Consider the following 262500-nt stretch of genomic DNA (forward strand, 5'->3'; position numbering starts at 1 on the left):
GAAAGGATGGGAAAGAGACAACGGGGGGAGGCTGAGAAACGGGGCAGGGCGAGGAAGGCAGACAAACGATCACTCGTTTCTCGCCGCTTGTAAACATCACCAGACAAAAACAGTGAAAAACAAAACAAACAGATTTTAAGAATAAATACATACATACACACATACATTAAATTATATTAATATTACCTGTCATCTGTAACACTGGCAATGTGTCGGCCATCAGGGCAGAAGCTCACAGAGCGAACCCAGCGGTCATTTGCTCCTCCTGCAAAAATGGGTGAAGGAGGGGGGAAGAGGTGGCTGGGAGAAGACAAAAGCAGAAGTTCATAGAGCATCAGTAATAGAGCTTTTTGGATTCAAATTTTAAAACTCGCCGTTCGGAATGAAAAAAGTCATAACTTAACATTTTTCATTGTACATCACATCGTTATAGCTTTTTATAAAGCATATTTATGGGCTTCATTGTGTTTGAACAGTGGACAGAAGATAGGAAGCTGGGGAAAGAAATCAGTGACTGACATGCAGTAGGTGGCTTCTTTTTGAAATTTTCAATTCAACCATGTGCAGTGGTGCAGTAAACAGTGAAGCCAGACAGCATTCCTTCAAGACCATGGTGCTACATATAACAGACAATCAACCCAGTACTACATATAGTGCAGTGTATATAATTAAAAAAAAATAATAAAAAAAATTTCCTTATGCAGGCTTCTGCTGCTCATCCAGAGCATGTCAAAAATAAATGCATTTTTGAGATTCATACGTTTCCTAGGTCATTATTGTAATTTGCTGTGGGACGAGACAACAGAGTGACATTCAGTTGGGCAGACTGAAGCAGGACAGGTTTGCCCACAGGAAGCGGAGATGAGAGTTGTTAAATTAATCACCGACTAAATCAAGGCAGATCAGTCGACTACCAAAATAATTTCTTCTTGCTGTACTACAGATGAAGACGAAATTATTAGTCCTCTTATGAAATTTAAAGTTTGTCAAAATTCTCAAATTTTCCCAATTCCCTTTTCAGCAAGCGAGGACTTTTCAACATATCATTTCTAAACATGCTAGGTTTCTTGAGAAAGCATAAATTATGTTTGCACAAAATAAAAGAATTAAGGATCAAGAAGTTATTGTGATCCCGCAATCACAGGGTGATCTAACAAAGCACTAGAATTTATTTACAAAAATGCAGCCTGTTCCCAGTGAGCCAATTCAGCTAAATGAGAAAAGGCTACAGGAGAATAAATATGCTTTTGATATAATGGATAACTGATAGAAATCCCTTGGCACTGTGCAAAGGGTTCTGAGAATTGAAATCTAGGTGGGGTGCAGGATTTATCCAGAGGAAACCGCATTATTATAACTATTCCACCTGAAATATGTCAGATCACAAGTTATTGTGCTACATGTGCAAATGTACAGATCACATTTTCATAGCACATAGCAACATTCAGGCATTAATATAACACATTTACACATATTCATTGATAGCTGTGTTTTCACAAACATTTCACTTTTATTCGCTACAGAGTCAGGAAAGAGAAGTTGCTTGCTGTTTGTGCACTGCTGAGAAAAAGACAGCTCAGTTTAATTAATTTCTGCTTCTGCTTTAAAAAAACAGCATTATTGAGGAGCAATAAGTGGGGCTCACTTGTCAATACTCAGCGTGAGGACTGAATGAAGAGTTTTAGGACAGAACCAAAGTATTGGCACTGGGATCCCAACTCAGTCATCCACAGAAAGTCCTAACATACATGTGCCGATAACATCTCCCCCACAAAACTCAAACTGCGCCTCTTTAGTAAACCCAGTCAAAAGGCAGCTTTGGGCTGCAGCAGATGTTAGTAAACATGTCCCTAAAACTTCCTTTTGCTTTAAAAGTGCAGTTGTCATTTAAATAACTTGCATAAAACCTAGTGGTGAATAATCATGTCTCAGTAGATTCAACACAGCGAACACGCGGCATTACATTCTTAAGGAGACTAGTGTAAAGCCGTTCGGATTCTCAGCGCACTCCTCTTCTCTTTTCCTAAGTCCTTATCTCACATTTCCTTGATCTCAATTAAACCTCAACGTCAAGGAAACGAGTTAGGCAAAGCCAATGGGGGACTTTTGGAACACTTTCTCTAAAGGAGATTTAATTTAATTTATTTTAGTTTACTTAGGGCTGCCGCTCAAAAGAGCAACATTTCGTTTACCAAACAAATGTGTACTAACATAATATTGAATATCTGTGTTGTTTGGATTTCTTCTTACCCCAGTTCCAGGAGGACTGTGGCCTTATGGTGGTCCCAGACAATCACTCGGGTGTCATAAGAGGCGGTAGCTAACAATGCTCCATCTGGCGAAAACTCACAAGACACCACATCATGGTGATGTCCCTCCAACTTTCGGATCAGCGTGAACTTATCCATGTTCCATAGGAACACCTGCAATAAAGAATGACACGTTATAGCCCATGGAATGATTTAGACTGTATGACTATAGATGTGTTATCTTACACTAATTATCACTAGATGCACAAAAATCAACTAGAAATTAAATTAATTAAATTAAAAGGAATTAAATCAGAAAAATAGTTATGCTCAAATTATGCTCAGTGTCACTATAATGCTTTGTAACCTTAAACCAGGCAGAAAAAATAAATAGCAGAGCCTTGCTAACGTGCAGTGTGCTACACATCACCAACACTATGCCAATAAGAACACTTTCCTACAATGACAATAAAAATATCAAACATTTATATAACTGTAAAGCTTCTACATTAGAATTTACATTCATACATCTTTCATTACATCAGTAAATGAGCTAAATGTATACTATTTTAATAAAAAAAAAGTCTACACAAAAAAGAGAAAATAAAACAAGTAGTAACTTAAGGTAACATAAAGTTACTCCACTGGTTTCCCCTTTCAGAGATTTAGTTCACTGTGTTTACAATAGGCTCGCATCTCCGGCAGAAGCCTACGAAGAGAGACTGCAAGAGAAAAGAATATTTATGGCCAAAGGATCGATACCTCTGGCAGAGTACACATATGCACGCACATGCGATTCGCGCGTGCCCGCACACACAAACAGGCACGCACACACACACACACACACACACACACACACACGCAAAAAGTGACAATCTGCATAAGCCTTTTTCTTTTAATGTCAGCCATGGTCAGAATGTTTATTAATAATGTCTTTGATTTGTGGCATTTATCACAGAACTGTACGAGTATGAAACTTTTAGGGCCTGCCACTGACTAATTATAGGAAACTATAAATGATGCTGGTCGTTAAAACCTTATTTAATGGTCTATAAAAATACAGCTTGCAATCTAATACTACTGTTTAATCTTTCTGTATGGGTTCTTTTCTTTTTTTGTCATCATTTTTCAGTTAAAAGAAACAACATTTTTCACAGCTGAATTCCTGAAATGATGGCAGAAAGGCTGAGGTAAAAAAGAAAAGAAAAGAAAAAAAGAAAGAGCATAAAGTATTGCTGCTCCCTTTTATTTGTTTAGTGATGGCAGTGCATGTGTGTTTGGGTGGGGGGTGGAGCATAGGGCCACCATTTACATGACAATTTTAAAACTACAATTAATAAAGTAAATAGAGCAACCGCGACAGCAGAAGTAGACAGACACGGAGCAGCACCTACGTACAGAATGACCTTGCAGGTCAGGATGCCAGGCTGCCCCTGGCCAGGCCTTTGGGCATTGCGCACTGTGCGTCCATGGTTTACACCAGCTGCTCAAAATGTCAGCGCAGCGCTCCTTTCAAAACCAATCACACACTGAGTTTTACCACCACCTGTGACAAGGAGAGCAAGACACACACTGTAGGGACATAAAACCTAACAAAACTATCACCACGTTAAGAGTAATCTAGGTTTGTGATACTATGCATAAGGTTAGCCAAAGCTGGCCAGTCCATGGAATTGCTATTCAGCAACATGTTTGACTTGTAAATGATTTACAATGATTTCGAATTTTTTAAAATGAAAAAAGTATTTTTGGGGCAATTTATGTTTAAGTTAAACATTCCCCAGTATTAAAGAGTTTTTTTGTTTTGCCTCCTCCCACTTCCATGTCCATACTAAAAGATTAACTTCAGCTATATAACATTCATAAAAACAATTGTCTTCTTCATACTTCATGCATACTTCAGAACAAAATCCCTTTTTCACAGCATACAAAAGCCAAACAGAATCTAGATCCAAGCACTTGACTGTTGACACCGAGCACAGTTTATATTAAAGGTAGACAAAGAGGTTATGGGGTCTAATTGAGGTTTGATTGAGCATAACTGATCACAAGCAACTGCACAAAGATTAGCTAGGACACTCATAAAAATAAGTACAAAGGAACTTGTTTACGCACCGACTTTCCTGCACCAACCGAGCACAGAATGGAAGAGTCAGGGGAGAAGGAGCTGCAGTACACCCAGTTCTGATGGCCCCTCAAAACCTTCACCATATTACCTACAAGAGAAAATGACCGGGCTCATTACTCTGAGTGCAACATTTCTGTCACAACCTATATGCCAGTCTTACATTTTGATCATGTTTATATTGTTTTATTTAATCAATATTTAACCAGGATATTTAGTTTCCCGTGAAGATCGTGATTAGAAATAACTGGTCACTATATTTTTGAATCATTGCAGTGTTAAGAGTTAAGTGTTAGCTGCATATTTGCTAAAATTGCTGCTACTCATCTACTAAAAAGTAAGCAATTGGTCTTTTCACAACACTTATTTACACTGCACTTTTATTTTGCGATATTACTTAGTTGCATTAACATTTTTAACTGACACAATGTATGGAAGGATTCAGGGTTCTGGTGTTGCATCTAAGGTTCCCATGATCTGCAAATACTCTCAAGGCAGCATGTGGTTAGTGTTTTAAGTGAGATTCATGGTTCAGCATGGGTAGCGTTCTGGGGTTGGGCCTTCAAAGAGCTCCATTGTCAGATAGAGGCAGTTTACAAAGTTTGTGGTACTATGGGTCACGCTTGCTTGTGCTATTGTTGGTCTGCCAGCAAGCTGCAGAGAAGAGCGAAGTTACAACATACAAATTGCTGATGTGAAACAGAGTGTTAAAAACAATGGAAAGTGCTTACTGCAGCTAGTTTTGCTTTTTGCAATTCTTCCATTCCTAGTGAACTCTGTTATCGCTTTCCTTTCTTATTCTGGCCCACTTGTCAACCAATAACCAGACACAGAGGTCATATGTATCCAGTCATGTGCAGCTAGGATTTTGGAAAACTGCAGGACTTTGTGTGTCAGGATGTCTGCTCTGCTAACTATCTAAACAGCAGTATGAATGCAAACAGACGCATTATTTGACATAAATTAATCTTGAAGCAGCACCTGGGTAATAAATGGAACTAAGACTCTTGTGTTTGTCAGGTTGCATTTTCTCAACATTAATAATGATAATAATAATAATAATAATAATAATAATAATAATAGGGACTTATCACTTCAGTCAAAGGAGCTTGCAAAGAAAAGCGTCTGGACTTCTTTAAGTTGCTTGAAGACGTTTCACCTCTCATCCGAGAAGCTTCTTCAGTTCTAAGGTCAAATGGTGGAGAGTCCCAGATATAAGCCTAGTGGGAGTGACCCCCCACAGAGGGACAAAAGGACGTCTGGGAAGGGATCTCAAAACTGGATTATAGATGGCAGAGAGTTGGTGTCGTAAACCCCGCCTCTGTTCAAAGATGGTCGCTCACAGTGGACATAGATGCTTCTTTCACTCCTCTTTCAAACCATCTGTCCAAAATGTGAACATTGGCATCCTCGAAAGAGTGTCCTTTATCCTTAAGATGCAGATGGACTGCTGAGTCTTGTCCTGTGGAGGTGGCTCTTCTGTGTTGTGCCATGCGCTTGTGAAGTGGCTGTTTGGTCTCTCCGATGTAGAGGTCTGGGCATTCCTCGCTGCACTGTACAGCATACACCACATTGTTAAGTTTGTGTTTTGGCGTTTTGTCTTTCGGGTGAACCAGTTTCTCTCTGAGCGTGTTGTTGGGTCTGAAATACACCGGGATGTCATGCTTGGAGAAAACTCTCCTGAGTTTCTCTGATACACCGGCTATAATAATGATAATAATGGATTGGATTTATATAGCGCTTTTCAAGGCACCCAAAGCGCTTTACAATACCACTATTCATTCACTCTCACATTCACACACTGGTGGAGGCAAGCTACAGTTGTAGCCACAGCTGCCCTGGGGCAGACTGACAGAAGCGAGGCTGCCATATCGCGCCATCGGCCCCTCTGGCCAACACCAGTAGGCAAGTAGGGTAAAGTGTCTTGCCCAGGGACACAACGACCAGGACAGAGAGCCCAGGGATCGAACCGGCGACCTTCCGGTTACAGATGCGATTCCCAACCCCCTGAGCCACGGTCGCCCACGGCTACATAGGGGATGACAATGTTGTTGCGTCTGTCCTTCTTATCCTCCCTCGCTGGTGTCTGGTCTTCTTTTCTGTGCCTCTTTGCTGACTTTAAGAACGCCCATTTAGGATAGCCGCACGTTTTGAGTGCTTCCTTTACGTGTGTGTTCCTTCTTTTTCCCTTCAGGCTTAGAGGGAACATGTTCTGCCCGGTGGTGTAGGGTCCTAATTACTCCAAGTTTGTGTTCCAAAGGGTGATGGGAGTCAAAGAGGAGGTACTGGTCCGTGTGTGTGGGCTTCCGGTAAACTTCGATGTTGAGTTTGCCGTTCTCTTCAATGTGCACGGCGCAGTCCAGGAAAGGCAGACAGTTGTCCTTTGTGTCTTCCCTGGTGAACTTGATGTTTTTATCCACAGCGTTAATGTGCGCAGTGAAGGATTCCACTTCTTGTGTCTTGATTTTGACCCAGGTGTCGTCCACATATCTGTACCAGTGGCTGGGTACTCTTCCTTTGAAAGAGCCAAGAGCCTTCCTTTCCACTTCCTCCATGTAAAGGTTGGCTACAATAGGTGACACGGGGGAGCCCATGGCACAGCCATGTCTTTGTCTGTAGAAGCCTTCGTTGTACTTGAAATATGTAGTGGTGAGGCAGAGGTCTAACAGTGTGCAGATCTGATCGGGTGTGAAGTTGGTCCTGTCCTCCAAGGAGCTGTCTTCTTGTAGTCGTTTTCTGACAGTCTCCACGGCCTCCGTGGTGGGTATGCAAGTGAAGAGAGAGACTACATCAAAGGACACCATGGTTTCATCTGGATCCAGGGTAAGTTTCTGGACCTTGTCGGTGAAGTCGGTGGAGTTCTTGATGTGGTGTGGGGTGTTCCCCACGAGAGGCGCAAGGATGGTAGCCAGGTGTTTAGCAATGTTATAAGTGGCTGAGTTTATGCGACTGACTATGGGTCTGAGTGGGACAGCTTCCTTGTGGATCTTAGGAAGTCCATAGATGCAGGGTATGGCATCCCCTGGGTAAAGGCGGTGATATGTAAGGCGGTCAATAATTTTGTCCTTTTCAAAGTCTTGAAGGCGCAAGCTATAACTTTCTTTTTGTAGCTGCTTGTGGGGTCTCGCTTCAGGGCTTCGTAGGTATTGTTGTCACTGAGGAGAGTAGTGATCTTTGTGTGGTAATCTGTAGTGTTTAGGACCACGGTGCATCTTCCCTTATCAGCTGGTAAAACAGTGATGTTGTGGTCTTTGCTCAGGGAAGCGACGGCCTTCTTTTCCTGTATTGTGAGGTTGGATGGAGGGACTTTGGCACTGGAGAGCGTGGCTGAGACTTTCATCCTGATTTGCTCTGCTTCTGTCTGTGATAATTTATTAATCCGTATGGCAGATTCTGTGGCTGTGATGAGGTCCACTATGGGCAACTGTTGTGGAGAAATGGCAAAATTGAGTCCTTTGGCTAATACTCTCTTTTCAGGTTCAGTGAGAATCCGGGCTGAAAAGTTCTTAACCCATTTCTCCTGACTGGCATCAGGTGTGTTTTCTTCTCTGGGTTGTGTAGGTTCAGGATGAGGAGTGTGTGTTTTTGAAAGCAAGGTGTGAAATTTCCTGCGTTGTCTTTCTTTTCCTTTAGAGTGTTGGGCCCGCTGAGCCTTGTCCACAAACTTGTAAACCTCTTCTAAGATTGGAGAGGGTAGAAGGATTTCCAGTTCCTGCAGGGTCTGGCTGATCTTGATCTGGAGGGCATCTATGGTGAAATGGACCTGTCTTATCCTTTCACTTAAAAGGTGATTTTGTGCTCTCTGTAGAATCAAGTCTGCTCTGTATCCCCTGACAGTGGATCCAAGGCGCAGGCTCTTAGGAACAACTCTGCTTTGTCTACATCTTAGGTTGAAATGGAGATTGTTCCTATAATCCGCTAGTTTCCTTGATTCCCTTTCATACTCCCGCACCAGTTGAAGAGTGTTCCTCCCAAAATGTACGGCAATATGTCTGTGAAGGTTCTCAGTCATCCAGGTCATCGTAGTCAAAGGAGCTTGCAAAGAAAAGCGTCTGGACTTCTTTAAAGAAGTCCAGACACTTATCACTTCACTTCTTCATTGTAAACTCAGTGTAACTGTAAACACTGTTTGCTTTTCTGGTTTTAAAGACCAGGGGCCTTATATTTCAACTGTGAACAGCATGGTCTCAGTTAAGAAATGAAGCTATTACTTCTTTGCACTGGAACGAAAAGCAAAGAATAAGGTTGGTTTTAAAGTCAAAAACAGCTCATCCACTTACCATCATCTTTGAGATCCCATACACGAAGGGTCTTATCTCTGGATGCTGACACCAGCATCAGACTGCCATCAGGAGCAAAAGTTAAGTCTCGTACTACATCTGTATGATCCATCAGATTCAGCAACAGTTTTCCTAAAGAAAGCAAACCAAAGAAAGTAGATTAAAAGAAATGTCAGTCTTCACAGGCAACAACACAATTTCAGTTCTAAAGCTCCAGCTTTGTTTGTTTCGGGGACGAAAACCACAAGGTTAAAAATGAACGAAAAACTGATTTTAATTGCCAACTGAAAATTAAGAAAAAATACACTTGTGTTGCAGATAACAATGGTACCTGAAAGACAGGCATAATCAAGGACATAAGGTGTTAACTTGAGGAACAACCCTCAACTAGACTTTCTTTTGGAGCATTTAGCCCTAGGGGTTGGGTGGGATGGAGAGACTGCTGATTTCTCACGGTGCCTCCAAAGTGACATTTTTTTTTTTTTTCTCAATTTTTTTTTTTTAAATTAAGAACAAAATCCGACATCTATAATTCCACAGAAGCCACACATTAATCAGATAAATACTTTTAGAAATTTTGTTCGTTCACTGCAAAGCCGAACTATAGAACTGTAGTTCCATCTCCAGCTTTAAATTGGTCGCATATTTGTATATCTTCCCAATCTACAAACCAAATACCAAAAAGAAAATATATTTAAAAAAAAAAAAAAAAAGTCTCTAAAGGACTGTTGTTTCACGGCATTTTAAACTCTAAGGTAAAAATCCTATAATAATACAGAGAAATTTTAATTGCAGCATTGATGAAACTGGGATGGGGTTATCACAAGGGACAGGAAAATTAGTGGTACTACAAGGAAACAGCTAGAGAAACATTTAACAAATTAATTAGCTTAATTGGCAACATTGTGTGCCCCAGGGACCATCTGGCTGGTTATCAGTGATCAGTTTTCTGACGGTATGGGGGCACACTAGTGCCTATGGAATTGGCAACTTGCTCATCTGGAAAGACCATTAGCCTCCTAGGACCTGGCGTCCACATATGTGGACATCACATTTCGGGTTTCAGGTTCATTTTTCTCAGAAACAAAAATCAGGTAAAAAAATAAATAAATCTGGTAATTCTTTGTTTTTACATTCATCAGGTCCCAATATGCCCAAATATACGCTTCCATCTAGAAAACATCTTTTCCAGGAAAGGCATAGTATACTTCATCAAGGTAACGCTAAAGCTAAAACAGCATGGGTTTGTAAGGAGAAGAGACCAAGTGCTGAACTGGCCTGCCTGGAGTCCAGATCTTTGGCTATCTAAAAACGAATCATGCATATCAAGAAATAAAAAAAAAATAAGTCAAAGATGCAGGAATATTGAGTGGAGAGAATCCTGTATTAGACAAAAATGAGACAACAATCCTCTCCCAAAAGTCCAGCAACTGGTTGCCTCAGTTTCCAGATGTTTATGGGCTGTCAAAAGAAGGAACTTGTACAGTTGTAACCATGACCTGACTTTTTTTAATGTGTTGCTGCCATTAAATTCAAAATGACAACATTTTGTTTTCTTCAAATGGCACGGTCTCTCAGTTTACACCTTTGATATATTTCCTATGCAAATCTAATGCAAATAAAATGTTCAACATTTGCAGAGTTGGGTTTATATTTCATAGATTCAATTATCTAACATGATTATCAACTGGTGAAGCTGAAGAGAGCTACTTCTAATTAATGATGATGTGTTCTCACCAGTGTAAACATCCCAAATCTTGATGCGACCATTGTTGAGGCCTGTTGCCAGGAGCAACTGATCCTGTCCAAACTTGAAGCGATGCCACTCAATGTTGACACAGCGGCTGTGCTTTTCTGGTACTGAGGAACCAAAGGCCAATCCCCAGACAATATCACCACAATCTATGGTGTGTTCTGGTGGCTGGCCTGCTGCTGGGACTACTTGACCACCATTGCTGCTCTGACGAGACAAATGCCGAGGGCTCAAGGCATTGGTATCCTCTTCTCCATGGTCCACTGAACTACAGCAAAAAAAAAAAAAAAAAAAAAAAAAGAGTGGAGAAAGAAGGATGTCAATTATGGAACATGGTCAAAGAAAGGAAAGGTAAAAAGCTAATACAAGTCTAAAACATGTAGCCTAAATTTGGTAGATGTTTCCAGTAGAGCTGCAGTGATTCAGAGTAACTCTAATAACTTGATTATGAGAAACCATTGATGCAAATTCCTTGCTATGATGTTTTATTTAAATCCATACATTCAATACAACAGTCAGTAGTGACCATGTGTTCACGAGCACAGTGTGACGTATCACATGTGTAGCAGCCATGATTTGATGGCGGGATGGAGGCAATTGCTCTTGGGTATACATGAGGCCCAGTTTTTAAAGGAAAGATTGACTGCAGCAATCTACTGCAGATGTCAAGAGATCTTAGTTTCCTTAACAAAAACAGGTGACACACTCCCTTTTTGTATAGTTCATCTATAAGCAGGGACCAGTCCAGTTTGTTTATCTCGGTGTAAAACCATCCCAAAAATTTACACAGGGTAAAAAAGGAGGCCTGAATTTCCTTGGCTTGGCTCAACTGATGGAGCTGGTTGTCCTGGAGTAGTTGGTGGTGGAGCTTCCGGTAGGCACCACCCAGTGTGTCTGCTGCCACCGGCCTACCAGATTGGACACAGCGGTAGCCCTGGCAGGGGGCCATCTAGTGGCCCGGCAAATGTGAGTCGCTGGGGCTGCTACATCCGTTGCCACGGCGGCTGGTGGAAGCAGAGCAACGGCCACTTTCTCCAACTAACCTAGGCTGTATCCCAATTCAGGGTCTGCAGCCTCAAAGGCCGCATTTTAAGGCCGATTACGTAATAGCGACGCGACGAAGGCTGCCCCAATTCAAAGGCTGCTCGAAATGCAGCCTCAAATGCGTCCTTTATTTCCCTGAATTTTGAGGATGTGGCAGTGTAGACTTCGTGGCCCAACATATCCCAGAATGCACAGCGCGGCAGTGTGTGTGGATAATTTTGCCGGAAAAAACCGGCGGAAGAGGGGCGCCCGAAGAGTAAACTTTTAAAAGTAAGTACTGAATATTATGTCACTTATTTATGTGCAAATGTTCAATAACGAAGAACAAAACATTACTGCCACATGTCGGCAAAGTTATGTGACATTAGTGATGTTTGTACTAACTTGGTTTTAAAGCCTTTACTTTAAAATATACGCCGTTCAATAGTCGACCTTAATCTTACAGAGAATGTGATGATTTTATGGATAATTAAAGTCAGTCATATATCCACAAACACAACAGGCTGAAAGTCAGTGATGCTGCTCGGTTTGCAGTCCTGAACATCGCGGCACAAGCAGGATCCACTGCACTGTTAATGTGAGCTGTGTTATATTGCTGCCTCTGTTCGGTGGTGTCGAGCCAAACGGACTTTAACGTGTGTTTGAACGAGCTGACGGTTCACTCGTTAAGCTGAAAGAAAGATGCTTCAATCACAGCAGTCACACATGTGTCCACTGCACCATCTGGGAACTCTTCTTGTTTAGCACTCGTAATAACACAAACACTAAATCCTCCTTCACTCTTCGCATTCCACCAGTGTGTGAATACGAGAGTGAATGAATAGTGGCATTGTAAAGCGCTTTGGGTGCCTTGAAAAGCACTATATAAATCCAATCCATTATTATTATTATTATTATTATTATTATTATAATATTCTGAGGTAAGTTGATCTATAGTGTTACATCATATTCTATAAGGATGTTATGTGTTTGTGTACTTTCTGCCCAGTTTGACCCATTTAGCAGAAGTCTGCCTGTATAAGGCTCTGATATCTGTTCTGTATGACTTAAAGCAGTTATGACATGGTCTGATTTTCTCACCCAATAAACAAATATTTAATATATCAGTCTACTCTTCATTTCATCAGAAACAGTTATCACAGCTCGTACATTTGCTTTTTCCACATATATGTAAGCATTGAGCCAAATGTAATAATGCCAACATACTGAAAGAACAATATTTGTCTCTTATATATGATACATCTATATATACACTGTCAAAGATACTTGTCTTTGAGTGAAGATTTAAGGTGATAGGACATATAAATAACTGCAACTTGAATCTTTACTGAAGCTCAGTATTTGACACAGAGTTCAACCCTCCGACTCCCTCCCCCGACCCAAGAGAGACTTACTGCGTACTGGCAAGGTGCCAAAGGGTTATACAACAGGCTATGGTTCATAAATAGCCTATGGTACCAGTGGAAATTTTATATATGGGCAAAACTTAGAGGCTAAATGATACGGTTAGCACGCACCTATTGAATATGAGAATGAACTGGCATGGTTTCAGTAGGCTAATAGGGCAGTGTGTAGGGGTGTGTTCTCAGCTGGTAGGGACACAGGTCTGTGCTGAGCTCAGCGGTGACATGAGATCGTTCGACATGGACTCTGGGGGGAGGAGGAAATGGCAGGGCTTTCATGGGAGACCCTGCCAGCTCCAGCAATTAGCTCCAATGAAGGTGGAGCTGGTGAACCAGCTGGCCGTTCCAAAAGCACCTTTGCAGTGCCACAGCGCACTTGTCTTGCAAAGAGTGTAGTACATGCACAGTTTCGGGTCATCTCTTGAGTTGGGATGCCGAAAGAGATACCAACTGACCAGGGCACATTGTTTATGTATAGGACACCTAAAGAGGTGTACGAATTACTGGCCATTAAATCTGTTCAGACCGGTGTCTACCACCTTCAGACAGACAGGTTGGTGGAGCAGCTGAATAAGCCTTTGAAATCCATGATTCGTAAGATCATATAAGAGGATGAATGCAATTGGAACCGCTGGCTGGACCCTTTGTTGTTTACACTGCCAGAGTTCCCTAGGACACCATGGGATTGTCTCCCTTTGAATTTCTGCTCAGCAGGAAGCCACATGGGGTGTTGGACCTAAATAAAGAAAACTGTGAGGAAGGGCCAAACCCTGCTAAGAATGAAATTCAGTACATTCTGGACTTGAGAGCAAACCAATACACACTGGGTAGGTTATCTGAGAAAATGTGCTCTAGGCTCAAGAACATCAGCAGCGCCTGTAGAATAGAGAGGCTAGTCTCAGACAATTTTCAACCGGAGAAAGCTCTTGTATTACACACTTCTTTTAGCTCAAAGTTACTCGCCACGTGTTAAGGATCCTACATGGTCACACCCTATATGATAAAACCCAACAAAAATAAAGTTTGCGTAAAGATCAGAGCTACCAGACCAGTTGAAGCGCATGTTCCAGAATCTATAGATTACAAGTACAATCTATACTTTACTCAATACACATCAGCTGAGTGGTTTCAAATATTTTCAAAACAAATAGCAAACCGACTCAATTTGGCAAAAAATCAAAAATCATGAGGTTATACATTTCTTCAGGGTGACTTAGATGTTCTGTAAAACAGTTTAAACTTGTACATAGTCTTCATTGATCTAATGACAAGTTATCAAAAGTTCAAAGAGATCCTACATGTAACCAATGCAGTCACACTACTGCATCCTTGTTATTTCCAAAACTAGATAGAATTTTTGGAATTCCATTTTGAGACCCTAACCTGTCATTCACTGCATCATTAATAGCAGAGTAATAGAACTTGTGAGGTGTCTTGAAAAGCATTTACAAATAAAATGTATTACTATTAATTTAAACTCCACAATTCTGTAAAACATGTCACATATTTATTAACTCCAATTCAAAATGTGATGTGGAACAAAATTCCTCTTTGCCTGTATGCACAAACTGCACACAACACTCTGTTGGAAAGCAGAAAATAGAATGTCATTAAAGACTTCTTAGGAATCTATTTTGTTAATATAATATTTATAATATTGATTCTCTCATTAAACAAAGAATTTTTTTTGTTATTGCATAATTTCATATTAAAGTGGTATATCTGGTAAAATGGCACCAAGTGGATGCAGGACTTATTTCTGTTTTGTTTTTTTTTGTTTTTTTTAAATTGTTCTGTTTGACTGTTTGAGTGTCTGAAGAGCAAAAGCATGAGACTGGAAATATTACACTGATTAATTTAATTAACAAGTACCCAAAATTAACAGTCCCATTAATAACTGCATTTTGAAAGCCATGTGGTCAGGGGTGGAAATGGAAAATGTTCCTGGAGAAAATTTTGCATCTGCCACAAAAATGCAACACCACATTGAGTTTTGCTCTTTCTTCTAATAAAGGCATTTAGAGCAGACTAGCAGCAACCCACGCTGCCCACGACAGGTCAGGAGTGTAAACTGAACATAGTTTTTTCTGTTCAAATTTAAACCCACCACGAAGGCTTGTGCATTCTTCCAATTTACAAGCCCATCCATAAATTTACCCCCATTTGGTCAGTGGCAGGAGCTAATTTCCACCCATGCATGTGGTATGTAATTCAACCTACTGAAGACAGAAAGAAATATGAATTTTACCAAAAGACAGTTTTCACTGTGTACCATCTCTGCAGAAATGTGACTAAAAGCCTGAAACACTGGAATCTGCTCTGTAAAAAGGAAAACATGATACATTATTGTATGCATCTTGCATTTGAAGTCTCCTCTTCACTGCCTCTGAAGCGCCATTAAATTTAGTTCAGCTCAGCTGTTTTAATAAAACACCAATATTGCTGTAGAGCAGGACTATGTGGGGCTTGGCTCTAAAGACTGCATGAAAAAAAATTACATAACAGAGCCAAAGTTTTGGCACCATGCTTGCAGTTTTGAGCCATCCACTACTGCCAATAGTGTCACACTCGCTCTGACAACATTTCAACATCATTCTTAATAAATAAACAATTCTAGCAGTAACTAACTTATATGTATCTAACACAAAACAAGTTGTTCTTCTCTGCTTTAAAATGTAATTATGTTTGAAGTAAAATGCCTGCCACATTTGCGCATTTTATTATTTGATGGTACAGACCAACTCTAAATGCCAATGCACTGCAATCTGTCTTCATGTATACATTTGCCAGCAATTATTTGCAAACATTTGCCAATCTGTCCAAGATTGTCTGCAGTCTGTACAAGTCCAACTAAGATTAGCTGGCAACGGGTTGCCTCTCATCAAGCAACCTGTACAATTGCCTTGCAATTGAAATTGCAAGTAGTTGCACAGTAATTCAGTGTGCAGCACCCTCAACCTCTGGGTGACTGCCTACTTACAATCAGTTCCAGATAGAAAATCAAGTGTTATCACACCATTGTCACACAGAGGCTGCTGTCCTTCTTTTCCTTTAATGTCACTGGGGCCCAACCAGCCACAGCCCTGATGGCCAGGAACAACAGGCACTTCTTTCTAAAGATAACTTCAACATGTGGCTCAGAGTCACAAGACCCTGGTAAGCGGAAAAACACACCATTAAGCAGAGAGTGAGCTGGTAATTCAAACCACGTGTTCTTGGCACTGACAAATACATCTGATCTTTTAGCTTGAGGTTGGCAGAGACTGATTCAGAAGACAATTAAACAGCTAGAAAGCATGCAGAGTTTTACGTGTATGTAATCATGTAAAACTCATTCTGCTCTCCATCCTGCAACACAGAACAGCAGCTCATGCACCAATGTAATACTAATGACCAAATTCAGCTGGCTGTTAATCTCAAGAATTTGCACATTTCCACAATACCAGCCATTTGTTACCTAAAAGCAGTTTTCAACATGGAGGAGGAGCAGCTGTAACTGTGAGCCCCTCCTGCATGGCTGAGCTCCTCACCCCATCTCTAAAAGAGATGCCAGCCACCCTTCGGATAAAGCTCATTTCCATCACTTGTATACGCAATGTACAACGGACAGTACAGCGTCCGCATCACTGTAGCCGAAGCCGCAATCTGTCTGTTGATCTATCCCTCCCCTCTCGAATAAGACCATGAGATACTTGAACTCCTCCACTTGGGGCAGCAACTTATCCCTGACCCAGAGTGGGCAATCCACTCTTTTCTGGCTGAGGACCATGGCCTCAGACTTGGAGGTGCTGATTCTCATTCCTGCTGCTTCTGTATGAATGTCAAAATTAAATCATGCGCCCCCCAAAAGCAGCCCCAGCAATGGTAAATGCTCTGTTGTATGAGATAGCACAAAAATTTAATTGTAATCCAATCAAAAAATAATTAAATTAATTATCCTAAAAGCCTCAGTGTCTCATTTTTTTTCCATAAATTTGAAGATTTTTATAATTAGTTGGGGGTTTATCTAAGAAGCAAAACAACAACACAGAAAACATGTACTCCATTACTATACAAAACAGGCAAACATACTACCAAGGTAGTTATGATAGTGATATAAAAAGTGCTTGGTGCTTTAAGAAAATAAAGAGAAAAAGACAAGAAGGGAAAAAAACCAAAAGAAACTTACAAGCTGTTCAGGCATTTTGTCCAAGGGATAAGCCTGACAATGCGATGCCCCTGAGACCAAGCAAAGTAGGAACCATTGGGTGCAAAGGCCACTGTCCAAGCTTCACGCCCAGACTTCTGGTCAAAGGGAGCAACAGGCACCAGGAGTTCGCCAATGAACTTTGCCTTACCTGGAAAAAGCAATAACATAACTTTTTTTCAGCTACATTCTGTAACAAACTGAATGTGCGTCATTTTTCAGCCCAAATAATGCACATGAAACTAACTTCTTTATCTGGCACAGACACAGTTTGTTCACTGGTGCAGATACCTGATTGGCTAATGTGCAAACCATACCATTGTACAACGGGGGAGGGGGAGACATAGTTATATTCTCTCAGCTATAATGGGCTATACGCTGATATATGAACTGTCTACAATTAACCTCTGCAGATCCACTATTAACTTTTTACGTTTGGAAATGTACTTTTTTCAAGTCCATTTCTACAGGATATCAAAGTCTACGTGGCAAAGTAACCTCTGGTTAACTTAAGTCTTAAATTCCGGATACACAACATACTGGCAGTTTCATAACTGCATTCTTCACATAGCGCACAAAATGGAATCTTTGTGCTTTGTGTTCAGGTCTGTTTATATATATATCGGGGTTACTTGGTAAGATCAATATATAAGTTAATGTCAACACATTTTTGCAACAAGTAAAATAACAGCAACAATAAAACAAATACTGCATTGTTTACATGAGTGAGTAGATAAATATAACTCCGACAACGTCTATACAGTTATGAAGGTTGTCTTTTTGTGTGCAAGAATGTGTGAAGATACGTGCATTAAGTAAACCACTGAAGGCCTACATGGGGCTGACGTTTAACAATTCTGATTTTAGGATTAAATAAGACGTTTAGTACCTAACTACGGTTATAGCTAATAAATAAGCAATAAATAAAAGTAATACAGTTAACATGCTAAAGCTACGAGCTCGGTTTATTAGCCATGCAACGTTGGCGTGCAAGCACGCACGTACATCCCTGGGCGGCTATGGTTCTCGCTGTTGTAGGAATAATGGCTCTCAGCCAGTGTTTGTATCAGCAAACCAGCAACAGGGAAACGCTGCACTAAGGTATAAAATGGTTTTTATCGTGGATATGCATCAAAATAACCAACCGCACTGAGCTAATATAACAGCAGGGATACATACGTATATAAACCCAAGAAACACTGACAAATAAACGACATCTCTTAACTTAATTAAACTTTGCTTTACCGGTTTAAGCTAAGTAGCCACTAATTCGACATCTTATTTAGTAACAATGTTTTGAAAGTCCACATAGTCTGGTGGAAACAAAAAAAGTTTTACAGTTTGGCATTAGATAAAAAGCACTAAGACTAAAATACCAGGACATCGTTCAACGTTCTCACCTGCATTCACAAAAACAATACATGTAAAATGTTTTACTTACCTATATCATTTTCGTTCACAGAGTCTGGGAAGCTTGCCATCTAAATAAGGGCACAGACCTAAGAAAAAGTCGGACACGCACTATGAAACGAAGATGTTTAACAGAAATCTGGGTGCGGATTTATACGGCGAATTTTTCGTTAAAAACGTATGCTAAATTCGGTTAAATCCCTCCGCCAAGCTTCACGTCTGGGGTGGAAAATACAATCTTCGTTTGGCGCGTCTTTTTACTTGAGTACTTCGGCAGTAGACGTTATCTTTGAATCTATAATTATATTGGTAGTGTTTTAACACGTCGCGTTAAAAACTATATGATTCGCTACGCTTTAGATTTCTTACGATCCGTAAAAATACAATGGCTGCCAACTGAACGGTACAAAGGCTGAATAACACCGTGGGAGGGGTTTCATTCTACGTCAGCACAGTTGCCATGGCAATTTAGCCCCCCCCCCCCTCACACACACACGCGCACACCCCCACCCCTTTTTGTCTGACGTGTCCTGCGCATCCAGTCATTTGACGTTGTCGGCAACTAACAAAATGGCGCATCCGTAACCATCTGATGGAACACTTTTTTCATGTTTATGTCACAATTGACGCCACTCACAGACAGCTACTCAGTTTACCAGTATATCTTTAAAAATTACAATATTGTTTTCAATTCATTTCGGTTTTATTTATTTAGCACCAATTCCCAACAACAGTTGCCTCAAGAAAAATATCTTACAACAATACAGAGAAAATTGTCCCGATTATCGATTATCCCCTATTAGCAAGTGCTTGGTGGCAGTGGGAAGGAAATACTCCCTTTTAATAGGAATAAACTTCAGTCAGAAACTGTAATTGAAGATATATGTGACCACGGAGTGTCTTCATGGTGTTTACCAATTTTAGAACTGAGTAACTGAGCAAGAAGGGCCATAGTCAAGACGGTGACCAAGAACATAACAAAACTTCTGCAAGGACAGAAAAACCTGCCACAAGAGGAGCCATCTCATCAGCTACAGCCTGTTTGAAGCTAATCCAAATGTTTTTAAAACTAAAAGAGTAAGAGAAAAAAATATTTTAAGATATGAGATCAAATGTTCATGTTTTTGAGCTGAATTACAGGTACTCCATTGAACTCCATGGCAATCCTTCACGTTGTGGTGGCAACATTATGTTTTGAAGCTGGTTCTGACCATCAGTGATGTGGTGAGTGGCCAGAATGACGGAAAGATGAATGCTACAAACAGTCCTCTGAGAAACTGGTTAGACTTGAAAATGGGGTATTAGTTCGTCTTTCAGGATAGCGATGACCTAAAGTATACTGGCAACACAAAATGTTACTTTATAGAAAAAAAATCTTTATTGGTTGTGTTAATGTATTCACAAATACAGTTTACAGACAAATCAGGGTAGAAAAAAATTACATAACCATCACAAAATGAGGAAGAAACAAATTCTCTAATTCCCACCTTCTTCAGACGCCAAGCAATTGAGCCAAATTGTAAAGTTACTAGTTGTAGCTGTATTCACACATAAATTTCAGAGAGCAGAATTAGTTTGGGATGTTCAGTTGTCCTTTCTCATATATACACATGGGCATATACATGTATACATTTAGTATGCATTTGTAAATAACCTGCTTTTACCCTGCTGGAGATACTCTAGCAATGATTGCACTAGAATATTACCTACAGTATTCACACAATGGCACAATCCACTTCACATGGACTTTGTACTAGCGAGTTGGCAGGTTCAAGACTGGCTAATATAAGATCCAAATGCATTCTTACAAGCACGAGGGTGTGGTGTATGTGCAAAAACAAAAGAATTTGAAATCAAACAATAGACAGAGTTTTCTGTTTCGCATTTTAAAGAACATGGGACCCAGTAAATTTTACCTATTTAAAAGTGTTCAACATGTTGTATGTTTCTTGCTCTCTCTGTATAGTCTTACAGGTGCGTTCATAAGCCCATATGCACTGTAAACAACTCACCAGTATCAAACTTGTTTTTTTTCTGGCTATCTAATATGACTGATGCAGCTGAACATGTAGGTATGTAAAAAGGATTTCTCAGCTCTTAGTCTACTAGTTAGTATATTCCACAAAAATACATGTTAGAAAATTTCCTTGTATCTGCCTTATTTTAATGGAACGCTAATGTTGTTAATATACACTAAAATAAATCAAATTGATAACATTTAGATTTGATCTGCAAATTTTGAACCATTTTCAACATCCAACATTAAAGTGAAAAATGTTGCTTTAAATTAGTTAACTATAACACAATTCAGTTACAGCTGTAATTATATTGTATTTCCACTTTTAATCTTTTACCTGATTTTAAAAAAAAAATGTACGTAGTAAATATAAGGTTTTTTATGGGATGTTTATGTTTGTTTGGTTCTAAAAACAAAAAATAAACAAAAACATATATATCCTTTGGATTCAGTGTTTTGGAAGACTAAGTATTGAGTATAGCAGTACAAACATTACAGAAAAAAAGTCTGAAATCAGAAAACCTGATTTGCTATTGCTAAATGGCTGTTTCATAAAGTTCAAATGAAAAAGAAAAGTATTTCTGGTCTCTGTTTCAAATGGGCAATCCATTGTTGCTTCGGTGAAATAACAGATTTTTGTGCTTCTGTTTGTTAAGATATCTAGTGTTAGACTTCCCTGAGGAGGAGAACACAAAGTATCCTTAAACAACAACCAACCATCCTATATAAATCAGATAGACAAGCATTGCCTTCAACTACCCTGTAGGACATTATGCTGCTGTTACTATTCCTGTTGTGCACATTATGCTACATTTAATCAGCCAACAGGATTTTGAATGCATTTCCTACGTGTTTTTAGGAAGTGGGTGAAAGGTCAAACAAAAAGCCCATTCAGGCTTCCTGCCTCTTTACAAAACTGATTAAAGCTTTTGTTTATTCTTCTAGGTCCGACATGGAAACCAAGTTTCAGAATCAAACTGTCAAATATTCAAATTTGACAGTTTGACCTGCATTTTACAGTAACATAATCTATATGAGAAACAAAACAAGGACTACAGAAAACCTCATCTAACACTTCACCTGATTCTCATCTGGAATTTGTCCCTTGAAAATACACCATATGTCCTAACATCGATACTTTAAATTGCTGACTTTACTACACAACAACATAGCCTCATCTCTTAAAGGACCAGCACAGTGTTTGGCATGTTTCTTTCTGTTAAAGCTGTTTTTGTTTTTGTGTTTTGCCCTGGTGCAAAAACCAAACAAACATTAAAATCAACACTGACATAATATCAACATTTTTTCTAGCATTTCTTTCACCAGGAACACAAAATTCTTTTGTCCAAACACAGTTCTAAAGATAGACCCATTGACATCAGTGACCATGGAAAGGATTACCACAGGTTCTGTATGCTGTGATGTGTAGACAGACATCCATAACTTAAATTCTTCTGTTACATCCATGTTAAGTTATGTTCAATATGGTCTGAAAACTTCCTGTAAGGCACCATGAATTCTTGAGTTTTTGATTTCTTTTAAAAAACAAACAAAACAAACCAAAATCTGCAATTTTAGAGGCCAAATGCTGCACTAGGTTTACCAGCCAATCTTTATCTATCTGCTACTTGTGACACATCAGGTAGTTTCTTGAAAAAGACAAAACTAGTGAGGTCAATATTGATGAGACACTGACAAACCGAACTTCAAAATTAACCTTTGCAAAGTAATTGGCCAGAACATGCATTTAACACTGCAATGGTCCTTTGAGAAATTACGTATTTGACATCACTGACAAGTAAAGTTTACTCATCATCAAATAATCCAGTAGAGCAGAGAAATCCAGAATGGTTTATTTATCAAGCTGCAATTTACTTGCCTTGTACTGTTAGTTCACTCATACAAGTAGGTCCATAGGTATGGGACTTAAGGATTAAGAGAATTACCGCATTGACTGTCTAGTTACCACAGAAAAGTTTATATACAGTCCCAAATTTACAGAATCTCATAAATAATTAAAGAAGCTAACATAACTTTAAATGTGTTTTCAAAAATTAGATGACCTTTGCAGCACATGACAACCCCAAGTCTAGAATCTACAGACATCACTAAATGCTGCAATTACTTCCTTGGAAGTTTTATGGTTTATCAAAGTCAGCTGAGATTTTTGTTAGATGCATCTATGGCATCAATTTGAGAACCCTAGGTGACTTCTTTCTCACGTTATTGCATTGCAATACTGTCAGAAATCTTGACCTTTAACCTTGAGGTCGACGTCATTGAGATTAAAATTTGTCCAAGATTTTTAGAAGATGTACCAAGGGTATCAACTTGAAGCACCTATATTAAATTCACAAACTTCAAGGCCCACCTACCTTCCTGCCCGGCGGGGTGATGACAATACCTTTTACCGTTTAGGGGTAAAAAGCATGCTATGTCAAGTTGAGAATATGTGACCAAGTTGGCTAAATGTATTATTCAATCAATTTTGCAGTATTTGTTTGAATCTGAGAAGACATCATAGCCACACACTTCAGAATTCATTATACTGTTTTTATCAGCATTCACTGCAGTCACCTTCTCAATTTCCTTTTCCCATCATTCTAGTACAAGTTCATCTTGATTTCATCTTCCAAAGGAAAGGATTCTTTTTTTCCCCCCAGAACTGATCGGGCTCCCCAAGAGGTTTTCTGGCTTTTTCAATTTTGAACTCCCTGTTCTTGAGTGTAACCAGTATTTGGACCTTGTTGTAAACCTCTATTCACAATCGTGAAGTAATCTCTTGATTGCAGAGAATGACAATCATAGGCAGATGGCTAGATGTTGTGTTTTTCTAAATCAAGGAAAGAGTACACAACAAGCATCCACTTTAGTTGTCTTCTGTGGCCAGTGAGCATGGCCAGTGCATTCCTGCTTTTTAGGAATGTACCACATCTCTGATATGGTCGCTACCAAAGTTCTTGCTTGCTCTGATAGATTTAAGTTGGTTTTTAAGCCAAATTATGGTCTGCTTCCTGTGCATCAAGATCTCTGGACCTCATATTGAGAATTCAGGGGAAAAGATGCCAAATATAAGTTCAACCCTTGGAATCATAGCTGAATCTTTTATCGGATTACTTTATCATGCAATGATATGAGAACAGGCATCACCTAGTCATCAAACTTTTTGCAATACTTTTGTTAAACCCATTTGTTAAATTTAAGCAGTTACATATTGTTTGATTTCTTTTGTTCTTCCCAACATTACAATTAACAATCCACAATAGGTTCACAGCTACACGTGCAAATAAAAACAGTAGAAAGATGAAGATGAAAATCCCACAAACATTTTTTTCTGTTGTCATTTTGTTCAGCCACCAGATTTCACAAACCCACAACCATCTCATTGTTTATAGAACCATCACTTGTAAATATGCTTTCCTTCAGGAAATAAAGACAAAAAATGATCTGCATGAAGATTTTTGGAAACCTGGCACCTAATTAGGACCTGACTCTTCTGTCACCTACCAGTAACAGGCTTCACACGATAAGGGTGGAATGTGCGTCGGGTTCAAGCTACCAAGGTGAAGCCGTGAACAAGATGAGAACCTTCATCAACTCAACAACATTTCAACATATTGGTTGTTGGTCCTACCTTCCAGGCAGTCAGTCATTTGCTGCTATACACAAGTTTTACAAAAATGTCTTGTTCAGTGTTCAGTTTTTCCTTTGAGTACATCTTGTTATTTTCACTAGCAATAATTGCTATCCCAATTGACATCGAAGTGAATAATGGACGTACCTCGCCAACTAAACTAGGTAGTATTAGCTGATAACTTCCCATCTCCACTGTTGGGTTTCGATCATGTATTAAAAATAAAATAAAACAAGATGGCAACAATGACAAATGCCAAACTCAAGGCCCAAACTCAATGGGGAGGGGTGACTGTGAAGATTTTATTCAAATTTAGTCATTCCTGTCATTTCACCTTTAAATGGCCATAGCCTAAAAGCTCCAAATTTGCATTCAGACTGGGTTAGACAATAATGTATGTGAAGGACTTTGTGTACCAGTTAACCTTATGAAGCCTAATAAGATGCTGATGTTTTCCCTGGCTTGACAGCTTCTAGTTGGTCACCCTGGGTTAATGTTCGAACAGCACAGTGCCTACAGTACTACTGAAATAGACAACAACGCAAACTGAAAAATTTCACCTTGCCAAACAAACAAACAAAAAAATAATAAAATAGTAAACTGCTCCATACCCTGCAACACCCTTATTTCCCAGAACACCATTCTTTAAAAACACAGCCTAATGGTTATTTTGTCCATGGTGACATTTTGACATTTAGGCAGCCACAGACAACCACAATAATTGTACACCAAAAAAAATTCAGTTACATAAAAAGCTAAATATTACAATGCTTGAGAAAACGAGGTAAAAAAAAAAAGCCCTACATGGTTTAGTGTATATAAAGATGCATGTTCACACTTTGGATTTGAAATGCCTAGTATGCTGTAGTACAGGACTGGAGAAGGGTTTGTATGGAAAGAGCTTCACTATGCTAGTATTCCTCCACAGTGGATTAAAAGAAGTCATCAACAAATACTGTAAGGAATAACATGTGTTCCTTTATGTTCAAAATGATATATCAATAAAATGTTAGAACACAGAGATTATGCATTTACAAAGTTTTTGCCCAGTGGCTGGGAACAGTCTGATTCCTCTTTCAGGGGTGGGCAGGGGTGTCTTAACTCTTCAAATGATTTGGACAGGAGCAAGTAGGAACAACACGAGCTAGAAAACCACTGCCCATGGGTGATGCTGTAGTCACCTTGGAAACCGATATGGAGCAGCACGGGAGGATCTGAAAAGCAAAGAGTCTAGATGATTATGATTTTATACCAAAACAAAATCTGTGCCTTTTTTTCCTTCTTTTTTTAAAAGAAGCTTTTGAAAAGTCCAAGTGATCACAGAAGATCACATTCAATATCTTTTATCCAATATTTCTATCATCGCTCTGTCTCCAATAAACCTGAGTGGTTTCTTTGATATAATCATTTTCTAATTTCTCATCACTCCCAATGAAAATATTAAAATGTTTTCAACTCTGCCACCTCCCGCCCAGCCTCCTTTTTGTTCGTGTCAACATTTCAGAAACATACACCATAGCAGGTCCCTATCTCTGCACTGCTATCCTTTTGTTACAAGTCACCTCTGATGCTTATGCCTACCCACGCCACACTGCCTGCATTCTTCTCTTCACCCCTCTTTTGGACTCTATGATATCCAATATGGGCTCAAATTGTGGTCATAAATATTTTGTACTTGTAAATCAGTTTTGTATTTGTAAATCAGGATTTGTATGTGTAAAAAGAATTTGTGTGTGCGTAAAAAAGATTTGTGTGTGGCCAAAAAATGCCTGTGAAACTCTCGCACTCAAGTTTCAAGTTACAAGTACGAATTTTGACCCTATTTTTCTTCCTTTCATCTGATTAGTCAATGTCATGTCAATCACAAATTTAACTATCCAATCAGAGAACAGATGGGTTTGTCTGTCGGAGGGGCGCAGGTCCTTGAAGGGTAATACAGTTTGAAGCTGGAGGCTCTCTATATAAATAGCCGATAGAAGCTAGGTCCCGTAACTTTCAGCAGCTGTTGAACGGATAAAGTTGTGGTATATCAGTGGTTAGAAATACCATTATTACTTTAGAATTAGTTTAACACAAAGTCAGGGCTGACCCAGGACCATTGCTGTGAGTCACAGTGCGCAGCATAAAGGTCCTTTCACATCGGACGCAGGACGTGCTGCTAATGCTAACTGCTAACTAAAAGCCAAGGATCCAGAATTTGTTGCGCTGGCTGCTGAGCTCTGTGGGTTTTTGCAGCAGCTCTACCTGTACTAGATGCACCTGCTCCTTGTCGTTTCTATCTCAGACTTTATGTCCTCTACAAGAGTTTGGTTTTTTTTGCTAGTTCTTCAAATGTTCAATAAAAACATGTATGCTCACGAAGAAAGCTTTGTAACTATCCCCACTAGTGAAGACTGTCATTTCCAAAACACTACCTCCCCACCCCCGCAGTCCACAGCGCTGTTGAAAAGGCTCTGGAGGTCCCTGTATTAAGCACGTAAACCTGAGACACAAAAATCACCAAACTGAGACCACCACAGATTGTTTTTTTTCATGGTGATGAAGGAAAACGCTGGGCTGGCATGTAAAAGGGCATTTATTCCCTTCAAGGACCTGAAGCTCCATAAAGCACCCACCTGTTCTCTGATTGGATAGTTAAATTTGTGATTGACATAACATTGGCCAATCAGATGAAAGGAAGAAAAGTAGGGTCAAAATTCGTACTTGTAACTTGCAGAGTTTCACACGTATTTTTTTGACTAAGTCCACACACAAATTCTTTTTACACATACAAATCCTGATTTACAAGTACAAAATATTTATGACCACAATTTGAGCCCATACTATGACACTTTACATGGTTGATCTGAAGTATTTAATTTAATTCAGTCTCTCCAGTGTATACCTCCATTTTACCAGGAACTCTTCCATCTGCTTCTTACTCCCACTACCGATCATAATATCATCACATACCACCCCTACCTTTAACCCATATGTCACTCCTATTGCACACCTCCCCACATATGTCCTGCATCACCATCCCGTAGTTCTCTCCCACTCCTCTGCACATCACCCTTGATCTTGAGAGTCCGTAACAGTATTCCTCTCGAAGAAGCATCTTTTTTTTTATCCACCTCTATCCTTGGCAGTCCTTGTAAAGACTGAATGCTCCTGTGGAGGTGCCGGTGTTTCCCATTATGGGTGAGAAGACGCAGTTGTGCATGTGTCATTTTGGACACAGGTCCCACCTTTCAGGACAGTTGGATGCAGATACCACTGCAGATGACACTTATTTGTCCCCATGCAACTGGAAATGTGGTCACAGAACATCTTCTCCATCATGATAAGATCGCGCTTTGTGCACAGCTCTCTCTCAGTGTGTTTCAAGAACAGTTTGCTATAAAAAAAAATTTCTCTGTTTCTGTATTATTCGCTTGCTTATTACGCACCAGTCTACTGTTGTGTTCAGTGCCGTCAGCTGCTGTTTTGCTTTTGTTTGTTTTTTTCTGCTGTTCAATACCGAAGAAATGTAAACTTTTACAAGTTATGCCAAATTGCAACATGCTTAGCTATGTCTCCAATAAAACTTCAGCACTTCAGCAGCAGCAGTTAATGTTCATATGTTGATTCATGGTTTTCTTCAGATTTTGATCTATTGCAGAATATTTATCTGCCATAATAAGCGAGGCCAGCAAAATCTCCTTTATATTTTTCTGTGTTTTATCCTCAGTTACTACAGTCTCACATTATCAGCTTTGGTTTTTTATACATAGATATAATTCTGATCATTTATCTGTACATATCCATATTCTTTTAGAATATTTATGACTGTCGGAGTCAAAATTGAATCAAATCTGGATCAAATCAGTTAAAGAAATTGAAATCGATGCCCAGCCCTAATCATGATGCAGGATATATAAAGTGGCCACTATACATAGACTCATTTAAGAACTGTAAAAATAACAAAAGATTATCTTACCATGATATTGTCTCACTGCGTTTTTCAGTTTCTTCCTGAGTGTTTGCTCTTCTAGGCTGGCCATCTTCCTCTGGACACACACAAAAGTAAATGAACATTACATGTGCACCTAAAAAACTTAAAAAGTGCTCTAACATTCTCACACATTTATACTTCGATGGATGCACTGAAGAGCAACTCAAGGCTAGTATATTACCCAAGGATATATAACCTGTGATTAGTAGAAGACCTGCTCTACCTCCTGAGTTACCAGTCTAAATTTTAGGTAGGGTAAGACGGACAACAGTGTTCCCAAACAAAGGCAAAACAAAATTGGCTACTCATTTTTCATTTCATGCTGAAAAATCAAGCTGCTGCCAATCCTATCCTTTTCAGGTGGTATTTCATGGTGGATCCAAATATGACGGTACTTTTAATGCATTAATCAATCAATCAATACAATGACAAAGCCTGTACTGTGTTTTACAGACAGCTGAAGATACTCCTGTGTCCTTCTCTTGACTACCTATGGTACATGTTTTTCATTTGAACCACACATTATGGTCGTACCGAAGGACATGTTGCATCAGGTCCTGTGTCAGATTTGCTTTTTCACATTAAAGGAGTAGTTTGGTTCCTTTGTGACCTTTATGCAAGTATCCACCCACAGCTGGGTTTGGAAAAGAAGACAAATTACCTAAACCCAATTCATCCCTCCCACCTACCTCCCTCTCAGACTGTCTTATTGAGATTAGATCCTGGTTCTCCTCCAATTTCCTCAAACTTAACAGTAATAAAACTGAAGTTTTACTTGTTGGTACACCATCTATCTTAACCAAATCCCACAGCTTTTCCATTAACGTTGAAAATTCTCCCACCCTTCCCTCCCCTCAGGTTAAGAGTTTGGGTGTCATACTTGATAATACTCTTTCATTCCAGTCTCACATTAATTACATAACACGGTCTGCTTACTTCCATTTACGTAATATTCACCGACTCCGTCCCTTCCTTACTCCCCATGCTGCTGCCATCCTTGTCCATAGTCTTATTACATCCCGTATTGATTACTGTAATTCCCTCCTATTTGGTCTCCCTAAAAGGTCCCTTCATAAACTCCAACTTCTTCAAAATTCTGCAGCTCGGGTCATAACTTGCACTCCGTTAAGTGCTCATATTACCCCAGTTCTTCAGCAGCTTCACTGGTTGCCCATAGAAACCAGGATAAATTTTAAAATCTTACTTCTTGCATACAAGTGTATCCATAAATCTGCTCCTTCATATTTGTGTGACCTGCTCCATATCACCACTGTTTCCCGCACTCTCAGATCATCATCTGCTATTCATCTTACTGTTCCGTCCTCACACCTTATTACTGTGGGGAACAGAGCTTTCAGTCGCTCTGCTCCTCGGCTCTGGAACTCTCTTCCTCCTGCACTAAGAAATATTGACTCCCTCTCCGTATTTAAGACACAGCTCAAAACACATCTGTTTAAACTGGCTTATTCGCTTTAATGCTGATTTTATCTGTTGTCACGCTCTGTTTTGTAATTTTAACTTATTTTATGTATTTTATGACTATTGTTCCTTTTATTAATTGTGTTTTTGTAAGGTGACCTTGGGTTTCTGAAAGGCGCCCTCAAATAAAATGGATTATTATTATTATTATAAATTATGTCTAATGTGGTCAGAAGTTCAGTTTCCTGTCAGAAAGTTATTTAGGTTTTTAAAACCTTTTTTTAAACTGGCTAAGACACATTTTGCCGCCAAACCCAAATATGCCAAAATATTACATTGCTTAAGTTCTGTACCAGTCCTCTTCTGAATTTCCGAACTGGAACTATGCCCACCACAAAGTTGGTTAGGACTAATTCTTTAAAACTAAAATGTGGCTCAGTTACTTATCTTTGTGTTTTAATGCAAGGATTGAAAACACAGAATCACTGTTAGGGTGCTTTATGCTTTAACCATTACTCTCTCTCTGAGGTCTGACCTTTAAGCTAGATCAGTCAGGAAACACTCCTCTACATTATAGCATGAAACCCATTAGCACTGTATGGTTCACATGATTTCTTACCACAGTGGTGTCCTTCTACATCATCAAGAAGATTGGCTGTAGAGTTGGCTGTGCCCAATCTGGAAAGGAGTTTAGTTAAGAGCCACAAAACTCAGACCTTGCAAGCCAGATCAATCTCTCAGAGTTCATGGACTCACAAACATGGAGAAATAAATGCAATTATGGAAGCTTATGCATGGCTAGCAATAATATGAGAACCAAAAACCTCGGTAACAATGGCACAGACCATGGAACTGCTTTTCTCAGAATATGACAACAATGATGGTGCTTAGCTCCTTATGAATAACACTGGTCCACCAGAGGTGGCAAAACTGCACATCTGTCACTTCAGTAGATGGTTTTGTAAAAGTACTGATAAAAAGTACAGCCTCTGAAATATCCAAAATACAGTAAAAATGCAATTTAAAAAGTAGCTTATTGAAGGACATATCTACCAGCTATTACTGAGGACAGCTAACAGAACCTTATGTCATGTTAATATACCAATAAAATGATATTATTGGAATACAAACATTATGGGAAAAAAAGCTTAGAAAAAACAAACAAAATTTAACAAATGCCTGTCCTATTAAGTGAGTATACTCATGGGTTAAAGTGGGATTCAGCAGGTGTGAGAAACCTAAGATCAATTGTAGTGGTGCAGCGAGGAGTAACTTAGAAATCATTCACAGTGATTTCTGTTGTGTGCTCCAGCAGATTATTTTGTATACAGCCTGTGGTCATCTAACCTGTGCTGCTCTAAGTTTTATTGTTCTTTTTGTTTTCAACTGAATTCAGCAAGATACAAGCATGTGTTACATGAGCTATCATGATTGATTTCCAAACTCTAGACAGCATAAATCTAGTATAAAGGTCAAATTCATTGAATTAATCATCAGTTTAAATTTAAAATGCCTGTTACAGTGACCATGAACAACACAGATGCCTACAACAGTCCAACATAGTGCATTACTTTAAATATTACCACACTACTGCAAACTAACTGTTTTGCCTGCACTAAACTACCTCGTACTTTCATACAACCTCTGAATAACCTCTGAATAACCTTTGAATAACACAAAGCAAGTGGGATGTGGTGGTGGTCCAGTTTGGTGCTGAGGATGTCTGGGATTATGGCGTTGAACACCGAGCTGTAGTCCACAAAGATTATCCTGATGTAGCTCTTCATGCTCTCCAGGTGGCTCAGTGCTCTGTTAAGGTTGATATTGATGGCATTGTCCGTGGACTGATTTGCTCTGTAGGCAAAAGGGTGGAGACACTATCTGCTCGAAACACTTCATGACTACAGACATGAGGGCTATAGGTCTGTCATTTTTGAGATTGTCTATACCAGGCCTTTTGTGGATGGAAATGATGGTGGAGGCCTTCAGACAGGTGGGAACAGTGGCATGAATCAGGGAAAGGTTGAACAATCTGGTGAGGATGCCTGCCTGAGCTCCTCTGCAATTTTGAGGCTCCTGTTGGGGGGCTCTGGCCTTTGTATTTGGTGAGGGCTTGGATTCCTCTCCACACCTGGTAGGAGATGTTATCAGCAAGACGGCCTCCACACTCTCCTATAGGCCCTCCTTGGCCAGTTCGATGCCCCTCCTCAGGTGGGCTCTGGTAGTGCTGTCCCTCAGCCTGAGTTACGAATTCTGACCAGAGCCTGTACTTCATTTGTCATCCAAGATTTTCGATTAGGGAAAATGCAAACAATTTAGGTCACTGTCGCATTCTCTACACTTTCTTTAATGTAGAAAAGGACAGACTAAGTGAAGGTCACCAGGTCCTGCTGTTCAAAGATGGACCAGTCTGTTAGATCAAACCCACCCTCATGGGGCCATTTCACCAGAGTGCACGCAGATATCCCTTTGTTTTGCACACAGATGTCAGTTTTTGTCTAATCAGCCATTCCCCATTTCTCCAACAGTTGCTTGCTGGGTTCAGAGAAGATGAAGGAAGACAGCTGAGCCAAGCTGGTTTCTGCAGTTGGAAACTAGCTGTGAGCTGGCTGGCAACTGGGAAGCATGGCCGCAATGGTATACCAGAGGAAGTGTGGAATAAAAGAAAGTGTGAGCGAACCCCAAAGGAAGTGTCATCAGTGTCTTGCTGGAGCCCTCCCCTCACAGCCTCAGCCTCCTACAACTCTATTGCATCAACTGAACACAATTGTGCCTAAAATTGTCCACCATGTTTCACCATGCTTAAAATGCCAAATTTTAGACCTTTCATGTCACCTGTGATCACAAGTTCAGATGTATATCAATTCACTATGTTCAGTTTAAACACTGGTTTAAACTGAACGTAGTGTTAGAGTGTCAGGTTGATGGTGTTTTACCCTTCAGGTGTACTAAAAGACACTCAAGGGGGTTAGCAAGTATCCAAATATTGTTGTATGATCAAACAACACTACCAACACACAAAGTTTAATGTTAGTGACTTATGAAATCAAACACTTATCAAATTAATTACTAAAACACTAAAACAAGACAAGAACGTTCTGCAATTTTAACTAATTACTTATTTACATACTACTCAGTTAAATTTTTCGTCTTACTCTTTCTTCATAATGTAGTCCATCGTGGAATGCTTTTCTGAGCACTCAAAAGACTTGTGTTGCTTTTTATGTCTCATTACAAAAGACTTTCATTCTGTGCCTTTAAGTGCTTTGTCTCATACACACAAACAACTAAAGGAGCAACTTAGTGTTTAGTATCTTTCCCAAGGTATTTCTACATGCAGACCGGAGGACCCAGGAGTTGAGTCACCGATTAGCACTTAACAGCAGTGAAAAGAAACAGCTGTACATTAAAACAAGTACTATCAACAGTAAAAAAATTCTTCTGTGTGTAGTGTACTAGAAGTCTAACCATTATCATAACAGTTTTGAAAGTGGTTTTGATTTAATGTGTTGTTTTAGCTACTGTACTGCCTCACAACATGAAAGGAACCTTTTTAAAAATACAAGAATCTCAGCCTGACCACATTTACATAAAGGATACGAATGATGCTTCAGGAGTGTCCTCCTTTTTGACTTTCTTCTCTTTGTCTTTTCTGAAAATGTTCTGGCAATTTCAAACAGCTTCTTTCTTGTTGCTGAAGGTGAAAAAAAACAACTTCCTGCTCCATTAATCAAACTACAAAATGACTATAAATACTAATCAATCAATCAATCAAGGCTTTATTCGCCACGTGCAGGTTGCCCTGCAGTGAAATAGGACACCCCCCCCAACCTTACACACACAACACGGACATCACATGGGGATACAGGTCGGAGATCGGTAGCGTTACAGAAAAACACTGAAATATACACTACAATGGGACTAAAAAAAGAGGAAAAAAAAGAGACCTCTACTCATGCTGGGCTCTTGGGAGGACAGCATGAGAACAGGAAACAAAAAAACTCCTCTGCACATAAAAGTACATAAATGTCCACAGCACAACAAGCCACAGGGTCGGGTGGGGGGTGAGGAGTAATCCGAAGCAAACACAGCAGCCATCCTGCTAGGTAGGTATTGTGAAACAATAATACTACTGTAAATCAGCAGACTTACATTTGCCCATGTGTTTGAGTTTGTCTCTGAACGCATCATCTGAGATGGCCTCCATGGAAGCTCCAGAGTACTGGTCTCCTGCACACATACACAGAAGCACTACCACACAGTACACTTGTGCATCTGAAGATCAAATATATCAAACGTAAAAATGCACAGTGTGATATATTGAGTGCAAATTTTTGATGCAGCTAACACAGTGAATGCACAAACACATAAACCAGTACTCTGTACAATTTAGACAGAGCTCAAAGTAGCTTAGCAGACAAATCTTGATGAGTGATATCTACCTGTGGAATTCTCCAAGCTAGTTGAATGATTGGACTTTGATTTCTTTGACTCATACTTCAAGCGATCTAAAAAGAGAGGAGATGTTATGACCACTAATGTGTGTTGCCCAGATGTGACGAGCTCTAGCATAAAAGTAATATGACCCAAATTTAAATTCTTAATCTCAGTTTCTGCTGGGAAAGGCAAACTGTTAGAGCTCTGGCACATTGTAGAGTAAATGCAGCAACTTCTTGTGCAAATCTTTCACAACAAACGTACAGAGATATATCCCACTACTTATAGTGAACTATCACTAAGAAGTTGACTTTTCATGAATGCTAGCCACCCCAAAATAGGTTTTGTTTTGTTTAATGAACACAGATTTCTTGTTTTGGGATGACTGCCAAGCATATGCAGATGTGTTTGAGAGTTCTCCTTTTTCAGATTTTGGTTCCAGCATTCTCTAGACTTAGCAAGCTTTAGCTTTTTTGTTAATACTGTGTTGTATGAGAGCAAACCTTTAAATGTTATTACTTTAACCAAAGTAATAAAAACAAACCAAGCATAATACTTAAGCATAAAAGCAGACCTTGGCAATAACAAAGCAAAATAAAACAAGAAAAAAAAAAACAGTTTTCTGCACTGTGCAGTTTTCTTTAAACAATTATGTTTACATTCAGTGGTCCTCAGCAAAACACAATGTGTGCTTTCGCAGTCAGTAATTTTCTTATGTTATATAATAGAAAAAGAATGGTAATATACGAATAAATATACATAGATTAGTTTGCATGCCAGCCAATACATGTAATCTCCCTAGTGTGTTGCGGGTCTACACCGGGGTCTCCTGCTGGTAGGACATTCACAGTCGGGACACCTTACCCAGGAGTCTACAGCAATCTCCTTCCAATGTGGAGGAGTAGCTGCTCTACTCTGAGCTCCCTACTCTGTTGCTAAGGGATAAGCCATCCACCTTTCAGAGAAAGCTAATTTCCTCCATGCTCTAATACAAAAAGATAAGGCCTAGATTCACAGATTTATTACATTTCTCAAAAACAGTGTGCTATCTGGTGGCAGATGGTTGCATAACATTTATGACAATAATTTACAGGCATTGGGCATCAATTAAAATTTTAACAATTAGATTAGACAACTAGTCTGGTACCGACTAGCCATGATTAGTCAGCAAGTCAACTACTCGCCCACGTCACTATTTAGTATTAGACAAAGGTAACTGGATTGAATACAAAATGTGAACTTAAATTATGTTTTTATTCATTAAGGGAAAAAAACTACCTTGCCCTATGTGAAAAAGTAATTTAAATGATAAATTAACTGTCATTAACCACCTTTTTGGAAAGTTGAGTTCAATTTCGCTAGGCCTAACTTACCAAGAACCTGTCTGGCAAAGTGAAATAGGCTATGCAGGCAACACAACACATAATATAATCTAAAGAAACTTAAGAATAGATGAGAAAAAAACACAAGTGATATCTACTAGTCTGGAAAGGGTTGCAAATCTTTACCAAGCATTGGCACTCCAGCAAAACGCAGTGAGAGCCATTACCCACAAATGGATATAACCTGGAACAGTGGTGAACCTTCCTAGTAGTGGAAGGTCTACCAATGCTATTCCAAAAGAGCATCAACGGTTCATCCAGGAGGTCACAAAAAAAAGAAAAGAAAAGAAAATACACTAAAGGAATTCCATCCTTACTTTCACTGAACTTAACTAAGTTGACTGCTCATAATTCAGCACTAAGAAAGAGACCAGGTAAAAACTCTGTCCATGTAAGAGTTTCAAGGCAAAATCCACTGCTGACCAAAAAGAATGCAAAAGCCTCTATTCCACCATCACCTACTTAGCTGGACTTGACTTTCTGTTCTTAGGGTTTTCCATTACGTAGGTAGTATCTAGCTTCCAGTCGAGCAAGACATTGCTAGCTCTTGCCGCTGAGTTGTTTTTATCTTCTATTTTAGGCATATTTGTGTTTTGTCAGCCTCCTGTGATTCCTTCCCCACTCAATCGTGGGTTTAACTCTAGAAAAATCGTCAATGATTACGTTTTTAGTGGATTAAGTCCATCAATAAGCAGTTACTTCACACGTCTGTCTCGTTAAACCATTAAACTGGAAGTCCAGTGAAGAGGTGCAAACGTTTACCATCAGTTTAGCAGCAGCTATACCATCACCTCAATGTCTTGTTGTGTTGTTTGTGTCACATACAACAAAGAACTTTCATTCTGCCTTTGTCCAACAAACCCATCCACATTCAGGTGGATCATCCAAAACCAAGTAGAGCAGAGTACAGTCAAGTAGTAGGTGCACCGAGTAGGTGCTAGTGCAAAAGAGGCAAAAGGCTTATCTCAGAATTGGCAAAAAATTTCCGTAAGGATTTTGGGAAAAAATTCTGTGGCTAACAAGACAAACATTGAACTTTATGGAAGATTACATCCGATTATATCTGGCGTAAAACTAACACTGCACTTCATGAAATAAACAAACAAGTCATATTAGCATGGTTGTGGTAGTGTGATGGGCTAGGTGCACAACACTGTAAAAGGACTTGACAGCTCTTCAGTATTAACAGTATCTTATTAAGTATTTTTTAAATTCCAATACATCAGGTAAGTACAATAAGATATAAGACGAGCCAGTGCAACTCACAGGCTCATGTTGACATTAATGGCAGAATTTTTCTGTGTATACTGTGAACAGGAATACCTTTCTCTAAGGCAATGAGAAACTCGTGGTTGCGTTGTAGCTCTCTCATAAACTCCTCATTCTGCAGGAACAGCGCGATACGCTCATCTTCCAGATACTGTTTCAGTTTCTTGTCTTGCTCTGTAGCTGCTGTTGTTAAACCAGGACCCCCAGTGGTTCCGGCAGCAGACCCAGAACCAGACTGCACTGTCCACTGACTTAATGAAGAAACTGACGAGGAGGACGGTGACAGCTGAGACAGACTGTTCTGAGAGCTCTGCTGAGAAAAAAAAAAGGATTAATGTATGTATCAATCTGTACTCAGGATTACTATTATTTTGTCTAAACCAGTGGCACCAATGCCAAAAATGCAAAAAAGACCAAAACAAAACAAAAAAACCTTTATGAAATCCCTGTGACTGTTCGTCATTGCATCATAGAACCATGTAAAAAAGTAATCAAAATAATAACTGAAGCAGAAAAGTGCATGAAAAACAAATTTTGTACCAGCACTGGCCACAAATGTCCATCCATCCATTCATTCGCTTCCGCTGATCCTTTTCAGGGTCGCGGGGGGCGCTGGAGCCTATCCCAGCTGTCATAGGGCGAGAGGCGGGGTACACCCTGGACAGGTCGCCAGTCTGTCGCAGGGCCAACACACAGGGACAGACAACCATTCGCACTCACATTCACTCCCGCATTCACACCTATGGACAATTTAGATTTCTCAATTAACCTATCCCCACAAAGTGCATGTCTTTGGACGGTGGGAGGAAGCCGGAGTACCCGGAGGGAACCCACGCAAACATGAGGAGAACATGCAAACTCCACACAGAAAGACCCCGTCACAAATGTATTGTAGAATAAACTAAGAGGTAGATGTGAAGAAAAATTGATGGAAAAACTGCTGTGCCTGTGTGTTAAATGCAGGTCTATAAATCAAATGAGGATGAGGCAGTAAAAGACAATGGGGAGGATAAATACTAAATAAACAACACACGAATTCATGTAAAAAACAGAGCAGCTGTTTGGAGGGGGTCTAATTTTTAATCAGGGTACACAGTTGTGAACAAAACTGTTGATCATTTTCCACTAAAGAAAAAAAAAGTTCAGTGGTGACAGAAAAAAATGAAATAAAATTATAATTTTATTATTATTATTTTAAATTCTAAAAGTGTGAATTTGAGTGTGAACGGTTGTCTGTCTCTCCGTGTTAGCTGTGCGATAGCCTGGGACAAGGCTTCATATTCACAAGAATTTCAGAAAGTTTACTCTGACTTTGAGACCAAGGTCACTGAGATTCAAACTTGTTCAATACTTTTAGTAGATGCACCTGTGGGATCAATTTGAAAATTCTCGTCACACACTTGACACACCAATTGTGTCAATTTGAAGCTCTTACATCACTTTGTTCTCAAGTTATTGCATTTACAAACTTGAGTGTCCACACTGCCCAGTGGGGTGACGATAATACCCCAGCAACCTTTAACAGTCGAGGGGTAGAAATGAAGCAAAGAAGAAAAAAAAACATTGAACCTACAGTGAAAAACAGAGGAGGCATGGACATGTTCTGGGGATGCTTTGCTGCATGTGACACAGGGTGTCTTGAATCTATGCAGTGTACAATTCAATCTCCAGACTATCAAGCCATTCTGGAATGAAATGCCACGCCCAGTGTCAGCAAGCTTTATCTCGCAGGTCATAGTCCCTCCTGCACTTTCCTGCTCGGTCAGATTTTAGTTACTCCTCAGCCTCCTTGAGTAATAACGATACTTGTAATAAACATAGCCCATTTACAACTTCAGAGGCCAGGATTACTAAACTGGAGATCCAGCTCTGCACTCTTGAAAAATCTGTAGCTAGTTTGGTGCTGCTCTATAAAAAGGCTTCCATAAAGCTAGAACATCCCACTATTCAGCACTGATTGAAGAAAATAAGAACAACCCCAGGTTTCTCTTCAGCACTGTAGCCAGGCTGACAAAAAGTCAGAGCACTGTTGAGGCAACCATTTGTTTAATGTTGCCTAGTAATGACTTCATGAACTTCTTGACAAAATAAATTTTAACCATTAAGAGAAAAGATTACTCATAATCTCACAGACTTAACATTGTGTACCACAAATATTTATTTAGACTGTTTTTCTCCAATTTATCTCTCTGAGTTAACTTCAGTAATTACTTCCTCAAAAGCCATCACTTAACCTAGCTGCCTTTCCTTTTATCTGAACATTTTTTTTGAAAGACTTATTGTAAACTGATCATCTGCAGAGAAATCGTTTATTTGAAGAGTTTCAGTCAGGTTTCAGAGCTCATCAAAGTACAGAGTACAGCTTTAGTGAAGGTTACAAGTGATGCTCTTATGGCCTCTGACAGTGGACTCATCTCTGTGCTTGTCGTGCTAGACCTCAGTGCAGCCAGAAGCATTTGATACCGTTGACCATGATATTTTATAACAGCGATTAGAACATGCTGTAGGTATTACAGGTACTGTGCTGCAATGGTTTGAATCATTTCGACCTAACAGACTACAATTTGTTCATTTAAATGGAGAGTCCTCTTCACACACAGGGTTCAGTGCTAGGACCAATTCTGTTTACATTATACATGCTTCCCTTAGGTATAGCAATGTATGCATACATTCTCACTGTTATGCAGATAACACCCAACTCTCTCAAACACACGGATAGAACCCAGCTTCTATCCGTGAAGCCAGATAGTTAAACTATAGGAATGTCATACAGATGTAAAGACATCTCTTCCGCTTATCCTTTTCAGGGTCGCTGGGAAAGCTGCACCTGTACCCTATCCCAGATGTCTTAGGGTGAGAGGCAAAGTATACCATGGACAGGTCGCCAGTCTGTTGCAGGGCTAACACATACACACTTACACCTGCATTCACATCTCTGGGCAATTTAGAGTTTCCAATTAACTAATTAGCGGAAGTGGCCTCCGGATTACCTGGAGAGAACCCACACAAACACATGCAAAATTCACACAAAAAGACCACGGCCTGATTGTGGAATTCAACTCAGGACCTTCTTGCTATGAGGCAACAGTGCTAACCACTGTGCCACTTCTAATTGGCACGGTGGTCCTGCTTCTAAATTTAGATAAAGCTAAAGTTATTGTACTTTGGCCCTAAAAATCTTAGAAATTTGGCATCTAGCTAGAAGCTTACTCTGGATGGCATTACCTTGGCCTCCAGTAACACTGTGAGGAATTGCGGAGGATGCACACATTAAACAAATATGTAAGACTGCTTTCTTCTATTTGCACAATGTCTCAAAAATGAGACTTATCCTGTCTGAGAGTAACAAAGAAAAACTAGTTCATGCATTTATTACCTCTAGGATGGACTACTGTAACTCGTTATTACTGTGAAAGGTGTTCCCTGTTATGGCCCTCCTAGCTGACAGTAAAATTTCAGGATGAGTTGACGGTTTCAGAAAACCCCCTATCAGGACTGCCAGTTTTCACTGTTTCCGTTTGGCTTGGATTTTTTTTTTTTTTAATGTTTGTGATGCTTTTAAAGTTGTCTTTGCATCAACAAAAGAAATAAAAAGAATATCACAAAAAAGAAAGTGAAAAACAAACTTTTCTGTGATGAAAACGTGACAACGAAACCTGCAGTTTCAGAATCTGTGAGAGGTTGGATTTCAGTACCCGACAGCATGTCGGGTGAACGAGCAGCGATTTGTGTTTACATCGTTTTGTGGATTTACCTGCTCTTTAATTGTTTGCTGTTTGGTGGTTGTTTAAATGGTATTGTACGCTTTTAGCTGAGATTCTGACATTTCTGTGGATACCAAACGTCTATATTTAAATAACATATCTGGCGATACATCCGTTGCCGGAAATTTCTTCCTGTTAAAATATTGAGTTTTTCCTTCCCACTGTTGCCAAAGTGCTTGCTCACAGGGGGTCATATGATTCTTTGGTTTTTCTCTGTATGTAGGGTCTACTTTACAATATAAAGTGCATTGAGGGAACTGTTGTTGTGATTTGGCGCTGTATAAATAAAATTGAATTGCATTGAATTACACCAGATGTTCTCCTTCTTGCCCCCAGTAATATAATTAACATAATTAACTTAGCCAAACATTTCTGATGTGGCTGTCAGAACACAATCTTCTGTCAGTGAAGGCTGACACACTACCTCCTTGACAACGTTCTTGACTTGGATATGTTATGAAGGTGTTTTCTTAACCAACAAATGCAATTCTTCTTTTTAAGCATGTCCCAGATTGTTAATTCAGCCACTCCGTAAGGCTTTTCTCTGTCTCTGACAGGTTTATTTTGTTTTTGTTTGTTTAACTACACACATATTACAGTATCACAAAGCAAGCAAACAAAAGAAAAACAAACAAACAAACAAACAAACAAGGCCAACATAAGAAAAAGACATTAATGGTATTAACAGTATTTAACAGTAAGGAGAGAAAAAAGGAGCCATCTCGTGAACGCTTGGGAAAAAACAATCCCATTTTTACCTTAATGTTGTCTAACTGCTGTGGAAGAATCCGTAGAAAATCATCAGGGAGATTTCCAAGCAATGGAGGGTTCCAGTTACGGTAGCTTCTGACCTGCTGGTGAGCTGAAGGAGGCTGGGCTTTAGATCTAGGAGAGTCCATGGAGTAACAGGACAGATTAGTAAATCTACCAGTTGCATTTTCAAGTTGTCTCTATCTGAAACTATTATTAATTATTTAAATCCTTTATATGGTGCTCTCACAATAATAACTAGGGAGTGCTAGAGACAAGAAACATCTATTTTTCCCCATATATCTCAACAGGAAAATTATGTTATGAATGAGAAAATGCCTGGTGAGTGTTTGCAAATGTGGCCTAGACACGATCTATAATACTGTCAAACAATTAAAACAGGCTAATTCGATTTTAAGACGTGCCAACTCTTTGCTTGGTTTAGGTCTTTAAAGCATTGTCAGTGTTTGCATATAACATACAATCTTATGCTGCCTTTTGTTCAAGTCACAAAAGGTGCTGGGCTGTTTGGTATTGTCTGTTGTCACCCCATAACTATTTACATATCTCTGCATCATTGTACTGCAGTAAATAATTATCATAGCTGCTGATACAGATGTTAAAGGAGCAGCACAGGATCTGACCCACACTGGCATTTGCATGGTGCTTTTATAGTTTTACTATTGAACTACTTGTCTAATCGACAATTAGCCTAACATGTGTCTGTTTGGACTGTGAGAGGAAGTCAGAAAAACCAGACCAAACTCCACACAGAAAGGCCCCAGCCAAGCAGGACATTCACCTCACAACAAAAAGGTTCTACGAATTCCCTGTGACACTGTCCTTCACATATAGTGGTAACTGGGGAAACACCTATGCTGATTTTCCTTTTTTAAAAATGGCCACTTAAAGCAATGCATAAAGTCAATAATAGTTACAAAGTTTCACATTGCAGTAACTTTTCTCGGTGGCACAAAGCGTCAGAGAAAATTTCTTCATCAATTGCATGGACCAGGGTCTACTTGAAAAGGAAGATACTTTTACCCCAGAAAAGACCCTCCTCAGGGGATACACTGTCTGAAAGGAAAGGACTCTTATCGGGGATGGCACTGCTTTTGTGACAGTTTGCGTAGTTATTCTGCTACACAGATTGAAGGACTAAGGGTATTCAACGTACATAGACATGTGCAATCCTCCAAAAAATAAATACATTAAAAAAAATGTAAAAATTAAAAGAATGCATCTCCTTGTGTGGACGGTATGTGTTGGTCAACTGCTGGTTGTCTGAAATGTAGGCCTGGAAGAAAAAAATAAGGTATCAAAAGGAAACAACAATAAGGGGAAAAACAAAAGATCAAAAGATCAAAAACACAAAAGGAAAACCACACAACAGCTGTACTGGGCCGTTTGTGTTTAAACACTGCAAATTCAGGGGTTGGTTCCTTCAAAGGACTCAGCCTACGTAGACCATGTCCTTTGTCCTTGAACAAAGCCTTTGTACTTTACAACTCTCCACAGTTTGCTGAAGGATAAAAGCACAACTAAGGTCACCAGTATAATCTCTGGTTATACATTGGTTGCTTCACTCGCCACCACATGATCATTACACAGTCACTCCGGTATGCCCGCTGTTAAGGCATAGGAAGGGATTGCAGCATTCTCCTGAATGATAGGTGGCGCCACTCAGACAACACTGTGAAATAGTTGCTGAGACAGGAAGGGGAAGTCAAACCTGGAAGACTTTGCCCTTGGGGAAGGACAAAAAAAAAAAAAAAAAAAAAACCCTACTCGGCCACAGTGCAACACACCAGTTACAAAAATTGAGAGGTGCTCAACCGACCAGCGAGCCAAACGTCAAAATCGGTGTATGACAGCCATGACACGAGGCATGCAGCGAGCATAAAAACACTGTAAAGGCCCCGCTTTGGATGAACACAACTACAACTGTGGCCAAGTTTTGGTAGACGTACAATGTTTATTTGTTTCTTTGCCACTTATTTAGATCATTTTTTACGTTTCTATTATACAGTCAATAAAAATTAGAAGGATTTCATTGGTTTTAAAAATTTTTATTAGCAAATAACATGATCATATATACATATATGGAAGCTGTTTGTTCTTAATCTAAAACACTTCGAATACACAGCACAGAGGCATCGTTTGCTCTAAATATGTGAAATTGTGAAAATAGCAACACTGAAGTGACTGCAACGACTGAAACACCCACCCAGACAATGAATACTTAAGATATTTTGAGATATTTTAGGGACCCATGTCCACTCTGAAAAATGTGTCTGCATTGTGATATTACAGTGAAACTGACCATTAACCTGGGAAAATGTTATCACTTCACTTTTTTGTTATAACTAGAATCTGAATTCTTGAAATATGGACTCATGTTGATGAGTCACTGTGACCTTGACTTTTGACCTAGAAAAAAAGACAATTTATCTTTGAGTCCAAGAGACATTTGAGCCAAATTTGAAGAAATGTTCTTGATATATTTTATTTACAAAAGCAATGCCTGAGGCTTCAGCAGGTTACAGAGGTATTTTATTTAAAAAATTAACAGAACAATTATGTAAAACATAGCACCTAAGTCTTTGTTACTTACCGTGGAGATAGTGTTGGTGGGGCTTCTAGGTATTTCCTATCATAAATGTGCATGTCATATGTTGGTGGAGAGTAAACTGGAGGTGCCTCCTCATCTGAACTGTCAGGCTCCAGAGTTCGCTCCAATATCTAGAAAACACAAGTTTTGTTTGATTAGGTGCTTTGATTGATTTAAGCTGCCTTCAGCTAGATTTCCATTTTTTCAGCTAAGTAAACTTCAAGTTAGTTCAAGATCAAGACATTTTGCACTGAGTAGCTATGCTCTTTTCAGTAAAAAGACTGACTAGCATCGTGTTATTGTTATACTTGTCATGGTGCCTTCATGCATATGACCACATCCTAGACAAGAACATCTGATTCGATACAACAACTTGTTAAAAAAATGGACATTTCTGCAGTTCCAGTCTTTGGCTGTAAGCCATTATAGAACAGATTCTCTTAAAAAAAAAAAGAAAAAAAAAAATACAATTTTGTATCAACAGAACTTCTAAAAATCACATGAATACATGTGATTGAGAAATCTCATCACATGTATTCATTCTTTTTTCAGAGCCATCTTGAAATCTTCAGTGACTGCTTTTACAGGTATCCTGTTAGATAGCAACCTGGTTTTTAAAACTTCCCATACTTTGATTTTTGTAACCTTTAATCCCTTCACATGGAACTTAAACACTTGAACTTTAAACCTGGTTATTACTGTATTCCTAGATGCATTTTACCATCTGTTGCCTTGCCATTATCATGTGATTTGAGCCACTATGCTCTGTACCATCAAAGAAAGTTCAAACATCATAATATTGTGCTTTTGCATTGTATACATTGGATGCGCATGTTTCTCAAAACATCACATTTCTTGCTCACGTTTCTGAATGCAAAACATGTGCAAATCCAAACATGAACACTGTAAAAGCCTGGTCATCACCAGAACCCTAATGTGCAATTTAAATGCAGGGGATGCTTTGGTTTACAGTGCCAGCACTGACAGCCAGTCAAGCTCAGCAGGTATTGGTGTTTGTACCCTTGGACCCTTTCCACTGACCTCTGGTGGGATGCTGTCATCCGAGTCCGAGCTGTCATCTGAGCCTTGTCCGTCAATGCTCATTTGCAGCAGCTGGTCGATGGTAGCATCCACAGCTCCATTGTTAGATCGCAGCACACACTCTATCACCTCATAGTCCATAGAGGGGAACATGGTCTTGAAGTCCTCCATGGCCTGGTTGAACTCCAGGCGTCTGACCTGTCGGCTTGGCCTGCTATTGTTAAGCTGCCCCTGTCCACTGCCACCCCCACCTCCATTTCCGCTGCTTCTGGAGCCTCCATTGCTGCTACTGCGTTTAAACAAGCTAGTCATCCTCACGCCCTGGCTACCTCAGGCGCTGCCAACCTACTGACAGGGTGGCTCTTCTGTTACCAGCACAAGCACTTTGGCCCCTTTGGTTTTACTTGCTTTTACTACTTTCTCGGTCAGTCTCTCATTCTAACACAAATTGCATTTTGATTGGAGTTTAGAAAAACAAGAATTTTCCCAACCTAGTTCTATTCATTATTGGACTGCATTACACATGATTAAGTGTATAATAGAATGTCTAGGAACTTAGACAAATAGTGACAAAAACTAAATGTTCAAAATCCTCAAGACTCGAAATCCATGAAGTAAAAGGCCTAACTACATGACAGCCGCCACCTGCAGAGAGAGCAGACAGGATCATCTTAGAAAGAGGTGGTAATAAGTATTTGGCCATTTTTAATCAATTTAAAGTTAGCTCAATCAGTTAGAAGAAAATGAAGCTGTATTGTATTACTAATGTCCATATGCTGCATCTCAGGAAATATCCAGCATCACTGGGGACCCCTCCAGGTTGTAAGGTGATTTTGGCATAAGGGTGTTAACAAAGTTACTACTCCTAGGTTCTCGTACATAATGCATTTTTAAAAAGCAGCTGTGAGACAGTAAATTGCCTATGTAAGAAAATTAAGTATAAAAATGTATTTGCTAACATAATATTAAGACAACATAGACTTGTGTCTCTTGCTCATTATCAGGAATTCTGGAGAGCACGCATACAGAAGCTGTAGTTTCACCAGGGGGAGATTAAATATTTACAGCCAGCAAGTCACTACTGACCAAGGAAGGCGTGAACTACATTTCAGGCTTCTTCTATGTCAGGTAAGATTAAGCTAGGTGGCTGATATTTGTTTACATTTAAATGTATGAGTAATATCTCTTTAATCATTTGTTTTCACATTGGCTTGAAATAAAATATCACCACGGCTTGTACTGCAGCTTACTGCAACTTCTGTATGTGGGTCCATTTCACACTTAAGAGAGGCAAAACATGACATCCACAAGGTGGACCAGCATGTCTGTTACATGCTTTGAGATGATACTGGGTTGGAAGTTCAGCACCTGGGCACGTGTAGCTGGTGCACAGTTATAGAAATTCTCTGGACAAGTCCGCTTGGTCACAAAGAACAGATGGGAAACTGGTACGAAGCCCCACCTTTACTTTCTTATTATAAAATTTATGTCACGTAAAACCAGGCAGCAGACTTGTGGACATGGAAAGCATAATCAAGGCTTAAGTTGGATAAAGTAACAAAAAATGTCCCTGGGTAGACGAGTGATGACTGGAGCTTACATCAATGGGCATGTAGATAAAGGGAACAAAGGTGATGAGGTGTTGGCTAGGTATGATGTTAACATGAGGAAGGACATATGGAAGTGGATTTTGCAGGGGGAAAAATGAAATGGCAAAGGTAAACATGTACTTGAAGAACTGGGAGGAACAGACGGTGACTGGTAAGAGTGGAATAACAAAATGGTTCTAACCTTTTCTTGTTTACAGTGGTGATAGTATGATACTCCATGGACTATGATGTTCACAGGTGTCATTGTGATCTGCAGCGAGCAAGGAGCAGCTGCAAGAGAGCCTGGAGAGGTGGAGGTATGAAATGGAGAGAAGAGGAATGAAAGTCAGTAGGAGCAAAACCAAATACATGAGTATACATAAAGCTGGTTTTATGGTATAGTGGAGTTTACTGGGAAAAGGAGAACTGAGGAGAAAAAAAGAACTTCAAAGATCAAAAAACAGCTTGAAAAGCACAAATGAGGGCTGCAGTGGACACGTTTCATTATTTCTAACACTCTGTTTCACTTCACTTTTTTTTGGATGTTACATATTTGCTCTTCTCCGAGGCTGCCTGACAGACTAACAACACGAGCAAAAGTGGCCTGCATATCTTCTACACTGCCTCCATCTGACAGCAGAGCTCCCTGCAGGCAGAGGGGCCCGGACTGAAGCTGACAATGAACACACCACTTCTGCTCGACCATAAAACCAGCTTCAGACGGAGACAGGTGAAAAGGTCCAAGGAGTAGAGGTAGATACCTGGGATAAACCATGGAAAAAGAACCAGGAGTGCATTAGAAATATAAAAAGAGAGTGCAGGCATCATGGAATGAGTGGAGATGAGTAGTGTCAGGGTGACTTGTGACAGAAGGATGGCAGCAGTTCACAAGATAGTAGTGAGACCTGTATATGATTACGGTTCGGAAATGCTGCAACTAGCTGGCAGCAGCCATCCTATTTTAAATTGAAGTGAACAGGGGTGTTTACTACATAATTCCATATCTGTTCATTCATAGTTTTGATGCCTTCAGGGGATGGGGCGAACAATACTAGAGGTCAACTTCAAGCCAACTGCACAAGTCAACATTAAGTGTGGGATCTACCAAGGAGATAACCTGCCCCCACTGCTGTTCTGCATAGGCCTGAATCCCTCAGTGAGATCACTGCAAGACTGGCTACGGATACAGACTACAGAATGGAGCAATCGTCAGCCACCTCCTCTACATATCTGACATCAAGCTGTATGAAAGAAGTGAACGAGAAATCGAGCTCTGAGCAGAAGATTGTTAGAGGCTGGGGTCTACCACAGCAGGCAAGATCCCAGGTGCAGGCTGTGTAAAGATGCTCCCGAGACAATCCAGCTCATAACAGCAGGGTGCCAGATGCTAGCAGGCAGAGCATACGTGGAATGCTGCCAAGCGGCCAGCATAGTGAACAGGAACATCTGTGCAGAGTATAACCTAGAAGTCCTGAGGTCAAAATGGGACACGCCTCCTAGGGTGGTTGAGAATGACGAGCTAAGATCCTGTGGGACTTCAGATACAGACAGACAAACCGATGATGGCTAACCAACCTGGACATAGGAGTGGTAGACAAGTAGAGGAAGATGGCCGTAGTGATTGTTATACTGAGTTACAGCAACATAAGGAAAAAGGAACACGAAAAGCTCAAGAAGTACCAAGGCCTCAGAGAAGAACTGAAGAAGATATGGAGGGTGAAGGCAACAGTGATCCCTGCGGTAATCAGAACACTCGGTGCAGTGACCCCAAGTGATCTTGTGTGGGGGTCCTTATAGAAGGAGTTGGAATTTGGAAGCGTATTTTCACGCTGAAAAGAATGGAGCAATATTTCAAACCTTTAAAAGAAAACCCGCCCATCAGGACAAAACAAACACACAACCTGCACCACAAACACACAACCTGCACCAAATGAAGGTACGTCTGAAAGAAAAGGAAAGGTTTACAAGTACAACAGCAAGTGAAAACATGACTTTCCATGGCTGATTTACGATGCTAAAGCACAGCTTTTATTTTGTCACTACTGCTCAGAAGCAGCAAAAAAGGAGAAAATCAAACAATTCTTATGTCATGTGTCAAACAAGATATTTAAAAGACACAATGTTAAAAAACCCCACCACATTTCATGCTTGCACTACAACTTTTTGCTCTGTGCTACAAAACTGGCAACCTTGTTACCACCAGTACTATGAGCTAACAATGTTAATCTACAGCCCTGTCCTGTGCAGACACAGTTATTTGAACTGTGCAGATATTAGTGTAGCAACCAGTCATCTAGTAATTCAAATAACTGTATTATAAAAAATCCTTGACACAAATTATTTGCTTCGATTGATACATCACTCTGTAACTTTTGTGACTAAAAACAGACCTGAAATACAACCATATGTAGGAGTAGCATGTGAATAAAAAGTTTCACAATATTAAGCCCACACAGTTTTTCCAACAGACTGACAGAACAGCAGCAGCAACGATGACTCTAGCATAGTTTAACATGGAGCCAGAGTCTGTTTACACCACGAAGAGCTGAGAGGTGGAACTCTGACGTGAAGAAAAGCAAACTTTGTAGCTGTATACTCCACCATTTGTTTTACACAGCAAAAATGTAAAATAAAGCCACGTAAGTGGGATATCTTTAAAATATGCAGATGGACGGTTAAACCGTGTATCAGACCAAGTTAATTACGCCGCTTGCTGAAGGCTGACGGCAGAAGTCCCACTTTCCATCTCAGTGACCTGCGACACCTGCAATAAACACGGGCGAGTTTAGAGACCATATTTTGTGAGTTTAGACCATATTTATTTCAAGGCTTTTGTAAAGTTATTTTACAGATTTAAAGTGAAATAATATAAAATATTATCTCACAACAACTTTTTCCCCCAAAAAACTCTGAGCCAGTGACCTGGGGCTGTTAGTTTGGACAGTGAATTATTATTAACATTATTAACATCTACACCATCATAATGTCCGTTCAGCAGCAAAAAAAATTATACATCAATGCACAGGGCAAACTTCAGAATGCTGATATGCTTGCTTTTCTTCATTGCAGCCACCACACACACTCTTTTAAGGCTTACAGACACACAAACTCTCATATTCACATACACACTTAAATACGCAGAAACACATGCACAAAACACATACATATGAAAACACACTTAATCTATGTCATCCAGCAGATGCAACACAAAACTATTTTTGCAACATATTAATGTAAGAAAGCCTTCCAAGAAGACACCCATCCACTTTCTTCCGCTTATCCTTGTCATGGTGGCAGAGGCAGGAGGCAGGTCTGGGTGCCCAGTCTAACACATAGTTACTCAGGACCTTCTTGCTGTGAGGCAAATGTGCTAATCACCGTGCTGTACAGGCAATTTTATTTTATGCCTTAGTTTTCGTTGCATGTATATATTATTTTATTTTATATTACCATACTTGAGATTATTTATTTATTTTTGCATTTACGAAAATGTTTTCTTTAAAAAAAAAACAACTATTTTAATACAACAAAATACTATATTAGTTGTTTTAACAGATGTTGTTGTGCAGTTAAATTATTAAAACATTGCCATTTCTAACAGCTCATTTTGAAGTACCTGTGTTTTTTCTTTGTGTCCTCTAACGTGTGCATTTCTCCTGCTTTGTATATGTTCCTCTTGTTTTGTTATTTATTCTTACTGTCCTACCATTTGTATTTTTATCCATGCATAGTTTGAACGGAGCATCTACAATTTCGTTATGCATGTGCAATGACAAGAAAAGGCTATTCTATTCTATTTTTAATATTCATTATTGCTCATTAATAGCGCAAAAATTATTTTTATCCAATTACTCGATTAATTGATGGATTAATCCACAGACTAGCCGATTACTAAAAATAAAAAACTGACAGTTGCAGCCCTAGCAGAAATTACAGATATTTTGATAGTACAACAGCAGATGCGTTCATAAAGGCTGTTCGCGGTAATAACGGGTGAACCCTATGCTCCATCAGCAACTGCGCTGAGACTCCTATATTTTGAACTGATAAATCCAGTTCAATGCAGCCCAAATGTGGAGTTCATGCACATTCAAACGGGGTCAGACCAATGAAACCGTGGACTGTCACTTGTTAAAACCTCAGAAGTTTAGAATGTAGCACAGCTTTTTAATGGGGGTCTGATATCGCTGCTGCTGTACCGTAGCAGGGTTTATATGTGCTCTAAACAGACTAGGTCGCTGCTAACTAGCTAACGGTCCAACTCTCAATGTATATTTTGCTCGCAATATTAAGTCTTTATCCTAACGCAATTTCAGTGAAAAACGGCGGGGGAGGGTTACTTTAGGTAACACTGGGTAACATTCTAAGCTCCCTTTAATTAAACTAGGGTTAGCACCAATATGTTAGCTGTATTGGCTAACTAATCACTACCAGGTACATAGGGTCCTCCGAGCAGGGAATCGTCATTCCAAGGCCTCGGTAAGTGATTCGCAGTCGCATCATCAAACCTAAATTAAGACACTTTCAAAATGTTTCATCGGATTTCAGATGCTAAAAGAACACGTAGTACATTTCCCTCGCAAGAAATCATACTGTTCAAAACAACATTTTAAGAAATCGCCAAGCTGCTGTTTACAAAGATAAGCGGTAAAGTAAGCAAGCATACACAACAATCCGACAGTTAAAGCTATGTCTTTTAAACTTGTCCTTCGACATGGGGTAAAAAAAAACATAAGAGCAATGCTTGGAAAACTCACAGAGACCCCGATGTCCGGTTAAACAGACAGTATCCACACAATGCTCCACGCGATAGAGGAAGAACAGCTGACCAGCAGGACAGCAGCTTTTAACATTAGAACTATAGCTGCGGGAATACAGTAGCTACACACGTACCAGCAGAAATGACGTTAAAATTCAGCTGGCTACCGGATGTATTACGTTAGCCATGAAATACGCTGATCTTCAAACTAAAAGACATACCCATACCTGTGCAATATTATTTGTTAAAACATTTAAGAAACAATATATCAATTACTTTAAGTGTTTACAGGGAAGGTAATTTACAAAAACAACAACAACAAAAAAAACCATATTTTCACCAACTTCAGTTTCTTCCATGTTGTGTTTAGTAGTGCTTAGTGCCGACATGGGACAGTTTTCCAGTTTCGTTGTACTAAGTATGACTGTGCAGTGACAACAAAGAGTTATCTTATTTGTGGAGTGTAACTCTGGTGTAGATTGAAAATGTCTTTCATCATAAAGTCTTTCGATGTCTTACATGATGAAAAATGTGTATTTGAGATACTGCAAGGCCGAAACAGATAAATTTGAGCTGAAGTAGCTTATGGAACAGAAAGAAATGTGGAAAGACTGGAAAAGCGTCAATTTAAATCAAGATTTCCAGATGCGACCAATCTTGTGTTTGAAGAGCAAAACATAGTTTCCGTCTCCCAGACTGGCGTTCATAACTTACCTGAAACCACATCATGAACTGGTATGCAAAATAACAATAAACATCGTGAATTTGTTTTGCAAGTTTCAAGTGAGCTGATGGGGGTTTTTTTTAAACAAGATTGGCCAGAGACTCAAAGCTACTATTAACTGAATAATTAACATTTGGCTGTTGCTTGTCTGACTTGTGGGTATTAACATTTTGAGGAACAGACTGTATGACTTAATTTTGCTCACAATTGTACGTCAAAAGAATTCAGCAGTCACCCTTTGGGATCAAAATATCCATCCTCTGGTTTATTCAGTTTCAACTAGATGTTGGTGTCTAACATAAATATTTTTTAACTCTTTCGTCCTTTATCATCGATAGTTTTAGCTCTATTTCTTAAAACGTTGGGCGAACTATTTTAGCTGATTATTCACAACCTTTTGTTTCAGATTCAAACTTTCAACCACATTGAGCTGTTACTCCTGTTGCTATATTTTTCACTATCCATAAGCTATCAATCACTTCACAAAACACAATTTCACAAAACACATCAGATCGTAAAGGGGTGGGAGAAATCATGTTGTATATGGACTGGATAATGTTAGGAACAAAAGTCAGGAAATTAAAGTGATCAATCTACAGAGGGCTGAATTCAAAGACACCTTGAAAATTGAAGTAAAAAAGAAAAAGAAAAAAAAGATCCAGCGTTGCCACAACTTAAAATGTTGCATAGTAGTTTGTATGGAGCCCACATGCTTGTATGTATGCATGCCTGAGCCAAATCCTCATGAGATGATACTTAAATTTAGCGACATGTGGACCAGGGCATCATTGAGCTCCTTGAGTCTGAGGTGCAACCTGGTAGCGTCAGATAGATACAGTCCTGATCAAAAGTTTAAGACCACTTGAAAAATGGCAAAAAATCATATTTTGCATGGTTGGATCTTAACAAGGTCCAAGAAGAAATGAGAGTGAGAAAAACATTTTATTATGCATGCAATTTATCATAAACAACGCTTAAACTGAAACAGGCTGTTTTACAGCTGATCAAAAGTTTAGGACCACACCTCCAAAAAAACCCATAAACCCCCCAAAACAGCAATCAGAGTTCAAAACATGAACTCTGTAATGAGTAGCTCCACCGTTATTGTTGATCACATCTAAAATTAATTATGGTTGATGCAAGCGTTTCCATGAGGTGAATGGGAACATTTCTCCAGGTGGCGAAGACTGCTGCAAGAAAGGCATCTACTGTCTGGAACTGTTGTCCATTTTTGTAAACTTTCCTTGCCATCCGTCCCCAAAGGTTCTCAACTGGATTTAGATCACGGGAACACGCAGGATGGTCCAAAAGAGTGATGGTATTCTCCTGGAAGAAGTCCCTTGTCCTGCGGGCATTGTGTACTATAGCGTTGTCCTGTTGAAAAACCCAGTCGTTACCACACAGATGAGGGCCCTCAGTCATGAGGGATGTTCTCTTCATAGCTAGCGGCTGTTTGATGCCCCTGCACTTCCTGAAGCTCCACTGTTCCACTGAAGAAAAAGCAACCCAGACCATTATGGCGCCCCCTCCACTGTGTTGTGTAGAAAACATCTTTGGTGGGATTTGCTTGTAATGCCAGTAACCTTGGAAACCATCAGGACCATCAAGGTTACATTTTCCTCAACAGAGAATAAAACTTTCTTCCACCTTTCATGTCTCATGTTTGGTGCAAAGTCCAAACGGTCAGTTCTGTGGCATTCAAGGAGTCAAAGCCTTTGAAGACGTTTTATGTTTTTGAAGCCATTCGGTCTCAGATGCTGTCTGATGGCTATGGGGCTGCAGTCGGCACCCGTCAAGGCCCTAATTTGGGTTGAGGATCAGCCAGTGTCTTGACACAGCAAACTGGATCCTCCATCTCAGTGCTGGTGAAATTTTGGTGTCTTCCGCTTGACCTTTTTATTCCATAACCCTCAGGATCATTTAAGAAATTCCAAATTACTTTCTTGATGCATGCTCAATCATCCAGGTAAGTAAATCTCCAAAAAGTGGATTCTGTTCATCTGGATGTAGGTTCTTCAGTCTTCAGTGACTGAAGAACTCACTTGGATGAGTGACAAAACATTTCTCCCACTGAAAACACTACGTCCAGATGAACAGAATCAACTTTTGGAGATCCAAATTACTGTCTTACTGTGTCCCACCTCAGCAACGATGGTGCGTTGTGAGAGACCCTGCTATTGCAGTTCAGCAACCCGACCACGTTCAAAAAGGGAAAGCTTTTTTGCCTTTGCCATCACAACATCCTGACAGTGTGACTACCTGACAGAAAATGACAATGAATTCACATTTTTGCACTGATTTGGCCTTTTAAAGGCCCATGGTCCTAAACTTTTGATCAGCTGTAAAACAGCCTGTTTCAATTTAAACGTTTTCAATAAATTTCATGCTCAAGAAATGTTTTCTCACTCCCATTTATTCTTGTTACATGCTGAAGCTCTACGTGGATCCTTAAGCTCCAACCATGCAAAGTATGATAATTTTTTTTGACATTTTTCAGATGTCTTTTCAAGTCTTAAACTTTTGATTGGGACTGTATAAACTAAATTATATTGTCCCAGAATTATTTAGGTGAGCGTGGGAATCAGTCAATGGTATCAGTTCCATTCAAGTATACAACAAACTAAGTTCAACAAAGCCAAATTTTCTTAGCTGGCTTGACATAATCTTAGACCTCAGATGAAGAATATCACAACGGTGGTTATCTTTGTGATTCATGCTCAGTGTGTGTTAACCACTACACTCGGAGATGATGCCAAAGCAGTATAAACAATTTATACTACAAGAAAACAGAAAACGAGGCGCTTCCAGACGATTTGAAACCACTTTCAAGAACTTTTATTTTTTTTCCTAACAGATCTGTACAATCAAATCAAACTTAATATAATCCTAACAAAAACTGATCTGTACATGTCAATTGATTTTCGGCATAACAGTTTAACATCCAGTTAAATAATCAAATGATGACTTGACTAGCGATACAAACCCTAATAGTCAGTCCCACAGCTTGAAAACATTTGAAAGCTGGCAGGGGCAGGATGAAATGGAAGAAATCTTAGAAACGAAAAAATAATGTTCCCTTATCTTTCTGTCTTCAGTGTTATAGAAAATTACAGTCATCTTATCTACAGGAAAATGAACAAAAGCATCATAATCTGAGGCTGTAGTGAAGGATTGTTGTTAGGAGGACAAACACCAGCATGAATTGAAGAAAAACCCCCAAAACAAAACAAAAAACCCCAACATACACACATAGGAGCAGAGATCATGTAAAACGTGGATGGATGGAAAAATGCAAAAGCCAATAGGGCTGATGCTAAGCACACTGTATGCATGCCTAATTTCATATAACTCAATGTTATGGTTTGAACACAACCAACCCATTTTCTTCCACAAGGTATCTGAACGGGTTGAGTCACTAAACCACTGAATTAACCATATGAGAGAGATGCATTGAGTTTGACTATAATCAAGAATTTGACAAAAAGTATCAGGTCAACGTTCTTAGCAAAATTAAACAACAGGTAACCCCTTCCCTAATCTGTTCTTCAGTCAGAATAAAGCTGCCTTATTGCTAGAATAACAGTGATTTCATTCATGTTAAAGAAAAAAAAAAAATTAAAAAATGAAGTGCACACAGTCCATATCATTTAAACTTGGGCCATTCCAGGATTCATTCATGCCCTGCAAACTCACTATAACATTTTCATGTTAAAATGAGGTTGAGGAACTGCTAACAGACAATTTGAGTTTACCATTACAAGTTACTGTTTGATAAATAAAATCTGTAGATTCATCATGTCACCATTTAAATACAGACTGAACCAAAAACCAGCAGTTTTATGTGATTGGACTGATTCGCTGTCCAGCTCGACAAATGACAGAAGAGTGCTCTTGCATGGTTGTCTTGCTCCATTGATCAGTAAAACCACATCTTCAGTTTTTAAATGGGTTGAAATAATCTGTTCATTTTATAGTTTCTTTCCATCCGCTCTGCAATACATTTTTGTCCTGTGTTCTCTTCAGTGGTGAGCTATGACCTGTGCTCAGCATCTCTGCAAGTCTGGTTTTAGTATATGAACATTTGATCCTTATTTGTGATTCAAGCCAGCTTGCCACAATAAGCGTTGCTCCTCTTCTGAAGCCTCTTTATGAAAGATGCTCAGGCTTACATCATGTCAGCTAGCTTAAATAAATAAATTCTTATGCAGTAGGCTAATATCAGTTCCCTTTAAAGACTCCAAGCTCTTACTGTTAAAGACAACAGGTTTTGTCCCCCCCCCTAAAAAACTAGCCCAGTATTAACAGAAGCACACCATCATGATGAACCGCTAATAAATACATGGCTACTTCAGGATCAGATCAAAATCTTTCTGGAGCCCAAGTCAAGTTTCCCCCCCCCCTCCTCTCAACTCATGATACTGAACTTTATTAGTGCAGGTCAGAACATCAAGGCTATCGTGTAAGAATAAGTGGCAGTAAATAAACCCAATGTTGCCTTAAAGTTTCATTTTATATTTAATAATTAAAACTTCATCCCTTTTCTTTGTTCCAGTACAGTCTTCCATTATTTATTTATCTACATACACACACACCCCCCCACAATCTAGAATACATCTTGGCAGTTATACAAAAACCAAAAGACTGTCAGTTAATATATATTAAATGGTTAAAGCCAACCAAAATTAAAGACGTGTAGGAGTTTTTACATGTACAGGCAACTTTAAATACATAAACATGTTCTTCTGTGTTATAACACCTTCTGGATTTAAGTCAAATATATATTTATATATATTCCTCCAAACATAGCTTCTGACACATCAGGTCAGTTTCAGTCTGTCACATTAGGTACTTCATTCACAGCTGCGATCATGTAATTTGTAAATTAGAACTCAACTTGTTCGCATGAGTATATTTAGTTAACAAAGCCAGTTGTTGAGCCTGCTTATCATGGCTCAGTGAAGCTGAAGATATCCCTCAACATGTCTGACTAGAAGTACTGAAGTATGGCCTTCTGTCAAATCAACCAAGTTTTCCAAGTGTAGAAGAAATCCCTCTGTGTCACAACAGGCAGAAAGTCTCCACCGTAAATGGAAACTCATGACACTAACTGAATTTAGTCGTTAAGTCTGATTTTTAACCATTTGGTAATTAGTTTTGAAAATACAGTACATTCAGTCACAAGCTTGCATATGGTTCATTTCACCTTTTGTGTATAAAATAATCAACCTTCAGGAATGGGGGAGACTAAATAGACTGATTTTTTTATTTCATTTGTTGTTTTTTTTAAACAGCACCTCAAAAATCAATCTGTAGTTTTGTCAGCCAAACTGAACATCTCGCGTTGAGGAACTTGCATTGCCCCAAAGTAACGATCTGCTTCCTCAGATGAAAAATCTGGACCTGGACACCCCCCCACCCCACACACACACACACAAAAAAAAAAAAAAAAAAAAAAAAAAAAAAAAAAAAAAAATCCTGCCAACATGTAGAGCAATCATTCAGCCACATTTTGTATGGTAGGTCATTTATGGTCATTATTTGGTATTGCAAATCAGCTTCATGGAGAAAAACAAAGCAAAAAGCAACAAGGTAGTTCCTCTGTCCTTGCTAAAGGAGACCAGAGAGAAGTCCGAGCTCTGAGGCCGCAGGGCCGGGTAGATTAGCTCAGTGCTCCCACAGGGAACACTGTCTGACCATCTCTACACTTTGCAGTGCTGTAAGCTTTGTGTCCCCCACTTTCACTCCAGGCAACAAGCCAGGCAGCTTTGAAATGCACTAACCTACAGATGACTACATTAGACTGATGCAGGTACCTGTCCTTTCACACTCGATCCACTGTCAGTGTGCAAAAGGTTTTTTTTTTAAAAGACAAATTCCTTTCTCCTATTTTAACGCAAGAACAAAAATGGAAGGCTGTCATATTAAAGTAGCGTTATGTTCTTGTTCATCATGTCCATGATACCTGCAAACAATGCATTTCTTTTTAAAGGAGGGGAAGGAGGAGAAGGGGCAATAGCATGAGAGGAGGGAATTTTTGTTTTTTAGTTTTTTTAGGTCAAGTGAACTGTTTGATGAAGTTGAGAGACCATGCAAGTTCAAAATCCATCCACCCAAACACCCAGGCCCCTCTCTGCCAGTGTACGGTTCACAGATATAACCTGCAAAAAGAAGACCAACAGTCAGTGAATCACTACAGTTAAAACCAATTCAGGATGCCTTATGCATTTATGTGTGTATATTGTGTAATATCAGTAATCATCTCTCTCTCTCTCTCTCTCTATTCTCTTCTACGTTGTCAGTGTTCTGATGGATTATCGGATGATTTAAAGAAAGTGTGTTTGAGACCAGTCGTTTAAAGAGATCCCAGCCTTTACTCTCTGGGGTCTTTCTAGCTGGGAACAACTAAAAAAAAATCAAGTACATGAGAGAGAAAAAAAAAAAGGATACTTGTGCTTGCTGCCTGAGGTTTTGGGCATCAATTAAATAAGCATCATTGTCACCAATTAAAAAAACAAACAAAAAAAAAACCCAAATTAAAAAAAACAACTTTACACTTAATTTAACTTTAAATCAAGTTTTCATTTTAAAAAAGTGGCACCATAGCAGTGCATATTTGACTATCCCAGACTATGCTGGGGAAAGCGGGGAAGAAACAAAATGATCAGTGACTTGCGTCTTAAAGGAATAGGATTAGAATCATTAATTAAGATATTAGAGGTACAGAGGTAACATGAAAACAGTGGCAAGGATCCAAGACTTATGTCATACCTCCTCTCCAACCATGTTCCACAGGTGGACCAGCGGGAGGCCTGTGTTGTTATCATAGCTGGAGACCTTCAGCAAAAAACAAAACAAAAAAACCCCCAAAACAAACACGCAACTTAGTAATGCCCAACTTTTCTACATTGCAAAAAGTCACTGAGAATGGTGGTCTCACCTGCGCAAGCAATGGGACTCCTCTGGTCATTTCCTCCAGCTCTGATGTGGCCTCAGCTGAAAAACGATCCTCTCCTGATCACAGACAATTTAAACACATTTCAGAACAACACAGCAGGTATCCTTCCAGCAAAAGAGTATCTGCAGGTTTCATAAGGCAAAGTTTATACTTTGTTTTAACAAATTGCCACTGACATTAGGTAGGTACACCACTATCTCCCCAAAGACTTTTCCAAACTGTACCTGGTAGTGGTGCAATGTTGTCGAGTAATACTTCAGCACCTTGAAATGGTAGTGTCACAAAGTCAGACCTGGAAAATAACAATGAGCAGACTTGGACTAGTGTATATACACTTTGCAGTTTAATAAATCTATTTTTTTCGACTGCACTAAATGATAACGTGACCTTTAACACTAGCTACACTGACTGTCTAACTTATAAAATTATTCTCAATATACTTATTTTGTCAACTACAACACACAAAACAAATTCTGCTGATAATCTTCTTGAATTTGCCTAAAAAGATTTTTTTTCCCCACTAGCAGACCTTTTCTCAAACAGCTAGAGAAATCTGTAGGAACTCCTTGTATATCCAACCACAGCAAACAGTCTAACTACAGACTGACTGATTCTGAAGACAAACATTTGGTTTGGCAGATTTTTCTCATTCTGTCGCACACACGCACGTCATGTATTATTCAGTTATGCTTTGCTCAACTTTGGTCATATCAGTTGTGTTACTGAGCATTTCTGCTTCAGTAAGAAATCCATGCTTTAGCTACATTGTAACCACAACCTGCTCTGAAATTCTACACCACAACCTATTATGCAACCTGATGTGCATTTCTTAACTATACATTGGACAGCAGCATTGAGGCAATCTGCTCCATACCCCAGAAGCTTATTATGCATTTCTGGTTACTTTCAGTTTTTGATAGTTCATTTATATCGCTTTTCTACTCTGAGCACTAAAAGCACTTTACACAACTTGCCTCATTCACCCAGTCACACAAGCACTTTTTTTCTTTCTAAGCTTTTAGTGCTTTCTATCCAACATCCACACGCTTTCATATTCTGATGGATGCATCAGAGAGCAACTTGGGATTAGTATCTTGCCCAAAACTATTTGGCATGCAAACTGGACCACCAACCTTGACCAGGTGGCCTAGTAGCCACCCCCAAATATTACAAATAATAAATTAATGTCTCTATAAGCTGCTTCATGAACCACCACTTTATCATGGTGGAGGGGTTTGTGTTCTAGTGATCCCAGAAGCTATGCTGTCAGGGGCAAGTTGCCCCCTGTTACTGTTTCCCCATGGCAAATTAGTCCTGAGTGGAGGGTCAGACAAAGTGATTCAGATAACCCATATGCAACACAAATTAGGGTCCAGTGTCCCTGCACTGAAACCAGGTCTGTATCCTCTCAACGACATTCAAGGGTGCATAGGCGTTTGCCCACCCAGTCTACATGAGTTTTGTTAACCTGGAAATGGGATTTGGCTGCATCCCTCTGGGTTTCAATGGCAAAAAGCTCTCAAGGCCGGAGGATTTCATCTTCATGTTTTGCACATAATGTGGTTCTGTTGGCTTCACATCACCTCCAAGCCCTAAACCATGGCTCACAGGCGGAAAAGGGCAAAGACTGGAAAAGTGCCCCATACGGGCCAGGGATGAGTTACTTGGAATCCTCCAGGAAGTGATAGTATCTATGGGTCTTGCTGACACTTGCAAGGAGAGGGGAACAATTCCTTTAACGAGTGACCGGGCTCTCCCTTGGAGATCGAGTGAGGAACTCTTTCTTTTTTCAAAGTAGAGCTGCTGAAAGGACACTGAAATGAGCCAGTTGAGGTTGTTCAGGCATCTGACTAGCATGCCTGCTGGATACCTCCTAGGTGGGGTATTCTGGGTATGTTCTACTGGGAGGATTTCCTGGGGCAGACCCAATACTCACTGGAGAGATAAGATCTCTTAGCTGGCTTGGGAACATCTGTGTCTGACAATACAAGCTAGAAGAGGAGGTCGGGGTGAAGGAAGTCTGGGCTTCTCTACGACCAAAATCCATAAATACACATAAAACACTGGGACACAACCACAAGGTAATTAGCAAATAATGCAGCACTGAGTAATGTTGTCCATTCATGTAGATTCACTCATAGGTTTTACTACAGAAGTCTAACTCAGGCCTTAGAACCTGTTGCCAACAGAAGTAGAATACCCTCTGGTGGATAAACTCTACAACATCAACAACCATAATCTTTTGTGCACCTTTATTTATTTGCCATTATAAATGTGGATATATACATACAACTAATACCAAATGGGCTAACCTTACCTTTCAAAAAACTCCATAATTTCAGGTTAGGGCATTAGAAAGTTCAAGAACTGAGTGTGCCCCACAGCAAAAAGTTTTGATGTGGGAGAGTGGGTCATCTACTAATCAGAACATTGGCATTTTGATTCCCAGCTTCTCTAGTCTGCATGTTGGGATAACTTTCTGCAGTAACTTTACCTTGCAGGAGATTAGTTAGTTTCTCGCTGACTTTGGCATTAACACTTCTTAATTCTGAATCAAATAAGAAGGTATTACAAATACCAGAATCACACAACTAAACTGTCTGATCAGCAAATGCTTTGTTTGGGGATGGGAGGTAATCTACTGGCTGTTCCAGTCTGCATGCGTAATATCTACCAAGTTGCTCTTGAGGAGCATGAATGTTAGATAGAAAGCACTTAAGCACAGGAAAAAAAGTGCTTGTGTTAGTGAGGCATGTTTTATAAAGCAAACACTCTAAATCTTAGAATACAAGTTTTAATACGGTGAGATCTCTTATAATAACCTTATTTGCCGTAGTGAGTCAATCTTAACTCTGTCATAGCCTCCATAGTCAACGTATCTGATCTCCACTTCATTCGATTCTTTGTAGAAGGTGATGACCTGAGCTCTCCACCAGGCTCCTTCAACTGCAGGAGCTGCACAGATCACACCAACTGGATAACAGAAAAGAGACAAAAAACAAAAACAGAATAAAAGCTAAAAGTAGCTGAATGACCTTTACCAAATTAGCTTGTTGTTAAGAAGTTCTGAAAAAAAAAACAAAAAAACAAATCACTGCATGTGACAATTAGCTTATTTCAGCCATGTATCAAACTGGGTTACTTTCATGTAGAAAAAGAATAAACAAAAGCACAGGGACCTTGTTAGTTTACTAAAAATGTATTTGCAATTTAAAAAAACTAAACAAAACTTGCTTAACTAGAAAGCTGAGCTAAGTGAACTACAGCTTCACCGATGCAGTGAAGATTATTTTAAATTAAATGTCAAAGTTTCATTAAAACAACCTATAGTTGCGCATGTTTACTAAAATTTTACACATTTAGCAGTATCCACAGTACAACTAAGCTTACTTTCAGCAGGTGAGGGCAAGGCAGGGGTGCCTGGCTGTGAGTAGCAAAGGAACATCTGCTGGTCAAGGCTTCGCAAGGCATGGTACGTGGGGTGGGTGTGTTGCTGGACAAAGACGTGACCAGCTGACACGATGTTCACCACTATCACTTCAACTGTGACTCCACTTGGAAGGAGAAGCTGAGAAGACAAATATCAAACAAATGTTGGTCATGCATAAAACTACAAACAACTCTCTCAAACCTTAAAATAAATTAATGCAGTCTCACTTATATTTTATATCAGCATACCCAAATAATTCATCACTCTAAGGACTTAAAACACTTTAGCTTTACTACTTTAACGCTAAAAATGTATGATGAAGAATAAGTATGACGTTTCTAGTCCTTGTAATACATCTGAATCAAAATATTCTTATTAATGTTCATAACTGGTTTATACTTAAGTTAAAATTAACAAAATATTTCTTCAAGTCACTTGGTGTTAAATGAAAAGAACAGCATGATGCAGAGCTTCACACCGAGGTTTGCTTCCATACCGTTTCATCTACTATGCTTTCTAAATAATACCAATTCACCTGAATCCTTAATAGTGACCAATGAAGAACACACACACACACACACACACACACACACACACACACACAGGTTCCCAAACTTTTTTGCTAGGCCCCCCTTTGTTTTACAAGAAAAAAAAAAGTCCCCCCCGCGCACGCACAAACATCCTCCAACCACACACACCCATAATAAATTACAAGTAGTAATAAAATAAACTACTAACTCTTTTACACTACATCCACACCTACACGGGTATTTTTGAAAACACAGCTGTTTCGTCCACACGTGTGGACGAGGAATACAGAGTTCGTCACGCAATGTCAAAGGTATGTGCCTTTTTTCACGTCACGCTGTGCAACGCGTTATTGTTTACATGAGATGAATTGCAGAATGGCAGATAGACACAAAATACTGTTAATCTGAATATCTGCTGTTTTACACGCTTACATACACACACACACACACACACACACACACAGTTACTGTCCCTCCAGTTACAAAGGCAGAGGCGTCACGGTGCGATTATTTTACGTGTAGGTGTTTTTTCCTGTGTAATAATATTCAACATTGCTATCAATACATTTTTCAAAAAAATGCCTCTCTGTGCAAAATTGGTTCAAAAACATAAACAGCTGTGGGATACTGTTTGTCCGTGATTTGGAGAGCCCAGCGCTGCTCCCGACGAAGGGAAAACCAATTCTGCAGGGGAGACCTACCTCGGCACTTGTGCAGGTGAAACCAAAGGGAAGATTTGCTTCACCATATTTTCTAGTCTTTGGCTTAGAATGAAGTTGGTTTGGAAACATATTCAGCGATGCTTCCTCTCCTGCTTTGCGTTTCTGTGGGCGCCCCGTGCTAGCAGTGTCCAAGCGTGTTTTTCTGTGTTTGTTTTTTGCCTTTTCATACCGCGCACCCCCTGCAATGGCTCTGCGCCCTCCCTAGGGGGCGGGCCCCAGACTTTGGGAAGCTCTGTCATAGTCCATTATTACTCAAACAGACAATCACTGTGGTCGTCTTCCATAAACAGTTTTTGAAGAACTGTACAGTTACACCAACATATTTATAACAGAGGGACAGACAGGGTATAAATTAGCACTATAAGCAGGTGAGGTAATGTTAATGGAAAACCCAGGACTAAATTTGTAAACATTTTTTCTTAGGCAAAATGAAAGAACCCACAGAACTATTAAAACAAATGATGGAAAAGATGGAACATGTCCCTGCTAACTAACATTTATGAAGTGATGCATTCATACACGTCTTCATGACTCAATTTCTCAAGTCTAAAGACTGAGCTGTGTGTAAAATGGGAAAGCAGTTTCAATGTTGTACAAATGTATTCATTTTCTGTAAATGATAATGCAAAAGGAGAATATAAAATATCTCTCTTTAACTTACAATAATCATAGTAAAAATACTGGCAGCCGCCAGTGCTACCCCTCAGCTTCCTGGTAGACATGCCTACGGTATCAGTGTCAAAATCCTATGTTGCCTTGTTCGAGGTTTCACATTCACAAGAGTTTCAGAGTTTGACCTTAGGCCTTGAGGTCAGGGTCACTGAGATTCAAAATTATACAAGACTTTTAGTAGATACACCTATGGTATCAGTTTGAAGCTCCTACATCGCCTCGTTATCGCATTCACAAACTTGGGTGTCTTTTCCACATGCTTGCTCGACGGAGTGACAATATCCCATCCGCCTTACAGTGGAGGGGTTAAAAAAAAAAAAAAAAGTATCATTAACACAAGTATTTTTCCTCACCCATGAAGTCATGGGAAGAGATGGTAATGTAAGTGGAGGTGGTGGTGCAGCATATAGATTGTTGAGGTCCAGGTCTTTAAATTTCTTCCCAATCAACGACAGGGCTTTGTCAACCTGCTGCTGTGTCCCTAGAAAAAGATCAAGCAAGGTCAAATTTTACCACTAGTCCAAATGAACAAGTAAGAAACAGGAGTTTAAAATGCTTGCGCTTTTCTCCTATGGTCAAAATCACATTTGTTCACAAATCTCTAAAGAAGATGGAAAGATGTGGGGACAAACTCCTCAGTACTCACCTTCTATGTGACAAATCTGGAACTCCTGTGTATAAGGCAAGGTAGAAATGTAGATCTTTGCTCCAGAGTTCTGCTTTAGGAAACTCACATATCGACCTTGCTTTCCAATAAGCCTCCCTACAAGATGCTGGTACAACAGGACAGGTAGAACAGACAATACTGAGTAAACAGTAGGGGTGGGGGGAAAAATCGATACTGTGTAGTATCGTGATATTTTGTTTGCTAATAATGTATCGATACAGGGACAGCAGAAATCGATATTTTGTTACAAAAAAGTTGTGTGGACTGGAACATGCTCCGACTTCAGAGCATGTTGATCCTTTTTCTGAGCAAGAATCCTGACATTCCTTCACTGTCCAAATGTGTTTCACTTTTTTTATGGCAGCAATAAACATGACAGTTTACTTATTTTAATTTAAGACATGTTTTATTTTAATTAAGTTTAAAACTTTTTTATTTAATGTAAAATTATATTTTGTTTTCATTCACTTTCAAATTCTTCAGTTGCTGAAGGGGCTGCATAGTTTTCATATTGCATAGTTCAGAATAGCTATAATTGTACCAGATGGTTGCATTCAGTTAAGTTGGACTAGACTGTAATACAAACCGTTCAGTTTGTCAACAATAAAACTGACTGAAATGAGAGAAAGACTGAGTGTGAGACTTTGATATTAGATAAAATGAATATTGATAAAGTTTACCTTTATGTACAGAATCTGAATATCGCAAATTTTAAAAAAAAAATTGCAATAATATCGTATCGTGCGTTAAGTATTGTGATAATATCGTATCGTGGGATGTATGGTGATTCCCACCTCTAGTAAACAGGACAGTTCCTTTAAACCGTTTAAATGAACATTTAATCAAACCCACTAGCATGCTGCCTACCAAGTTATGACAAAATATTTTAAATACACAATATAGACAACTGCTCAGCTTTGAAAACGCATGTCACGAAGCCCAGTTTGTTTGCTAATGTTAATGTCAGAGGATATTCAAAATTCTAATGTGATTGTAACCAATAAAAAAAAAAAAAAAAGTTTTTTCCCTTTACTTACGGTCCTGAGTGGTCCAACATTCTATTCAACCCAGTTGGCTGCCAGTTGTTGGGAAGATTTGTTTCAGTTACTGGTAATTCCATATTAAGCAATTTTTTTGTACAGTAATTTTACTATACCCAGTGAAGCCATGTAAAAGTTTACCTTAATAAAATTACAGTACCTCAAAGTAGATAGGCATTGGCCAAATTTGGTGCTCGTCCAGTGACCCTGATTTTTACAGCTATTCTTTCATTACATCTTCAATACAGGAGCGAACCACCAACTCCAAGTGTCACACAGTTATGTCAAAAGCTTGCTATACTTCTACTTCAAAACAAAAGTATTTTTATTTCTTTATATTTATATTTTTTAATAAAATATTTCAAAATATTCCTGATGCTGATGAGAAGAATCGCCAATATGGACAGGCATTTACACGGTACTTGTCTTACAGGCCACTCATTCAGACAGGATTTTATTCTATATGCAATAAAAAGTCATCTACCTCACATGTGCCCAATTAACCAAACAAGCATGTCTTGCAAAATCCACTAATCAGGGTCATATTTAAGTTGCTTTCTTATGAATGCATTACAATTATGAAAAGTAAATTTGCCTAGTTGTAGAATCATGATAGCATTCCTGCATACAATACATTAACATTTTAATTGAGTAGTGTGAGGTGTACAGCGTTGAAATCATGGACAAAATATATGGTCTTGTATTTCACATGAATTGTCTTTACTCACCTTTGGTACCTCAATCTCCCAGATGATCAGCCCAGTGCTTGAGGCAGCATGGTTGCCCTTACTCTCTAGGGCACCCATAGTGCATCCGCTATCCACAGAGTCCATACTGTTTACATCAGAACCTGGCAATGGAAACAATCAATCTCAGCATGACAGCATCTGAATTTTCAGATTCCCGGCATCATGAGTTTTGATCTTGTCACTGTCCTAATTTACATGTTTGTTAACAGGCATCACATTCTTGGGCACTTTTTGACCCACTGCTCGATAACCGGGAATACACTGCAAAAAAAAAAGGCCAAATGAGCCTCTATATGTTCCTGAGTTATGAGTTTGTGTAACAAATTACTACTAATACTGCATCTGCTGATGTACACCACATTTCTTAACTCACTGTTATCATTCTTCAAATAAAAAATAAAATAAAAATTAGCTATCATGAGAAACATACAAAAGTCAGTGAGAGAGAATCTCACCTCCAGATTGATCCGTCTCTACTTCACATGTCCCATGAGCTCCATTCCTTACACCTACTGCATTTAGCCCCTTTATCTCACACGCTGCATCCAAAGAGTCTTCTTCAGTTGCAGACAAAACTAAGCCCTCTGTCAAACTCTCAGCCTGCACCTGGCCCTGTGCCGCTTCTCCTGCAGAGAGGTCTGTAAGCTGGATCACATCACTTTGGTTGTCAAACAAGCTGCTTTGAAGATCCTCACTGCTAATGCCATCCTCAGAGTGGCAGGTGCTGCAGGCCGAGTCCTCGGCCAGCGGAGCAGCCTCGTCACCTTTTAGTTTAATGTTCAACACAGGTGAGGTTTGTGCTTCTTGGGGCAGCTGTGTTGACCAGTGGCTGCTGTGAACAGCATTTTTCTGATGATTTATGTGACTGACATCAACAGATTTCCATACTGGAGATGAGGAGCAGCCATTAGGCACTGCTTGCGCTTCTTTTTCTGTTGCCTCTCTACAATCACAGCCTACCTGAGAAGGGCTTGTCGAGAGATGATGGTGTTTCTGTGTTGCTATGATTGGCTCGAGCTCTGGGTATAGTCCACCACTACTGCAGTTAGGCAGACTTTTGTCCACAACCTGGCAACTTGTGACACTAAGGACTTCCTGGGTGGCAGCTGAGATGACCTTAGTTATAAGTCGAGCAGCAAGATCCTCAAGATCATGCTCCTCTCCAGGGCTACCGTGTACCAATATGTCCTCTGGTGTTACTGCTGTTGTGTTCTGGACAATACTTAGGGATGTAGAGGCCAGGACTGGGTCAGTTGGTGTGCTGGACAGAATGTGTTGGTGAAAATCCGGCACTGGTGGAGGTGTATCCAGAGAGTCTGCTTCTGATGGGTCCACCCTCTCTACATTGGATGCATGCTCATCCCAACCAATCATTTCATCTTGTGTATTATTAGTGCTGTGGTTCTTTGCAACTTCCCCCTCCGGGTCTGGTCTCTCTGCACCAGAAAGCAGCGATGTTGTGGGAAAGGAGCTGGTGACTTTGGTAGACTGATAGGAAAACGTGGCTCTTTCTAGATCAGATACTGGATCTTTCACTAGGTTGAGCTCTGTTCCCAAGGCAAGTGACAAGCTCCTCTCTGGGTCTTTACGGTCTTTTGATGATACCTGTAAGCTGTCATCTTTATCAAGGGATGGCAGTGCTGACTGTGGAGGCCTATGGACTCCTTGTTTCATTCTCTCAGAATTACATGAAAACTTTTCAGAACTCTGTGCCAGTGACGGTGATGCTTCAGTGTGCTGGAAATGGATCTGTGAAATGTTTTCATGTTGTGTTCTCTGGTTACTGGCATTTGGAGGTCTGTGAATGGGGCTGTCTGTGTCATTTGTGGGGGATACAGTGTCTTTCTCCACCAAACCATTGCTACCATCTGCTGAAGATGTTTTAAGGTCCGTAGTGGTTGGAGTTCCCTCAGTCCTGTCATGGTTGATGAGCCGCTCTCTCTTTCGTGAGATGTACCACCACCATCCAATCAGTGCGAGTACTCCGGGCAGTGTATAGGGTACAACAGAGCGAAACCTCAGTGGCATTTCCTCAAGACACTAGCAGCTACACCTGAAAGCCACAACAGCACACAAACATTTGTATGAGGAACATTTCAAGCTAAATGCAACTTCTTACGGATGTGTGAAAACCATGCTTATTGACTACAGGCTGATTTAGAAATGAATTCTAGTCAGAAATTAAATTCTAGAATTCCTGACATTAAGAGAGTTGCTTGAACACAAGTGGTAAATTTGATGTCAACCTTGAAATGTATTTTGATTCACCAATTACATTCCTGTTTGATGTTCAACTTCTATTCATCTAAATAACCTCTTGGATGTTCCAAGAGAAGAAAAGGGTACAAGGTCTTTGTCAGGGGAGGTATAGTATGTTTATTATAGTAATTTTATTGGTACTACAGCCACACTTCATAGCTATGAATAAATGGCTATGAGGTCTAAAGAGAGATGCAAATGATGCCATGCTTGAAAACAAAAACAAAAACCCAAACCAAGCCCTTCAGAGTGACGGCATAAACTTTAGGAAGTATAGTTTTAACAAGCTCTGGATAACTGCAGCTGTTCTGTTATCCTGCACAGCTGTTACAGTTTCATCCGACAGCTTTGGATGTTTGTAAACTACGCAGTCAATCATTGCATTATGTAACTAAGCAGTGGATGTAAATGGCATTTGCAGGTGAGTTTAGCTTTCTGCTCCTTGTAGATGACATCATTATTTTCCTCCTGTGGCATAAACTGAAATCTGTGGAGTATAGTGCAAGTGCAGCCGATTAGCGTTGACTAACAATTCCAAGGAATTGAACTACTGAGAAACAGATTAGACTCACCTTCCTATTCAGAGCTCAGATGTGATAAATTGTCACATTAGAAAAGAAGACAAGTGTTGAGCTATAAAACATTAAACTCACAGGTTTACAAACTGTGACAAACTACCCGTCTCAGTTATACCCTGCCTCTGGCTCCACAGCAGCCGGGATTGCTTCAGTCCTCATGTGACAAATGGACAGAGGTCTTGTCATGTTTGCAACAATATTGCATTTTGTTCTATTTTTAATGGTGCCCTTGGTCTGTGTTGTAGATGAGAGAAAGACTGGAGCAGCCTCCTAGCAGATAATATGAATTTCAAAATCCTGTGTCATCTTGTTCTCAAATGATCACATTAACAAGATTTGGCTTTATGCTTGCATTCCATCATGGACCTGCCACTCAATCTCAATTTGTAAATAAGGTTGATCTGGTTCCTTTTCCCTGCCCATTATTACTCAAGTGAACCTCCAGTGCAAGTGGAATTCTTGCTTTTTGTGTTTGTTTGTTTGTCTTTTTAAAATGCTGTGCTAAACTGCAACTGCTAAATGTGAATGAGGAATTCTATTGTCCCATTACTGATGTTTCATTTAAATCTTTACAAAACGGCAAAGACCAGGCCCAGAGGGCATGCTTTATAAAACAATTTGGAAGAAACCATTTCTACTTGGAATACTAAAAAAAAAACAAAAAAAAACTCCCAACCCTGCCCAGGCTTGTTTTTCAAAGTACCAGATTCATTATTATGCACATTGGCTTGTTAAATATCTTCAAACTTCTGTCAGTTACTGTCCAGACACAGAAGCAGTTTTACCCTCAAGCAGCACTCCAAGAGTGGAAACGTCCACCTGGGTGTTATTTACTTTTAGGGAATAGTATTGTATTTTGTTTTAGTTTAATACATTTTTTCTTCTTCTTAGACATTTTGTGTGCAATAATATAATTTAAAAAAAAAAAAAAAAAAAACAGAATAAAATCCAGGTAACATGACTTTGATTACACAGAAATTTTGAAGGAGTAGGTAATGGATAATAGGAAGGGGTGAGAATTGCTAAGAATTTAGTTTATTCTGGTAGATTCTGATTCTCTCATCTATATCACTCATTGATTCCTTAACTGGGATCTCATCTTCTTTGCTTTGACAGTGACCACCACTGCTAAGCAGCATATCAACAACATTACATTCCTGCAAATAAATTGCACCAGTTAACAGTATAAACCTAGGCTAGGCTAATTACACCAGCACAAATCCCTGTTATGAACACACATTTATGACCCTTCTCTAACATTTAAGTATGAAAATGAAGCCGACAGCACAAAGCAAAGTTAAAAACCGGCACAAAAACACTTTAAAGCAATCATCACAGTGATTCTACTGAAGAAACATGAAAAGGTAGAAATGGAGATCACGGTTTTCCTACTCTGACAGGCAAACTTGAGTCAGCTGATTGTAGTGCAAGTAAAAAATGGAACCAATAAACGGGATCGACAGGAAAACAGACTAACAAGTCTATGGAACTGGACTACTGAGAACCAGTTCTCGATTCCCATCCCCAATAATAGATATTGATTTGTAAACTCGCCACAACTTGACTCGGATCAACTGGTTTTCCATTGGGTCTTGAAGTTTGGACCCGGAAACTGCTAATAACGTCAAACTCCACTTCTGGTCACAAAGTCAAACAAACACTGTAGCATCACAGAGTTACAAACTGTCTCAATTCTTTCATCTTTAATAAAATGATCAGTGTGGCTCCTCTAGCAGGTGTAAAAATTAAGTTTAATTTATGAAGTTTAATGGAGTCTGAAGTTAGCAGTAAGTTAGCTCGCTAGTTTCTATCTAAAGCAGGGGTGTCAAACTCAAATACACAGTGGGCCAAAATTCAAAACTGGAACAAGGTCGCGGGCTAACATTAATATTTATTGAAAAAAACAGAAAAAAAACCTTCCTCCAGATTTAAGAATGAATCTCTTCTTATGGACTCAAACAAGTTTTGCTGAAAAACTGAATATGGAACAAGCAAAGCTTAATACTAAAGCTTAATACTAAACAATATACATATTAGCTGTATAATAACAGTAGGCCAGCTCTAATAATAATTTGGTATGGCTTCGCGGGCCAAATGTCATTAGGCTGCAGGCCAAAATTGGCCCTGCGGGCCAGAGTTTGACACCTATGATCTAAAGATTATATACACCATGTTCTGACTGAGGGATTTCTGAAAAATTAAACTATTATTTCTGTCATTTATGTTGAAAAACTAAACAGTAGTGAGGTTTGTAGTGTTACTGAAGTCAACTACCTAGCATACAATGATGTGCTACGTGGTTGCTAGGTACGCAGCTATGGTTAACACAGTGAAGCTGGAGGATGACTGCTAACTTTTTTTCACTCCATAAAAGTTAACATGACCATTCCCAATGGTTAGGGACAAATGCAATCACATGGCAGGATGCAGTAAACGGGTCAAACTTTAGTCAGATGAACAACTGAGAATCCAACCACAATATGATGTTAGTCATTAATATACTGCTGCATGGGCAAAGGTTTTTAAATGTGCTGCTGATTCAAAGTGGTAATAAAAACTAGCAGAAACCCAAGCGCATTGCTGCCCCGGACAGGTCAGGAGTGCAAATTGAACATCATTTTTTCTGTTTAAATTTAAACCTGCCATGGTGGCTTGTCTATTGCTCAAATTTACAAGCCACTTCATAAATTTACCTGCATTTGCCCAGTGGTGGGTGTCAATTTCCACCCCTGAATACAATGCATTTTTGGGGTCAATCTTTAAAAAAAAAAAAAAAAAAAAAAAAAAGGCAGATGTGAAATATAAAAATGAAATCAGAGGTCAAACGTGTTGGATCAAAACTATGTGCTATTTAGAATCACTATTTACCAGTATAATTTTCTAAATGTTGCCAAATACAAACACAGAAGTAGAATTTTAAGCATAGTTTTAAAGATGAAGCATTTTATGAAAGGTTGACATAATGAAAATTTGACCTTATTTGACCTTGAAGAAGCAGTCAAAGGTCCAAAGTAACATATTTGGAAACTTCATGTTTTCGAGGTGTCCCTTTCTGCAAAGATTTCAGTCAGAACTCTCATACCTTGTTCAATGTAACTGAAAGGGATAATGCTCCGAGTGTTGATAGCTTTGTTTTGGATGCAGGGTTTTTGACTAACTCTGTCCTTTTAAAAAGAACTTAATGGCATTCACAGCTTGGCCAGAAAGCTAATGCTGATAAAGTGGCAATCCTCAGCATCACCTACCTACTTATACAAGGTGGAATAGGGGGTCCTTTATTTTATTAAATTTGTGTGCAAAAAGTGCAAATCACTCAAATCATTACCAAGACTGCCTATGGATATAGACAATGGAATGGAGCAAACGTTAGCCACCTCTGCTACCTGGATACATGCATGGAACTTGCATGCAACCCAGTAACAAGGTGGCTGGCACAGTATACAGGAACATGTGTGCAGAGTGTGGCCTGGAAGTCCCAAGATCAAAATGGAATATGCCCCTCAGGGTGGTTGAAAATGACCAAGCTAAAATCCTGTGGGATTTCTAGATACACACAGACAAACTGGCGATGGCTAACCAACCAGATATATTACTAGTGGACAAGCAGAGTAATAAAGTCATAGTAGTACATGTAGCTATACCAAATGAAAGCAAAAATCAAGAAAAAGAAATACGTAAAGCTTGAGAAATGCCAAGGGCTCAGAGGGGAGCTAGAGAATAAACGAAGGATAAAGGCAACAGTGGTCCCAGTGGCATTCAGAGCACTTACAGCAGTGACTCCCAAACTGGGCGAGCGGTTCCAGCAGGTCCCAGGAGTAACATTCAAGATCTGTCCAGAAAGGACCAGCAAAGATGCTACACATGAAGCTCCCAGACTTTATGTGTAGCTTGTATGTGTTGCTGTTAAATCCAAGGGCAACTCACTCACCATATAAAAGGTCACAACGGAAGCAACAAGCTGTCAAATGAAGAGCTGTCCTTACAAGTCAGACAAGTCTTTGTTGGTTCCTTTCCTGGCCTTACAGTCAAGACTGTCTATAAACTGTAAAATCGTCTCTTACTGTGACCTTGGCTGTTCAAACAGGAATGATAAAACTATTTTACATGTTATAACCCTTACATCATGCCAGCACAGACAGACTGGTGTAAAATTATTATGTAGCCTCAAAAGACCTTCATGCCAACACGTTCAGTGTCACTTAATTCCCACCTGTTTGCGTTTAAACTTTATTCTTCATGTCATACATTTTCCAATATCCCTTTAATCATCATCATGCGTGTTAAATGAACCTTGGGACTCACTGTCATCACTAAGAAAAATTAACAATGAACATGACAGTTTTTACATAAATGAAAACCAAAATATTTTATGTAAACAAACATGAGTTACAAAGCGAATTACAGACAGATCGGGATATTAATACAGTAGGCTGTCAAGTCTTGCATGCCCTGTGGCCAAAAGTCAAGACCATACAGGAGCCATGCTGCTACCAACAACTTTAAACTTAGGTGGCGTTGATCGTTGCTACAGACACATACGAGTCCAGTTTACATGTGACCAAAGCCCCAGTGATGTACAGAAGGTGCGCCTCAACACCCCAGCTGTCTTTCAGCAACGACTCAATAAATGCTAAAAGCGTTCAGCTAGCTATGTCTTAATACTACAACTGCGGGACATTGTGTAGTTCCCAATAATGATAGTGGTGATGCTTTCTGTCCCACAAAAAATAATAATAATAAAAACAAAACAAAAGCGTGGCGTGTGGTCATTCACTCCATCGTCAAACACCGGCTAACACAATTAGCTAGCTAGGAAGTACAAAGGCCACAATGTGAACCTTCATATATAATTCTCGAAGTTTAACGTTACATGACTATATGGTAAGGAAAAATTAATTCGTTGTGATACCAAAATACCACTTTCACTTGTGACTCAAGCGATTCATTTTGTCTTTATAAGGTTATCCCTCTCAGTTCTTTGCATTAGCCAACTAAAACCTAAACAACCTTCGAAAGAAGCGCAATAATATATGCTTAGACTCTCATAGGCAGGCAGCAATTTATAACAACTTTAGCTTACGATACGCTGACAGGTCCTTTTTAATGCCGAATTTTTCAGATTCTACAAAATATCCAACAGCGAAGTTGTGCCCCGTACTAAACTGAACAACCTGCAGCCAGTAAGATGTCAAATCCCATATAACAAATGCATATAGGGGAGTTTGGCACCGTCTGGGATGAAACCGTGTAGCAGAGATGGCTGTGACCTAATGCAAACACGAAATACAGCATGGCTGTTTAAGGAGGCCGCAGTGCAGGATACAAAGCATGAAGTTAGCTACCTAGCAACCACAGTGGCTTTGATGTTTATGAAAATTAACGCTAGCTAAACATGAAAAAATATAAGCTAATGGCACGTTCCCTCCACTGTATTATTTTTAGACTATGTTGGTAGGTGGCTACATTATTAAAGCCACTTCAGAGTTTCATATCCCCGAATTACAGACGTACTGGGCCACAACATAAAGCTGTGTGATACATAGTCGTTAACTATACCCAACTGCACCAACGAGGGGGAATCTGTAATCGATGCAGGGGTAAAGGACATTTGAAGCCAAAGACTGTCAATGCCCCGCATGGGCCTTAGACCTTCATGCTAGCCTGCTAGCCGGCCTGGCGACAATGACTGCCAACTGTGGGCCAAAATGCATTTATTATTATCCGAGAAGCGATGCTCCTACGTTGGCACGTGCACAGCTCAACAAAACGAAGCAAGTGCGGAAATTTAACTTCTACAACAGAAGCTACATGTGCTGTTCTGAATGGCAAGTTAGGAGGAGTTGCTTTGTAGGCTAGTTTTTCAATGACATGGGATCACATGGTGACACAATAAACATTTGACGACCCACAGAGAACAGTAGAAATGCCAGTGAATGTTTTTTTCCCTGAAATATACTCACATAAATGTCAATGAAACTGAATCATGCAACCATGTACGCATTAAATAGAAAACTAAAAGCTAACAGTCTCTTTCAGTGTGCCACTTCCTTCACGGACTAATTATTTTACTTACAATGTTTTTGGGTCCTCGGTACCGCAACGATGATAGCAACACTAACAACGTGAGCTTTTTGAAACGTACACTAGTGGAAAGTCACACTCTCCTCCCCACGTGTTTGACAGACCAGTACCAGTCTTAAAAAAAGAGAGAGGAAAAAAAAAACACGCAGACATAACAGCTGATCAATTCTCGCGATACTCTAAAGTTTAAGCCGCTTGGAGTCCTGCGTCAACTGAGAATGCAGTAAAGGTAAACGTTTCTTCTGTTAAGCTCATGCAGTTTCATAGGTAGATTTCACATCATCCTGGTCACTTTTACTATAAAAAATAGGGGGAAAAAAGAACATTCGAGTACAGATGGGACAAAGCACCGCGTTCATATAATTTTACTATATAAATGAATGCCATCACATTAAGGCAAAGGTCACGTTAGAAATAGCACAATATTACAACCGGAAGGATTTGCACCTTGTGTGATAAGTAAAATTAAATTGGGGCATGTCTTTGTAATACAATTTTCTGCTGGACAACCTTGAGTCATGGCATTTATTTATTTATTCATGTCACTTTACATGGTTGCAGACCAAGAACCTTACAGCTCCAACAGGACAATGTGCCCCCCCCCCCCCACACACACACACAGCAAAGCTGCTCAGAAACAGTTCTAGGATCAAGACAAGGAGCTCAAGGCATTGACCCGGCCTTAAAATGTCCCAAATCCCCTTCCAATCAAAGACAACATTACCTGGGCATTATGCATTAAAGTTAATGATCAAAAATGCAGATCTCTCTGTTATTCAAACTGAGAGAGAGAGAGAGAGAGAGAGTCGTTGTGCTCAAATCAACTGCCCTTACTCAGACACACCTGACCAGTCTCACAACACTGCTTTTCAAAGTAAGCCAAACACTGAGCACTCACAGAGTCCAAACCTCTCTGGTACCTCACTATCTGGGCAGTATTTCCTTTTAAGGCATTAGTACTTTATTGTGAATATAATCATTTGGTTTTCTTTGTTTGTTTGGTTTTTTTTTTTTTTAACATATTGTACTTTAAGTTTGTAGTGCAGTAAAAACAAGTACAAAGGCTTTTGTTATATACCCTGTTGAAACACATTTATACTTGACATAAGTCTTTTTTTTTTTTTGTGTCCCGTTTGGATCTTTAGCCATCAGAATTGTTGTCTTAAGGCCAAGAAAGATGCCAAGCGGATTTATTTTACCAAGTGGATCATCATGGCCTTGCCATATTGGTCCATTTGATTGACCTTTATTATAATTATGAATTTATTTTATTTTCAGTTGCTACAAACGGGACAGACATGACTGTGGGATAGGACAGGGAGAGAGAATGAAAGAAAGAGAGGGAGAGAAAGAAAAACAGAGGGGAGAAGAGACGGTGAGAAGGGGGGGAAGAAAAAAAAAAGAAAAACAAAAAAACACCTGGGTCACCTGTATGGAGAAAAAAAACAGAAGAGAAAGCAAACAACAAAGAGCAACATAATAAAAAAACAGCACCATCACAATAAACTAGCTAGCAGTAGATATCAGTAGATACTAAATAATAAATGATATTGTGCAGCACGCAAGATAGACAGCGCACAATGTGCTTTGAGGCAGCAGCCAAGAAAGGTGTAGTCCGCGTCTGTGAACACCCGTGTGTACACCTGTGTGCACACCTGTGTGGATCAGCATGCTTGCATTCCAAAGGTTTCTCCATGTAACGATCTGCTAGGGAGTGTGGGGAGCCACAGCCCCGTCCACCAGGGTATGAAGCAGGTATGGAGGAGATCCAGGCCCCAGATATCCAGAGGCCCCAGAGTACAAGGACCCGAGGAGGACCACCAAAGGGGGGGAACCGTGCCACCCTCCTGGGAAGAGCTGAGTAGAGCCCCAAAGGAGAGGTCACCCCACAGCTATGGAGCAGAGGCCAGAGGGGGTTGCAGTGGCGTGCCCGCGGGCTCTGCCGGCAGCCAGCTGTGCCAGAGAGGACCGAGCTTCAGGCCCAGAGGCCTGAGGGCATCCCACCCCCCGGAAGGAGCCCAACCGGGCCACAGGCGCCCGGCCCCACCAATCGGCCACCAGGAGTGAGCCGGTACATACATGAGCGCCCAGCCCCAGACGACAAGGACCACCAACACACCAACGTCTGAGGGCATCAGCCACCGGCAGGGAGTGTGGTGAGGGGAGATAGGCCTCCGTACTTTAGAGGGCCTGAGATGTACCCAGATAGGTTGAGTCTAAGACCCAACCTGACATATAGACACAGACGAACAGGCACACGTGGACACAGACGTGCATTCCCACCCCATATACACAACCAAATACTCGGCACTCACCCAACGTGTAGACAGACACAAATAGACACTGCACAGACAGTCGCACTCCCCAAACATACTCTATATCCCAGGTCCAGGTACCCCCGCCCTCAGAGGGGCAAGCCGCACCTAGACCCAGGAGATGTAACCCTTGTCTCTGGGGTGGAGGCAAGCGGACCACCTCCTTATCTGCAGTAGCAGGGAGGCCCCGTATCCCAGACCCCAGTCTGACGGCTAACAGAACCGGGGTGAGTGAAGACCTCAAACCTCCCCACGCCCGCTCATATGTAGTGTTGCTGTGTGCTGTTCTAAAGTGCATTTAAAACTCAGGAGAGTTTTACTTGGCATAAGTTTAAGTATAATTATTTTGTGTTCATTTCATTGTTTAGTAAAGTTTATTTACATGTTTAGTAATACATTGAACACAGGTTTTAATCACAAGATTATTTCTTTTTCTAAAAAATACGAAACAAACTTTTCACAAAAAGTAAGGTTATTTGTCATTGGCAGATGACTTTGCAAGTTTTCGTGGATACAACCCACATCCACAACGCTGCTGCTCAACCCACAAATGCATTTACCTTACAATTGTGGCACCAGTCAAGGAGAAAGAAACAGGCTTTCCAGTGGTAGAAGATTATAAATTGGGAGAACATCTCTTAACTGTCATAGATCCCAACTGAGTGAACAAAAACAGCCAATCAAACAAAGAATATAAAAAATCAGGAGATGCTTTTTGTCCTAAAATGCAAATCATTCAGCAAAGTAAGAGACACTTTAACCTGGTCAGTTCTGTAATTCCAAATTTCAGTCAGCTGAATGACATCTCAAAATTAAAATAAGTTTTACTAACAGACTGCTTAAATAAATTACAAGAAATCTTTCCCGACAGAGTATGGGTTATGTTAATACTGACCTGCAAGCTCATTAGAATTGCACAATCTCTGTTTTTGCCTTATGTAATGTACATACATATACATTTGCATGTTTCAATAAATCACTATACCCATTTTCCATTTTTCCTGCTAAAAGTATTGAGAAAATGAGTGGTGACCCAACCTCCTGGACAGTACTCAAAAGAGTCACAGAATGAAATTTGACAGCCAAATGTTCACTTTTTAAAATGCAGAGCCGTTCAGCATAAATTGCTATTCAGAATATCAACCAACTTGTCAAGCACAAGAAATGTACATTCTCTGCATTTAAAAGATTTTGTTGTTTTTTGACAACAAGTGATGGTAGCTCAATGAATAAGACACAGTATAACTGTTTGTGCATGATTTTTCACAAACATTTGACATTTTGACACCCTGGGTTAACTTAGACAGTTAATAACTAGCTTTGTGTGGCCACTTATTGTGTGTTAGTTGCCTCTTTCAATCATCAGATGACAAAATGGTGATTTTATACAGGAGAAGCTGAAGACGTGGAGGCGTGTAAGACTGCAACTCTGCTTCTGGGTCCCAACTCTGGATAAAGTAAAAGAGACGGACAAGACGCTAACACCTATAAAAGAGAGGAAACAAGTGAAGTAGCTGGGATGTTGGAGTGTTTCTTCAGTTTAACTACAACAAGTGGACTGATTTGGATAACACATGTTGGATTTGATAAATTGTATAGGAGGACAGGAAGAGTGGTGTGAATGTGAAAACCTGCACACCACTCCTCTTGACCTGTACAGGTTCCGTAAGACAGAAACTTTTGGGCTACCTCTTGGTCACCTGTATCTCCCAAGAGGTTCATTAAAGCATTGATAAACCGCCAACAAGACGACACCACTGCCATCATCGATACAGGCTGAAATATAGGTTCAAATTCAGAAAGCTTTAAAGAATGTGGTTACATCGGCTAATGATTGGGGCTTTAAAATATCTATTGATAAAAATAAGTGTATGATAACTGGACATAAAAGGAAGGGACCAACTAAACATCTGCAAGTCTACGGAAAGGACCTTGAGAGAGTCAAGCAGTTCAAACTGATCAAGAAGCTGGATATAATTTGGTTGAAAACTCTGCACCACTCCAATATTGTCCTTTTAATAGAAATGTGTGAAATGCCTTTGAAAATGAGAAAATATAGGCTTGGGCTGAAGTATTTAATAAAAAGAAAAGGACAAAATGTAATAGTTCTGGTTAAAACTGGGCTAGCACTGGGAATTCTTGGGATCAGCAAAGAAAGTCAAAATCAACTTTAATGAGGAGTTGAAATCCATGACATGAAAAAATTGGCTTTGTTGACATGGATGTGTGTTCTCCTGTCTGTTGGTCAGGTATACCATCATGGCTGATTCTAGGTCCATACTCAACAAGAACAGGAAAAAGAACTCAGTAGATATCGTAAAAATAACCTACTCTAGGATGGAACACCTTTGGATTGGCTATTTACAAGTTTATACAGATGGGTCAAAGGTCATGTAAGTAGCAGAGTGGCTTGTAGTGTGTACATACTGAAAACAGAGTTTTAAAAACAGCTTGTGTATATCAGATCAGTTTTATGGGCTCTCTGGTGGGTTGAGGACCAAAGGCACGATACTGCATCATATATACAGTGATTCAGCTGCAGGTTTTTTAGCATTTAAGGAGCAGAACCAGACCTGACCTGACTCTAGAGACACCTCGATGTAATGCAGCAGCATGTTCATCAAAGGAAAAAGCTGTTCAGAGACTTTGATCAACTGGAAAAACTGTTTTCAATATTTTTAAAAGGAAAGCTGTTACATTACTTATGCAGTGCTAACCTGTAGAGAATATAGAGACCTGAGACTGAACGTGTGGCTAGCTCGCTTATCTAGAAGAAAACTTGGGAAGTAGTGAACAGTAGATGGCAGCAACACGCCATTGTTTCATCTAGCCTGCCAAACCAAAAGAAGCACCCGCCTCTCCACAAAGCAGTACAACCTGTGTGTTGTGTCTGACTATAGTCAGACACAACACACAGGTTTACTTGCTAAGTAAGGTCAGCTGTACCAAAAAGGGTCGCACCAGTAACTGTAGTTAATATGCACGACGTGGTTTCATTTCCTGCCATTTTTGGAAAACAATGATGTGTCCGGAGTCAGGTGTGCTCGCTGGCTCTAGTGAACCTTGACCTCCCCGTCAGGTAGTGATGGCCCGCTTGAAGCTGAAGCTCCGGTGCGTGTGTCAAAAAAATCAACACACTGCTTCAGAAGCTCTGTGTCGAAGCTTGACTCGTGTGGCCAGAGTCACGTGATCGGTGACGTCCGAAGCTTCATTTAGAGCCTAACTGCTTCGGTATCTGATTCAATGGTTTATAAGGAAGCGAATCATTCCCGGGATTTGTGGAGTGTTTTGATGGTGACAGCGAACCACTGATCATTCCACTGAGAGATTTGGAGCCAGCGAGGAATAGAGGAGGTTCTGTTGTGTGGGAGGATTTTGAGTTGATTTTTTTGAGCTGGTGGGTTTTCCAGCTTTGTGTTCTGGCCGTTTGCTTTTGTTTTGTGCGTGTTTATTATATCTGAAAACGGGAAAAAGGTAAAATGTCAAAAATCTGCTTCCATAATATAAATATCATTAAATAACTTTAGAAAAACTTCCACTCGACTCTTTACATGTAATGTTGTAAAAATATATATTTTATTGTTTAATTAATCTGAAAATGTTAGTCTGCCAAATGTGCAGCAATTGAATTTATTTATTCTCTTTAGCTGATAGTTTGTGGGGCCCAGGTAGACTGTATAACTGCATCTCTACCAGTTTCTCTGCACTCCAGCCTCCTCTGTGCCATGTGAAGGGATTTTCCTTAAGGCAGGAGAAATTATCTCCACAAAAAGGAACAGGTTGAGCCATCGCACACTAGAACAAATTCTCTTTTTAAATAAAAATGAAAAAGGGTTACTTTAAATGCATCATGTTTTTAATTTGCAAGTTCATAGGCATTTTCCTTTTCCATTTCACAATCAATTCTACCCCCAGGTCAAAAATATGTCTGGGGAAATTTCCCTAATATAATATTATTTATAAATACACCCGTCCACTGCCCGTCCACTGCCAGACTGCAACTGCACCTTATGTACATTCTGTAGTGTTGATTCCACCTCATTTAATTTCTGTATTTTATGTATATAAGTTTAGATTAGTTATTTATAGTTGGTTTACACAGCTTTGTGCATGTATGTGTACGCATGTGTAATGTATATATAGACACGTGTGTGTGTGTGTGTGTGTGTGTGTGTGTGTGTGTGTGTGTGTGTGTGTGTGTGTGTGTGATTTACATTGCTGTGCTTGAGAGCCACCATCTACCGGAACCAAATTCCTTGTATGTGTCTGCACATATACTTGGCCAATAAAGACGATTCTGATTCTGATTCTAGCGATTAATTGCATAAGTGCATGGAGGCAGGACCTCAGAGCAGAAGCATACTCCATAATGTGTTGTACATTATTATATGTATATATTATATGTAACGTGGTATTTTTCAATTATTGTATTTACCAACATCAAGAAGTCACAAGCAAAGAAAGACCACACCATGGTGCATAACAAGGAGAGTTTACTGGTCAAAACTATTTATTAAACAAATAAAACACATTTTTTAACCACCAAAAAATACACGTTCAAAGCAACACAACGGCGGCCCAATATCAGACAAAATCCACTCTGTAGAGTGGGCAATCATAATGAAGCGGTTGGTTTTATTTTGTGGATTCAAGCTGCTCTTCGTATTTTTGGCCACCAGATGTCACCAGAGAGGACTGTGTTGAAAAGCTTCGAGTAATGAACCGTTTTTCAACACAAGCTTCAGAAAGCTTCATTTGACCATCACTACCGTCAGGTATCAAGCTGGTGAGTTTGGCTGTGTAATTTACACACCTACATCATCGCATGAAAATCTCTTAAAAGTTTATTTTGTGTCACAGAAACAGTAATATTTCAAACTCTTCACCCGCCCTCCTCCGCCATTTGAGATTTGGACGAAATGCATTCTGGGATATTTGGCTGCACGCTCGATAGAATGGGAGGAGCGAGAACACATCCGGGCATTTTGAGCGTACTTGGAACACTACTTGGTCTGCGACTGATGACGTATCACAACTCAAGTACATACAAATACGCATATTGAGAAATGGCCAGAGTTTTAAAGAGGAAGTGAAGAAAACATTCACTTAAAAAGGGATTATGTTCAAATGAATGGTCATGTGAGAACATGCTAGAGACAAATCTAACTGAAGTATAATTACTTTAACTGAAACTTGAGTTATATCCATAGTGAATGTTCAAATGTGAAATGGGAAATTGATTTTCTATTTTAAGAATAACACAGAAAAGAAGAAAATGTAATGAAGTGATTTTGAAGTTTAAACTTAAACCCTGTATTAAATCATGTACGTGAAGTCAGATAGGCCCCATTGTAATTGCTCCGTTTATTATTACTATTATTTTCCCCCAAAATTGTCTTTTTAACATGCTCAAAAACTCATAAAACTGCGATATTTTTGGTTGAAACTTTTGATTTTGCAAATTTTGTTGTACTTTTGCAAACTCCTAGGGATTTTATCGGCTCAACTTCATATTTGGTCAGTCTAAACTACAGAAACTGCAGAGCTTTTGAGTTTTCTTCAAAGGCGGTGGCCGTGGCACCACAGCGAATTTTGATCATTCGCTATGGAATTTTAATATGCTGTCACCCACACATGCATTGTCCAGTCTGGACCAAATTTTTCATATGTGATCAGGCTTTGACCCTGAACACATTTCATCTGCCATATTTGACAATGGTCAAAGCGCCACCTAGTGGGAACAGTTGGTCTTGGGTTACATTAACCTCTTAAGACCTGGCATCCACATATGTGGACATCCCATTTTGGGATATTTAGACCAAAATACTGAATTTTGCTCTACAAGGGCCTGATATCCACTTACAAGGACATTATACTGCTACTGTTCTATCGAAATTTTAAACAAATATCCTCATATGTGGCTCTCATTTTTTTTAGAAACAAAAATCAGGTAAAAAAAATCTGGTAATTCTTTGTTTTTACATTCACTGGTTCCCAATATGCCCAAATATCAAAGAGAAATGAAAAATGCATGCCGTGGAAGAGTTCAGGTCTTAGGAGGTTAAAAACTATGAGTTTTTGTTAAAGGGTGTGAAACTGGCAGCTTTGGCAAATTTCAATATTTTCACATGAAGCTCGTAATTGCTCCACAGGCATGAGAAGATCTAGCTCATCTTGATTACCAGAGTGAAGAAACACAAGGAGAGGGGACCCCCATATCCTCCACAGAGCTAGTGGGGACAACAACATGGACCCATCAATCATCACACAGGATGGAGGAGGACAGCAATAGCTGGCTGACCTGGCTTACTTCATCTGAGGGCTTAAGAAATGATTGCTCCAGAGGTGTGGGTCGTCCCAGGGTTAACCCTGAAGTTGCCTGGACCAGCCAAAATCCTGCTTTGTAGTAGATGCCTCTGGTCAGCTGGAGCCTTTCTCAGCAGTTTGCCGTTGGATCTCTTTGCGCCTCGTTGGCTCTGGCTTCCTCCATGCTGGTCATTCTAAAACTGTATGTGGTTCAGAGCAAACCAGCTTTTGTGGTTAAAACTGGAATGCGAGTTTGTATTTTAACCAACTGACTTATTTTACTTTTGGTTTTGCAATTAATGAAATGTAACTTCACAAACACAAGAAATCAGTTGTATGCTGGTTTATAGCAGACAGGCATAAATTAGTAATCTGTTTTAGGTACCAAATTTATAGTGTAGACCAGAAGTATTAAAATATTAAATTACAAATTTGGAAACAGAACTGTAAAAGAAACAAAATTATGCTCTGATTTTGTATTGATGTTTTTCTTTGTTTTTGTTTTTACAATTTATAAAAAATTGATTGAATTGGCTAATAATATCGTCTTATTGTCTGTGCCAGTGGATATATGGAAAAACATAACTGAATTACTTTGACGATGAAGATAAAATAAGTAATATATATATTCTCTGGTGTCTTTATTTATAATGACCAAGTGTAATTCACAAAAGAAAAACGGTATATGTTTCATACCAAAGATTTTGGTGTCACAACTCAGTTAAATCTGAACAACAATCTTCATATCATGTTATTCGCTTTAATGCTGATTTTATCTGTTGTCACGCTCTGTTTTGTAATTTTAACTTATTTTATGTATTTTATGACTATTGTTCCTTTTATTGTGTTTTTTGTAAGGTGACCTTGGGTTTCTGAAAGGCGCCCTCAACTAAAATGTATTATTATTATTATTATTATATCATTTATAGATTGCCTGTAGTCCACTGTCTACATCATTTAGTGTATGTTTGTAGGAACTTTGACTCCACCCTTGTAGGTGGACCTATGCTGCAGAAGATAGTATGAAGATATGAGATATTCACCTGAAACAGACCTACGAGCACTTTCTTTTAGAAACTTAATTTTACATTGTTGCTAAGATGTATTTACTAAAAATGTCACACAAATTCATAATTTTGAAGAGTAAACCATTTTATTACTAACACTGGAGTAGTTAAATTTGTTTATTATTATACAGAAACTAACTGTTTTACAAAAACAAAATGATACAATGTCACACATATGTACAGTATAGTAAATATACCATCTCAAATTGTACACAAAGTATTTACAATTCCACACATACTGCATTAAAAACAAAACTCCGGCTAATACTCTACAGACATTGAATTTTGCATAACATCAAATAAAACATGCCGCATTTTGAGGTTTTTCATCTTTACAAACCCATGACCGTTTTTAAATTAGTGCAAGTTAACCACTTGTGTCAGAGGTTATGGATATATATTTTTAATAGTTTCATTCACACAAGTCAAACTAAAACCTGGAAATAATGGAAACCCGTTGCCATGTTCCTCAAATACAGCTGACCTTCAGATGTTTCCTGATTGTGTTTGGTTAAAGGTATAGTAGCTGATTCTTTGACCGGATGGCTGTGGACATAGTTCTGTAGTATATCTTTAACAACAGTTCACTTGTGAGGAGTGGTGAGCAGACTTGCTCGTGAGATGTTTCAAAGCAATTCTGACACTGAACTCTAAAGAAATATGTCCCTTAACAGCATCAGTGACTGTATGATCCACATCTCATGAGTTTCTCATTGAGTTTTAACAAATTGAAGGGTCAAAAGAAAAAGAAGAGAGAAAACTTGATGCTGCATTTTGATCTTAGAGGAGGCCTGGTTACATAAGGAGAATGGATAATCTCAGTGACTGCAGTGTGGCTCTAGAAAATATTTGGGAAAATCTGATGTCAAATAAGATTTTAACACATCACACTCGTGGTATCTGTTCAGTATCATCAGTAGCTTCGAGGTCTGGAGATGCTTCAAATTATAGGAAGGGCTTTTTTTTTGAGCAGTTATACAGCTGTGAGTCATACCACCAACACTTTCTAATGCCAGGATTAGAGACAAAATATTACATGACATCACATTTGATGTTTTTTTTGTTTTGTTTCTTTTTTAAATTCCCATTATTAAATTCACATTGGATGACAATCAATCTGACAGAATGGTTACCTTATTTTTTTACCTCATAATACAACTTCTACAACCAACAGTAATACAGAGTGCACTAACAGCCCATCTTTGACAGTCTCTAGTTTCACATCTGCCTGTGACCTGGAAATCCATCTCTGCATGAAAGTTGTAGTTCTCAGATGAATGATGGCGTGATTTAACTATACACATCCAGTGTATAAAAAATTGCATCCATACATTCTCGTCACATCAGTGTGAATTTTTTTTTTTTATAAACACTGACGTTCATGTTCATTGTAGACAGGTGCTGTGGTGACTCATTTCTCCTTGCATTTGCGCCGCCACCACTCATGTTTTGGGTGTAAGGGGCTAAGACTATAGGAGAGGATTTACACACTGGAAATGAGAAAAGTGGATGAGGGAGCTAGGGTCAGACAACACTTCTTGTTCCCAGCAGCCACTTCCTTTTAAATCCATCCTAATGACATCTCACAAATCATGAAAGGCACCATGCTACGATTCGTCAGGAAGCAATATTGATGGATCCAATTATACGTCTCTGTCAAATTAAGGCAAAACATTTTGGTCTCTATTACCATCTATTCTGACAGAATGAGTATTTCAGATGGACAAATTGTGTAGCCTGAAGTTGACATAGAAGAACTGTCAAGTGTCCAGAGTTACCTGCATTTTCAGCACTCTGACCAGAAAGCTGCAAGACTGAAGCCCACTGGAACATTCAGAAATGTTTTTTTCCTCCAGGCCCTTTCAGATTGTACATCAATGGAACTCTTTGGGCATTTATTAACTTCTTGTACTTTAAAACTATGTTAGGACTTCAGCAATACATATTTCTTGTTTGAATTTGACTCTTTGATTTTATACAAGAAAATCTGTTAGCGATGGCCTCATGGAGGCCAACATAAGAAGTCACGTTTCATGTGTTCATTTATTTAACTAAACATCCTTCATTAAAGGATTTCTCTATCTCCTTTATGACAAATCTCATGATATACTGACTGAAAGAGCTACATGCACAGTAGAAAATAACATCCTGTCAGACCACTACAAGACAAGGAAAGAAATCTGTTGCGACCGATTCACAGATGTATCAACAAATGACATTAATCTTTAAAAAATATGTTTAAAATAAATTCATAGTTGTTCAACAATACTCAACTCTTTTTATGCATAGATTAAAGTGTTTTGACTAACTGCACAGGTCCAGGACACAGTGTCACTACAAATTTTGTGATCACTTCCAAAGCAAGTCATTTTCTCAAAACAGCTACAGGTTCCAACATCCAGATCAGCCTGCAAGGCAGGTTAAGTAATCTATACTGACCGTCGTGACTGCTTGTGTTGTCAGAGGTTTATTGTTATTGTGAAGAGTAATAATAATAATGGAAAGACAATAACGATAGCAATGACTGGCAGTTTAAAAAACCCAATAATGAAAGAGCCAATAATTTTTAATGATTTAATTTTAATTGTGAACAATTTTTGGAGTATTGTGACCAACATATGTAGTGAGTGGAACAGTGTGAGTGTAAAAGTAAACCATTCCGGTTTCTTATACTTTGACACCATTGCACGTAGAGACGTGTTGGGTTGTACTGCAGATTTTTTTTGTTATCTCACTTTCTATTACCACATGCAGGCTGCCCTGAAAGTTAGAACTGCAGTACAGCATCTAAAACACAACAGCATGCTTTGAAAACAGTCAGCAGTGATGCACAGTTCCGTGATATGTAGTAAATGAGCTGAAACACAATTCTTATTATGTAGACCGTTCTAAAGCCACACAGATGAAAAGCATTTACTACCACGTACTTGCCCCAAAGAATCTGCTCAGTCTCTGCAAGTGAAGACCTGTCATCTCTATGATCATGCGGACTGGGAGCTCTGGAATTACTTTTAAGGACTGAAACCGAAACCACATTTTATTTCACCATTTTTCAGTAATGCTAGAAAACCATACCAAATGGAGCGGGGTATGATGCCCATTTCTTTCTGAATACCTGATCTTTTTTGTGGGCAGCTACATATAAAGTAAATGTCAAGCACTGTCAGTTGCCACTATAGTCAGTCACTTTGTCACCCTCTTTGATCAAACATTTTGTTCTCAGAAAAGGTCAAAGGAGCTATAGAAATGAACCATAAGTCACAGTCTTAGTGCTTTGTTCTGCTCTGTGACCTATTGTTTTGGGTAATTTTGTAGAAAATTGTCTAATTTTACACTTTTTGGTACTGCTGTGAGCTATCAGGCGTATATAAAGATAACATGACACCTACATCTTGGAAACAGGTGCTTCTGACACTGTTGACACAATTCAGAATTTCTGTCCAGTAGATGGGATTCAGACATGGTTTTAAGGGCCGGGCAGATGGACGATTACTTAATACTCCATCTTAGCAAAGACATCTGGGGATAAAGCCGCTGATGGCTATAATCACAATTTTAAAAAAAAATGTCTGTTTTAGGCTTATTTTCAAAATCAATGTTTATAAGAACATGAAAAGTAAACACGAATATTATTATTTCAATACTGGTAATGTTTGCTGATAAAACAAAGTGTTTGTCAATAAAATACATTTATTTTGAAAATCATCCTGAATAATAAAGGTAATGAGTTTCTGTGAGTAAAGCTAATATTTAGTAATAATTTTGTTATGAAAATGATGATTGCACAGCAAAGATCACTGAAAGCTCAAAACGGCAGAGGCTCAGGACGTGAGCTACGGCTCGTTTATGAGCCAAGTAGAAGGCAAGACTCTGGCTGCATGACAGTGACGAGTTTTTTGATTTTCACTTTCGTACAGAAGGGAACAGTGGTGACTTTAGTCAGATTTAAAAACAGAAGAGCACAGTCAACTCCTCTAACAGACGAAGCTGCTTACTGGTTGGACTTTCCTTTCAAGGATCCAGCTCAGACTGCCGAGATGAAACACACCTAGAAACCACGCTGTCCACTATGAGTTAAATCTCTATTTGAACAAGTAACTCAGAAGTTGGCCACATATTGCACCAAGCTGACAGTAATGTGTTCTTCCGGTTTGTGTGAAGGAAAAAAAAAAAAAGGTAGAGGTTGACAAAGTTTGAGAGTTGAGGATTATTGCCTATTACTCAATTTTCATGGTCCATGTGTAAACAAATTTAATGCTATGCTGCTAAAAAAAATACAGTTCATAATAAAATATCAACAAAAAACACGAGGACAGAAAAACCAAACAAACCCGAAAGCTCGCAGCTATTTACAGATGCATTTTCTCTAGTGTTTTGCAATCTTCATGTTGAAAGACAGTTTATGGAAAGTAAATAGATGATTCGTGTACTATGATCTACTTGTACAAGATAAATATTTTCAGGCAGCAGGGTATATTGATGATTGTATATTTGATGATCATTGGAGGCCTGTCGTGACATAGCTTGGTGAACTTGTGAAGATATGGATGGCTCGCCTCCAAGATTAGTACCTGGTCTTTGTCCCCAGCAAGATTTTAATTTTACTTTACAAATTGTACACATTGAAAAACCCTGACAAAGGCACACCATGGAGAAAACATCCACATCTAAATTAGAACTAAGGACTAGTTATACATAATCTATGTAACATATGTACAGTACTGGGAGAGGGGAGCTGAGATGTCCAGAGAAGAGGTCTTTTCTCGCAGACACACCCAATCACCTATTTACTGTTGTCGTTTGGTCCATCTCACTGACACTGGAATATTTAGTCTGGAGGAAGGCCAAGGGACTTGCCTGAAGTCAGAGACTTCCTGTTTGGACTGTGCCAACCGAGACACATCACAGTCGACATCCAAATCCATTCACACCGTTTTCCCTTCAGTGTTTTCCACTTAAAGTGTGGCTTCCCTCACTGCAGGACAGTTAAAGTGTTTCCAAACACTGTCCCTATGAAGAGAAGGAGCCTGTCTGACACCATGTACTGTCTAAATTTAAAGATTTGAGAAAAGAAAGAAAGAAAACAATTATAATGATAAAAAAAATTATAAAATAAATAAAAATCAAGCAGCAGAATTCAAGTTTGCCCTTGCTAATATTCCTCCTTGTTACGAAACACACGATCACCTGTTCTGCCAAAGCAACAACCGTGAAGGAGGAACTAAAGAGTAAATGTGGAGTGCAGCATGAGGCCTGGCAGGCCTGGGACAGGTGGAGAGGGGGAGAAAGAAAGTATATGTGTGACGGGGCAGCTGTCTTCTCTGGTCGATCAGACAATCTTCTTGATGCTGGGTCTCTTGAAGCTGCCAGCACTGCGCTGCTTCTGGACCTGACTGGCTGAACCATGGCGAGTACGACCTCCACTGGACAAAGCTGAGCTGGGGGACAACTGGACATTCTCCTTATCTACACCTGGAGGAACACAGGGATGACAGGCTTTAAAGGCATTCCCTTCGTCTGGGATTGTTTTCTCGACCATTTCATTTTTCTTAAAATCTCTTTAGATTATATTGTTATTGAGACCAACCACATATTTCTAATCTTGGGAAATTATCTAATTAAAACATTTACAAGTCTGATGAATGAAAGGTACTGCGAAGAAGACGTGGTGCAGCAGTTAGCACTGTCGCCTCACAGCAAGACGGTCCTGCATCTACATCCAGGGGCCCTTTCTGTGTGGAGCTTGCATGTCGTCTCAGTGTGTGGACTTTATCTCTGGTATTTCGGCTCCCTCCCAGTCCAATTTGCATCTTAGGTTGATGCAAATTGTCAATGAAAATGACTGTCTCTCTATTTAGCCTGTGCCTTATGACTGCTACAATACATGGATTTATGGATGGATGCTAACAGTTTGAGAATGGTAATTCTTTTGGTTAGGTAGACTTGCAGAGTTTGTAAATGTGTTTTTTTCTAGAAACATCTCTTAGCTTGTTTGTAATCTTGTTTGTCTAATTAAACAGACTTCAAATAAGCTCTGAGTTTCTTTTCCTTTCTATACTGCGTTGCATTTTAACAGAATTTTTGTTTTTATATGTGACATGTATTCATTGTACAAATAAAGTAAACTGCCACTCACTGTTAATTTCCTAGTAGTCTTAAAATGTCTATATTATATCCTTCAACCTCATAACAAACTGTTGAAGAATCAGGTCAGGACAGTGTCGAAAGGTGTTCTTTGTTACATCCTGCACACAACACAAGGCCCAAGGCAGACCTGTTGTGGAAATAGCTATAAACCATACCTCACAGCGGGTGCTTATTTAAGCTAAGGGTGCTTCCTGGGTTGAGCATGCAGAAGACGGAACCGCCCGCTTATTATGAATTTGCAGCAGCTCGTCTATTCTTAAATAGACGAGCTGCTGATGTTACTGTAGCCTGGTTCTAGAGATAAAGGTGAAAAGTGAAACAATGCAAATTTAGTATTTTTTAACCACACTTCATCAGGGCTGCCAGTGTAGTGGAAGGTTTGGTAGACGTGAGTACTGCGTCAGAGACTTTATTGAGATCTCTTTGATCGCAGGAGTGATCATGTCGTGCAAGTCAGAACATCTAAAACATCACCTCTCCCATCACTGACTACTTTCCTTTAGAAAGATGTTTTTAGAGCAACTTCAAGTAACATGAACCGTTCTCTTTATGTTTCTGTGAATCTTCTTTGATGATTAATCACTAACAGATTAACTTTTTTGGTTTTACTGTCTGTAACACAAGACACAGACAGATGACTGACATGAGATAACACTACGCATGTCTCAAAGTCTTCTCTTTGTGCAAGCAGTAATTCTAGTCCAAAAAAATAATTCTCAGCATCTAACCCCCTCGAGATGATTGATGAAAATTTCCTGGTAAATATTTAACCCTTTACAAGAAATTTCTTTTCAAACAAAAGGAGGTAACGTAGGACAAGAATGTGACCAGCTTTCTCTCTGGACTGTGACTTGGATGAGAACATTTTGATTTGATTTCACTAGATGATGAAGTAAAACATGTAGACGAGGTGAAAAAACAGGAAGCTTTAATACAGAGAGTTAGAGTGACTGTATGCTTTTTGTTGTAGAGAGAGATGGACACCTGGTGAGTGCTGTGAAGTGGCCAGTGAGGTCATCGAGTTTGACAGGTTGAGGTTGGCAGTGATGCTAAGCTGGCTCTGGCTGGTAGGAGGGTAGGGGGAAGTAGGTGTCCTCAGTTGCTCCTCCCCTCGTTCCTCGTCAGCTGCTGGCAGGTAGCTGTCAATCAATGCCTCCAAGAACTTGACAATCAGCTCAGCGTAGTCTGGAATCTGGGTTTGCTGCACAAACAACAAACACAATGAGCAACATCAGAGTCAGGTAACAAGGTCTAACTGTCACGGTCCCCGTGTCTCTCTGGTTGGCCCACGCTGGCTACAGGTTTTGTTGTTGTTAGTTTGGTTTTTGTCTCTCCTCCTCCTCTCTGCCTGGGTGGAGCTCATTACGGGCTCTCACTCTTGGCCCACGCACCCCTGTGGATGGTGTCCACCTGCGGCTGATCTGGCTGATTTCCCCAGCTGCTATTTAAGGCAGTGGCACAGAGCAGCTCACCGCTGGAACGTCGAACCACCTGAGTTCGTGCTCGCGGCATATTCAAAGAAGAATCGCTTACACGTGTTTTATGTTGTGGAACTAACCTTGACCTTCTGTCTGTAGATTCTGGACCGAATCACCGGACCTGTCCGAGTGGGGCAGTGTGTGGAGTGTTGGAGCGAGTGCGGCTGAAGAGGAGTGCGTGTGTGCGGAGGAGCGGTGGCGGTGACTGAGTGGAGGAGGAAGCGTGTGTGTGGATTCCCCCCCCCCTTCTCTCCCTGGAGCCCTGGACCCCCTCCCAACTCACTGTACATATATTTTGCACTAAGGTGATCCCTGTTGTAAATAAATCCCCTCTTTTGTTTCCTTGAAAGAACTGTCTGCGCGTGGGTCCGTTCAGTAGCCATGACACTAACAGCAGCACAGACGAGGTTCATCTTCAGTCAGTGAAACCCAATGTCGTCTGCATAACAACTGCAACCAAATGCCGAAAGAGCATAAAAATCTGGCCCGTGTCAACACTTTATCGGGTGGATTTTTCAGATGGGATGGTAACATGCTCTGTTTCACTGGTTATAATTAAAATTATTTAACATTGCTTTACTAATTGCTTCATGAAAACAAACTGTTGGTGGTGTTGACAAAACTGCTGTGCGCATGAGAGGTTTTCTTAATTTAGACACTTTTTATTTTGAATACTTGCTGGACTCTGGGCTTTCAACAACAACTAATTCTCTTTCTTCAACCTTTCTGTTGCAGATTTCCTGGTGTGCTGAAGAATATTTTTGTGACATGACCCAGTTTTTATCAAGTTTTAACTGTCAGACAGTTGGCCCCTTGACTCTAGAATACTTTGATATACAGAGGAGTTGATGGTCAACAAGGTGGCCAGATGCTGTAATTAATGACAAACATCTCCAATTTGTTCTTGTTTATTCAAAGAAAATGGTTCCAGAAGTCTTGTGGTTTGCTCTGATGTATCTTTACAAACCTAATCTGTGCTGCAATGTTCATTTTAGAGACAAACAGCTTTCTTCTGGAAATCCCTCCAAACCAAGCCACACTGGAGTCTTTCTTTACTTGTACTGTCATAAACATTTAACATGCTACCTGAGGCCTCTGTAGCCTGCCTTTAGGTATTTTGCAGTTTCACTAAGTGCAAACCATTGCATGGTTTGAGTCATTGGGATAAGTTTTCTCAAATTAAGATTGGCAACTGTTTGAGTCTTTCCACTAATAAATAATAATGCCAAAACTGGATTTCTAAAGGTGCTGACACTTTCTGATGATTGGTTTATCAAGAGCATTTTATTAGCAGCACCTGGCTGCTACTCACACTCTGAATTCTTTTGGAAGGAGTAACAGTACATGTATACAGGACTGCATAGAGTTCTTTAAACTTAAGTGCTGTATTAAAAGAAGAATGGGGAAAAAACAAGAGAACACAGAAATAAATAAGAAACTAATGATATTTGGGGGTGCAAAACATACACAGTCATGCCCCAAAAAAGGCACAGGAGATGCGATGAGCAGAAAGACTCGGATAAACTCAAATACCGATGACTAAAAATAAGTTTTAAGTCTAGTTTTAAAAGACTTAATTGAGAGAGCAGATTTGACCAACCACAGCAAACGTCCGGTCCCCTCTGAGTTTAAAGGTGCTTTCACACCTGAAGTGTTTAGTTCATTTAAATTGAACTATGGACTGGTTCTTATATATCGCTTTAAACAACTCATTTGCACAAGCACTTTTTTCTATGCTCTTTCTACACAAGTGATAAGATGGAACCTGAGGTACACAGCAAAGTGTTGCTGTTGAAGAATAATTTCCAATGATGACAGAGAAAGTTTTATTTTTCAGGTATGAGGTAAAGCGCCCTGAGGCAACTGTTGTTGTGATTGGTCCTGTATAGCAAAATAAAACTGAACTGAACCAGTGTAGTTCTCTGCAGCTGATACCAGCACTAAAGTGCAGGTTGAGGAGGAGGATGGTACAGTCCCCAGAGTAAACTGACAGGAGCACATCAATGTATACTTTTAGCAGGGCAGATTCTGTTGTGGGCCCTGAAACCCGACTGAAACATTTCAAAAATGTTATGCAGTAAATATGGAAGAAATTGATAGAGAAGGCCAATAAAACACTTTCTGTGTGTGTTTTTGAGTGATAGAGTGCGTGTCTGTTAGATAGAGGTAGAACATTCATACGGCCCCTGAACATCTTTCTGTATAAACTTAAGTTTTGTAAGCATATGTTCTCCCAGGATCTTAAACTGGTATGTCAAAACTAAAAAACATTCCAGTCACCCTCAGAAAAAAGTAGAAGTGTAAACATTAGGATTCCATGCTGAACCATTCAATATCAATATGTCAAAATGGGCAACGTTTAAAAATAAAATTAAAAAACATAAGAAAATAAATAAATATTCAGTCAATTAGTCATTTAGTCAACATTGTCAATGCAATTCAGGAGTCTGTATTATTGAGTTTTGGGTTTTGCTAGTTTTCCGAAGCGGCATAATCCAATATCAACATGAAAGCAGACCACAGATCATTTTCAGCCTCTCTGCTACTTTTTGGTATTTATGTATGTGCTTCCAAGAGTTGATGCTTCATATTTCAACACACCAACTGACAACCTGGTTGTAGATCTGCTGTGTACTTCCTTAGTAAGCTGAAATTCTACTGCAAGGCAGCTGAAGCGGCCCAAGTGAAAATAACTAATTGACAGGAGGAAAATGTTATTTGTACCTTAGAGAAGGGTCCAGCAAACCTCCAAAGTCCATTAAAGCCAAAGCCTGTGAATTGAGAGAAAGGAAGAGAAGGGAATGAAAGTAGTGAAACATCTTCATAAAGTTAAAGAAGTCCAATTGTCTTCTTTTTTCTTTAGCTTCTAAGAACGGGGGAAGACAACTCAGTGAATAAATATCTACAAGCTTCTATCCATTTTCAGTACCCGTCAGCATCAGGTGACATAACTAAGTGCAAAACTAGGAAGGCTGGCGTGTAGAGCTTGTAAATCAATTTACTTTGTAAATAGGAAGGTTGGTACTGGGGGGGTGACTCCTCATGGTACACCACACTCTGGACAATGCCGTGGACAGGGTTCAGGAGATTGATATCCTGGCACATGGATAGCACAGTGTTGATCTTGGAGTCCAGTAGATTGTGGCTGAGAGGGTGAACAGAGAAAACAATATTGGGGCACATGGTTATGCGGTTATACAAGTTAGCCTTTTAAAAAGCTCAAGGGTTTTACTGCTAATTGAAAGTATCGAGGTACATTTTCACTGACAATTACCACAAAGAGTGTAAAAATGAGAAAAAACTTCCAGCATTATAAAATCTTAGTGAAGCGAACACCTATAGCAGAGTTCGTCTGTTCTGATGTAGGATATATTTGTTAAAACTAACATTTTAACTGAAAATATTGGTTAGAAGGCGCTGATAACCATTCAGATAAAAGACTGAGCAAGCTGCCTCCTATATGGAACAGTGGCTCTTTAATGAGTCTGGGGGTGGATTGGCAAAGTATTGGATTGGAAAGCTTCCCTATCTAAGAGCAAAATGAAGCCTGGCCTACCACTACAGAAAATCAACCATTGTCCAAAAAGATCCCAGGATAATTTCACCTAATCTGAACAAGAACAGAAGACTGGCAGCAGCCATTTGATCCTGTCTGCTTATATTGGGTCCCAGTTATAACCATGAAGACTTTACCTTTATACTCAAAAAATATCTGAAAAATTCAAAGGTCAAATTTTTCAGGTCAAACAAACAAACAAAAAAAGTAAACCTCAAGATAACCAGGACTAGACATGTTCATTACTTACACAACTGGAAAAACCTTTGGGAAGACAACACTAGCTTCAGCTAAATACTCATACAGAATCCGCTGGTCAAAGTCATCAGTGGTGTATTTGACCTGGGTGGCCTGAAAAACAACAACAAGAGTGAAAAGTGAACATGAGCTGAAAAGTAACAGCATATAAAGTAAGCTGTATGGTGTGTTTCCTCACCAGCACAGTGAGCAGCAGAGCCTGGATCTTTGGGTCGGTAAGCACCTCCTCGTCCAGCAGAACATTGGACTCTGATACAGACACCTTGCGAAGGTGAGAGTTTCCAATTCTCTGTGTCTCTGTAATTACAACAATCAGGTATCACATAGAATATGTCCTTGAACAAACTTCAGAATCATATCAAACATAGAAGGATGTGCTAGGATCAATACCTTGTGCTATACTCTCACCTATCTCATAGTCGTTCTCTGCTACACGCCTCATCTTTGGAGGGGTAGTCATGCCTGACTCCATTTCTGGTCTCTTTGGTGCTTTGGAGTCTGATATGAGATGATCAAAGCTCTTCCGGGTGCCTAGCCAACACACACACACACACACACACACACACACACACACACACACACACACACACACACACAGAAGACTTGAAATGTGGAGATTTAACACAGATATTCGGGGGGTCCTTCTAAGGAAAGACTGACAGATGTAACAAAAACTGAGGGATTGGACATACCCAAGAGCTTCTTGGTGTTGGCCTGTGAAGGCTGACCCATGTCGAGGCTCATCGACTTGCGTGTTCGAGGGCTAATCTGGCCCATTGTTGGATAATGAGCTGAAAGGTAGCGCTCTGAAACCTGAGGTGATGTCCACGGCTGAGTCTCATTCAAAGTTCTGAGAGGACAGTAACAGAACAATTGTTAGCAAGTAGGTTACAAACTCATTTTTAACCTAGGAATTCCACAATAGAGGAAGGTGGACAACTGTCCCTAATGACAGATAACTAACCAAACAGAATTGTGGTTCCATCTTTGGTCACGAAACTAAACATTGGACTACTAACTAATACTTACAGGAATAGAGCATGAAATGATGCCGCAATCAAAAAACATATCCGTGCCATGATGGGAGAAAAGAACCCCAAACAACACCGACAACACACACACACACGCACACACACACACACACACACACACACACACGCACACACACACACACACACGCACACACACACACACACACACGCACACACACGCACACACACACACACACACACGCACACACACACGCACGCACGCACACGCACACACACGCACGCACGCGCGCGCACACACACACACACACACACACGCACGCACGCACGCACACACACACACACGCACACACACACACACACACACACGCACACACACGCACGCGCACACACGCGCACACACGCACACACACGCACACACACGCGCACACACACACACACACACACGCACGCACGCACGCACACACACACACACGCACACACACACACACACACGCACACACACGCACGCGCACACACGCGCACACACGCACACACACGCGCACACACACACACACACACACGCACACGCACGCACGCACGCACGCACACACACACGCACACACACACACACACACACACGCACACACACGCACGCGCACACACGCACACACACGCACACACACGCACACACACGCACGAAAAGTAGATGGATAAAATGGAGAACAAAATCCAATCGAGTGTCAATAAGCTGTTAAACCTACTGTCATAACTCAGTTTCTCAGATTTAGTGTACCCTGCAATATGACCTGTCCTGAAGTCTCTAACATTGTGTTTAACTGACATTAACAAATCAGTTACTGCAAACCTTTTAAGCCTTAATTAAAAAAATTGAAATAATTTTAACTGGCCCTAAACTGAAATGTGTGTTAGGGACACTGGCTGAAAGGGGTATAACCACCAGTTAAAAGTTTTGTAGTCATTTTAGATTCTGGATTGCACTTTAACATCAAATTGACACTGCCTAAGGGAAGCATGTGTAATGTAAACAGAATTGGTCCTAGCACAGAACCCTGTGGAACACCATAATTAACCTTAGTGTGTGAAGAGGACTCTCCATTTACAACAAACTGGAGTCTATTAGATAGACATGATACAAACCACTGCAGCGCAGTACCTGTAATGCCTACAGCTTACTCTAATTGTTCTAATAGAATATTATGGTCAACATTGAACGCCGAACGGAGGTCTAGCAAGACAAGCACAGAGATAATGTTACATCTGTGAGATGATTATGGGTCATTTCTTCTCTAATGGTTAAAATTTTATTTGTGAAATCATGAATTCATTACTAGTTAACGTTAAAGGGATGGTTGGCTCAACAGAGCTCTGACTTTTTGTCAGCCTGGCTACAGAGCTGAAGAGAAACCTGGGGTTGTTCTTATTTTCTTCAATCTGTGACGAATAGTAAGATGTTCGAGGTTTGTGGAGGGCTTTCTTATACAGCAACAAACTATTTCTCCAGGCTAAATGATGATCCTCTAAATTTGTGATACACCATTTCCTCTCCAGCTTACGAGTCATCTGCTTTAGGCTGCGTGTTTGAGAATTATACCACGGAGTCAGGTACTTCTGGTTTGAGATACTATTTTTCACAGGAGCTACAGTATCCAGTGTCATACATAGTATCTATTGTTCAGCACTTTGGTCAGCCTTGTGTGTTTTTAAAGTGCTATATAAATAAACAATGATGATGATGATGATAGTAAGGAGGTAAAATTATTAACAAGATAATCGACCTCTGTTGGGGTAGCGTTCAGGTAGCTGCTCTGCTCTGTGTTGGTACAGGGCATTGAAGATGATAACAGTGGGTGGATTATATTCTTAAACTTAGTTACAGCGCTTTCAGAAAGACGTCTACTGTGAAGAAACCTACTCCCCACTGCTGTGTAACCAACTATTGTAAATTTAAATCAGGAAATGATCAGACAAAAGAGGGTTTTCAGGAAACACTGTTAAATGTTCAGGGTTTTTTTTTTTTTGCCATATGTTAAAACAAGATCTAGAGTGTGAGTAAAGTGATGGGTGGGTTCTTTTACAATATTAATATAACTAATATAAATTTAAGGTTTTTTTCTGCTCAAAATTCTGATTTTGTTGAAACAAATTGTTGGTTTTAGTTGAAACCAACAATTGTGATTTTCTGATGTCGGAGTTTCCATGAAGGCATCTATTCACTGAAAACTGTTTTCTTTGTATGAGCAGACCTAAAAAAAGAAACTAAACAAATGACTTCTGCATATTTCACAGACAGACAAAGTTTGCTACTTGTTTGAAGAAGGAAGGCTCTTATTTCCTCATTAAGAGGTGACGATAGTTTTAATGTAATACAAATGAAGTGCAGCAGCTGAACAACAAGCATTAAAATATGAAAAGCAAGAATCCCTCATTTTAACATTGCATGTTCCCCAACTCGATGGCAAAGAAGATGATTGTCTTTACACAGTGTTCAAAAATACTTTCTGCCAATGATTCCTCCACAGAGAACTGTGCATGTGTGTTAAAATTATAGCCAGCCATAGCAAGTGATATTTGGGACAGAATTTAGAAGTCACTGGCCTTCTTGGGCTTACCTGTCTGTAAAACATTATTTTTGGCTTTAAAATTACTGTAGTGATTTGACAGAGATGTGCAGAGCACAGAAGAAAAGTTTAAAAAAGAAATTAACAAAAAATACAGGTGGTTCACAGCAGGCAATTTACAGCATTTTATAATAATGTATACATTATTAGTAAAACTATTGTTTCAAATTGTCTTATTAAAGTATTTATTTATTTATTCATCATCAGTTTTAAGGAGGCCAAGCATCTCTACACACATTTGGTGTAGCACAAGTAGAAGACTATTGAAAACAGAAGCATCAGTGAGCAGACTGATGCTCTTTAACTAACTTCCACCGTAGTTTGTTGTCCTTAGTTTTTATTGTCTTTTAATGAGCTCACCTGCACGTAGGATCAGTCATATGACTTGAGAAGGTGTCCATAGGCACTGGGTCCATGGAGAGGTCAGAAATTAATAGTGACTTCCTGTGTTTGAGGCTGCAGCGACTTCGGACCTCCTCAGATACAGTGAGTAGTGCTACACAAAACAACAAAATGTTAGTTACGATATCATAGCTGTTAGAAGGGCACATCCAAACCACTTCAACTACGCAGGGTTAACAGCTCAGACATTGGTTCAATATTAATGCTAAGATCCTCTGATATCTGAGTTAGCAAACACTACCCAAGTTCCTCAACTTCATCACATGATGACCTCAAATATCCAGCAAATGAAAGGTATTTCAAATGTGTGAAAGTGCTGAAAATTGCAGTAAAACGACACTGAACATCTTATGTACCAGCCAGATAGGCCACACTCTGGGTGTTGACCTCAAACTTGTCACATTTCAGATGCTTGCTGATGAGAGCCAACAGTGTGTGAAGGATTCTCACTGTCCTTGCGACTGTGGTGGCTGATGGGTGCCTGTAGCCTGAAAGACATGTATAAAACATGCTGAGAAACAGAAAGACAGACGGCAATGGAAATGTCATTGTGTACAAAAACAATCAAACAAAATATAGTGCTGAGGGGGACAAACCCACACACATAATAAAACGCGTTGCTTTTCACAGTCACGCTGTGTGACTTCCTTTCTTAGACACTGTAGTTAAATGCAGACAGCCATTTTTAGACATAGCACTTCCTATGTACATATTCTGAAGCTTCATTTCTAAAATCACACTGACAGCAGATTTGTGTGTCTGTTTAACTGTGTTTTTGCAGACTAAATATCTACAAACAAGTGTTTAGAATCATGACACACCAGTTTACCTTTGAGTAGGTGGCCCACCAGTGCAAAGTTAAAGTTGGCGCTAAAGTTGAGGCCGACAAAGTGATCCATCTGCTTACAGTGCCATTCTAAAGGACGCCTGATCTCCATGAATACTTCTTCTGGACTCTGCAGGACAAATTATATGTTAAAAAAAGACTCCTTATCAATGGCCATGTCGATGTATGGCCACAATATATTTCCTGCACACAGATGTTACTTTTGGCTACATGATGGAAGTCTAGTGCTAAATACTGAATCAAATATCTCTTTATTAGATTCTTGAAGACATTTAACATACAAAAAAGACCAATCAGTTTTTTAGCTCCTGTCAGAGAAGTTCTACATAAAAGTAATGGGTGATGTGCAGTGCCAGACGATATTCTTACTGTCTTATAAATGAATGTGTTTACGTTCACTTCAATAACCTGATCACAGAGGGAAACCTGAGAAACACTGCAGTCATCTGGTTACTTACCATCACCACTACCCACTTTTCTAAAGTGAAAGCGTGCCTACAGTGGATGAGCTGAAGTTATTAGCCATATTCACATAAACAATGTTCCTGGGCATTGTTACAAACTAAATTATACATATACAAAGCAAAAAGTAGATTGTCACCCGATGGATGGTCTTTAATTCAAACAATATACAACTGCAGGAATGAAAAAGCAGTAAATAATGTTTTTTACCTTATCATTGAAAACACGCATTGTGTCCAGAGTGTGGAGGTTCTGCTCCAGCAGGGCCGTTCCAGCTGAGTAAAGGTTGACTTCATCCAGCTGCAGCACAGCTATTGCCACCCAGAACAGAGCTTTGTGCATGGGAGATTCCTGGGAGATTAAACAAATAAAGACAAATTTAATTAATATTACAAAGGGGATAGTGATAAACAAAGAGCCAATAAAGTTTTACTTTATAACAATATGATGTACAGAGTTACCAAGTTGAAAAGAAAGGAAAAGATCAAACAGTTTGAAACAATTTGATTTTGAACAGAATTGTGAATTTCTGAAAGGTTTCCCAACTGTGACAAAAAGTAGATTTATACTAGTTGAATACCTTGCTGAGTAGAGGTTGTAGCTTAGTCAGAGCAATGACTGTGGCCTCTATTAATACTTGGCTGTTGTAATTGTCTGGCCCCTTCAGACAGCTCTCTAGACCCTGAAACGAAAAGAAGAGTGAGTGAAATAAAAAGAAGGAAGAAGAACAAAATATTAAACATAATTTTTCAGTTAAATGTTACCGTTTACACCGTACACAATGCACGGAATAAAGAAGTCAAAGAGACAGTGAAGTAAAATTCACAGGTGTATGTGAAGCAGCTTTACTCTACAAACGTCTATGTAGACACGTAAAGGACTGAAACACACGTTCTGTTCACGGATCAGACTGCATGGTAAATGACTCAAGGCCCTCACCCGGTCTATGCTGAGCAGAGGGCTAGCCTTGCTTAGGATTCGAATGATCTGCTTGATCTGGCCATGGCTCACTCTTTTACTGATGCAGCCAAACACCACCAGTGCTCTGGGCTGAAGAGATGGGTTGTATTGGAATGCAAACCTGGAATCCAAAGACAAATAAATACCTGTTCCACACTGAAAATCTATGCAACTGAATGAAATACAATAGAACACAAGAAGATCATACTTTTGTGCAAGTTCTGTCCACTGGTCTAACCACTTGCAGCTTGGTATGTCCCTCATACAAGCCTGGACCAAAAACACATAACTCAATCAGTATTTAATAAACTAAATACAGTAATTAGACAAACAGTCAATTTTATAATAATAACTTTTTATTAAACGAAAAAGGGTAGTAGGAAGGCAGAGAAAAAGCAAAAACATGTAAAAATCCTGATTTTCTCAGCTCACCTCCATGATTTCCAGTAAGGCCTCAGTGACGGTTTCGAGGGAGGACAGTGCAAAGGTCTCCCTCTCATAAGAGCCTGGTGAGAATGAGCGGTCTCTGTAGCTGGAGCGGAAGGCAATCACAGCGGCTGATTTGACTTTGCTGATGCCAAACAGCAGGTAGAACTTGGGCAGGGAGAACTCAGTCAGACTCAGCCTCAGAACCTGCTTTGTTTCCTCTGTATTCAACACAAAAACATGGTTCTTTTTTCAGGTCACAGTAGCTTACTCGCTTTTTGTTTTGTGTGTCCATTGTGTGCCTGCACGCCATGCAAACTCATGCATCTAGCTTTATGAAGATACCTCCCATTATTCACTGACCAATAAAGAAGAAAACAAATGAACAAACACTTCCTCACCACTGAAGTTGAGCTGAGAGCAGGTGCAGAGGGAGTGGATAATGTTGATGACCAAACCGTGAGTGGAGGCCCTGAGGGACAGAGGCCCAGTGGCTACTAGCAGGGTTACCACATGGAACAGATAAGGCAAGTGGGCTGCCACATCTAGAGAGTTGTTGAAGGACAACATGAGCATGTAGCGAGCCAAGATGGCAATGTCATCCCACATCAGGTGCTGCTCCAGTGTTGGCGTTGGGGACAGACACGTCTTGTCGATGATCTTACACATCCGCCCAATGACCTACCACAAAGAATAGGTGCAGAATCATTATGTCTAGCATGTCTTGAACTGCCCAATTTAGGTTATGTCTTAGCATCTCATTTGGGTTAAAGGTCAGGATCAAGTCCTTATTCTCTCCGAAGCTTCGGCTCATTGTTTGCTGCATCTGCTTCTAAGCATTATGTCACCGAGTTCAAGGTGTCACTTATGCTATTATCTGAACGTTGCCTCAGTTGCGTCCTTCAATTAACACCATTATTATTCATTGTTTTTTCTACAGTGGACACATGAATACAGATGTTAGCTAGCCACATAACCTTTTGCAGTTTTTTGTTGCTTATTTTCACCCATTTTTCAGAACTGAAAGTTGAAAAAACAAAAAAATAAAGCTTGGTCTGTTGGTACAGGGTTATTGATTCAGGTATCAGAATTTGTTATAGAATAAAATAATAACTGACAGGAGCAGAACAGTTACGATAAGAATGAGTGGAAATCTAGTCCCCAATAGTAAAATGTACTGTATTGCATATGAGATCTGATTTATGACATGAAAAACTATCCAATGTTTGCTCAGAGGAAGTCCCATGGGCTCTCCCCATCCTCCTCGTCTCCCCTGCAGACCTTGAGTCTGTGCAACATAGATTCATAAGATGGAATCTCCACGTGAGAAACCGTTTTTAGAAATGTGTTGCCTTTTCCAGCTTAATGCATCTGTACAATAGTACAGTTACTAAGTGCCTGTGAAAGTTGTTGGGTGTAATGCATGCCTTACATCAAACACTTTATTTTCTTCTATTTTTCTAGAAGGGCAGTTTCTGTCATTATCCAGACTTTATGAGCATAAAGAAAAAAGAAAACAGAGAAGAGCACATCCACACACCACACCCGATCTCTAAGAAGCTACGGTATTAAAGACGACTTCCACAGGGGTTAACTGGAAAAAGTTTACTGGGGGCATTACTCATGATATTCAATCAGTTTGTGAATGTCTGTGAATGTCTATGTTCTCCGTAGAAGCCTGTGGAAATGTCATTGAAAGCCACTTCCTCCTGCTGCTTTTTAAAAATTCAAGCGATCAAACGATTATTTAAAGAAAATGGTAGAAAAGCTTTATCCTTGCACAACCACAACCGTACATTAAGGCCTTATAAGATGTATCTCCTTGCATAAGCTAATAATAACTTCTCAAAAATTTTGAACTCAAGTAAAATTTTGTACAAGTAAAATCATGGTTTTATAGGAGTGCTTAACCAGAGCCAATAAAGGCAACACTAAAGAGGAAATGCAAACTTAATAATAAATGTATCACTAGTAAACTAATAATACTAATCATGACCCTTATTAATCATTTTGGTTATGAAGCTGACATACTGGACTCTACAGCTATTCTAACCAGTTAGAAAATGGCATTTATTCAAGTTTTGGGAGACAAAGAGTTCAAGAACAGCAAACAAGAAGCCATTGTGTCCAGTAGGCTGTACTGCCATGACATCATGCTGTAACTCTACAGATAACACCAGGATAAAGACTCAAGTAAAAAGTCTAATAGCTATGTACAATGCTCAATTTTATATATCGTTTTTCAAATTCATTACAATACTTTAGTAAGACCAAACTGACCTGCAGAGAAAAACAATACTACAACTCAAAGATCGATTTTTTCTTAGTCAACAGTCTTCACAATGGCCACTATTGAGTGCAGTGATGGTGTCTGCTATAATCGGAGCCAGGGCCTTGGGTTTTCTTTTGTGTCTGCCTGTGTATATTGTGTTTGTTTATCCAAACAGCAGCTTGGATTTGGAACAACAGCACACAGATAATGGATAGTGATTAGATGAGTTTGTCTCTTTAGCTTCTACAAATCAAGAGTGAATCCCAGCTGGATTTATTTCTTCCATCAGTATGTAAGTAATTATTAACTGACTTTAACATTTAAATATATTTTATATTTTAGGTTTCTGTGTAGGAGTAGGAGTATGCCCTTGACCACCAAAATCTAATGATTTTTTCCTGAAGTCTAAAGACTTTGGCCAAATTTGTAGAGATTTCTTTGAGATGTAAAGAGAAAAAAATTAAGAATTTAAGGGACACCGTCACTGTAACCTTTGACCACCAAAGATTTGATGTTAAAAACTGTGGGACAATTATTGTAGGGTCTTTACAATTTAACGCACCATGAGGCAACTGTTGTTGTGATTTGATTATATAAATAAACTTGAACTGAACTGAATTGGGACTTGATAGACAACCCAAAGATGCAAGTCCTGTGGCCACTGTGGTTGTCAGTGTGGAAACATAACAAAGGCAAAAAATTGTCAGCTGCCTTGGCTCATGTCCATGTGCATTTCTGCTTTTAGGCCACATGATGTGGTGGCTTTTTGTTGATTTGTTTTTCTGTCCTGAACTACAGGCTCTCTGTTTCGACTGACCAGTAGCTGGCAGAGAAATTTTGCTCTTTACGCACAGTTGTTCTTCTAAATGAAAACTGTAGCACACATAGCTAGAACGTAGAGTATGAGATCCAGTTGCAGCACAGAAGCACGTTTTAAACTTGCAGCCTGAAAGCATTAATCATTAATCCATAATTTAAACATAGTATATCCTTAATTAACCATAACCAAATGAGCTGACCTGGACCAAGTAGAAGTGAGTCTATTAAGAAGTGTTAACACCAGGTCAGGGTTTGTGTGTGTCGGTCTATGTTGGTCTATGTTTACTCAAACAACCTGCTCTGCTCATTTAACAGAACCCCAAGTCACTTTCCATCATCAATACCATTAAATCCTCTCCACGAGTTGCAACATGATTCAACATGATTATTTTCTGTGTGTATTAGTTGCCAATGTGCTCTCACCTTGTTGGAGACCAATTTGACATTTCCTGAGGCTAGAGCCACTGCAGTATCAGCCATAACCTCTGCTTTGATGGAACCCAGGCCTCCTGTGGCACTGGTCTTAATAAAGCTGTCTAAGACCACATCCAGCAGGTCTGTTATCTGAAGATGAGATGGTTAAAAGGCCAGAATCCGAGAGACACATGTACTTATTTAGCTGCTGAGGGGCTGGGTAAACTTACCTGGCCAAGGCTGCCCCAGATCTTAGCCTGGATAGAGGGATACATCTGTTTTTCATTTATTGTCATGGTGATGAGTTTGTCCAAAATGGCAGTGACCCGCTGGCGCTTGGCATCGTCATTGTGCTTACAGAAGCGGACCAGGTTGAGCAGCCAGGGTGTCATGTACTCCAAGCAGAGATGCTTCAGCTCGATGCCTGCAAGAGAACAGCAGCACTTAGAGCTTACGGTTTATTTTAATGTTAATAATATATCACTATATTGCCAAAAATATTCAATGGTCCTGTCTTCAAACACTTATGAACTTAAGTTTATTTATTAAGCACTTTTCACAGACAGCGGGTAACAACAGGCTAAATAAACAAGAATATTAGGTGCCAAAATAGACAATACAAAATATTTAATAAAATACAGCAAAGTTAACAGGTGGCTTTAAAATAAATAAATAAATTTAAATAAGTAAATAAATAAATACATTTCTGAACAGAAAGCCGGATTAAACAGAAATGTTTTTTTTTAAAGAATCAGCAGAGTCAACCAAACACAGTTGTGGTGGTACACTGATCCACAGCCTTGGTGCCACAGGCTGAAAGGCTCTGTATGGGGAACAACCAACCAGCTCGGAGTCTGTGAACGTGGACAACGAGCAGCAGTGTATTTTGTAAGAAGCTGAGATAAATAATCTGGGGCCTGGCCATTTGGTGCTCTGTATGCTAAAACAAGAATTTTAAAATGAATTCTAAAATCTATTTGCGAGCCAATGTAGAGAACATAAAACAGGAGTAATGTGAGCACGCTTGCTAGAACGTGTTAGCAGTCTGGGTGAAGCACTTTGTATAGCTTGGAGGTGAAAAAGGGATGATTTGTCCAAGCTGGTAAACAGAGCATTACACTAAACTAACGCGATGACACAAACGCAGTTCAGCTGAGGAGACCATATGTTGCAATTTAGAAATGTACCTTAAATGAAAGAAACAGGAACCAGACAAAGGTTTTACATGCAACTCAAATATTACTCCAAGGACAGAAAGAAGCAAGAACCTGACTGACTTTAGAATGTAGTTCAAGAGGAGCTGCAATCACGGTCTCAGTCTTGTTGGTGTTTAAAACAAGGTAACAGATAGAGAGCCAATCTGAGTTAAGTAGTGGATTAGGGTGGACCACCTATCCAGTAGATGAGTCTTAAAAGACATGACAGCTTATCCATTGTATGCTAATGACAGCTGAATATGTCACTGGCATACAATGGATAAGAAATGTCACTAAAAGACTAAATAAGCTAAAGAAAGCCTGTAGAAAGAAAATAATAATGGAGTCAAAACTGAACCCTGTGGAACCCCGCAGGTCAGGAAGGAAATGTTAGAGGAGAACTTGTCTGTTCTAACAAAGAAGGTCCTATAAGATAAGTATGAAGAAAACCATTCTGGCTTTCTTTCTCTGGCAGAGCCATATACACCAGCTAAAGCTTTAAGCCTATTAAGTAGGAATTTGTTTCCAATGGTATCAAAGGCTGCGCTATGACCAAACAAAGTGATCACAGAACAATTCCCTGCATCAGAAGCCATTAGAAGATCATTACAGACCTTCAAAGGAACGCTGCCTCTGAAAGCCCGACTGAAAAGGGTAAAAATATGTCATCTGCATAGTAAAGATCAGAACTGATTTGCTACTATTTTTTCTAGTAATTTGCTTATAAATGGCCTATTGAAATAGGCTTAAAATAATTACTAGTAGAGCTGGATTCAAGATTTTGTTTCTTCAATGGAGGAGTGACCTCTGCATGTTTAAAATAGGATAGAACATGACCATGTGTCACTGAACTGTTGATGACAGATAGCAATGTGGGACCAATGCTGGAGAGAGTCCCAGACAGGACAGAGGGAGGTAATATATATAATATTAAAAGCATGATGAGGACTTCACTTTACTTTAGTAGTGATATCTCGTTCTTAATCCATAGGGTTTAATATGATGTCAATCCACTTTTTGCATCTATAACAACTTGAAATCTTCTTGGAAGTATTTCCACAAAGTTTAGGAGTGTGTTTATGGACATTTTTTTAATCATTCTGTCTGGGTCTGGGTCACAGTCTCTGCTCCATTTCAATGTAAAGGTGTTCTATAGTTTTGAGATCAGGACCGTGTTCATGCCAGTCGAGTTCTTCCACACTACACTCACTCACCCATGTCCTTATCGAGCTTGCTCTGTGCCCTGGGGCACAGTCATGTTAGAATGGGAAGGTCCATCCCCAAACCAGACTGTTCCCACAAAGTTGTGAGCATGAAAATGCCCTAAATGTCTTCGTATGCTGAATCAATGAAATGAAGCTCACAAATGAAGAGCTGCTTTTACTGGAACTAGGGGCCTGAGCACAGCTCTTGAAAAACAACAACACCACAATCAACGTCCACCAAACTTAATACTTGGAGTCAGTCAGTATCTTTCTCCTGGGAGCTGCCAAACCGATATTCGTCAATTGGATTGCCAAAACAAGTGTTTACTGCTCTAGAGTCCAGTGGCTGTGTGATTTACACCACTGCATCCAAAGCTTTGCCTTACACTTGGTGATGTAAGGCTTGGATGCAGCTGCTCTGCCATGAAAACCTATTCCATGAAGCTTTTTGTGCAATGTTCTTGAGCTAATTTGAAGGCCTCATGAAGTTTGGAGGTATGTAGCGATTGACCATACAGAAAGTTGGCGACCTTTGTGCACTGTGCAGTTCAGCATCTACGTAAAATCATAAACCATATTGTCATTCCCAAACGCTCCCCTTCCCACCACAGTTATGTAAAAAAAGAAACAAAAACCTTAAAACTTTATGCATTTCAGTGAGGTGAGCTGGTGGTGGTATGAGTACAATGTATCTATTCCCATTTAGAGAGGTAACATCTTTGAATAATAAACTGACGCAGTTTCATGACTGAGTGTATGTGAGAACTTATGTATGGTAACCAATACGATGGTAAGCAGACTTACTAGACTTGCTGAAGCCTGAGATGCACTCCTCCAGAAACTCCAGAGTCAGATGAGGTTCGTTGGCTGCCAGAGTTTTGCTGATGGAAACTATAAAGAGCGTATTGTTGGCTGGGATGCAGAGACCTGATGTCTCCAGCAGCTGGCCCTCTATCTTCAGATTAAAGGTGCAGGTCAAAGCACACAATAGGTTGTAAGCTGCAGATCTGGATATGAAACAGAGAAGTCAGTGTAAAAACAGTTTTAGTCTTTACTTTTACAGGTTTGAGTTGAAAAACATAAGTGTTGTAAATGAGTAGATCAAAAGTTTTATTTCAGGTCGATGAAGCTCAACTGAAAACTGGAAAGACAATAAGATGTGCTAAAATGTTCGAGTTTTTCCTTTGAAACTGAACCACTTGCATTGGATCAAAAATATTTAGGCTCATGTTCAAAGTGTACATTACTGCGCAAAAGTCTTGAGCCATCCCTCATTTCTTTATATTTTGCTAGGTAAATGGGAAATAGATGCAGTGAGCTAGTGAGTAAAATACAGGCAAAACAGTGTTTTGGTCCACCCATATTTTTTAACAAAACCACTTTTAGGGAAGCTTTCTTGTAATTTCTTCAAGTAGTCTTCAGGAATACTTTTCTGATGTACAAGGACTAGACTAAAAGTAAGTATTTAAGTAAAAAAGGTGCCATTAAGAAGACATTAAGAAAGCCCAGAAAACGATTGCTCATGTCTGGTTCTTTCAAGGAAAACAAAGAAATGAGGGGTGGTTGAACTAAACCTTTATACCTTAAACACAGTGTATATAAAAATGAATGTATCGCTAATCCAGTTAACTACTGGTTTCTGAAATTTGACTTTGAAGCATTGAGTTTTTTGACCACTGCTATAGTTTTTGCTTTGTATCAGTTTTATAATCTAATTTTCATCTACATGGGGCTATAATTTATGATGTAAATATAAAATGTATTCATACATTGTAGTACCTTCAAATTTATGTTTTCATAGACATGTGAGCAATAGGGTTGTTTTATCAAACATTTATACAAGCAGGAGTCACTAAGTTTAAGGTGCTTCTGCATTAGGTTTACTTCCAGCAACCTTTATACAAAGTCTAAACTTTAAACCTAAAGTATGCTCAAATATTCATGTGTCATTGGTTCCGAAGCAAAAAATCTCAGTTATATTTTAAATTAAACACATTCTTTGTTATTTTTACAGACCTACTTTATTCCCCATAAAGCCAAAGAATTTGGCCTAGAATAACAAAACAATGACCCTACAGGACAGACCTGAGGCTGGGGTCAGAACTGCCCAGGTTGAGAAGAGCAATGTTGAGGAGAGTGCCAGGCACATCTTTTGGTCGGATTTTAGTGTGCTGAGGGATGGAGTCAGGCTGCGACAACTCCCAGCGTGTCCGGATATGGATGATAGACTGAACTATGGCATCACACTCCTGGTGCATGAAAGTGAGGGGTGTGCCCTGGTTGGCCATGGTGAGGGTGAACTGACTCTCATCCACAAGGCAAATCTCCTCAATCTCGGAGGCATAATATACATCGTTGAGGAAGACAGGCTGGCCAAGGACGCGGGTGCGCTCAGCTGAGGTCACCTGAACGGCTGTTGAACCCACCTGGTCAAGAAGAAAATAAAGATGGTTAAAGATACACCTCTGTTACGATTTTAGTGATTTAATATGTTTATTTAGTGGTAATATTTCTATATTGCTCATTTTTAGTGCAAGTTCACTGGCTGAAACCTTACCTTAATTGAGACCTTGGTATCTTTGTGGGCCAGTTTGAGGGCATTGTGGAACACTTTAAGGTCTTCCTCCAGTATCAGTGTGGCTGCAGGCAGCTTCTGTTGGTCAGGTTCAATGTGCTCTGCCAGCTTAGCTGGAGAATCAATGAACTGGAGCCGCTTGCTCCCTTTTAGGCCTGTCAGCAGCCGCTCATGATACTTTGTGTACTCTCTTACCCAAGTGTTGCAGTTGTAGACATAAACAGCTGCCACATTCTCATATGCAAAGCCAGGAAAGACAACAAACCACTTAGAGAGGAAGTCAGTCTTGAAACGATTGCTGGGTCCAACATGTGTTAAGTCTACCACTATCTCATAGGGCTTAGCATAGTAGGGTTTGAGGGTGAGAAGGACATGGTAGATGAGCAGGTCACCATTGATCTGGCCCGTTTTGAACCTAAAGAAAAGGGGGAAAAATTCATTATGGTTAAATACGAAATAGTTTTATTTTTTGGATCAGTTGTATAAATGTGAGGCTTAAATTGTTCATTGCATTCTATGTGGTTGAACTCTGAAAAGCTTCATTTCTGAAAAAGATTGCTTCTTTTTGTCTGTCCTTTTTTGTAAGAGCCCTGCAAGCCTCTGTGGTATCAAACCCAAGGCTCTGAAATAATCACACCCTCTGCAAAAAAACAAACAAACCAAAAGACAAAAAAAAAACCCAGCAGAAAGAGGGGTCAGGAAGTGACTTCAGACCATCTCAACAGTCAGTTTGCAGCAGGTGTCACGTGCCATTTCTTCCCCAAGACCTCCATAGGACTACTTCAGGTAAGAATTTGTCATGCAGCATCTTTGAATCATATTAAAAGCACAAAAGTCAAGCATTTCCTTTAAAAAAAAAATTAATTTAACTAGAACTGTTCAAACAACCTTCTGATCATGAGCTCTTGTAGTGGCATTCTGGAATAACGTTCTACATTTTTTTTCAGCTTTACTTTTTCTAAAACAGTTTCAGAATTTCAGAGATGATGGAAGGTGCAAAAACTCTTTGGCTGTTTCTCCTGCTCAACCACCTGCCACTCTGCCCTGTCGGTGCTGACGCAGTCCTTTCAACAACTCAAATATATTCACAAGACTATTCACAAGACCAAAGAAGCAGCCCCACACTTGCTGTGAGTACTACCCTCAGAACAAGTGAAGACAATAACTCCATCAATGGCACTCGTGGTGACTGCTTGGTTGACACTGAGATGGGTCTGATTGCTATAAGTTCAGCTGGAGGTCTCATTGTGTGCTTGCTGGCTGCTACTGTGGTACTGGCATGCCAGGTCTGCAGCCTTCAGCGCCAGGTTTATGGCCCTCGCACCTCACGGTCCAACATGGACTTAGTAAGCAGTACAGGCTACTGGGGCACAGACCAACCAGAGATTGCAGGCCTGGTTGGACCATATGATGCCAGTGTCATGCTTGAGGAGGTGAAAGAAGACAAGACTGAGGAAGAGAGGCAGGCTGAAACAAAAGGGACAATGGAGGACGATGGGGCAGGACTCAAGGAAGGGGCAATGGCAATAGCGTTTGATCCTGAGGACGATCAAAGTCATATGCACAGCTCCAACTTCAAGGACTCCTGTTTGGAGATTCCCAGGGATTTAGAAGACATGCCCCTTGTTGTGTAAGGAGGTAACCCTACTTCAGTAAATCCAGTCACATACACAACTAATCAGTTTAGCTGATTTAAAATATATTAACTTGGCTTGTTTCAATCACATCCTTTCCAACAGAGATGCACCAATTGTTAAATCATGGGCAAATATAAAATAAAATAAACGAATTATATTAATGGAGATTTTTTTTAATTTTTATTTTGCTCTTTTTTTGGACAGAAATAAATAACTTTGAAAGTCTTTCAAACGCATTCATGAAACGGACACAAGGAAAGAAAAAGCTATAATAGAGTGGTGACTGTTTTCTTATTTGCTGAAGGCAGTCAACAAAGTGAGAATGGAAATTTGGTAAATAAACTGATAATTTTGTTGTTGCATCACTATTCCTGTTTATTTTCATCTTGTTAAATGTAGGGCATCATATGCAATTTACTACATTAGTGCTGACAGAATAAAGAGCTTTGGGTGCACACACCAAAAAGCATAGTTTTTGCTTAGATAAGGATACCTTTAACATGTTACATAGTTCTATATCTCGTAGTAAATCTTTAAAGCCTGGTCCTGAGTGTTCAATTAAAACAGAAAGAAAGAACGAAAGAAAGAAAGACATCATAACTTTTAAACACATAACATAGCACGGTCCATATTTGTTGTGCGCATGATTTGCATCAGTAACATAACATAGCATAATAACTTACATAATGAACAAAAAGCAGATTAACAAAAACAAGGTCAACATACATTCACAGTTTTGAAGAGATAATGGGCTAAATTGATAATAGAAATGCTGGAAACTTAACTCTGAATCTGTTTCAGCTATGTCTAATCTTTTAAATGAATTTTCAACAATTTAATTATTGGTTATAACTTAAATACTTGTAATATTTGCCAGTTTTTAAATAAATTGACCTTTGTATTGTGTCAGTGTTTCATGAGTCAAATAAATATTTGTCAATTATGAGCCCTACACACACAGAGAGAAAGTTGTGGTTAAAAGTTTCCATACACTCGTCATGGACATTTTGAGCTTTAAATGATTTCTTTCCATTGTTGTTTTCCCCTGGTCGACTGAGTCTCATCAATATACCTTCAAGGACTAAAAGAAAAACACACACAAAAAACAACCAAGAACTGGATGTACTGTAGAATTTATTTTGGATTTCATAATCATACATGACCAAAAATGTGCACACAAGTTCAAATATATATATACACCCCCCACTAATATTTGGCTACATGTTCCTTAGTTGCACCTAGACCAGATGCTTTTGGTAGCCATTAACAAGTGACAATTTGGGTGTTTTTCAAGAGCTTGGCAAAGTGGTGACACATCCAAATAACTTTTGTAAAACAGTTTCAACAGATATCAACTTCTTGAAATCTGCACATCTGTACAAAGGCTCCAAGAGATCTTACCAGCTTTGGAAAATCAATAGTTTCTTGGACTCATAGAGTATTGGTCAATGAAATAAGTACTATCAAGCTATTTCTTCTATGCTGACAAATACAAACTATGTCTTGTTAAAAGACACCACTTTGAGCTTAAATATATACTTTTGACCCTGTGTGGATTAGAGAAAATCCAAAATATATTTGTGCAATGGCAATTATTATTCTTAAAATTTTTAAAGATCTATACTATATAATCATTCGACAACAGAACAGGCCACAACGGTGACTACTTATAGAACTGTTATTCCGCTTGATTAAATGTACAAGCCACACACCTGTCAGTAACCCAGAAAAAACCCCACACATTCCTGTTATGATACAGTTCTGATTAAAAGTTGTTCTAAACTTCTAAACTGTATTGAACTGTATTGTACTTGAAAAATGGCAAAAAAAGGTCATATTTTGCATGGTTGGATCTTAACAAGGATCCAAATAGAGCTTCAACATAAAACAAGAAGAAATGGGAGTGAGGCATTTTTTTGGAGCATGCAATTTATTGAAAACAATGCTTAAATTGAAACAGGCTGTTTTACAGCTGATCAAAAGTTTAGGGCCAAATGCCTTAAAAAAGCCAAATCTGTGCAAAAATGTGGATTCATTGTCATCTTCTGTCAGGTAGTCAGACTGTTATGACGTTCTGATGGCAAAGGCAAAAAAACTTTACCGTTTTGAACGCGGTCGGGTTGTTGAACTGCATAAGCAGGGTCTCTCTCAGCGCAACATCACTGCCGAGGTGGGACCCAGTAAGACGGTCATTTGGAATTTCTTAAATGATCCTTAGGGTTATGGAACCAAAACGTCAAGTGGAAGACCCCCCAAACATTTCACGAGCACTGAGCTGGAGGATCCAATTGGCTGTCCGTCAATACACTGGACTATCCTCGACCCAAATTAAGGCCGTTACTGGTGCAGACTGCAGCATAACCATCAGACAGCATCTGAGGCTGAAGGGCTTCAAAAACGTTACTGGCATGACAAGCAGATCCCACCTGAGATGTTTTCTATGCGCCACAGTGGAGGGGGTGCCATAATGGTCTGGGGTGCTTTTTCCTTCAGTGGAACAATTGAGCTTCGGGAAGTGCAGGGGCGTCAAACGGCTGCTGGCTATGTCCTATGTGCACGTGCGTCCTAAACCTTTGATCAGCTGTCAAACAGCCTGTTTCAGTTTAAGTGTTGTTTTCAATAAATTGCATGCTCAAAAAATGTTCTGTCTCAGTCCCATTTCTTGCACATTACATGCTCTACTTGGAATCGTGTTAAGATCCAGCCATGCAAAAATATGATTTTTTTGCCATTCTTCAAGTGAAGTGGTCTTAAACTTTTGATCAGGACTGTATATGCCCTCCTTATGCAGTCAAAATATCTCTGACCTGTCAGGGCATGGGAAAGTGATCTCTGTTTGTATGTTTGTTTGTGTATCGCAGATCCTGTAGATTTTGTGGTTGAGAATGCAGTATGATAACAAGGTGAGTTTACCTTTCATAGGCATCAATGGTGTGGCTTATAAATGTCCTTACCTTACTCAAACTATGTCCTAAAAAAGACATGAGCTGCTACCATGCTGCTATTTCAGTTATGATATGTTACTGTTCTAGACATTTAAACTTAAAGAATGCCTTTTCCTTCTTAAAACCAAAGAGCACTCATGAAAATTTAAAATTCACGCTTTTTAAAAGTCAATCTTTAGAATTTTACAGATTAATTCAGCATTGTTTCAGCAAACATTTTTAACACAAGACTTGGTTGTAAAACATGAACTACTATATTTAACATAGGACACTGAGAATGATTTCACATGTCACGCTTCCTGTAAGTGGTGCAAGAATCAGTCTCGAAATTTCAGCAGCGACAAACTGTCCAACCCCCAAGATCTTACTTCCTTAGAGACAGCAACTCTGCCAGACAGCAACAGCAATATTCAGCTTTTAATACACCCTGGAAGGACACAACCAACAGCTTGGAGTGTTCACCTGTGTACAGACACTGGTATGTAAATCTAAATTACTAGATTACTGATACAGTTTTGGGTCCAACTCACAGCTTGACAACTTTAAATTGATGATTATGTGAAATTGAGACATATCTATATCTATACACACACACACACCTAAAAACTAAATGTTATGTGTAAAATGTTATTAAACAACAGAGGATACATAAATGTAAATTAGATGAAAATGGTAAAAGCAGTGTTTGAAACTGGTAAATTGCGTACCCTTCAAACCTATGGTGGATTACGAGCATTTTGAGGAACTTACCATTTCCTAAAACATATTATATTGCATATCACTAAACGTTCTTTATTCAAATGATACTACTTCAGACTACGTGCTCTGACAAAATAATTTCCTCTGTTCTAGCTTCAGAGACACAGTAGCCATTCTGAGGACAGCAATGACCACAGATTTTACAAGCCTCACGTTCATATGGCTGCTGCCACTGGCAGCAAGCAATGCAGTGACATCAAGCAATGCAGTGACATCTAATCAAAGTGAAGTCTTCAGCTCTGTGGTAACTGTAGAATCATTCTCTCACAATGAGCTGACAACACATACTCAGGCATACTCAGAGAAAATACCTGCCACGAAAGACGCACAACGAAGAAGTCAAACAATGCCCTCGAATACGATCCTACCTAATACTAAGACAGCACCAGCTCCTACCAGTTCTGCATCGCCTCACTTAAACAGTACTTCCATGGAATCCTTAACAGAAATACAATCTACAGTCATCAAATCTTCGATGACAGATCTAACTGGCACCCCAGCAACACCTACAAGTGTAACTCCAGTGATAATCAACTCAACCCAAAGCCAGAAGACATTAAGCACACACGTTAGGAGGCACACAAACCCCTATCCACCTACATTTTCACCGAAGTCTACAAAACTCATCTCAACTACTAACACATTTACCACACCTGAAGAAGACAAGTCTGAAAGCATGAGTCCAGCTACAGGTGATGATGTGAAACATTCCACAGGCTTATACAAAACTTCAACATCCATCAACAATATCAGAAAAAGGAAAATACAAGAACCTTCAGAAACAAAGAAAACTAACCATGGTAAAGTAGTGGCCGGACTAATCGGTGGATCCCTGTTAGTGATGATGGTAGGATTCCTGATCATCTTTATTAAGAAACGGAAGCTTCAGAAGCAGCAGGTATCAACTACAGACTGGGCGGGTCCTTCGCCATTTCTAGAGGGTGGAGCTAGCAATGGCCAGGTAACAATGAGGCCACCTAACCGAATTTCTGTAGCCAGCTTTCTACCTGCAAGACTGTCCAAAAGATTGTCCTTGCTTCCGGAAACAGATGAGGAGTTAGAAGACATGACTCAAGTTACTACATTTGGAGATAAAAACCAGGGGACCACATTTGGCCAAACAGTCGATGGAAATGATGGACCAGAAAGCAATGGGACTAATGCAGTTTTTCCTGAAATGAAAACCACAGTAGACATCGCAGAGACTGCTGAAAACTGTGTTTCGGCTGTCTCTTTGCAAACTAACAACCCTGTGTCCACAAATAATTCAATCCTCCATCAAGACCTTTCTGCAAATCAGTCAAATCAATCTGAAGTCATGGAAAATATGTCTGAACAAATGAACAATGCCCTTATGGAACCTTAAGCGAACTTGATCTCTAAACAAATCCAGCAATTGTAGGGTACCAGTTATAACACCCTTCATTGGTTTCCTGGTAGCAGCAAAGGTAACTACAAAAACAGGAAACCATGTTGTTAGTGCATTCGGAAATAATTGAGATTGTGTGATGTTAACCATGATTTCTACAGCAAAACCTGAAGAACAACATAGTAAGGTTGATTAATTGTAGTTTTCTGTGTTAGTAAGAGTAGGAATATGCAAAATAATAATCATACGCTACATGTAGGGGCATTTTCTTGCTGCTAACAGATAATAACATTGCACAGCAAGCAGTTTTATTTACACTGTGTCATGTAACAGTGTGAATAAATACCATACCATGATGTGAACAGGAAGCTTCCTTTTTAACATTCATGTGAATAAGATCTGTCTCATTTCAAATATCATTCAGTTCGTTTGGCCACATCAAAAGCAAGCTCTGGTACATACATGCCTATCTTAATAATATCCGTTTTGCACAATATGGCATATGCAATAGAAAAGAAAGAAAACTAAATATCCCCCAATACAATTTCCTGTACTTACAATTGCATGTAAAAATCTGGAGGTGCGCTATGGCTTTAGTTTCGTTTAAATGACATTCAGAACCTTTCTGCAAACGTTACTTTTTATCTTTAATTCCAAAAACAATTAAGCTTATGTAAACCTCAGAAGCACGTTTCTCAGGCAGCCTTTTATAATTTAGTTCAACATTAGTAACAGTGGAGCTTGTACAACTAATATAATGCAAATAAATTGTTTTAGCTCTCTGCTCAATTTGCAGAGAATTAAATTATTTCAAAAGAAATAATTGAAAAAATTTTCAATAACCTTTTAAAATTTCTTAATTAAAATAATGTTCCATTGTTCACCATTGGGTTGTTTCTTTACAATCACATTTGTGAAAGACAAACAAAAACCCCCTCATTACTCTAATTTTCCATTTCTGTTTCTCACTTACATAGCGTGGCGTTTTTAGTCAGCAATGGACCTAGCTGTGCAACCGCATTTAGTTTAATATGGCAATACTGATCATCATTTAAGTTGATTAGAATGCTAGGTATTAAAAAATATTAAGAGAAAACAATTTTATGTTTAACAATTATCCATTTGATAATTATCCAATACTTTTTGAGTTAATGAATTAAATTGCATAAAACCACAAAGCTTTCAAAGACTAATCATTGATCGTTGTCTTTACAAGTTTTACTTCTCTGGCGTGGTAGTATAAGTATAGGTGCCACCATCATAAAACAGAAACTCAGACGTGACCTGAAGTATCTGTGTGATGGCCATAATAAGAGCTGTACCAATTCTCCAAATAGTAAGGGAAGGAGGGTAAATTCTTCCTTTATTGGTTCCTTTAGCATAGTGTACACTGGACCATCCTTTAAGAAAAGGGAGGAGAAAACACCACTCCATAATTCACTGAGATGGCCCATCTGACCATTCATGACAAAACACAATATAATTTAAAAAAAAGTTGCTCAGCTCTGGTAAATGTTATCTGTGAGTGCCTTTCCCCATTTTCATTGAATATCCTCCTGATATAGTTTTTAACAACAGTTCATTAAATTCACAGCTGAAATAAGAACCTCACACTGCTGCAATAAAAACTACTTCTGATTGAACTGTAGCCTTGCACGAAGAACACAGAATGCTATATAAGCTCAAGATCTGTATTAATTAATAATAGTACTTAAGGTTCTGTGCAACTGGTGCTAATTAGTAAAGTCCTTTGTTATATTGCAGTCTTTAGTATAATTTTACTCCAGAATAGTCTGCTGGAATAAGTGATAGATAGCACTGCCTTAACAGGCAGGATAAAATTAGTTACCTAGTATCACAACAGTAAAATATAACAAATAAGATGAATTTAATTTTAGATGCTATGGGACAGATTTACTAAGTGAGACAAATTACTGTGATGTCGCAATTGCTGGGGGATCTATTAAGAATGTGCTTTATTTTTTATAAAAAGATGCAGTTAACTGCAGTAAAAACCAGCCTTGTGCCAAGAGCAGCGCAAATTAGTGGCTCAAATTTCCAGTTTAAGCTCAGGTTTCACACAAGTGTTTCTCTCTGAAAACAGCGTGGCAATTTGGATAAATGTGAGGAAGCTGAAAGAGAATCAATATCCTTTTGATTTAAGAAAATAAGTCTTTCTATGCAAGTGCTTTCTATCTAACATTCACACGCAATCATACTCCAACTGATGCATCGGAGAGCAACGGGGGTGTTAGTATCTTGCGAAAGGATATTTGGCATGCAAACTGTAGGGATGGAACCCCTAACCTTCAGATTAGCAGATGACCTGCCCTATTACCTGAGCTAAGATGTACAGAGAACACAAAACATTATTTACCATCAGATTATGAGTCATCTTGTGTTACTGTGTCATGTGCATGAATGCATGCATTGCAGTTTTAATAGCACATTGCAACATTCAGGCATAAATCTAACACACTAACACCTATTTCTTACACATTCAGCAGAGAAAAGTTGCTTGGTGTGTGTGCGCAAAGTTCATTTCTGCTTTTTCATGAAAACAGTGTAACCGAGGAGCAATAGGTGGGGCTCACAGTCTGATGGACGGACCAGTGGAAACTCTGCATGCAGATTATCTTGCCATATTTAATCTACATGTTTATTAGCCTTGGAATTATAAAACTGATGATAATTCTAGTCATGATGCTTTTACTAGCCTGTAAATGCATAGTGGCTTAATTTTAATCAGCAAAGTCCACAGGTCTACACAATTTTTAAAAACAGGGATTTGCTTTGCTTTTGCTTTGAAAAGAAAATGCAAACCATGATGCAAAGTGGTTTATGTATACTCATCATAGATACTCATCACAGATATGAATGTAAAGGTAATTTGGGGCTTTTAATGTTTCCTTTGAACTGTTCTTTCTAGTGTGATATGATTGTACAGAACACAGCTTTAAGAACTTTATAAAAAACATTATGTGTGCAGGGTTTGATTTATTTAGAATTTTCTAAAACACAGGATCATAAAACAAACACTTTTGTTTGCTAGTTGTGGTATTTCATGTGTCGTATACTAAATCAAGTGTGCTGAGTCCAAATCTGTAGTCGGATTTTGTCTAGGATGTCAGGTTCTGAAGTTATACACAGTATCATTGGCTATTCATACAGACGGAAAAGGAAACTGATTTTATAGTCGTTATATGGGCACTGTACATAACTAAATTTTGATTTAAAACTGTGAGAGATTACAAAAACTTGTACACTTTAACAAACGTGTAAATAGATAGTTCACTTGAGTGTTTATGGAATGTACATACACTGTTAAAAAGTGCTGTAGGCACTTGCTTTTGCGCTTGTGAGTCTCTGCTGTTGACCGCTGCAGAAGCCAGCAGTAATTGCCCATCATTATGGGGTTGAAGTGGCCTTGATATCTTTTCTCCATGCTGGCAATATCTTGGTGGAATTGTTCTCCATGTTCATCACTCACACCACCCAAATTTGGAGTGAAAAACCCCCCCCCGCTATAAATGCATTTTGAGTCGCATTCAGCAGCAGAGTTGCTGATATGCTGCTAACATGTTGCTTACAAGTTCAACGTAGTTTTCAGCCTGATGGTTGTCAAGAAAGTTGTGCACAACTAGCACAGATGCATCCCAAGCGGCGAATTCATGTTCAGTTTGGATCTGAATGTGTCATCACGCATCATTTAGCGGATTTCAGGACCAACAAAAATTTCTACTTTTAGCTTGGCATCAGTTTTGGTTTTTCCAAACCTATCCTTCAGATACTGGAAGCCATTTCCATTACGATCCATTGCCAAGACAAAGTTTTTCATTAGGCCTAGTTTAATGTGAAGTGGCGGAAAGTACACTTTTAGTGGATCAACTAGTGATGCATGTAGCACATTGTATCGGCCAACAGTTTTTTGTTTTTTTTTTCTTTCCGACAACATAGTATTTTTTTCTATTGCATAAAATATTTTATTCTATTGTATATAGCATCTTATTCTTAATATCTTATCCTATTCTATTGTTATTCTTAATTTTTGCTACTGTAACTTTGCACTGTCCACTTTCTGCTGTGACACAACAGATTTTCCACATGTGGAACTAATAAAGGTTTATCTCATCTAACTCTGGGTGGCTACTGCTTCACTTTGTAATGATTGCTATCATCACGAATGTTCCATAGGCACAGAAAGCACATGTGTTCTGTGTACCCCAACTGTAGACCCAACAGCAGTGCCACAACCTTCAGGTCATCACAATTATTCAAGTTGATCAGCTTCAAAATGAGTTCCATTGACTCGTATGTCTCTTTCATTCCCACAAGCAAGTAATCCTCATAGCATCAAAAGTAGACATACAAGCTCAAATGAATTCATACGCTAACATAAACCTTCTTGTTAGTGACCGCGATTGATGAACTGGCAGTTTCTTTTTTCCAGCATAAAAGGCTTTGTTTGACCGCACTGACTGGCTAGACCAATACTCAGAAGAATGATAAAGTCCAAGCAACTCAGTGAAGATCTAAGAAGGAGAACTGAAGATTTACAAAAACTGGGAGGAACTCTTCCCATGAGTTGGACATAGAAACAAATTTGCGATCCCGTTCTCTCAGTCAATACCCAAAGCTCTTGACTATAGGTGAGGGTAGGGATGTAGGATCAACCGGTAAATTGGGAGATTCGCTTTTATCATAACAGGATGTCTGCATCACTGCAGCTCCAGCCCAAATCCATCTGTCAATCTCTTACTCCATTCTCTTCCACTTAAGGCAGCAACTCATCCCTGACCCAGAGTGAGCACTTGGACCCTTTGCCGCCTGACGACCATGGACTCAGATTCTAATTTCTGCTGCCTCAAAATCAATAATCTAACAGAACCACATCATCTTCAAACAGCACCCCACTTAGTGACTCCAAGAAGACTGGGTACTCTGAACAGCCACCAGTGAGAACCCAAACACACTGGCAGCAAGCCAATACCCTGCCAGCTCAAAGAAACCATTAAAAAGGTGTGTTTGACGACAACTGTAACCCTTACCAAAGAAATACTGGCCAATCATAGGCCTACAAACACTAAAATGGTGCATAGACTGACATCAGAAAAGGTGGTAAAGGCACACACCTTTGATGTTGCAAGATAAGTTCTTAGTTTTTCTTGCGTGCACTTAACAGCAGAAAAATAGGTTCGGAACAACTTGCAAGAAGTTTTTCGAAAGTTCATTTTTTAGTGACCTAAAACACACCTTGTTGTTAAAAAGCCAATAGAAAGCTGTTTAAAAAGCAAACAAATCTGTATTTGTGGACATGGACTACAAAGCAGCAATAAATGTATTTACACGTGTGTGTGTGTGTGTGTGTGTGTGTGTGTGTGTGTATGTATATATATATATATATATATAAAAAAGTATTTAGTCAGCCACCGATTGTGCAAGTTCCCCCACCTAAAATGATGACAGAGGTCAGTAATTTGCACCAGAGGTACACTTCAACTGTGAGAGACAGAATGTGAAAAAAAAATCCATGAATCCACATGGTAGGATTTGTAAAGAATTTATTCGTAAATCAGGGTGGAAAATAAGTATTTGGTCACCTCAAACAAGGAAAATCTCTGGCTCTCACAGACCTGTAACGTCTTCTGTAAGAAGCTTTTCTGTCCCCCACTCGTTACCTGTATGAATGGCACCTGTTTGAACTCATCATCTGTATAAAAGACACCTGTCCACAGCCTCAAACGGTCAGACTCCAAACTCCGCCATGGCCAAGACCAAAGAGCTTTCGAAGGACACCAGGAAAAGTATTGTAGACCTGCACCAGACTGGGAAGAGTGAATCTACAATAGGCAAACAGCTTGGTGTGAAAAATTCAACTGTGGGAGCAATCATCAGAAAATGGAAGACATACAAGACCACTGATAATCTCCCTCGATCTGGGGCTCCACGCAAGATCTCATCCCGTGGGGTCAAAATGATCATGAGAACGGTGAGCAAAGATCCCAGAACCACACGGGGGGACCTGGTGAATGACCTGCAGAGAGCTGGGACCAAAGTAACAAAGGTCACCATCAGTAACACACTACAACGGCAGGGAATCAAATCCCGCAGTGCCAGACGTGTTCCGCTGCTGAAGCCAGTGCATGTCCAGGCCCGTCTGAAGTTTGCCAGAGAGCACATGGATGATACAGCAGAGGATTGGGAGAATGTCATGTGGTCAGATGAAACCAAAGTAGAACTTTTTGGTATAAACTCAACTCGTCGTGTTTGGAGGAAGAAGAATACTGAGTTGCATCCCAAGAACACCATACCTACTGTGAAGCATGGGGGTGGAAACATCATGCTATGGGGCTGTTTTTCTGCCAAGGGGACAGGACGACTGATCCGTGTTAAGGACAGAATGAATGGGGCCATGTATCGTGAGATTTTGAGCCAAAACCTCCTTCCATCAGTGAGAACTTTGAAGATGAAACGAGGCTGGGTCTTCCAACATGACAATGATCCAAAACACACCGCCCGGGCAACAAAGGAGTGGCTCCGTAAGAAGCATTTGAAAGTCCTGGAGTGGCCTAGCCAGTCTCCAGACCTCAACCCCATAGAAAATCTGTGGCGGGAGTTGAAAGTCCGTGTTGCTCGGCGACAGCCCCAAAACATCACTGCTCTCGAGAAGATCTGCATGGAGGAATGGGCCAAAATACCAGCTACTGTGTGTGCAAACCTGGTAAAGACCTATAGTAAACGTTTGACCTCTGTTATTGCCAACAAAGGTTATGTTACAAAGTATTGAGTTGTATTTTTGTTATTGACCAAATACTTATTTTCCACCCTAATTTACGCATAAATTCTTTACAAATCCTACCATGTGGATTCATGGATTTTTTTTTCACATTCTGTCTCTCACAGTTGAAGTGTACCTCTGGTGCAAATTACTGACCTCTGTCATCATTTTAAGTGGGGGAACTTGCACAATCGGTGGCTGACTAAATACTTTTTTGCCCCACTGTATATACACACACACACACGCACACACACACACACACACACACACACACACACACACACACACACACACATATATATATATATTTATTTATTAGGGGTGCAACGATACTCGTATCGATATTGAACCGTTCGATACAGTGCTTTCGGTTCGGTACGCATATGTATCGAACAGTACAAAATTTTATCAACTTTTCTTCTGACGATGCTGTCTGTGTTGAGAGCTCAGTGGATCTGCGTTCGACTACTCCGCCTAGGCTGCACTGTCGAGTGCAGAGCCACTGAGCGCAGCGCAAGCTAGCAAGACAGAAGCTAAGCTCGTTGCAACATGGCAACTGCCTCAACGCTACCCGAAATTGAACCTCCCCCACCCTCATTCAGATCTGGCGTTTGGAACTATTTTGGTTTTCATGTGACGTATGACCCTGAAGGTAAGCGCGTCATGGACTAAAGTAAAACAGTATGTCGGATGTCCCACGCAATGCTCAATTGGTGGGAACTAGTGCGTTAGCGCAGTTAGCTTGTTAACGTATTGACACCGTCCAGCCCCACGCACGGGGCGATCCGCGGTAACTCGTTAACGGAGATTTGCCGCGTTATGGCATTAATGTCATTTTAACGAGATTAACGCTGACAGCACTAGTGGGAACACAACGAATATGACTGCACATTCACGCTGACATCATCCTAGTGCAAAGACAAGTGGAAGCAGACAAAAACAAAAAGCACGCATGCTACAAACTTTACCCGAGTCATTTAGACAGCCGTTAGCACATGATTCTCCTCATGGGGACCTGATATGTTTAATATGCTGCTGAGAATATAGCCCAGAAGAAGCGTATAGTATAGCTTTTATTTTGGAAAGAGACATTTCTCTGTAATAAACCCTCTTTTCCAAAGATGAGCGATTCCTCGATCAGATAGATTAGATTTATTTTTTTATTACTTTGTTGTTTCAGCAACATTACATTTAAAAACTGTACTTTTGAGTTAAAATATATATTTCTAATTTTAATAAATGACAAATTAAAAAGGCATGAACATTTTTTTGTATTGAAAAAATATCGAACCGTGACACGGTATATATATGCACACACAAACACACACACACGTCGAGTTATTGCTTGCTTCATCAGCAGTAGGCTTGGCTTGCTGCTGCAATTCTCTCTCCTCCCTAACCTGGAGCTCCAGCTGCATCAGGAGCCTGCAGAGCAGTAAACAGGACACAGCACCAGCGACAGAAGGTAGTATTGTATACTGCCACACAACAACCAGAAACAGGAATCTGAGACTCTTGAGCAGCAAAGAGAGGCACAAAGAAAGGACACAACAAGAGCTTGAGGAGGAAACGAGAAGAAAAAAGGAAAGATGATAAACAGACACTAGAAAGCATAAGGTGAGTGATTTTAAAAGGGGAGATCCACATGCACATGATGGCTGCAGTAAATTAATGTAATGTAGTGCTGGCTCATGATAAAGCTAGTCTGTGCTCTGTCGCTATGCAGATTTTTTTCTTTTTACTATTCCATGGAGGCATTGACAAAGTCACATTATAGTACTTAAATATAGAAGCTAGCAACGTAAAGCAGAGTCATAGCAGTGGCAACTGCTATCATCAAGCACATAAAGCGACAGCTTGAAGAAATTTCCAGAATATATTTATCATATTCAGTGCTTGTGATCGAGTAGTCTTTAGATCAGAATATGAACTGCAGTTGTGGAAACACAGTTTATTGGCTTGAATGAACTGAATGTCACTGCAGCATTCTGAGCGCATGTCCTACTGGCACATCTTCAAGCTGGTTGCTACTTAAAACCACCCTACTTCAGTATGGCAACAGTACTGAGAAGAGAGTCTGATGAGTTTAAGTGGTGAATTCACAATGCACGTGCCATTTCTGCAGTCATTCACTTACTAACTAACAAATAGCATTAAATGTAACTAATTTTCTTAAACACCATCAATGATATTACATAACAATAATGTTACTGACTTAGCTCAATGACTGTTTTGGTCAGAAGAGCAGTCTGAATTGACAAGACATTAAAATTGATCTCTGAAGGCAAGATTAAAGGCTGCTAAGGACTCAATTTGAAGATAAAATGCCAAAATGCTGAAAATGTTAACTGGTGGGCCACAGTTAAAAGTTCTCAAAGACAAGACCAAAGAGTCACATTTAGGAATCCAATATATGATGGAGGGTCACTCAGTAAAAATGCACTTTAGGTTTGTGTTTTTAATATTTTTAATGAAATTATGGTTTCTATTGATATTTATAGTTTTGTCACATAGAACTGTGACTAATATAGTATACAGTTAAAATGGATCTTCTCTAATGAGCTATGTACAATGATCTATGATTACAACCATCAAACACCTCTGAGCTACAGTGAAACTTGGTGTCATTCTGCTATATTATTGTATCATATGCACTGTAGATGCTGTTGCTACATTCGGACATTAGCTCAAGTATTGCATCACAATCATATTCATGATTATTTTGGTCAATACTCAAGTTAAAATCTTTTAGGACAATTATTCACTTGCCTTTGACATATAATGCATTCGACCCCCCCAAAAGATTTTCTAACTGAAATACCTACACAATCAACAAAAGACTGATGGTGATTAAGCACCGTGTTCTCCATAAACATGGGATGCGACTGCAGCCCAGCCCTGTCACAAGCATACAAAAAATAATACTGTTAGATCAACTTGATTCATGTATACCTACTTCCTATCACATCAGAAGTACATAAAGTTACATGGACTGGTTCTCATATATTGCTTTTCTACTGTACCTGAGTAGTCAAAGCGCTTTATACAACTTGCCTCATTCACACAATAATAAAAGCATTGTATGCTTTTCCTACAACAGCTCTTGCTTTCTAACGGTTATACCTGTTCATAGTCCAGTGGATGCATAGAAGAGCAACTTGGAGTTATGTATATGTGGCACGCAGACGGGAGCAGGGATCAAACCACCCACCTTCAGATTAGTAGACATCCTGCCCTACCTCCTGAGCTATAGTAACTGCACTTAAAAAAAAAATCACTTAAAATATATTCTGTCAGTACACTTGCCAAAGATATCTGGACTACGTCAGCAAAAAAAAATCTAATTTCAGTAAATAATCTGACATTTACGTCAGATTCTTACAGAGAAATATAGAATATTTGAAACAATGGAAGTATTCATTTAAAGTTTAAATATTACGAAATTTCATGTACTAGAACTAGCCAGCTTGATATCTAACCTACTACTTTAAAAACTTGTCTCACTTCTAGAGCTCTAAGCATGCCTGTATGCTCTGCATCTGTGCTCTACCTACTCCTATTGCTGCTGTGTGGGCTGCTGGGAGGCTGGGTGCTGTCCATCTGCCCTGCTGCCTGCTCCTGCAGTGGAGGCCATCGAGTTGTGGACTGCTCTTCACGAGGCCTGACCAAGTTACCGCCTGGTCTGCAGCATAACATTCGCTTTCTCAACCTTTCTTTTAACAGGTAAGCTCCTGCACCTCTCAAATGCTCCACTTTTAGACATTATATTACATGACTCACTTTTAGATACATGTGCATGTAACAGGTAACAGAATAAGTAGCATATGGTTAAGCAGAAATTTACTTAACTAGAGGATCTGACTGTTAAAATATATGGCTGTCCCAGATAAGCGTCCTGAACTTGTAAATTAATAATAATAGATTTTTACATACACACTTGCAAGTAAAAGCCTTTAAGGAACTTCTAAAAATGAACTTGGAACTAATAGCAACTGTTCATAACAGAATAAGAATAACGTGATTGTTGATTGAGCTCATATATCTGACATCACTCATCTGCTACTTATATGAGATGAAAAAAACTGATATCCGTTTTTTTGTTCCATAAAGATTTTGTAAAGTGGGTGATCAAAATTATTCAGAATGGCTTCTAATGGATTTAGTATGCATCTTTCCACCATCTCCCCCAGTATGGCTCAAATTACAGCAATTACAGCTTACACTAGTAGGTCCAGTCTTCATGCATCCTTGTTTCTGACACTGGCTTCCCAGTAGAAGTGTGCAGCATAGAACAGTTAGTGCCACAGACTGAAAGAACATCTGCAGCAATTTACTGCAGATTTCAAGAGATCTTGGTTTCCTTAAAAAAAAAAAAAGAGAGAGAGATGGCTCCTGTATTCAGGACCAGTTTAGTTTGTTGTATAGGTGTAAACCTAGATATTTATATTTTGTTACCATCTCTATGTCCAAGCCACAAACTTTCACAGGCTGGAAAGGAGGCCTGTATCTTTGGTAATCTACTATCTTTTCCTTTGTCTTAAAGGTGTTCAATATGAACACAATATGAGTAGTTTTTTTTAACTCCAGATGATCAAGGCTTTTACAAGATCCCAATATTCAGACTCCTGTCATACTTCTGTGCTTATAATCATGCTATATGGTATCAACTGATATTTATTAAGCGCTTCTCTAATCCTTCTAAGCACTCAGAGTGTTTTTACACTAGCAAACATTCATGCTTTAGCTTTTTTAGCCATTTGATTATTCATCAATCCAATTAGCAATATTACCATTCTATTACAATTATGATGGTGATAAATATGGCGATTAAATATGACATTCTTTTGGCAGCTTGCACGGTGTGGACAACCAGCTCAGCCACTATGCCCATCTGCGCACCCTGGATCTGTCCTACAACCGCCTGGAGAGTCTCCCCCCTGCCCTGCCACGGTCTCTGTGGGACATTCGAGCAGCAGGGAACCATCTACGCTCTCTAGACAAAAATGACACAGCCTACCACTGGAACCTGAAAGTACTGGATCTATCAGATAATGAGCTAGAGAGAGTGGTCTTTATCAATAACACACTGTTGAGTCTACAGTCTCTTAACCTCAGTCATAACAGGTTTTGGACAGTGCCCACAAACATGCCACACAATCTGGAGATCATTGACTTGTCACATAACTATCTGTTGCAGATCCTGCCCGGATCGTTGGATCGACTGCCCCGACTGGCCCAGTTTTATTTGCATGCTAACCGCTTCACCTGGCTGTCTGAGGGAATCTTTGATGACCTAATAGGACTGGAGATCATTACTCTTGGGGATAATCCCTGGGCTTGTGAAGAAGAAGAACACATAACAAAGCTCCTTAGATGGTCAGAGAAAACCCGTGCAACCGTTTTGGGGTGCCCCTGTTATACAAGACCCATCTGTGGGCAATCCCATTTACCAGTAACCGGAAGGGAAAGGCACTCAGCTCGGTTTACGGAGCCACCACTCTGGGTTAACAACAGAAGTGAAGGGCTGGATGTTCAATTGCCCCCAAGGACTGTAGTGAACACACCTAACTATCAGGCGAAGTCTCCACTTGTTGACAGTGGAATGTATCAGGGCAAAGCAGGTATGAATGAATCTGGGGATTACATCTGGACATCTTCAACAAGTATGGATAGTTTTTCTTCACACACAAGCACAACAGAACATCCAAGGTCTTTAACCAATAAGCCTAAACTAACTCGTTTATATAATGAAGGCTGCAAACTGGACATCAAAACTCAACAAACAGTCATTCTGTCTGTTATAGTCATGACAACTGCACTCACCACCATCTAAACTACAATACACATAGTGTAACAGTTATTAGAATCTTGTGGACACTAAATCTATAAGTAATTTCCTGTATGTAGCAGTTCCATTTTCATTTGCCGTATAAAAACTGTTGCAACTGTTGTTATCATCATGACAATATCTCTTAAAATCCTGTACACAAAGAAAAATGTCAGAGGTAAACATTTAGATTATTGCTTGAACACATGCTGCTGGGTTCATTTATTAGTTGATTCCTAATCAATGCTATTGTGCTGTTTTGGTCCTACCAAGGCATTTAGAACAGTGCTGTTCTAAATACAAAATGCTTTCCAATTTACCAGTTAAAGACTAGCAATAGGACAGTGTGTAATACACACACGTGAGCATGTTCTCCTCCCGTTCCACTATGGGGACTGCCCAACTGCCTGCAGAGAGTCTGTTGTCAGACGGAAGCAGTGTTTAAAGCATGTGAGCCAATCTGTGAGACAGTTTTGCTCATGTTGTTGCTGTTGGTGAGTCAGCCAGCCGCAAAGGAGAGTGAAGCTATAACATATAAAGAGCTCAAGTGAGATCGAGTGTTAAACATAGTGAAAAGTGTGCACTACGGCAACTGTGCGTTTCATGCTGTATTTTTTAATTTCTGAAGTTTTTTTCCCCCCAGTTCTTCTGTTCCGAGTGAACTCGACTATCGCTATTGCTTCCTTCTCTATTCCAGGCCACTGGTCAACCAATCAACTTTCAGCAGTCGCATCTGCATGGGAGGACTGCATGGGAGTGTGTCTTGGGTGGGTGAAAACCCCTCTTCACCCCTGTGCCAGACTGAAAAATGTATGCGAATGAAGACATTTGCAGGACTGCAAATTCCACTTGTGAAACTGAAAGAGGAACGCAAACAGGAATTTGAGTCTCAAACAACACTTTACCAAGAGAAACCTACAAGTTGTATCGCAAACATTATTTAATTGTGAGCAGCAACAACTTCTCAAGTACAAAATACCTAACTTTCATGTTTGCACTGTGTGTAAAATGTGATGGACAACCTTGTGACCCGTATAAAGTTTGGATGATGTGTCTGCGATAAAGTATGGCTGAGCAGGAAGGCTCCAAAGTGGCCTGGCTTGGTGCTCTTTTTCAGATGCTCTTCCATTCAAATGAATGGGAAAAATTTGTTGAGAATGTTGCAAAAACTATGTGACGAATAGCTACCAAAAACGGTTTACATTGGCATCCTCAAAAGAGTGACCTTTATCCTTTAGATGCAGATGTACATTTGAGTCTTGTCCGGTCGAGGTGGCTCTTCTATGTTGTGCCATACGTTTATGAAGTGGCTGTTGGGTTTGTCGAATGTAGAGGTCTGTTGTTTAGTTTGTCTTTGGGACAAACCAGTTTTTGTCAGAGTGTGCGTCAGTTTCTTTGATAAACTGGCTACATAAGGGATGCCATTTTTGTTCTGTTTGTCATTCTGTTTCTCCCTATTTGGTGTCTGACCTTGTTTACTGTGCATCTTTGCTGATTTGATTAAAGCCCATGTTGGGATAAAAACATGTTTTCAGAGCTTTCTTTACATGTGTGTGTTCCTTTTCTTTCCCTTCTGCCTTAGAGGGAACATTTTCTGACCAATATTGCTGGATCACTTCTAGTTCCAGAGGGTGGTTGGAGTCAAAGAGTAGGTACCAGGCTGTGTGTGGGCTTCCGGTAAACTTCAATGTTGAGGTGTCTAGTCTTCTCAATGTCCAGGATGCCAATGTTCACATTGTGGACAAAGAGGACAGATGGTTTGAAAGAGGAGTGAAAGAAGCCATCTATGTCCACTGTGAACGACCATCCTTGAACAGAGGGGGTTGCTTATCACACCACCTGGTCTGCCACTTATAATCCAGTTTTGAGATCCCTTCCCAGATGCTTTAACGCCCACTCACGTCTTGTGTCAGTTGATCTCAATAAGTCGCATGATAGGGTGAGGCAAGGTCTCACAATGGTTTTTACCCAAAACCTCTGATGATAATGATCCACACCCTTTTTCACACTTTGGCTCATGCGATGAAGCACATGATCAACAGTGCTCAACAACTCTAACTCCCACCAGGGCTCAAAATCTGGGACTCTCCACCATGTGATGTAACAAGTAGTATAACAAATTACTTTTTCAGAGGAGTAATTAAGTAACTTACTGCATTACTTTGAAAAAAGTGTTCTGTATGTGTAACACTGACTTTTTAAAATAACGACTCAACACTGATCACAACAAAGAGGGAAAATACCCCAACAAACATGCACAAACATTTGACCCACAGCATGCAATTAATCTGCCAGTGACAACCGATAAGGAATCAAAAAAATAAGTGATATCAATAATGGAATCGAAATTCCTAAATCCTTCATTAATCCCATCTCTGGGTGTTATTACACAAAGAGAGAGAGGAGATTCCAACCATTCAACAAATGATATTCAAATGAGCAAGGGTGTGAGTACCCCTGTGTCTGTCATGTCTTTGAGAGAAGCGGTTTGTAAAAAATGGCTTATAAAAATGGAAACTGCCGTTTCTAAATGAAGGTGTTTATTATTCGGGGAAACAAATCCAAACATAGATGGCCCTGTGTGCAAAGGTGATCCCTCCCCTGCCCCATTATAACATAAATTAACTTTGGAAAGCTGAGTTCAATTTCTCTAGTCACACCTAGCCCTGATTATTGATACACTTCAATCAAGAAATTTAAATAGGACCTGCCTGACAAAGTGGAGTAGACCAAAAAGATCCTCAAAAGCCATACATCATGTCACGAGCCAAGGAAACCCAGGAACAAATGAGAAACAAAGTAATTGAGATCCCTCAGTCTGGAAATGATTATAAAGCCATTTCTAGAGCTGTGGGACTCCAGTGAGCACCATTATCCACAAAAGGCAAAAACATAGAACAGTGGTGAACCTTCCAAGGAGTGAATTGCTGACCAAAATAACCTTAAGAACGAAGCAAGGACTCATCCAAGAGGTCACAAAACACGCCAGCACAACATCCAAAGAACTGCAGGGCTAACATCAATGTTCATGACAAATTGGGCAAAAATGGCCTGCATGGCAGAGCTCCAAGATGAAAACCATTGCTGTGCAAAAGGAACATAGAAGGTCATCACAGTTTTACCAGAAAACATGTTGATGACTGTATTCTCTATACTGACAAAGACAAAAGTTGTACCTTTGGAAGGTTTGAGTCCCATTACATCTGGTGTAAAACTAACACAGGATTTCAGAAAAGGATCATCATGCCAACATTAAAATAGGGTGGTGGTAGTGTGATGGTCTGGGGCTATTTTGCTGCCTTAGCACATGGAAGACTTGCTGTGTTATATGGCACCACGAATCTTGCTTTCTACCAACACATCCTGAGGAAGAATGTCCGATCACCTGTTTGTGACCTCAAGCTGAAGTGCACTTGGGTTCTGCAGCAGGACAATGATCCAAAACACACCAGGAAGTCCACCTCTGAATGGCTTAAAAAAACAAAATGAAGACTTTGGAGTGGCCTAGTCAAAGTCCTGACCTAAATCCAATCTGAGCGCCTTGAGGCGACTGTTGTTGTGATTTGGCGCTATATAAAACATTAAAAAAAAAACACCAGAATTGAAGATTTACTAAAAAAAAGTGGCAGACATTTTAAAATTGATGTGTTTTTGATATGTGCATATGTCCTTCGACTGTATGTAAAATGACTGTAATATCATTACACATAGGTTCTTGCTGTAGTGTGAAAACAAGCGTATATAATAATGTGGCAGAGATTTTTAAATTGAGACATCTGTTTGTGGTACCCATATTACTCTTGTTCCTGTAAAGTGAAAACAGCTGCATCTAACAAAGTTGTTGGATATTGTAAAATTAATGTGTTGTTAACCATACTGTATATTATTGTATGTTATTGCAAAGTTAGACACTTAGAAAGACAAAAATAAAGGCTTCATGACAACTCATTAACATTAAACAACTTCAACCTGCAACACGGAGTATTATTACGTACAGCAAATGGCGACTAAAAGAATACATTTTGGGATCGCTGCTTTGCAACAATCAACGTTAAATCTGATTAATAATAACAACAAATAAACAATGATGGATAAATATGCAAAATAATAGTTGTGCCCCACTGCTTTTGCATTCTCACACTTAATAATAATATTAATAATAAATAAGGGCGCTTCAATGCAATGCTATTGGCACACTCATAATAACTAGAATAATAAATCTGACAAATAATAATAATATCCAACCATAAAATAATAATAATAATAATTCTTGGATGCTATTGCATTGGCACACTAAATAATAATAATCAGAATAATAAATCAGACAAATAATATACAGTATTTCTTGATGCATGCTCAATCATCCAGATAAGGAGATTCCAAAAAATTAGGAAGGCTTGGTAAGGTTTATGCTGCACATCAACTTTTAAATGTCCCCCATTACTGATGAAAATCTCAAAATCTTAGAAGAACTGCAGCCACTTCCCACTCTCTCTGAATGGTACTCATAACCATTGATCAATGGTCATTCCTCAGTGATCAATAGAAGTTGAACAATGGCCTTTGATAGGTGGTTGATCAATGGTCATGACAATTTGCATATTAATGATCAAGAAACTGACCTGTCAGCCCATTGTTCGCCAGTGGTGCTAGTTTCATTCATCATGCAAATGTATGTTCATAAGGGTGGGGAAACCTGCAGTCAGCTGAGACTGAAGAAGTCACTTGGATGAATGACGAAACATTTCTCCCACTGAAAGTGCTACGTCCAGATGAACTGAATCAACTTTCGGAAATGCCTCAATACTGGGACTCTCCAACAATTGCGCTTAGAACTGAATAAGCTTCTAGGATGAGAGGTGAAACGTCTTCAAGAAAACTTAAAGAAGTCCAGAACCTTTTTTCCCAAGCTCCTTAGACAATGCCTCAGTACTATTGTACTGGCACACTCAATAATAATAAAGATTTGGATGTCAATACTGTGAATGCTTTGGGACACTCAAATAAGCAGATACAAAATGGTTTTTACATTGCGTGCTCAGGCACCAATCGTAGACAGAACTGACACAACAGGGTCCTATTTTTAAAAACCAAAAACCAATCTGTTTGAAGCAGATACTGTGTCAACTACTGTTGATAGGTGCATACTGGTATCCAGGAAACATCACACACTAACACCATACACAGGATATGTGGTTAGTGGCTAATCTAGAAATAATTCATCCAACTTGCCAGCACACATTCTGACAGATACAATATATCTTTACAGAATAGCTCTGTCCTGACTAATTTGAAACCTCCACATCATTTCATTTTCGGCTTGACAGCAATTTAAAATGAACCAAAGTCTCTAACAACAAATGCACTCTTATCTATTATTTTGTCAGTTTACTAAATTGAGAAATAAGTAAAGCCAAGTCCTACCTGCGGGCGACATAGTAGAACACTGGATTTCCAATCTTTGAGGTTCCTGCCTGGTAGAAAATGTTGAGGGTCTTTAAGGCTTTGAATTCCTCCTTCTCATGTACTTGATGCCTGTAGAACAAAAAGAAGCGCTGAAGATAGTAAATTAAGCAAATAAAGTTACGACCCAACTGGTAAAATAACAAACCAGTTTTATTTGTTGTTTCTCTATTGTCCCCTTGGCCCTTACTCAGAGGTTTATCAGACTTGTTATCTGACTTAGTGCTCAGTTCAAATAAAATAATTGTTGTGGATGATTTTGACAGCCTCAACACAGCATTTAATCTATTATTAGACTCAATTAGCTTCTCTCAAAATGTAAAAGAACCCACAACAAGGTTAACCACACTCTCCATCTAGTTCTGAGATATGGCATGGAAACCGAACATTTAAAAGTATTCATTGAAAACCCTTCGATCGTTTCCTAACAACAATAAAATTTACAATAATGGATCACACAGCAGTTGGGAATACTTTTAAATACAGCCGGTAGCGCTGTAACTAAACTTAAGGGTATAATTCCTCCTGTTATCTTCTTTAATGCCATTTGCTAACACAGTACAGAGCAGCTACCTTAACTCGGGTTTTATCCTGGATTCCAGCATGCTGTCTGCCTTAGTTTATGAACGCCTTTATCCATGCTATCTGATGGGTCAAGATACCTCATCCTCCTGTTTTGATATTTTGTGCCTGAATCTTTATTTGGCATCCTCAGCAGTGCCCTTGGTGCATGCAGGAGTCGGGAATAAGAATCTGTTTTATTGTGCAGGTGGATCGTCAACCTAACCCAAATGGTTTGCTTTTAAAGAAGTTTAGTGATTTAATATTCTCCACTATTAAGCCGTTTAGGATTGCTTACAGATGGAAATATTAAAATTCACATAGATGATTAGCTCCTGTTTCCAAGTTGTCACCTTGGATAAATTAGATAAACACCATACGCCTCTTAAAGTGTTCTTGTGGAAAAGGTGAGCACTAGTGAAGGAAAATTCGGTTTGTATTCATCCCCTTCAGCAAAAGGATCTTTTCATCTTTTCTTTCAACAGTTCAGTTAGAGATGCACGGGCTGACTGTTTCTCACACTTGGTTACAAATAGAACAGGTAATCCTATGGCGTTATTTGACACCATTAATAATATTGTTACTTCTGCTCCACCTGCTGTCCCAATCTCCTCAGTATATACAGTCCTGATTAAAAGTTTAAGACCACTTGAAAAAAAATCATATTTTGCATGGTTGGATCTTAACAAGGTTCCAAGTAGAGCTTCAATATGCAACAAGAAGAAATGGGAGTGAGACAAAACATTTTTTGGAGCATGCAATTTATCGAAAACAATGCTTAAATTGAAACAGGCTGTTTTATAACTGATTAAAAATTTAGGACCACATGCCTTTAAGAGGCAAACTCTATGTGTAATGTTATGTGCACATTGAGAATTTTAGCATCTCCTAGTGGTTAGCTTGGAGACTGCGGTCAAGTGAATTTTTATGTGGTTTGGCTTGTATTCCTATTGGATGTTTAGAGTCACATGAGTGGGGTGATACAGGAAGAGTTTCCTATTGGATGTTTAGAGTCACATGAGTGGGGTGATACAGGAAGAGTTTCCTATTGGATGTTTAGAGTCACATGAGTGGGGTAATGCAGGAAGCCATTTTAGTATTGGGATTTGCACAATGAGGCGTACCAGAAGTCTCCCTGTTTAATCCTTAAGCATCCACCTGTGTTATGCCATGGAGAAGCATTGTTTGTAAGTTTGAATTGTGTTTCATCTTTATAAGTAGTGAGTGTTGTATATTTTATTGATTTTATGCATATTTGGAGAGATGTATATATAAATGCCTAGATCTGTTCGCCATGTGAAGCAAATGCATAATTCTTTATTGAGCATATTTCTTTTTGTATTTTTTGTAGTTTCACAAGTTCTGGGAAATCACTGTAAGTTGTACGTTTATGAAGACAAACAAGTAAACAGCCCTCAACTTTACTTTCACGTCGGACTCATCATTCAACGCTTTCAGTGCTTACGGCATATGTTTAGCTATCTGTCACTTCGTGTACCAGAACCACGCACGCAGGGGACAGAATGGTGAAAAAACAGCATCACACCAGGGATAATACAGCAAGTCTGGATAGCAGAGACCGCTAACGCTCATTAGTCTTCCTGCCTCGTTTAGTTGTACCTTGCATGCCGAATAGTCATCATGGACAATAAGCCAGATACAGAAGATCAACAGAAGACTAGATCTCCAGGAACATCTGTGAAGTCATATGTGACCAGATCTGTTGCTAATTCTTCTAACAGCTCCTGCAAGTCTTCAGCAAGCCTAGCAGCTGCTAAGGCATGCGCAAGAGCTGAAGCAGTGCGTGCTCGCTCCACCTTTGTCAAAAAAGAAACTGAACTCATGGTGGAAAAAGCCCAGTTAAGAGTAGAAGAGGCAGGCATGGAGGCTGCTCTGGCCACACTGAAGCAAGAGAAAGAAATTGCAGCGGCTTTAGCTGAGGCGGAGGTTTTGGAATCAACCGTAGCAGAACTCGGCTCTAAACAAGATCTCAGGGCAGCGGACATCATAGGAATTCCCCCTGACTCCACAGAAAAAAGAACAAATGATTATGTTGAGTGTCACTCAAGAATGCACTCTAGTCAGCTGTCGTTGCCCGACCTTGAGTCCCATATCACCTCCAGTCGGCCACGCGATTTCTCTCATGCTCCACCGCTCCAGGACAACGAACTGAGTCCCATTCGTACAGCCATTGATGGACTGAGCTCCACTCCAGCTCGTGTCAAGAGCCATACTACCTTTGAAGAAAATGATATGAAGCATCCATCTGCTCAGAATTACCCTGGGATTTATCCATGTAGTGTCACCCCCCTGCAGGAACCTCAACCACACACACATCCTCTTAGAATGCAAGCAGCGCAGCCCTCTGCTCTGAACCATACCGGCATTAATGACCTTGCTGTCTACATGGCTCGCCGGGAACTTGTGACATCCGGGATGACAAAGTTTGATGATCGTCCAGAGAATTATTGGGACTGGAAGTCTACCTTCATGAACATCATTGAAGAGCTAAAACTCACCTGCAATGAAGAGCTCGACCTTCTCACTAGATGGTTAGGTCCTCAATCATCTGAGTAAGTCAGGAGAATCAGAGCTGTTCATGTCAATGACCCCGCTGCAGGGCTCAGGATGGCGTGGATGCGACTTGAAGAGAACTACGGGTCTCCTGAAATAATTGAGAAAGCTCTGCTGGACAAACTGGAGAGATTTCCTAAGATCAGCAACAAGGACCCTCTCAACCTAAGAGAGCTTGGTGACTTGTTAAGGGAGTTGGAGTCAGCAAAGTTAGAAGGTTGTTTGCCTGGGCTCGCCTATCTGGATACCTCTCACGGCATTAACCCAATAGTGGAGAAACTGCCGTATGGCCTTCAAGAAAAATGGATGACACAAGGCAGTGCGTACAAGCTGCAAAACCAAGGCCAGTTTCCACCATTCTTATTCTTCACTGACTTTGTCTGCAAAAAAGCCCGCAATCGTAATGATCCAAGTTTTGCATTTAGCTCATTTGGGATGACAACAGTGAAACCAGAAAACTCACCTAAAAGGTACACGCATTCAAGGAACCACGTCTCATCCAGCAAAACAGAGATTACATCAACATCTGCCATCAAGCCCACAGAGTCAGCTAGCAGTAAGTTGGATGTGGACAGACAGTGTCCGATTCACAAAAAACCCCACCCTCTCAAGCGGTGTAGGGGCTTCCGAGCTAAGACACTGGATGAACGCAAAACGTTCCTGCGAGATAGTGGAGTTTGTTTCAGATGCTGCTCCTCAACTGAACACGTTGCTAAAGACTGCAAAACAATTATTCACTGTAAAGAGTGTAACAGTGACAAGCACGTCACAGCGCTTCATCCAGGACCAGCTCCATGGGCTGTCAAAGACCCTGAGGATGAGCATGGCGGGGAGGAAGATGAAGCGGCTTCTCCTGACATAATCTCCAAATGCACAGAAGTGTGTGGAATTGCCAATAACTCCCGCTCTTGCTCTAAAATCTGTCTCATAAAAGTGCATCCTAGAGGACAACCAGAAAGATCTATAAAAGTCTATGCCGTACTTGATGACCAGAGCAATAGGTCTCTTGCTCGGTCCAAATTCTTTGACCTGTTTGGCCTCAAGGGTACCGGTTCTCCCTACACGCTGCGCACATGTGCTGGAGTCACTGAGTTATCTGGCCGAAGAGGAGTTGGATTTGTGGCTCAGCCATTGGATGGACGTCTCAGCATTCCTCTTCCCACACTTATTGAGTGTAGCCATATCCCAGATGATAGGTTGGAGATACCTACTCCTAATGTAGTCAAACATCACCCACACCTAAAGTCTATCACTCATCTCATCCCTGAACTTGATCCAAATGCGCAAATTCTTCTTCTGCTGGGTCGGGATGTGTTACAAGTCCATAAAGTGAGAGACCAACGCAACGGGCCCAATAATGCACCCTATGCCCAAAGACTGGACCTTGGCTGGGTCGTAGTTGGAAACGTCTGTTTGGATGCAGCTCACAAGCCGAAAGCAGTTAATGTCTACCGGACTAACGTTCTGGAGAATGGGCGTCACTCTCATTTCAGTCCATGTCCCAACCACCTAGTTGTGAAAGAGAAGCTTACAACAAGGACAGGCATAAGACCTCTCAACTCTCAAACCCTGTCACACTTTCATCCTCTGGACAGTCTGTTTCAGAACGCTGATGATCATTTACTTGGCAACAAAATCTTCGAAAGAACAGAGAATGACAATGAAGTTGCCCCATCTATTGAGGACAAACGGTTCATTCAGTTGATGAATAATGAGATGTTCATAGATGATGCTAACAGCTGGGTAGCTCCCCTTCCCTTTCGCATGCCAAGACCACGGCTGCCTAACAACAGAGAACAAGCTCTGACTTGTTTCACCAGTCTCTGCAAAGCTCTAGAAAGGAAACCTGAGATGAGGAGACATTTTCTGGCTTTCATGCAGAATATCTTTGATCGAGATCATGCTGAACCAGCTCCAGCACTCAACGATGGAGATGAATGCTGGTACCTTCCCAGTTTTGGCGTCTATCATCCACGCAAGCCTGGCCAGATCAGAGTTGTGTTTGATTCAAGCGCTCCTTATCTTGGCATCTCCTTGAACGATGTGCTGTTGACAGGGCCAGACTTAAATAACACTCTGCTGGGAGTCCTAATGCGGTTTAGGCATGAACAGGTAGCCATCACAGCAGATATTGAGCAGATGTTTCACAGCTTTGTTGTCAGGGAAGACCACAGGAACTTCCTCAGATTTCTGTGGTTCAGAGACAGTGACATCATGAAGGAAGTTGTGGAATATTGTATGAGAGTCCATGTGTTTGGCAACTGCCCCTCTCCAGCTGTGGCTACTTATGGGCTTCGGAGAGCAGCTTTACATGGAGAGGGCGAGTTTGGGGAGGAGGCAAAGGAGTTCATACACAGGAACTTCTACGTTGATGATGCACTCAAGTCACTGCCATCTGCAACAGCAGCTATCAGTCTTCTCAAGGCAGCCCAAGGCATGCTTGCCATCTCCAACTTGAGACTTCATAAAATAGCATCCAATTGCCTAACTGTCATGCAGGCTTTCCCATCAACAGATCATGCAAAAGACTTGAAAAATCTCGACCTGGACAAAGATTCACCTCCTTTGCAGCGAAGTCTTGGATTAAGCTGGGACCTTGTGAATGACACTTTTACATTCCGTGTTGCCAGGAGCGAGAAGCCATTCACCCGAAGAGGAGTTCTCGCAACTATCAATAGTTTGTTTGATCCACTTGGTCTCGTAGCTCCCGTTACTATTCAAGGAAAGCTCTTGTTGCGGCAGCTCACTCGTGACAGCAGTGACTGGGATGCTCCCCTCCCGTCTGAAAAGGCAACAGAGTGGATTACCTGGAGGGATTCACTGCAGGATTTGAAACAGTTTGCAATCTCCCGAGCCTACATTGCTACGTCCCTGTCCACTGCACAACGTACAGAGATCCATATCTTCTCAGATGCTTCCACCAAGGCCATTGCAGCTGTGGCATATCTCAAAGTGGAAGATGTGGAAGGTAAATGTCATGTAGGTTTCATAATGGGGAAAGCCAAGTTAGCCCCCGTGCCATTCCACACTATTCCCAGGCTAGAATTAGGTGCTGCTGTTCTGGCAGTGGAAATTGCCGAGCTGCTTGTGAAAGAGCTGGACGTTAGTCTTGATAGTCTGAAGTTCTATACTGACAGCAAGGTGGTGCTGGGGTATATTTACAATGAAAGCAGGAGATTTTATGTGTATGTCAGCAACAGAGTGGAATGGATAAGGAAGTTCTCATGCCCTGAACAATGGCAATATGTCCACACTGATGAAAACCCTGCAGATGTTGCCACCAGGTCAGTGCATCCAGCTCGTCTCTTAAGCACCAACTGGCTTACAGGTCCACGTTTTCTGAGACATTCTGGGGACATAGAGTCAGGTAAAGAAACATCCTATGACCTCATTGATCCAGACTCTGATACAGAGGTCAGAAGCCACATTACTACTGTTGCAAACCCCCATAGGAGTATGGGGTCGCATCGATTTGAAAGATTCTCCATGTGGCAACCCCTTGTCAGAGCTGTGGCCTCCCTAATCCACATCGTCCAATCCTTCAAGTCTGAGAAGGATAGCAATGGGCAAGATTGCAAAGGTTGGCATCACTGTTTGAAGCCACACAAAATGGATACACTGTCGCAAGCAAGGCATACCATTATTGGATGTGTACAAAGGGAGACATAACAAGTGGAAGTGTCTTGTTTGGAGAAAGGCGAAGTAATTCCCAAAAACAGTCCTCTGAGGAAGCTCAGCCCAATTCTTGATGATAGCAAACTTTTAAGAGTTGGTGGGCGGCTCCAGCATGCTTCAATCGAGACACATGAAAAACATCCTCTCATCATTCCTGGCTGCAGCCACATAGCTACTCTACTTGTAAACTACTACCATGAGCAGTTTCACCATCAAGGCAGAGTTTTTACTGAGGGAGCTATCCGCATGGCTGGCATCTGGATTGTAGGGGCAAAGAAATGTATCTCCAGAAACCTGCACAAGTGTGTTACATGAAACAGACTTCGTGGTAGACCTGCAGAGCAGAAGATGGCAAATCTTCCACCTGATCGTCTTAGCACTAAACCTCCATTTACAAATGTGGGCCTGGATGTATTCGGCCCCTGGAATATCTCCACCCGTCGCACCCGAGGTGGTGCAGCAAACTCTAAAAGGTGGGCAGTACTCTTCACGTGTTTAAGTGTTCGTGCTGTGCATATCGAGCTCATAGAGTCAATGGACACATTGCGCTTCAATAATGCTCTACGTCGGTTCTTTGCTATGCGTGGTCCTGTGAAGATGATCCGCTCTGACTGTGGCACAAACTTTAAGGGGGCTTGCAGAGAACTTCAAATTCTCCTACGGGATGAAACCAATATCTCAAGGTACCTCAGTGAGGAAGGATGCACGTGGCTGTTCAATCCACCTCATTCTTCCCATATGGGAGGAGTATGGGAAAGAATGATTGGGGTTTCGAGACGGATTCTTGACTCTATGCTTTCCCAGATCAGTCCCTCGCATCTCACTCATGAAGTGCTTTCAACCCTTATGGCTGAAGTAGGAGCGATCATAAATGCAAGGCCTCTTGCTCCCATCTCAAGTGATCCAGATTCACCATTTCTTCTGACTCCAGCAATGATCTTGACACAGAAGGTCTGCACCCCTCTTGCTCCTCCAGGATCATTTGAAGCTACAGATATGTATCGTCAGCAGTGGAAACGTGTTCAGCACTTAGCGAATACATTTTGGGAGAGATGGAGGCGAGAATATCTCTCTACTCTTCAAAATCGAAGCAAGTGGCAAAATAGTCAGCCCAATGTCAAGGAAGGGGACTTGGTGTTGCTCAAAGACCCTCAGGTAAAAAGAAATCAGTGGCCAATGGCTCTTGTCACCAAGGCTTACCCAGACAGTGATGGAAAGGTCAGGAAACTCGAACTGAAGGTCACGAAAGGAGGTACCATTAAGACCTTCTTTAGACCAGTAACCGAAGTAGTGGTACTTTTGTCTATCTGATTATCTACCATGGACAGTCAATGTGTTATTTTCTTTAGCTGATTGGACTGCTAAGAAATTGATAGTGGTATTGTGTTCAATACCAGGCGGGGAGTGTAATGTTATGTGCACATTGAGAATTTTAGCATCTCCTAGTGGGTAGTTTGGAGACTGCAGTCAAGTGAATTTTTATGTGGTTTGGCTTGTATTCCTATTGGATGTTTAGAGTCACATGAGTGGGGTGATACAGGAAGAGTTTCCTATTGGATGTTTAGAGTCACATGAGTGGGGTAATGCAGGAAGCCATTTTAGTATTGGGATTTGCACAATGAGGCGTGCCAGAAGTCTCCCTGTTTAATCCTTAAGCATCCACCTGTGTTATGCCATGGAGAAGCATTGTTTGTAAGTTTGAATTGTGTTTCATCTTTATAAGTAGTGAGTGTTGTATATTTTATTGATTTTATGCATATTTGGAGAGATGTATATATAAATGCCTAGATCTGTTCGCCATGTGAAGCAAATGCATAATTCTTTATTGAGCATATTTCTTTTTGTATTTTTTGTAGTTTCACAAGTTCTGGGAAATCACTGTAAGTTGTACGTTGATGAAGACAAACAAGTAAACAGCCCTCAACTTTACTTTCACGCCTGACTCATCATTCAACACTTTCAGTGCTTACGGCATATGTTTAGCTATCTGTCACTTCGTGTACCAGAACCACGTACGCAGGGGACAGAATACTATGCAAAAATGTGAATTAATTGTCATCTTCTGTCAGGTAGTCACAATGTCAGGATGTTCTGATGGCAAAGGCAAAAAAACGTTCCCTTTTGGACCGTGGTTGGGTTTTTGAACTGCATAAGCAGGGTCTCTCGCAGCGTGCCATTGCTGCTGAGGCGGGACGCAGTCAGACAGTCATTTGGAATTTCTTAAATGATCCTGATGGTTATAGGAACAAAAAGGTCAAGTGGAAGACCCAAGAAACCCTTACCAGCACTGAGCTGGAGGATCCAATTGGCTGTTTGTCAAGACACTGGACAATCCTCGACCCAAATTAAGCCCATTACTGGTGTCCGACTGCAGCCTCATAATCATCAGACGGCATCTTAGACCGAATGGCTTCAAAAACATTAAAGATCTTAAATGGTCTTGTCTCATTAAATGCCAGAGAGTGAAAGAGAGCACTAAACACTGAAAGGTGAAAGAAAGTTTTATCCTCTGATGTGAAAAAATTTAACCTTGATGGTCCTGATGGTTTCCAACGTTACTGGCATGGCAAGCAGATCCCACCTGAGATGTTTTCTGTGCACCACAGTGGAGGAGGCGCCATAATGGCCTGGGGTGCTTTTTCCTTCAGTGGAACAATGGAGCTTCAGGAGGTGCAGGGGGGGCGAATGGCCACTGGCTATGTCCAGATGTTGCAGAGAGCATCCCTCATGACTGAGGGCCCTCGTTTGTGTGGTAACAACTGGGATTTTCAACATGACAACGCTACAGTACACAATGCCTGCAGGACAAGGAACTTCTTGCAGGAGAATACCATCACTCTTTTGGACCATCCTGCGTGTTCCCCTGATCTAAATCCAATTGAGAACCTTTGGGGATGGATGGCAAGGGAAGTTTACAAAAATGGACAACAGTTCCAGACAGTAGACACCCTTCGTGCGGCTGTGTTCGCCGCTTGGAGAAATGTTCCTTTTTGATCGGCTGTAAAAAAGCCCGTTTCAGTTTAAGCATTGTTTTCAATAACTTGCATGTTCAAAAAAACGTTTTCTCACTCTCATTTCTTCTTGTTGGATGTTGGAGCTCTTCTTGGTTCCAACCATGCAAAATATGACTTTCTGGCATTTTTCAAGTGGTTTGAAACATTTGATTGGGACTGTGTATGTTCTGCTCGGCCTTAGTGGATCATTGCACTGTTGACTGTAGTATTTAATTACAGTGATTAGAGCATGCTATAGGAATGAAAGATACTGTGTTGCAGTGATTTGAATCATAACTATTTAATAGACTTCACCTTGTTTATTTAAATAGGGACCCCTCTTTAGGGCTGTTCGATATAACGATATATATCGGATGACGATATAAAAACATCTTATCGTTTCATTTTACACTATCGTGTTTCGTGGTGTCGCAAAATAAACTGTTTACGGCAATATTTTTTTCATTGTTTTGATGGTCACTGTAGTGGCTATATTCATTTCTTAAGTTCTCTCTTTCTCTTATATTTAATATAACCACACTACGGACGGACAAGCGCCTGTTTTTATGCGTTGTCATTAGCAACAACGACGGTAAAACCATCGCGTGTCCGCTTGTTTATTTTCCACATAAACCTTTCACAATAAAGCTCAAGATCCTGTTGAGACTTTTCAAAATAAACACGCAAAAGAGTATGCAGAGTTTTTACGGATGAGAAGCAAAGAAGAGCCGTCAGGTGGTAAAAAATAGACCTTAGACTCAAACGTTAGAACAGGCTTTTCCCCGCAGCACGCCGTGTAATAAATACTCACAACGAAAACAGCGGCTGTTACAACATATGTCTAAACATGCATAGTTTCATGCATTGGTTAAAATACTTGACTCCAGGTACACGACACCCAGCAGGAAACACTTCCCGCAAGTCGAGCTGCCCGAGATTCACAGAATTTACAGAAAATGTTAAATTTTTGTGATTTATATCGTTATCGGGACGATGAGATTTTGGTCATATCGCACAGCCCTACCCCTCTTCACACACTAAGGTTAATTATTAAGGTCCACAGGGTTCAGTGCTAGGACCAATTCTGTTTACATTTACATGCTTCCCTTAGGCAACATCAATAGAAAGCATAGCATACCTTCTACCTACCTGCCCATGAAGCCAGACAGCACAGACTGATTGTCTTAAAGGCCTGGATAACCTCTAATTAATATTTTTTGTCTCTTTTTACATTTATGAAGAATATCCTTTGCTCTTAGACTGCCAGCTTACTTGAAGTTCCAAGGGTATTAAAAGCAGAAAGGGGGGGGAGAGCCTTCACCTTTCAGGACCCTCTTCTGTGGATCTAGCTCTCAGTTTAGATTTGGGAGACAGACACCCCCTCTATGTTTTAGATTTGGTTCAAAACTTTCTTTTTTGACAGCAAATAGACAGGGCTTAATCAGGTCACCCTGAATCCTCCTTTACTTGTGTTGCAAAAGGCCTAGGCTGCTAGGGCTTCCCATGATGCACTGAGATAAAAGTTGAAATTGAATACAATGAAAGCTTCCTATAAAGTGTTAATGCATCTAAAACTAAAGATGGACAGACTTACAACCCATAAATGGGAAGAAAGTGCTCATTGAGTCAGAACCATTATGTTGACAAGCTGTTATCAATCTTACCTGGTCATAAACTCCTCAAACTTGGAGCTGGTCAGATTGAGACTAGACCAGTGAGTGTCAGCCACAGGTTTGTGTTCCGGCGGTCCTAGGTAAGCCAGCAAGGTGGCCATCTTGTCAAAAGGTCGCCTACCTACAGCCTTGTGGTCCCTAAAATAAAATTGTGACTCATGATTTAATGATCAAAAATAAAAATGTAATGATTAAAAAAAAAAATAAAAAATCTAATTTAATGAAATACAAAATTCTGACCTGTTACTGGATAAGTACTGGCCAATTCTTTCCTGATTATTCCACAGCAGCCGGTGGAGAGCCAGCACATTACCGTCACTGATAAATGACAGACTGTGGTTGACAGAATCACTGGGTGGAGAGTCAGATGCTATGTCCAAGAAAAACCTGGGGCAGAGAGAGAAGATTGCCAGCTCAACTTAAGGTCAGAAGAAACACGACAGCAAGCACTTCACTGATTTAGTTTGCAAAGTTTTTGGTTTATCTGAACTGTCACATGACCACATAGCTCAGGTTTCCCTGACTACACAAACTCTGTTGATATAAAATGTTTGATTCATTTGTTATTTCTTTGTTAGTGACTGGTCAAACAATTGATGAACAGTCAGCATGGTGGTACTAGTGAGAAGAGAGGGGATCATTAATTGCCACGATGAGTCTGTGATTCATGTCAGGCAGCAGGTGTCAAAAAATTACGACAAGGAAAAGAAAAAAATCTAAAGACTGAAAAAGTTGCTAATTGCCAGAAAGAAATAACATCTGGTGTATCTTTATATAAAAAGCATACCAGAGGTTCTGGGTCTAACGAAAGTATTATTATCATTATCATTCTGTACATTCGATAATCTTTAATCCTACAACTGTTTACAACTTGCATAGTTCCCATTTCTGTATAGCTGTATATCTCAGATTCTGTAAAGTTACTTATTTCATATTCTGTATAGTTTTTCATATTTATATCCTGTTCATAGCCTGTACATAGCTTGTACTCACTACAGCCTGTACATACTTATAGTTAAAGAATATTCACAACATACTTCATACCGTGTACATTATAACATACCATAATAGACCCATTTCTGTAATATACTCACATATCTATATTATTGCTAATATATATTGTAATATATCTATATCACTAAAGCACTTCTGGATGGATGCAAACTGCATTTCGTTGCCCTGTACCTGTGCATGTGCAATGACAATAAAGTTGAATTCTATTCTATTCTATTCTATTATATGAGGAGGGTTTCAGCATGTGAGTTCACATACACTGGAGTAAATAATTATTTGATCCCCTGCTGAATTTGTAAGCTTGCTCACTTACAAAGAAATCAACCATCTGAAATTTTTATGGCAGTTTCACTTATCGGAGGGAGACAGACTATAAGCCAAAAATCCAGAAAAAAAACGCATTACATAAAAATAAATGATGCATGTCTATAACCCAGCCAGAAATCTGTCTCTCACCGATTGGCTGCATGTTCATGTGGCACACAGATTACCATCTCATCAAATCAGTTACAGATATGCCAACTTGTTGTGTAAATAAAACATGCCTGTCCACAGAATGATTTTTCTCCATTCCTACCTATTCACTACCATGGGCAAGACCCCACCACTGCCCGCCTATTTTCAGGTCTCAGAGCCCTCTCGCACTATGAAAACTAACCAGAAGGTATTTGGGACAGATTATATATTATATTGGCTAATTAAAATATATTTAAGAAACAAAACAAAACAAGCAGTCCTATAACGTCCAATATTTGAGCACACACTGACACAAAAAATACAAACAAAAATATCAGTAAATATACTTTTTAACTGGATATAGTTAAGTTAGAATTTCACAGCAATCCATTATATAGGGGGCAGAGATAGCTCTAGGGATAGGGATACAAACAGTATTTACAGTAACAGTAGTTCCCTGCATTTACCTTCGGGCTGAATCAAAGTTGCTCTTCACAAAGTCATTAAAAGGCCTCATGTGTTCTTCTTTTGTAAATAAGACGTGGTTTGCAATACTCTGCAAAATCTGAAATAAAAAATACAAGAGATTCACAATAAGCTCATGTTATGCGAGTTGTGTGATCTTGCTCGAGTTCAAAGAGAATGGTTACCCTCAGGTTTAATCCTGATATCAAATACAGGTTACTGGGATCTGAACAGACACTTATATCAGGTACACTATGTCAAAAGATTTCTCTTTAATGCAGTACAGTGTTTCACTATCTTTGTGCTCAGTCTCACAATAAAAACTTACCTCCTGCTAAAATTATTAATGTCACTCTATACCCAGACTGTAGGAGCTTCTTTTTAAGCCAGACGCGATCACAAGGTTTAAGATAGTCAGTGACATTTTAAACTTCATTAGTCATGTGTCTATGATGCCTACTCATTGATGGCATTTTTGCCAAACAAAATTAGGTTAAAGACACTTTATTTGTACCTGTGGATACAAATAAAGGGGGTAAAAATACATTTCTTTAGATCTCTTCTTGTACGTCACTTATCCTCATGTGGATTTTCAAAAAACAAACAAACAAAAAACCCAGAAAAAATAAATAAATCACAGAATAAGTAAAAAGTTTGGCTATTGGAGCCAAACTGTTTTAAAGGTTTGTTTTTCTGCTCCATTGAACTAGAAGACTTCATTCAGAAGGAAGAAACTGAAAGTTGTTATGCACAGGATGCAAAGTGTCAAACAAAATTGAACCAGCCAGTGGGTATAATTCTCTGGCATACAGAGATGCTGGGTTCAGCTGTCGCTAGGGATGGGAATTGTGAACCGGTTCTTGTAGAATCTAATATCTTTAATATGCTGCTTGGGGATGGTGTTGACTCTCAAACAACCCAGTGGGAAAATAATGAGAATTGAAATTGAAGGAATCGAATTAAGAAGTGATATTGATAATGGAATCTGAATCGCTAAATTCTTATTAATTCCCATCCCTAGACTTAGGGATGTAACCATTTTTTTCTGGTTACTTTCATGGCAGCCCTCATATCCAATAAGCTTACCTTGGACATGAGTTTGAGCCCCCGTTCTATCCTGGGCAGAGGCTTCTTGTCTAAAATACCAGTCTCATAGGGGGACACAATAGCAGGGTTGATGAAGCGCAGAAACATAGCACTGCCCACCGCACCAATGCTGTTCTGTGGGAACCGCTGACTCACAACCTGTGTGAGGGAGTATGGAGAGAGTGGAGGGAAAAAAAATGTTGGCGAACACAAACAGAAAATACAGAACAGAAGGGAAAAGTATAAGAAGAGGGACCAGTTTGGAAAAAAGGGAAGGAGAAAATATTAAAAGTTGATTTTGGTACATTCAAGAGCAAATGAGGGAATGATAATAATAACAAAATATACATGTATCAATATGTGTAACAGAGATATTTGAGCTGAGTCATGATCAGGCCAAAAAATGCTGCGCTCAGGAGGAGAGCCTAGCTAGAAGAAATATGACGAAAGACTTGGACATGATTCCAGTTTATTCTGGTTGTACCAGGAGTGAAAAAGGTTTTTACTCCAGTTACAGCAGAAGAAACATGCAAGAGAGGAAAAACATGACAATCAACCCAGCTGTCTCCTCTCTGTTGGTGAAAGATGAAAACAGGAAATGATTACACAAACTGACAGAAGACAGATGACAGATGTTAAGCCATGAATTGTGATTAAAGTATAAGATGGTGGTGCCTCTTTTAATTCAATTACTAGAAGAAGAAATGAAAAAATACAAACTTCCTACAAATATATATACACAGCTACAACATCAGGCTATAACCCCATATCATCAACACAAACGTCAAAATCATCAGTAAGGCTTTACAATTATGGATAGAGACAACTATTCCATCTTGTTTGACGCACAGATCAAACTAAGTTACTAAAAGAATGACGGTAACCTATAACTTTATTATGTTATTTATTTTACATCTCATTCCAACCACCCATCAGCAGTTGTTTTATTACATGCAGAAAACGCACATGATAAAGTTAATTCACTTTTTTGAAATTCTCACTATTAAAGAAAACAGTCTTTGGTGAATAATTTATTCACTGGGTGAAAGTTTTATACACATCACAATGGCCACAATCATGGCGGGCATCGTTGCACAAGACAAGGATACCCACTCTCCCTGTCACCATTTGTCATATTTATTGAACATCATTGGAATCCAATCCCAAAATCCAAAAATAAGCCAATATGCATATAATTTACTACTTTGGGAAGAGATAGATGACACTGATGACAACACATGAAAACTCGCTAACCTGCTATGAGCAACAGAGGGCAAGGATTAGTGAGTGTCAGAGCCACAATCCGGGAGGAGACACAGACCACACATTAACACATTTCACACTTAGATGCACTGGTCCAGGAATGCCTCAGGTAGATTAAGACAGGTGGTGAAGAGGAACAGCACAGGAACTATTATTAAAGACCAAGCCGCTGCACAAGATGTACCATCGAGAGATAGCGAAGCTGTTGACATTAAGAAATCCTACCACTGACTACAAGAGTCCAGCCTAAAGGATACCAGAAGCTCTTATCCCACCAGCACAAGAACAAAGCCAAAGCACTAGACCTCTAAAGGCAACAGTCTACCACAGCTGAAAGTTGTAAGCTACGCAAAAGTACCCTGGAGATGGAATACAAGTTGGAACAGCATTTACTTAGAGGCACAACCAGGTTGCTGGAACAGTTTCCAATAACATCTATGTACATCAGGAGTTGGGAAACGATGGGAAAGATATCGTCAATTTTTTATATTCTTGGACCTGATTGGTGACCAGTTGGTCAGACGTGTATGACATGAATGTTGCATGTTTAATACATGTGCAACACATTCACACTGGCACAGAAAAATAGTCAGATGCACACTCACAGCCACACACTAACATGACAATTGCATGTAAGCTTTTCACTATGAGTTAAGGTATAGTTAACCAAAGTAAACATTGAAGGAACCACCAAAAAAAGGTTGTAACAACAAAGGTACACAGACAAAACTAAAGCTGTCCAGAGCTTAGAGCTAGCCACTAGCCAGCTGCCTCAGTAAGAGTAGTCACCAGATTCAGTTCCTGGGTAAGGTGTTCTGACTGGGCATGTCCTAATGGTTTGAGGCCCGGGCAGAGACCAAGGACATGCTGGAGATCTCTCTATGTCCCTTATATCTACCTACCTACCTACCTACCTGGTAGAGGACCCGAGCTTGAAGGATACACTTCCCGCGGACAATACATTCTGCAACCATTACCGAGAGCAACCAGCTGATCTACACTACAGTGGCAGTGATCAGTGAGATGAACAGCCACAAGAAGCAGTACCCTCCATTGAGAGAAGGAGACTAGAGGCCAAGATCAAGGTAGTAAGGAGGAAGGTTAGCCGACTATTGGAGCTGCAGAAAGGTGCAATGAAGAAGATGCCTAAGAAGTAAACCTACATGTTGAAATACAGCAGGTTGAGCTGATACCAAAGAGTTTAATTTTGGCTTCATCTCCTCTTTCTCCCTAGCCTTCTATCAATCATTTCACAAAGCAAGATTTCAGTCCATTACATAGTATGTTTATAGTAGACCTGGACATACTTCATCATAAACCAATGTTTCTAGGATGTTTGTGAACTACTTTTGTGTCTATGTTCTTAACATAATGGTGTTATCAGTGATGTTCTTGGTGATAATGGTCTTTTTATATTTTTTCATTTTCTAAATAATCACAACAACCAACTACACTGAACTGACCGTGGTATCAGATCAAAACTTTGAGGATCAAAAGTCAATGGACATTTCAGAACATTTTCAGTTTAAACAACCCTTAGAGAAAGTCTTTGTGTGTACTGCAAGTACTAGAATTGACCAAAAATTCTACAAATGGTCAAACTTGTGACTACAAATTACAATCAGTGTTTATAATTTGTGGACAAACAGTGTTAAATGAAATATAGAGCAGGAAATACGCAAAATGTCCTGAAAAGGACTATGCTATTATTGGCAAGTTAGGTTTCTTGGTAGTTCATAATAAAGTAACAATCACAATACAAAGATGACAGTTGATAAAAAGCATTTTTTATAGCAACTCAAGGGGCTTCATAACTAAAACATTAACAAAGCTGTATCTCCACACTGTTGTCCGTCTAAGTAAGGGTGAATTATTTATGAAAGAACGGTATAGATAAAACCAAGAAGCTCTAAAATGTAAAAAGTTTTATGTTTGCCTGCTGTAATTCATGTATTTTACTTTGATATTTTGAATTTTAAAAGGTCACAGAAAGTTAGTGGCTGCTCTCCTAGATGCAAAGAGTAAATGATGCATAACTTCCTGTAGGTAAAGCCAGTGCCTGCAAAAGCAAAAATGTTCCACTTCAAAGTTTGGGGAAACTACTGACACTCGCCTTGGAGAAATGTTTCCCTAAGTCTCCCCAAGTTCCCCATGTCTGGCTGAAATGAAGCAAAATCATCAAAAATCCTTTTAAAAAAAAAACTTTAAAAGTAATTAATACAAGAGTCTATAAGTATGTGAATGTCACTGTATTTGTTTAAAGTATTTGCTTTAAGATTAAATATAGACCTGAATGTAGTGGTAGAGCAAAAGTCTGATTATCAACAAAGTCATCAGGCATTTTGGGACCATGCTTTTTCACAGTTTAGAACATTTAGACCAAAAACCAAAAATGATATACCTTTTATATTATTGCACCAAAATGTCAGAACTGCTTTAAAGCAGGGTTGAGGTTGATCATAATCCGCAGTTCATGTCAGAACCCCAGAATTATGCTCTACTGATGTAACAACATCAGTAAACTATTTCAGAAGGAAGAGGAGATGGAGGAATTGTTGATAAACAAGTGGCAACAAAACTGCACATGAGCACCAACATTTGAATAAAAGAATCAAGGTTCTGGATGAGTTTCTAGTTAAAAACAAACGAACAAAGAAAAAACTGTGGGAACATACTTTCATAATGGTGGAAAAAAGACATCGGCTGTGAAATGCAACTCATTACAGCAAGAGGCCAATATATCAGAATATTTCATCTAAAAGTCTTAAAAGGCTATGTCCCCACCAGAGCAGGCGAGATGTGCTGCTGTGCATCTGTGACAGTTTACTAAAATAAGTGATGTAAGTTAAAAGATTACAATGATGGTGCAGATGAAATGTTCTGAGAAAAGATCACCTAGAGTGCAAACAGAAAGCCCAGAAAGAAAAGAGAAGACAGAATGCTTCTATTTCCTGGAAACTGTTAATCAAAAATACATCAAGTGATACCAGTATTAGTACAATGATTTCAAGAGAGGGTTGTACACAAAGCTGAATATGGAAAAACAAAACATTTCCAGTGAAAAACCAAATTAAAACTGAAAAAAAGAAACAAAACAAAACAAACAACAAAAAGAAATAAAATGCAAAAAAAAGCTTTTTTGCGTTAGGGGTAAAAGTATCTGAGGTAAAATAGATTCTCCAAACTTACTGCTTTTTTGCTTTCCTTTTTTTCTTTTACTGTTGCTTTATTCAGTAGAGAGTGGCAAGTAGCCTACAGAACAGAGATGAGCACAATATGGTCACAGCACCAGCTAAACAGACACACACACCAACACACACACACACACACACACACACACACAGGTAGCATAGCCCTAACCATATAAACATACATTTTTATCTAGGAAAGCACAAAGAAAAATAAAAAAAAATGCCGTTTCACTGCTCAGGGCACATAAAGCGTGTTAATGCATGCACTACCAGTCTTTTACTTTAGCAGACGGGTGTACACAAATGTGTGTATCTACACACTTGTGACACGATATCCAAGGTGGAGAACAGGAAATGAAATATATAAGCAGATACAATAAAAATCAAAGACTTTTTGTGTGTGTCTCCGAATCATTTTAAATCATAAAAGCTGAGACAAAGTTGTTTTTTTCACTTTTTGATTATGAGTGGAAAATACTATAGTGAGGGTATGTTGGCATATTCTGGATTTCTCTGTGGCTTCATGTGACATCCAGGTAGAAAAGACAGAACATCTGAACTCAAATATAACTGAAAATTGCAATTAGATAATATTATTTGGTACATGTCTTTGTGATAAAAAGCAGTCAGTTGTCATTCTCCCATGATGTGATCACACCTAATCCACTGCTTGATTTGGCCTTGAGAGATATTGTCCTCCATCTCTAATTGTCTGTAGCACCTTCAGTTATTCCGGTTTTCTCACACAATCCAAAGACATGCATGAGATTAGGTTTAATGGCAATTCAAAACTGGATATAGGTGTGAATGTGACCTGGTTGTCTCTAAGGATTAATCCGGATACAGATTGCGACCTGTCCAATGAATGCTCTTAACCTGTGACAAACTGCAGCCCCCATGCTACCCCAAAGTGGAAAAGCTGAAGAAAATGAATCAATGAATAAAGGGATGAATGGTAAATTTATATATTCCAATAGACAGTGAGCTTGTATTTTCATCACTATTTTCAAGCAATCAAAAATGGCTACATTCATAGAGGAGCGCTGGTGGTGGCAAAGTCAGACTTATTCCAGATGCTTGTGTGTTGATCGTCCCAGCGAAAGAGCACAATTGCCACTACATCTCCTGAAATGTTGTGTTATTGTCCTGTAATTTAGTGTTTTTTTCTGTTTTATATTGAGTGTGTGCTCTCTACTTTGGGCGATATTTGATTCTCTGTCTGCAAGTCTCCAACTGGTGGGCTCCACTCATGCACTGGCCTATCGACATGTCAACTGCTGATTGGTCCGTATCTACAGCTTCATCTTCTTTTGGTTGCCCTTTTGAAGGGTTGGTCATGTGCCTACACCTCACCCTGTCTGTAGCATCCTTTTCTGTCACACTAACCCTCTGCATGTCATCCTACACTACTATCCTTGAACCTCCTCTGAGGTTTTCCTCTTCTCCTGCACACCTGGCAGCCTTTGTCCAAGATACACACTAGCCCTCTGCAGGTTTTTAAAACATCTCAACCATGCCTCTCTAACGTTCACTCATCCTGAGCTGTCCCTCTGATAGTCCTTTCTAATCTTGTCTACTCTGGTCACTCCCACTGAAACCATAACATCTACAACTCTGCCATCTTCACTTCGAACTCCTATTTTTGTTTAGTGCCACTGTCTCCAAACCATACATCATAGCAGGTCTCTACCATTCCACTCCCATCTTTCCCACCATGTGTGTGCACCGACCTCAACTCCTATATCTTGACCTATCCTCCCTCTTACTGAAATATCTGTTGACTACAGCCATCCTTTTTGTAAAATCCACCACCATCTGCCATTCTACATTCCTCTCCATAACACCATCTGTGTTTCGTTTCCCTATATGTCCACCGAAGTCTGTTTTAATCACCAATCTCTGCCCCTGGGGACATTCTGTATCACCTTAACCAACTTACTAACATGTCCTCCACCTCCAAACCTCTGATTGTTCTGTGAGCGTTTTTTCTGGAAAAACCCAGAAAAAGGGTGCAATTTAGACTTTTAATGTCCTACTCTCCACCCACACCAGACACACTCCCACGCAGTCCTCTTAGATACTAAATGCACATCACCGAAAGTAGATGACACATCAGTCTGCAGACTGGTTGTCAAGTGGGCCAAAATAGGAGAAGTATCTACAGCTACAGCGAAGTTAACTGGAAATGGGAGAACCAAAAAAAACTTACTTGTGTTGTGTCTTTACTTGTGTTGGTATAGTGACCAACAAAAGTAAAGCTTGCGTCACAACTGCTCTAACTTAATTGTTCCCATGAGCTTTAAAACAGCGGTTCCCAAACTTTTTTTGCTGGGTCCCTTTTGTTTTACAAGACCACCCCCTCCAACCACAAACACCCACATATTGTTTTCAAACTCCAATGCAATTCATTTCACACCTCAAACCTTTTGTAAACAATTAAATAAATAAAAGTAAACTGCAATAAATTACAGGTAGCAATAAAATAAACTACTATCCTTTTACGTTACGCCCCCACCTACAAAGGTATTTTTAGAAAACAGTTTTTTCTATGCGTTTGCGCCTGAAAAACTCCTGCCAGGGTGGAGATTTTCGAAAACTCAGTTTTTGCGTTTACGTGTGGGCAAGGAATAGTCACGCAACATCAAAGGTGAGCGCCTTTCATGACGTCACGCTGTGCGCCATGTTATTGTTTACATGAGATGAATTTCTACAATGGCCGATATAGACAAAATACTATTGCTGTTAATCTTACTATCTGCAGTTTTTACACGCTTACACACACAGTTACTGTTCCTCCATTTACAAAGACAGAGGCATCAGAGTGAACTTCAGATTCTTCTGGGGATACCTACCTTGGCACCACCATTGTGCAGGTGAAGCTAAAAGCAAGATATGCTTCATCATATTTTGTAGTCTTTGGTTTGGAAACATATTTGGCGTTGCTTCATCTTCTGCTTTGTGTTTGTGTGGGAGCCCCGTCAAAAACCTGTCCATTATGCTAGCAGTGTCCAAGCCTTTCCTGTTGGGTCAGCTGGGTTAAACCACAAAAGGAAAAAAGACTGGTGGCAGCAATTGGTGGCAGCCTCCTTGTAGATATATTTATGGTATAAATTTGAAAGTCCTCCATGTTTTGTTCTCAAGTTATCCCATTCACAACCTTGGGTGTCAACAATACCCCATTAGGTTTTTAAGGCTGAGCATTAAAAACTGACCTAGCATAAAATAAAAACTGATTAAAAGCAAAAAGTGAAAACCCATGGGTACAATTATGTCTAAGGATGTACACAACTAGTTGACTAATTATTGCTACTGTCACTAGTCTCTAATAGACTCCCTGTATTTCTGCTTATCCGGGGCTGGGTCATGTGGGCAGCGGCCTAAGAAAGGAGGGCCAGACTTTCCATTCACCAGCAACTGCCTTCAGCTTACCCGAGGGAATACAGAGTAGAGCAGGGCAATATGGCCAAAAAATATTTATCACGATATATATTTGAAAATTTGCGATAACGGTACAACTGACGATCTAATTGACCCGAGACAAAATACTTTACCACTCCACAACTTTATTAGTGGAAAAAAGAACCATCAATGTATTTTCACTTAAACAAGCAGCTGTTTTTTTTTATGTGCATTAAAGTTATATAAAAATTTTACAGTGCAAATGCAAATTCCTCGCTGACAGTTTAACCAAAAGACATTTCCAGTGGAAATTGGCCGACATATCCTCAGCATAACCATGTATAATATCCACAAAACTCAAAAAGAGGTTATACACACACAGTACGGTAATATTATGTTGAAGCACAGTACGTATCACTCCGCGTGACTCCTGACTACGGTAGCCGTAATGCTCAGCTTTCGAGCGGTGCGGCTTTCGTACTTAAGCAAAGTTGCACTAAAACATTTTTTGACAGATTTTTGAGCGCTGTGTACCAAATAAAATCAGCTCGGTAATAACGGTAATAATGATGGTGCGCTTGCTTGTTCTACTAAAAAATCTGCTTTGGTGTGTATCTGACGGACGAAAGCTAAACCAGTTCCACACCACTGAAGTTGCACCATTTTGACAAACCAATTCCGGTTCATCTGTTTCATTCAACGATCCGCTTTCGCCCTGACACGCCCTTCTCATTCTCCGTCACCGCCATGCTTTTTCTACCATGTGCGTATGAAAACAAAGGTACTGTGCATGCACGTCTTACTCATATTTTATCGCGATATTTCATTTTCTTATCATTGCCTAACATTATACCAGTATTACCGTGAATGGTATGATATGGCCCAGCCCTAATACTGAGCTGTTCCCAGGCCAGCAAAGAGATCTAGGGTGCGTTCCAAAAGTACCTCCTATTTCCCATTTCTAGCCTCCTTTCCTTGACCTTGATGAAAACCATTCTAGGAGAAAAGCCGTGCGCTGAGAAATGGATGTCTGCATTGTGAAACTATGATATGCAAAAGATAGACTACAAAACAAACATCTTACTTTGCCGTTTTACTGATTTCAAATAAAGAAGAACAGGCTGCGAAAAATATCCCTTCATTACAAAGGCTGGCACTTTAAAGAAGAAGGAACATTTATGGCCAGACTAACATCTGTGACAGCCAAAAGCCTTCTTTTCACATTAAAATATGCTGGATTCAATAAAGAGGTTCAGTGTCAGTTTTGTGACTGAAAGTCGGAAGAGGAGTATTTTTGCAGTTGGCCTTACACCATACATATTTGCAAGAGTTTCACCTCTAGAAAAAGAATATTGAAATGAAAATGAAACCTTGTTTCATATCACTTTTTTAGGGTTTTTTCCTTCTTATTCTCATTGTCTTGAATATAATGTGGAATGCAAGATACCACACGGTTAAGGAGCAGTTAAAGTATGACTCATTACTGAAGAATGTGATTAACTTGTTCAAGTGCCTTTGCTTGACCCCTTTTTATAGCAGTTGAAGTTCATATTGAGTTACAATGAAAGAAAGTTAAAAATTGGATTAAAAATTATTTTAAAGCCAAATTTCAGCCCTTTAAAAATGTAGCATTATCTTTTGATGTATGGCTTATAATATTACAATATTATAATATAATATTCCTTTAGATGCCGCACTATAAGGACATACAGATACAGCCAGTCAAAACTGCCGCTTTTAGCCAGAGGTCATTTATACTTAAAATTACCAAAACTATTTCTAGTAAACAGTTTTTCATTCATTCATTAATTTCAATGTAATCTAATAAAGTGATACAATTTAAAAGAAAATTAAATCCAGACAAATAATATTCTTGCACACAAGCTTCTTCATAGATCCCAAGGCTGTAAATAAATGCGCCTCAACACTGCTCCACCTGGTGGATACACTAGAGATTACCACTGGTTTTCTTAACTGCCGCTTAGGGGTATTGCTACTCATGGTTGCATCAGCCACGTCACAGGTGGGGGATGATTACAGTCACCCACTAGCCAGCAATCAGTCAGAATCCCATCACGGTCCTGTCAGGGATGAGGTAGCCATTTTAAGTGGCTGTATTTTTACAGTGGTAGAATTCTTGGCAACAACGGTCGGATGCATGTTCCACTTTTGATGTAGCTTTACCGTCACAAACACTGCACCTATCACAATATTTGTATCATCAATTTAAAAAACAAAACAAAAACAGTTTTAACTCTGTTATATTCTGCCAAGTTAATATGACACTCCTGAGTCAGTTAAATAAGATAAAATTAGTTTTGATGGTACTAAAAATAATATTCATGAATCTAAATTCCATTATGCTACTCATCCCTGATACCCAGTTCAGTTTACTGTATGAAAGTAGCTTATTCAAAATAACTGCTGTTTATTCAAAATAACCGCTCTGCCTAAACAGTCTAGCTCATGTACGGGTAAAGCAGGTTTACTGCTGAGATGATTTGTAAATACTTTCCTGGGGACAAGAGGCTGTAAAGTTAAGGTACTACCATGAACTGCAAAGCCAGCAAGTTTATCTGCCTTCAAGACTTTGATTTTCTGAATGAAATTTTGACCCCTCTCTCTCAACCTAATTATAACATATCTCCAGATCTTCACCGCCTCCTCCAGCTCTTTCATGGGACAGCAAGGCGTTCCAAGACAGCGAGATGTAATCTTGCCTCAGTGTCCTGGATTTAAACTTGGTCTGCCTCAGGGCCTTCTTCTGGGGAGACATGCCCAGAAAACCTCACCCAGGAGGTGCCCACGAGGCATTCTGGTCAGATGCCGGAAAAAATAAATGATGGCAAAAAAAATCTCCCAAAAGAATCTTTGTTTCATTGAAAGCGCTGATAACATAAAGACAGAGGAAGTGTAGGAGTGTGCAAAAGGTTTTCTTTTACAGTGATTCGATCAAACAAAAGAATCAAATGTTAACTTAGATCATGACAATGAAAAAGGTGTGATCACAGTTTTTGGGTTTGTTTGTTTTTTAAATGCACTCAAATCTGGAGTTACTGAAAAAGTAGTTAAACTGAGTGAAATTTCACTCAGTTTAAGTCTGGCTTATACCAACTTAACTTGTTTTTCCTAGGCCACACACTGCTTTTACTAGTTTTTACCATCATGTGTTCTCTACTTTTATGTTTTATCTTATCTGCATGCTTTCTGGTTAACAAGCCCAACTGCCCTCACTACAATATTACTCCTGCTCAGGGGAATTTTAAATAATTTCATAGGTGTTCAGTAATTTGAACTACAACATAGCTCTGAGGAGCCTGTATCATGAATGCTCAGTGGCTATAATCTCTCTTCATTTAGTGCATGCAATTGATGGCACCAGGAGTAGCAAGTTTTAGTGTTTATATTCAAAGATGTTTTTAGCTCTCTAATTTCTGAGTGGATGTTCATGGTAACAAGTTTGTCACACAAAGATGAATGCATTGTGTAAATACAGTCAAGCCCATAATTATTCATGGCAAATTTTGACTTGACGTTACTCTTATTCAACCATTAATTACACCGGTGTCTCCCAAAGACAATAAGATGATGTAAAAGAGGCATCATTGTGGAGAAAAATATTTCTGAGCTCTTATTTACATTTGAGCAAAAAGTGTAATGTCCAAAATTATTCATACCCATCATAAACTGTCACAGTCTCTTGGAAAATCTAAAGTTCTATACCATTCCAAACAGTCCAAGATGTTCTACAGCATTCTCATTACCCTGATTCACTGAGAACAGGTGTTTTAATCAATTTAACAGGTGAAAAACAGCAGCTCTTTGCAGTTGGCTTGTGGACAGTCATGACTAAGACAAAGGAGCTCAGTGAGGGCCTGCAGCTGTGCATTGTGGCTGCTCACAAGTCAGGAAAAGGCTACAAGGTTATATCTAAAGGTTTTCAAGTTCCAGTGTTATTAAAAAAAATACAAGATGTTCCGCAGTGTGGAACATCTCAGAGGACGTGGTTGGAAGTAACACCTGTGCTGGCCAGGAGGATGGTGAGAGGTGTGAAATAGAATTACAAGGATCACCACCAAGACCATACTGGTGAATCTGTGCTCTACTAGTGGCAATGTCTCAAGGCAGACAATCCAACGGAAACTGGACAGTGCTATGTTCCAGTAATGCAAACCAAGGAAGACGCCACATCTCCAGAGAAGGCACACAAAAGCCTGCTTGGCCTTTGGAAATGCTCATCTGGACAAAGAAGCAGAGTTCTGGTCTTCCGTGTTACAATCAGATGGAAAAAAAAATTGAATTGTTTGGACACAATGATGTTTCCTTCATTTGGCATAGAAAACAAAACAAAACAAAAGCAAAAAAGGAGAAACGTTTTGCTAAGAACACCATCCCCTCTGTCAAACATGGTGTTGGGAACCTAATGCTTTGGGCTATGTTTCAGCCAATAGACCAGGGAACCTAATCACAGTAAATGGCACCATGAGAAAAGAGCAATACAAGAAGATTCTCAACAATAACATCAGGCAGTCTGCAGAGAAACTTGGCCTTGGGCACCAGTGGACATTTCAGCATGACAATGACCCAAAACACACAGCAAAAGCGGTGAAGAAATGGTTAGCAGACAAAAACATTAACGTTTTGCAGTGGCCCAGCCAGACTCCTCACTTGAAACCAATTGAAAATATGTGGAGGGAGCTAAAGATCAGGGTGATGCAAGAAGACTCTACAACCTGAAAGAGTTGGAGCTCATTGCTAAAGATGAATGGACAAAAATACCTGTGGAGACACCAAAAAGCTGGTCTGCAATTATAGGAAGAGTTTGATTGCTGTAATCGAGGTCTTTCTATTGATTATTGCGTGGGGTATGAATAATTTTGGACGTGACACTTTTTGCTCAAATGTAAATAAAAGATGAGATTTTTTTTTTCCCTCCAAAATGATGCGTCTTGTACATCATCTTATTATCTTTTGGGAGACGTTTGTGCCATTTCTGGTAAAAAAAAAACAAAAACTAAAAAAAACTAAAAAACTTGCTGATTGAATAAAAGTAACTAAGTCAAAACTTGCCAGGGTTATGAAAAAGTATGGGCTGGACTGTATCAACAATCCTGCAGACCATAGTGTTTTAATGTGGAATATCACATGGATTCATGTGTGTGATTAATACTTGCTATGCTTGCACACACAAACTGCATTTGCAGCCACTTTCCTACTGAGGTAGGAATTCATAGTTCAGTCAAATGCAGAATATTTTTAATGGACAAATTACATCCAGCTAACATGGTCACAGGCACTGTGTGTTTGTACATAGAGAACTCGCTGGTTCTGCTAGCTTGTACTTGGCAGTAGTGCACACTGCCAATTACGTCTAGCACTAGCAGGTTAACTGATTAATAGAAAAGAAATTACCAGTTTTAGTTCAGTTTAAATCAAGAGAATCAAAAAATATCTCAGGTCAAGATGAAAAAGGAAAAGACTGTGACCAACAAAAACTGTATAAAGTTTTCAGATAACCTTGCTTTTAATTGAAAATAATGACTAGTGATCCTGTTAGATGTCAAGATGGCAAAACCTTAAAAAACAAAAAAAAACAAAAGAAAAACAGGTTCTTCACTAGAATCATCTGCAACTTGTTCCACCAAATCTCAAGCTTTAAAGGATCTTTGAAAGGTCCTAACTTATGAGTCCAGCAGTTTAAAGTTCTGTATAGTTGTGCACTGATTCATGTTATGTAGAAGCAGTGAATCAAGCGGCATCAGGCGGCCTTAGAGTGAAGAGGTAGGAGCTTGAAATGTTAAAGTGACACTATGTGCACACAGGCAAGAGCAGACAAATTGAGTGAGCAACTGTGGACTCATGTTGGAGTGAAAAAAATCAGGGGTCTACCTGGTAGAGACAGTGGCAGACACTGCGGAGCTGTGGGGGAAATTCGCCTGATGAACTAATGATGGCCTGAAAAAAGCGCTCAGTGATTTGCAGCAGGTTCCTCTGGTTCTCTTCGAGGTTCTCACCTTGTTCCAATCTGATGACAAGAAAACAAACAAAAAAAAACTCAGTTCTATTAGTCTTTCAGTTCTTGTGACCATACAGAAATAGTGGGCAGCACTTAGCTGATACATGCATCCAACACATAGTTTGTGTTTTTTTATTTGAAGCAGTTCCAGTGACTAAACTATGGCAAACGGGAAAAAAAGCCAGTGTTTGGCAGCGCAAAATTCGTAACGTATGAGAAGAAATTTGCCAGTGACTTGCAGAGGAAGCTCCTCCTTGTGCATGCTATAATTTTGTTACCACTTAAATTTCTCCAACATCTGCTACCTAGGCCATTTCTCAAAAGGCATTAAGAAAAAGAAGGGCTTCAGTTTTTCAGTCTAAGCTGTCTGCAGAGATGGAGGTACTAACCTGGTGGGGTCCACCTCAAAGCTAATGTGTTCAGGGGTTGTGATGACTCCTCTCAATAAAGGCTCCAGTAACTTCTGTAGATAGGCTGCCCCGTATACCTGAAAAAAGAAAGAGTGACAGCTTAAATCATGCAAACAACATGTCCTAAGAGGCAGTTAAGAAGCATTTCTAAAGAATTCACAAGAAGAGTCAGGCAGGGTTTCTACCTTGAAACAAAAGGTCATTATCTTGCTGGCCAGGCTATTTCCTCTGAAGAGGGTTTGCATGGAGTCAGCTAGCTCCACCTCTTTAGAAAACATATTCCACAGGAGTTGGTAGAGTAGGTGTCGGGAATCAAACAGTGTCACCAGGACTCGTGCTAGTTCATCCTGAAAACACATACAGTACTATTACATAGGCTTTCACTGTATTAAAGCAACATTATGAACACACCCATTCATTAAAAAAGGGAAAAAAGGCCTCTGAAAGGTCTGTGCAAATGTGTAGTAGCATTATGTTACCTACGACATTATGTCAACATTCAATTTTAAATCCGTGGTTAAAAACAAAAACAAAAAGAAGCCACACACCCATTGAGACCCTGGAACCACATTAGCTAATGCCATGGCAATGGGCAGCTCTCCTTGGTCTCCCATCATGGTGACCAGCTCTACCAGCCTCTCAAAGCGGTCAGCCAACACAGTCTCAGCCAGTGTGTCAAACTCTGTTCCCTGTTGAAGGATCTTGGTCAGCACTTCCATAAATGTGGCTCGAGTCTGAAGATCTTTGTGATAACCGAGACCTGAAAAAGAGGAAACCAAAATGTAAATTTACTAAAATAAACTACTGGACTTCCTCACAACAGATTCATTTTGCCTTATATATTTCCTTACTTACCAATTGAGTGCATAAGACCACTGTCCACATTAGCATTGAGTAGATTGGACATTGCTAGGATGGTGCAATGTCGAAGGGATGCCAGACGTCGGGACATTCCTCTCTTACGTCCCCCAACTGCCTGGCCTTCATCCTCCACCTCACTGCAGTCATTCAGCAGGTTCATGAACAGAGTAAAGTACCTGCACACCACCAAAAACAACAGCTAAATGAGAAAAGATGGGTTTTCTATAGTCTCACTATACTGTGCATCTTTTATTTGTATACCTTCACGGGGGTTCACATTTTCAGTGACAAATTTCAGAAACCCAGTTGTAAAATCATTACTGGAAGTGTACTGAATGTGACAGTATTTGGCAAAAACAAAACAAATGAAAAACCAAAACGGAAAAGTAAACGTGGTCCGTTGTAAACTGTATAATTCTGTCTGAAATCAGGCATCAATGACACTGCAATCTGCAGCAGTGGGCTGAACAGAGGTTTGTCTCAGTGTTCAGCCCCATTCCCAACATCAAGGAGACATCCCTGTATTCTCATACACGCCATTTCTTGCGAGGAAAATGGGAAATAGGTGCACTGATTAAAGGCGGTTACTGAATTTGTACAGTTCTACACTCATTTGGTATAGTCACCTTTATTCTTCAAAACAGCCTGAACTCTATTAGGTAAGCTTTCTTGTCATTTCTTTTAGCAGTTGTCCACACTTCTTGAAGGACACTTGAAAGATCTTGCATCAAGATCTCCAAATACCACTGGCTGAAATGCAGCTCGAAACCACTGTATGTAGCTGTAGATACTATTGTACCTTTCTTCTGACCTCCTCCATGCATATAAACCACAATTTGATACAAAACAAATCTGGATCAATGGCTTCATTAGACCTGTTGCCACTGATTTTCAAGATTCATGTAATTTTGGATAACTCAGCCTTTTCTCTTTTCTTCCCTTCCTTAAGAACGGCTCCTTGCATCTTACTATTATGTGAGTAAATAAGCCTCTTAATGTTCATGTTTGAGCAGACCACACCTTAGTCAGACTGCTGCTGGGAATCCACGAGGGTGGCTTCATCGCCGCCTGTCTGGCAGAATAGAGAAGCAGAGTGCGAGGACAGCCAGAAAGCAGTCCTTTCTGTCTTTTTTTTTTTTTTTTTTTGGGGGGGGGGGGGGTGTTCCCCCCATTCTCTAATGTCTTGGACAGATGATCCTGCTCCGACATTTAGGATTCTGGGCCTCAGCATAACCATGTATGATATCCACAAAACTTAAAAAGAGGTTATACACACACAGTACTGTAATATTATGTTGAAGCACAGTACGTATCACTCCGCGAGGCTCCGCCTACGATAGCCGTAATGCTCCGACAATCCATCAAGCGGTGCGGCTTCGTAGCTTAGCAAAGTCGTACTGAAACATTTGACAGATTTTCGAGCGCCGTGTACGACATAAAATCGTTTCGAGGTCAGTAAACACAACCAGAATTCATACATAAGGCGCACGGGATTATAAGGGGCACTGTCGATTTTCAGAAAAATCAATGGATTGATTTTAAGTGCGCCGTATTTCCCAAAAAACATGGTAATAACGGCCCGCTAGCATGCTCTACCAAAAATAGTGCTTTGTTGTGTATCTGACGGACAGCTAAACCAGTTCCACACCACTGAAGTTGCAGCATTTTTACAAACCAGTTCTGGTTCATCCGTTTCATTCAACGATCCACTTTCACCCTTGTCATTCTCCATCGCCGCCATGCTTTTTCCACCATATGCGTATGAAAACAAAGGCACTGCGCATGCGCGTTTTACCCATATTCTATGGCGATATTTCATTTTCTTATTGTTGCCCAACATTATACCGGTATTACCATGAACGGTATGATATGGCCCAGCCCTACTCCAGAGGAGGTGAATGGTTCAACTTAACCCTGGTACATTCCACACAATCTTGTCCATCACAACAACAAAGCCCCCCTAGTCTTCAACTCCTCCTTCCTCTACCAGCAAACTGCCAAACTTAATGACCTCATACTGCCAGGCCCCATGCTTAGCCCTTCACGCCTCAGCGTGTTACACCAATTCCACCACCATGCTGTGGCCATAAGCGGTGATATAAATTTATTCTAAATTTTAACTTTATCAAAAACATCTGGATTGAATAATAAATTGGATAGGTTGAGACTGGCTGTATGAAAGGTAGTCTAGAGCCTAGAAAAGCTGAAGGAGAGATGTGTTCAAGTAAAGCTCCTTCCAACACCATCCAACTGGAGCTAACAACAATGTTCCAATATTTGATGCCCAGCAATAATATATGTTTGGAAGTGACATATCGCTCATTGTTCTAACTAACTATAAGATATTTTCATGTACCCTCAGCTGTCTTTCATGAAGTTTTATGAAGATATGCAGTTGGCAATTAGGGTTGGAAAAGAAAGATTTTTTTTAAAACACATAAAGAAATTTATGAACTACACACATATTGATAGATGTGACTTTTCCTCATAACAGAGGTTGATAATTAGCCCTATAAAGATCCCTAAAACTAAAACAAACAAAAACCCAAATTGACAAAGTAATCATTTGTCAGATGTTTCTACGACTTGATTTGGGTCCAATGATGGTAAATTTCATTGACTGGACATAATATGGAAAGGCACACACCTGACTATATAAGATCCCATATTTGACAGTATATGTCAGAGAACAAACCAAGTCATCAAGTTCAAGGAATTGCCCATAGACCTCAGAGACAGATAGGATTACTCAGGGGTGCTGACTCATTTAAACTAACATAAACAACATCCTGTAACCAGGTTTCTGGTTTCTGACTTTTAATTTAGTGACCTCTGAGACATAAATGGGTTGGCGGTGTAATGAGGGCTTCAGTTGAAAACTAGTCAGCCTGTTTTCACAGCTGCTTCGAGCGCTAAAGGCCTCATGCCATCATGGGGTGTATCTGGGATGATCAGGAAGAGGAGTACAGAAGTCTGGTGAGGAACTTTGTCGCACGGAGTCACACAAACCACCTGCAACTCAACACCTCAAAGACTAAGGAACTGGTTGTGGACTTCGGGAGGTCCAGAGAAGGTCCACTGCCGGTTCAGATAGAGGGGGAGGAGGTGGAGGTGGTCAACAAGTACAAGTACCTCGGGCTGTGGGTGGACAACAAACTGGACTGGTCATGCAACACAGAGCACCTGTATAAAAAAGCCCAAAGCCGACTGTACTTCCTCAGGAGGCTGAGGTCTTTTAACATCTGCAGGAAGCTCCTGAGGATGTTTTACCAGTCAGTGGTTGCTGGAGTACTGTTCTATGCTGTGGTGTGCTGGGGGAGCAGCACAGCAAAGAAGGACTCATCCAGGCTGGAGAAACTGATCAGGAAGGCTGGCTCTGTGGTCGGCATGAAGCTGGACACTCTGGTGACAGTGGCAGAGAAAAGGACACTAAAGAAACTGCTGGACATTATGGACAATGCTGGGCATCCTCTGCACACGGCCATTAACAACCAGAAGAGTCTGTTCAGTGACAGGTTGCTTCTCCCCAAGACAAGAACTAACAGACTTAAAAACTCCTTTGTCCCACACACCATCAGACTGTTTAACTCCTCTCTGGAGGGGAGAGGGAGGGGAGACAGGTGGACAAAGGAGGGGGGAACAACTAAGCCGTAGTGCCTCTTCACCTCACTGTGCAATACCTTTTGTGCAATACTTTTGTTAATAGTCAACGGTGCAATAGACTCAATACTTGAAATGTGCAATTCACTTGTATTTTTATTTTTATTCCTATTTATTCTATTTATCCCCTTCGTATATTTTATTTATATTTGTCTCTGTATTTATGTGTGTGTGTGTGTGTGTGTGTGTGTGTGTGTGTGTGTGTGTGTGTGTGTGTGTGTGTGTGTATATACATATATAATATTCTGTAACTCTGTAACTTCTGTCGGTGCTGTGCTTTTGGAAACCGAATTTCCCAGAGGAACCCACCCGAGGGATTAATAAAGTTTTATCTTATCTTATCTTATCTCTCTCTATCACATAGGAAACGGCATACTCAGTGCTACACTCTGAAACCCATAGTTTCAGAGAGTACTTGTGCATTGAGCCTAGCTTCCAAAGCAGTATACAGCCTAAATTTCTTACAGGCATCATCATTACTAAAGGCTGAGGAGTAGCTAAATATCTTACACACTGAGTGCCAAAGGTGCAGGAGGGAACGGTGAAAAAGGGCATTACTGGTAGCTAGTCAGCTACAAGCTTAACTAAGCTAGCGAATCCATAAAGACACAGTGAATCCACTGCACTTCCTAATTCTATGACTGTACTTCATCTGTCCTGATCGGTAGGGCAGGGCAACATGGCCAAAAATATTTATCACGATATATATTTGAAAATTTGTGATAACAATATCACTGACGATATAATTGACGCGAGACAAAATACTTTACAACTCCACAACTTTATTAGTGGAAAAAACCCCATCAATGTATTTTAACTTAAACAAGCAGCTGTTTTTTATGTGCTTTAAAGCTATATAAAAATTTAGTGCAAGTGCAAATTCCTTGCTAGCAGCTTAACCAAAAGGCATTTCCAGTGGAAATTGGCCGACATATCCTGAGCATAACCATGTATAATATCCACAATTCTGATTCAGTAAAAGGACTAGAGGTTACAATCCCTGATAATGCATTGCTTTAAATGGAGAAAATCTTGAGGGATGGCTGTTATGAGGAAAGGCAGCCCAGAAACTTTACCAGCGGCACACATCGTAGTTTGCCTCAACTTTCGATCTTTTATCCAAGCTAAACTGCCATTTTTCCTTGGTTAGGTTTAGGCATTAGGGATCTGATCTACATTATCATATTAAAATTTGGGACACATACTCAGTAGTGGACCTTGGATTCATTGGGTGTTTCGGCCATTATCACTAGACACCCTCATCCAAGGAGGCCCTGGGTTGATCAAGCCCTGGAGTGTGTCACTGGTTTATGCTAAATTGTTATTTCTCTTCTTCTTTCTGCTGTTTAGTTTTCTACAGTTTATTTTCTTCTATCCGCCCCGCTCTTCCTCTCTTGCTCCGCCCCTCTGTCTCTCTCTTGCTCTTCTCTCTCTCCAGGACACAGCTGCTGCTCATTAGTAGGGGTGGGTTTTTACAATCGATTTATCGATTAAAATCAATTCTGGCTTGGATAACGTAAAATCGATTCATTAAAATCCTGAATCGATTTTTTAATATAAATTTATTTTGCCCGAAATGCCAGAATCTCTGGTGAAATCTCACAAAATTTCAACAACCACCAAACAGCTAAGACAGTAAATGAGAGCAGGTACACGGATTCTGCACATACAGGGAGTGCAGAATTATTAGGCAAATGAGTATTTTGTCCACATCATCCTCTTCATGCATGTTGTCTTACTCCAAGCTGTATAGGCTCGAAAGCCTACTACCAATTAAGCATATTAGGTGATGTGCATCTCTGTAATGAGAAGGGGTGTGGTCTAATGACATCAACACCCTATATCAGGTGTGCATAATTATTAGGCAACGTCCTTTCCTTTGGCAAAATGGGTCAAAAGAAGGACTTGACAGGCTCAGAAAAGTCAAAAATAGTGAGATATCTTGCAGAGGGATGCAGCAGTCTCAAAATTGCAAAGCTTCTGAAGCGTGATCATCGAACAATCAAGCGTTTCATTCAAAATAGTCAACAGGGTCGCAAGAAGCGTGTGGAAAAACCAAGACGCAAAATAACTGCCCATGAACTGAGAAAAGTCAAGCGTGCAGCTGCCAAGATGCCACTTGCCACCAGTTTGGCCATATTTCAGAGCTGCAACATCACTGGAGTGCCCAAAAGCACAAGGTGTGCAATACTCAGAGACATGGCCAAGGTAAGAAAGGCTGAAAGACGACCACCACTGAACAAGACACACAAGCTGAAACGTCAAGACTGGGCCAAGAAATATCTCAAGACTGGTTTTTCTAAGGTTTTATGGACTGATGAAATGAGAGTGAGTCTTGATGGGCCAGATGGATGGGCCCGTGGCTGGATTGGTAAAGGGCAGAGAGCTCCAGTCTGACTCAGACGCCAGCAAGGTGGAGGTGGAGTACTGGTTTGGGCTGGTATCATCAAAGATGAGCTTGTGGAGCCTTTTCAGGTTGAGGATGGAGTCAAGCTCAACTCCCAGTCCTACTGCCAGTTTCTGGAAGACACCTTCTTCAAGCAGTGGTGCAGGAAGAAGTCTGCATCCTTCAAGAAAAACATGATTTTCATGCAGGACAATGCTCCATCACACGCGTCCAAGTACTCCACAGCGTGGCTGGCAAGAAAGCGTATAAAAGAAGAAAAACTAATGACATGGCCTCCTTGTTCACCTGATCTGAACCCCACTGAGAACCTGTGGTCCATCATCAAATGTGAGATTTACAAGGAGGGAAAACAGTACACCTCTCTGAACAGTGTCTGGGAGGCTGTGGTTGCTGCTGCACGCAATGTTGATGGTGAACAGATCAAAACACTGACAGAATCCATGGATGGCAGGCTTTTGAGTGTCCTTGCAAAGAAAGGTGGCTATATTGGTCGCTGATTTGTTTTTGTTTTGTTTTTGAATGTCAGAAATGTATATTTGTGAATGTGGGGATGTTATATTGGTTTCACTGGTAAAAATAAATAATTGAAATGGGTATATATTTGTTTTTTGTTAAGTTGCCTAATAATTATGCACAGTAATAGTCACCTGCACACACAGATATCCCCCTAAAATAGCTAAAACTAAAAACAAACTAGAAACTACTTCCAAAAACATTCAGCTTTGATATTAATGAGTTTTTTGGGTTCATTGAGAACATGGTTGTTGTTCAATAATAACATTATTCCTCAAAAATACAACTTGCCTAATAATTCTGCACTCCCTGTAGACTTAAACACACAGCGCGACCCGCGGACCAGAATCAGTGAGATGTCGCCTTTCTCACGGTCGGGGCTGAAAGCCGACAGCTCGCTGATTCTGATGTGTCGGCGGGTCCGCGCTTTGTGTTCACGCCCTTTATGAGCCGATTCTAAAGCTGTTAGTTTGATCTCTCTCCAAACAACATTGACCGAACCAGCAGCAAAAGAAGCTCCAAACTACGCTTCACATAAACATCGTCATGAATTCACTCTGACTTTTGCTGTTTTGCTTCCACGGCGATGCACAGCTCTCTCTCTCTCTCTCTGTACTTCAAGAACAGTTTCCCTTTTCTTCATTATTCGCTTGCTTGTTACGCACAAGTCTACCGTTGTTTACAGCGCTGTCGGCCACTGTTTTTTTTCCCTTTTACATTCTTCCGAAAAGAAAACCTCATTTCTGCTGTTCAATATTGAACAAATTTAAACTTTTTAAAATTATGCAAAATGCAAAACGCTTAGCCGTGTCTCTAATAAATCCTGCTGTAACTTCAGAGGTAATGTTCATTTAATTAATGGTTTTCTTTCGTTTTTGATGTACTGCAGAATATTTTTATAAATTCCCAGGCCAGGAAAATCACCTTCATGTTTTTCTGTGTTTTATCTTCAGCTACTTTGACACAAAGGCCTCTGCTGTGATGCTCACACCTTTGATAAAGTCTCGCGTGTGTCAGCTTCCTTTTTATTGATACAAAATATGTAAATGTACTGATCTGAATTATTTCTGACTGTCAAAATTTCCCAGATTTAAATCGAATCGAATTAAATCAAATCGTGGATCGAATCGATTCGGGACCTTGTGAATCGGAATTGAATCGATTCTAGAAATCAGTGACGATACCCAGCCCTTCTCATTAGCCTCATTTACCACCTGGGCCCAGTCAGCAATCACCTCTCTGAGGTCATATAAGCTGGGGATGATCTGGATGTAGGAGGGTGGTTTTTCCTCTGGTGTTCCCACATTGTGTGTCGAAGGTGTCGGGAGAGATCCTATAGTGGGGAGTTGTGGAAGCAGTGTAGCTGCTACATGCGAGTCGTGTGGGCTTGTGGGCCCCTGGAAGTGCTTCCTCGTGCTGTGGAGTTTTTTGTTTGGTTGTTCTGTTCTTGTTGTTGCGACCTTTTTTTTTTCCAAGTGTTATTGGTAAAACGGCGTTGTCGGCTCTTTATGTTAAGTTCATCTATAATAAAAATTATTTTATTTACTAGACACCTCTGTCTGTTCTCCTTTCATTCTGTTCCGGACCCATATGTTACCAGTCCCCCCACACACCCCTAGACCTTCATCGTGGGGACGTAACAATGATGTTAACTGCACAGTCCCCAGAAGGCCCTAAGACAGCCTTATCAGTCAACCAGCAAAACCTCTAATGTTAAGTTTTACCCTTTTGACGACCCCTGTTGAGGCAGGCCCATCACGGGTCGATCAATCGTGGGCATGTGTATCGTGGTTAGCTGACTGCCTTAGCTGCCCAAGTGATGTCAGCCCTTTTTAACCATAGCCAGTGACTGGTCCTCTCAGCAGTGTTAGCTAGTTCTCCATTAGCCTGCCGTTGCGCCTGTCCTCTGATCCCAATCTCTCTAAGCAGCTTTGCTCAGACTTAAAAAGAGGTTATACACACACACAATACGGTAATATTCTGTTGAAGCACAATACGTATCACTCCGCGAGGCTCCTGACTACGGTAGCCGTAACGCTCCGACAATCCATGAAGCGGTGCAGCTTCGTAGCTTAGCAAAGTCGTACTAAAACATTTTTTGACAGATTTTTGAGCGCCGTGTTCCAAATAAAATCGGTTTAGTAATAACGACGGCCCACTTGCATGCTCTACCAAAAAATGGTATGATATGGCCCAGCCCTACTGATCGGTCTCATTTTTACATTCATAAATTATTTCTCTCACTTTCTCAGCGCACTCTCTTCATTTGTTAGTACGTTTCCATCTCAATCTCTAATCACCTTAATGCTGGGCAGACACTGTGCGATGACCTGCGAGAAGTTCGCAGGTCACGATGCAGGTCTCACACTATACGACCCGATGCTCTGATGCGACCTGAGTGCTCACACTGTGCGTACATAAAATGAAGGTTATAACAGAAATTCTGTCGCTCTCCCTCTCTGTCTTTCACTCACACAGACACACCACCACCATCAACTTTGCTAAATTGCTAATGAAAAACATGATCAGGCAGCTGTGATTGAGCAGCAGTGCAGATCCAACTATTTTCACGGTTGTTGTGGTCGTGATAATTTTGTGAGGCCACATCGAAAAGGCTCGGATGAGCTTTCCAAAGTTCTACAAGTTGTGCCTCCATCGCTTGTGTCCAGATCACACGCTGCACTGCCGTGCTGCGCCGTCTTTTTCGCTGACATTTGTGTTTGTGCGTGCACAGTGTGAGAAACTGCGGTGACACCCTCACGACCAAGCGATTGATGATCGGGAGCTGGTCGTGAGGTGTTAATCGCTTCTCGTTACCCCACGTATACTACACGATGCACGATGAAGGCCAAAATCGGGCCAATCGCCAAAACGGTCGCACAACTCAAAAATCGGCTCAAAATGGGCAAAAAAATCGCACAGTGTCTGCCCAGCATAACAGGGTGTACGTCCTTTCCCGCTCAATCTCTTTGGCTAGCCAACTGATACAAGTCCTTTTCTCCTTCCCCTGAGTGTCCAGCCTCACATACATGATCCTGTCTGACACTCTCTTCATCTCTAAAACACCATCTCACATCCTTAAACATTGCCCATAATCAATTTCCTCTTCCTCTGTCTTTGGCCATGATGCATTGCACTTATTGCAGAGCGAGGTTGTACATAGTACTTGTGGCTGTGAGAGCATCAGCATTCAAACATAAAATTTCTGATGATTGTGAGCTACTGTTGAGATAAATTAATGATCAAGTACTGTCTTTTATGCCACAGAAAAGGTAAAATGTTGATGTGTTCTTACTTCAAGAAGAGCTGAGATTTGGCCTCCATCAGCTCTACTCCATCTCCCTCCTCTGGCTGCAAAGGAAGACCAGCTAACAGTGATACTACAGCCTCCATACTGGCTTGGTCCAGGTCCCTTAGCATCGCACATTACACATGCATGCATGCACACAAACAGACACACAGACAAATATGAAAACAATGAGAAGGGAGTTCATCATTTCCTGACAATACAATGGTTTTATAGCATATATTTAACAGAGATGCACCTTGTCAGGCACTTGATGTCATCATCAGCAGCTTGGTTGGAGGTTCCCATTACCCAGTCTGTCAGATATTCCACCATCTTGTTCCTACAAAACACCATGAGTGAAAAATTCCATTATGGCCAAAGGGGCAATACATTTCTATGTAAATAACAAGCGGAGGGGCAGCAGGCTGCACTATTGCGTCGCAGCTTGGTGATGGACGGTGCTTGTTTCAAACCCATTGGCCACCTGGGACCTTTCTGTGTGAAGTCTGCATCTTCTCTCGGGTAGTCTAGCTTCCCCAAACAGTCAGAAGATATTCAAAGGGTTATGTTAATTTGCGAGTCTAAATTGGCCAAACGTGTCAATGTAAGCGTCAATGTCTGTCTCTCAGTGATACCTGGGGACCTGTCCAGAGTGTACCCTGCCTTTTGCCCTGTGACAGCTGGGAAAAGCTTCAACCCCCCCCCCATCCAACTCTGAATCGAATAAGTGGAAGAAGAAAATCTAAGTGAATAGGATGTGTTCTTCAGTTAAAATGCATTAAGTCAGTAAGTGCAAGCAGCTGGTATAAAAAGTAGAAGATGTGTTTTTTTCCTCAGTGATGTGCAAGCAAACAGTGTCCTAACTGGTAGCTGGTTCTACTGACCTGAACTTCATCTCCTGGCAGAAGGACAGGTCATCTCGTCTCTCCATCATCACCTCGACCAGCTGGCACAGCTTGGTTTTGATCTGGATCGCATGGACTACATTACCCAAAATACGCACATACCTAAGGGATAGAGCACAGTTCTGTGTAGCTCAGAGCATATTCTGTGATTTTCATTACAGTTTCCAAAAGCTTCAGAGACAAATAAAATCATAATTCCATTCACTTTGAAAAAACAAATCTCTCTCACTGACATTAGTCACTTTTTAAACACATTTGGATAAGCAAACATTTGATCCTGTTTAAAACAGCGCCTATTGATAAAGTCGACATACTCTGATGGAAAACCCTAAAAGGGTTAAATGTACTGGATTTATATAGTTTTTCCTTCTAGTCTTACTCGCCCCTCACAGTATATACAGCCACTTAAAATGGCCACCTGGTCCCTAACAGGACGATGATGGATGCTTAGCCGATTCTTAGCAGTAGTGATATATCTTGTCTGTGACATGGACCATGCAACCATGAGCAGGAACACCCATAAGTGGCATTTAGGAAAACCAGTTGTAATGTCTTGCATATCCAGCAGGGGGAGGAGTGTGCATTCATTTACCTTTTAAATACTTATAACAGAACCATTACTTTAAGCCTTTCTATAAAAAACCAACATAAATGTTTGCTTGCACCAAATAAAATAGAGGTTGTGCATACCAAACACGCAAGACAGAAGACAGACAGTGATGCTTGCTCTCTATGGTCAAAATCAAAACTGAAATGTGAATTAAGCACTTGCTGGATTGTGCAACACCCAGCAATTAATGCAATTTAAACAAGCTGCCATAGAGCACTCAAAATGTGTGTATGTGCCTGCGTTTTTCTGCCAGAAATTTGTGGCACTTTGTTCTAAACAACTGGGGTGATTAATAGGGTCAGTAAAAAGATTCTGTAGGAGAGGGGCACAAAATAGTAGTTTTACTAATAATGTATGGATTGCATAATTTTAAAATGCAGTAAATTGGCTGGTGTAACTGCGTTTTTTGTTTTAAACCCTTCTGCTCTGTACATCTCTGATAAATCACTACTTGTAACACATTAGGCGATTATTCAAACAGCTCTCTGACCCCTCCCACCCCAGCCCAAATATCCTCTCTATGTCCAACTGTGATTTTAACAGACGCACATAGTAGTCCTGCAGAAATCACTGACAGAAAGTACTGACAGAACACTGTTATACAAACAATCTTCTTCTTTGAATTTTCCTGAATTTTATGACATTAAAATAAGGGAGTTAAGCTTTTTACATTTTAATGCTTGTTGTTCAGCTGCCGTGCTTTATCTGTATTTCATTGAAACAATCACCACTTATTAATGATCGTGAAATAAAAGCCTTCCTTCTACAGGCAAGCAGCAACCCCCCAATATGGGAATAGTTTTGGTGACTACAAGATTTCTCATAAAATCTTTTACAGGTAATAATTCAAGTCAAAGGGGTGTGTTTATAGTGGAAAGTAGATATGTCCCAGGAGAAGGAGGGGGGTACTCCGATCAGCTGACAACCGGTTGACATTTGGCTGTTAGCAGCAATCATGAGTGGCTGTACCTGTAAACCACATTCACCCATTTAGTTTATGAGGTAATAAGGTGCCTTATCCTAGATTTAGCTAGTATTTAATTCTCATCTGCAGGTCCTGGACAGGTACACAAAATATTCAAGAATTTATAATTTAATCAAACATAAAGTCTCCAAAAGTTGATTGTGTTCATCTGGACATGGCGTTTTCAGTGAGAGAAACGTTTCATCACTCATGCAAGTGACTTCTTCAGTTACTGGAGACTGAAGAAGCCTGAGGACTTTGTTATTAGATAAAATGAATATTGATAAAGTTTACCTTTATGGGCTGAATCTGCAGTAGAAAAAATGTGATAAATCAGAATATATCACATCGCGAGTTAAGTATTGTGATCATATCGTATTGTGGGGTGTCTGGTGATTCCCACCTCTATTAAATATGTTCAAACTGTTGACCATACTCTTTTAATGCAAAGTGGAGATGGTTAAGCAGAAAATGTTCTACATGCCACTGTGAGATGGAATGATCCACGAGAGAAGGCTGGACCATTCTGCTAAATGATGAAGAAACTCTACTAGAAGTTATTCTGCTAAAAGGAACAACTATGTTCAGATGTTATGACATTTGTTTTCACATTTTTAATGCAAACATTTTTAAAAAGAACATCCATCAATTTAGATTTAGTTTGTTGTGGTGTTTTATGCTTTGTAATTTCCATCACCGTACAATGTTTTAATTTCATATTTTGCTGTTATTACCTTACTAGGTTGAGCATCATGGTCTCAATGCTGGCTTGTCCCAGGTGTTCAGAGCTGCCCTCTGAGTGGTTATCTAACAGGTTCTTCATGATGGCTATGGTCTGCTCCACAAACTGTGTGTTAGTGTCGTTGATGGGAACCTGAAAAAAACGGAAAGCCACAACGTAAATGTCAGTAACATTGTTACTGCACACAGTGTTAAAAAAACAAAACAACAAAACAACAAACACACTTGGTGACTTTTGATAAAGAACTGAATTTTATCAAAGCTGCAGTGTGATGAACCAAAACAAAGAATTGTTTAAGAAAAATCTGACAATTTAATCCAGCCCCAGATTTGTTTTTGAGTCTTTGCCAGAAGAAAATTTGGGGATTTTATGAAATTCTCTGATTCGTGTAAATAAGTGTCTAAAAATAGGGGGTGCATTCTGCATGCCCTAACAAAAGCTACCAAAGTAGGCCAGTACCAACCAAAGCTCAGGGTAAGTGGTAGATGGACTGGTTCTTATGTAGCGCTTTTATACTCTACTCGAGCACTTAAAGTGCTTTATACAACATGCCTCGTGCATCCATTTGTACAAGCGCTTTCTTCTACACCTAAGTGCTTTCTATCTGACATTTACATATATTCATAATCTGATGAATGCATCAGAGAGAAACTTGGTTTTCCATGGTTTAATATCATGCCCAAGGATACTTAAGCATGCACACTGGAGACTAGAGCAGCCAAATATCAAACCACCAACCTTCTGATTAGGAGAGGGCTTACTCTACCTCCTGAGCTACAGTCACCACTCTCATGTCAGGAGGGGTGAGGAACCTAGTCCTATGCTGACGTTGCATCAGTTGTCATTTGCAGCAAGCTCACCTCTACCTTGCTTTCATAGTTCTATGGAAACACAGCTAACATTAGCAAGTAAATGATCTTCAGTGACTTCTCATCATAACAGATGAGTTTCCTTTGGTTAACCCACCTTGGCCAACATGAAGATGGAGTTTTAGAGTTAATAACTCATCTATTACTTCACAAGGGAAAGCTGAGATGATGATGGAGAAGGCAGGTCTGACTATGTCCTGTCTAATAAAACAAGCAAGCTGACCAGGTGCAGGCTCAGAAGCACTTTTAGTTACCATCTATGAATTTGTCTAAATTTACGACATTTAACCAGCCAAAACCAGCCATTTAACCAAAACTCCAGCGTTATTGACAGTTAACCATGTTAAACTCTCCTCAAGCAAGGTAATGATGATTCTTTTAAATATTATGAATATATATAATTAAAAAGCAATATTAATCCATTTAAGACTGATAAAGAACATTTTTCTGCAAATTACAGATACAGCCACTCAAAACTGCTGCTTTCAGCCAGAGATGAGCCGACAGTCAACTGTCAGCTGAAAGTCAGTCACTGAGAGTCTCCCTTTCGTCCTTGGGGCGTATACTTTCCGCTATAAACACGTCCCTTTCACTCAATTGCATAGTGGCACCAAGGGATGTCGCTTCGTTAGGGGAAAGAAAAAATAAAAAACCCACACACTTTGGATAGTTAGTCATAGATGATTTTCTCAGTATTATTGTAGGGCCTTTATGTTATAATATAAAGCACATTAAGGCAAGTGTTTTGATTTCATGCTCTAAAACTGAATTTAATGGAATTTTACATTCTTTGATAGCTTTTGCTGTAAACCTCTTCACCGATTAAAATCTAAAAGAAATTGATAAAACTTCATTTTCAGCATTCAGACATTTCATACTACAAATCCCCCAAACTATTTTCAGTTAACAGTTTTTCATTCATCCAATTCAAGCTAATCTAATAAAATAGTTACAATTTAAAGGAAAATTGAATACAAAAAATAATATTCTTGCACACAAGCTTCCTCAAAGATCCCAGCCTATTGTTTGCTGGGCTGATACTTCTTCAGACCTCTGTTTGAAATATGAGTACATTCTTCACTTTTCCGTGTAAGGTTGCAACTAAATACTTTGATTTATTCTTTAAATTTCTTCTAATTCTTACATTTGTATAGTCGCTCATTAAGACCAGGTTGAACGCTAATAACGCGATTCTTTGCAACCTGTTAGCACATGCAGATTTTCCACCTATAACTAAATAATAATAGTATTCTTGCACACAAGCTTTCTCGAAGATCCAGACCTGCATAAATACTACAGGTTGGATACTTTGCAGGACATGTATCAGTTGTTGGACTTGGAGTGTCCCTTTCACAGCGCAGATATCACCAGATATTGCAAATCACAAAGGCGATTTACTAAGATTAGTGGCAGACACCTTGAGTAAGCAGGCAGGACTGTGATCGTTACCGCTATGACGTAATTTATTTGGAAAGTGTAAATGGTGAGAATTACCAATGGTTTTACGCACAGTGCCAGAGCTTTGTGGTTCACTCCTACAGCAGTGTTTTACTGACCTTATTAATCATCCACATATTTCTGGCTGAAACACACACATACATATTGTTGTTTCGATTTTGTAGTTTATATAACAAAACATACAAGACCCTACAATAATAATTTTACGCTTTCATGTTCAGAAACACAAGTCAGCAATAATCACAGAATGCAAGCATCACTTTCTGTCTGACCTGTTCGTGCACAACCTGTAATTTTTTGGCTGCAAACATATTAATATACATATTTAATAACAAGGCTCAACATTAGCAGGCAATCAGTCAGGATTCCAACAGGCACCCATCGTGGTGCTGTCACTGATGAGGCGGCAGTTTTAAGTGGCTGTATCTGTAGTTGTTTTTACTTTTAAAACTTTATCCACAATTTTCCAATAATACAGTTTATGTGTACTGAGGTGATTTCATAGGCTTTTACTGCTTCTATCCTAAAATTGAAAAAGAAGGTCCTGAATAACAAATTATGCTACGTCCTCGTGTCACTGGATGGCATAAAGATTTTTGAAAATTGGATGAGGTTATACAGGAGGCTTTCTAAAGCTCAATTAAAAAAACGACTGCTATTAAAACAAGGGCCTATTACACAACCACATTTCTAATTTTTCTCCACTATTTGACACATTTTTACTTCCTAAGAAAATGGCTAATTTTTAACATTTATTTCTCTTTAATACGAACTCACCGGACCCTGAGTGTCAAAGAACTTGCCAATGCTGTTCTTGAGCTTGTTGAACAGCATGGGATACAGAGCTGGACTGAGCTCCAATCCAAGGAGATCCTTAACATTGGTGCGAACATGGAGGCCCACCCTGTCGTGGCCACAAACCAGCAGAGCCAGCAGCCGGTCCAGGAAGCGGCTCACAGGTGTCTCACTCGAGGCCGAAGAGCAAGAGGAGGTCATGAGGTTGGACACCTCACAAGGGCCCATAGAGATCATGGAGTGTTTACGCTCGGTCATGGAACCCATAGGTGGACTGTATGTGGGTGGGCCAGGGGTGCTGCGCTGCTGGAGGCACACACCGCCCAGAGCACACAGAAATCCTGTCATGTTGATCCACTCCTGCTGCAGGGGGATACAAAGACACTGAGGCCCAGTGGCACAACACCAGGTAAGCTATTTGTTACAAGTCTGCATTCAGTAATATCTCTGTTCATATTGCATTGTCTCAAAACAAAAATTCACATCAACAGCAACAAACAGGTCACCAAATCTTAGTTTGACTAATCAGAATTCTTTGAGACTGTTTTAATGATTGTAATGTTTAGGATTAGAATTCAGTTTCCAAAATAAATAAGCTTGTAAAGATGACTGAATATAACACAATAGTGGACTTGCAATCAGGTAGAATTCAGAGCTGGTAAATAATCCATACCTGCTAAAAACTGGTGTCCTCTGCTACTGCCTCACTAGCAGTGCTCTTATATTTTATCTTAGTATTTTGTGCTTTCAGGTAAAACTAGGTCTGGTACTCCCAGCAAAGATGTGATACATAGAGACGGTAACTTCACATTTCCCTATACCTTACCTGTCCATCATCTGCCTTGTTTTTGGGAAAGTTGAGAATCTGTTTGGTGGCCTGGTCCCATTTAGCGTATGTGTCCTCCCAAGCCTACAACATTAACAAATTGTAAATTTGAGATCTGAAGATATTGTACAAATCAACCAAGAAGTCACCAGGGAAGGGTGATTACAAAAATAACAAAAAGCACATCAGTAGCCCTGAAAATGAATGTAAATTGAATGTTACTTCAATATTTCCTGGCGTAGGATGCTCTATCCTCCTCAACAAAGCCATCACCCTCTTCTGCAAGGTGGAGCGGCCTATGGAATTAAGAACAAAGCCTTCATTTAAAGACTTGTATTTTGGGATCTACAGACAATATAAACAGAAAACAATGACATCTAGATATTCCTAGTAAAGCAGGATCTAAAAAAACTACTAAATCACAGTGTGTGCCTATTGTTTAGACCCTGCTTTTGCATTTTGGCTTAGTTTTTGATAAATGATGTCATATTGCGATACAGTACTGTGCAAGAGTCTTGCATCAATCTCATTTCTTGATATTTTACTTCCAAGAAATAAGAGGGTTCTTTTGAGTGGTCCTCAGCAATAGTTCTCCAGGATTTTTGTAAGGACTTTCTTTAGACACCGACTGCTTTTTTGCTGATTTCAATCCACTTATATCTGAGTGTTTTCACTGGAATGTTTTTCTTTTGTTGTTTGTTTTCTTTTTGTTTGTTAAGCCATATAACACTGACGCATAGAACAACCAAGGATGAAAAAAAGCCACATAACTCAGCAGACAACTTAGCAAAAAACATTTTTCTATTATCTTTAGGCACTTTACTACTTGCAGCCTGTCATAAAATTTGTTCTTTATTTAAAAATAGCAAAGATAACACAGTTTGCTAGCTACAAAAATTGAATTTTCACATCACAAAGGTGATTCTCGCAGAGATTAAAAATTAGAATGTGTGCAGATTCTTACAAAAATGTAAAGAAACTGAACAAGTGGAGGATAGATGAAGTGGTAGGTCTAAAAAGGTATGCCAAATTACATAAGAACTGAACTCAAAATCAAATGATGATTCTAAATATGAAACTTTTTGGTTTAATATTTATGTGAATCCTATTTGGATGCTTTTCTCGGCTTGAGTGAATTGTCTGACACACACTGGCTGCTGAGGACACACTTTGTATTTTGCTGGTGTTTATGAGACATAACAAATACATCAGTGGCGATAGTTTTGGTCATTATGCAAATGTACCGTTTATAAGGCTGGGAAAGCCTGCAGTCAACTGAAACTGAAGAAGTCACTTGAATGAGTGACAAAGCGTTTCTCCCACTGAAAACGCTACGTCCAGATGAACAGAATCAACTTTTTGGGATTTCCTTACCTGGGTGATTGAGCATGCATCAAAACGTGTTTTCCGTTTATTTTTGTGTTTGTTTTGTGCATCAAAGCAAAATCATTTACAATTTATTCATGTGAAAAGATTCATTAGATGGCATGAAGCCAAACTGGAGGATTACTTCTAGCTAAGGTACAGGCAACATACTTACCCGTTCCCATCATGTTGCTGACAGATGCCAGTTCACTGAAAGTCATATAGTTGGGCAGGATTGTCTGAACGGGCACCTCGTCAGCAGCACTGCGGATATCAGCTTCCTCACACAGGTGGCGAAAACAAGACATGGCCACCAGAACAGCTTCGGTGTCTGGGCTCCACAAGAACATGTAGAGGCACACCTCTAGCTTTGTCTGTGCCTGCCGACAGATGGGGATGCCACCACCCATGGTGGCACACTCCTGAAAATAGCAAGTAACATCCTGGTTATACCCACCTTGTGGGACCTCACATCATCACCCTTCCTGGTTCTAAGCCAATGAAACACATCTCGCAAGGACTAGACTGATCACTGGGGCATACACCAGAGTAATGTGCGTAAATAAATGGGGCTGCACCTTGTTTTTGAGCAAAAACTTGTTCCTGCAGATGAGAATCTCCCTCAGCCATTTCAGAACCTCTGTCCCATTAACAATTAGCTGACCGATGAGTTTGCGGCAAATTAGGAAGAGCACCTGTGAACTGAAAAGAAGAACATAAACAAGCGGTCCTGTAAATTTCAATGTTTATAACATCAACTGAGTATGTGCTGCTTTTTTTACACTATAACAACATAAGAGCACCTTTCAGAAATGCACATCTTTCCATTATTTTCCATTAATTCCATTAACAGTAACTGAAACTGTCGACTTCATACATAAATAAGTACTAAATGGTCATTTTTGAGGAAAAGTTCCAACGAACATACTTACTGAGTCCAACCTATTTGTGTACACTCAATTTATTAGTTACACCTGTTGAACTGTTTATTAGCACAAATATCTAATCATCCAATCACATGAAAGCAACTCAATGCATTTAGGGTCATACTGTGACAGATCATCATCATATCTCAATACCTGTAATATTTTCATTTAAGCTGTCCTGACTTAATTAACCAGTTCTAAAAAGATTAAAAGGGGCTATAGAGTCCCAATCAAAAGTTTTAGACCACTTGAAAAATAGCAAAAAAAATCATTTGTTGCATGGTTGGATCTGAACAAGATTCCAAGTAGAGCTTCAAAATCCAACAAGAAGAAATGGGAGTGAAACAAAGCATTTTTTGGAGCATGCAATTTATTGCAAACAAGACTTCAACTGAAACAGGCCGTTTTACAAGCTGATGAAAGGTTTAGGACCACACCTCTAAAAAACCCTGTAGACCCCCCAAATCAGAAATCAAAATTCCAAACATGAACTCGGTAATGAATAGCTCCACCGTTATTGTTGATCACTGCAAATTTTGTTGCAGGAATCCTTGATGCAAACATTTACATGAGGTAGGTGGGAACATTTCTCCAAGTGGTGAAGACGGGTGCATGAAGGGAATCTACTGTCTGGAACTGTTGTCCATTTTTGTAAACTTCCCTTGCCAGCTATCCCCAAAGGTTCTCAGTTGCATTGTAGATTGGGGGAACATGCAGGATGGTCCAAAAGAGTGATGGTATTGTCCTGGAAGAAGTCCCTTGTCCTGTGGGCATTGTGTACTGTAGTTGTTACCATACAGACCTGGGCCCTCAGTCATGAGGGATGTTCTCTGCAACATCTGGACATAGCCAGCGGCCGTTTGACGACCCTGTACCTCCTTATGCTGCCCCCTCCACTGTGGTGGGTAGAAAACAGCTCAGGTGGGATCTGCTTGTCATGCCAGTAACATTGGAAACAATCAGGACCATCGAAGTAAAAAAAATTTCACATCAGAGAATAAAACTTTCTTCCACCTTCCAATGTCCCATGTTTGGTGCTCTCTTGCAAAGTCCAACAGGTCTGCGGCGTTTAAGGAGACGTTTTTTGTTTTTGAAGCCCTTCAGTCTCAGATGCCATCTGATGATTATGGGGCTGCCTTCAGCACCAGTAACAGCCTTAATTTGGGTCGAGGATCGTCCAGTGTCTTGACAGACCCTCTCGCTCAGTGCTGGTGAAATTTTTGGGGGTCTTCCACTTGACTTTTTTGTTCCATAACCATCAGGATTCATTTAAGAAATCCTAAATTACTGTTTTGCTGCGTCCCACCTCAGCAGCGATGGTGTGTTGCGAGAGACCCTGCTTATGCAGTTCAACAACCCGACCACGTTCAAAAAGGGAAAGCTTTTTTGCCTTTGCCATCAGAACCTCATGACAGTGTGACTACTGGACAGAAGATGACAATGAATCCACATTTTTGCAAAACCTTTGATCAGCTGTTTCAGTTTAAGTTTTGCACGCTCAAAAAAATGTTTTGTCTCACTCCCATTTCCTCTTGTTGCATGTTCAAGTTCGACTTGGAACCTTTTTATGATTCAACCATGCAAAATATGATTTATTTTTTTTTTTTGCAATTTTTCAAGTGGTCTCAAACTTTTTATTGGGACTCTACTTTGTGTTATACTCTATGCCCCAGCATAGACTAGACATAATAATGTCCAAGAAGTTCCTGGCTTCAATGTCAAAAAATCTTCTAAAACATATTCAGCGGATGGATGTAATATTGTTTGTGTTATGAAATAAAAACAAATTCACTAAAAGGCAAGAAAATGAGTCACAACCCTTTGGGACATTGCTGAGTCTTGATGGGAATGATCAAATTTAAGATCTCTAGCTTCTTCATGAAAGATAAGACTGTTGTACCTAATGTCCCAAAATGTCTCTATGGGGGCATCAGGATTCCACAGCTCTATGTTCTCTGGTTGGTGCAGAACTAACAAAGCCTGGAAATCAAAAGAGCAAGAGGAAGGAGATTTTAGACTTAAGAGAAAGAACCAGGAAGAGGTAAAGATCAACAATAAAAAATAAAAAGATCAGTTCCTTTCTCTATTATAATAACTTGCATAAGATATTTACCACAATTCCAGAGACCGTGAGACTGTGTAAAATTTGAGACAAACCTCAAGAGATATCATCACTTTGGGTCAGAACTTTCAGAAAAAAGTATTTTTGAAATTGTTCTTTAGCCTTAAGCTGAATAAATAGCTTGAGCTGTGTGATCATATAAGTTCAACTAGCTCTTTCATTGTTTTTTCCTGTTTTATTTGTTTGTGTTTTCCACAGAACATATAAAACACTTTCTTAAATTGAAATAGGAGACAACAGCAATAATCAGTTGTCTCTAGTGAATTCTTGCTCCCACAGATGGATTCCACCTCTACAATCTTTGAATGGAGTTGTAGTTGGAGTCCTTGTTCTGCAGCTCAGCAAATCCCCGCAGCAGAACAAGAGCACCACGGCCAACTACAGCCAACAACTATGAAGTGTCTGTCTAACAGCAAGACAACAGACTTTAGAGAGAGAGAGCCGAATGGTATTAGGGATAGCAAAGTCCTGCTCAGCCTACCGACTGGCTAATAGCTGAATGTTATTAGTCATGTGAACATGCACATGTGTAAAACTGAAAGCATTTCAATAGATGAAAGGAGTTTTTTCCCTTTTATTCCTGCTTTTCATTTTAAATATCTGTAGGAAGTGCGCCGAGCATTGAGCATTGGACTCTGACCTCCATGGCTTCTTGTGAGAGCTGGGTACTGTTGGTTAGCGGCACCAGCTGCACAAGGCCAGTGATGAGCTCTGCTGTGCTGCTCTGCATCTCTGGAGCTTGTTTCACTGGATTCTGATACACAATGACACAAACAAAAATATGAGCATACTTGCAAAATATTGAAGTCGAAAGATATTTTTATACCAGTTTAAACAAAGAAAAATATCAGTTGTTTCTAGCTGATAAGACAGTCCAACATAAATGTAGAGGGACTCACATGCAACATGAGTTTGGGGTCAGCATGGATGAGTTTAACCAGAGCAAGGAGGAGGCACTTGTAACTTCGAGTGTCCAAATCTGTGGCTTTCTCTTTGAACTTAAGGCTGGTGGTTTTCTTTCCAATAAATGTTAGACTCTGTAGCAGGCAGCCGAGAGAGAGGCAGAGAGAGAGAAAAGACAATATAGCAGTAACTAGTAGCCAAGTGTAATTATATACATGTATAATTATATTGCAGAGTTGACTCTTTATTGTAATACTACAGTTTCTGTCTTTTGCCATGTTTAGTTGAGGCATGCTTTCTCTGACCTTCAGACAAGTTTGTTTAAATAAGTAAAACAGTTTACAATATCCTTATGCCTTCTCACCGGAGTCATGCGTAGGGGGGCATGTGTGCCAGTGCCTTGGGTTACACGGTTGAGGGTGTCTGAGAACATGAAGCGAAGCTCTCCAGAGTGGCAGTATACTGCATCAATCTTAGGCCACCAGTCCAGGTGGGACTGAAATAAAACACAGGACAAGAGATGACAAGTAAGTCACAGAACACTTCAAACTGTTGCAGGACCACTGATGTATGAGCCTATGCAAACTTACATTGTTGATTATTCTATGTAACGAGTTGACCAGGACAAAGTGAAAGGTGGAAGGGGATGACGAGGCCAGGCAGACCTATAAGACAAAGAGGAAGCACCCCGAGATTTACAGGAAACTTCTCATGTCATGCACCTTCAAACAAAGGTTAACATGCCATACAAGAAAATGAATATCACTTTTTTCCTGTCTACCTTAAAGTGCTGGTTGTTGTGAGGGTTAATGCGGAAACAGGACACAAAGCAATCCATCATGAGCTCCACATCAGCATTCTGACTGCCCGTTCCCCTCCAGAAGGGTTTGGCTGGGTTGAACAGCAGAGCCTGATGAAACACAGTCACTTGATGTCATTCACAAGCACATTTCTACAAAGACAAACTTCATCGCAACGTCCTTATAGATAAATATAATAAAGGGACCAGTTACAGCAGTTACAAATACTGTTATATACAAAACGTATAACATGTATAACATATGTAATAATAATGAATGAAGTAATATCTTTCAAAGCCTTTGGATGTTCTTTAAAGTCCGATCTGCATAATGATTGTTTAAGGATTGTCCTGAAAAACAGTAAAAGCCAACTGACTTGGAGCAAAGGCTGAGAAGGGGAACTGTCCTCAGCATCGCAACAAAGATGAAAATAAGACACACACACAATGCATTGACCTGCCTACTAACACACACACAGACAGCCAATGAAGACCAGCTTACACTCATAATCATAGTCATATAGTTCATCAGTGTGAAACACGCTTACTAACAAATACCGAGTTCATCCGTTTCAGTGCCACCAATCAGTGATCCGTCAATAAACTTGGTGGTTAATACAAGTGTAAAATGCTTGCAATATGAAGGCACTGATCTTTTATTTGGATCTTTCAAACATGCATTTCTGTTATCATGCTGTCCTGTCAACTTGCAGGGTTAAGATTTGACATGTAAACTAACCGAGTGTCATCATGTCAGGGGAACATAAAATAAAACACCAGTGAACAGAATGTTGCAGATGGTTAAATGTGACTCAGATCCACCGCTGTATGCATGTGAGTGGAGACTCAAACAAACTGCTGTTATTCCTGCTTCTGATGAACTGGTGAAGCTTGCACACCAACACACACACACCTTATATACAATCTCATCCATATATAAGCTTTTTATGTTTTATGTTTGTTTAAGTGTAACACTGAGGACTGTGGAAGCCCAGCAATTTCAAATTCCTGTGTATGATCTGTATGTATAGTTTTTGACATTGAAGCTAAATTTGACTTTGATTACATGGTAACAAACTTGCTACATGTAACAGCACATGGGAAGGGAGCTAATGAGCAGTTCGAGAGAGAAAAAACAGTGTCTATTTGACAAAAGATAAGTGTACAGCCAGGGTAATTCTCACTGAACTGTTTTTATAGACTACATGACGGCATTTCACGCGTTTCTCTTTCAAAGACTGAACAAAACGATTGGGGCTGCGGCTAACATAAATGCAACAGTACAAACAGTTGAAAGAAACTGACGTTCCAGGGGTAAAACATCGCAAATTAGGTGTTCAGGAAGCATCTAACAACAAATGTTTGTGTTGCAAACAACCGCCACACCATATTGCCAGTTTCACCAAGCAAATACATTGCTGTGTTGAGGCCTAAACCAGGCCCCAACACTTTTTAACGGTGGACTTGAAGAAACCCTGTCAGGTTTTATCCCTCTGGAGGGGTCCACATTTTTTGATCGGTCGATGACTTAATAATCTGTTCTCCTTTTAAGTGGGCTTGTGAGATTGAAACTAAAGGGCTATAAAATACCTCACTAAGAACAGCCACAAGTGAGCTTCAGAGAAACTCACCTTTCTGGGACACATGTTCACACCACATGGTCAGACCCTCTGTCTAAAAAGGATTGCAGTGATCCAACCCATTCCAAAGTCACAAAGATTTTTATTGATTTATTTATTTTATTGATGTATTTATGTATTCATTGTTTGTCTTTTGGAATGAATGTAACTGGAGCCTTGTCGTCTCGTCTCTCTATAAACTGTACTGTATACAGCAGAAATGACAATAAAGTTTGATTTTTTGCTATGACATCATATGTATGTCATATACATGCTGCCGAGAGGCTCCATCATCAGCAATGATACATCGGAGGGGAATGACTGGACATGATAGACTAAAACAATGACAAGACCAGCGGGCCTTCCTCCACCTGCAAGCAGTGGCAGCTGAAAAGAATTTCTAGCTTCACATGAGCTTGTGGGCAATCCAGACTCAATCTTTTATCTGCCACATTCTGTGTCACTGATCGCACTGAGAATAAACTATATTTACTAGCTGCTTCCTGGTTTTGGCATCACACTGTATTATTGAAAAATGCCAAATATCACAGTGAAAAGATGTACTGTTTTAAACCTAGCATCACTTCTCCCCACAGAAGAAATCAAGAATGCCATGTGTCCGTTATTCAGCTTGGAGGGAGTTACAGTGAGAACTCAGTACGCTCGACATGAGGCGAGGAGACGAGGCGCTGTGCCTGTTGTCCACTGAGCAGCAAAGAAATCTGAAGACTCATCACACTCTAAAATCAGACAGATAAGACTGTGCATACGCCAGTAACCTGAGCAGCAAGCAGTTTGAACTTTTACATGGATGCTCAGACAAGTGACACGTTTAAAACAAGTTAAATATTAGGAAGAGGATCAACTTTGTTAAATACTTTGAAGGGCAACCGCAAGAACTAAAACTTGAAGTAATCTGGTGCTCTGCACATTTTTTCTAAGATCAAGGTTTTGTCCATTTAAGATTTTGATAGGTGAAGTCATTTTACATATTTATGTTATTTGGATGCTAGAAGTGTTAAAGTCTCAAAGTCTCACAACAAAAATACAGAGTGGATAAATTACATTTATTAGAAACAGGAAAGATTAACTAATTCTTCTAGACATCGACTCAAAGCTGTATGAGAGCAAATAGATGCGACTAGTCTCATGACTTGGCAAAACATAATCGCTTAAACTCTACGCGCGAATCTGATATTTTTGGAGGGTTTTCCTTTGTATTATTACTGATATTTTTCGCTGAGAATGTCTGATTAAAAATAACCAAAAGGACTGAAATGTGATGGAAAATATGTACTTTAGCTCATCAAACCACTATGTACTATTGATATGTAATTATAACTTTATTGTACAAAGAAGGAGTGAATGAAGACAGGAAAACAACTGACTGTAAACTTTGCTCAAGGCCATGACATCATTATCTAGCTGGTGCCTACATGATGGTGAGAATTTCCCTCCCAACCACTGAATAGACAAAGACTGTATCCAGACAATGGCTATAAAGAAGCTGCTATAATTTTGCCTTTTGGTCAATGCTGGTACAAATTCTGTATATTGATCCTTTTGCAAAGTTTTGAACTTTCTTTCAATAAATCTCAGAAAATCAGTTTGGTTTCGATGCTCAAACTATTTCTCCCAAAATATGTACACCCATTTAGAAACATATTTGAGTGATAACTTATGTCCAGTATGTAGGCACGATGTGTGCGTTCATCTTTGATGTGTAAAGATTCATTACATATTTGCTATGTAATAATAAACAGTATTAACACAACCTAAGATTGAACAAACAGGATGAATGCTTTTCAGAAAGTGGTCAGACCTTGAGATCCATGACAATGGACTGGACCAGGAGGAAAATGGTGGAATGATCTTCCCAGTTGATGTAAGTAGAGGCTTTACAAAGTTTGACACAGGCAATGGCAGCACTTTCCATCAGCTGTTTGCTTCCACCTTGCCCTGCTAAAGCTTTCCGTAAACTGTCCAGAAAAAGTTTCTGCAGATACAAAATGACAGAAAAGTGTGTATGTAATTAAAATGTGACTGGAATCAAACTCTGTTTTATCTCTGCGTGTTCTTCTGTCACACCTTGTTAGCCTTGCTTTCTTCCACTGTGTCTTTGGAGATTGTGTGTGTAATCTCTGGACAGAGTATGAGGAGGATTATCTGCAGTGGCCACACTGCTGCCTTCCTCTTGGTACTCTCTGCAAAACTGTCCACCAGGTCAAACAACTTCTCTGCAGCTTCTGTACAAAGACATAAATACACACATTTAATGCCAGGAACATTGCCAGTCAATTTTTTAAGCCACTATCATGTATGTTAAATTTGAAATAAAACGTACAGCTGACAGAATTTTTCATTACTTATATATTCTAGAACATTAGAAAAACATCTAGAAAATTAAAAGAATCTTTTGATGGCTATTGAACTACTCTTCAACTACTTCTACTTACAAAGGGACCTGTCATCTTTTACTGCTGCTACTGTTTCCATTCAACCATCAGCTGAACCAGCAGTAGTAGTGATGTCACTTGTAGAATGCCATTCAAAAACTTTTATTGTTCTTACTGATTATTTTAAACATATATCGCTGGAGAGAATAGAACACTTCTACAGTACATCAAATGTGCCATCAGTATATTCAAACACTGCCAATGCATACAGTACCACTGCACACCCTCTGTACCACTTACTAAGCAGGCATGGAAGCTTTTTCTCTAACAGACTAAATCAGCTCAGCTGCTACAAGATAGCTGTTTGATATTGTCTGTGTGTGTGTTTCATTATTACTATTACTAAAAACAGTTGTAATAATACACAATCATATCAACCGTTCTAACAAAATAACTTCCCAGATATGGGGGTAATTATTTCTTCTCCATCATCTTATATATTAATATTATATTTAACTCTTTTCATACCTGCCATATCTGACTGTGGTCGCTGGTACAGCATGGTGAACTCATCTGGGTAACACTCCACCCAGTTCCAAAATGCCTGAAAAAAAGAAAAAGACGTGTCACATTTGCATTATTCACTGATATCATGCTTAAAATTATTTTGCACTTTTACAAAGAGAAAAAATTACCTTCTCTAAACTGCTGATGACTGCAAGCTGGGCAGGCTTCTTTAGAGCTCTGAACTTCATTACAGTTTCTAAGAGAAGAAAGCCAAACAGAATTTTTTCTTTAACATCTCTATTTCATAATTTCTCAATAAAAAACGAATTTTATTCTTCTACTAATTCCGTAGTGTGTTTACGAATAGTAAAGCCCCAAATGTAAACCTGTAAGTGCATTAGAAACGAACCTTGTAACAGCCTCTTCAGCTTAGAGCAGTCCACATTGATGTACTGCATGAGCTCTATGTCATGAACATCAACGTTATCCTCTGAGCAGACGGTCAGCTCTTGAAGCCTGAAAAGACAAGGAGTGAATTCTGCTGTTCAGCAGTTACAAAGAACAAGGCATAAAGAAAAGAGAGCTTAAAACATTAATCTGGAAATCAGAGGTACTCTCTGCTGACCAAATAACTGAATATTCATTATTCATACTACAGCATAACCCTATAATATTATAGGAATGGACCCTATGCCAATAAAACTTAATTTGATATAATAATCATATTAAAAAAGAACTATAAAAATTTCATGAGTTATCAACTATATTCAGCAAATGTGTGATACATGACACATATCCCATAATTTGTAAATGCTCCATGTCTTGAAATAAATCAAGACTCAGATAAATCCAGACTAGTTTACCCTGCCCAGGATAAGGTTACCAACCCCCCACCCTGAACCCACGTCTTAGGAGGGCGCTTGAAGGAGAGACCTGGTGGCCGGGCCCAAGTCTCAGGAGGAACATCAAGAGCAGACCCTGAAGAGTCAAAAGACTGAGTTCCTGGCAATCTGAATCTTGGCTAAAGTATAGTTCAAGGACCTCCACAACCCCACTGACACATCTTCCATAGAGGAAGCAGAGTTTAGAACGAGGGGGACAATTGACTTGGGGGTAAGGCTATTGAGGTAGTTGAACAATTCTCTGGTGGCAGGACCTCTAGTGGATGAGATTCACCCCAAGTTTCTCGAAGCCACGGTTGTCTTGGCTGACACACCTCTGCAGCAGCACCCCTGGATAGGCATTCAGTCCGATCTTTAAGATGGGGATGGGGGTGTGTGTTCCAAATATAGAGGGATAACACTCCTCAGCTTTTGGGCAGACCTATGGCAGGGTGCTGGAAACGAGAGTTCATCCATTTGTTGAACCTGGGATTCAGGAGGGACAATGAGGTTTCTGTCCTGGTGGTGGAACGCTGGATCAGCTCTTTATCCTCACAAGGATATTCAAGGGGGTGTGGAAGATTGAACGCAACCAGTCTACATGTGTTTTGTGGAGTTGGAGAAAGCATTCAACTGCAACTTTCGGGGTATCCTATGGGGGGTGTTTTGGGAATATGAGGGATAGCCATAGCCAGGTGATAAAAGGCCTCAGAATTTAATCTTTGCTTTTTGCAGATGATGTAGTTCTGTTGGTTTCATGTGCTCCAGTTTGGACTGGAGCGGTTCACAGCAAAGTTTGTAACAGTAGGAGTGATATCTAGCACCTCCAAATTTGAGGCCATGGCCACTAAATGGTAGTGTGTCGACTCCACAGGATGAAATAAGATGCACCTGAGATCAATTTTGAATGTCATGGCAAGGGCTGTGATTAGTTATGCACAAGTTAGATTTCTGTTTTTTATTTTTAATACTTGTGCAAGAATTTCAAGCAAACATTTTTCACATTGTTATCATGGAGTACTGTGCGTAAAATTGGGAGGTGAAAAATGACTTTATTCCATTTTGGAGAAAGTTTTTAACATGACATGAATGTGCAACAAGTGCTTTGAATACTTTCTGAATAAAGTATGCATGCACTACATTACACCATTAGAAAGACAAAAGACACAGCAGAGAAAGCTTTCAACTCACTAAACTTTCAATCTGGTTCCAACCAAACACCAAGACACACTTAGATGATCCAGTACATCTTGACCTGAGAACATATACCAATAGGTCTGTATATAGTGTAAGTTTGCTTAGCCAAGGAGGCTCACAAGTAAGTTTTTTCTGAGGTACCAGCCAGGTTTCGTTCGTGGAAAAAAAAAAATTGATTCAGTTTAAAATGCTAACCACACAAAGGATGTTTGTACATTTAAGACACAACACCCTAAACAGTGAATAAAAACAAACCCAATGCAATTTCCTATACACCAAGAAATATGTTCAACACTCACCCACAAAAACAATACAAAATGCCATTAACCAGTAAATTCATTCCACAAGGAGTCCATAACATCAGTAATAAGGAGTTATGGTAAATGGCCTGCATTTGTATAGCGCTTTTCTAGTCCCTAAGGACCCCAAAGCGCTTCACACTACATTCAGTCATTCACCCATTCACACACACATTCACACACAGGCGATGGCAGCTACATTGTAGCCTGGGGCGCACTGACAGAGGCGAGGCTGCCGGACACAGGTGCCACCGGGCCCTCTGACCACCACCAGTAGGCAAACATGGGGTTAGTATCTTGCCCAAGGATATTTGGCATGCAGCCAGGAGGCAGCCTGGGATCGAACCACCGACCTTCTGATTAGTGGCTGACCTGCTCTGCCACCTGAGCTACAGCCACCCTGAGTTGCTTGAGTTCACTCACAAAAGTGAAGACAAAAAACCAGAGTGGATTCCATATTAGATCTTCAGTTCATTCTTTGTTACTAAAAAAAGTTGCACAATCAAAACTCTACCTCAGGTTCTCCAATCCCCATGAAGCAAAACAAGGAAATGAGCCCAGCACATTCAAAGTATCCTGAAGCTTTCATTTGTTTACTGTATTTCACACCCAAATAAGCTGTCACTGAGACCAACTAGGTTTAAACAGCTGGTCTGACTTACTGCACCAGAGTCAGTCTGGGTCATACTTCTGGCGATTCAGCATTTTATTTCAGTGGAGTGGCCCAAAAGAAGGCTAGCCCTACCGTGGATTTACTGGATATCGAGGATAAATGATGCAGAGTTTCAGCTGGAGGTTAATCTGACTGTTTCCTTTCTGGCGTCTTCCATCGCGAGTCCTGGCCCATAAAAAAGGAACATCTGTGTACAGTATAGTATACAGGAATATCTGTGTATGGCCTGGTAGTCCACAAGTCAAACTGGGACATTCCCCCTAGCGCGGCTGAGCATGACCAAGCTAAGATCGTGTGTGACTTAAGAGATACAGACAGATAAACTGGTGATGGCTAACCATCGGCACACGGTAGTGGTGGACAAGCAGAAGAAGACGGCTGTAGCGACAGATGTATCTATACCGACCGATAGCGACATTAGAGGAAAGGAAAACAAATAGCTCGAGAAATACCAAGGGCTGACAGAAGAGCTCAGAGAGAATTTTGGTCTCATCTGATCACACTATGTTCTCTCAGTATTTCACAAGCTTGTCTAAATGTTGTTCAAGAAAATTCTAAATGCGCTTCAACATTCTTTTTCTACAGCAATGGAGTCTTGCGTGGTGAGTGTGCATACAGGCCCTAGCGGTTGAGTGCATTACTTATTGTGTTCTTTGAGTGAGTAGGTTTGATATCTGTGTAACCAACTGTATCAAATATTTTCCTGTTAGATACTCCCTGCAACATTCTGCATACCCTTCTGTTTGTTGCTTGGTTTGTGGAGGCACTGATTTTTCTGACTTATACCAAGCCAATATATATTACTCGTAGATGATTTATTTATCGACCGTCTTTCATAAGACATGGTTCTGATTGCATATTATTACTGTGTGTCGTGGTCATGTGGCTTTTGACAGGTGATATAAGATGGCACTGCTCTGTATTTCATTGTACAATGAAGAGTACATGTGCTCAAAACATGATACACTAGATGGAATAAGTAAGGAAATTTGAGGTTGAAAAGAACAAACTTAATTCTTTTCCATGTTCATGTTTTTTTGGCCCTGGAGGATGTGCGTGGCTTTTTTTCCCCCCCTGTTGTTGTCTTAGATTTATTTACCTTTAATTAAACCTCTCTGATAAGGATGAATAACAAATGGTATGATTTTATATAGTTCAGATGCAAAAGCTAAGAACTCAATAATTAGATTGCTGGGTGGGTTTAGTTTCACAAGCAGTGTGATGAAAGCTTGATTTATACTTGGTGGGAATCTCTAGGTGGTTTTAAAATCTAAAATTATTGTAATAAAATAAATAGCACTATAGGTTCTATAACTTTCTGTAGTCCCGAATGGATGTCTACATGTTGAAAACAACAAGCACGATAAGTCCGGTTTTACGATAAAATCTAAATTTGGTATGACTATCTTTGTACTTCAATACAGCAAGAACAGCCTGAACTCTCTTGTTATTTATTTCTTTATTTATTTAGTCTTTAGGAATAGTTCCACAGGCTTTTTGAAGGATGTTACAAAGCTCTTCTTTGAGGTTTGGGCTTTGGCGAGGCCAAACACTGATAGTTTTCCACTGTGCAATAATAGAGAGGAAAAAATAATTAATGGACCTAATATAGCCTAGAGACTTACTGGACAAGATTCCCCAAAAAATTCTTTATTGTTGGCACGTTTATTGCCTGAAGCCCCAAGTCAAGGGATTACTAAGGATAATAATACAGGGTGCATTAAAAAGAATCATCTGGTTTCAAAGGCTTTATATTTTAAAGTAGTTCGCCTTGTAATCGGAAGGTTGCCGGTTCGAGCCCCGGCTCGGACAGTCTCGGTCTTTGTGTCCTTGGGCAAGACACTTCACCCGTTGCCTACTGGTGGTGGTCAGAGGGCCGGTGGCGCCAGTGTCCGGCAGCCTCGCCTCTGTCAGTGCCATCACCAGTGTGTGAATGGGTGGATGACTGGTTGTGTAAAGCGCTTTGGGGTCCTTAGGGACTAGTAAAGCGCTATACAAATACAGGCCATTTACCAATGTTCACAAGTGCTCAATGTGTCCCTCTCTGGACCCATGCTATATGTTTAAAGTATTTGTTGAGTCAAGTCAGAGAAGAGCCAAGGGCTCAGAGATGAGCTTGAGAAGATGTGGAGGGTGAAGTTAACAGTGGTCACATTAGTAATCGGAGCCCTAGGTGTCCGTCCCTGGTACTTCATTTACATCATCTACTAAATCTTCCAAGTGTACTTCACGTAGTCTTGGTAACCAGCTACAGAGGATCCAGGTTTCAAGCTTCGCCATGATCTTATCTTTTAGTTCAGTTCTTCAATCGCCCCCTACAGCTGTAGCATGAGTGTTGTACCTTGTGAATCTCTAGCCATGAGAGCAATCCTTTCTTCCGAATGATAGAAAACAGAGCTACTAGTTGTTTCGCCGTTAATGTGGATGCTGGGTATCAAAGACTCCATAAGGCCCTCATCCTACTCATGTAACCCCTTCCGCAGGGGTTACTTGCATAGTAGCATTCAAATAGCGCTCTATTTTTGTCACTTGCCCACCGATGCCGTCTGGTTCCAGTCGCCCACTTCTAATCAGCATGCCCTGGTTCCTCGACACCTGATGCGGACCTTGTTAATCCAGGCGACTTCCGAGCCGGTATGGCTTCACATTTATCTCTGTCACTCATGTCTGCGGTAGGCTTGGTTAGCATGAGGGGTCTAGCCGTGTGTGTGTGTGTGTGTGTGTGTGTGTATATAGACACATTTTGCAATGACGCTTAAAACTGATCTCAGGTGCATCGTTTTCATTGATCATCTGTCAGATGCAATCAGATCAGATCATCTGCAACTTGATTGCAATCCACCTGGCATAAAGGTATAAATTCAGGCAACTGGACTTGGATTTAGAAAGACACACGCCTGTGTATATAAAGTTCCCATTGATGACAGTGTATGTGAGAGCACTAGCCAATCCATGATGTCAATCCATCCAATCCATGTCAAGCCTTCCAATCCATGATTATTCTGTTATGCAACATTATTTTTAATATGTCTACAAGAATGTCAAGGAATCTTTTTCACTTTGTCACAGGGTATTGTGTGTAAAATTTTGGAGAAAGTGCTGTGAATACTTGCACCGTATATATTGCTTAATTTTTTTTATTAGACCTTCAAACAGTTTAGAAATCTGTCAAAGACACGTTTGAAACTAAAAATTATCTAATTCACTGAACTAAATTCACACTTTTAAAAAAAAAAAAAAAATTTGAGCAGGCACATTGGACTTCTTTGAGAAGTTAGAAATTCATTCAACTCATTAAAGATTTGATATATTTTTTCAACCTCAAACCCTCTAGGCCACTGGTTTATTTCTTTTCATTTTATATATTTACACAACAAATGACAGACTTAGGTGAATGTGCTACCTGGTCGAAATGCGGCTAAAAACGGCGCTGAAGTTGTTGGAGCTCAGAGAGAAGAGGACAGCCGAAGCTGAGGCTCGTAGCTCAGCAGCATGCTGGTGCTGGTGCCCCTCACGATACGTGTGAATGAAATGGCAGATCTCTGGCAGCAGCTGTTTGACCAGCATGGTTTCATCCAGACGCAAGCAGTCCTTGGATTGCTGAGAAGGGAAAACAAAGAGGAGGGCAATCAACAAAAGGGCTACATGATGTTTCAATGATGTGAAATGGCATTTTGATTGGGAAGCTATTTGAAATTACAAACACAGCCCTAGCACAAACTACTGAGAAGTACCAGGCTTCAGTCATTTTTGTGAAAGCCAAAGGTAAACCAATCCCAGGGTCATGGGGAGCAAGATTCATGAAAGAGAAGTGTACTTAGGGGTTTGTGTCTGCATGAGGGGAAACAGCAACAGAGACACTGAATAATTTCTGAGTTACACTACATAATAATAGTAGAAATAGTAGTGATGGTGAAGCCTAAATTTGACGGACAACAACTTGCCACTATACCCCAGATATTCAATGTGTCTGTTACAGTTTCTACTCACACAAAGTCAAATCAAATCTTTGATGTTCTTGCACTATATACTATTACAACCATTTGCCCCCTTCCTGATTTCTTAGTTTGTCATATATTTCTCACATGTTTCAGGTCATCAAACAAAGTCTAATACTAGATAAAGATAAGCCAAGTAAATACAAAAAAAGCTCCTAAAGGATTTAATTTATTAAGGCAAAAAAAAGTGCCCCAAACCTACATGGCCCTCGAATGTTGGCACTCTTAGCACCAAGAACTGCTAAAGAAATTGGTTGAAAAGTTTGACCCAATGTCTTGGTGTCATTGTGCTTCAGAGGGGTTTGTAGTTAACAACCTATGGTCTAGATTTAACACATAAGCACAAATCTCCTGTTAGATGGTAAGAAATTGATTTTCCTGTACTGACAAAGTCTGTAACTAGACTTATTACTCGAGTTTCTCCTTTGTTCTACAGCCAAATATTTCTGCAAGAGTCTAACAAGTGAATAGTGTTCCAGTGATACAAAGTTATCCAGTGAACATGTTGACTTAAACAAACTAAACACATATTGCATTGGGGTGTAGTGGTTACAATATATTAAAATATATTAAAAGAACAACATTCGTCTCTGAGATGAAGCCTAGTAGAGTAGAAGAAGTTATAAAATGATATTGAATGGAAGTGAATGTACTTCAAATTTTTACTGAAGCACAGTATATATCAACTGAGTTAACTTCTACCAATTCCACCGGTAATTTTAATAAAATATATTTAATGTGTTAAAATGAATATACTTAATGTAAGCTCTATTATATCTATATTATACAGTCAAAGTGAAATAAAGCAAGTCTCATGAACTACATTATCTACATTTTGCTGAACAAAGCTGCTGGTGTCACGGCTGCTATGCAGCAGGAGTGGCACTTCATAGGTTAGACTGTCTCATTTAATTGGCCCTCAAGATCACAAGCGTTACACTGTATTATAGTGCCATCTACTGACAAATTACGGAAAGAAAATTTCACTGTCAAATCAATGTTGCCTTAGTTAGATATGGTCTTCAATAAGATGAGGTCACTTAGACATAACTAAGTTTGCTCAAGTGAATTTTTTTTCCTGACAGAACAAAACCATATTGTGAGAGGGTAAAGCTCACCCCAGCCAGGCACTTCTTCAGGGTATCTAGAATGATGAGCTGAGAGAGGTAGAGGTTCTTCTCAGATGCTTCTCCAAATATCCGCTGTGAAGACAGGCACAGTCATAACATCACTGAATTAGATCTTAAATCTTAGGGTGTTTTCATACCTATGCTTTTTAGTCTGCTTAAATCAAATTTTCATTCTTTTTTCTGCTGTTGTGAACTTAATTTTCGCAGATGTGAACACAGTAAATTCACTTAGGCGTAAGGCAAAAACAACCACACTGGGACCCTTTGGGGTGATCTCAGTCCAGTTCTGAACTCCAGAGTAATTACTTTATGGTGGTACGCCATAAAGTAATTACTCTAATGCAGACTTCTCCCACAACTCCACCCCGTGCTTCCTGCAGAAGTTCTGACAACTCTGCAATATTAGGCCTCATCACTGATGGGGACAACAGGGAGTACAGAGAACTGACCCAAGATTTTGTGGACTGGTGCCAGCAGAAATACCTCCAGATCAACACTAGAAAAACCAAGGAGCTGGTGGTAGACTTCCACAGGCACAGGTTGGGAGATTCTGACAGCACTGAGCAGCTCCTTCAGTGGCAGGCTGCTGCACCCACGATGTGGGACGGCGAGATTTCGCATGTCTCTCCTTCCTACTGCTGTCAGACTCTACAGCATGGTCTCTGCAGATGACCACACATGTGCAGACAGACACACATCCTGTACACAACTGTAACTGTCTCCCTGATGTGCAATATTACCAAAGGCAATTTACCTACTATAACAGAGCACTTTATTCTATTTTATAATAGTATTTTATTCTTGAGGAATAGTATGTTATTCTATTTTATCTTATCATATTCTTTTGTGTTTTTCTTAAGTTTTACTGCTCTTAAACTTGTACTTTCTGCCATGACCAAAAGATTTCCCATGTGTGGGACTAAAAGGTTTATTTTATCTTATGTGACAGATTACCATAGAGCAGAGTGCATGAACTGTAGTAACTAGCCTTAAACTCAATCAAGGGTTAATCTGAGAAGCAACAAGGTTCAAATTCAAATTCAAATTTTATTTGTCACATACACAGTCATACACAGCACGATATGCAGTGAAATGCTTACACAACTGCTCGTGACCTAAAGAAAAATGAAAAGGCTATGAATAAGATAGGAAATAAATATGAAAAGGGTAAATTTAACTAGGAAGGAATAAAATAAAATAAAATAAAAATATAAAAATTAAAGTTAAAAATGAAATAACTGTACAACATAAATTAGAATGAAGGGTAAATTTAACTGGGGAAGAATAAGATAAAATATATAAATTAAAGTTGAAAATAAAATAACTGTACAACAAAATACACAATATAGAACTATATAAGAATGTATGAAGAAATATAAATAAATATATACACAATAACAGCAGCTGTACAAGTATTAAATAGAAATGAAGAATATAATGTCCATGTTGTGCAATCCACATTTGTAAGTGTCTTGTGCAGTGCAAATATGCTTAAAGTGATTTAAGTGATGAAGTGAAAACAAAGTCCAGAATGTCCAGTGTGTGTGTAAGAACTGTATGTGTGGGTCAGTACTGTGTGGTGGTGTGATTGAGAGACCGTATCGCCTGCGGGAAGAAGCTCCTCCTCAGTCTCTCTGTGTTGGTCTTCAGGGAGCGGAATCGCTTTCCTGACCTCAACAGAGAGAACAGTCTGTTGTTGGGATGGCTGAGGTCCTTCACCATCTTCCTGGCCTTGGTCCAGCACCGCCTGCTGTAGATTGAGTGCAGGTCAGGGAGCTCGGAGCGGATGGTGCGCTCAGCTGACCGCACAACCCTCTGTAGAGCTCGTCTGTCCTGCATGGTGCTGTTCCCGAACCAGGTTAAGATGTTTCCCGCCAGGATGCTCTCTATGGTGCACGAGTAAAAGTTCCTGAGCACCTTGGAGGGCAGTTGGAAGTCTCTCAAGCGTCTGAGGTGGTAGAGACGCTGTCGGGCCTTTTTCACCACGGTGTTGATGTGACAGGACCATGACAGGTCCTGCGTGATGTGAACTCCGAGGTATTTGAAGCTGTCCACTCTCTCCACTGGGCACTCGTTGATGACGGGGGTCTGGTAGTTCCTCTCCTGCTTAGTGCTGAAGTCCACTATCAGCTCCTTTGTCTTACTGACGTTTAGAAGGAGGTTGTTCCTCTGGCACCAGTTCTCCAGATTCCTAATCTCCTTCAGGTAGGCCGTCTCGTTGTTATCAGAGATCAGGCCCACCACGACGGTGTCGTCAGCAAACTTGATGATGGTGGTGGAGCTGGTAGTGGCCACACAGTCATATGTGTACAGAGAGTACAGCAGGGGGCTCAGAACACACCCCTGGGGGGCTCCAGTGCTGAGAGTGGTGGAGGCTGAGACATGTCCGCCCATCCTTACTGCCTGTGGTCTGCCAGTTAGGAAGTTGGAGATCCACTGACACATAGATGAGCTGAGTCCCAGATGCTCCAGCTTGGTGGTGAGTGTGGAGGGAATTATGGTGTTAAATGCAGAGCTGTAGTCTATGAAGAGCATTTTAACATAATTCCCCCTTCTAGTGTCCAAGTGAGTGAGTGATGTGTGGAGGAGATGAGAGATGGCATCGTCTGTGGAACGATTTGGACGGTAAGCGAACTGTAGTGGGTCCAGTGTGTCTGGTAGTGAAGAAATGATGAAGTCACTGACCAGGCATTCAAAGCACTTCATCACTACTGAGGTGAGGGCTACAGGGTGATAGTCATTGAGAGAAGCAGGGTGGGGTTTCTTCGGGACAGGAACAATGATGGACTCATTGTTTTGCATTGCTTTACTGATAATTACTTGGACAACTACCTTTGTCAGCACCTTCCTGTATTTGCACCATTGTCCCTGCCCCTAACATATCTGGCCAATAAGAAGACTGGATGTTACCATGTGGTTAGTCGTGACGTATTTCAGTTTGCTTGCACTTTTCTATGTGCAAAAACAAAACAAACAACAAAGTAAGCTACAAACTTACAAACTCAACTTATTTGGATTTCACAGCACTTGTTATACATGTTCAAACTTTGGACCATATATTTTTATGTTTTATTAATATTATTTCAAAATTTTCAAGATTTCCTCATAAACCAGCCTCAATTAGTCCGGAGTGAGGACCGCTCCTCAGTGGAGAGGGTGATCTCCTACTGCCTGGGTGTTTGGTACACTGGGGCCACTACTGAGAACAGGATGGCTGCGCAGACACCCGAAAAATCATTGGCTGCCCTCTGCCACCTCTGGAGATCATTACCAGATCCTCCTGTCTCAGGAAACCCAGGGCCATCACAGGGACCCCTGAATGACCCGCTGCCATACCACACCTCCAGACTCACAAACAACTTCTCCCCATGTAAACAAACGTTATCCCCCCCCACACTCCACTCACTCACCTCACGAATCTGGGCCATGGTCTTAGGCTACGTTCACACTGCATGTCTTAATGCTCAATTCCGATTTTTTGATCAAATCTGATTTTTTTGTCTGCTTGTTCACACTACAAATAAAATGTGACAGCAAACGCGCTCTAGTGTGAAGCTTCAAAGCGGCCCGCATGCACAAAAGAAGACATCACACACAACGCGCTCTGTTTAGACCCAGAGCAAACAGTATTGTTTGACTGATGGCCCTTAATATCAAGACTTGTTTCGGACTTTACGTTTCCCAATTTTGCTTTAAGTTATAAAGTTATTTTGTTATTTACAAATGGCCTAATAATTATCCTTATTGCTGTTTTAGAGAGGAGTGGTGCTTCAAAGGATAGTTAGAAATGTCTGTCAGAATCTGCAGATTATACAGTACAAATAAAATGTTCACGTTTCTCCAACGTTGTCTTCCCAACAGTTTCACTAACATCTACACTGGATGGCCAGGAAGCGTTCACAATGTCTTCTCGGGCGCTGATAATTGGCGTCTGTCTTGTGTCAGTGATGTAAAAGACAGATTTAATGCAACATGACCATCAAACAGCAGACGCTTTCTAAAACATCAGATATGTATCGGATTCAGTACCACATACGAAAGTGGCCCAGGTCAGATTTGAAAATATCGGATTTGTGCCGTTCACACTGTCATACCATGATCGGATATGGGTTGCATAGGGTCAAAAAAGTCGGATTTGATGCGCTTTCGCCTGCAGTGTGAACGTAGCCTAATTAACCCTCGTCTATGCACTACTTCCAATGTTTGCCTTTCTTATATTTTTCTACACTGTGTTCACAACTATTAGGCAAGTTGTATTTTTGAGGATCAATTTCTTTACTGAACAACTATACTTTACTGAAAAAAAAAAAAAAAAATATATATATATATATATATATATATATATATATATATATATATATATATATATATATATATATATATATATATATAACACCCAGCACGCCCCTGCGGGCGGTTTATCCTTCAAGCTCGGGTCCTCTACCAGAGGCCTGGGAGCTTGAGGGTCCTGCGCAGTATCTTAGCTGTTCCCAGGACTGCGCTCTTCTGGACAGAGATCTCCGATGTTGTTCCCGGGATCTGCTGGAGCCACTCGCCTAGCTTGGGAGTCACCGCACCTAGTGCTCCGATTACCAAGGGGACCACCGTTACCTTCACCCTCCACATCCTCTCGAGCTCTTCTCTGAGCCCTTGGTATTTCTCCAGCTTCTCGTGTTCCTTCTTCCTGATATTGCTGTCATTTGGAACCGCTACATCGATCACTACGGCCGTCTGCTTCTGTTTGTCTACCACCACTATGTCCGGTTGGTTAGCCACCACCATTTTGTCCGTCTGTATCTGGAAGTCCCACAGGATCTTAGCTCGGTCATTCTCCACCACCCTTGGGGGCATCTCCCATTTTGACCTCGGGACTTCCAGGTTATACTCGGCACAGATGTTCCTGTACACTATGCCGGCCACTTGGTTATGGCGTTCCATGTATGCCTTGCCTGCTAGCATCTTGCACCCTGCTGTTATGTGCTGGATTGTCTCTGGGGCATCTTTACACAGCCTGCACCTGGGGTCTTGCCTGGTGTGATAGACCCCAGCCTCTATGGATCTTGTACTCAGAGCTTGTTCTTGTGCTGCCATGATTAGTGCCTCTGTGCTGTCTTTCAGTCCAGCTTTGTCCAGCCACTGGTAGGATTTCTGGATATCAGCCACCTCCTCTATCTGCCGGTGGTACATACCGTGCAGGGCCCTGTCCTTCCATGATGGTTCCTCGTCTACCTCCTCTTTCTTGGGTTTCTGCTGCCTGAGGTATTCACTGAGCACTCGGTCAGTTGGGGCCATCTTCCCAATGTATTCTTGGATGTTCGTTGTCTCATCCTGGACTGTGGTGCTGACACTCACCAGTCCCCGGCCCCCTTCCTTCCGCTTAGCGTATAGCCTCAGGGTGCTGGACTTGGGGTGAAACCCTCCATGCATGGTAAGGAGCTTTCTTGTCTTTATGTCAGTGGCTTCTATCTCCTCCTTTGGCCAGCCTATTACCCCAGCAGGGTACCTGATCACGGGCAGGGCGTACGTGTTGATGGCCCGGATCTTGTTCTTACCATTCAGCTGACTCCTCAGGACTTGCCTGACCCTCTGCAGGTACTTGGTGGTTGCAGCCTTTCTAGCGGCCTCTTCATGGTTCCCATTCGCCTGCGGGATCCCCAGGTACTTGTAACTGTCCTCTATGTCTGCAATGTTGCCTTCTGGTAGTTCAATCCCCTCAGTTCTGACTACCTTCCCTCTCTTTGTTACCATCCGACTACACTTCTCCAGTCCGAACGACATTCCAATGTCATTGCTGTATAGCCTGGTAGTGTGGATCAGTGAATCGATGTCTCGTTCACTCTTGGCATACAGCTTGATGTCATCCATGTACAGGAGGTGGCTGACAACTGCTCCGTTCCGTAGTCGGTATCCGTAGCCAGTCTTGTTAATGATCTCACTGAGGGGGTTCAGGCCTATGCAGAACAGCAGTGGGGACAGAGCATCTCCTTGGTAGATCCCGCACTTGATGGTGACTTGTGCTATGGGCTTGGAGTTGGCCTCTAGTGTTGTACGCCACATCCCCATTGAGTTCCTGATGAAGGCTCTTAGGGTCCCATTGATCTTGTACAATTCTAGGCATTCCAGTATCCAGCTGTGGGGCATTGAGTCATAGGCCTTCTTGTAATCAATCCAGGCAGTGCACAGGTTGGTCAGTCTGGTCTTGCAGTCTCGGCTGACTGTTCTGTCTACCAGTAGCTGGTGTTTTGCGCCTCTGGTATTCTTGCCAATTCCTTTCTGTGTCCCGCTCATGTATTGACCCATGTGCCTGTTCATCTTAGCCGATATGATGCCTGACAGGAGCTTCCATGTAGTACTGAGGCAGGTTATTGGTCGGTAGTTGGAGGGGACCGGTCCCTTCTTGGGGTCCTTGGGGATCAGGACCGTCCGACCTTCGGTTAGCCATTCCGGGTGTCTCTCGTTAACTAGCAGCTGGTTCATTTGTGCTGCCAGACGCTCGTGGAGTGTAGTCAGCTTCTTTAGCCAGTAGGCGTGAACCATGTCGGGCCCTGGTGCTGTCCAACTCTTCATACTGGAGACCCTTTCTTGGATATCTGCCACTGTGATGGTTACTGGACCCTGTTCAGGGAGGTCGCTGTGGTCTGCCCTCAGATCCACTAGCCACTGAGCATTGCCGTTATGGGTTGTGTCCTTCTCCCATATGCTCTTCCAGTATTGCTCCGTCTCCAGCCTTGGTGGTGCTGTTCTCTTATTATTATTATTGTTCCCTTGCCACTGAGAGTACACCTTTGCTGGTTCTGTGGAGAACAGCTGGTTTATTCTCCTGCCTTCTATCTCTCTGGTGTACCTCCTCAAGCGGCTGGCCAAGGCTGTGAGTCTTTGCTTGGCAGTTTCCAAGGCCTCAGGTATGGACAGCTTGCTGTATTTCTTAGGCACCTTATTTGTCGCACCTTTCTGCAACTATATATATATATATATATATATATATATATATATATATATATATATATTAGGGGTGCAACGATATTCGTATCGATATTGAACCGTTCGATACAGTGCTTTCGGTTCGGTACGCATATGTATCGAACAATACAACATTTGTAATTTATTTTATCAACTTTCCTTCTGACGATGCTGTCTGTGTTGAGCGCTCAGTGAATCTGCGTTCGACTACTCCGCCTAGGCTGCACTGTCGAGCGCAGATCCACTGAGCGCTCAACACAGACAGCATCGTCAGAAGGAAGAGCGCAGGGCAAGCTAGCGAGACAGAAGTTAAGCTCTACTTGCAACATTCAGATCTGGCGTTTGGAATTATTTTGGTTTTCATGTGACGTATGACCCTGAAGGTAAGCGAGTCATGGACTAAAGTAAAACAGTATGTTGGATGTGCCATGCAATGCTCAATTACATTGGTGTGAACTAGTGTGTTAGCGCAGTTAGCTCGTTAACGTGTTGGCCGTCTAGCCCCATGCACGGAGCGATCGGCGGTAGCTCGTTAACGGAGATTTGCCGTGTTGTGGCGTTAAGGTCATTTCAACGAGATTAACCTGAAAGCACTAGTGGGAACACAACGAATATGACTGCACATTTACTCCGACATCATCCTAGTGCAAAGACAAGTGGAAGCAGACAAAAAAAAGCAAGCATGCTACTAACTTTAGCCGAGTCATTTAGACAGCTGTTAGCACATGATTCTCCTTATGCTGCTGAGAATATAGCCCAGAAGAAGCGGATAGTATAGCTTTTATTTTGGAAAGAGACATTTCTCTGTAATAAACTCTCTTTTCCAAAGATGAGTGATTCCTCAATCAGATACAGGGCTTGCAATATCGCTAGCCCGACGTCCTGGGGCTAGCGATTTTTTCAGTCGGGCTACCAAAATCTATCTCTTCCCTGCCCGTCGGGCTATTGTAGGAAAAATATATGTCAATGCTTTTGCATTCTTTCAGAAATGTAGCTGGGTAATTATGTCATTGGCATCGGTGAGCCACTGTCAATATGTGACATATTGAAGTCGCGTTTGAATTTGCGCTTGTTTTTTGCTTTCACTTTGCAATTGTGCGAACTGTGTATAGAGAGCGACAGCACTGATCTGTGAGTGATGATAATTTGCGCACCAATTCCTCTGACATAGTCTTATCAATCGTTAGCTTACTATGCAAACATGACAAGTGAAATCTCCCGCAGCTTAAACATGTGAGAGGTTGATCGCGCAGAGAATCGCTGAGCTTATGTGAGTGAGCGTGTAAAAGCATTTCAGTTCTGCTGAGCCAAATAAGACAGGTCAGGGTGAAGAAGTGACAGCCAAAGAAAAGCTTACCACAAAACGGAGAAGTTATGACAAATCAGACTATAAGGCAAAAAGAAAGTGCAGCTTTATGGTTTCATGGACAAAAGAATTTCTGTGGCTGCAATATGACGAGCTAAATAACCAGGGCTGCACGTAAGTGGTCCGCAGGTGCGCATTCGCTGTCAAAATAAAAAACACGCACAAGGGTTAGGGTTAAATTTAAAAACTGTACTTTTGAGTTAAAATATATATTTATAATTTTAATAAATGACAAATTAAAAAGGCATGAACATTTTTTTTGTATCGAAAAAATATCGAACCGTGACACCAAAGTATCGAACCGAACCGAACCGTGAATTTTGTGTATCGTTGCACCCCTAATATATATATATATATATATATATATATATATATATATTTAAGCGTGCGCATGTGTGTATGTGTGTGTGGGTGGGGGTGGGGGGATATATGTGTATTGAGAGTGTGGGGAGTGCGTTGGAGGGTGGGGTGGGCTGCTTTTAACTATGCAAAGCACTTTGTGCTACATTTTTTCTGTATGACAGACATATTTTTCGTAAATATAATATTCAGTTCCACTGCTACGCCGATGACACCCAGCTCTATCTCTCTACCAAACCTGACTCTACTCTTCCTCCACCCTCCCTCATCCTCTGTCTAGCTGAACTTAATTCTTGGTTCTCCTCCAACTTTCTTAAACTCAACAGCAATAAATCGGAACTTCTTCTGGTTGGCACTAAACGACTGCTATCCGGAATTAACAATTTCTCTCTCGCCATCAATAACTCGCTGGTCCCTATCTCTCCCTCTGTGAAAAGCTTGGGTGTCATTCTCGATAGCACATTATCCTTTAACTCACATATCAATAATATTACACGTGCAGCATATTTCCAACTCCGTAACATTAATCGCCTCCGCCCCTTCCTCACACCTCACGCCACTGCCATTCTCATCCATAATCTTGTTATCTCTAGAATTGACTACTGCAACTCATTATTATTTGGCCTTACACAAAAATCTATCAACAAGCTCCAACGTGTCCAGAACTCTGCTGCCCGTATTATTACTAGGACTTCTTCTACCCACCACATCTCCCCAATCCTGAAGCAACTTCACTGGCTCCCGGTCAAATTTCGCATCCATTTTAAAATAATTCTGTATACATTCAAGGCTATTCATTCTCTCTCTCCACCGTACCTCTCTGACTTATTACAGATGAAGCTCCCATCCCGCTGCCTCAGATCTTCATCTTCTCTTTCTCTCTCTGTTCCCTCTGCTCGTCTGATCACAATGGGAGGGAGGGCCTTTAGCTGCTCTGCCCCTCGACTTTGGAATTCCTTACCCCCGGACCTCAGAAATATTAGTTCATTCTCTCTTTTTAAGTCCACCCTCAAAACTCATCTGTTTAAAATTGCCTATTCTTAAATTTCTGTATGTTTTAACTTTTATCTTCTATTTTTATCATTGTGTATATTTCCAGTTTTTATCTGTTGTACAGTGTCCTTGGGTGCTTTGAAAGGCGCTATTTAAATAAAATGTATTATTATTATTATTATTATTATTATGAAAAGTGCTTTATAAATAAAGATTGATTGATATATCTATATATATATATATATATATATCTATATATATATATATATATATATATATATATATATATATGTGTGTGTGTGTGTGTGTGTGTGTGTGTGTGTGTGTGTGTGTGTACACTATTGTGTGTGTACTGTATCTACTATTTACATCTCATTCCAGCACAGTTGGTGTGGAGCACCCACAATTTCTTTACATATGTTAAATGATAATAAAGGGCTACTCCATTTTACTCTAGTTATGCAAATTGGAATGGTCAAGCAGAAAATGTTCTAAAAATTGCTGAAGAGATGGAAAGACCCAAATAAAACATCTTAAAAATTAACAATGCATTCAGACACGGTCAAGACAACCTTAAAGATTAACCTTAAAGTAGAGAGGTGATTTAACTTGTTGTTCCTAGAGTATTTAAAAGTAGAATGGGAGGCAGAGCCTTCAGTTTTCAGGCCCCTCTTCTGTGGAACCAGCTTCCAGTTTGGATTCAGGAGACAGACACTATCTCTACTTTTAAGATTAGGCTTCAAACTTTCCTTTTTGCTAAAGCATATAGTTAGGGCTGGACCAGGTGACCCTGAATCCTCCCTTAGTTATGCTGCAATAGACGTAGGCTGCCGGGGGATTCCCATGATGCATTGAGTTTTTCCTTTCCAGTCACCTTTCTCACTCAATATGTGTTAACAGACCTCTCTGCATTGAATCATATCTGTTATTAACCTCTGTCTCTCTTCCACAGCATGTCTTCTATCCTGTCTTCCTTCTCTCACCCCAACCGGTCGCAGCAGATGGCCCCGCCCCTCCCTGAGCCTGGTTCTGCTGAAGGTTTCTTCCTGTTAAAAGGGAGTTTTTCCTTCCCACTGTCACCAAAGTGCTCATAGGGGGTCATATGATTGTTGGGTTTTTCTCTGTATCTATGAAGCGCCTTGAGGTGACTTTTGTTGTGATTTGGCGCTATATAAATAAAATTGAATTGAATTGAATTGAAGTGACTGTAAACAGTGTGTGGGCAGACAGGCTGAGTATTTCAGAAATCTGTGATCTACCAAGATTTTCGAACACAACTATCTAAAAGATCCTTAAATTGCTGTTGCCTCACAACAAGAAGGTCCTGAGTTAAAGTCCAGCACCTGGCCAGGGTCTTTCTGTGCGGAGTTTGCATGGGTTCTCTCCGGGTACTCCGGCTTCCCCCCACAGTCTAAAGACATTAAGTTAGTGGGTCACCCTAAATTAACCATAGGTGTGAATGTGAGTGCAAATGGTTGCCTGTCTCCAAGTGTTCGCCCTGCGACAGACTGGCGACTTGTCCAAAATTTACCCTGCCTCTCACCCTAAGACAGCTGAGATAGGCTCCAGCCCCCTGTGACCCTGACAAGGAGGATGAATACATGCTTAAATTAGCACTGCATACACTTATATCTGGAACAATCACTGTCTTCTGTACACTGTCATCAATAAATTACTAACTTGTTACAATACGATGTTCTGCTGGAAACCATGGTTTCTCCACAACAGCACCAACATGCCTAGCAGGAAAATAGCTACTTGACACAGTCCTCAGGAATAGCTTGATGAGGGCTTTATAGGGGACATCAAATGCTACACATATAAAGGTTAATTTACATCATGGATCTCTGTTCTCAAAAACTGAAACAGATGTAACACTGCCTGTCAAGTTGGATTTAAAATCACGTTTAGAGCCATCTACTGTCAGTACGGGACATGATGTCACGTGGTTGGTTGGCTGGTTGCAGCTAATAGACTTAAATTTGTTTATGTTAGCTAACTAGTGACAGAATCGATAACTTGGAGGGAAGAAAAACAACACTAAAACTAAAAATCAGTTAAAGGGGATCACACGCGGGCTCTCCCTGACTGCAACAGTGACGAGGACATACTGTCCACCTTACTGTCTGTTTCTCATAAATGAGGACTGTATGGAGGAGAGGCTGTTTGAGCCAGGTGACAGGTGATTCACCGGACTGACAGAAACTGAATTTCCTGAATTTCCCTCCTTGGCCGAGTGTACATCCACATCACACCACAAATATAAAGTTTCTTTCCAAAGCACGATTGGGAATCCCATCAGCATGTCTGCAGGGAAAAGTAGGCCAATGTGTATGAAGAGGGGGTAAAAAGAAAAAGAAAAGAATCTGATGTTCTGAGGACAAGAATGCACACTTTTTGGAGATCTTTTGTTTTTTTCGCCACATTATTTCACTGATGACTGATCATCTCACTGATGATGTGGGGAAAAATAATTCCCCGTATGAAGTAAGTAAAATGACTTACTTCATATCAGAAGTGAGGAAAAGCGAATCCCAAATGTAATTGAAGGATATTGTAACATGTAGATTTCCTGCGGACATGCTGATGGATATTAGAAATTCCAATAGTCATCAGTAGGAAAGTTTTTGGTGATATACCCATGTAGTAACCTGTGATGTTGTACACTGTTTGGTTTTGCTTGGGAAAATAGAGAATATATTATTGCATAAAATAGCGCTGATTGCGTGTTGCAAACATCTGCTTGGCCAGCTGATTGCAAAGCTCTGTACAATCGGATTGGTGGGGAAAAGCAGGAAAGTTGGACTCTTGTCTGGTGACTCAGGCTCTACTCTACACAATCCTCATTTATAAAGTGCTTTACAAACTCGAATATTACAGCTAACAGCTGGGTTTTCCTTTTTGAGTGCAGCTAGCTGAACAACAGACTGCCCCTTACTGCTAAAGACACAGAGAGTGAAAGTGGACAGTAAGCACATTTCTTAAGTCCAGCTTCACAGACAGTGTTACATCTATGTTGGTTCTTGAGAGTAGGGCTCAATGGTGTAAATTAGCCTTTCCATTTGTAGCGTTTTATGCCTCATTTAACCCTTTAAAGCCGGTTGGAGCGGGCACGCTCTGTTTTGCGTAACTATTTTTAAATCCCGGTAGCTCTGCAACCACGTAAGCTAGCGCAATAATTTGTTTTGCATATGAAACCGGAGGAGTTGTACTTACATCTTATGCCATCAGCTTGTCCTAGGTCACAGTTTCCTTCCACATAAAGCTTTGCAAAAACTGCATAAAAAGCGCTTGCAGCAACAAAAACATAATATTCCAGAAACACGCTGTGCCGGTCCGATCAGCTGTTCATAACACTTCCTATGTTGGAATAGACGTCAGCGCAAACTTTTGCATGTCCGCCATGACCTGCCCGAAACCGGAAGTGATGTCATTTTGCGGAATTGTAGTTTTTTTACCATCAGGGCCTCATGAGCCTATTCTGGTGTTTTTAAAAGTTTTCTTTGACTTTATACCTTTCTGTGTCGTTTCTGGGATGCTTAGGACTCATATTGCACTGCTGGAAATAGTTTATTTTGATGCACATGCTGCTTTTTTGCAAATTTGCAGTATAATATTTATTTTCGTTTTTCCTGCAGTGTATAAAAATTGGTGTATTTCAAAAATAAAACTATAAAGACACTCAAAATAAATTTCCTGTGGTGGGAAACTATTTTGTGCAACTTTTTTGTATTTACAGTTTTGAGGGACAAGCCTCTTAAATTTCTCTAACTAGAAATATATGTCCATCCATCCATCCATTCGCTTCCGCTTATCCTTTTCAGGGTCGCGGGGGGCGCTGGAGCCTATCCCAGCTGTCGTAGGGCGAGAGGCGGGGTACACCCTGGATAGGTCGCCAGTCTGTCACAGGGCCAACACACAGGGACAGACAACCATTTGCACTCACATTCATTCACACATTCACACCTAGTGACAATTTGGATTATCCAATTAACCTATCCCCACAAGCTGCATGTCTTTGGACAGTGGGAGGGAACCCACGCAAACACGGGGAGAACATGCAAACTCCACACAGAAAGACCCCGGCCTGATGTTGGAATTGAACTCAGGACCTTCTTGCTGTGCGGCAACGGTACTAACCACCGTGCTGCCCGAGAGCAATATATGACATATATTTCTTCAATATATAAGAAATATATGTTAAAAAAAACAAAAACGATTTTCAATTTTTTTGTAGTTTATTGCACTTTTTTGCAATTTATGTAATTACTATGCACTTAATGCAGACATATTATTAGAATCTGGGCTATAATGGTTGTATTGATGTATAGCAACTTGAAATGCTCCCAAAAATGGCTCCACAACATGTAAAAATATAATATAAGCTCTGGCGGACTTGGTTCTATGGTAGGTCTTAAAGGGTTAAGTGTTGAACTGACCTCCAACCTGCCCTGATACAAGTCTGATAAAGCAGCCTTGCAGTTTACTACTACACGCCTGATCAACACATGTCACATCCTGCAACATACATCAACAATCAAAAAGATTTGTTCAAAGTGTGTGCATGTAACTATTATGACTAGGAGAGTAGAAAAATGCACTTACCATATTATTGACATTTTTGAGAATGGTGGTAAGACCACTGATGACAAGGGAGAACTTGTACTTGGAGATATTAATCAAACATTCCTTGTTGTGCTCTGTGCTGACTTTGGTGTGGGTGTTCTGGTGTCCAACTTTAATGGGAAGCTGAGAAAAAGAACAAAAAAAACCCCCATGAAATTAGAGGTGAGACATTCAGTAAATAAAATATTTCTGTCGTGGCCTGACTAAAAATTTAGAGAACACCGTTCACCTAGAACATTTTGGCAGGCTTAGCCTTTAAAGCTACACACTGTATGTTGTTTATCCATCCTGCATGATGTGCTATATACTCTTCTCATTTTAATTGCTTTCCTCTGGGATGCATTCATTTAGAGATCCTCTTGTTAAAATTATGTCTCTTTTTAAACTGCCCCTAAGCTATTGTCTGAAAACAATGGGCAACTGCTATAGTTGTTGACTACAGCTTCTACTTCTTGTTTTTCCTATCTTGGGTGCAGGTTATGGTTTACAGAACTATTATGTATGCTTATAAATATAAAATGTATCACCTTTTTGTTCATTGTTATAATTATCAAAGACCAACATTAACAAAAATAAACTATTGTCAGATATCCAAGATTGACCCAAGACTGCATTTCTGCCAAACTCCTCTTTTGCTCCGACCATGGTCTTTTTAGTTGCATCCAGTAATGAACTGTTCAAACATGATTATTGTAATAAGGGCATCATGGATATTCACTTTTACAATTTTTTTTAATATTCATGTATTTATTTTCTTATTTATAGGAAATAAAACAACAAATACAATCAAAATAATAAATAATTTTTAAAAGACTTTGTATATCGCCTTGGTACAGATTTCTATCAAACTTTCAAATGTAAATGAAGGAGAACATAAACACAAGTGACACTTGATTGTGATCTGTTTATGCTCCAAGGGAAACAAACAGCAGATGAAGTACAGCACTGGCTCAGTGAAGTTCATATATGGATCAGGTGTGCGACCACCAGTTTGATGAGGTAGTGAACACAGGCGTTCAGCTGTCTCGCTACACTGTGTGTATCTAGAAAAAAACTGTCTGAGAAAAATGTTTATAGCCAAGAAATTGGTGATGAGGGTCAGTTACCTTAATTGGGCTGCTTAAATCTGATATTTTCGATACTGGCATCATGCCTTGTCAAGTGTTACCTGCCTTTGTGGAAAGATGTATGCAACATAAAATGTTAAAAAAACAAGGAAGTCTTTTGAGCCTCAGGCTGTCTGCTGAGGTGCCCTCTAGCTGAAGATTTTATTAACATTTCACGTTTTCATTTTAAGTCTTTTACCTTGCTGTAATGTACCATTGCGTAGCAGCTCAAAGATGAACACATATGCTGCTACCAGCTAAGAAAGCATCAACCTAACCCCATGTAGTCTAACTATTCCAACCACATGATTAGTGCAGTGCAGCACTATTCTCATCATCATTGGCCCTTTGTGCTGTTTAAAAAAATGAAACTAAAAATGGAATCAGAATTGTAAACACTTGATTTTTATTTCAGTTTCAAACATTGAGTTAAAAACAACAACAACAACAACAAACAATCTGCAGCTATTGTTGCATGTTGTCTGTAAAAGTTCTTAAATTCTGTTAAGAATTTCAAATGCTAAGGCTTTTTTAAATTTAAAATGTCAGTGTGTGCAGTGAAGAGTATTTTAGCTAAAATATTATGCATGTCCTAATGAGACATTTATTCATGTTGAATATTACGCTGTTTTTATTCTTCATCATAATTCACATTTCCTTCAGTGCTGGTGTAGGTCTCCCTGACCAGATTTTGTCTAGTCTTCTCATAAGCTTTTGAGAGTCATTTAATACCATGTAAACTCGCCGGGAACTGTACAGGCTATAGGTCACACTGAAGGTGGCAAAACTTTTGAAATTGTTTACTGTGGTCTAACATCACAAAACCCTGGGTTAACATGGGTGTGCACACTTTTTACATCCACCGTATATATAGCCAATCTATATCTTGGGCTGTTTCTCCCATTCTTCTAAATTCTTTCTGGATACAAAGTACATAGGCAATTCAGAAAATGTCACTGCCAAGAGAACAGCAACATACTTGTAGTTATGATTGTTGCTGCAATAGTATTAGTACTACTACTCCTTTCAGCTGTTTCCTTTAGGGGTCGCCACAGCAGATCATCTGCCTCCATCTCATCCTACCCCTAGCATCTTCAATTATCCTTGTCAGCCAATCACAAAATTATATGGCAACTAGGGCTGTTCGATATAACGATATATATCGGATGACGATATAAAAACATCTATCGTTTCATTTTACGCTATCGTTTGTTTCGTGGTGTCGCAAAATAAACTGTTTACAGCAATATTTTTTCACCATTTTGATGGTCACTGTAGTGGCTATATTAATTTCTTAAGTTCTCTCTTTCTCTTATATTTAATATAGCCATACTACAGATGGACAAGCGTCTGTTTTTATGCATTGTCGTTAGCAACAACGACGGTAACACCATCGCCTGTCCGCTTGTTTATTTTCCACATAAACCTTGCACAATAAAGCTCAAGATCCTGTTGAGACTTTTCAAAATAAACTGAACGACGTGAAAGAGTATGCAGAGTATTTACCGATGAGAAGCAAAAAAGAGCCGGCAGGTGCTAAAAAAACATAAACCTTAGAGTCAAACGTTAGAAAAGGCTTTTCCCCGCAGCATGCCGTGTAATAAATACTCACAAAGTAAACAGCGGCCGTTACAATTTATGTCTAAAAATGCATCGCCGCTTGGCATCTTTCTTGGCCTTAAGACAACAATTCTGATGGCTAAAGATCCAAACGGGACACAAAAAAAAAAGAAAAAGAAAAAAAAATGCATCGTTTCAAGCATCGGTTAAAACACTCGACTCCAGGTACACGATGCCCAGCTGGAAACACTTCACGTAAGTCGAGCTGCCCGAGATTCACAGAATTTACAGAAAATGTTACATTTTTGTGATTTATATCGTTATCGGGACGATGGATGTCTTATATCGGGATATGATATTTTGGTCATATTGCACCTAATGGCAACACAAATGGGGCGATCATGGCTGAAAGAGTTGGCAGTTCGTCTTGTAACCGGAAGGTTGCCGGTTCGAGCCCCGGTTCAGACAGTCTTGGTCGTTGTGTCCTTGGGCAAGACACTTCACCTACCGCCTACTGGTGATGGCCAGAGGGGCCGATGGCGCGATATGGCAGCCTCGCTTCTGTCAGTCTGCCCCAGGGCAGCTGTGGCTACAACTGTAGCTGCCTCCACCAGTGTGTGAATGTGAGAGTGAATGAATAGTGGAATTGTGCAGCACTTTGAGGGCCCCGAAAAGCACTATATAAATGCAATCCATTATTATTATTATTATTATTATTAAATAAAAGTGGAAAGTTATGGGAGTGTTGTCAACAGTGAGAACAGCTATATCACCAGCAATCTCATGTGTAAGCCTGTATATCACCATCGCAAACAAAAAGCCTCTCTGAGCTGATCCCTGATGTAATCCCACTCCCACATTGAACACATCTGTCACACCTACCACACACCTCACTATTGGCTTTCTGTCCTCCCTTGTTCTGCACCACACTGACATACTGCTCTGTCACTCCTGACTTCCTGATATATTACCACAGTACCACACCTGTGGAACTATGCTCTCTCTAGATCCACAAAGATATAGTCTATCGCCTTCTGACCTTCTCTATAGTTCTCCATCATCACTTTAAACCTAAACACCACATCTGTAGTTAGGAATGGGAATTGATAAATTCAAATCCCCCATTCCGATTCCATTATAAACATCACTTATCGATTCAATTTCTTATTGATTCTCATTGGCTCCATTTTGAGAGTAACCACCATTGCTAAGCAGCAGTAGAAAAAATTACATTACATGCAAATTGCATTCTTTTCGCTCAAATGTTTGTGCATTTTGTTAGGGTAGCACCTTTCTTTGTTTTGATCAGTGTTGGAGTCGTTACTCAAAGTAGTAATTATTGCACATATTACACAGAAAACTTTCCTCAAAGTAATGCAGTACGTTACTTAATTACTAAGATCTTTCTCTTAGTACAATACAAAGCTGACTGCAGAAAGCAAAGACGCAAAGTGATTCCGCATTAGAAACATGAACAGCTAGAAAGGGAGGCTGCAGCCTAACTGTTCATCTGTTTGTTACCTATAGAAGTTAAGGGTCTTGCTGCTGGGATCGGCATTCACTCAGCTTTAGCATTGGGTTCTTGGCTAGCTTAGCATTACTATGTTGTCTGTGCAGATACGTGCAAAGAACTAAAGTTGCAGCATAATGCATTTGTTTCTGTCCTGGATGCAGTTTTCCACTTTACCACTGCGCTCTCGTCCTTTAGAGCAATAAAAATAAATGTCCATATCCACTGCATTGCTATTTTCCTCCTCAATCACCTGATTGTCACGCAAGCACAAAAACCAATAAGCAGAATCAATAGGCAGGCAGACCAACGATTCCAAGGAATTGGACTACCAGGAAACGGTTTTCTAAAAAGAGTAGGTTCTTGATTCCCTGGAGGGAAAATAATTCTGACAGTATATAGCAGTATACAGCAGGTAAAATAAGTTTTGAACACATTGCTAATTTTCTAAGTAAATATACATATACACGTTTCTAAAGGTGATATTGATATGAAATTCTCACTAGATGTTGATAACAACCCATCCAATCCACACATGCAAAGAAATCAAACTGATAAATTATGTCCAATAATTAGAAATAGGGCTGGGCCATATCATACCATTCACGGTAATACCGGTGTAATGTTGGGCAATGATAAGAAAATGAAATATGGCGACAGAATATGGGTAAAACGCACATGCGCAGTGCCTTTGTTTTCATTAGCACATAGCGGAAAAAGCATGGTGGCGATGGAGAATGAGAAGGACGAAAGCGGATCGTTGAATGAAACAGATGAACCAGAACTGGTTTGTAAAAATGCTGCAACTTCAGCGGGTGGAGCTGGTTTGGCTTTCGTCCGTCAGATACACACCAAAGCATATTTTTTGGTAGAGCATGCTAGCGGGCCGTCGTTATTACCAAACAGATTTTATGTGCTACACGGCGCTCTAAAATCTGTCAAATGTTTTAGTACGACTTTGCTAAGCTACGAAGCCGCACCGCTTGATGGATTGTCAGAGCACTACGGCTATCGTAGTCAGGAGCCTCGCGGAGAAATACGTACTGTGCTTCAACATAATATTACCGTATTGTGTGTGTATAACCTCTTTTTAAGTCTGAGCAAAGCTGCTTAGAGAGATTGGGATCAGAGGTTTTGTTTTGTGGATATTATACATGGTTATGCTGAGGATATGTCGGCCAATTTCCACTGGAAATGCCTTTTGGTTAAACTGTCAGCAAGGAATTTGCATTTGCACTGTAAAATTTTTATATAGCTTTAAAGCACATAAAAAACAGCTGCTTGTTTAAGTCAAAATACATTGATGGGTTTTTTTGCACTAATAAAGTTGTGAAGTTGTAAAGTATTTTGTCTTGCGTCAATTATATCGTTATCTCTATCAGTTATATCGTTATCAAATATATATTGTGATAAATATTTTTGGCCATATTCCCCTGCCCTGATTAGAAATGACACAAGGAAAATGTATTGAAAAAATAAACAGGGAAATGGAAAGTCATTAAACCAGCTAAAATCTATTAATAATTAGAAAACGGTCCTGTCAGCGCAAATTATATAATCTAGTTTACTACTGATGGCCTATATAAAGGTGTCTCATTACCAAGGCGTCACACAAGAAACTTCTCATTATGAGTAAACCAATGAGTTCTCTCAAGACCTTCACAACCTTATTATTGCAAAACATACTGATGGCATTAGTTACTAAAGAAATTCTAAACTACTAAAGGTCCCAGTGTGCACTGTTAGTGCCATAATCCGGAAGTGGAAAGAACATAACTTCACTATAAACTAGTCAAGACCAACTGCTTCCCCCAAGATTTCATACAGAGGTGTGAAAATAATTATCATAAAATTTGTCTGAGAGCCAAAGATAACTTGTGGAGCACTAAGAGAGAAAAGACATTCCCGATAAAAAATAAAAAATAAAAATAAAATAAAAAAAACACACAAACAATAAAAACCTGCTGCCATTTACATGGATGATGAAGATGAAATGAGAGTGGACATTTAAGGAAGACAGTGATCCCAAACACACAGGGAAGGAAACTCTCAAATGGTTTCAGAGAAAGAAAATAAAGGTTCTAGAATGGCCCAGCAAATCACCTGACCTGTATCCAATTTAAAATCCATGGAAAGAACTAAAGCTCAGGTTCATAGAAGGAGCCCACGGAACCTTCAGGATTTGAAGACTGGTTTTGTGGAAGAATGGGCCACACCAGAGCAATGCATGGGACTAGTTTCCCCAAACATATGGCATCTTGAAGTTGTCGTCACCAACAAAGGCTTTTCTACAAAGTATTAAAGAAATTTCAGTAAGTGTGTTCAATACTTTTTCCTTGTCATTTCTCATTATTACACTATTTATTCAATTTTATTTATCTAGCACAACAAAACAATAGTTGCCTCAAGGCAACTTTATATTGTAAGGTAAACACCCTACAATAACGCAAAGAAAACAAAGAACCCCACAACAATCATATGACTCCCTATGAGGTTTGGCAACAGCAAGAAGGAAAAACTCCCTTTTAACAGGAAGAAACCTGAAGCAGAACCTCGGGGAGGGGCAGCTATCTGTACCAGTTGGAGTGAGGGGGAAGAAGACAACACAAAGACATTTGGGAGACAATTTGGATTTGAAAGACACAAACCCTCTCTACATTCAGGATTAGCCCTAAAGCTTTCTTTTTTGATGAACTATATAGTTAGGGCTTAATCAGGTCACCCTAAATCCTAGGTCTAGGCTGCTAGGGGAGTCCCATAATGGGTTAGGGTTAAGACAAAAAAAAATTTCCCCTCTTGGTCTTTATCCTTCAAGCTTGATTCCCCTACCAGAGGCCTGGGAGCTTGAGGACACTGCGCAATATCTTTGCTGTTCCTATGACTGTGGTCTTCTGGACAGAGATGCTGTTCCTGGGATCTACTAGAGCCACTCGCCTAGCTTGGGAGTCACTGCACTGAGTGCTCTAATTACCATTCGGACCACTGTAACCTTCCACATCTTCTCGAGCTCTTCTCTGAGCCCTTGGTACTTCTCCAGCTTCTCGTGTTCCTTCTTCCTGATGGTGCTGTCATTCGGTATTGCTACGTCTACCACTATGGCCATCTTCTTCTGTTTGTCTACCACTACTATGTCCGGTTGGTTAGCCACCACCATTTTGTCCATCTATGTCTGGAAGTCCCATAGGATCTTAACTCAGTCATTCTCAACCACCCTAGTGGGCATCTCCCATTTTGATTATATTTGTTTGCAGATGTTGGCAGCTATCAGCGAATAGTTATCAGCTATTTTGAAACAAAAAAAAGAGACTTCTTATCCATAACAAGAACTCCATAACAGCAAATGAACTGTACAACAGAAAATGCAAATGCTATTTATGGTTTCCTCACAACAATGATAAGAAAAATAAACTGTGCCAATATGGCATGTTTGTTAATACAGGGATACACATGTTAATGTGATCTCTGGTGTCCCACTGAGAGACACAGGTCTCCGAGTGTCCAGCATTCAGACGGCTACCTGAGGACTCTCTTCGTGTGAGAGAAAATCTGCTCACACAGATATTAGAGCCAAATACTGTCAATAATGCCTCTGCAATGTTCTGAGGACAGTTAAACTAGTCAGGTAGTGATGTCCAGCAGGTGAAAATGCAGCTCCATGAACACGCACAGCTGTGGATTCCAGCTGAGTTCGTAGTTCTGCAAACTTTGACCCCCACAGAGTCGAGCTTTTCAGTTCAATCAGCTGCATTTCGATGTCCTCTGTGTCCAGCCAGTTAATGTGAGACAAATCCAGCTGCTCATTAAAGCTTTCTGGTTTGATCAGAAAAGAAAACATTGGTCCATACTAGAGATGGCATGATACCACTTTTTTATGTGCGATACCAATACCGATATCATAAATTTGGATATCTGCCGATACCGATATGAATCCAATATAGTGTGTTTTTTAATCAATAAAACTGTTTTTTAATATCTTGCTGCATTTTGTATAAGTTCATACTCAAGTTTAAATAAACAACAACAAAGCTATTCTGTTATACCTGGGGTCCGTTCTTCGTACCTCGCTTATTACATCCAAGATCAAATCATCGCGCCAACTTTGAGCTCGCTATTCCGGTTCTCCGAACACACCTGTTGTTGACGATTAGTATAGCTGGATGAAGTAATGTGAGATCACTGGGTGGCTTAACAGGGGCTACGCATCGATAGTAGAAACATTGATCGGCAACCCTTTGATTGGTCGGCGAAAATGTCGAAGGAGCGCGCTCAGTATTTTTCGGCAGCAGAGCAAGAACTCTTGATTGAGGGATTTCAGGAGTTTCAGAGTTTAATTAAAATGCAAGGGAACACTGCAAAGGCTGCAAAAGCAAGGAGAGAGGGCTGGCAGAAAGTTGCTGACAAATTAAACTTGTAAGTAATTTAATAATAATAATAATAATAATAATAATAATAATAATGGATTGGATTTATATAATGCTTATCAAGGCACCCAAAGCGCTTTACAATGCCACTACTCATTCACTCTCACATTCACACACTGGTGGAAGCAGCTACGGTTGTAGCCACAGCTGCCCTGGGGCAGATTGACAGAAGCCAGGCTGCCATATCGCGCCATCGGCCCCTCTGGCCAACACCAGTAGGCAGTAGGGTAAATTTATTATATTACATTATATCCTCTTTCACATTAGAGCCACGACAGGACCCACTAGAACATGGGAACAAGTAAAAGTGCAATATAAGAATATTCTACAGAATGGTAATATTTATCACTTATATTGCTTTTAGTCTCTTGAAAAGAGACCCTGAAATAATCTGTTTGTTTGTTTATAACAGCAACCAAGAAAAGGGCAGAGCAAAAAAAGACAGGTGGTGGTCCTGCACCCCCTCGTCAACAAGTTGGTTAAGTGAATAATACCCTCACTGGAATATCGATATCTCTCTATGAGCACACTGTCGCGCTGAGCTAAAGGATCCTGTCTATCCCGCAATATACGCTGAATTCTGAGGACTCTCCTTATCAATCTTGCATCTTCCGCAATGGGTGGCTCGCGTATACGGACAGGACATGGCTGCGACAGGCTTCCCAAATCCACCTTCGCTTTTATAGCCGTGGTCTCCCATCTTGATTACATGAAGTAATTTACTATTACTACTCTAAAATATGACTTACATCTGAAATAATCAAATACATGAAATAGAATGATTAATAGTACATTTCCCTTTTTTTAGGAAATGACCTGTATGTATCTGTATGAAATCAATAAAAGAATCAAATACTGCATTATCTTTAGTTACATTGATGTTATTTATTTATGGTAAAACAGTGGTAAAATATCGCTGTTGCTTTCGTATAAATGAAGCGGACATACCTGAGTGGCCGCGATCTAATCCTGTTTACATAAAGTAAGCCTGCTCCCAAGCAGGTTTACGCTTACGGATCTGTTGCTATGACAGCAAGTCCCAGATGAGCTTGGGAGAACCGAACGATCCGAGATCACGCGAAATCGTCAACAATCAAATCCAGCTAACTTACTTAGCGAGGTACGAAGAACGGACCCCTGTATGTAAAAAATACACTGCACCCAAAATATGTCATAGTTCAGCAATGAACTATGACAATCTAATAAACTTTAACCTGCTCCATCCTCCCTATTCTGGTATTTTAAAGAGTACTTAGCAGAAATATTAAGCAACCTAACTAATAGGGTTGCAAACTCCCAGCAAAAAAAATAGGGAACCACCCCCCATCTCATGATGCTTAATCGACTTAATCAACTTTCATTTGATGCAGTGTGAAAAAAAAGCACAGAAATAAATTATTTTTCAAGAATAATTAAATAGATTCAACATCTTTCTTCTACAGAACTGCAGACTGCACAGATGGTACCTTCCCAAAGGAAAAAGTACTATAGCTTACTAGGGTATATTAGACTTAATAGTTACTATATACAGTAATGGACTTCTATACATTTTACATCAGATTAAAACTTTGGGTGTAAGATTTGGATAATTATTTATTAAAAGCTCGACATTTTAAATGAGAATAAGAAAGAAAAGTATGTCTTTGTGCCCCCTTTTCCCTGTTAATGCCCTATCGGCCCCCCTGGCTAAACTTTGCTAGATCCGCCCCTGCACAGTTACCAGCCGTCAGCTACGTAGAAAAAGATCCTCGAGTAGAAAGTAATATTAAATAAATTCTAACAACAGCTTATCAAGCTTAAACGTGCTGCTGTTGTTCAGCCGCTGGTTTCCTCTTTCTGGCGCGAAGTGGGCCAAAAACAAAGAAGAGAGACTGACTCGCGGCAGAAAAGGCGATCAGCTGATCATTGATCAGTTTCATGATTGAAGTAGCAGCAGGAGACGGAGGGAGAGAGAAGAGGCAGTCGCTCCATATATCGGTTGTTAAGCTTAACGTGGGAATGCTTTACAAACATTCAGAGACGAACTTACACACTTGCTTCACTTCTCTCTGGGATAACTTCCTCGGAGATGAAATGCTGGTTTGGTAGCGAGGCTACAAATACACACAGCCGCTCTATCACGTGACCACACTGCTGCGACGTGCTACGGTTATGAGCCGAGTTACGCTGTGTGGCAAATTTTGTGAGGTGCTTTTTTGATATTTAATGGATCGGATTACATTTTTTATTTCTCGCCGATATCCGATCCAGTAATTTACGTCCGTATCGGACCGATACGTAATATCGGATCGGTCCATCTCTAGTCCATACACCTGAAAGTCCCGAAAACGCATTGCGAATTCTGTCTTGAGTCTACGGATGTATCCGTGTGTTTCCGTGGTGCTGATGCTGCGCTGAGCGGACAGCTCCTGAAGCATATGAAGTGTCGGAATGTGGAAATTTCAACATCGCTTGAAAAAAACTGCCAGCTAGCAACGTCCCTCTCACCGGTAGGCTAAGTTATTTACAAGCTGAATGTGGTTGTTGGGGTTAGCTAAGATACAGTCATTAAGAAGCGGCACAACTAATATGTCTATGCGAGCTAATGTGCGATGTGCACCGCTGGCCGGCCATTTATTTCTAATGCACCTTCTCCGATTAATTCACTGCCTGTTGTGCCATTAGTTAACCCTTCACAGCTGGCACGCGTGCCCAGGGTTGCCGACCCCTGCTGTATACTATGCCAGCCACTTCGTTATGGCATTCCATGTATGCCCTGCCTGCTAGCATCTTGCACGTTGCTGTTATGTGTTGGATTGTCTCAGGGGCATCTTTACACATCCTGCCCCTAGAATATTGCCTGGTGTGACAGACCCCAGCCTCTATGAATCTTGTGTTCTGTGCTGTCTTTCAGTAGGATTTCTTGATGTCAGCCACTTCCTCTATCTGCCATAGGTACATAATGTGCAGGGGCTTGTCCTTTCATGATGGTTCCTCCTCCTTCTTGGGTTTCTGCTGCCTGAGGTATTCACTGAGCACACGGTCGGTCATGGGAACTTACATTCATTAGTCCCAAGCCTCCTTCCTTCTGCTTAGCGTACAGCCTCACTGTGCTAGACTTAGAATGAAACCCTCCATGCATGGTCAGGAGCTTCCTGGTCTTGATGTCAGTGGCTTCTACCTCCTCCTTTGGCCAGCTTATTATCCCAGCAGGGTACCTGATCACGGGCAGGACGTAGTCATTATGTGTTGCACCCTTCTCCCATATGCTCTTCCAGTATTGCTCAGTCTCCACCCTTTGTGGAGCCGTTGCCATATTGTTGTCCTGCCACTGGGAATATATCTTGGATGGTTCTGTGGAGAACAGCTAGTTTATTCTTCTGCCTTCAATCTCTCTGGTATACCTCGTCAAGCGGCTGGCCAAACCTGTGAGTCTTTGTTTGGTAGTTTCCAAGACCTCAGGTATGGACAGCAAGCTCAGATGGCTACATTCTGAGCCGATCACATATCAATCTGATACCAATATCAGCAAACTGGTATCTGTACTGGGAATATTTGGATTGCTTCGCCTACTTCTACTAAACCAGTAACATAAAAACTGGAAACATTTTCCAGCAGTGCTGATGTGGTATAGCATTTGGTTTCTTGCTATACATACCATCACAGCAATCACACTTAATCCATTTTCTTTTCTACTGTATTACAAAAAATTAATGCAACTGAAAAAGAGTCATCTGCAACTCTTCAAGTATTTGTCAGACTCAATAGCTTGGTCTCAGTAATGATAGAAATGCTATATAATATTTATTCATTACATTTTTTTCTTTTCTTGTTTATTTTAAAGCTTCATTGTAACTGCTACTAACTATACTAGTACAAAAACGTATACTTCAAAATGTTGACATTTTTTGGGAAGTGAAAATCCTTCACAGTAGCAACCCAAAAACTGACCACATATAACAAACATACTTAACAAAAATCTATGTAATTTCAAATAATTTCTTTGATATTTTAACAGTTTTGATTTTATAGTCAAAAAATAATAATAATTTTAAATTAGTAACTTTTGCTAGGTTTACAGCTACCATCCACACAAGTCTGGGTTTCTAAAATTCAGACTTAGTTTTCTTGGGAAAACTTCTTACCTGTTTTTTCCCCCCCCGGTCTGAACAAGCATAAAGCAACTTTTGGAAACAGTGACACAGACACACGTATGTGCAGGAAGATTGGATCTTATCAATCATGTTTCCTCAACTGACTTGTCACATCAGTATCTTGTGACTCTTTTCCAAAGGAAACAAAAACAAAGTGCTTAAATCAGCACACAAAGAATTACAAGGGTTGCTTGCTGGCTTTGTTGTCCATGTCTATTTTATACAGATAGCGTGACCAGTCAATTAACTGTAATGGTCACCTATTAATTTTCAAGTATGGACATAGATCATTCCTCAAATGCTGCCAAAATGCTTGTCTACAGGAAAATTTTCAACTGCCATTTTAAAATGAAAGTTTTTAATATCTCTCTCTCTCTCTCTCATATATATATATATATATATATATATATATATATATATATAAACAAAATGTAATATTAGACAAATATAAGTAAAAATCAAAGGCTTTTAAATGATGAGTTAATTTATTAAGAGAAAAAGAAAAGATACTTTTTCACATAGACCTAGATAGGTTTAGGTAAATTGAAAAAGGAGGGCCAGATGTCCTTGGGTTATCCTTGTCTAACATTAAAATTTGCTCTGAATCATATAAGTGTGACAAATATCCCCCCCAAAAAATACGACAAAGGTTGTTTAAAAAAAAAAAAAAAAAAAAAGCAAGGTAGGCAGTAAGCAATATAAACACTGACCATTAAATGCTTTTTCTGTTAATTATTATTATTAGTGTCTTCCAAACACGCTCAGATTGCTCAAAATGTAATAGTGTCAATGACAAACTATGTGTATTTCAGCACAGACTGTTGCCTGTGAGGTTTTAATTGGGGTTTGGTGGAATAATAACTAACAAGTAGATGTAACACCGAAAGCCACTTTTTCCAGTGGTAGTAATCCAGGCTAAGCTGCTAAATCCTACGTACAAGCCATGATCTGTATCAACTAACACCCAAGACAACTTAAGAAAAGCGAATTACTTTTCACAATCACAATCTACCAAAATTAACTTTGACTACTGTCTGACTGGGAGGTTTTTTCTTTTGTAAACAGCTGATGCATGTTTTGTCGACGTCGTAGATGTGTCATACTTAAAGGAAATAACTAATACGAACACACATTGTAACAAGAGCTAAGTTTTGAGTATAAACTGATATGGATTTCTCTTACAAATAAAGAAAAGCAGGCGTCTCACAGTAACTGTTAAGAAAATAGCTGTTAGAAAGAGGCGCATTAACTTTGAGTACTCACACCCCAGTAAGTTCATAAGATATTTTGGATGCAGTGTGCTACCCCAGCCACATCTTTTTTGTTTACATTAGAAAGCTAGGCCTGCTAATGTTAGCTACCTAGCTGACAAGAGAGAAAACGACAGATCAACTTTAAATGGCATACAGACGTGTCTTCACTGGTTCAAATGTTCTAGATATAATGTTTTATTAACATTATTCCCCACTGGAACAGGCAAATCCCAACAGCTCAATTATAATATGAGATAAACGTGCTAACTGATCGTGGAGACAGCGCTAGCTAGAAAGACCTCATCTTCAGTGTTTTGCAGCTGGAAGAAGCAAACACAGTACACTTCAGCGGAGAAAGTACATTTGACAAATGAATCGGTATTTAATTCGATTTTCAAAACACCTCGTTGCTGTATATATTACGTTAATTAGAGTACTTCAGCGTCAACACTACCGAAGCTTGCTACACCCATCTACTGAATGAGCCCATCTTACCTGCTCATCAAATCTAGTAATCACGGCCTGGACCCATTCCACTGGTTTGTGAGCCGCCATGACCAGGCGGACGGACACCGCAGCCCTCTGCTGCTAAATCCAAGATGCAAGACCGCAGCTGACGGGCTTAGTAATGCATGGAAATTCTCTTGAATCTGTGGGAAAGGACGAAAGGGGCGAGATTTTTTCTCCTTCTTTAGGATTCACCATCCCACCGCCATGACACACTACCGGAAGTCTTCTTCACAGAAACTGACTGGGGGGCGGGCGGTGCAGGGTCAAGTTAGCCGTAATGAAAAAGGACACTTCCAGGCACTGTTTTCAAGATTCATCATCATTTTGATTTTCATTATGCAACATGTATGCTACATGTAACACGGTATGCTATGCCAACATATACACATAAATATATATAAATATATATAAATATAAATACATTAATATATATTTGTGTGTGTATATATATATATATATATATATATATATATATATATATATATATATATATATATATAATATGTGTGTGTGTGTGTGTGTGTGTGTGTGTGTGTGTTTGGACACGTTCCAATTTCGTTGTACTATTGTACTAGGTATGACTGTGCAATGACAATAAAGAGTTATCTCTCAAACTAGAACTCTGTTCACAGACGCTAGAAAACTCGTACAGTTGTGCCTTTGTTTACCACTATCAGTGGCCTCACAGGAGAGATACTTCTTTAACTTGAGATCACTGACATCATGGTTACAGTCCGCTATATCGCATGTCCGTCGAATGTCCACACAGGCATTTTGAATAAGAAATATAGACATTAGAGTCCACATGAAGGAATTTATGAGGGCTCTCTTCAGACCCTGAGTGCCAAGCCACATTTGGTATTGTACCCCTGCACCAAGATAAAGGTAAAGCTTTAACTTGTTATGAACACTTAAAACATTGTTATTAAGCATGAATATATCCTTGCTGCAAAATGGATTTAGCCATTTTGTATGCTTTGAAAATGCGTCTTTTGGGTCAGTTCAAATGTTGTATGTTTTTTTTATATATCTTTTATTCAGCTGTGCACGTTGTATGTTGCTGGTTGCTGTATGTAATAGAACTTCATAGTTGTAAGACTGGCCTATTGTTTTCTAGTTTCATTATGATTTTGCTCACTGTTGTGTTCACCTTTTCACAAAGGAGATGTTTAATTACGGTCTCCTTTATAGGTTCAAGATGTTTTTCAAGCTCTGGATAACAGATTGTTGGATCTGTACATCTTTGTTTTTGCTTATTCTTGTCTGCTTCGTGCATCAGGGTTTGTTATCTGCAAGACAAATTTGTGTTTAATTATTTTACTGTTGCATTAGAACAAGACAACATGACTTGTATGTTTACTAAAAATAACTCATACTTGTTAAATAAAAATGTGTATGAAGTATATTTTATAGCCTGTTATTGTATACTATACTTTTAGTCTAATAAACCCCACCATGCAAGCATAAAAAGTGTAACACCTACTGCAGGACTCCCACAGCTCTGAGGAACCAGTACACAGTGATGAGAAGTGGGTTATTGGAATGAGGCATACATGGGCAACTACTGGACAAGAATATGGAATTACCAGATGAGCCAGTGAGAGGGGTTATATGCAGCATATGTGAGTACTCTGGATGAGTAGAAAGCCAACATCCATACTGACCAAGAAGCAACTAATAACTCAATAACATCAACAGAAAACACACTCAATGTAGCCACCCTAGGAAGAGCACAACTCCCTCAGCTAATTGACAGAGTCCTATCAGAGGAGATGCTTGCCGATATGAATATTGCTCTATGCACCATCCCCACTTTACACAAGTCTTAAAAAACAATACAAACTATAACAACTGTACAACTGGGCAGAAATGATAAAATACAAAATAGGCTGAACATATCGCAACCTGGATGAACCTTAGATATTAATGAATAAAGAATAAATAAAGAATACAGGTTTAGGAAGAAAGCTGGACAACCAATGGACATGGACATGATCTCCACGTACTGACTGAAGAAGCAGACAAGAGAGATAGGACAGAGAGAGATTGAGGTCCCCCTGGCTTACCTCTTATCACATCTGAGAAAGGTTAAAAGGTCTTAATAGAAAGAAGAAGAAGAAAGTGTACTTTATTGGTCCCCGTGGGGAAAATCCCTCTCTGCATTTAACCCATTCACTCAGTGAAGCAGTGGGCAGCCATTGGGCGCCCGGGGAGCAGTGTGTAGGGACGGTACCTTGCTCAGGGGTACCTCAGGGTAGCTGTTCAGGGGAATCGAACCCCGAATAGCCTTTTATGTTAAAAAAAATAAATAAAGTGGTATTACAGAGTTTCTCTATATGAGCTTCTGCTAATGCTAAATCATCTTTATTATTATTTATAGTAATGAAAGTATAAGTCTGATTAATATGTTGACTGAAAAATGCAGTTTGAGTAATGAAAATGATTCTAACATCTGGATTTTGTTTGCATAGACATGATCCAGTTACGACCTTGGCAGAGTTGCATCTGTGTGTGGCTGCAGGAATGTGGAAAGAAATGGAAATGTGTAGCCAACGATCATTAAACATGATTTTGAATAAGAGAAATGGTATTAAGTGTTAGTTATTGAACACAGAACCATAATTCATATATGATTTTGCTGATAGTGTCATGGTCTGGGTGAGTCCCAGTGTTTTTCCTCCAAGCCGGCAGCTCCACCTCTGGGAGGAGCCACCGTGTTCCTGCTCATTGCTCGCACCTGTGGGTAATTAAGCCGTGGACTTATAAGGCCAGCGGCGCTCAACTTCTCTTTGCCAGATTCTCAGCTAACCACAGTTAATACAGGCCACCTCTTTGTTTTGTACAAAGAACAAATAGCTTGCCAGTATTCCTCCGGAACCATACCTGACATATGTACTCTTGTTTCAGTGACTCTGACCCCTTTCCAGGGACCCAGCCATCCAGTTTGACTCTCCCTTTGACCCTAACCACAGAACTGCAGTTTCCACCATTGAAAAATCACTGATTGTTTACTTAGCTCAGGTCGCATAAGTGCCCCTTAGTTTTGGTGTTTGTTCCTAGCACTAGTTACTAGTTTTCACTTACACTTGTTGTGAAAGAATAAGCGTTGTCGATAAAACCTTCTCTGTGCTGCTCTGCGTCCTGCATTTGAGTCCTTTTTCTTTTGAGTCGGCCTCGGCCGTGACAGATCAGTATTAAGCGTAATCAACTAAATCAGGTGTAAGTTTAATCGATATAACAAATAAGAGAGTATAATAATGACCGTAAAGACAGGCCTATCACTGAAAGTCTGACGTGTTAGTCCCCATAGGGAAATAGTTCCTCTGCATTTAACCCATTCACCCAGTGAAGCAGTGGGCAGCCACCAATGCAGCGCCCAGGGAGCAGTGTGTAGGGACGGTACCTTGCTCAGGGGTACCTCAGGGTAGCCGTTCAGTGGAGTCGAACCCCCGACCTTCCGATCATGGGGCCACCACTCTACTTACTGAGCTATCCCTGCCCGTGTGTGTGTGAGGATAGGAGGGCAGAGTGAGCAACACTGAGCAGACACTAAGCAATGTCTGACTATAAAACACATTATTCAATAAAATACATTTTATTGTATATAATGTGATTCACAAACACAAAGTTCAGAAGAGAAAAAGTTAGAAAACTTTTGTCTGTATTTGAATTAAAAAAAGAATATGCTGAAATGAGTGTTCATGTAAGAATCAGCTAATCTGCCACCCTGGAGAGCATCGCCAGATCCTCCTGTCTCAGGAAAACCAGGGCCATGACAGGTGACCCATTGCTCCCTGCCTGCCACCTGCCTGAGGCGCCGACCAGAGAACAGTGGGTCAACACTGTTCTCTGGTCGGCGCCTCAGGTCCATCAAGTCCCACATCTCTAAACTCACAAAGAGCTTCTTCCCCTGGGCAATTCAGACTGTTAATATACGCTATCCCCCCACACCACACCCTGCCGACTCATCTCACCAAATTATTATTTTTTTTTAATTCCTGCCGTTTATTTTATTCCTGTTGGTGTGGAGCACCCATAATTTTGTACATGTACAATGACAATAAAGGACTATTCAGAGAGATCAACTGCTGCCGAAACTGTAAACCTGCAAGTTGATTTTGTATCTTTTGGCTTGTTCCTGATTTTTTGTTAGATCATCGATTCAAGACGATTTGGATTGCCACTCTTCAGGCTAGGGTGTGCCTGTTCTCTCTCCAACCTTTCTTCTCACAAAGATCAGAACAAGCTCAGCATCAGTGTTGGGCAAGTTACTTTGAAAAAGTAATTAATTATAGTTACTAGTTACTTCTTCAAAAAAGTAATTGAGTTAGTAACTGAGTTGCAATATTCTAAAAGTAATTAATTACTTGAAAAGTAACTATTGCATTATTTAAAAAAAAAAAAAAAAAAAAGTTTAACCCTCTGGGGTCCAGGGTATAATTGGCCATTTTTAACTACTTTTGATTTTCCCTCCACATTTTACCTTTAAAAATTATTTACTTAGCCTTGTTTGGTATCATCAGCACAACCTCACGTGTCTGAATTTACAGTTGTGTTTTCATTTTGACATACTGTATTACCACAATTGATCTAAAATCAGACAAAAAACATAGAATCAGAGTAGAAAAAGTAGTTTTTACTGTAACAACCACAAACATGTTTAATGAATCATATTTCATAACTTTAAATGCAAATATAAATTGTCATTTTTAAAATCCTATGCACAAGTTTTGCAAACAACAAAGTTATTTGCATCCATTTACCTTTTACCTTGATTTTTTAAATAACCATTTCAAACTATTTACAGAACAATCAGCTGTTCTGCATTCAATAAGATGCCACACTAATTATTTGTGCCACTCCAAAAAAATTATTTCTGTCCACTATAAAGGAGAACATCACAGCCTGATACCTGCAGGTCTGACAGCAGCAGGTGTATCACTCCTGTTTCTACCTGGAGACAGCAGTCGCCTCATTGTGTTAGGATGCCTGGGTCGTTGACCCAGGGTTTTTGAGTTTATTATTATTTATAATTTCTAGTCTTTGGTTTCTTTGTTAGAGTTCTGTCTTTTGGTTTATGTCTCTGTGTTATCCTTAGTTGCTGTCTCCCCTGTCGGCTATATCCCCGTGTCCAGTCAGTGTCTGTGTCTGCCCTGGTCCCACGTCTCTGTTCCCTCTGTAGTGCCTGCATGTGAGTCTGTGTCTTTTGTTCAGTCTGTGTTTTGTGTTTCCTGTTTTACTTTGAAGGTCTCTGTCTTATCTCAGTGTGTTTAGTTTACGCTTCCTTGTCTCGTCAGTTCTGATTTGCCCCAGCTGTGTTTCCCTCCTGTTACACATTCCCTGAGCACAGCCATCCAGGAGGGGCTCAGTGTAGAGCCGCAGCTCCTCCACATCGAAAGAAAATAGTTGATGTGGTTTGGGCATCTGACAAGGACGAGCGCCTCCGGTGTTCTGAGCGTGTCCTGAGTCTCACCGGGAGGAGGCCCTGGGAAGACCCAGGACACGCTGGAGAGATTATATCTCTCGGCTGGCCTGGCAATGCCTTGGTGTTCACCTGGACAAGCTGGAGGAGGTGGCCAGGGAGAGGAAGGTCTGGTATTCTCTGCCTAGGCTGCTGCCCCCATGACCCAGCCCTAGATAAATGGAACAAGATGGCTGGATGAAAATATAAAGTGTTGAAATTTGTAATGTAAAACATAAAAAGCTTAAAATGTGATGCGGCCCTGGATAAGTTAATACGAGAATATAGCTTGCAATTTTGAAATGTTCTCTAAATGAAAGAAACAGGAATGTGAAATAGATTCTATACGTGAGTCAAAAATTACACTAAGACTATGGAGAATGGCATTCAAGGATTATTGCCTCAGTTTTGTCAGAGTTTAAAACAAGACAGTTACTGGAGATCCAGTCACTAATCCAGGAAGAACAGTCAACTAGGGTGGACAGAATGTCATCAGCATACAAATGATAAGAAATGCATATTAAGTAAAATATTATGGTCAGCAGAATCAAAAACAGTACTGAGGTCAAGCAATATGAGCACAGAGCAATTTTCTGCATCAGATGCCAACAGAGGGCAATTATAGCTATCATTATAGAGATCATTAAAAGAGCAGTTTCAATGGCACGCTGCTTTTGAAAAACAGATTGAAAGTGGTCAGAAATCTGCAAAGTGCATAGTAATGATCTAAACTGATTTTCAAAAATGTTTTCTTTTTCATTTTGAAATAGGCTGCTGGGGGAACTGGCATCAATTTGAGGTTTTGTAAGTAATTGAGTTACCTTAGTATACTTAAAATCGGATAGAACACAATCTTGCCTCAGTGAGCTGTTAATAATAGACAGCAATAAGGGAGCAATGCTTGTGAGAGATCCAAACAGGACAGAAAGAATTAAGATCTCTAACAAGGATGATGAGGGTCTTACCTTATCCCTTATACTAACTAAGTCATTAGTCATAGGTAAATCATACGGTTACTGTGTAACCTTGGTTCTCTTAGTCAGAGACTATCTCTCCACACCGTTACGTATTCCATATGTACAAGATACGACCCCCCTTGGTCGTGGTGTGTGGATACTTCTTTAAGACACTCCAGCACACCTGGCTACGCCCCACAGCTCACGTATAAAACAGCTGTGCAGACGTGACACCGGTGATCGGAACACGTCTCCGAGCGACCTGACGGTGGAGAGATAGTCTCTCACTAAGAGAACCAAGGTTGCACAGTAACCGTACGTACTATCATATCGAGACTATCTCTCCACACCATTACATTATCCATATGTACGGGGTAACTCTGTAAGACACCCCGCGAGGAGACAGTGCAACCGAACCCCCGAGAGGGAAGGTGCCAATGAACCATCGACAAAGTACACATAAGCAGACCACCCTGGTCAGGGCTTCGCCAGATGCGAAGGCCAAGCCGGGGGGTGGAGGCAGCAGTCTGCAGACGCCAGACTGGCCCGAACCTTTAGTGCAGGACGCAGGACCGCAAGTGATTGGCCGCTCAAGGTCAGCCTGAGAACCGTGAGGCAGACCTCCAGGGAGCGCAGCACACCAAGCTGCCAAGTAGTATCCTGCTGGTCGCATAAGCCATGCGGGCAATGCCAGACAGACAGCCTGCAATGTCAGCACAGCCGCTGAAAGCAGAGGGCCGAGGTAGGAACATGACCCAAAGTGTCTGTCCCCAAGCCACCCCGCGCCATCCACAGACTGGCAAGGGGGCTGGCGGTCCAGCCAACTGAAAGGCCAATTGGGGTCACAACCCAAAGGTGTGCCCCAATGCCGGTTGGCCACTAAGTGCTGTTGCAGCAGGTGTGTCGCAAGGGCGAACTCGCTACTCGTGCACAGTCGGCGCTGGAGGGTGAAGAACACTCACTCACTGGCTGACACATCAGACACAGCGAGGTCCAACTGGCGTGGAAAACACAGCCTGCAGCCGCAGCAGCTCATATGCCAGACAGAACCTGGCTAAGAGGCTGGAGAACGTACACTCGCTGCAGTGAAGTCCGACTGGCGCGTTAGCCGGCTAACCACGGGCAATACGCCAGGGGAACACAGCCCGCAGCAGCAGTACAGCTGCGAAAGGTAACGTAACCCGCAATATGTGGGCAATCTGCCAGACAGAGAGCCAGCGCCGCAGGCTGGAGAACTGTCAACTGCTGGCCCAGGCGGCAGACGCAGTGAGGCCTGACTGGCATATAAACCGGCGAAGCACGGGCAATATGCCAGGGGAACACAGCCTACAGCAGTGCTGGCCACTAGGCCCAACTCAAAGGATGTCATGAGGGAGGAAGGCGGCTGGAGGACAGGTGATCCTAGGCTCCGAGTCCTCCCTGCCTCACCTGAACACGGCTGTCTCCACACGCCTGCATAGGGCCCTCAGCACAGCGAGGTGGCCGCAGGGCAGACAGGCAGTCCCATCAGGCAACCCTGGTTGTCCGACCGGAGCCAAGCGTCATAAACATCAATCTCCTGACAATCAACCTCCACCGGCCCAGGCCTCACAAGGCGGGGCCACGGCAGGGAATGCTGCGGGAGGGGCCCGGAAATCAAGCGACCCAGACATAGGTCCACCCATCCAGGCCCCACTCCAGTGGCAGCCAGAGGGGATAGAAGCTTCTTCAACATCGACCTCACGGTAATCAACCTCCACCGTCCACCTGGGCCGGTGGAGGTTGATTCCCTCACACGCTGCAGCCATCATCCCCATTTTAGCCTTAGAGGCACAGGATGTGGGAGGGCTCTCCGTGTCCCCAGCCTGCCTGCAGCTGTCGTGTCAAGCTCCATTCCTATAGAGCGACCGACAAAATGGCCACCAGCCACCAGCAGTTACCCTCACGCCCCTGTTAGAGCATGCCGCCCTGCCCAGGGAGGGCTTGAAGGGGCATCCAGAGGGACCAGGGACGGGGCTATCGGGGGAGGGGCCAAAGGCAAACTAATCTCGCCATGCATGGCAGCAACCATCTCCGGACAGGGGACCATAAATGCTGGGAGGCAGGGCACTCAACTGCCTGCAACCAGACCAATCAGGCAGCAGCGGCACCTGAGATAGGAGGCGCTGTGGCTGTGTGACATCACCAACCTTGAGGTCTGTTCTACTAGACAGGACCTCAGGAAGGGCTAGTTCCCACACCCGGCATGCTCCAATCAAGAGCTGAAGGGATCCATCTTGCCCGACACTGTGCCTGGGGACCAGCAGTGGGCAGCCCAGGGACAGGTGGGCGACACCGGAGGAGAGGATGGAAGCTTCTTCAACATCTGCCTCCTGATAAGTCAACCTTCACCGGCCCAGGCCTCACAGAGGCAGGGGCATGGGAGCGACGCTGTGGGAGAGGCCAGCAGTGAATCAGCAAGATTGCTCCAGACCAACGGCCAATTAGAGATGCTACTTGCTGTATGCTGGCTGCAGGAATCATCGAGCCTTCACACATGAGTGGTGTAGTCCTGTTGTGCTTTTGCCAAAGAAAGATAATTCTAAGCTTAGATGTTGTGTAAACTTTTCTGAGTTAAATTGTATGTGTGTTTTTGATCCGTATCCAATGCAAATCCTAATTTTCTGACCCTTGACCTCTGTAAAGGATATTGGCAGGTTCCCTTGACAGAATCTTCAAAGGACTTACATTCAGAGTACCAAGTGGATTGTTTAGATTCACAGTGATGCCTTTTGGCTTGCATGGAGCACTGGCTACATTCCAAAGGTTGGTGGATCGAGTTTTGAGGGGTGCAGAACAATATGCAGCTGCATACATTGATGATATTGTTGTCTTCATGCTGATGTTTTTCAACGCATCAAAAATGCAGGACTTGTCATAAATACAAAGAAATTTCACATCTCCAAGCCCGAGGTGCAGTACCTGGTTATGTAATAGGAGGTGGAGGCATTCGCCCTCAGGTGGCAAAAGTGGATCAAGTTACTGCAGCACCCTTTCCAAACACAAAGAAAAGGTTGCAATCATTTTTGGGGTTAGTGGGTTGGTACTGCCAACTAATTCCCAATTTTTCATCCAGAGTGGTTCTACTAACCAACATGAAAAGAAAGTCTAGTTCTATAAAGATTGAGGGAACTAAAGAGGCTGAGAATGCATTCAATGATTTGAAAGACTGTGTCTGAAACTTGTCTTGCAGTGTCCAGATTTTAGACTTCCCTTTACAGTACAAACAGATGCCTCTGAGGTGGGTCTAGGAGGAAATGAGATATTCGACCATTGGAGGAGGCACTGGCAATTAAATGGGCCCTAGACACCTTAAGCTATTATCACATTGGGAAAGTGTTTGTTTTTGAGAATGATCATTATGCTTTGCAATGGATCCACAACATGAAAAACACTAATGCTAGGATAACAAGATGGTACTTATCTCTCCAGTGTTAGGGTACCTGGGTGGTTGACCCAGTGTTTTCAGTTTTGGTTTTGGTTTCTGTTTTACATTTTTATTTCTCCAGTTCTTCTTGGTTTGTGATTTTGTATTTCTTAAGTTTTGGTTTCCATACTCCCTCTGTTCTGTGTCCAGCCTGTGTCTCTGTGTCTGCCCTGGCCCCAGGTAATATTGTTTTTCCTCATAGAACCGTTCATAGTGTTTTCCTTTAGTGCTACTGATAGAATCTCAGAGCGTAGCCTCATAGATTATAGATGACTTCAAGTGATTTGGGGGTCCATGCAAAGTTATGTGCTACCTTGTAAATTAGTATTTTCCTCTGAGCCGGTTATAAGGCTCTCGCCTTTAGTTCATGTTTCACTTACTAAGAGTGTTTTATGTTCTTCACTCATTTTTTTGTCACAACTGACCTCCTGTAACTTAACTTCACTTAATTCTACGCCATCGAGCCTCCAAAGTTTTGTCTGCACCTGAGTCCACTCTCTCACCTTGGGCTGCACGGCCGTGACACAAAGATCAATTAAAGAAATAGTCTTGAAGTCTATTAAGTCTAATAGTAGATTAAATGATATGTTACAGCTGTCATTTTTGTGTTACACACCCTAAAGTGCTTCCACCTTAAGTTTGTTTGCAAGCACCTGCAGCTTTTAGATAGCTTTTAGAGATAGTGGACTCTTATAGGTGTTCACCTGAATAATAAACTGGACTGGAGCCACAACACTGATGCTCTTTACAGGAAGGGTCAGAGCAGACTCTACCTGCTGAGGCGGCTGAGGTCATTTGGAGTCCAGGGAGCGCTTTTAAAGACCTTCTATGACTCTGTGGTGGCATCTGTCATTTTTTATAGTGTTGTATGTTGGAGCAGCAGTTTATCGGCAGCTGAGAGGAAGAGGTTGGATAAACTCATCAGGAAGGCCAGTTCTGTTCTGGGATGCACCCTGGAACCAGTGCAGGTGGTGGGAGACAGAAGGACTCTGGCCAAAATAACATCTCTGATGGACAGAGTCTCCCACCCCATGCATGTAAATGCTGCTGAACTGCAGAGCTCCTTCAGTGACAGACTGCTGCATCCTAGATGCATGAATGAGCGTTTCTGCAGATCCTTCCTTCCTGCAGCTGTCAGACTGTACAATCAAAACTGCTCCTAACAAACAGATGTTTACATCCGTGCTGTAACTGCAATAAGTTAATTAACCGATGTCATCAGGTTGTGCCCAAATATCATTGGGTGTTTTGACCTTGAACCACAACGCCCTCACATTGGCAGGTCAGCAATGATAACCACTCACTTTGCTATGGACACATTTGTGCATAAATGTGCATATGAATGTTTCACACACAAAGTAGTGATTCATCAAGGTTTTCATACCTTAATTTCTATTCTTAAATTATCATATTTAGAAGTTCCATTTTGTCACACTGTCAGGCTCAACTCTCAAAACCTGAAACCATTAGTGATGTACTAGCAGTGCAATGTTTGTGAATGTGGCCCAATGATCCCAAACACCCTGCCAATGGAGTAAAAGCATGTCTGGATAGAAAACAATGGGACACTATCAGTCATGGATTGGCCTCCTCAGAACTCTGACCTTAATATAAATGAAGCAGTATAGGATTGTCTTGACAGAGAACAAAACAAAAAGGCAGCAAATACTTAAAGTGCTTTGCAATGTCCTTTAAGGAGCTTAGAAAACTATTCTTCAAGACAACTGAAAGGAATTACAAAAATCCGTCTTCCGTCATCCATCTGTCTTTTTCCGCTTATCCTGGGCTGGGTCACGGGAGCAGCAGCCTAAGCAGAGAAGCCCAGACCTCCCTCTCCCCGGCCACCTCATCCAGCTTGTCCGGGGGAATACCAGGGCCTTCCAAGGCCAGCTGAAGGTTATAATCTCTCCAGCGTGTTCTGGGTCTGCCCTGGGCCTACTCCTGGTGGGACATGCCCAGAAGACCTCATCAAGGAGGCATCCTTGTTAGATGCCCAAATCACCTCAACTGGCTTCTTTCGATGTGGAGGAGCTGTGGCTCTACTCTGAGGCCCTCCTGGATGGCTGAGCTCCTCACGCTATCTTTAAGGGACAAGCCAGGCACCCTAATTTCCGCTGCTTGTATCTATGATCTTGTTTTTTCGGTCACTACCCACAGCTCGTTGGCATGCTCTAATAGGGTGATATGGTACTACAAGGTCATTAAGATAAGATTGGGCCTGATTATTTATGACCTTGTATGTGAGGAGCAGGATTTTGAATTCAATTCTGGATTTAACAGGAAGCCAATGAAAGGGAGTAAATACAGGAGAAATCTGCTCTCTCTTTCTAGTCCCTGTCAGGACTCTTACTGCAGCATTTTGGATTAATTGAAGGCTTTTCAGGGAGTTTTTAGGACATCCTGATAATAATGAATTACAGTAGTCCAGCCTGGAAGTAATAAATGCATGAACTAGTTTTTCAGCGTCACTCTGAGACATCATCTTTTAGAGATGTTGCGTAAATTGAAGAAAGCAGTCTTACATATTTGTTTAATATGTGCATTGAAGGACATGTCCTGGTCAAAAATGACTCCAAGGTTCCTCACAGTGTTACTGGAGGCCAAGGTAATGCCATCCAGAGTAAGAATCTGGTTAGATACCATATTTCTAAAGTTTCAGGGCCGAGTACAATAACCTCAGTTTGATCTGAATTAAGAAGCAGAAAGTTAGCGGCCATCCAGGTCTTTATGTCTTTAAGAATTTCCTGCAGTTTAACTAATTGGTGTGTGTTATCTGGCTTCATGGACAGATAGAGCTGGGTGTCATCTGCATAGCAGTGAAAATGTATGCTATGTCTTCTAATGATGCTGCCTAAGGGAAGCATGTATAATGTAAACACTGAACCCTGTGGAACTCCATAATTAACCTCAGTGTGTGAAGAGGACTCTCCATTTACATGCACAAACTGGAGTCTATTAGATAGATATGATACAAACCACTGCAACACAGTACCTGTAATACCTACAGCATGTTCTAATCGCTCTAATAGGATATTATGGTCAACAGACCTCGAACGCTGCACTGTGGTCTACCAGGACAAGCACAGAGATGAGTCCACTGTCAGAGGCCATAAGAAGATCATTTGTAACCTTCACTAAAGCTGCTTCTGTGCTGTGATGAGCTCTGAAACCTGACTGAACCACAACACATTTTTTTTGTTAAATGCAGCTATTTCTGTATGCTTTGTCCGACAAAAAAAAGACATTTGGAAAATTCATTCTGAGGTGAAAATATTCAGAAATTTCACAATAGTGTGGGTTTTTTTGTGTGTGCTTGTGACAATGTGGGTGAGAACACCATTTGCCCAGAGTTTAGGTTTGTTATTCTTAGTTAACATTCTTGTTTTGATTTAGCCATACCTTGTTTTTTTTTCTGTAGCTTGCAAATATTTACCATCCTGGGTTTGTTTATGTTTTGCACTTTTACAGATTACTTAATATAACATCTTTTAAATAAATTTTGACAAGTTTGTTAAGTTAAAATTTCATTTATTTAAACTGTTAGCTTGTCCTGTTTAGTGCTGACATCACAGGAAGGAACCAGGTGAAGAGGGGGAAGAAAATTGTCAATTTTAGGGTTTTGTTTGTTTGAGAGTTGTATGTATTATTGTAAAATGTAATGGCTACACTTTAGAGGTGTGCGTTTTATTTTTGGTAAAAAGTATCATCATGTAATGTTTAGTATTACCCATTGAATGGAATATTCCATAGGAGAATATTGTGTTTGGATATCGAGTATTTAAGCAGAGAACTCAGGTGTTTGACAGAGGAGGATCAGGTCAGAGTGGCTGAGTGCACTTGACATTAATTTTGGTTTAAGTCCATGCTTATTTGCACCAAGTTAACTTTGGAGTTAACAGCATCTGTCTCCTGCCCTTCTTCAGCCACTTTGGCCAAGCTTTCTCACAATGCTTGATGCCAAGATTATATTTGAGAACAAGTAGCAAAACCCCTGTTGTAATAATAAACACCAATACGAATGTGGTTTGCTGCATTTCACCAAAACAAAACAAAACAAAAAAACCCACAAACAAACAGACAAAGATAAAAGTTGTAGTATTTAAAATATTTAACAAATCACATTATGTTTTATCTCTTTATTTGCAAAAATGCAAATCTCTTATAAGGCACTTTGTTACACTTTGAACAAGTCATGAATGACTCAAATGTTTGGATGTCAATGACTTTGTGGATCAGGCTTCTAAACATTTTGAAGATGAAGAAATTCATGTGCGATCCTACTGCTCTTAAAATAAAATATTTCACAGTGACATTCACACAAGGTAGGCACAAGAATTATTCTAAACGTGTCACACATATTTGTACAGATACTGTAAATGTGAGATATGTCTAAGGTGTGGTAAAGGACCTTGTTTGCATTGATTTGAAATATTTTTAACAGCACAAGTCACAAGACCAATTTTTTACATTGAACACTTTAGACATTAAACACCTGTGGTCACATTTTGAAAGCTCTGCATAAGTACTTTGGTATGCAGGATAGTGCATTGTTTTGTTAAACATACACACAAATCCATCAGTGGCTGTAAGACTCTAACAACCAAGATTAAATGTGGTTTTACCCTCATACATTTGGAGGCACCAAGGAGCAATGTTTTCTTCTTTTTGCAGCATGAAGACACACTTTGAAGAAGGGTTTCCTTAAAATAAACAATAGTCCTAGGCCCAGTAACTGGCCTGCACAAGTATTGTCATCACATGATAAGGTCAATCCTTTCGATATAACCAAGTCAATTTGCCACACCAGCTGGGAAGTAGATGTTTCTTTAGTGTCTACTCAATAGCATCAGGTCTGGTGGCCACATAGACAAAGACGATGATAAGTAAGACCACTACAGCTAGTGTGGGCAGGACTACAGTAGCAACCTGCTGACGGGCTTCCTGCATTGCCTGTTTGCGCTCCTTCTTGTCCTTAGAGGTTTCTTTCTTCGGCTTGCCTTTAAGCTGCCTCATTACGACCAAGTGATGATTTGTCTTGCTGTGCTCACTGGAACCTGGGGAAGCATACAATAGTTAGCATTAAATTTTGGCATTAATATTTCTGTTACTTATCCTGAAACCCTTTTTCTATGCAGTTCGTTTGTAGTACTAAAACACACACACACTTGTTGTAAATTACATGGTGGCACAAAGGAGTAATAGAAATGAGTTCACACCTAGTTGTTTTAAGTCTCAGTTTCAGAAGTAAGCAGACAAAAATGATACTGATATAGCAGTCTCAAGAGTTAGCAAGGACCGGAAACGATTCCACACTGTCCAGTAATGGCTGACAAGCCAAGTCCCTTATGTGATCCTCCACCATTATGACAATGTCTATTTCTTCCATTTCAATTCGACAAGCGAACTCAATTCAGTTACATTTTTATAATGTCAGTCACAACATCTGATCAAGGTGCCTTTACCTTGAAGTTAAAAACCTACAATATTAGATGGAAAACCTCAATGATCAAATTATTCCTTGTTGCATCCCCTTTAACCTCCTAGGACCTGGCGTCCACATATGTGGACATCCCATTTTGGGTTATTTAGGCCAAAATACTCAATTTTGCTCTACAAGGGCCTGATAACCACTTACAAGGACATTATAGTGCTACTGTTCTATTCAAATTTTAAACGAATATCCTCATATGTGGCTCTCATTTTTCTTAGAAACAAAAATCAGGTAAAAAAAAAAAAAAAAAAAAAAAATCTGGTAATTCTTTGCTTTTACATTCATCGTGTCCCAACATGCCCAAATATCAAAGAGAAATTAAAAATGAATGCCGTGGAAGAGTTTGGGTCTTAGGAGGTTAAAGAAATAGAGCTCGGTAGACTTGGGTTTAGGAAGGGGCATCCACCTGCCTTGACATGTAACACACAAGAACCTTCCATTTTCTTCAGTTTCAGTACAAATGCTTACAACAATAACACGTATTTATGACATTTACAAATGATTTACAGTCCATGTTTAGCTTTTCTTATTACAGTGAGGCTCACAGTTTTTGAACAGCAAAGGTTAAAATATCAATACTACAGTCTAAATATCAAGAGAGCAAATCTATGTGCTTTCACGGTTTTTAGTTATTTAGATTTTTCTTAAGTTATAAATTTGTTTTCAAGTTATTGCATTCACAGGATTACTAGAAAACTTCTGTCCTCTGACCTCTGTCCTTGAGGCTGAGGTCCCTAAGATTTAAACCTGTTAAGAGATTTTTAGTAGATAAACCTATAGCATTAACTTCTCCTTGAGTTACCGCATTCATAGGATTTTCAGAAAACTTGAACTCTGACCCAGACCTTGAGGTCGAGGTCACTAAGATTCAAACTCGTCTGAGATTTTTAGTTAATACACCTATGGTATCATTTGAAATTCCTATGTTGCTTTGTTCTCGAGTTATCGCATTCCCAAACTTGGGTGTCCACATTGGCCATCTGCCTACCTGCCCACCTGGCAGGGTGATGACAATACCCAATCAGCCTTTTTGAAACTGAGGGATAAAAACCAAATAAACCTATTAGAGAGAGACAGAATACCTATTAAGCTCTACTTATAAAGCACTATACAAATACAGGCCATTTACCATTTACTTGTACACATTTGCCAATATTATTATTATTATTATTATTATTATTATGAATTGCAAATTATACGTTCTTCTCTTTTAATATTATTATTGGTGCTATGTACTATGTTTTAGCATTGTTCATTGGTCAAAGTAGAGTCACTAATTAACCTTATTAGGTCTCTCTTTGAAAAAGAGATTTTAATCTCAGTGAGACCATTACCTGGAGAAATTCTTAACTAACAATAAAGCACTACTCCACAATCATATTGCTACAAAAGAATACACTGTAAGCTTTAAATCAAATTCACCCAGGTGAATTTAAAAACAACCTTTACTGCACCGAGATTCAAACAAACCAAGCAGGTATGTTCTACATAAAGCAAGTTTCACGAGTGTATTAAAAAAAAAAATCAGAGGTAAGGGAAACAGCAGTTTGGAGGGCAAGAAATGTTCAGTCGCTGACGTTGAAGATACACTTAGTCATTAACAGTCTCCAGCATGCAGAAATACAAAAAAAGATTCCGAAGCAGTCTGACCTTCGACAGTCGCCCCCCATGCTATATTTACTAGGGTTAGGGTAAAAGTAGTACCTGAATCGTGAGTATCGCGGCACAGTGTATTCATATCATGCTAACGTTACACTTCGTAACATTAGTTCCACACTGAGAAGGCGCTGACTTCACAGGGGACTGCGTTAAATACAGGAGTTTTCTAGTCTTCCCATTTTCTCTTAGACAGTATTAAGTACTGTCGAGGAAGTTACGGTTTTGTATCCGGTGCCTTTCAGTGACAGTAGTTAGTATAGTAGTTAGTTCTAACTTTAGGAAGCGTGAGCTTCATCGATGACAAAGTACTGCTGACGATTCAGCAGCACTGAGTTACTTTATTATTAGCAGTGAGTTACAAGTAACTGTCCTGAGTTGGGACAGTTTCTGTTGGCCAGCATATTTCTACCGGACTCGTAATAGTCGGGTTCGTTATAGCAGAGAATCACAGGGTGAAAGAATAGTTACAAACCTTGTCGTCACGGATCTCGACGTGGCAGTCCGTGGAAGACTTGGTGGAATACTACTGTTAAATGGTTAGCGTGTAAATAAGGAAACTTCCGCCAACGACCTTCAAAATAAAATACTACATAAAACTTTTTGTGCCAAAATCTACCAAAAAGTGATTTCCGATGTTTCTGCGGTTTTTAAAGTCTAATACCTTTACTTATATTACTTATATTAGTAAATACTGTAGTGAACAGAGGTTGAACATGTTATAGTGTGTGTAGGTTCTTAGTCGTCCAGTTCATGGTAATCTAAGGAGCTTGGAAAAAAAAGCAACTGGGCTTCTTTAGGTGTCTTGAAGACGCTTCACCTCTCATCCAAGAAGATTCTTCAGTTCTAAGAGCAAATGGTGGAGAGTCCCACAAGTGCTTAAATAGCCAGGATTCTCTACCAATTTCTACCAACCATATGCCACAAACCTGTCAAAATAGACCACAAAACTCTCAAAGTTGCACATAAGTCCCAATTATTAAATCTCAAAACAACCACTGTGCATTAACAGGTGTTCTTGCAAATGTAAATAATGCTTGACCTAAATATATGGATCACAATTTGAGCAATTGCTTAACATTGTAATTCCAATATATAAACACTCTAGTATAGGTATATGGTGTATAGAAGTACCTATGATTTCACGGTATATATATCATAAAAAAATTCTGTTAAATTTCGGGGGCCTCCTCTAAATAAATGATGTTGGCCACAGAGTGGCCTTTTGTTTACTGTGATTCTCACAGTTGAGCTTTTCTGTCTTTGAAGTGCACTTTTCTTTTGTGCCGCGGTTTGTGATAAGTTTGAGGATTTACTTGTGTGGTGTTTGGGTTCTGTGCGTAGGGAAAACCACTGTTAATTGCAGATTGCTTATCAAGGCCGGGTTGAATTTTTTTTTATTAAGGATGTTTTATAAATTTTAATAATTGTTATTCTAATTCAAAAAGTTTGAAGTTTTAAAAGCATTTGAATGATAATCCTGATTTTCTGAACAGCGGACCAGACCAGTTTAAGAAAGTAAGTGGCAGTGGTACGCATACTAAAGACAAAAAACCCTGAGTTTTATTACAATCAATAAAGTCTTTCTTGGTCACTTAAAGTGTGTTTATAGAAATGTGATGTTATATATTTCTGCTGCGTTCTTGGATAGATCGCTTTTTAATGTCGGTGACACTTTTTACCTGGACAAATAAAGGACATATAAAAGTCACTTTGCCAAAAACTGATTCTATTTTGTGTCAGGAATGTTCTTTCTGGCTCAAAACGAATATCATTAGACCAAGAAAAACAGGCATTTCTCTTGCGTGAGATGCAGGCCATCTTCTTTAAGTCTGCTCAGGACCTCATCCATTTGAGGTGCATCCTCAGGACCACCGACGAGCATGTTGTCCAGGTATCAGTTGGTAGCAATTGGTCCAGTTGGAGCAATTGACCTAGCGAAGCAAACAAGTCCTCAGTGTGTGGAATTGGATACTTATCCACACAGATCTGTGGGTTTAGAAGATTTTGAGCATACGGCACGTTACGTGGTGGGCAGAATTTGGGTACAGTGGGTCTTAGAGGCAGTTCGGCTTTAACCCCTTTCATTTTTCCTAGCTTTTTAGAGAAAACAGCTGCATGCCTCTTTAACACAGTCTGTAACTTGTCTTTTTTTCTTTTCAATTTAATAACTTTCAACAACTTCCTAACAAACAGCAGCTTAAACACATTAAATCAGGAAGTAAAGACAAATGAATGATTTAGTTCAACAAATGCTCCAGTGAGCTATTGAGGTCCACTAAAACTATGCAGTTTTCAATTGACTTCAGTTCAATTCAATTCAATTCAATTTTATTTATACAGCACCAAACCAACAGTTGCCTCACGGTGCTTTATGTTGTTAGGTAGACCCTACAATAATACATACAGAGAAAAACCCAACAAGCAAATTACCCCCTATGAGCAAGCACTTTGGCGACAGGGGGAGGGAAAATCGCCCTTTTAACAGGAAGAAACCTCTGGAAGAACCAGGCTCAGGGAGGAGCAGCCATCTGCTGCGACCGATTGGGGTGAGAGAAGGAAGACAAGATTAAAGACATGCTGTAAAAGAGAGCCAGAGATTAATAACAAGTATGATTCAATGCAGAGAGGTCTATATAGTGAGTGAGAAAGGTGACTGAAGAAGAAATACCCAATGCATCATGGGAATCTCCCAGCAGCCTGCACCTGAATCCTTCCATATGCTTTAATAAAACAGAAAGTTTTAAGCCTAACCTTAAAAGTAGAGACTTTCTGTCTCCTGAATCCAAACTGGAAGCTGGTTCCATAGAAGAGGGGCCTGAAAACTGAAGGCTCTGCCTCCCATTCTACTTGTAAATACTCTAGGAACAACAAGTAGGCCTGCAGTGCGAGGACGAAGTGCTCTAATGGGGTGATATGGTACTACAAGGTCATTAAGATACGATGGGGAATGATTACTTAAGACTTCAATGTGAGGACCAGGATTTTGAATTCAATTCTGGATTTAACAGGGAGTACTCTTGCTGCAGCATTTTAGATTAACTGAAGGCATTTCAGTGAGTTTTTAGAACATCCTGATAATAATGAATTACAATAGTCCAGCATTTATCTGAATTGAGGAGCAGAAAATTAGAGGTCATCCAAGTCTTTATGTTTTTAAGGCATGAGAATTATACCAGGGAGTCAAGTACAAAGTCCTGATTTGAGGCTCTCTTTTTCACAGGAGCTACAGTATCCAGTGTCATACATAGTAAGGAGGAAAAATTATTAACAAGATAATCGACCTCTGTTGGAGTAGTGTTCAGGTAGCCGCTCTGCTCTGTGTTGGTACAGGGCATTGAAGATGATAACAGTGGGTGAATTATAGTCTTAAACTTAGTTACATCACTTTCCGAAAGACATCTACTGTGATGAAGTCTACTCACCACTGCTGTATAATCAATTACTGTAAATGTAACTGTTATAAGGAAATGACCGGACAAGAGAGGGTTTTCAGGAAACACTGTTAAATGTTCAGTTTCTATGTGTAGCAGAATGAATATTGTATTTTAATACTGGCTTATTGATCCCGCTACTACCACAATCACATTAGATGGAGCTGCTATAAATAGCAGCTGCCATCTGAGCATCCCTGACTTGTTCACTTGTTGCCGTACACTTCGATCAGCCTTCGGTCACCTGCCTTTCCTGGCTGTTACAGGTATGTCACTGCTGCCTCAGCCTGAATTGGCTACACTTTTGTTGATTGGTGTTACTCATGTTTTGTAGAGATCACCTGCGGATTATTTCCCCAAAGCCTCCCATCGATTGCTGGTATGTTTTTTTATTATTATTATTATTGTACGATCTACTGTATTTTTGTATGATCTACCGTACAATATAAAGCCCCTTGAGGCGACTGTTGTGATTTGGCGCTATATCATAAAATTGAATTGAATTGAATTTTCTACTTCGTGCCAAATGTTTATTATTTTACTTGGTGGTAAATGAGTGTGTTTATAGGTCGTAGAAGTCTATTAGCCACTTTGTTTACAAATTGGGCAACACAGTTTGACAGATTGGTAAGTCTGATTTGTTACGAAAAGGAGAAGCGGAAGCGAATGGATGGATGGATGGATTAATTTAATTTGAAATTGTATTCCATCTTTCTTTAAATTTAGCTCTTGAATGCTTTCAGTTTCACTTTGCGCCATTCAATTTCAGTTTTTAAATTCAGTTTTTCGGGTCATACATCTGGGTCCTTCGGGTAAGCCGCAGAGTGCCGGTTAATAGAGCTACGTTATACCTGAGGACCCAGTGCTACAGAGTAGTGATGTGCGATACCATGTATTGGTACCATGTATTGATCTGTGTGGATAAGTATCCAATTCCACACACTGAGGACTTGTTTGCTTCGCTAGGTATTGGTATTGGATCTTTTCCGATCCAATACCAAGTAAAATTCAGGGTGGTATCGACGATACTGTGGCGAGCTCAGACAAGGAGGAGACGGAGGTATCGTTTGGTCTTGCTTCCCGTGAGCTAGCCAGGGAGCACAGCCGTTTATTAACATCTGCAGAAGAACACTGCCGCTAGCTAACTGCTCAGCGCGGCAACAGCACAGCAACAACAACAACACACAGGGCGCCCTCTGACCCCGGAAGGACACACCGTCGCAGCCAGAGGGCGTCACCCGTCACTATGGTAACATAAACAAAACATCACAAACAGAACCCCGAACAGCCCTGACCCGCTACATAGCCCCCACCTAAGGGGTCAGTCGTCCCCGACGACCCCATTACCCCACACAAAGTCCTGCAAATGTCCAGGTGCCTTCTTTTGGCGCACCAGCCGGTCTCGACCGGCGAGGGAAAAGTCACTCGGGTCAGAACATGGGGTGCCACCATCATCCCCTGCCCCGGCGTCTGCCGGAGCGAGCGGTCGGTACGGTGAGAGCCTGTCCCGGTGCAACACCACCATGCGCCCCAGGCCCGGCATGCAGATGCGGTAGACCACTTCTGTTAGCCGCTCCACGACCTCCGCCGGCCCTTGCCAGTGACTGCACAGTTTGGGGGACACTCCTCTCTTGCGGACCGGGCAGTACACCCAAACCTTGTCGCCTGGCATGAAAACTCCCCCTCGGCACTTGGTGTCGTAGGCTCTTTTCTGTCGTACTCCGGCGCTGGCCTGGGCCTGGCGGGTGTAGTCATGAACCACCTGCAGCTGCTCCCTCAGCCTCCTGTAGTAGTCCATCTCTGGCCCACCATCAATCTCCGGCTCGGGGGGGGGGACCCGAACACCAGATCCACAGGTGTCCGGAGCTCCCGTCCAAACATCAGAGCGGCAGGTGTGCACTGGCTGGACTCCTGAACCGCAGTCCGATACGACCAAAGGACCAGGGGCAGATGTCAGTCCCAATCCCGCTGGTGGCAGCTGGTGAGAATGGCGAGCTGGGTGGCCAGCGTGCGGTTGAAGCGCTCAACCAAGCCATCGCTTTGCGGGTGGAGCGGTGTGGTTCTCGTCTTCTCCACCCCCAGCCGCCGGCAGATCTCCCCAAAGACCTTCGATTCGAAGTTACGCCCCTGGTCACTGTGGAGCTCAGCTGGGACCCCAAAACGGGTGAACATCTCCTCCACCAGCTTCTCGGCCGTCGTCGTTGCGCTCTGATCCAGCACCGCGTAGGCCTCTGGCCACTTCGTGAAATAGTCCATAGCCACCAACACATACCGGTTCCCTGACTCTGTGACGGGGAAAGGCCCTAGGACGTCCACTCCCACTCTTTCCATTGGGGCCCCCACCAGGTACTGCTGAAGGGGGGCAGTGGAGCGTTGAGTTGAGCCCTTCTGTGCTGTGCAGGTGTCACAGCAGTGCACATGAAGTTCCACATCCCGTCGACAGCCAGGCCAGTAGAACCGTCCCCCGAGGCGGCGGAGAGTTTTGGCGTTCCCATAGTGTCCTGCCCCCACCAAGCCGTGGACCAGCTCAAGCACCTGCGACCGCAGCGACTGAGGCACCAACAGCTGCAGGAGATCTCTGCCCTGACTGGGGGCCCGCCATCTCCGGTACAGGAGGCCGTCGTGGGTCTCCAGATTGTTGTGCTGGGAGTAGTAGGCCTTCACCTCGGGCTCCTGTCCCGACACCCCCGTCCAGGTGGGGCGTTGCGCTGCCTCCAGCCAGGCCCCCACCTGAACCAACGTTGCGTCGGCCTCCTGCTCCCGCTTCAGCTGCTGCGTTGTCAATGGGAGCCACCCCCCTCCGCTGGCTGTGGCCTGAGCAGTAGCCACCCCCAGCACCTCCTGGGCCCGCTCCTCCTGTCGCAGGCAGTAGCGGCACTCGACGGCCACGCAGGGCCGTCTGGAGAGGGCATCAGCGTTGCCATGCTGTCGACATGCTCGATGCTGAATCTCGAAGTCATAACCCTGAAGGACCTCCAGCCAGCGGGCCACCTGCCCCTCTGGGTGTTTGAAGTTCAGGAGCTAAGTCAGAGATGCATGGTCAGTGCGCAGGAGGAACCGGCAGCTGTGCAGATATGGCTGGAAGTGCCGCACCGCTAGCACTACGGCCAGCAGCTTCCGCCGGGTCACGCAGTAGTTCCTCTCGGCTCGCCCCAAGGCACGACTGAAGTACGCCACCACCCGTTCTCCAGCCTCGTCCTGCTGGGAAAGGACCGCCCCGACTCCTACATCAGTGTCCACAATGAAAGGTTGCCGGGCGTCGGGGTAGGCCAGGACTGGGGCTTTGGTGAGGGCCTCTTTCAGCTGTGCAAAAGCCGCAGCACAGGCATCCCCCCAGCCAAACAGCTGTCCCTTGTCAGTCAGGCGGTGGAGGGGGCTGGCCATCATCGCGAACCCCTTGATGAACCGACGGTAGTAGGAGGCTAGGCCCAGGAAGCTCCACAGTTCTTGGACGTTTGAGGGAGTCGGCCAGTCCCGGACCGCAGCCACTTTTGCGGGGTCAGTGGCGACAACTCGAGCGCTGATCACATGGCCCAAGAACGTGGTCTCTCTCGTCAACAGCCGGCATTTCGTGGGGTTGAGCCGCAGCCCAGCTCGTCGGATGGCACTCAAGACCTCGCTCAGGTGAGACAGCGCACTGTCGAAGTCGCCACCGTGCACCAACAGGTCATCCAGGTACATAACGCAGCGGCTACGAGGGATATCCACGAGCACCCTCTTCATCAGCCTCTCAAACGTCGCTGGCGCATTGCAGAGCCCAAATGGCATGACCCTGAACTGCCACAGCCCCTGTCCAATGGTGAATGCAGTCTTAGGCCTTGCGTCGGGGGCTAGCTCCACTTGCCAGTAACCGCTGCGTAGGTCGAGGGAGCTGAACCAACTGGAGCCGGTAACGTAATCTAGGGCCTCGTCGATCCACGGCAGCGGGTACGAGTCCTTCTTGGTGACTGCATTGAGACGGCGAAAGTCCACACAGAACCTCGGGCTGCCATCCTTCTTCCCCACCAGAACCACGGGTGCCGCCCATGGGCTACTGGACGGCTCGATCACCCCAGCCGCAGCCATCTCACGGATCTTCTCTTCCGCTACCTGCCGTTTTGAGAGGGGCAGCCGGTGTGGGCGCAGACGGATGGGCTGAGGAGAGCCGGTGTCGATGGTGTGCTGGACCAGACTCGTCTGCCTACAGTCTTTGTCACTGGCGGCAAAGATGTCCACATTCTCGTCCAGGAGGCACCTCAACTGCTGGCGTTGGTCGACGTTGAGGCCTACGCTGTTGCGCTGCCAAAGGTCATCAACAGCTTCGATGGTCTCGGTCGAGGGAGGTTTGTCGGGCTGAGAGGCTGAGGCTGAGGCGAGTGGAGATGACCCGGAGCCATCGGCATCCGAAATCTGCTGAGCGGCAGCTGCCCGACGCCTGTCTCGTCTGGTCCCCGCTCCCTGCTTTTGGCCGCGCTGGAGGGCAAAAGTCTCTGCGCCAAGAGTGATAGCCAGCTTTGCGGTGTCGATGCAGGCCCCCCAGCGGCTCAGCAGATCCAGGCCAATGATGCACTGGTCTTGAATGTCGGCGAGCCAGAAGTTGTGCACCAGCTCTAGATCCTTCACTCAGATCCGCAACGGTTTCTTCCCCCGCATAACAGTTTTCTCCCCCGTCACTGTCATCAGCTGGGTGTCTGTGGGCAACCAACCCTTCACCAGTGGCCCAGATGTTTCAGGGAGCACGCCAGGTCGTATCAGGGAAATGGTAGACCCCGTGTCCACCAGGGCCTGGCATGGCTGGTCCTCAACACAGCAGCTCAGGTAGAGTCCCTTGAGGTGCCCAACTCGGCCCACCACTGTGCATCGTCCTTGGAGGGGGACAGGAAGCTGGAGCGGTGGTCCCCTCGCTATACCGCTCCCTCCTCGTTTCCCTGAGTTCCGGTCTTCGGGGCTGGTGCTGGGCAGTCACGCGCCACGTGGCCAGGCTCATCGCACCGGTAGCAGCGGTCGGTCGGTCGACGAGGACGCCTCCGGGGCACCGAGGGTTGCAGCTGGGACATCTCGGCGACCTCCCCCTCCCCGTCGCAGTCTGCGGCTCTGATTTGGGGGTAGTTTGGGGGGGGCACCTGCTGGTTAGGTCGCGAGGTGAGCACCGGCTCGGCCCTTTCAGCCTCAAGGAGCGCCTCACGGAGGGTCTGAGGCATGGCCAGGCGGACGTGTTGGCGTAGTCGCTTTGGGAAAAGTCCTCGCAGAAAAGCATGCGGCTAAGCTCCTCACGGGCTGCTGCTGGAAACTCCGGGTAGCCACGACGAGCATACAGCAACACGTCTGCTGCAAAGGTGCCCAGGCTCTCCCCCGGTCGACGGCTCCGGTTGGTTAGCTGCTCTCTGCTCTGATCAGTGGAGTGCCGCTGCCCGAATCGCCTCTCGAGTGCCACGGTGAGGGCCTGGAGCTCATGCTGCTCTGCCGGGGCTAGGTCAAGGAGTATCTGCAGTGCATCTCCCTCTAATGCTAACGCTAGGTATGTAGCAGTCTCCTCTTCGCTCCAGCCACTATGTCTGGCGGCCAGCCGCACTTGTGAGAGGTAGGGCTCTAGCGGGGTTAGCCCGTTGTATTTCGGTACCTTAACTGGCGTGGTAGGCATAACTGCTCGAGGTTGGGGGCTCGGTGTGTGGGTTGACAGAGGTAGCCCATGAAGCATTGCCCTAGCATCTGTCGTGACGGGCCGCCGCCGTGGTGCGCTTGCGCCATCGGGACCCGTCGGGGGACTTACATGGCCACTCACATCCTCTCTCTTCAATCGCCAGTTTCCCAAGCGGGGAATGTTCTCCTCGACAGCTTGCTCCAGCCTCTGAATGTCTCTCTCCATTACGGCGAGGGTGAGCTATCCCACTTCTGACACCAATGTGGCGAGCTCAGACAAGGAGGAGACGGAGGTATCGTTTGGTCTTGCTTCCCATGAGCTAGCCAGGGAGCACAGCCGTTTGTTAACATCTGCAGAAGAACACTGCCGCTAGCTAACTGCTCAGTGCGGCAACAGCACAGCAACAACAACAACAACAACACACAAGGCGCCCTCTGACCCCGGAAGGACACACTGTCGCAGCCAGAGGGCGTCACCCGTCACTATGGTAACATAAACAAAACATCACAAACAGAACCCCGAACAGCCCTGACCCGCTACAATACTGATCCGATACAATAATTTGTACAAACTTAATGTGTTATTGTATTTCAAATTATTGCTTCATAATGATTACAGGGCATCAGACTACTCGTTCTTGTTGTTTAATTATGAAGAATTATCATATAGAAATAAAAAAACCTTGAAGTTGTGTGTTAACTGACGCTGTTTGAACACGCATATCTTGCCATTTAACATGTATATACTTGCCTCAACATTTCAACAAAAACATTCAACATTCACACTTTCCCTCATTCACAGTAGTGCTATGCCACACAACAAATTCTGGTATCAATCCAATACCAAGTAAATACAGGCCCATTATTGCCGATATTGGTACCAATAATTTGAAGTTATTCAGGGAGCTAATTGGGGGAGAGTAGTGTGCCATGACCTCATCGGCATAACTTTTTGCTGAACATTGGGGGGTGGGGGTCAAGATCTCTGTCTAAATAAATAAATAAATCTGGGTAAATTCCCAGATGATTAAACATGCAACTATTTTGCTGGTAATACCTGAAATGAGTAAAGAAAATCAACAGCCTATTTATTTAATTTTTTTTGGGGGGGTTGTATTGGTTGTGTGTTATATTGGGGGGGGGGGGGGGGGGGGGCATAATTTCCATGGACCATAATTATTATGCATGACCTATGAACTGAATTCTCAATTTGCAATTTCTGAACACATTTTATCACCGTGATTGTTACTCTCCACAATAATTAGTTAACACAACAAAACACACCTTTGAGCTTTTCATGTGTTTTAAAGCTGGGTTTTTGGAGACCTGGAATGTAAATTTTTCTGTCTCCAAAGCACAAAATAGTTTGGACATTTTTCATAGTGCATGTTTGAGGTTTATTTTTTTCCAAAGAAATAATTAGCACAGTTCAGCGGGCTACATACTGAACTTAAAGGATAAAAGCAAAGTATTGATCCTCCCAGCCCATTGTTCTGTCAGTGGGCTGGTTTCAGTCATTATGCAAATGTAACTGTTTATAAGATTGGGGAAACCTGCAGTCAGCTGAGACTGAAGAAGTCACTTGGATGAGTGACGAAACGTTTCTCCCACAAAATGCTACGTCCAGATGAACAGAATCAACTTTTGAAGATTTACTTACCTGGATGATTGAGCATGCATCAAGACGATATTGATCCAATCATGCTAGTATCGATCCGATACCAATACAGGTGTTGGTATTGATACTATCGATATTTGGATCAATCTGCCCACTCTAGACCAGTGGTTCCCAAACTTTTTCCAGTCACGTACCCCTTGAGACATTTCAGCCTCAGCCACATACGCTGCTACCAACGACTCTTAATTAGTGTTTATAAATACATTGCAATACCGCATGCATAAAAATAAATACTCCCATGTATTTTGTTAGTGTAATTTTTTTTTTGCTGAACACCAGATGGTGGTATATAGTCATGTATTTAATTGCCACATAAAAGTGTATTAGCGCAAATTTAGACCTGATTCGTGATCCCCAGTCCAACCCCGACCCTCCCGTACCCCTTACAGCCACTTGCATACCGTAGTTTGGGAGCAACTGCTCTAGACCAGGGGTCGGCAACCCTAGGCACGAAGGGTTAACTGATGGCACGGCCATAGCTGGACTGGACATTGGGCATACCGGGGATTTGCTTGGTGGCCCGATGTTTTTTTTTTTGTTTTTTTTTTTTTGTAACGGTATAAACAATGAAAGGTGGTGGATTGGCCAGATGCTGGCCGGTGTGTAAAAATAACTCAGTTGTTTGGTGGTGGCATCGCGGTGCTTCCACAGATTCAGTAAAAGTAACAAGTGGTCGAGGCCAGCATGTGGATGAGGGAGATCGGAGGCAGGACGAGGAGAGACCCGAGGCGGCCGCCGGTCCGAGCGTCAGGTGAACTGAACTTCAGGTAAGAAGTTATGACCTGCAGTCTATCTGGGTCAGATATAAACCAAGTTTAGGTGGAGTTTATTTTCGTTGTGCTGACTTTTTACAGTCAGTTACAATAACTCGTACTGCGTTCTAGTTAGCATGACGGAGTTTCTATACAGCTGGGTGGGTGCTTTGATGTTACCACCCAGCAGGTGAGTGCTTTGATGTTACTGATGTTGAACTTTATTTAATTCATAAGGTTAGTTAGTAGAGTTGCCAACCGTCCCGTAAAAAGACGGAATCCTCCCGCATTCAGAGAAATTATTATGCGTTTCGTGTTGAGCTGAGAGGGGACACAGTTTATCCTGGACTTCAGCTAGAATGAAAAAGACACAAAGGTGGAGTTATTCTTTGTCTTTGCTGCACAGCTGCCTCTTCTCTCATTCTCTCCCCTCTCTCTCCTGTTGCTACTTCGATCATGAAACTGATCAATGATCAGCTGATCGGCTTTTCTCTCTTGTTTGTTTATCGCCCACTTTGCACCAGAAAGAGGAAACTGGATGTCGCACTAAACAACAGCAGCACGTTTAAGCTTGATCAGCTGTTGTTAGAATTTATTTAATATTAATTTCTAGTGTCAGCTGATGTTTGCTGGAGCCACAGCTGTAAAGCTGCTGGTCATGATGTCTGTTTGGTTATGTGGTGAGAGGGAAACATGAAGATGAAACCAGGAGATGTCCTTACTGAATCATCAGAGCTGAACAGGTGATGGAGAAACAGGTTTACCTTTTAGGTGACATGAATGAGTTGAAGGGAAGTTATGAACTGTTTCTGAGGGACAAATAACACCAATATCATTTTCTAAGTAGCTGACAGCTGGTAACTGTGCAGGGGTGGATCTAGCAAAGTTTTGCCAGGGGGGCCAGGTGGGGCATTAACAAGGAGAGGGGGGCATAAAGGAATACTTTCTTATTTTCATTTAAAATGCCCGGGGTGTTTTTTTTGTCCCAGTCCAGCCCTGGGCACGACACACAGTGAGTTAATCTGAGAGGGTGCATTAAAAAATAAATGGCCGCGCCAGCGGTGCACATTGCAAATCAGCTCACATAGACACATTAGTTGTGCCTCTTCTTAATGACGGTATCTTAACTAACAACCCAAACAACCAGATTCTACTTGTAATTGGCTAAAAATTATTTCACCTACTGGTGAGGGGGACGTTGTTAGCTTTCCACATTCCGACACTTCAAAAGCTTCAGGAGCTCTCCGCTCAGCACAGCATCAGCACCATGGAGATAAACGGATACATCCATAGACTCGAGACCCAATGCATTTTTTGGGACTTTCAGGCATATGGACCAACGTTTTATTTTCTAATCAAACCAGAAATCTTTAATGAGCAGCTGGATTTGTCTCGCATTAACTGGCTGAGTTAATGCCAGTTAATGCAACATCAAAGCAGCTGGAATCCACAGCTGTGCGTGTTCATGGAGCTGCATTTTCACCTGCTGGACATCACTACCTGACAAGTTTAACTGTCTTCAGAACATTGCAGAGGCCTTATTGACAGTATTTGGCTCTGCATATCTGTGTGAGCAGATTTTCTCTCACATGAATTCAATTCAATTCAATTTTATTTATATAGCGCCAAATCACAACAAAAGTCGCCTCAAGGCGCTTCATAGATACAGAGAAAAACCCAACAATCATGTGACCCCCTATGAGCAAGCACTTTGGCGACAGTGTGAAGGAAAAACTCCCTTTTTACAGGAAGAAACCTCCGGCAGAACCAGGCTCAGGGAGGGGCGGGGCCATCTGCTGTGACCGGTTGGGGTGAGAGAAGGAAGACAGGACAAAGACATGCTGTGGAAGAGAGACAGAGGTTAATAACAGATATGATTCAATGCAGAGAGGTCTATTAACACATAGTGAGTGAGAAAGGTGACTGGAAAGGAAAAACTCAATGCATCATGGGAATCCCCGGCAGCCTACGATTATTGCAGCATAACTAAGGGAGGATTCAGGGTCACCTGGTCCAGCCCTAACTATATGCTTTAGCAAAAAGGAAAGTTTGAAGCCTAATCTTAAAAGTAGAGATAGTGTCTGTCTCCCGAATCCAAACTGGAAGCTGGTTCCACAGAAGAGGGGCCTGAAAACTGAAGGCTCTGCCTCCCATTCTACTTTTAAATACTCTAGGCAGGGCTCTAGAGCGCGACCAAATTTTTCAGTGGTGCGACTAAAAAATATATTTGGTTGCACCTGTGCGACCAAATGTTCGGGTAGCAAAAAAAAAAAAAAAAAAAAAATCTGCAACCTTCCCTGTGGTCAACAACAGACACACATTATGCCCCTATCGTGGACTAAACCAATCAGAGATAGTCAGGGGCGGGACCTCTCTGATTGGCCGTGGTCCAGTTGAAAGTGCAGGTGGAAATGGGAGGTGAGTAGCTTGAATAAAGTGATATCAATTCATTAAATCCTGAATCGACTTTTAAATATAACTGTGTTTTGCCAGAAACGCCAGATTCTCAGATTAAAGCTCACAAAACCATTTCAACAACAACCAAACAGCAAATGAGAGCAGGTACACGGATTCCACACAAAGACGTAACACAGAACAGACCCGACGCATCAGAATCAACTTTGTCTTTCTCGGCTTTCTCACCCGACGGCCCGTAGACGGACACGCTGTCGGAGCTTAGGGATTCTGATGCGTCCGGTCCGCGCTGTGTTTACGTCTTTTTGCGCTGATTCTGAGCTGCATGTCTCCTTGCTATCTGGGCAGGTTTTGTCTCTCTCCAACCAAAATTCGCTGAGCCAGCAGCAAAAGAAGCAGCAAACTGCGCTTCACATTTGATCAATGTCGTCATGAATTTTGCTGTTTTGCTTCCACGACTATTAAAATCACACTTCATGCACAGCTAGCTCTCTCTCTATCTCTCTCTGTACTTCAAGAACAGTTTCCCGTCTCCAATCTCTGTTTTCTGTATTATTCATTTGCTTATTACCCACCAGTCTACCGTTGTTTACAGCACTGTCGGCTGCTGTCTTTTTCTTTTCTTTTTCTTTTTTTCACTTAAATGACCTCGGACAAGAAAGCCTATTTTTTCTGTTGTTCAATACTGAAGAAATTTAAACTTTATATGC

General features: G+C 40.6%; 9 protein-coding genes and 1 long non-coding RNA gene across 16 annotated transcripts; 5 read left to right on the plus strand and 5 right to left on the minus strand.

Moving 5' to 3' along the window:
- Positions 1 to 159: 159 nt before the first annotated feature.
- wsb1 (WD repeat and SOCS box containing 1) lies at positions 160 to 18821 on the minus strand. The gene is made up of 7 exons (XM_040036464.1): positions 18482 to 18821; positions 17023 to 17191; positions 10392 to 10675; positions 8655 to 8786; positions 4365 to 4465; positions 2251 to 2423; positions 160 to 300 (listed from the first exon to the last, which is right to left on the minus strand). The coding sequence occupies exons 1-7, from the start codon at positions 18519 to 18521 to the stop codon at positions 183 to 185; spliced, it is 1017 nt and encodes a 338-aa protein (XP_039892398.1). The 5' UTR covers positions 18522 to 18821; the 3' UTR covers positions 160 to 182.
- On the minus strand, positions 4763 to 8648 carry LOC120736409. The gene is made up of 2 exons (XR_005696498.1): positions 8453 to 8648; positions 4763 to 5460 (listed from the first exon to the last, which is right to left on the minus strand). It is a non-coding gene; the product is annotated as an uncharacterized LOC120736409 (long non-coding RNA).
- Positions 18822 to 19805: 984 nt separating the features above from the next.
- On the minus strand, positions 19806 to 51245 carry cuedc1b (CUE domain containing 1b). Of its 6 annotated transcripts, none has more exons than XM_040036457.1 (13): positions 51094 to 51245; positions 49042 to 49100; positions 46539 to 46639; positions 44748 to 45392; positions 43710 to 43837; positions 41104 to 41230; positions 36636 to 36894; positions 33936 to 34001; positions 33646 to 33744; positions 33094 to 33187; positions 30113 to 30171; positions 28060 to 28129; positions 19806 to 25315 (listed from the first exon to the last, which is right to left on the minus strand). In XM_040036457.1, coding segments are annotated over exons 4-13 (1215 nt in total). In that variant the 5' UTR covers positions 45060 to 45392; positions 46539 to 46639; positions 49042 to 49100; positions 51094 to 51245; the 3' UTR covers positions 19806 to 25314. The 6 variants fall into 6 exon arrangements, with proteins under 6 accessions (XP_039892391.1, XP_039892390.1, XP_039892392.1 ...); XM_040036456.1 differs by having other exon boundaries at positions 49030 to 49100; XM_040036458.1 differs by lacking the exon at positions 49042 to 49100 and having other exon boundaries at positions 36636 to 36891.
- Positions 51246 to 54639: 3394 nt separating this feature from the next.
- On the minus strand, positions 54640 to 75634 carry akap1b (A kinase (PRKA) anchor protein 1b). The gene is made up of 11 exons (XM_040036452.1): positions 75495 to 75634; positions 67040 to 68637; positions 66564 to 66685; positions 64775 to 64901; positions 64482 to 64609; positions 62165 to 62342; positions 61597 to 61747; positions 58999 to 59066; positions 58757 to 58830; positions 58588 to 58653; positions 54640 to 57977 (listed from the first exon to the last, which is right to left on the minus strand). Exons 2-11 carry the CDS (start codon positions 68610 to 68612, stop codon positions 57915 to 57917), a joined length of 2550 nt encoding a protein of 849 aa, XP_039892386.1. The 5' UTR covers positions 68613 to 68637; positions 75495 to 75634; the 3' UTR covers positions 54640 to 57914.
- A 12116-nt stretch (positions 75635 to 87750) lies between these two features.
- nf1a (neurofibromin 1a) lies at positions 87751 to 230928 on the minus strand. The gene is made up of 57 exons (XM_040036473.1): positions 230869 to 230928; positions 216370 to 216513; positions 202074 to 202157; positions 200361 to 200557; positions 194317 to 194423; positions 194096 to 194163; positions 193929 to 194004; positions 193093 to 193250; positions 192827 to 193000; positions 189368 to 189496; positions 189177 to 189251; positions 188951 to 189082; positions 188583 to 188720; positions 188324 to 188437; positions 187462 to 187541; positions 185214 to 185337; positions 184811 to 185057; positions 183493 to 183566; positions 183271 to 183354; positions 182427 to 182807; positions 179315 to 179454; positions 176986 to 177108; positions 176358 to 176441; positions 176108 to 176224; positions 166227 to 166408; positions 165920 to 166131; positions 165557 to 165718; positions 165351 to 165448; positions 164835 to 164970; positions 155545 to 155607; positions 151093 to 151251; positions 150009 to 150106; positions 148312 to 148458; positions 148063 to 148209; positions 136557 to 136667; positions 111800 to 112232; positions 111328 to 111668; positions 110047 to 110249; positions 107072 to 107265; positions 106851 to 106991; positions 103738 to 104017; positions 103343 to 103557; positions 103119 to 103180; positions 102890 to 103031; positions 102531 to 102632; positions 102161 to 102301; positions 101471 to 101597; positions 100998 to 101129; positions 100600 to 100735; positions 97322 to 97479; positions 97038 to 97160; positions 96808 to 96926; positions 96622 to 96722; positions 95818 to 95960; positions 95540 to 95586; positions 92322 to 92538; positions 87751 to 90662 (listed from the first exon to the last, which is right to left on the minus strand). The coding sequence occupies exons 1-57, from the start codon at positions 230926 to 230928 to the stop codon at positions 90520 to 90522; spliced, it is 8325 nt and encodes a 2774-aa protein (XP_039892407.1). The 3' UTR covers positions 87751 to 90519.
- LOC120736408 lies at positions 112239 to 114334 on the plus strand. Its single transcript, XM_040036466.1, has 2 exons — positions 112239 to 112603; positions 112799 to 114334. Exon 2 carries the CDS (start codon positions 112801 to 112803, stop codon positions 113449 to 113451), a length of 651 nt encoding a protein of 216 aa, XP_039892400.1. The 5' UTR covers positions 112239 to 112603; positions 112799 to 112800; the 3' UTR covers positions 113452 to 114334.
- Positions 116634 to 122663, plus strand: LOC120736403 (protein EVI2B). The gene is made up of 2 exons (XM_040036454.1): positions 116634 to 116877; positions 117252 to 122663. Exon 2 carries the CDS (start codon positions 117286 to 117288, stop codon positions 118522 to 118524), a length of 1239 nt encoding a protein of 412 aa, XP_039892388.1. The 5' UTR covers positions 116634 to 116877; positions 117252 to 117285; the 3' UTR covers positions 118525 to 122663.
- Positions 126546 to 131381, plus strand: omgb (oligodendrocyte myelin glycoprotein b). 2 transcript variants are annotated; one of them, XM_040036463.1, is made up of 3 exons: positions 126546 to 126922; positions 128816 to 129028; positions 130157 to 131381. In XM_040036463.1, the coding sequence occupies exons 2-3, from the start codon at positions 128826 to 128828 to the stop codon at positions 131136 to 131138; spliced, it is 1185 nt and encodes a 394-aa protein (XP_039892397.1). In that variant the 5' UTR covers positions 126546 to 126922; positions 128816 to 128825; the 3' UTR covers positions 131139 to 131381. The 2 variants fall into 2 exon arrangements, with proteins under 2 accessions (XP_039892397.1, XP_039892396.1); XM_040036462.1 differs by lacking the exon at positions 126546 to 126922 and having other exon boundaries at positions 128664 to 129028.
- LOC120736407 lies at positions 137823 to 139780 on the plus strand. The gene is made up of 2 exons (XM_040036465.1): positions 137823 to 138343; positions 138508 to 139780. Exon 2 carries the CDS (start codon positions 138798 to 138800, stop codon positions 139731 to 139733), a length of 936 nt encoding a protein of 311 aa, XP_039892399.1. The 5' UTR covers positions 137823 to 138343; positions 138508 to 138797; the 3' UTR covers positions 139734 to 139780.
- Positions 141878 to 145550, plus strand: LOC120736402. Its single transcript, XM_040036453.1, has 2 exons — positions 141878 to 145097; positions 145262 to 145550. The coding sequence occupies exon 1, from the start codon at positions 141945 to 141947 to the stop codon at positions 143397 to 143399; it is 1455 nt and encodes a 484-aa protein (XP_039892387.1). The 5' UTR covers positions 141878 to 141944; the 3' UTR covers positions 143400 to 145097; positions 145262 to 145550.
- Positions 230929 to 262500: the final 31572 nt, after the last annotated feature.

This window comes from Simochromis diagramma, unplaced genomic scaffold (genome assembly GCF_900408965.1).
Source record: "Simochromis diagramma unplaced genomic scaffold, fSimDia1.1 OVJJ01000324.1, whole genome shotgun sequence".
Taxonomy (NCBI): domain Eukaryota; kingdom Metazoa; phylum Chordata; class Actinopteri; order Cichliformes; family Cichlidae; genus Simochromis; species Simochromis diagramma.

Bases quoted from the DNA above. Each gene is read 5' to 3' on its own strand.
- wsb1 (XM_040036464.1), bottom strand. From the start codon at position 18,521: ATGGCAAGCTTCCCAGACTCTGTGAACGAAAATGATATAG. The intron at 17,192-18,481 runs GTAAGTAAAACA...TGCTTTTTCCAG, and splicing joins TGTGAACGAAAATGATATAG to GTAAGGCAAAGTTCATTGGC. The intron at 301-2,250 runs GTAAGAAGAAAT...GTCTTCTCCCAG, and splicing joins ACAGTCCTCCTGGAACTGGG to CCACCTCTTCCCCCCTCCTT.
- cuedc1b (XM_040036455.1), bottom strand. From the start codon at position 45,059: ATGACTAGCTTGTTTAAACGCAGTAGCAGCAATGGAGGCTCCAGAAGC. The intron at 33,188-33,645 runs GTAAGTCTGCTG...TTTCACCTTCAG, and splicing joins ACTCAAACACATGGGCAAAT to CAACAAGAAAGAAGCTGTTT. The intron at 28,130-30,112 runs GTAAGAAATCAT...GTGTGTGTCCAG, and splicing joins TGTAGAAGGACACCACTGTG to AGGAAGATGGCCAGCCTAGA.
- akap1b (XM_040036452.1), bottom strand. From the start codon at position 68,612: ATGCCACTGAGGTTTCGCTCTGTTGTACCCTATACACTGCCCGGAGTA. The intron at 66,686-67,039 runs GTGAGATTCTCT...TTCCATTGCCAG, and splicing joins AGAGACGGATCAATCTGGAG to GTTCTGATGTAAACAGTATG. The intron at 59,067-61,596 runs GTTATTATAAGA...GTTATTTTCCAG, and splicing joins GACTCACTACGGCAAATAAG to GTCTGACTTTGTGACACTAC.
- LOC120736408 (XM_040036466.1), top strand. From the start codon at position 112,801: ATGATGGAAGGTGCAAAAACTCTTTGGCTGTTTCTCCTGCTCAACCAC.
- LOC120736403 (XM_040036454.1), top strand. From the start codon at position 117,286: ATGACCACAGATTTTACAAGCCTCACGTTCATATGGCTGCTGCCACTG.
- omgb (XM_040036463.1), top strand. From the start codon at position 128,826: ATGCCTGTATGCTCTGCATCTGTGCTCTACCTACTCCTATTGCTGCTG. The intron at 129,029-130,156 runs GTAAGCTCCTGC...TTCTTTTGGCAG, and splicing joins CTCAACCTTTCTTTTAACAG to CTTGCACGGTGTGGACAACC.
- LOC120736407 (XM_040036465.1), top strand. From the start codon at position 138,798: ATGGACAATAAGCCAGATACAGAAGATCAACAGAAGACTAGATCTCCA.
- LOC120736402 (XM_040036453.1), top strand. From the start codon at position 141,945: ATGAAGGAAGTTGTGGAATATTGTATGAGAGTCCATGTGTTTGGCAAC.
- nf1a (XM_040036473.1), bottom strand. From the start codon at position 230,928: ATGGCGGCTCACAAACCAGTGGAATGGGTCCAGGCCGTGATTACTAGA. The intron at 183,567-184,810 runs GTAAGTATGTTG...TTAATTCCATAG, and splicing joins CAGCAACATGATGGGAACGG to GCCGCTCCACCTTGCAGAAG. The intron at 165,719-165,919 runs GTGTGTGGCTTC...ATGTGTTTTCAG, and splicing joins TGGTTCCAGGGTCTCAATGG to GATGAACTAGCACGAGTCCT.